We start from the raw sequence: 251,395 nt of genomic DNA on the forward strand, positions 1-251,395 counted from the left end.
TTTCATATTCTACTATCCTGACTCCTATTAGATTGAGTGATTTAGTTCACATTTTCCCTTTCTTGTTAACTTTTTATTTTGTAAGTAACCATTATTGAAACTGACATGAATCTAAACACTGTCTAAAGGTAATTTAAAGTCCTAAAGTGCAGTTTTTGGGGGGAAGATTTTTGGCAATAAGTTCTATTTTAATGGTTACTGGGGAAATATATTGTCTATTTTAGTAAGTTATGTTTTTTAATAATTTGTTAAATATTTTATTTTGTTTACTCTGAAGTCTATAATGTTAGACACACTTTTATTCTTGATATCCTCATGCTGAAGTAAATTTTTTTGCAAGTCCTTGTAGAGATTTGCCAATTTTATTACTGTTTTCAAATGACTATTCTCATCTTCAGGTTTTCTATATTATGATGTTTTCTATTTTGTTAATTGCCACTCTAATCTTTACAACTCTTTCCTTCTTGATGCTCACTTGTTGACATTTTTCTAACTTCTTGAGATGACGGTAATTAATTATCGGCCTTTCTTCTTTTCTACTACACACATTTTAATACCATACATCACCATCTACATAACCGGGTGCACCTCACCCCATCTGTCACCTCTGGTCCTGCACTAGGTCTCTGCAATCTGTGCCTGATACAAACCAGGGTGGCATTTTTGAATTAAATATAATCATGTCCTGTCCCTACTGAAACCCTCCAAGTTTTCTCCAATTCTCTTGAGCTATATAATCCAATGTCCTTCCGTTTCCTAAGAAACCTACATGATCATATGATGCCCCCTCTCCAGTGTCCCTGAAACCCCCCGCTGTGGTGGGGATGTTGCTCTCCCTTGGCTTCCTTTGGCCTGGACTGTTTTCCACTTAGTTGTCCCACGACTTCCTTTTTGTCCTTGATCTCATCTCAAGGATCCCCACCCCCTTCCATCATGGCCCCGGCTTATTTCTTAGAGAGCTGTCACAATCCGCAGCTACCCTGCTTCATTGTGTTTGTGTGTCTTTATCATTTAATTCCTTCTTAGAGAAGGTCTGCTCCCAAGGGAGGAAAACATTTTTATTTTTCTTACCTCTGTTTGTTTTACCACCTCTTATGTGGTAAGAGAAACAGAGGTAAGAAAAATAAAATGTCAGTCAGCATTTGCTGATGGGATAAATGAATGAAGCCAAGCAGTGTCTGAGGGGTCTAAGGGCCTGGTGCCCACAGACAGTGCTGTCAGTCGTCTCTTCACCCACCAGTCCCATCACGGTCTCGTCTCAGTTTTCTTCCTCTGTAATTACTGAATTGAGTGAGTTCACCTTTGAAGGGATAGCTGCTAATGACATCGCCAGATACAGAAGAACATCATGAAGTTATAGAAATATGCAGATGCAGGTATTCCTTATCATCAATGTAGGGTGCTGGGTGCTCCAGGGAGGCCTAGGAACATGGATGGGTCTGGTCCTGACCCCCAGTGCCCCAGCTTCTCACAGCACATGGTGCAGAAAAGCACCTGAGGGTCGGCAGCCGAGCGGGGAAGCAGCAGACACAGGCATGCGCCTGGGAGACTCGGCAGATACCACAGGGAGACTTGAGCCCGGCCCCCAGGGATAGCAGCAGGCACTCTGACCATCTGCATGCATATCTATCTGTATTTATTTATTTTGGGACAGAGTCTCACTCTGTCGCCAAGACTGGAGTGCAGTGGCGCGATCTCGGCTCACTAAAACCTCTGCTTCCTGGGTTCAAGCAATTCTCCTGCCTCAGGCTCCTGAGTAGCTGGGATTACAGGCGTGTGCCACCATGCCCAGCTAATTTTTCGTGTGTATTTTTAGTAGAAACAGGGTTTCATCAAGTTGGCCAGGCTGGTCTTGAACGCCTGACCTCAACTGATCTTCCCACCTCGGCCTCCCAAAGTACTAGGATTACAGGTGTGAGCCACTGCGCCCAGCTATGTGTTTATATTTATGTGCATTTCTGTATTAATTCGAAGTGACTCCCTTAGCCAAGATTCCTGCCACTCCTTTAATGTATGACTCAGGCACTTTGTCCTTGCTTCAGTGACTGTGATTTAGGTGCCTTTGATTGGAAGTTGACTGAAAGTTCTTGTTACAGGCGACAGACCAAGGCCGAGACTGAGAAAGAGACAGGAGAAGGGAGGGGAAGGGCAGAAGTCCACAGCTGGGAGCACAGGGATTCGGGTGACTTATGCTGGGGCCTATTTCTCGTTCATCCCTACAACTGGCTCAGGTCTCTGTGTTTTCCTACTGACATCATCTTCCTCATTACACATCACGCTGAATTTTTCAGTATGTCAATTCACGTCACTTATTTTAATTCCATCCAGTTGCGTGTGACAAACCTGAATATCCCATCCATTTCGTGCCCAGGTTTTTAGACTTTTGCTTCCAGGAGCATTTCCCAACCTTGCTGCTTGTGCACTGCGTGCCTTGGTCCCAGGCTGGAGCATCGTGTGAATGAATCTGTTTCCGGCAGGCATGGGGTGAGGTTTATATCAGCCTTCATTAAGCAGTAATCACAGCCTGCCGCTAGACGCACATTTCCCACACACATGGGATTGCAGGAAGCTAACATTCGCCTCTTCTGTTTTATTTTCTGCCACCCTTGCTTGAAAGTTCAATTCATGAGTAATATATTAGGTGGGAAGATAAGTAAGGTTTATCCTTTAGCTAACATTTATTACAATAATAACAAAGTACATACTATACACCTCATTGTTTATAATTGCAAAGTACTGAGGTTACCTATTTTGATGAAAAATGTCTTAAAACATTAAGATTTTAAGCATGATTACGTCCATATTACTAATATTTTAATTCTGCTACCTTAAATATCTATCATTGACACATTAAATATGCTATTGCAGGAAAGCTGATTTAAAAAAATCACAGCTTTAAATATATATTATATTATTTCACAATGGCTAAAATTCCTTTTATATGTTGAGGTTGCTTTTCATTACTCATGAGTCAAAAGAGCTTTATAATCCTCTTATTGACGGTATCTTTAACTTTTTTAAATGAAAATTTTAGCTGAAGGTGAATATATTTTGCTTAAAAAGTTAACATGGACAATAATACCTCATGTCCCCAATTGATTTGGCCTTGGCATATGACATTTGCTATCTCTTCAGTAAACATATTTGTATAATATCGAGCATATTATGCAATACATATAAGTGTATTTAGCAATTAAGCCAAATAAAATTATGCTTGTTTTAACAGTTCATACCAGTTTTCACATCTAGCTTTGTTGGATATTTTTTACAGTTACGGTTACTTTTAGGGCTGGAGTGAGGTCTGGCTGGTGTACGAATGATCCGTCTTGTTAAAATGAAGAAGCACGAATTACTCAGTGAGGCGTGGCCAACTGTGTTTTTAGAGAAAGTCCCCCGGCGCTCAGGGCTTTGTGTTTTCTGGAATGCGAGGTGACAAGCCCGGTCCCAGGTGGCCCCGGACGCCGCTGGCTGCCACTTTCCCCGCCGTCCCCAGCTGTTGGAGCCGAGGCGGAGGGATGGCGCCGTCCGTCCCAGGAGGGAAACGGTGGCCCCCAAGGCCGGGACGCAGGTGGCGCTGCAGTCGGAACTGGGATGTGGACCCCCGGCCCGGGACGCGGTTAAAAGGTCCAGCAACCCCACAGGCCCGTGGGGTCTGCGCTGCTCCAGGCGCCCGGATTCACCGTCCAGCCGGGGCCCTGACCCCGGGTCCGTCCACGCGGCTGCGATGCTCGGTCATCCTGGCTCCGGCCCACCCCGGGGAGACAGGCCCCTCACCGGCCCCTCTGAGGAGCAGGGCCAACACGCCGCGGGCTCTGCCGGCCCCGCAGGCCTCGGGTTCCATCGCAGCAGCGTGGCCTGATGACTCCATTTTGTCGCTGCGGAGGAGCCGCACCGAGTCCACAGCGCCAGTGCGGGGGAGCCGCGCCGGGGAAGAGGGAGGAGGCGCGTCCACAGCAGCCTCGTGTCTCCACATGGGACGTTTCCTCGGCGGGGACCCGGCGCGCCCAGGGGCTCAGGCTCGCTCAGGCCTACGGAGGCGGGTGTATCCGCGTCCGGCCCGACTTGTGAGGAAACAGCACACGTGAAGCGAGCGGAGTCGGCGCAGCCTGGAACAGGGTGAATCCGCAGAGTCCTCGGCCGCGCATGGCGGCTCTGTCAGCTCCAGGGACACAGGGACCGTCCCCGGGCCCATCAGCGCAATCGGGAGGGCGTCCGTGTGCCCACAGGCCCAGCTACACCTCCACAAAGCTGGGAAAGACGAACACGGGCCACCCTCAGCCACCTGCCCGGACCGCTGCGAGGCCCACGGGAGGGAAGACGCGCCCTGGCACGCGGTGTGGTAACCGCCCTTGGACGCGGCGGCGCTTTGGGCGGGAAGAACCGCGAATTCCAGAACATTTGGGATCATTTGTTAAAAGAAAAATCCTCGGGCGCCACCTAGCGCTGACATGCTGCCTAACTCTTCTCAGCCCTCATTTTAGAGAACGGAAAATGAAGCCCAAGTTATTGACTATAAAATGGGAAAAAACTAAAACATTGCAATATGCAGATTGCATCACACATATTATCTTAGCAGGTTTTCTTGCACTTGCCTTGCAGATAAATAGGACATATCTAGGTGGTGCTGTGTCCAATAAAATAACACATCTGAACTCAGGTAAGGAAGGGTTCTCTCAACAGGGAGAGGTTCCAGCCAGGAGACCCCGAAGCGTCTCCCACTCAGGAAGACATGTGCTTCTCTGATATGAGAAGGAATGACCACCGCCAGAGCGACGCCCTATGGGGGAGGATGGGCGAGATGGTCAGCGGGAGGGGTCTTAGGCTGGGGTTAGCAGACGCTTGGAGAAGCAGGCCAGGGCTTGCTACTCCCTGTACGGAGCACTGGATGGCTCCGTCACTGTGGGTGTCTCGTCCACCGTGGTCAGTTACTTGTGAGACAAGAACAGGGAATTTGGAAGGTCTGAGCTTGGCCTGCCCGGGTAGAAAGAGGACCCCTGGGTCTCCTCTACGACCTGCGAGGAAGGTGATCTTCGCAGGGAACCATTTCTGGAACGTGGAGGGTGGAGCTTCTTGACCATCCTTTTGCAGGGCCTCGAAACTCAAGTGAAGTTCGGTGTCAGTAGAAACTCTGTGTTGCTTCTACGCATGGCTGGACACATGTGCTTCTAGCCTTGGCCACTTGATTCCTGGTTGTATAGGTTTTATGTGTACAGTCATGCATTGCTTAACGCTGGGGGTACATTCTGAGAAATGCATTGTTAGGCAATTTTGTCATTGTGCAAACATCAAAACATCATAGGGTATATGTGAACAGAGTCTAGAAGTTACAGCCTATGACACACCTCAGCCATAAGGTGTAGCCTCGTGCTCCTAGGCTACGAACCTGTACAGCAGATGGCTGTGCTGGAACTGCAGGGAGCTGTAACACAGTGGAGAGTGTGTATCTAAACATAGCTACACGTAGAAGAGGTGCAGTAAAAATATGGTATAAAAGATAAACATGGTGCACCTGTATAGGGCACTTACCACGAAAGGAGCTTGCAGGATGGAAGTTGTTGCTCTGGGTGTTGGTGAGTGAGTGGTGAGTGTCTGTGAAGGCCTAGACTCTCAGACATTTCTGTCCACTACTGTTGACTTTATATACACTGTACACTTAGGCAACACTCAGTTCATCGCAAATATTTCTCTTTTCTCAATAATAAATTAAGCTTAGCTTAACCTTAATGAAATAACTTTTTACTTTATAAACTTTTAAGTTTTTAATCTTTTTGACTCTTTGTAATAACACTTGGCTTAAAACACAAACACATTGTACAGATGTACAAAAATATTTTCTTTCTTTATATCCTTGTTCTATAAGCTTTTTTAATTTTATTTTTACTTTTACTTTTTTTAACCTTTTTTGTTAAAATCTGAGACACAAACACACACATTAACCTAGGCCTACACAGGGTCAGGATCGTCAACATCACTATCCTAACCCTAACCCTCCACATCTTGTTCCCTGGAAGGTCCTCAGGGGCAGTAACACACATGGCGCTGTCATCTCTAATGCCTTCTTCTGGAATCCTCCCCGAAGGGTCTGCCGCAGACTGTTTGACTGTTAACCAGTTTTTTTTTTTAAGTAGAAGGGGTACATTCTAAAATAATGCTAAAAATATAGTGTAGCAGCAGTCCCCAACCTTCTTGGAACCAGGGACTGGTTTTGTGGAAGACAGTTTTTCCATGGACCAGAGTTGAGGGGAATGGTTTCTGGATAAAACAGTTCCAGCTCAGATCATCAGGCATTAGATTCTCATAAGGAGTGCACAACCTAGATCCCTCTCATGCACTTTTCACAACAGGGCTCTCACTGGATTCTCCTGTGAGAATCCAGTGCCGCTGCTGATCTGACAGGAGGCAGAGCTCAGGCAGTGACACTCACTCACATGCCATTCACCTCCTGCTGTGCCACAGTTCCTAACAGGCCACAGGCTGGTACTGGTTTACGGCCTGGGGATTGGGAACCCCTGTAGAATAATAGATACATGAAAGAGCGACACAGTCATTTATTATTAATCATACTGTACATAGTTGTGTGTGCTACACTTTTATACAACTAGCAGTGCGACAGGTTTGTTTACACCAGCGTCAGCACCCACACGTAAGGAAAGTGTTGTATTGGGACCTTAGCATGGTTACAATGGCTGCATCTGTCCTGGGCAGCAGGGATTTTCAGTATATGCAGCCCATTCTTTACCGAAATGTTATGTGGCCCATGAACACATATGCGTATGTATAGATATGACGAACTGTCAGTAGGTGTGCACAAAATTAGGAACCTCTAATCTCCAGAGAAAACAATCCCTACTTTTGCTCAAAATAAAGAAGCACAGGTTAACTAAGACATTGACTTGATGGGGAAACCCTGGTTGTTCCTCTCAGTCTGGCAGTTCTAGGGTCTTGAATTAATGAGAACATCAACTGTGTGAGTTAACATTGTGAGTACACAGTCCTCAAATGGATGCCAGGAAGAACCCAAGAGCTCTGCCCTCTCTCCAGCATCCCCCGTGACTGTCTCACCCGTGGAGACACCGGGCTTGTATCTTTAATGTCTGCTGTATTAGCTGGAATCATTCCCAAGGTGCTGATTTTGTAGAATACAAACTGTAGAATATTGGCAGTCTCACCTGCAGAGAATCAAACGAGTGAGCCGCCAAGGTGCTGTTGAGGATTGCATGTCTGCACCCACAGCCATGCTTGTGACTGCCAGGGAAGCTGGAGGCCACCAAGCCACAGAAAAACAGTGGAACGGAGCCTTTTGGATCTGCTCACAAAATATGGCAACTCTTAGAAAACAAACAAAACTGTGAGGCACAGTCACATTAACCTGCACCCGTGAGGGCATCTCAGTTCTTTGTCTTAAACGCCCCAGAGGAGATGTAAATGAGGGTAATTGACCAAATCCCAGAACTCTTGGCTGGAACTAGGTGGTTCAAAGACATTTTTGGATGAGGTTCTTAAATTCTAATAAATTACTCTACATTTAGAGGTGCTAGTAACTGGGCCTCATCACAAGAGTGAACCCCAGACCTCGCAGGATGAGAGAGACAGTTAATTTTGACAAAGAAAATGCATCTGAACATTAATGTTGTCAATGTCCTAGAATTCCAGGTGTCTTTAATTTAGTCAGCATGTGAAACAAACTTTCTATACATGGTTTTATCTTAACACACAAGCTAAGTCTCCAAAAAAATCTCAGGATTGCAATTAGCTCAAAGAGCTTAAGCTAATCAAATAGCTTTTAAAATTAAGTTTTAATGCCTGCTGCTATATTAATGTGCTATATTTCTGTGGCTGAATCTATGCACATTTTAGAGATTCATTGCTTAAAGTTGTGCTTCCAAAAATTACCCAAAGAAAATTTCACATATCCATAGACATAGGCACACCACCCACCACATATATACACATATGCACACAAGCTCACAGACACCAATACACACACATGAACACATATACAGCATGCACACATATACACACTTGTACACAGGTGCACACACACCCATATATGCAGATATATACACACATGCACATGCATACTTATACACATTTATACATACATGCATATGTGCACACACACCCATATTCACATATACACACCCATATGAACATGTGTATGTATACAAATACACATACACAATTGTACACTTTTATACATACATGCATGTGTGCACACACCCATATAAACACACATACATACTACCTACACATGCACACACATACACACTTTTACACATTTATGCATACATGCACATGTGCACATGCACCCATATAAACACATATGCACCCACATGAACACATATATACACACAAGCACACACATATACTATTGTACACATTTATACATAAATGCACATGTGCACACACCCATACACACACCCACATGAACACACATATATACATACATGCACACACATACACACTTGTACACATTTATACATACATGCACATGTGCACACACACCCATGTACACACACCCATTCACATATACACACACACACACAGCCCAACTAGAGCATGGATATTTTGTTCCATGACACTCCCTTTCATTGAATCTGGATCTGCACCAAGCACTGGAGACTCAACAGGCAGACGGCTGCTGTGACTTCTCCCAGGACAGCGTCTGCACTGACAACAGCATGGAGTTGGCTGACGAGCCTTCTCCACTACTAAGTTACAAGGGTTTACACGGTGGTGTCAGGGAACATAGGCAGGGAACTTAACCAACAAGTATAGGAACAGGGAAAATTCAGGAAAGAGCTGAGCCTCAGGAATTCTGAAAACTGCATGCATGCTTTTCAGAGTTCCTAGGGAGTTGCAAATCATCATTGCAAATTTAGTTCAGTGCAATGCATTTGGATGGAAGGCCTATTACTGCAAAGCACCGCAAGGAAAGAAACAGGTTTTGTTATCTCTTTTGAGCACGTGACTCGCTGGGAAGGCTGGATTTGAAACACTGCCTCCGACCTGATGAAGGTTATGACGAGGAATGTAAGGAGGTTTAAGAGCACCTGTGAGGAACATGAAGAAAAGAAAGAAGGAAATCTAACTGGGAAGACCTTAAAGGCCAGTTGGGGAAGTTGGGGGCTCTGGTTGGGTTTGAAGGAGACACTGGAACTTGGCGGGAAGGTGCAGGGGAGGCACCGTTGCCAAGCAGCATCCCCACGGGGCCCCACAGCGCACACTGAGCTAAGAGGACGGTCACCCTCCTCTCAATGCAAACAGGCACTTCTTCATACAGACGCTATGACTAATTCACCCAGGACTTGCCGGAAATGAATTCTAACGTGAGGAATTTAAAGAGATTGTGCCATGTTAGAACCTCAGTTCCCACCTGCCGTTACTGTGCCCCACGTGTGATAAACTCAGAAGTCTCCAGTTTGACGTTCCGCGCTGCATTCAGGTGATGGTCATTCAGCTCCGTGATACGCACCACGTGAGCACCTGTAAATGGACATCATGAGCCGGTTCCACTGTGGGCCATGCTCTACATCTCCACTCACATCGTAAACAGTCCTTGTCTTGGGGTCTGGTCTCCTTGACTTTTTCAAAGTTTGCCCCTAACTAGGAAGGGGTCGACCCTGAAATGGAAAATCGCTTTCTGAGGCATAAGAAAGAGCACAGAAAGTGAGAGCCAGGGTGTGTGAGGCCTTCCGTGACTGCCACGCTCTCTACTCCATTTCTGCCCCAGCTCAGAAGGTCTGACTGTTCATTTTTCCCAAGAAAGTGCGATGAGCAACGTGCACGTGGCTGGTGGAGCTGGGGCTGGCGTGCAGGTCTTCTGGCTCCAGACGTGGTTCAGAACCCCAAGATCAGCCTGGCTCCTCAGCCTGACCACGTCCTTGGGGCAGCACAGGGTTAAGCCAGCAGCGAGTGACGCCTGGGTCCCCGGAGCCCCCACTTCCGCGATAGTGCCCAGGGTATTCACCTTGAGAACTGGCGTCCACAAGACTAACAGTGTCTTGCATGAATTCTATCAACTACTAATTCTCACTGCTACTAATTCTCACTGCAAAAGACGAGCCTTTCAAACTAATAATGTAGAGGTTATCATAAAAATGAAATGTTGCATTCCAGAGCTCAACTTATATGATTCTTAGATTCCACTTTGCAGAGGCAGATACAGAAGTTTGGGGGCTGGAACTCACACAGTTTGCAGAACCCTCTTTGAGAAAAAGAGCACGCAGGGCCCTGTGGACAGGCCCTGAGACGCAGAGGCGACCCTGAGCCCCCAAGCTCTGGGGCCAGCAGATTCCGCATTTCATCAGCAGGAATGATCCTGCCAACTTGCTCTCTTCCCTTTCCCTGGATTAAGTCTGTTCTTCCTCTTCTGCCAGTCTTGCGTGGACACCAACTCCCATGAAGATTTGGGAATCACAGATGATGTTTTAAAACAAGGCATGTGTCATCGAAGGTTTTAAGTAACAGGAATCATTAGATCAGAGACAGCCTTTAAAAGGGTGAGGTGGAGCCACCCCACTCAGCCCCGCCATTCGAGAATCCAGTTCCCCTCCACCTTCCACTTTGTATCCACGTAAAAATGAATACAAGGGGGACTGGCCTGGGGAGGAAAGGACCCAGAAGAAGAGAGAGGATGAGAAAGGGCCTCGGCATTGCCAGGAATGTTGAGAACAGGCGGGAGGTAAGCACAGAGGTGGCTGAAGGGGGCTACCATGGGGTGGGGAGAGCTCCAGGCTTCTCTGGCTCTGGGCTGTGGGCCCTCACCTGTGAGCCGCTGCCTACACGGGTGTCCCTCCCGCACCTTAGTCCTCTGCATCAGCTCTGCCTGGAGGTGAGGATTGCACACTTAGGCTGACGTAAGCTGCCCCAGCAAGTGTGCTTGAGCCCCCTGGCTCTGGGACATGTCCTGATAGCAAGGCCAGAGGGAGCTGAGTAACCGGATGTATGCAGCACCCCTGGGAGACACTGACGCCCCCATGTCCCCTTTCGTCATAGGATGACGGTGGAGTTTACTTCTATGTGTGGTTTCTATAAAGCGAGTTTGTACATGTCACTTCCAAATCTGATTTCAGAGAACAGGAATCAGTGATTTGTGGATACCCAAAAGTGGGACTAGTTTGAACTCAGTGGACTGGTTGGGTTTCATCCAGGGAGGTCAGGTCACCACATCTTGGTTCTCTTGTTATCAACAATTAAAGCATGATTGGCATTTATGTCATTTTAGGTAATTTACCAAATATGTGCTGATAACATCGCTGCAGTTTCAGTGATGAAATTGGTGGAACAGCTCAGAGGGATTTTTACCCAGCAGCCATTTTTCCTCTGAGTTTGTCGTACCAGCTCTTTCTTTCCCAGAAAATACAATTCTGGGTGTTTTATTTTCTTTCTCTCTGTTAGATTGCAACCTCCGACACCCAGCTCACATGACACAGGCTCTGTCTGCCTCTTAGGCTCATATCTGCACAGAGTTGTGCAGCTCTGCAATATGCAATCATAGAGTGAATGAAGGTATGGAGGATAAATATGCAATTGTAGAGTGAATGAAAGGATGGAGGATACAATATGCAATCATAGGTGAATGAAGATATGGAGATTACAGTAGGCAATTGTAGAGTGAATGAAAGGATGGAGGATACAGTATGCAATTGTAGAGTAAATGAAGGGATGGAGGATACAGTATGGGATTGTAGAGTGAATGAAGGGCTGGAGGATACAGTATGCAATTGTAGAGTAAATGAAGGGATGGAGGATACAGTATGGGATTGTAGAGTGAATGAAGGGCTGGAGGATACAGTATGTGATTGCAGTGTGAATGAATGGATGGAGGTAAGTGCATCCAAACAAACTGAATTTGCATCACATCAAGATCCTTGTAGTTTTAAAGATAATTACAACTGGGAGTTTTTGGAACACAGTAATGTATATTTTTTACAAATATGATTTTTCCAAGAGAAAAAATAACTTGCTAACCCGACGAGTGTTTGCACATGTGGTGCGTATTTTACCATGAATGTCTAAAGCAGGGTCAGTTTTATGAAGTCGTGATTACTATCGTGGTGCGTTTGGCAGAGAAGAAGGCTTAGGGCTCCCCCACATCCACATTCTCTCTGTCGGCCACACTTGCTCACTGTGGACACTTCCCAGCCCCTTCCCAGAGGTGAGGTCTCCTGCTAGCACTGGCTTAGAAGATGTAGGCAGAGATGACAAGTGACACTTCCTGTCATCTGCCTACAAGTTCCCAAAGATCCTCCCCTTTCTTGCTCTGTTTTCACCTCCAGAATAAGCGTGAATGAGCCCTGGAAGATGCACGGTCTGGACAGATGGAGCCTGGGGCAGGGTCCCACAGCCACCTGCACAGAGGAAGTGCACTGGCTGTGTTACAGTGATGTCACCTGGGGTTGGCATCTTCCAGCAGCCAGCCTCACTTGCCTGCTAAGCATGGTGGCACCTGGGGCTGGCATCTTCCAGCAGCCGGCCTCACTCGCCTGCTAAGGCACGAGGATCATCCTATCAGAGACTCCTTATGAGGCAGAGAAGTGGGTGGAATGGGGAGTCTTTACAATGAGAAAATTGTGGCTCAGGAAGCTAAGGAGGCTTCTATGTAGGGAGGCTGTGAACATCATGGAAGCACGTTCATGCCGTGACGTGAAAAGCGGTGACAATATGAAGTGCTTCAAATCCCAGTTGCATTTGTGTTTCAACCTGACTTTTTTTTTAATTAAGATATTTCTATTTGTAGAACAGTTGTGAGCATAGCCCATAAGCGTGGGAAGTAATCCCATCTAAAATGTTTCAAGGAGGCAGGTTTCTCATCCCATAGAACAGTTGCTTTCTCTCTGCAGCCTGGTGATGCTCACATTTGTCTTTTGAAGAGGTAAGTTTGAAAAAAGGGTAGTTCTCCAGGTTGTCTGTATACTTCTCCCTTATAAATCCCAAACCATAATTCAACTTCAAGTATTTAGACTAGGCTTTAAGTATTTAGACTAGAGCCAAATAGAATAAAATCCTTATGCATTTATACATGCAACTTTGCTAACTATAATGGTGGTATTTTTTTCCTAATAAGAATTTTGCAACAAGGAAAAAAAAAAGAGGGAATCTGAACAGAGTTGAGGGCAAAGGTGTTTTAGTAAAATAGTTGGTCACTGATTAGCTAATAGATGTCCTTACTCAAAATTCCAGTCCACCCAAGTGTTCTGGGGAAACCTGCACAACCTCGAAGGTGGTGTTTGGAGTCACTGAGAAGTGGGTTTAGTCCAGTGCGGCTCATGATTCCTGGCAACCCTGGCCCACATCAGTGAGGTAATCTTTTCAAAACGACTCTGAAATGTATCTTTAATGAATTAAGTACAGCACACCTGCAGGCAATTGAAGTAACACGTACCTTCAGTTTCCATCTTCAGCTCTCAGAAACTACACGCTTGTTACGGCAATCAATACCATTGCCATTTTGTATTCCCAAAACATGGGCTTTGTGCCAGCCACATCTGTCTTGGAAGAAAGAAAATTATTTTTTCCCAATGTTCATGTCACTTGGTTTGGTAGAAGACCCTTTTGAGGCTGTGGTTCAGTGAAAAGGTCTTATTTCTTGCAGCATATCACCCTGCAGATGCCGTGTTTCAATAGAACTACCTGAGATAAAAACCAGAGATTTCTTTAATTCTCTAATAACTATTTACTGGACACTATTCTACATGCCCTGGGAGGACACAAAAATCATGATGTAGCCCTAGATCTTGAAATAGCAATTATATCAATCCTTGTTTTATTATTTTTTTGTATGATCTGGTTCCTACCTTGATGGAAATTACCATCTGGCTAGATACATTAAATGGATAGTTAAGATCCTGCTAACACGGGCTACTATTTGTTAAGTGATGCCAACATGCCACACCCCAGATAAATAAGTTTTCCACGATTCTGCGTCGTTATCACAAGAGCATTGTGAGTGGGGATGAGACCCCCCATATTCAACTGAAACTGAGAGACTCACAGAGGTGAAATATTTTGCAAAATTCATAAGCGAAAGTGCAGAGGCAAGATAAAGACGTAGATTGTTAAGTCCCAGGCAGTGGATTCCTTGAGCTCAGGAGTTTGAGACCAGCCTGTGCAACATGGTGAAAGCTTGTCTCTATAAAAAATACAGAAAAACGAAAAATAGAAGGTGTGGTAGCGCACGCCTGGGGTCCCAGTTACTCGGGAGGCTGAGGTGGAGGATTGCTTGAGCCCAGGAGGCAGAGGGTGCAATGAGCCGAGATCATGCCACTGCACTCCAGCCTGGGTGACGGAAGTGAAACCCTGTCTCAAAATAAAAAGAAAAGAAAAGATTGTCAAATTCAAAACACCTCTTTCTGCTGTTCATGGCCAGGTGGAGACTCTGAAGCAGCCTGAGTGAGCCACGTACTCCAGCCCAGCCAGTGCCGTTGACCATGAGCCCCAGCACATGGGAGGGGGACGGCCCTGCCCTCCTGTACCCCCTGCATAGGGCATGTCTGCGGGGAGTTCCCCTGTAGGTCTGGACGGGGCTGGGATGGCTGATACTGGAGGAACCCGGGAACCTGCAGGCACACCTGGCATGAGCAAAACAACCATTTTCTGTTTTATGCCACTGAGAGCTGGGGCCATTTCTTATTACAGAATGACCAGGTCTGTTTTGACAGTCACCAAAGGAGCGTGGAGCACCGTATGGGGAGGAGGGGAAGAGAGCAGGCCAGGAACAAGGGTGCAGGCCAGGAATAAGGGTTTTAGGATGTGGGGTGTGCGGGGGCCAGTGAAGTGTCTGCTGAAAGTGGCTTTGAGAACAAAATTGTAATAGTTTTGAAGCAGAAGCCAGATTGAGGCAAGTGAGATGCATGTGTCTTCATGAACTGAGTTCTTCCAAAAAATCTTTTTTAAATGACAAGATTACTCGTGGTTGATAGACTTTTGACCATTTCTAGAGATAAGAAGGGCGCCTATCAAAACTCACCATCAAAACTCACAGAAGGTTGATGCCATCACGGCAGCCATGCAGCCACCGGCCCTTCCAGATTCCTGGGCTCTGCTGTGTGCCCGGCCTCACTGCACCGGCCCTTCCAGGTTCCCAGGATCTGCTGCATGCCCGGCCTCACTGCATGGCTGCATTGTCAGCTGCTCCCGGCCTGGGTCGGGGTCAGTCGCTGGCACCGAGGTTTCTATACGGATCTTAGACAAGAGCTCAGTCTCATTAGGGCCATGATTAGTGATGGCATCTGTGTAAGACGTTGTCCTGAGATGTCCCAGTGCAAAGCAGCACATCTGCCCACCACGCCAGGGGCCCTGAGGGTGGGTCCAGGCCCAGCTCAGCCCAGGCCTCAGGCGAGGGCAGTGGACAGAGGTCACTGACAAGTCGCTGGAGGGCTCGGTCCTTCCTGACTGTGGTGGAGGCAACCAGGAGGCCCCCCAACCAGGTCACTTCCTTCACCAAAGCAGGCAGGCTGAGAAGCCCACCGCCATTCCAGCCAGTGGGGCCAGCTCTTCTGAGCCTAACTGTGGACCCTGGCACCATTCTGTGTGTCAGGGCACCAGGGACAGCCCTCGCTCCAGGGAGGGCCTCCTGGGGCAGCCCGTGAACGCTGCCCACATAAGGGTCAGCTGAGGCTGAGTGAGAAATAATTGAGTTAATAATAAACGAAATCGAACTCTAATCAAAGCACAGGATATTTTTTTAAAATCATAATCACAGACCAGTTGGATAGTGGGTGTCCTGAGGCTCTGACCCTTAGGGTGAAGGAAGAAAGCAGAGAAAGGCAAGAGCTGACCCACAGACACGGGGTCAATGCGTCCAGGGGACTCACAGACATGGGACCAAGGGACCCACAGACGCGGGGTCAGCATGGACCAGTGGACTCACAGACACGGGACCAAGGGACCCACAGACGCGGGGTCAGCATGGACCAGTGGACTCACAGACACGGGACCAAGGGACCCACAGATGCGGAGTCAGCATGGACCAGGGGACTCACAGACACGGGACCAAGGGACCCACAGATGCGGGGTCAGCATGGACTAGTGAACTCACAGACACGGGACCAAGGGACCCATAGATGCAGGGTCAGCGCAGACCAGGGGACTCCTGTATCCACACCGTACACGCTCTGGGAGTGGCAACACATGCGTGTCCAGGTCCCTGCAGCCAGCAGGTATTTGCATGGGGCTGAAATGCAGCTCTCTCAGAGGCGAATCCTCCAAAAGTCCAAATAGAAGGGCTAGGGTGTCAGTGCAGCCCTGAGCTCAGGACAAGTCAGCAGCCAGGGGTGAGCAGGAGGTAGCTGAGTGCCTGGTGGGCCTGGCCCCTGGTGCTGGATTCACCCTGGCCCTATCAGCCGGAGCGTGGGCATGGATGGCTGCAGACGTCTGGCCTGGAGGCTGAGTCCTGCCACTCCCATTCTGACCTAAGGCTCCGCTCCCCTGTGGTGGTGTCAGGATCTGAAGACGAGAAGTTCTCTCCCACACGCTCCAGTCCAAGTCCCTCTCTGCTGCCTGGCCTGCCCCTCCCGACAGCCATGCAGAAGTCTATTTGTTCACTCGAGCAAAACCTCTGCAGGGTGCCTGGGCTGTCTGGGGGAATGGAATTGCGGGAGGACATGGTGTCCCTGTAGGAGAGACACAAGCATGATGGGGAGATCCCAGCCCTTGGCCAGGCCTGCTAGTGTGGGCAGGGATGCCATCAGGGGGCCTGGGGTGGGATGCCTGGCCCTCTGCACCCTGCATTTCTCTCAGAATTAAGGCAGAGCACAGCGAGGAAGGGGCAGCATCCTCCTGCATTTCCAGAGTGGCTTCTGAGTGCAGCAGGGATGGGAGAGGTGGGGGTGATGCGAGTGCAGAGAGGGTGGCGGCCACAGACACTCGGGGTCTGGAGATGGACTCGCCTGGGAAGGCCCCCGCGGCGGGGCAGCTGAGAAAGTTCTCATGGTTTAATTTGAGTGGTTAGCTGGAATTTGGTGCCAGGCTTTAAGATTTAAAACCCAGGGACAGAAGCAAATTAGGAGTAAAGTGATGCTGCGTTTGCCTGTTGAAGGTGTTCACACATGGCCCAGGTCATGGGATGATGGAGCTGCCCTGGAACCCCTGTGTGCTCAGGACACGCTCTGCCTTCGCTGGCCTCTGCATCTTGATAGCATCATTCCTTGCTTGTACCCCACGGTACCCCAAAGGGGACAGAGCTCACCCCGGGGATGTCTCATGATGGGGACCAGCTCTGTCCCACTGTGATCTCGCTGTCCCAAGATGGGGACCAGCTCTTTCCCGCTGCAGCCTCAACGTCCCACAACAGGGACCAGCTCTGTCCCACTGTGGCCTCAACGTCCCATAACAGAGACCAGCTCTGTCCACTGTGGCCTCAATGTCACACGATGGGGACCAGCTTTGTCCCACTGTGGCCTCAATGTCACCTGACAGGGACCAGCTTTGTCCCACTGTGGCCTCGATGTCTCCTGATGGGGACCAGCTCTGTCCCACTGCAGCCTTGATGTCCCATGACAGAAACCAGCTCTGATCCACTGTGATCTCGGCATCCCAAGACAGGGAGCAGCTCTGTCCCACTGTGGCCTCAGCACCTGGTGGTGCTGGAAGTTCAGGTGGTGCTAGCCCTGCAGGAAGGGAGGATGTGTGTCTCTGCATGCATCCCTGTTGCAGCCCCAGGCCATGGGCTTTGCTCTCTGTCCCCTGAGGGGAAGGCTCAGAACTTTATTTATGACCATCTACCAGCCGGCCATGCAAACAACCAGCGGGGTAAGGCCAGGACTGCGGCCAAATGCCTGACCCAGCAACTTGGGTTTGGCCACACACGGCACTGCTTGGGGCTGACGAGGAGGGTGACCAAGACCTCGCTGAGCTTAAGAGGATGACAGCTCCTGGATGGCAAGTCCTACAGATCTGTGTCTCCTGAGACTGGTCATGGAATGGACTGAGGACCATCTGCAAACACTGCTTAGTACCGAATCTCTTCTGCTCGAAGCCTCTGTTATACGGTTTGTGTGACACTAAATAATGGGAAACGTATGAAGAATTCCAAACATTCTGTTTACACGGGTGAGTGCAATCAAATCAATAGCAGTTGCTACTCGGAAATCTGGAGGAGCAATTTTCTGGAATGGATTCTAAAATATTTTAGCAACTCAGTGGGGTGGGGTGTTGTCAGACTGACTGTTGGTAAAGTGAGGGTCATTATGGAGCTGCAATAACCTAAATTAGTACCACATGATGGCTGAGGCCACTCCGCATGGATCTGTGTCTAAGAGGGCCTGGCAGAGTGAACTTGCGGCTCGGCTCGGTTTTGTTTTTGAGTGAGGAACTGCACAGGAGATTGCTCTTCAGAGGCTGCAACGGGACCCCCACACGTCCCTGCATTTAGAGGCGAATGAGGTAGAAAGATCAATACCTGAGTTTTCTTATTCCTTGTGGCTGCAGCAGATGTCATCGTAAAATGGCTCCATCACCTTGGAGGCATGGTCTGACGTGAAGGAGACGGTCCTGCTTGGCCCATGGAGAAGGCTCTAGTGCGTCTCGGAGCCACCATCATTTTTTTCCCTTTCCATTCATACCTGCTGCCGGCAAAGGACCCAGCCTTTGGGATTTACAGAAAATAAGGAGTTGAACTAAATAACAAACAAGGGGCTGCTAATTAGAGCGTATGAGTCCATTTTCATCCAGAGCGTCTTATTCTATCTTCCTCATGCATGGGCTCTGCATGGTTCTGCCCAGTTCCCTCTTGCCTGGTTTTTCAGTTATTTGTGGATTCTTAGAAATTCTCCATATACTCTGGACATAAATGTCTTTGCTAATTATTAATCTGTGTGCTGCCAACCTTCTACCAGTTTCTATGTTTTCAAATGACTTGAAGATGTAGATTTTGTTGTAACTGGCCCATGATTCTTGTGCATCTTTACGGCGTAGACAGTGATGCTTTGATGCATGCCTGTGCCACTCAGGTCAGGGTAATTAGCATAGCCATGCAAACACTGACCACGTCTTTGTGTAGGGAACACTCAGTATCCTTCCAGCTACTTGAAACTGTCTATTCTTGTTTACTATAATCTTCCTACAGTGGTGTGGAACAATAGAACTTTGAAAAGATAAATTCGTATTTTTAATGTAGTCAACTTTGTCCATTTTCTCTGTATTGTTAATGGATTTTTAGATCTTGTTTAGAACATTTGTCCTTGCACCAAAGTCAGAAATCTGTTCTCTCATTTCTCCTGTAGAAGGTTTAGGGTTTCAGCATCCACAAGTCCTTGAGCCATGGGAATTAACAGCTGCTGAGCTGTGAGGTCAGAGGCACACTCAGCCCGGGAACCATGGGCTGTTGTGGTGCCCGGTGAAGGCCTGGTCCCCCAGCTGCAGCCCATCCTTCCCACTGTGGCCTGTACCCAGCTGGGCCACACCTGGGCGTGTGGGAATTAATGGCTGCTGAGCTGTGAGGTCCGAGGTACATTCATTCCAGGAACCGTGGGCTGTTGCGGTGCCCGGTGAAGGCCTGGTCCCCCGGCTGCAGCCCGTCCTTCCCACCACAGCCCACACCCGCTGGGCCATACCTGGGCCTGTGGGGCCACCTATGAGTGCTTCCCTTCACTTCACCCAGACCGCAGTGCAGGAATTGCCAAGAATCCGTGAGCGGCCGTGGTATCCGTCAGAGCATGGGCTGCTCCTGTCCTCAGGAGTCTCTTGGCAGATCCAGGGCCTTTGCACTCAGGGTCACTTTCAGGTCACACTGGGCTGGGCTTGACTCTGCAGACCAATCTGGAAACCCCTTATGTGTGACATCAGCTTTTCTTACCTGTCAATATGGCATATGTTTCCATTAAGCCATCTTTACATCTTTTAAAACAATTTTGTAATTTTATTCATAAAAATCTTGTACATATTTTAGATTAGTTTCTTGGAAACTTACAATTTTGGTTGATATTGTAAAAGACATCTTTTATAAAATGCATTTCTAGCTGTCTATTTTGTTATAAAAACAAATTGATGTACATTGATCTTTATATCGAGTGATCTCCCCCAACTCTCTTGTTAGTATTTATCATCTATCTATATCTTATTTTGGGATTTCTCTGTAGAAAATATCATCTACGATTAAGAACACATTTTTTTCTTCTTTCTTTCAAATTCTTACAACTTTTGTTTGTTTTGTTTATCTTACTCTAGGATAGTGTTTTTATTTTCATAAGATTTCTTCTTTTCTTCTGAGAATGTCCTTATTCAACCTTTATTCTCAAGAGTTGAATTGATGGACATGGTTTCTGAGCAGCTGGAGGCTTCCTGTCTCTGTTGCTGGTGAGAATTTGCCTTTCACCTAGTCGCTGTTCCTTTGCAGGGAGGGAGACTCTCTCTGTGGCTTCCATGCTCTTCAAGCTTCCTGTGTTGGGCTCAAGTTCATGACCCCTGCCCTACTCACTTGACTGCTGGTCTCCATCTTTCCATTTTATTATCATAATTTTAATGGGGACTTGGAAGAAGCAGAGAGAAACAGCTGCTCAGCTGTCCACCTTGACCAAGGAACCCAGCACGGCCACAGAACCGACCTGAGGTGCGTAGAATGAGACCTGCAGGCTCAGCTGTCTTTCCGCAGTGTCCTCCCACATCCACACCTTCCATTTCATCGGCTCCTAAACCTCCTGCTTCTCCAATCTGGGCCTACCCCCAAGTGATGTCTTTTGAAAAATTAAAAACATATTGAACCTTAAATACAATCTTGTATGATTGCATAGTTTTCTCACAGACTGGGTACAGGCCACAGTAAGATTGCTGTAAATCAGTGGCTCTGTCAAGTCTTCCCCGTGGCTGAGATAATACAAGTGTTCATGCTTTCCTTCAACGCCTAAACGGTACGTTCCACATTGTCTAGGAGCTTGGTTCACTTCCACCTGGACTCTCAGCTAGGGGTGGGGAGCCACAGAAGGGGTGGTCAACTTCTATCACCGGCCCCAGTCTCTGCTTCCAGCTTGTGGACTTTGTATCTGTATGACCTTGACAGCTTCTTGAAACACCAGCCACAGTGCCTGGCGTGTAGTAGCCTCGCATATTTGGGTGCCAGGGAGCTGACCCACTGGAGGTGGAGGTCCTGACAGTGAGCTGAGGCTGTCCTCATGGCGTCCACTGTGGGAAGCATGGGGCACCTGGGGCCTGGGGGTTCCCATCCATTTCCCAGGGTTCGCAAAACATATGCCTCTATCTACTTCTTAATGTGGGACAAATTCCTTCTCGTACCCAAACCATGTTTCTCCATGAGGTTCTTAGATTCTCCTCCCAAGCACCCTTTTCCAGCACAAATTTATTATTTCCCTGCTGTGCTGCAGCCCCGGCTCCTCCTGGCTTCGTGCCTCACACACCTGCCGCTGTCTCCTGACCGGGTCGCAGTGTCAAGTTCTTTACACATGTGTACGTGCAGAGCGGACACACAGACACCGGAGAAGGTGGGAACACATGTGGATGTGCAGAGCGGATGCACAGACACTGGAGAAGGTGGGAGGTGGGGAGTAGCTGAGGGCTGGGGAATTGCCTGTGGGATATGATGCTCACTATTCGGGTGACAGCTGCCCCACCTTCACCACCACACAATCCATGCGTGCAAGAAATCTCCACCCATCCCCTCCAAGTATATAAACATATGATGAGAAGGAGAAACACTCTACACAGAGAATGTGACCCAACCTTGCTTCTCTGTCCACTTCCTGCTCAGCTGGCACACAGAGTAGAGCATGGGCACCTCCCAAGACCACCATGGCCTCCTGGTGAGGAGGCAACACCACGGGCTTCCAGATCTCCTTGTGTGTTCCTCAAACTCTCCTTGCCGCTGAGTGTAGGACGCTGTTTTCTGTCTTCGGTGCTCGCTCTTCTGACATCAGAGATTGACAGCACTGAGTCAGGAAGGAGAAAAGGACTCTGGCTTTGGGCCACGACAGCTCCAGATCCCATACCAACATCACTGTGGACTGCAGAATTTTTCATTTTTCTGGAAATCTCTTTTTTCATCTAAAATATGGAAATAATATCATTTACCTTACAGGGTTGTTGTGATGAAATGGTTCACTCAAAACCACTTCCCAGGAGGTTTCTGATGTAAACATGGCTCCCAGCACTGGGGCACAGGGAGGACAGGCTCTGCCCTCGGGATGCACACCTTCCAGTGTGCATTTAAGGAAGTGCAAGCGAGTTCATCAGGGAGCAGAATGAGTTTAGATAAAACTTCTGTAATATAATATAAAGTGGGGCTTCTGGGTGGAGATGAGTGGGTGACACTTTAGATGGGGGCCCAGGAAGTCCCCTCTGAGGAGGTGATGGCCGTGCAGAAGCAGATCAACATAAGCCTCAGCCAGAGGCACGCTCTGAGCAGAGGCGGAAGCCTGCTGGGGCCACTACGAGGAAAGACACTTGTTCTACAGGATCAGTGCGGGTGCAGCACTCTGAGTAAGTTACCATCCTAAAAATGAGGCTCTCCGTGGAGGCCACGTCACAAAGGTTGTCATACACGTGGTGCAGGCATTGGGTTTTATTCTGAGGACCTAAGAGCGATGGAAAATTCACCACAGCTCTGCACAGGCAAAGGAGGTTGTCAGATGATGAGATTTTCTAAGTGAAGTATTTGAGTCTCACAGAGGAACATATGTATTACACATCAAAGTTATAAAGCCTAAGAAAAAATGAACACTGTGTTGTCTATGGCAAGTAGAACATTGTCAAACCATTAAAATATACCTGGACACTCCTCCCCCAAGAGAAAACCACATAATTAATCACACAGAAAAAATCAGCAGTGGCTGATTGCATTTTCCAAAGACGGCACAAGACAAGCCCTCATCACACTTGCTCCTTCACAGTGGGACTCTGACTTTGACACACCTACCAGGATATGGGGTGCCGTGTCCCTGTCCTGGGTCCCAGGCAGTCTTTGTGACTTCCCCTGTGAGTGGGATGACATGGGATGAAAAAGTGATGCACCTTGTTGTCTTGAGACTTTTGTTCTTGGAACCAGCCACCTTGTTGTGAGGCAGCCCAAGAGGCCATGAGGAGGCCTGTATGGCCTGCCCTGCCATGGCCCCAACCCACAGCCCTTGCTGCTGATCAACACCAACCAGCTAGTCACAAGGGCAAGTCCATGTGGAAAGTGAAACTTCCTGCTGCCCCAAGCTGAAGTGTATGAAGCAAAGGCAAGCTGTCTCCTGGGATCTCTGCCCAAGTTACAGATCTGTGAGCAACACTGTGACTGCTGCTGTTTTCATTAGCTGAGGCTTGAGGTTGTTCATCACAAGGTACTAGTAAGTAAAAGAGATTTTGTACCAAGACTGGGGTGCAGCCATAAGAAAACCCAATGCATGTGTCCTTAGTGCTGGGAAGTGAGAGGCACCTGAGGGCCTTAAGTGTCTGTAACAGGAGATGTTCTAGATTTTCCACATTAGGGATGAAGTGCTGCGATTACTTAACTGTTTAGATAGTCTTTATTAAGTTACAAAAGTTTTCCTTTTTTCCTACTTTGTCAATAGTTTTTGCTCGATTAGTTCATTTTGTTTTTCAGTTCATGAGTTTTGAATTTTATCAAATGTTTTTTTCTGAAGCCATTGAACTCTTCACAATTGTAAACTGAGTTATGTTGTGTTTTCTCTTCAATACACAGCTGGGTTCATTTTCTTAACATAGGCAAGTTTTCCATCTGCATTTATAGAAGTTTCTATGTGTTCTTTCTTGTGCTTCTCTTGTCTAGTTTGAGAATCAAGTTTGCCACAATAAACTTAAATAATGGACTTGGTTTTGTGTGTATGTTTTTATTTTTAAATTTTATTTAAAACATTATTTTATATATATATGTATTTATTTTTTAAGTTTTTTTCTTTCTTATCTTATTTTGGATTGTTTTCTTTTTCTGTTTTCTTGTCTCTACAGATTTGATGGTTATATACTACATTCATATTTCTTTAATAGTTACTTAACAAGGCCTGAAGTTAATTAGTATCTGTCTTAACTCAGACTGCTCTAACAAACACCACAAACTGAGGGGCTTAAACACCAAAAATTTATTTTCTCACAGTTGTGGAGGCTGGGCACTGAAGATCAGGGCAGGAAGGAGGCACCCAATTTGTTTCCTGTGAGGGTTTCTCCTTGTGTTCTTCTAAGTCGAGAGCTCAGTGGTGTCTCCTCTTATCAGAACACCAGCCTGATGGGACCATGCCCCGCCCGGTGACCTCCTTCTACCCTGATGATCTCCTTATTGGAGCCACCACCAAATACAGTCCCACTGGTGGCTAGGAATGGACGTATAAATTCTGAGAGCACACGATCCAGCCCATAGCAATATCTGTAGTCTTCTCCTAAAAAGTAAAGAATAAAGAGCTTGAACAATTAGATTATGTTCAATTGTGTTCTCCTGAATTATCGGTTACTGCTGTCCAGTACTTTATCTTTCTCTCTCTCTCTCAAATGCATGTTATTATTATAATATCATTAATGTCACAATCATCATAATTTTCTGTAATGTGTTTTAGATTTAAACAAATAACCAATTCATTTTCTTCCATAACTTCTTACTTCTTTTACTATCACCTGGTAAAAGGAGGACATCTCTTAGTAGTTTCTTCAGGGAGTCTGTGTGTAGTAAACCCTCCCAATTTTCTTCAGCTGAAATGTTTTAAATTTGTTCTTATTCATGAAATATAATTTTACAGGGCACACACATCCAGGTTGACAATTATTTTCTATCAGCATTTTAAGGGATTATTCCAAACTTCTCTTAACTTTTAGTATTGCTTTTGGAGGTCTGCAGTCTACCGAATTGTCATTCTTATTAGACAGTGCCAAAGTTTTCTCTCTGTCTTACATATTTTACGTTTAGACTGGTTATTCTCAATTTTACTCCAGTATGTCCAGATGTATCTTTGTTTTGTATTTATTCTGCTTGATAGACAGCATGCTTTTGTAATCAAATTGTTTACTCATTTTTTTGCAAATATAGTCTCTCTCTAATTCTTCTTGTTCTATCCTATTGTAATTACATTCAATATGTACTGAATCTTCTCACTTTATCAACAGAATTTTAATAAACCCACATTTTTCATCTTCCTTTCTCTGTATTTCTCAACAGCCTCCTCTATGGACCACATGGCTGGTGCTGCAGGGAGGATCTGGGTCACCTCCCTGCTGGCCGCTGGGTCTCTACAGGCCTTGCTGAAAACCTTCCTGGGTAAACACCTACAGCTTGCATAACTTAGATCCGATGGCCCACAGGAGAGATTGCAACTGGGTGACCACGTGCCAGGGCGCCACATCAACAGCACTAGGAGCTGCCTTGGGGATGTAGGCGCCTTCCACGGGCTTTTCCAGAAACCAACTACAGGAATATTTTTAGAAATAGAGGTGTTCTCAACAAACAGAGTGGAACTAGTTAGATAAAATTAATCATTAGTGTATAGATCTCTGTAAATGTCTAAGAAATTATTATTAACTTAAAGCACTATTCTTACTAAACCTCCATGTTTTATGATGGAAACATATTATTTTTTCTGAAATGGTGTGTGGATTATCATCTACATTTCAATTGAGACATAAGCTTTGAATTGCTAGTTATCATTATTGCTTAGTGCAGTTGTTGTAACAAAAACAACCAAACCGAACTTTAACTTATTTTTATTTATTTATTTATTTACTTATTTGCAAACTGAATCTTGGAAAAAAAACCAAATCATCCTTAATCCCTGTAGTTTCGTTTATTAATCAACTTCTGCCGTGTACTGAAGCCTGTGCCACATCCAGGCATGCGGCAGCTCCAGGACCCATAGCTCTGTACCCAGGGATGATAACTCAACAGCAAACCTCTGCACCCTGCATTTCCTGGAACCGAGGGATGCAGTCTCCATGTGCTGGGATCCCTTTTCTCGATTCCTATTCAGTTTCTAGTAAGTCATTAGGCCACCCTCTGTCCGTACTTCTGGGCGCCCTGCACAGATCACAGGCAGTGTCCCCGCAGGCATCTCCTCTCCCCACCTGCAGTCAGTCTCAGACCCATAGACTGGGTGCCTTTGCCACCCTTCTGGATAGTTTTCATTGACATCAGAAAATTGGAGAAACTAGAAAAATACTGACATCTATAGAATGTGAAATATAATTTGGAATGTAAACTTGAAAATTAACCTTGGAAATAAAAACATTCATCATGTTGTAAAGGTGTTCAGAGGAGAAATGTGTGGAACCCAATACTACAGCTGAGCCCAGCTAAGGGTCCTGCAAGGGGTGACCTCAGGTTTTTGTTTCATATCTTTCTTTCCTTCTTTTTTCTTTCTCTCTCTCTTTCTTTTCTTATTTCTTTGTCTCTTTCTTTCACTCTTTCTCTCTCTCTCCCTCTCCCTCTCTATTTTTTTCTTTGTTTTTTTTTTCCCCGCTGTCTAACAGACCAAAATGTGGCCTCATCTCAGGTCCACATATGTTATTTCTTATTCCATCGCATTGTCCTCCAGGCTTTCACCAGAGGTCGAGGGGGGTAGGGGAGTCGGTGGTCGCATATGAACCACACTCGTTCTTAACGGCAGTTCCACAGACAGAACCCTCTCCAACCATTCCCCAGACCCTGCATTTTTCTTTCCACGTTCCTCACTCATTTCCTTTTCCTCTCACACAGGTCGTGCCAACCCTTCCTGTGACTTTCCTGAGATTCCCACAGCTTCACCATTTTCCCAGGTCCTCAAACCCAAATGCTCCAAAGCTATGATGACCCTGCTGTCTTCCAGCCTTTCTCAAATATGCTCACAGCACATGTGGTCTGAAGTGGATCTGCTATCACACTGCATGTCTCCTACATCTGTGAGGCCCGATGGGCTTCATTCATGGTTTTGATATGTTCTGCTTTGCCAAGAATAGTCAAGAAAAAAAAAAGAAAGGAAGGAAGGGAGGGAGGGAGAAAAGAAGGAAGAAGGGAAGAAAGGAAGGAAGGAAAGAAGGAGGGAGGGAAGGAAGGAGAGAGGGAGGGAGGGAAGGAAGGAAGGAAGGAGGGAAGGTAGGTAGGAAGGAAGAAAGAAAGAATATAGTCCAGCAGTTCCTTACAAAACTAAACAGACAATCCAGCAATTACATGTTTTGACATTTACCAAAATGAACTGAATGTTTATGTCCACACGAAACCTGCACATAAGTGTTTATAGCAGCTTTACTCATAATTGCCTAAACCTGGAATTAACCAAGATAACCTTCAGGAGGTGAGTGGATAAAAATTGTGGATAAATAACCTCAGTGAGTGGATAAATAAACTATGATTCATCTAGACAAGGGAACATACTTCAGTGTCAAAAAAACTAAGCCATGGAAAGACACAGAAGAACCTTAAATGCATGTTTCTGGGTAAAAGCCGCCAATCTGAATAGGCCGCCTCTGCGTGACTCCAACTCTATGACATTCTGGAAATGGTCAAACTATGGAGACGGGAAAAAGATCAGTGGTTACCAGGGGTTGGGAGGAGGGAGGGAGCAGGTGGAGCAGGGAGGACTGTTAGGGCAGTGGTGCTCCTCCGTGTGATGTTACCATGGGGGATACGCAGCATTGCACGTTTGTCCAAACCCACAGGAAGTACAACAGCAAGATGGAGGCCTAATGGAAGCGACGGGTTACTCTGGGGGACGATGAGTGTCCGTGTACGTTTGCTGATTTTAGCAAATGCAGGGCAGTAAGCCAATAAGTAAGTAACAGGAGAAATTGGGACTGGATGGAGTATTGGAACTCCACTCAATTTTCTGTAAACCTAAAACTGATTTAAAAAAATGAAGTCTATACATTTAAAATGTAATACTATAGAAACAGCATGAGGTTTTTTGAGTATAGACAGTGGTTGCCCTCATAGCGTCATTTACTGGTCAGCATTTTATTTTTCATGTTATCTCTTTATTTGAAACATTGTAAATCCCAGAAGGCCCTGTGGGTGCCAGAAGAAGAGCTGCTGAGCGGCGGTTCCCACGCGTGCTGCAGACGCTTTTCAGAGACAAGTCTTGGTCTTTGTGCTGGACGGAGGCAATGCTGCTAATGGGAGGCGGAGCCCACCTGCTCCTCAGCCAGGCCGCAGGGAGAGGCAGGCAGCGGTGAAAGCCGCTGAGCGGGAAGCAGGGCCGGGATGTAAGGCAGAAGCCGCAGGGACGTCGGCTGGGCCTCGGTTGAGAGCAGGGGAACGAGGAGCGGGTCTCCCAGTCGGGCTTCTATCTAAGGACAGAGCTGCTGTGCACCGGCTCCCTGAACTGCTCCTGCTCCCTGCAGTGCTCCCACTCCCTGCTGTGCACCCGCTCCCTGCTGTGTACCCACTCCCTGCTGTGTACCCACTCCCTGAAGTGCACCCACTCCGTGCTGTGCACCCGCTCCCTGCTGTGTACCCGCTCTCTGCAGTGCTCCTGCTCCCTGCAGTGCTCCCGCTCCCTGCAGAGCTCCCCCTCCCTGCAGAGCTCCTGCTACCTGCTGTGCACCTGCTCATACAGTTCACCCACTCCCTGCAGTGCTCCCACTCCCTGCTGTGCTCCTGCTACCTGCTGTGCACCTACCTGAAGTGCTCCCACTCCTTTCAGTGCTCCTGCTCCCTGCAGCGCACCTGCTCCTTGTAGTGCTCCCGCTCCCTGCAGTGCACACGCTCCCTGAAGTGCTCCCGCTCCCTGCTGTGCTCCCGCTCCCTGCTGTGCACTCGCTGCCTGCAGTGCTCCCACTACCTGCAGTGCTCTCGCTACCTGCTGTGCACCCGGAGCTGCCGAGGCTGGGCCCTGGATGGTGCAGGTGGGCCTTGGGTGTAGAGTGCAGCCTCGCCCCCATTTCCCGTGGACGTTTCCAGCCGCCCGAGTCTTCTGAGACCACAGATAAGGTCAAGCGAAGGAGGGCGTATCACTTCAGCTTCCAACTTCTACTCTCTACTTAAAAGTAGTTCCTGAGGCCAGCAGCGCGTCAAGGGCCAGGGTGGGGCCCTTCATCCTTTCTCTTCGTGTGTCTGAGCCTCCCAGTGTCCAGCAGGCAGAAGTGGTGAGCTCCTCGGGCCTGCAGCATCTTGTGAGGCTCATCCCTATCATAGCACAGCCCCCACAGAGCAGCCTCTCAGTCCCTCCATTCTCATCATGTTACTTCACTGGATAGGTCTTCTTTAAAAAGCATTCGTGGGCCGGGCACGGGGGCTCACGCTTGTAATCCCAGCACTTTGGGAGGCCGAGATGGGTGGATCACCTGAGGTCAGGAGTTCGAGACCAGCCTGGCCCATATGGTGAAACCCAGACTCTATTAAAAATACTAAAAAATTAGCTGGGCGTGATGGCAGGTGCCTGTAATCCCAGTTACCCGGTAGGCTGAGGCAGTAGAATCGCTGAAACCCAGGAGGTGGAGGTTGTAGTGAGCCGAGATCATGCCACTGCACTCCAGCCAGGGCGACAGAGTGAGACTCCGTCTCAAAAAAAAAAAAAAAAAGCATTCCTGAAACTAGACCATGTAAATGCACTTATTCATTCACATCATCATCTGTGTGGGTGCAGGTGCAGCATGGGTGTTTTCTAATGTAACGGAAAAATGAAATCAGTGATGTCTCCAGGCGCCTACATGTGTGCACGTGTGCACACGTGAGAGTACACTGCTGCATGTATCGTGTGGGTATGTGCATGAGTGTGAGCTTACATGCACAAGTGAGAGTGTATATGTAAACCTGCACTGTGTACGTTGCGTTGTGACATGTGCGCATGTCTCTGTGTGTTCACGTGTGCACGTGTCTCTGTGTTCACATGTGTGCACATGTGACTCTGTGTGTTCACCTGTGTATGTATTTAGGTCTGTTTCTGGACAGTAAAAACTGACTTTACAACTGATTTGGGATGTGGTTAACCTCATTCAAATGAACACAGGAAACCGAAGCCCTGTGCTTCCCGGCTCATTCCCTTCAGCTCCGGGTGACGTTCCTCAATCAAAAATATTAGACTTCTCTTTCTGAATAAGTGACAGAAATTTTCCCCAAGCAGCCAAACAGGGGCCTCTGGCATGGTGCTGTGGTGCCCTCTGGAGGGTTAGTGGAAAAGATGTCTTTCTCAGACAGAACGGGGAACGAACTGGAAAAGCTCTGCAGAGCCAAGGAGGTATGCGGCCCCAGATCCTGACGTTCCCCTTTCACAGCTCAGGAGACCAACCTGTGCAGGATCCACGACTCTGGCCCCACGTCGGGCCGGGCATCTCTTTCACGCAGCAGCTACATGTCACATTTCCTTTTCTCTATTCTGGTCCTGGAGTGAGCAGCACAGGACGCATTCTGTATGCTCCACATCATTCTGGGGATCAGATCAGCACCACCGCATCGCCAGCCCCACCAAAGCCGTTAACAGACGTGCAGTTTAGGGAATCTAACACATATCTTTTGATCCTTACAGTGATCTTATAAATAACTATGTCGAGTATGCCTATATACCTTTCCTGAAGGGAAACTGAAATTCGAGGCCATCATCACCATGTCCAGTGAGAACCAAGGCTCTTATAAAATTGATCATGTTCTGTGGTCATCACAGGAAGTGTTTTCACTCGGAATCTATCGTCAGACATGTCAGTACCTCTCAAGAGTTCTCATGAACACATTTTTACAATGACCACGTATTAATGTGCAGAATTCCACAACAGCTTGCAGCTGTTACCCTGGAAAATCCACTAATTGCATACGTATTTCAATGTGCTGTCGACATAAAGGTGACGCCCTGTAGGATGGGGGTCATAAACCTGCCAGGACAATGGTGAAGACTTGGGAGGGTAAGAAATGAGAAAGCGCTGTGTGCCCTTGAAGCAGCCGGGAAACCCGCATCCACCCAGGCTGCACCTCCACTCCCAGGCTCCGCGCTGCTTCCGGTCTGTTGTTCTGCTCAGGACTGTGATTGCAGCGGGGAAGCCTCTCACTCACCCAAGAGCCCCGTGTGCGGCCTAGGGTTGGTGGGAGACACAAACCCATCCCAGCCCAACCTGAGGTCATCGGTTACAAAGGACAGTGGCAGGGAAGTCAAGGCCCCACAAATGTCCACTCAGTACTTTTCAGAACTTACATGCTTCTAATATGTGCCAGGTATGCTTTGAGAGACTCTTGGATGGACTTTCTTGTATTGTCAATATATAAGCTGTCTGAAATTTATTATTTGATTTGTCACATCAGTAACTTACAGAGAAGAATTTAAAGAGCAAAAAAGCCAACATGAGTAACTTTATTTATAAAGGTGTCACAGTTCTTGGCAAGTAAATCCATTCCTAGGTAAACCATGGCTTCTGGCTTCAAATTCACAATTCCTAAGGTCCCCCTTTTTTTACCTGGATGCTTGAGCAAAAGGATATTCGGTTTGGAGGCTAGAGAAGGAAGCAATGATGCTGCCTGGGTATTTCACAGGCATTTGTATAATAAATGAAATGAACTTGGAAAGCATTTAAACACCAGCCACCCATCAGTGTGAACTAAGTAACAGGTGAAATCATAAGGATGGCACAATGTGTTTGTCGTTGTAACTTGTTTAAACTAACTTCACTGTTGTGAGGTTTTCACGGTTCTTCTCCGAGGGTCACTTGTCAGCTTGGGAGGAGGTGGAACCTCAGCTCTTCACAGTTCCTGATGATACATAAAGCAAAAAACTGTTTGACTTTCTAAAACCTTTTCAACACAAGCCAAAGCCAAACTACAGACTAGTAACACATATTTCTGCCCTATATGTGTTACCAATTTTAACACATAAAATTAGAAATAGGTTTTTTAAAGCCCATATTGCAAAACAAAGAAGAATACGAACAGATTATTCACTAAAAAAATGCAAAACACCAACAATCATTTGAAAAGCGTTAAACCTCACAGGTAACCACAGAAGTACAAGTTAAAACAGTGAGATAAAACTTTCACCTATTACTCAGAAAAGTTTCTTTTTTTACGTTGCTACTTAGTGCAGACAAGGATTTCAGGAAATATGTACAACCAATATTGGCATATGCTTTCTGAAAATTGATTTAGCAACATTTACCAACTGTCACATAAAAGTTATATATGTTGACTAAATTTCACTTGTAAGAATTTATTCCAAGTCAATAGTGGAAATGTAGGCATGTGAGGTTGGAGATTTCTGTGTTGCTGTTGTCAGTAAAACAATTAGAAAAACTCTGCATCTCTAATATCAGTAACTGGTTACGTAAATTCAGCCTATACCCCTACAATGTGTTTACTATGCAGGCATTGAAAATAATGTTATATAGTGAAATAGCATCATGATAATAGGGACTACATTACTTTATAGAAGATAGACTTACAGAAAAAAGGGGCAGCAAATTGACACTTAACAATTTTCTCCTGTTCCAAAGATATCCAATGTTATATAAGAAATAACCAAACATGGGTAAGGCAGAGGAAAGACCAGCACATGGAGGGCCAAGCTGTGAGTGAGTTGGGCTTAGGGATCCATAAACCCAGAGATGCAGACGCCCAGCTCAGATGGAGCATCACTCCCACATACAACAGAACCCAGAGATGCAGATGCCCCACTCACTCCGATAGAGAATCAACCCCATATACAACAGGATCCAGAGATGCAGACACCCCACTCACTCAGATAGAGAATCAACCCCACATAAAATAGAACCCAGAGATGCAGATGCACCACTCACTCAGATAGAGAATCAACCCCACATAAACTAGAACCCAGAGATGCAGATGCCCCATTCACTCAGATAATCAACCCCACATACAACAGGACCCAGAGATGCAGATGCTCCACTCACTCAGATAGAGAATCAACTCCACATACAACAGGACCCAGAGATGCAAACACCCCACTCACTCAGACAGAGAATCAACCCCACATAAACTAGAACCCAGAGATGCAGATGCCCCACTCACTCAGAGAATCAACCCCACATAAAATAGAACCCAGAGATGCAGATGCACCACTCACTCAGAGCAACAACCCCACATACAACAGAACCCAGAGATGCAGATGCCCCACTCACTCAGATAGAGAATCAACCCTACATACAACAGGACCCAGAGATGCAGATGCCCCACTCACTCAGATGGAGCATCAACCCCACACACAACAGGACCCAGAGATGCAGATGCCCCACTCACTCAGATGCAGCATCAACCCCACACACAACAGGACACAGAGATGCAGATGCCCCACTCACTCAGATGGAGCATCAACCCCACACACAACAGGACTCATGGAGGCAGTCACCCAGCTCACTCAGATGGAGTGTTAACCCCACGCACACAAAACCCAGAGATGCGGATGCCCAGCTCACTCGGATGGAGTATTAACCCCATGTACAACAGAACCCCGAGATGCAGATGCTCAGCTCACTGAGATGGAGCATCAACCCTACACACAACAGGACCCATGGAGGCAGATGCCCAGCTCACTCAGATGAAGCATCAACCCCATGCACAACAGGGCCCATGGAGGCTGACATCCAGCTCGCTCAGATGGAGCAGGAGCTGCTGAAGGGTGTTTTGGCCCAGGACTGGAGCAGAAGGCAGTAGCCCTGAGGCTTACAGAGCAGACCCTATGGCCACATGCTTGGACTTAGGCCTCTGCTTGGCTGCCTGAAGGCTGCAGGGAGCTCCTTCTCTGTCCTCAGGTTCCTTTCAGGGCCTGTGCCAGTCAGCGCCTCCCCTGGCATAGGTCTTGTGCAATTTCTAATGACAGCATGATTCGGAGACTATAATAGCTACACCTTCCCCCAAAGCGAGGAAAGATCTAACTGTACAGGCCGCTGTGAAACTGGAACATCGGAGGAAGAGGAGCTAGAAAGCTTACCAGGCCGATGAGGATGCTTGCTGTCAACTGTTCCAGCCCCACTCGGAACAAGCTGCCACCAACGCATGGCACCCACAGCCTGCGTGGGCCTCGCCGCCCCATCCTGCCTTCCCTGTGCAGCAACCAGGGCTTGGAGACATCTTCGCACCATCCTGGGACTGGGCAGCGCCACCCCCTGGGTGCTCTTCTCTGCCCTGGCTCGCTCCCTTCCTGCCTCCGAGAACTCTGCATGTGGAGCCCAGCCCCGTCCTCCCCAGGACCGACTTGCTGGTGTAGTCGACCAGCAAGAGGGGCTTCAGTAAAGAGGGGAAGGCTGCACTGAAAACATGTTCTGGTTAACTTGGTGAAAGAAGAAGGGTGCTCCACTGAAATCCAGACAAGGAAGCCTGAAGTTCTTTTCCAGGGAAAAGATGCTTGGGCCTGACCGGTATATCTCTGACGGCAATTCTCGTCTGTCTTTAAGCATCCCACTCAACTTCGCGCCACTGAAGCTCCTTACCCTGAATTCCACCCCCAGCCCTTTTTTTTTTTTTTTAACATTTATTATTTTGTAAAGGGCAAGAACATGTTAACATTTCCTTGCCACTTTACTTCTCACAGAAGCTAGCCATTCAGGTTGCATATTGCTTTCTGATTTGATATACATTATCTGTGCAAGTAGACTTTCTTCTACTGGCAAGGACACAATTGCATTTGTTTGTTAAAACTCAGCACCAGATGCTGCAGCAAAGGGACCTGCCAGCCAAAGGTGGAGCTAAGTTCCAGGTGCTCCTGTTTCCAGTTACAGTAAGGTGCAAAACAAATACCATTTTTTTGAAAAAAACAAAAAAAAATACTACATATTATTAAAGATGTATTTTATTGCATAGCAATCGATAAACGTAAGGTGTCACAGGTTTGGAATGTGAAAAATAATTTTGATCCCAAACCTCCTTTCCTGTACTTTATCAGTAGAGTAAAAACATTTGTTCTACTTAAACAGATGAAGCTCTCCAGTGAGTCATCCACATTTATGGAGCCTGAAACCAGTGTGCTCTGTGCAACCCCCAGTGCTTTAAAGTGGGATTGCACCTGTGCTTTCGTAAATTACTCAACTGCTGATCATTTTGGCTTCTATGACTTTCCCTAAAATGAGGACAACATATCAAGACAATTGTTAACAATGCACTTTAAGGCATTGAATATAAACTTACTACACAGTTAAAAATAAAGTGAAGGTTGTTTTTACAAAACCAAAATATAACTGTTCCAAAACACAGACACACACATGCAGAATGAAAATCAAAGACCACACGTCATGGTTTCACACTGACATGTCATCAGCATCAAATTCATGCAAAGCTAGCAATACTGTTACACTACTTTATCACAGGCAAACTGAGATTCAATCACACGGCCCCATATTAAGTCCAAATAACATATAGATGTTTAATTAGTCTGTTCTCACACTGCTATAAAGATACTACCTGAGACCTGGATTACTTTATAAACAAGAAGTTTAATTGACTCAGTTCCACATGGCCGGGGAGGCCTCGGGAAACTTACAATCATGGCAGAGGGAGAAACAAGCACCTTCTTCACAAGGCAGCAGGAGAGAGACAGTGACAGCAGGGGAAACTGCTGTCTTTAAAACCAGCAGATCTTGTGAGAACTCCCTCTCTATTATGATAACAACATAGGGGAAACCACCCCCATGATCCCATCACCTCCCATCAGGTCCCTCCCTTGACACATGGGGATTACAATTTGAGATGCAATTTGGGTGGGGACACAAAGCCAAACCATATCAGATGGTGAAAATGTTATACTAAAAATGCACAGTCTCTACAAACTCCCTGGTTTCTTTTCTGTCAGTGAAGTCAAATATCTACACAACGGCCCTGGACAATGCTACAGGGAGGACACATTACCTTAATCATCTTTCTGTCCCACTTCTCAGCCACAAAGGCCCGAGAGGGGCATGAACTTGGCTGGTGAGCTCTGCACCTCAACATTCTCTTCCCAGGCTTGTCTAATCAAAGATAACTGTTCCAATTACATTTTGAATTGGTAACTTTCAGAAATGCACAATTAGGCATGCTATCCAGATACAATGCACAATCAGTATTCCCTTATTGAACACCTATTTTTAAATATCTGGGTCTCTAACCACCTGTCATTCTTAAACTACAGGTCCACATTTGACAGGAACCAAGAGCCACTGGGCAGGAGCTATTTTATAAAGTGGATATTGCAAAGTAACAGTATGCCTGTCCTAACAGAACTGGGAGCATTGTGTTCCCAAGCACCTAAATCAACAGAACACCAGGACATTAGGAAAGACACGCTTCTCCATGGAGTGTTGACTTCAGGGCTTCCATTCTGTTTTCAGTAAAGCAGCCCATAACTTTGCTAGAGAGGGCCTAGCCTCTTGTGAATTGGTTCATCAAACTGAGATACAACGTATTTTCCAAGAGCTTCCTTCCAAGGTCTCTCTGCCCCAGCACAGCTGACATTTCATGTCAAGTCATTGTCTGTGATGCGGCTGACCCAGGCACACAGGATTTTATGCATCACCCCGGGCTCCACAGGAGAAGCCAGGAGCACCACCCCCTCCAGTGACAACCAGGTGTCTCCAAACTTTGCCCCATGTCTTGGAAGGTGAAAACACCCTCTACTGCGAACTGTGGCATGCACTAGAAAACACAGCACGAGGAGGAGGGCATGGTGCCCATGTACAGGTGGCACTGTTTATTATTGAGTTTCATATTTTATATTGTGTATTTTATATTTATAATTAGTACTAGTTACACATATGACATGGACTTCTTCAAATCAAATTCCCAGTTATGAAGCTCTGCAGAGACCGTTCCCACAGCCTGACTACAAAGATCAGGCACCTGAAGACGCATGTCCTGATGGATACATTCAGTGCTGGCTGAAAAGCCAACTTCAGTGTGTGCCCTACCACTGTGGATATTTAAATAAAACAACGGTTTTTCAAACCATGAGTCAGCTGGAAGGATGCCCACGCCACGCACACTGCAGCACTGGGAGCTGCACTGGGTGGACGGGAAGGACGCAAACTCCAAGCAGCTGCTGCCCCTCAGTCTTCTTTCCTTCTCCTTTTCTTTTCCTTTCTTCTCTCTTGTGCATTCTTCAGGTCAGTCATCACATTCAAAGTCTTCCATACCCACATAACCTAAACACAATTGTTTGAGACATGTTTAGATTTGAAAAACATACACATGAAGAAAGACAACTGAAAGTGTCATCTACGTACCACAATGATCATGGCATTCACCAGCAGTGGGGCTGAAAATACTATAGAAATGAACATCCCCCTGGAGTCGAAATACTGGTATTTCGAAAATAATCTGTTTAAAAAACAAAAACAAAAAATTACTAGGCAATACAACCAAAAAGTTCTAGTGACACCGTCTATTTAGATAAGACTTTGGAGAGAGCTGATGTGGACTGAGGTGGGAGCAACACCCTCACTGGGCCCACCCTTGGGAGCAGCGGTAATCTCCACTGTACTGTCCCAAATGCAATGAATGCTCATTATGAAGAAAACACACTGGGTCACAGGACAGGGAGACACCACCCAGCAGCACAGGAAAGACCCCGAGGCCTCCCCCAGCAGAGAGACGTCACCCTGCAAGCCCTCTGGGTCATCAGCAGCACATCTGACCTTAGCTGGAAGACACTGATGACTTGAAATCCTTAAAACCTACAGAGTAACAACGTCAATAATCCCCTCCCCGTAAATGACAAAGGGACAGCAGCTGCGTCTGCTCCACAGCTGCACTGGGAAGGAGTGGTGCCGGGCCCTTCCATCCCTTTGGTTCTCATAGCAGGTCCTCTTGCTGTCAGTGCCAGTGCCTCTTTAGCAGAAGAGACTGAGGAAGGCGGAAGATCTCCACCTGCACAAAGGTACAGCGCCAGGGAGGGCAGAGGATCTGCACGTGGGTGTTGATGATTCTCTCAGCAGCCAGCACAGGAAATGCCATCAACAAAGCTAGTAATGGTGGGCAGTGGGTCAGCGCCTTGTGAGCATGGGGCTCCTGCCTTGCTGGCGCTCACAGCTAGTAATGGTGGGCAGTGGGTCAACACCTCATGAGCATGGGGCTCCCGCCTTGCTGGCGCTTACACTCTATACCATGGGAGGCCCAGAAGTAAGAGGCAGCCAGTCCAAGCATGTGGCGAGTGCTGCTACAGAGAAATGTGAAGCCTGTCGGGGGTGAGGGGGCCTCGTGGAGTCGTAGGCACAGCCATGAACGGCTGGGACAGAGCTGGCAGGAGGCCGCAGGGCATCACTGCAGGACTCCGCGTTTACTCTGGGGGAGCTGGGGACACTCTGGAACGTTCTGAGGGGCAGTGCTTGGCTCTGAGGCCCACGCTTCCCCAGGATGCCCAAGAGGCTGGGCAGTCGGGGGACGGCTTAGGGACCGCTGCATGTCAGCAGCGGGTCGGCGAGGGTGGGGTGAAGGGCATGGAACACACTGGGCTCGTGGCTGATCTTAAAGGTGGAGGGACGGAGCTTCCTGAACAATGCCCTGTTACGTCTCTGGTCTAAGAAGCTGGAGGGAGAAGCCGCCCCTACGAAGAGGGGGGAGCAGAGCAGTCGGACTGAAGTGTGAATTTTGAGATGTTTGTTAGACGTCCTGGTGCCCAGTCCAACAGGTGGGACAGGCAAGAAACCCAGCGCTTTTGAAACCAGGAGATCTCGGAGAAGCATGAAGACAGGAGGCTGCGGCCAGAGGGAAGGGAGGGGCCAGAAAGGTGCTGCACCCTGGAGCTGGGTGTGGGAGGGCTTCGGGGAGGATGACCCTGTGCCAGCCTCTGGACAAGGTCAGGGTCACCAGGGACTGAACACCCCTCCTGGGACTGAACCATGTGAAGGCCCTGCATCCGGGAGGAGAGGCAGGGTCCTCCTGGGACTGAACCATGTGAAGGCCCTGCATCCGGGAGGAGAGGCAGGGTCCTCCTGGGACTGAACCATGTGAAGGCCCTGCATCCGGGAGGAGAGGCAGGGTCCTCCTGGGACTGAACCATGTGAAGGCCCTGCATCCGGGAGGAGAGGCAGGGTCCTCCTGGGACTGAACCATGTGAAGGCCCTGCATCCGGGAGGAGAGGCAGGGTCCTCCTGGGACTGAACCATGTGAAGGCCCTGCATCCGGGAGGAGAGGCAGGGTCCTCCTGGGACTGAACCATGTGAAGGCCCTGCATCCGGGAGGAGAGGCAGGGTCCTCCTGGGACTGAACCATGTGAAGGCCCTGCATCCGGGAGGAGAGGCAGGGTCCTCCTGGGACTGAACCATGTGAAGGCCCTGCATCCGGGAGGAGAGGCAGGGTCCTCCTGGGACTGAACCATGTGAAGGCCCTGCATCCGGGAGGAGAGGCAGGGTCCCCAGTGAGCCGCTTATGGCTAAAGAGAGGGCAGGGAGGAGGGAGGGCAGAGACAGTGCTGCAGGGACGCTGTCGTGGAGGGAAAGGCTGAGCAGGGAGGAGCAAGGCAGGAGGAGGCCGAGTCAGGGGAGGGTTCGGGAAACCAGGCGGGGTCTAAGCAAAGGATTTCAGGGAGTGCTCAACAACCCCTTTCGGTGAGGGCCCAAGATCAGTGTTCAGGGCTTATGGGCCACAAGGCCACAGTCTCAGCTCCTTCCTGCTCAGGGTCTGGCAGTTTTACTTTTTTTCTGTTTTATATTTTAAAACGTAAAAGCCATTTTTAGCTCACAGGCCACTCAAAAACAGTCCGTGGGTCTCACTTGACAGAGGCTGTGTGGTTCAACCTGGGCAGGTGCTGGGTTCCGAGTCCCCTGGGATGAAGCCAGGGGTAGAGGAGGGGGCAGAGGACGCAGGGCCAGGGCTGCCAGCGGTGCCCCCCGACATCAGGATGTGGGGCTGGGGATGAGGCAGGCAGGTGCCCCAGACCACCCAGAAGCCCCCTACTCAGGTCCAGACTCCCCATGGAGCAGCCACCCTGCAGTCCAAGGGGGAGGGCATGGCTGAGGCCAGCGCGGACCACGTTCTCTAAAATGCTGCTGTTTCTATTCTGCAGCTCAAATTCCCATGGCCACTTCTCTGGCTCTGCCATCAGAGGCCTCAGCCAGCACTGTCCCACAGTGCCACGCTCAGAAAGGGCCACTGTGGCGCTGGTAAAGCATTTACGGAGTCACCCTGGAGCCCACCAACCCTGGATGCACGGGCACGGGCTGTGCACAGCTGCCACGTTAGGATTCACTGTCTCCTCCGCGAGTCCCACCGGCTGTGGGGCCATTCCCAGGGACACCCCTGCAGGGACCTGGTCACAGGCCCGGGGGTGGGCTCACCTCCAGTTCATCGCAGCCGCCTCATTGATGTATTCAGCACAGTAGACTAAGATGACTGAAAAAAGGTACAAGTCATATTAGAATTTAGATGGCCCGTTATTACTCGTTATAAAGTTATACATTCTTTACAGCAGAATACTGAATAGAAATGTCACTTTAATTTTAAACATAACATCAGGTAAACATCCTAACATTGTCAAGTCGTAGGACTCACCCATTTAGCAGAAAGAAAATCAAGGCCAACAGTGCTTCAGTTCTCCAATGCTCTATGGTCTCACTCAGAGCCCGTGCTCAGGTCAGCACCTGCAGAGCTACTGCAGGAGCCGCCCGAGGCCCCAGGCTTCACCCAGGCATGGCTGGACCTCACACATTTCCCCAGGGACAGCAGCCACAGTTCAGCCCCACAGAACACGGCAGCAGGAGCTGAGAGCCACGAGACCCAGAGCTGACAACCAAGGGCTTTTCACGCTCACACTTCCCGGGCTGACCTTGGGACACTGCCACTGAGATGACCATAGGAGGGGAGCGAACAGCTTTGGGGTGCTGGAGGCAAAGGCACGGGAGGGAGGGCAGCAGCTGGTGGGGGCAGGGCAAGGCCTCCATGCTCCCAGGAGCACACAGACTTTAGGGACTGGCCCAGGGTCTTCAGCTAATTCGTGGGTAATGCTGGTACTCAAACCCATGAGACAGTGACCCATGGTACCATAAAATCAAATAAAATATGATTCGGCAAATTAAGAAAAATGTGATGCTTCAACTTCCAAGGTAAATCAAACTAAAAATCCTTTCATTCTTCTTGATACACATCAGAAAGCAGATTAAACTAGGGGCTACGGTGAGCAGTCCCTCCACTTCCTCCCTTCAGGAATGGACTCAATAAAGCAGAGGAAAAGAATGCACAGGGAAAGAACCAGAGGGGAGGGGAGGGAGGAGGAGGAGGAGGAGGGGGAGGATGGGGGGGAAGGAGAGGAAGGAGGGGAAGGAGGAGGGCCAGGAGAAGCAGGACAGCCAGGCAGGTGAGAAGGGTAGGCTAACACAGGAGGTGGTGGGCATGGGTGCGGGGAGGAAGGTGTGGAGGGCTGACGTTACAGGGGGAAGGTGGGGAGGGTGGTAGGCACGGGAGGAAGGCGGGCAGGGAGGGTGTCACCAGGTGCTCCTCCTCAGCTATTCCTGAAATGCACCCTGGAGCAGAGTCTGAATCTTGAATCTTGATGGTGCTGGTTATAAGCTGTATAGCTGAGGGAGTTAGAGAACCTCTGCATGTTTCATTTATAAAAATGGGCAAATAAAATCCAACTCTTGGCTGGTTTGAGAAATGAATCACAGGAAATGTAATGGCAGGCAGCACAGTGTCTAGTATTACCCCGGTGTGAAAGCAGTCATCCTTCCCCTTATCCTAGAAAACATCAAACCCTTTGTGCAGTTCTCCAGCTGACAAAGCTATTCAGATCCAGGAGCTCAGCTGGTGAAGCCATCACCTTTCTTTGAGATGCCTGCCTCAGGGCCTCTGCGTGGGGCACTTGCTCCTGCCCTCTGCCAGCATCTCACTGCCTGGCTCCTGCCTATGCACCTTTTGCCCCTGGGTTCCCAGGGGACTGTGTGATTTAAATCAGGCCGCTCCTCCTGTTTCACTGTGTTTTTGGCTTTTCCATTGCAACACTTGTCACTGTTGATAACACAGGTCTGTGATGAATCACTGGTGCTGGTGTCCCCCAGGAAGCTGTGGGAGGCAAAGGAGCCCTGTCTGCCTGGTCCACTCCAGCACTCCTCAGGGCACCCTCAATACAGAGCTTGCTCTGAGCGCCTCACTTGCATAGGCCCCCACTGTGATGCAAACCCTCATCACTTCTCCAGTCTTTCTAAGATCATCTCTTCTTCAGATTTCCCGCTTTGCACACAGCCAGCTAACTAAACTTATCTGAAATTAGTTATTTTTAACTACCAAGCAAAATCTTCAGTGTCTCCCCAATGTTGAGAGTCAAGAGTAGCCTGAGCCAGGCCTCCAGGCCCTCCTCGCCTCTTCTACCCACACGTGTTCGTAACGCTCAGCATCAGAAGTGCTTAGGTCCTGGAGGGCTTGCAGTTTCTCTGCCTCTGATCCACACCTTCCATCTATCTCAGTCTCTGCATGTCGGGCTGCTGCCCTCCCAGGGCCGTCACCTGCTCCCTCTCTTTTCTTATTAACATTTTACTCACTCTTCACACCCTGTGCCATGATTTCAGCTTTTCTGAATAATCTTTCTCAGTCATCCTGTGCAACTCCCTAACTTCTCTAAGTTCTGTAGCCCTTATCCTTGAAACCAAGTTGGGCAATGCCTTATTTTATGCACAGAACTTTTCTTTCCCAGTTTGCAATCTTCCTCCCATTCAAAGCAGTGCATGAGCACAGCTGCCACCAAGGACGCATCTTGTGTAAAAGACAGCACTTCCGGAAACCCAACTCTCCTGTGTGCAGCTGGTGCTCAGCACCTCCCTGGTAGGCAACAGGAACTCAACAGATTCCTCTCAACTCTAACATCCAAAAAGTAGTTTTCTTTATAGCTTCCAAGAGTGAAAAACGGGAGTGCCCTGGGAGCAGGCACATGACAGAGGGTTGGGAGGTCTTGTAAAAATATGTATATATTTCGAAGACACAGACAGAACATACACAGTTTCATTTCACACAGTGATCTGAGTTGTGGAGTTTGTGTTGTTTTACTCACCTAGACACAGAAAGTGCCCGATCTGTAGTCTGTAGCTTCGGGAGGACAAGCAGGTGAGGAGCACGCAGAGCGCGTGGAAGGTGGCCAGCCCCATGAGCCAGGGCTCAGTCCAGTCCGTCTGCTGTAGGAACACACCAGCAGACACTCACTGTCCTGCCACTCAAGGCCGGGTTCACGGCCCACCCACAGCCTTCTCCCAGCGCAGGAGGCAGGGGCCTCTCACTCCTGAGTCCTCCTGGGCTACTCACCAAGTATCCAGAGAGCATTGCCAGGCCTCAGAGAAACATGGGGACAGGAAAGGGAGAAGGAACCAGGAGGATGGAAACAGGATTCTCCCCTCAGTGCAACTATAATTCATGGAATTCAAAGTTCAAGCACACAGAACTGAAGGCATCTCTGATGTGCTCCTTTCGTTTGTGGAACAGAATCATGTTTTTAAGGTGGGTATAATTAAAGGAATTACCATCCTTTACGATGATAATTGGTTATGATAATTGGTGACGACAAGGAAATTAAGACGATTGCTCAAAGAGATGCACTTGGCTCAGCCCCAAAGGTAAAACATGAATCATCATTTCAGACTCCTTAGTCAGCACTGAAGACCTCAGGGAATCTTGAGCCATCGCCACGTGCAAGACTTGATTTTCTCCAACCTCTCTGCAATACACTGAACTCTCCAGACAGTGCCGCACTCCGCCGCCTCCTGGACTCCCCGGGACCCTGCTGTACCTGGGGACAGTGTCTGGCTCAGGGACCTGAAGTAGCCAGGCTCAGATCCACTGCTGCTCAGTCCCCACCTGATGCTCAGATGCCAATCCCAGCAGTCCTCAACCCTCCCCATCCCCTCCTTGAGCGCCCTCCTGCAGAAGACAAGCCCTGCCCTCCAAGCTGCAGCCCCGCCCTGCCCTCCAAGCTGCAGCCCCGCCCTGCCCTCCAAGCTGCAGCCCGGCACAGCCCTCCAGAACTCCTGTGTCACTACTCTCTGCTGGGGACCGCAGCGGCTTCTCCAGAGCCGCGCCATGACATAAGGACACAAGCGCATCTACTCCCATCAATGCACCCACCAGAAGACCAGAGGCACGGAGGTGAGGGGAGCACGGCTTTCTGCCCAGACCCCATCGAGTGCCCATGTCACCCCTTGGCGGCCACGTGGGGCGTGGGCTCCCCTGGGATCTGTCAGACGAACCCGGCACGGCGCACGCCCCGCCCACACTGGGCAGCGTTCCTCCGTGCCACCCCACACGATCAGGCTCCACCACGCACGCCCCGCCGCACTGCCAGAATCCGCCCACATGGCCCAAGCCCCGCCCGCAAGACGCTGGACTGGCCGGCGTGCACCTCCCACACGAACAAAGCCCTACCCCTCGCGCTCCGCCCACACAACTCAGCCACGCCCGCACGGTGCAGGACGCCAGCCCAGCCCAAGCCCGGGCCACAGAGCGCCGGAGCCAGCTCACTGCGCACGCTCCTCCACAAGGCCCCGCCCGGCCCCGCCCCTCCCCGCCCAACGGCCCAGGACCCCGCCTAGCGCTCGCGCCCCGACGCCCGGCCCCGGCCCCCTCCCACAGGGCCCAGGACCCCGCCCACAGCGCGCGCCCCCGACGCCGGCCCCGAGCCACTCCCACAGGTCTCAGGACCCTGCCCAGCGCGCGCGCTCCGCCACAAGGCCCCGCCCACGGCCGGGGCCTTCTTGGCCACAGGCCGGGTGCTCTGTGGGGCCTACCCTACGCCTCTCCGCCGTCCTCCCCCGAACTGGTGGTTACGCGGGCCGCGAGTTACCGTGAGCACGGCTGGGATGCTGACGGGGAAAGAGCTGACAGAGAAGGCGGACGGCATGGTGTTGGGAAGCCCGCTCTCACAGCAACCGCCGAACCCGGCCTGGCCAGAATCCACAGAGGAGGGCGCCAAATCCTCTCTCGTGAGATCTGCCCTTCTCACGAAACTTGCGCTTGCTTCCTCTCGCGGTAATTTCATGGCATTGCTAGGTCCAGATATCGCGATATTTCCTGGTGGTCGCTGTAATACGGAAAACTTACTACGCTGCTGTGGGACTTGTGCTCGCTCCGCCAGGAGGCCGAGGGCGTCTTTAGTTCGTTAACAGAGGAGCAGGCGGAGGCGGGTGGAATTTAGGAGGTTTGTTTCAAAGGCTCAGGGCGCTGTACCGCCACGCCAGCCCTGTCCCACCTGGGACTCCCTAGAAGGGTCAGAGCATCAATGAGGACGGTGTCCGCCCCGAGACCCTGCAGGAGCCGGGGACATTGCCCACTCCTCGGACCCTGCAGGACTTGGGAAGGTGTCTGCTCTCGCGACCCTAAGGGCAGTGCACTCTTAGTCTGGGTCAGCTTAGGGTTATCTGTCTTCACTTTGGAGATTTACCAGATGTTCTTACGCTTCACTTCGTTGTTCAACGACAGATACAAAAATATAAAGTTAATTTTCTTCCAGCGAATTTTTTCCCTTTATTTTAACATCTATACCCCAACTTTGACATTTTCAAATTAAACATTCTGTTATTTTAACATCATGAATTATTAAGTGTATATACTTTAATTGCATATGTTAGCTCTTGAACTAGTTTAATGTTTCTAAAAATAGTTCTAGTGGTGGACTTTTTTTTTTTTTTAATAGCTTTAACCCCTCCCAGATCTTTCTTAAAATCTTTCCACAGTGTGGTCATTTCTGCTTATGCTACTTAACATGCATTCTCTCATTTCAGTGTAGAAGGTCATGGTTTCTTCTTATGGGAAAACATTTCTTTCATTGATATTTTTCTCTATTCTTCCTGTATTCAACTCCAGGAACATCCCGTTAGGTAGATAGTGCATCTTCCTCTCTTTTGTGTTTCTCAACCTTCCTCTCAAAACATCACGACTGTTGTTGCTGAGTTTGGGAAATCTCGGGCTTGGCTTTCCTGGTTTTTTTTTTTTTTTTTTAAGACGATGTCTCGCTCTGTCGCCCAGGCTGGAGCACAATGGTGGGACCTCGGCTCACTGCAACCTCCGCCTCCTGGGTTCAAGCTATTCTCCTGCCTCAGCCTCCCGAGTAGCTGGGATTACAGGTGTTCGCCACCTCACCTGGCTAATTTTTTTTGTATTTTTAGTAGAGACGGGGTTTCACCATGTTGGCCAGGCTAGTTTTGAACTCCTGACCTCAAGTGATTTACCCGCCTGGGCCTCCCAAAGTGCTGGGATTACAGGCATGAGCCACCGCACCCAGCTGGTGTGATGGTTTTCATCTGTGTCCATTCTCACTCCCCTGTGTTTGTTCAGCTATTTTCAACAGGACCTTTCAGTTACAGGGAATAGATCTGTCCTCTTCAGTTCAGCCTGTTACTGTGTATCTCCCTGATGATATTTCGTTACTATGTGAAACATCACTCTTATTAATTTCCATGGGTTAGTTTCATCGTCAGTCCTGTCTGGTGCCTGCCTTTCTTTTGTGGTGTCTGTTTTCTTGTAACTTCTGTAATTTGGGGTCAAACTCTTTTTGCTATTAATATTAACCACAGCCTATCTACGGTCACTGGGATTTTTTCTCTTCATCTTCCCCTCAGCCGCCCTCCCAGATCTTTCATATATTGTGCGCCCTGGCACCCAAGTTTCCAAAATTGTTAAAACTCTGGCCCTCAGCAGCTTCACTTTCAGTCCCAGGACATTCATCTTCCACATTCCTCCCGCCCTGCCGTTCTGAACAACGCTAGGCTGCCGGACATTTAGACGTGAAGCTTGTGCAATGTCGCCAGTCTGAGATGTGCTTTAATTTCAAACATACACCATCTTTCAAAGACTTTGTACCAAAATGTAAAATACATTATCAACAATTGTATTATTTTGCTTACATGTTGAAATTATATTTTGGACATACTGGACCAAATAAAATATATCAATAAAATTAATCTCTTTCTCTTTGCTATTTTAATGTGGCCAGTAGAACATGGCCTGCTCTCTCTGTTGGTATGTGAATGCTGACATGGACTCTATTCCATTTACCTGGAATTTTGTGCTTCCAGAAAAGACTGGATGAAGCCCCTCCCCTCCCTTCCCCTTCCCTCGCCACCCTTCTCTTCTCTTCCCTTTCCTTTTTTTTTTTTTTTTTTTTTTTTTTTTGCGTTTTGCTCTTGTTGCCTAGGCTGGAGTGCAGTGGCAGGGTCTCGGCTCACTGCAACCTCTGCCTCCTGGGTTCAAGCGATTCTCCCTGCCTCAGCCTTCCGAGTAGCTGGGATCACCGGCGTGTGCCACCATGCCAGGCTAATTTTGTATTTTTAGTAGACACGGGGTTTCACCATGTTGGCCAGGCTGGTCTCGAACTCCTGACATCAGATGATCCGCCTGCCTTGGCCTCCCAAAGTGCTGGGATTACAGGCGTGAGCCACCACGCCTGGCCCAATTTTGTTTATTTCTAAAATAGCTATTTAATCCACATACAATTGGTTTTCAAGAGCTTTATTAATGGGTAAAATAAGTTTGTGAGCTGTAATGTTTTCTACAAATTAAAGCCAGTACTTGATAGCTTTCTTGTTCTTTGCATTGCTCAGGTCCCAGCAGGCAGCTGATTGTTTAGATGGAGAGACCACAGGGGAGAGTTACCTGTTGCTGTGGGAGCAATGAGGAGTTATGGAGGAAAGGAGAGGTACCAAGACCAGGTCTGTGCCCTGTGACCCAGAGGCAGCCTTGGGAGGGGCGTCTGTCTAGGAAGAGCCACAGCCAGGCTGACATGGGCAGGACCCCCTGGACCTGGCCTCCATAGCCCCATGCCAGCCGGGGTGCCAGGTGCAGACCCCTGGCCTGGTGACAGCTCAGACAGTGCCAGAAAGCCCAGGAGGGTCGGACCCTAGGGGACGGCAGGGTGCATCTCAGGAAAGGTTTAAACACTGTAGCACACCCAAAGAATGGTGTGAGCCCAGAGGTTTCATTCCTGAAGACATCATGGCCAATAACTGAGATCCCTGAGAGCTGGACTCTGGGCGCCCTCAGTTTCGATGTCTTGGATGCGAATCAGGCCACAGAAGTGCCCTTATCTCCACCACTGTGTTCTCCATTTATCCCCATTGAACTTGCCAAGCTCAGCAACATCCTGCAGGACACCAACCTCACGGGCTGGGTCTACGACCCCGGGCAGCTTCTGTGCGGGTTCCTGGTTCCTCCCTTTGTGTCTCTGGGCTGCACCAGTTTGACCCTGATGTGAAATCTGATGCCTCTGTCAGTTTGTACAATGCGGTTTACAATAAAGCATTTGACAGCAATGCTTAATTTACCATTTCCAAAGCTCTCATTCCTTTCTGAGCATTTTCAGGTGGTATCATTTCCTCTCAGACTAAAGAATTGCCATAAGCATCCCATGCAGTTCAGATCTGTCGGGGATGAATCGACTTCATCTGAAAAATGCTCTTGTTTTGTCTTCATTTTAAAGGATATTTTTTCTGTGAATTGTTGAATACTGCTTTTCTTTCTTTTCTTTGACCACATGAGAGATATTCCACAGCCTTCTGTCTGCCATAGTTTCTTGTAGAAAAGCAGTGATGTTTCTAATCCTCATTTTCCCATAGATAACATGTCATTTTTCTGTTTTCAGAATATTCTGTTTATCTTGGTTTCAGCAGTTTGACCACGATGTGCCTAGAATTAGTTTTCTTTGTATTCATGTTGCTTGTGTTTGATAAATTTCTTGATTCTGTGAATTTATATTGTTAATTTTTAGCATTATTTCTTCATTTTTTCTCTCTCATTCTTTTTCTTCTCTTTATTAGATGAGGACTGAACATTAGACTTCCCATGATTGCAGAACTGTCCTTCGCTGCAGCTGTAAAATCGCGGCAAGGCAGGATTCATCCTGGTGGTGGGTGCAGGCCCTGATTCCCGTCACTGAGCAGGGATACAGCAGGAAGCTCCACCTCTGAGCACAGCAAGGGGATTGTTCTGATTCTGAGTGTGTCTGTTTGCTAGAGCGGTGGCCACACTTCCCCGGTTCTGCAATTGTGGATAATTTAGCATGACTTGTTGGGCATTGCAAATATCATGTCGTGGAGAGTCTGGGCTCTGTTATTTTTTCCAGCTGTGTGTGTGTGTGTGTGTGTGTGTGTGTGTGCATGCACGCGCACGCGTGTGTGTGATGAGACCATTAAGTTGGTTTGACAGACTGCAAACTGCCTGTTGAACAGCAGCTGAATTCTTAATTTGGTTCTTTTATCCTTCTTGTGTTTCGTGGAGTTTGCCTCACACATTCAGCGTTCGGATGTCAACTGGAGTTCTGGATGGAAGTTATACACAGAATTTGGGGTTCTCCATCTCTGATTCTCTCCTTCCTTCTCAATTTTTAGCAGGCATATTCCCAATTTCTTCAGGAGGGAAAGACCAAGGGTTTCCTGTTGGTGTTTTGGCAACTCCGCATGGCATGGCGTCAGACTCACCCTAAGCTAAAAACCATAAAAGCCCTCTTTCCCTTTGTTTCTTCCACACATCACACTCCCCTCCCATAATCCATGCTTTTCATCTCCACTCACTTTTTATATTTGCTCATTGTCTAGATATTCCCTGCAGGAGAGTGACATTAGACGGGCTCACTTGGCCACCATGGGAAGCAGAAATCCAGAGATGGACACATTCCCTAAATGCTTCTATGCTGCCCTGTAGGAGAGGTGTTACTCTACTCACATTGCCGTGAGGAAACTGAGGCTCAGAAGTAGCATCCTTTGTCTGAAAGGACATAGCTCGTGAGCGCTGGAAGCATAGTTTGGTGTCTGACTTGGCCAATTCCAAAGCTTGTGTGATTTGCACCAGCACTCAGATGCATTCTTCCCTCTCCCTCCCTACCCAAGAAAAATGCTATCCCTCCCTTTTCCTCTAATTAGAAAATTCTTTTGTATAGTAGGAGATTATTAGGAAATAATCATTTCTCTCCAAAAGTAACACACTGAGGAGGCAGTATCTGAGGGTTTTGCCCAAATATGGCCTTTCAACCTCTGAATTCATGCCTACAGAAATTCCAAGATGTTTGTCATAGCATTTTTATTCTAACCCTCCTTAATGAGTGATACAGTTTGCCTGTGTCCCCACCCAAATCTCATCTTGAATTGTAGCTCCCATAATCCCCATGTGTCATGGGAGGGACCCCATGGGTGGTAGTTTATTCATGGGGGCAGTTACCCTCATGCTGTTTTGCTAATAGTGAGTGAGTTCTCATGAGATCTGATGGTTTTATAAGGGGCTTTTCCCCCTTTTGCTGGGCACTTCTCCTTGCTGCCGCCACGTGAAGAAGGATGTGTTTGCTTCCCCTTCTGCCATGATTGTAAGTTTCCTGTGGCCTCCCCATCCCTGAGGAACTGTGAGTCAATTAAAGCTCTTTTCTTTATAAATTACCCAGTCTTGAGCAGTTCTCTATAGCAGCATGAGAATGGACTAATACAATGGGTTGGAAACATCAAGGACTCCAAAGCAACTTTTCTGATCACTGAAAATGGCTCACACTAGGGACACGAAGGCAAGGTTTGCAGCTTCCTGCCCATGTCTGTTCTATGCCTGACTGGCTGTGCCCAACTTATACAGGCTGGACTCATCTTTCCTTCTGTCTCTATGGCAACCCTCTCAGAGAGCCAGCAGGGGCAAATCTCTGCTCTCCTATAACCTTGGGGCCTCTGGCTACCTTCAAGGCAGCCACTTTTATTTTCTCTAACAATTCAGGGCAGGTAGGGAAGACTTGTGGGTGTCCCAGACACTGGACAGTGATTACTGGGGTTTACCATCCTACTTGTTTGTAATGCACTCTAGCTCACTCAAGTGTAATTTTAAATGCAGTTGTTAAATGGCAATGAAATTTCCAGTTCCACTTAAAGCAATCATAGCTCATTCTTACTGAATTAAAAGACCCAGGCTACCCTGCTGGGTATGGTTTACCTTGTGTTCACTTAGGTGTACCTGCTATTCTCCTGGCATCACAGAGAGACAAAAGTCCCCAGGATGGATGGTACAAGTATGAAACGCCTGCTTGAGATGAGAAGCCAAAATCAGGGGATTATTCCTGAGGCTTTAATATGCAGATTGGTCTTTGGAGTTCATTGATTGTTAGGGCAGTTTCTCTGACATAAAAATTAATCTTCAGAAATTTACACACTCATAGAGAATGAAGCTGGCAGGATTTAGCCTGCCCAGTGTACATTTCTCATTGGTGCAAATTCACATCTTGACATATGTTGATAAGTTTAGGCTGATGTGTCTTGTAATGATGTTGGTATTCAGGGAAGTTTATGCCAATCTTCACGTGAAGTGGTCCTTCCTTAGGAATTGCTGTGGTTCTCTGACTTTCTGCACTACTGTATGACTTCCTGGGCCACCATAATGAGACACTACAGCCTGGGCAGCTTGAACAGCAGAAACTTATTTCTTTACAGTTCTGGAGGCCAAAAGTCTAACATTATTAAGACATTGACAGGTTGGTTCTTTCTGAGGCCTTTCCCTTTGGCTTGCAGACACATCTCCCCATGTGCACACAGGGTCATCCTCCTGTGTGTGTCTTTGTCCTGATCTTCTCTTCTTATAAGGACTCCAGTCAGGTAGGATCGAGGCCCACCCTTATATGCTCATTTAACTCACTTTCCTTTCAAAGGCCTCGTCTCCAATCACTGCAGCCTTCTGAGATGCGGGGTTTGGACCTGACATATAAATTTGGGGACACAAGTTGGCCCACAACACCACCAAGGGTACCACTGAGCACAGACAGAACTTGGTTCTCTTTCCATTTTCTTCTCTCAAATTTTATAAGCTTGTGGAATATCAAAAAGAAAATGGACCTTAGATCAGGGAAGATTTTATGTGAATATGAGTTCTCACTTGGAATGACCTTAGAATACTGTTTTTTGATTATCAAAGCCTCAGCTTGCCTTTGTGAGAATAAGGACAATAATACTTTTCTAATGTGTGGTTTTAAGGATTTGGGATGAAATGCCTTAAATGCCCAGCTCTGTGCCAGGCACATGGCACATGCCTAATAAAGACCAACCATTAGGACTCGAATGTTGTTGCCTCCTCTAAAGATGAAGGTGTTTATCTTGCTGTCCTCAGGGGGTCCTCTTTTTATCTCTTTTCTTTTTAGTTCATGAGACCAACACTGTTTATTTACAAATATTTTCTGCACATGTTGATGTAATGTAAATGGAAAACACAGTGCTGCTTCCTTTATTTTTTGGATGGTGATATGGTTTGGCTTTGTGTTCTCACCCAAATCTCATGTCAAATTGTAATCCCCACATGTCAGGGGAGGAGCCTGGTGGGAAGCGATGTGATCATGGGGGAGGATTTCCTCCATGGTGGTCTCGTGAGCTCTCATGAATTCTGATGGCTTAAAAGTGTGGCACTTCCCACCTCACTCTCTCTCTTTCTCCTGCTGCCATGTAAGTAAGACATACCTTGCTTCCTCTTCACCTTCCACCATGATTGTAAGTTTCCTGAGGTCTCCCTAGCCATGCAGAACTATGAGTCAATTAAACCTCTTTTCTTTATAAATTACCCAGTCTCAGGTAGTTTTTTATATAAAAGAGTGAAAAAAAAAACTAATACAGAAAATTCGTACCAGAAGTGGGGTACTGTTATAGATACCTGAAAACATTGAAGCAGCGTTGGAACTGGGTTACAGGCAGAGGTTTGGAGGGCTCAGAAAAAGACAGATAGATGTGGGAAAGTTTGGAACTTCCCAGAAACTTGTTGAAGATGGTTTTGACCAAAATGCTGATAGTGATATGGACAATGAAGTCCAGGCTGAGGTGATCTCAGATGGAGAAAAGGAACTTACATGGAACTGGAGTAAAGGTCACTCTTGCTATGCTTTAGCAAAGAGACTGGTGACATTTTGCCCCTGCCCTAGAGATCTGTGGAACTTTGAACTTGAGGGAGATGATTTAGGGTATCTGGCAGAAGAGATTTCTAAACAGCAAAGTGTTCAAGATGTGACCTGGATGTTTCTAATGCATATAGTCATATACATTAGAGACAAGAGAACATCTAAAATTGGAACTTATGTTTAAAAGGGAAGCAGAGCATTTGAAAAATTTGCAGCCTGACACTATGTGGTAGAAAAGAAAAACCCATTTTCTGGGGAGAATTTCAAGCTGCCACGTTCAGAAATTTGCATATGTAATGAGGAACCAAAAGTTAACAGTCAAAACAGTGGGGAAAATGTCTCCAGGACCTGTTGGAGACCTTTACAGCAGGCCCTCCCATCACAGGCCCAGAGACCTGGGAGGAAAAAGTGTTTTTGTGGGCCAAGTGCAGGGCACAGATGCTCTGTGCAGCCTCAGGACATGGTGCCCAGTATCCCAGCCACTCCAGCTCCAGCCATGACTAAAAGGGGCCAAGGTACAACTTGGGACATGGCTTCAGAGGGTGCAAGCCCAAGCCTTGGCATCTTCCACATGCTGTAGGGCCTGCCGGTGTGCAGAAGGCAAGAATTGAGGTTTAGGAACCTACTGCTAGATTTCAGAGGATGAATGGAAACACCTGGATGTCCAGGCAGAAGGTTTTCTGCAGGGGTGGGGCCCTCATGGAGAAGCTTTGCTAGGTCAGTGCAGAAGGGAAATGTGCGTTTGGAGCCCCCACACAGAGTCCCTGCCCAGTGGCACTGTGAGAAGAGGGCCACCATAGGTATGGTGGCCACCATCCTCCAGATCCCAGAATGGCAGATCCACTGACAGCTTGCACTGTCAATTAAAGCTGTTTTGTTTTGTTTTTTTTATAAATTACCCAGTCTTGAGCAGTTCTTTATAGCAGCATGAGAGTGCACTGACAGTGCACCTGTAAACACTGCAGGCACTCAGTGCCAGTCCTTGAGAGCAGCTGTGGGGGCTGAACCCTGCAAAACATGAGGTGGAGCTACTCAAGGCCTTGGAAGCCCACCTCTTGTGTCAGCATGCCCTCAATGTGAGACATGGAACCAAACGAGACTATTTTGCAGCTTTAAGATTTAATGACAGCCCTGCTGGATTTTGGACTTGCATGGGGGCCTGTAGCCCCTTCATTTTGGCCAATTTATCCCATTTGGAATGGAAGCCTTTACTTTGCCTGTACCCCCATTGTATCTTGAAAGTAACTAACTTGTTTTTGATTTTATAGGTTCATAGTCAGAAAGGAATTGCCTGGCTTCAGATGAGACTTTGGACTTGGAATTCTGAGTTCATGATGGAATTAGTTAAGATTTTGGGGGACTGTTGGGAAAGCATGGTTGATTTTGCAATGTGAGGACATGTGATTTGAGAGGGGGCAGGGTTGGAATGATATGATTTGGCTCTGTGTCCCCATCCAAATTTCATGTGGAATTGTAATCCTCATGTGTCAGGAGATAGACCTGGTGGGAGGTGATTGGATCATGGGGGTGGATTTCCCCCATGCTGTTCTCATAATAGTGAGAGAATTCTCATGAGATCCAATGGTTTAAGAGTGCGGCACTTCCTCTGCTGCTCCTGCCACCATGTAAGACATGCCTTGCTTCCCTTCACCTTTTGCCATGATTGTGTTTTCTGAGATCTCCCCAGCCATGTGGAACTGTGGGTCAATTAAACCTCTTTATAAATTACCCAGCCTCTGGTAGTTCTCTATGGCAGTGTGAAAACAGACTAATAAAGATGGCATTATTTCCAAATAGTCACTTGGCAAAATCATGGCAGTTGATGAAATGCCCATGTTAGAGGCCAGAAGAAGTCATAATCCAGTGTCATCTTTGTTTGTTATACAGATGAAGGGATTAAACAAATCCTTCCTATTAATACTCCCTTCTCTCCAAAGTACCAAAAAATGTTTAGAAACAGAGTTCAATAAGTCACTTACAGAAAAGAATAATAATGATATATCAATATCATGAACATTAGAAATGTATACCATACAAATAATTATTAATTGGCCAATATTTAAATAAAGGTGCTATTCCCGTTCTTTGATATCAGTTGATGACTAGAGGTAGGAATAGTCTTTGCTACTTAAACTTCACCTAAAATGTTTCTCAGAGATTTCCAATTCAAAGTGAACATAACTTTAATGACACTTGAAAAATTATCTTAGTATAGGCTATTTCTAAGTTATTTATTTATTTATTTATTTTTGCTTTTCCTTTCATCAAAATGGACTCCAATATTTACAAATCTTTCCAAAGTATTCAATTTAGTCCTAACTCAGGAATTATGAATATTAGTATTTAATTTAGTTAAATGATATAATGACAAGCAAAACTATATTGGCTTGGGAAGAAATACAGCTTACTTTCCATAAATAGGTGAATCCCTGGCTAGGAACACACACATGCTGGCCTTGGGACTTTCTAACTCTGTAGGACACAGCAAATCAAAATAGAGGTCCTGGGAGGGATCCACTAATTTAGTGAGTTAGACAAAGAATGATTTATGGCAGTAACCACATTCAGGAGAAATATTCCTATAAAAACTCAGCAAATATGGAAAACTGAGCACATGAAGCAAAAATATTTAAAGATTTTCAGAAATTTGGAAAACCTAAATTACATTTTAAGACATAGGATGTCATGATCTATTTTGTGCTGATATAGTAGAATACCTGAGACTGGGTAGCTTATAATAAACAGAAATGTATTGGCTCACAGTTCTGGAAGCTGGAAGCTCAATATCAAGGTGTTGGCATCTTGCAAGGGCCTCCTTGCTGTGCCATCATATGGCAGAACGCACAGAGAAGGAGAGAACCACTCCATTAATCCCACCATGAGGGCAGGGCTCCTGTGGCCTAACGACCTCTTAAAAGTCTCCCTCTAAATACTGATGGAATGCCAATTAAGACTCAATGTGAGTTTTGGAGGGGACAAACATTCAGACCTTAGCACAGGAATCATGAATGTAGGCAGTAGAAATATATAAACAAGGTTATAATCATCATTGAGCACTATTTGATATTTATCTTCAATATTTGTGGTTTGAATTTTCTGACCATGGGGAGACCTCAGAGAAACCTCAGAGAGACTTTGGAAAGACCACAGAGACCTCAGAGAGATCATAGAGATGCCTTGGAGAGACCACAGAGACACCTCAGAGCAATCAGAGAGAGACCACAGGGAGTCCACAGGGTGACCACGGAGAGACCTCAGAGAGACCATGAGGAGATAATAGAGAGACTTTGGAGAGACTGCAGAGACCTCAGAGAGACCACAGAGAAACCTTGGAGAGACCACAGGGAGTCCACAAGGAAACCACAGACAGACTATGAGGAGACCATAGAGAGATGCTGAAGAGACTACAGAGAGACCTCAGAGAGACCACCGGCCGACCTCAGAGACACCTCAGAGAGACCACAGAGAGAACACAAATGGACCACGGGGAGACCACAGAGAGACCAAGCCTGTGGCCTGTGGATTTCAGCCAGTGCAGCCCTTCAGCCTTCTGACAGGCAGCACTGTGGGGCCGTCTGGGTTGTTTTCAGCCACTAAGTTTTTGGTAATTTGGCAGCAGCCACAGGAAATGAACGCATCCCCACACCTTTCTCCTTTAGCTTTTTTGCAATTTCCACGTATATCTTGCCCCTTTATTTTATGCTGAAGTTTTGAGTATCAATATGTATATAGCACTTGTTCTATTAAAAATACACAGAGTTGGCCATGCACGGTGACTCACACCTGTAATCCTGCACTTTGGGAGGCCAAGGTGGGCAGATGCCGAGGTGGGCAGATCACAAGGTTAGGAGTTCAAGAGCAGCCTGGCAAACATGGTGAAACCCCGTCTCTACTAAAAATACAAAAATTAGCTGGGTGTGGTGGTGCGTGCCTATAATCCTAGCTACTCAGGAGGCTGGGGCAGTAGAATCGCTTGAACCCAGGAGGTAGATGTTGCAGTGAGCTGAGGTTGTGCCATTGCACTCCAGCCTGGGCGACAGAGCAAGACTCTGTTAAAAAAAAAAAAAAATTACTCAGAGTATTTTTGGAATTGACCCGATAGTATTTTTCTTTTCTTAGTGGGAGTAAAACATTCCAAGATGTAATATGTAATGTTTGTTCTCTAGCTCTCTTTTTAATTAACAAGCGTGAAGACAAAAGTTTCCACTTTTAGCTTTTACATTAGAAGTATTTTCTTTGCTCATTTTTTCCCTTTTAACTAGCATTTTATATTTATTCTACTGTATACTATTTACATCTAAAATAAGAGCCACTGTCTCTTATTTTAGTAAATATTTATTTACTAAACAGTAAAATATTTATTAGCATTCTTAAATGAATGACAAAATACTTATTTTTAAATTTTTTCATTAACCCCATCACCCCCAATTTCCATGAAAGCAAAATAAAGTGTTTTAAATCTATTACTATAATGAGTTTTCTATTATGTCCTTTATTTTATAAACTTATTTTTGACAGTTGCATTTTTCAAATGCCTTTTAATATCATTACTTTGAACACAAATTCAATTTTTCCACTTTGTTGATCACTGGCATTTTTGTTAATACTTTCTCTTTCTGGTTCTTCAGTCTTTATTTTTACCACCTGTGCCGGTGGGCTTCTCTGCCGGAAGCTGCAGTGCCTGGCTGAGGCTGTCCCCGTGGTGCTCTCAGGCTCAGCCAGCACGTGGCCCTGGGCTGGCTGCATTTCTCCTCTGCCCCGGGGCTGCCGGAGCCCCATGTCCCTGCCCATCGGTGGAGGCTGGGCTGAACCCCACATGCTGCCCTGTGAGGTCCGTGCTATGGTTGGGATCCATTTCCACCTAGATTTACCCGTTGAAGCCTTGACCTACCTTGCAGGGCACCTTTACTCCTTCCAGTTTAGGCGTTTGTGTTGCTTTCTTCCCAGGATTCAGTGGCATGGCGGCCTTCACTGGGCAGAGATTTGTGGTCAAGCTGAGTCCGGCTGCCACGTCCCAGCCTCGCCCTTCTCTGCCAGACAAGACTCACCCTCACTGGGTGTCTGTGGCCGCGCTGTCCCCCACGTTCAGCACTTGTTCTGAACTTGTTGGTAGCCTGGAGATTTTATTCAATGTAAATTTAAAGAAGAAAAAGCCGATGACACTCGCTTATCAAAATGACTAGCACGCAGACGGTTTTGTCTGAGGAAGCGATCTCTGAATAAAAATATTAAAACCTTTTTCACATTTCATGTTTACTCATGACAGTAGACAAAAAATGTTAAGCAAGATGAGGAAGGCCTGAGTCCAAGAGTGAGAAATTTCACAACAAATGATTTAGCTATGAAAAGAAAAATAGTTTGGGCAATAGAACTTGAACTATCATAGGAGAAAAGCATAAGGTTAGATTATTTAGAAAAATATATCAAGACTCGAATACGAAGGTAAACAGCAATGTGCCTTGTTTCAGAGAACAAATAACTCATAGCATAAAAAAGAATGAAAAGGAGATAAAGGCATTTGGAAAAGAAATTTAACGGTAACGTAGAAGTCAGTTGAAGTCCTGTTTTTCTGTTTGTAGGATCTATTTTTAACATATTTACAAACAAACTAACAAAAAACTACCTCAGCTGACAGATTTACAAACGAGCCAGAGGACCCTGGGACTGTGGCACACGCCGCTTGCATCAAGGTTTTGCGCCAGGAGAGGGAAGCTGGGCGGGTGCTCCGAGGGAGGAGTCCAGAGCTGTTTTCTGCAGTTCTCAGAAGAGCCCCGTTGAGCTGGGATTCTTCACTGAAATATATCATTCCTCCTTTAACTTGAAATAAAAAAAATCATAAACTCTCCTGTGCCGAAGCAGATACCCAGGAAAGCGTTGCCTCATGTTTCACAGTTTTCTCAGAACTTTGAAAATGTGACTAAAAATTATCTAAAAATGGATACAGTATACTTCATATTCACCAAAATCAAATAAAACATTTAGGTTCTAATTTACCATCTTACTTATTGATTCAATTAAATATGTTTTACTTACCAAATGTGAGTACTTTCTATCCTCTTTTTAGATTTAGTGACTAATAAACTCTAAATAAAGCATTTCAAACTTACTTCATTATGCATTCTGGCATTTATTTGGAAGTTTTCATATCTTGATTTTAAAGATTTGAAATTGGCTTTAATTTTTATATAGTGTATTTTTCTCAAATAATTTATAACTCAAGTTGACGTAAATGTCTATGAAACTGTGTTTATATTGACTGTAAATGTCCACCCAAGACTACTTTGGGCAAAGGTCATTGTGAAATGAGATGCTCATGCACTTAAAAAAAAAAAAAAACTAAATTATCAAAAATATAGATGTTAAAGTCATATAGGTTACAAATTTACAGTTATAAATATACAACTTATGAAAAGGCATCCATTTACCTGTAATGTTAGAAGTCATGTTTCTAACGCTTACAGTAAAGCACACTGGCTCAGAGGCTGACCCAGAAGCAGGCTCGCTGCTCTAAGCACAAAGGCGTGCGGTGGATTTCCAAAGTCAGAATTTCAGGAGCAACGCCAGACACCAGTGTCAGCGGTCTCAGCCGCACTCAGAAGCCAGTCGGGAGAGGACGGCTGCCCTGGCCTTTTCCACGCCCCGCATCTCTCTCCAGCTCAGTTCCAAGATCAGGACGCAGATCAGGCGGCGCAGGGCCATGCCTGCACCCGCGCCGGGGCCCCAGCTGGAATTCACACGCTGCTCCACGCTTCCCCTGGGCTCCCCATCAGCCCCGCAGCTCTCGGACTCTCCATCCTCAGCGGCTGCTCCCTTGGGGGTCCCTCCTGCCTGGGGCTTGTGTGGGCCTCTATTGGCTTTTATCCTGGACAGGCATGCTAGGACCACTCCCACGGGGCCTCTGGGCATGGGAGACAGTCCTCTCTTCCCTCGGGCAGCAGCAACTCCATTCTCTCATGGTCACCTGGGCCCCCTATTAGCCCCTTTGTTCTGTGGGCCCTGAAGTGCTTAGAACTGCACAGTGGCTGGGGACCATCTCAATCTCTAGCCCCCGGAACCATTTCTGTGCCTGGTGGGAGCATTTCTCCCTGGTGTCGTCTTGCTGAGGGTAATTTATATTGGCTGTGGAAACAGAGAAAGACCGGGGTCTCAGTGGCGTCATGCCTTTTCTGGCTCATGACACATCCAGTCTGGGTCTGCCTGGCCTCCCGAGGTTCTCACGGCTGTCTCTATAGGAGGAAGAGGGCTGGGAGATGGTACAGAAAGTGGAAAGGGCCTGGCCTAACACTGTCTACACCACTTCTGCCCACGTTCCATGGTTCAGAACCTCCCCACACAGCCCCTGTGCCATGACCCTCCTGACACCACGGCCTCTGGGGCCTGCGGCACCGGCTGGCGGGAAAATACCACCCGGAGTCACAGGTGTGCAATATTGCCCTCTCAACTACCGAGGCTGGTAGTGTGAGCCAAGTGCAGCCTGCCAGGCCGGGTGGGCGAAAAGAGCTCAGCAGGCCAGAGCAAAACTCAGGCAAAGGCCCCACCAGCCACAGAGGTTTCCAGCCAGAAAAACGACACCCCCGCAATCCCATAACAGTATCTGAGAAGATTCAGCTGGACACCTACACACTGTGCCCTGTAGGCAGTGGCTCCTCCCACCTCCCACACTTACCCCAGGCAGCGGCTCCTCCAGCCTCCCACACTTACCAGGAGCCCAGCAAGCTCTTCCTTAGGCTGAAGCCATCCTGACTCAAATCTGCAAGAGACTCGGGTATCTTGAGGGTGCTAAATCAAGTTTAGCCTAAAGCTGCCTCCTTACATATTTTAAGTTCGGCCTAAAGGTTTTTCTGCACATCATGAACCATAACAAGGAGAGGTGTAAGTAGACCGTAGCCTACACTTGTGCCAGTCACTGAGTTTCGGCCAATCAAACATAGCCAACTGTTCAAACTGTGTTCAAATAAGGCAAATGCTGAGCCATAACCAATCCAATGTCCCTTCAATGTCCATAAATCTTCTTCCAACCAAATGGTTGTGCTGGAGCCTCTGAACCTACTCTGACTCAGAAGGCAGACTGATTCGCAATTCATTCATTGCTCAAAGACTTTTAAATTTAATTTGGCTGAAGTTTTTATTTTATCAAGGGTTACCCCACAGCAAGAGCCCCTACAGAAGCCCGCACGTCATGCTTGCCATCCGCCTTCCTTCTCTCTCAACAAAGAAGGAGACCAGGATTTGGAATAGTGGAACCCAATTTTTTAAAAGTCGACAACTCCTGGAAGCCACTGTAGCGACTCGGAATCAACATTCTCAGGTAAGAAGCTCCGAGATTTAAGAGCGTGCTCTGCCCCCGTGATTTCTTGTGGAGGACTCCATCCCAGCACATCTGTATATATCCCATAATAATAGCTGACTTGTCCTGCATCTCACTTTCATTATGAGAAAAATCATAGTTACAGAGTCACATATTTTTAACCACATCAGGAGATGACCTCATCAGTAAATAGAAAGGGGTTATACGTAAGAAATGGGAATTTGTATGTGAGATTGGGTGCATGAAGATCACTGACTTTATGACAAAGGAAAGTCTGGAATTAGGTATTTACAGGGTTCTTTCTTTTATTATGAAATTACACTTCTTTGTCGAAGTTTGCTTTCAAGGGCTTGGTCCTGGCTGTAGAAAACACATTAAAAAGACACAAAACTTGCTCCCTTTATTTTCCGTCCAAATGCCTTCTTGGTCTTTGAATTAGACCTAACAAAATTGTAATGATTTCATTAATGAAAGGATAGAAATAAACCAGAAAGCCTGGGTTTATTTCTATCCTGCTCCTAGAGAAGATGATTATTCCATGTGTGTTTTGTTCTGGGCTTTTAAATGTACCATCTTATCAGGAGATTGCTAACATGACAAGTATTTTAAAAATAAACAAAACCATTTCATAAAATGTAACAGACCATAAACATACTCCACATTGTGTCTAATAGTTTGCTGTTTTAAAGCATGTGTGTTAAGGAATTACTGGTTTACTCCACTCTCTTCCATTGGCTGACAGAGAATATGCTGACTTTGTTTTTCTGTGCAAGATGTTTAACGTAGTGTGTAATAATACCGACCTCCACAAGAGAACCTAAACAAATAAACCTAAGGAAGTTAAAACTTCTCTCTCTTGATTTTGAAGTTCTCTTTCCCATATAACTTATAGAAGCATATTTTTATTTCCTTTACCTCTACAAATTTACAGTAAGCTCAATTTCATTATTTTAAGAGTTCAGGCCCTCTAATAATATCTCCTCCACACAACCACGCAGAGCATTTATTCAAAAGGCTGCATAAAGCTGTTTTGTGAAAGCTTTAGCTGACAAATATCCTGAAATCACCATCTTCCATTTCCTGCTGGAGGGCTATGCTTTTCTCCTGCAGTTCGGTGAGACATCCTTCTCTCTGCAGCCTCCTCCGTTTACTTTACAGGAGGGTCCAGGCTTCCTTTTCTTCAATAATCTATTATGCCTTACTTCATAGTGGTATTCAAATTGTTCATTCAATAGTAGTATTTTAAATTTTATTTTGCTTGTATATTTGCCTTTCACTAAAGAATATAAATGAAACAGACTTTTATATATCTATTTTAAATTTACTCTGGCATAGAAAAGAAAGTTAATTTAGAATTTCGGCAGGTCCTTAATGCCAGCTTTTCCCTCTTGCCAGGCTCACATTTCTAACGTAGTTCCCTTTTTTACCCGTTGGAAATCTATCACAAAAACACCCATGCTGTTTTTATAAAGACTTATTTTTCCTGGCTTTATTTCCTACCACAATCAGAAGAAACACGGAGACTCTAGCTGTCTAAAAACCTGGGTCCTCGTTAGAACTTTCTGTTGCCAAGGGCAGGCTTCTCTTAGTTGCTTGCTGAGCAGAAATGCCACCTTCCCACTGGGCTCCATGCCAGCTCTGGTGGCCTAGGAAGAAGGGGAGAGAAAGCTGCCAGGAACAGGCTACAAGATTCCTCCAAAGACCTTGATGTCCAGGTTAGGAAACCATGTGTTCCTATGACTTCCCATATAAACAGGATAAATGTTTGTTATCCATGTGGCTGGGGCTTGTGTTCCAGGAGTGAGATTCAAGTTGCTTAGCGCTTCCTAGAAAAGTGTTGGTCTGTTAGAAACAGGCATGAGAAGCCTGGTAATTACCAGCACTGCTGATCACACTGGAGGAAAGAAAAAACTATCTTCATCTTAAGTGGGATTTCCAAAGCAAGCATGAGGAGTTCCTTATTAGAGCCATAATAGCTTCAGAGATGATACATTTATTCCCAGGAAATGTATCAGACATGCATCTTCCACCTTCTGTACATTATAAACTTTGCAGAAAATAGCTAGTTGACTCAAATTGATGAAATGATCATTTTTTAATTTATTACACTGTGACAGCTGTACATATTTCTCATTTGCTTAAAGTTAATTTGATCCAGAAATTATTGATCAACATAAAGCTTATTTAGAAGATAATTTTATATGTTGATATTCCTTAATAAATATTTTCAAAACTCAACAAAGGTATTGGCACCTTACATTCTGCATACAAAATTACAGTATGCTTTACAAGTGAAAATAAAAATAGAATATTATGCCAGAAATAAAAAGACTTTTAAATTATTAATTTAACTATTGATACACCCCTACAAACTGAACTTTTAAACTTTAATGTACTGTCTAGATTTAAGTTGGTATCGTCTTACATGTTAAAAAATAATTGTGCTTATCAAACATTGATTATGAAACTACTTTCTCCTCAAACTTTTTTAAAATTTGGGAACATAATTTAATCTTGGTTTATCACATCCGTTGTTTCAAAAATCACATTAGTTTTAGAAAAAAGGGTACTATGAACCAGAGGGAATAAAACTGTAAAGAAAAAATTAAGAGAGAGGGTAGAGAGCCATAAACTGTTGTTCAAATCACTGGTGTGTGCCACAGAATTTACCAACTTCTCACACTGCATCCAAGGCATCGCCCCCATGACTGTCCTGCCAGCTCACAGGGAAGATCTCTCTCCTTCTCCACACAACATTTGCCATTTTTGGGAAGTCAGTGTCATCAGGAATCTAAGGCTATTTTTCTTTCTCAGAGCCTTAATATTTTCCCCAAGGCCAAAAACATTTTCTACTTTAAATGTCTTAAAATACTCTTCCTGTCTTTCCCCATAAAGACCAAATCCCTGATGGCTGGTGTGGCCAGGCATGTAGTGGAGGCTGGCCCTGGAGAGAAGAGGAACAGAAACTGATTTTAATCTCAAGGGGCTGAAGCTGGAGCTCCACATGTGACCCCCAGAAGCACGGGTTAGTGAGAAGAAGGGTGCCCTCAAAGAGAGGCTGAGACACAGCTGGGTGACCTCAGTCCCTAGGTGAGCAGGCGTCATCTGCCTCTAGCTGGGCCACCAGCCAGCGTCAAATGGCTCCGCTTTGGGGAAAGACTGTATCATCCGGAGCCCCCCATTATCTCTGCTATCATTTACACAATCATGTGACATTCACTCAGATGTCACCAAGCACACACAGAGACTTCACTGACTCCCCACAATCAGGACATTTAATCTCAATCAAAATCAAACATCAGGAGATCAGAAATCAAACAAGGCTATCAGACAGACTTAACAATTGATAAATATGCTCAATAAATTATTTGACAAGATGGGAAATTTGTTCCCTATCTTGACATAATGATCATATGTTTGCGTAATAGTAATCATTGACTAATGTCCATAGCCTATTTGGGATTCCTTAGTTGCTAACCTGATGTTATCTTTCTGTTCCAGGACCCCATCCGGGACGCCGCTGTGCATGCAGCTGTCACATCTCCCTGGACCCCCCTCTGCTGGCAGTTTCTCAGATTTTCCTTGTTTTCGATGACTGGGATAGTTTTGAAGAGTAATGGTCAGGCATGCTGTAGAATTTCTCTCAGTTGGGGTTTTTCTGATGATCTGATTGGGATTATGGAATTTGGGGAAGAAGACCATAGAAGTAAAGTGCTATTTTTATTACACCCTGCCAAGGAGCCTTCTGTCAATGACTCATCACTAAATCACCCGCCTCACCTGGCGGTCGTGGCCTCTGCCAGGTTTCTCCACAGGAAAGTTACTCCCTTGTCCCGCTTTCCAGACTCACTGGAGCAAAGTCACTATGCATGGGCTTCACTTAAGCAGCGGGAGTTACGCTCTCTTCCCCTAAGAACATGGAGTCTGCAACTTTATTTGGAATCCTCTGCAAGAGAGATATGTCTGTTAAATATTTACCCATTAGTTCATATCACGATAAACTCATAGGTATTTATTTTATAATTGGATTATGAGCCAATGCTGCTTTTTGTTATCATTATTGTTTAATCTTTCCAGTTTCAGTTGCAGGCCAGATCTTTCCATTGGCTCCTGTGGCCCTGACGTGCCCTGGCAATGTGGCTGTTCATTTTTATTTTTTCAGCAGTTATTAATTTCCTAGCACTACAAGGTGCCCCCAGCTTACCTTGTCTATTTCCTGTTCTACTCCTAGAATCCACAGTTTCTCTGGGGAGCCCTGGTTCCTTTTACTGGAGATTAGCAATTGAAGCAAAGATCTGGGTATTTCATGTTATCTTTGATATTGGGTTGTCATTGCTTTTAGCCCTAGTGAGTGACAGAGCAGGAATCTACACATGTACATACATATTTCTATAAATATTTCTTTATGGAACTTATGTTGAGGACCACATGAATGCACACTGGTTTCTCCACTCCTAATCCATGTCCAGATGATCATTCTGGCCTTAAATTGCTCTTCTTTTCTTCTTCCTAAGGCGGAAGCTTAGATTATTAATTTTATATCTTTACTTTTTTATGATGTGCATTTAATGCCATAAATTTCCATTAAGTACTGCTTTCACTACATCCCTCAAATTTTGATAAGTTGTATTTTCATTTTTATCTAGCTCAAAATATTTTAAAATTTCTCTTGAAAGTTCTTTGACTCGTGTATTTAAGTGTGTACTGTTTAACCTTTAAATATTCGGGTTTTTTCTTTCCATCTATTGTTCTGCTATTGATTTGCAGTCAATTACAGTGTGATCTGGGAACATATGCTGTGTTCTCTGACATTTTTAAGGTGTGTTTTACAGTCGAGCATGTGGTCCATCTTGGTTAATGTTCCATGAGTTGGAGAATGTGTATTCTACTATTGCTGCATGGAGTATTTTATAAACAGCAATTAGAGCAAGTTGATGGTTCTGTTCAGGTTCTGTTCAACTATGTCCTTACTGATTTTCTGCCTGTCGTATCTCTTCGTTAGTGAAGGGGAGGTGTTGAATTCTCCAGCTGTAGTAGTAGATTCGTCTCTCTATCTTTTCAGTCCTATTGAGTATTGATTCACATAACTTGATGCTCTGTTGTTAGGTATGTCCATGTTTACTATTGTTATGCTTTATTGAATAATTGAACCATCTATCATGTAATGCCCCGTCCTGCCCCGATCTATCTCTGAATATTTTTTCTTGTTCTGAAGTCACCTTTGTCCTAAGCTAATTTCTCTAGACCAGTATTATTCTGATTAGTATTAGTATGAATCCATCCCCTGTGCATCTTTTTCCATCCCCTGTGCATATGTTACGTATAACTTTTGAAATTTTTCTACAGTTCTCGAATTCCTATTGTTTTAAAATTTTCAGTCATTTTTATTGTGAAGTTCCTATTGACATATTTTTAAGTCACTGACTCTTGGCAGAATCCATTCCACTGATGAGCCCATCAACAACATTCATTATTTCCTATTAGAGTGTTTCGATTTGTAGCCTTTCCTTTTTATTCTTTCTTAGTATTTTTATCTCTTTGATTACATTGTCCATCCAATTTTGAGTATTGCCTTCTTTTTCTATGAGAGCCTTTAAATACTTTAAATACTTTAAATACTCTTTAAAATACTTTAAATACTTTAAATACTCTATCTAATACTTCTAAAATCCATGCAATATCTGAGTTCATTTTCATGTTTGTCTCTTTAGACTATTTTTTCTTACTTTCTAGCTTATCACATAGTATTTTATCTTGTCAAAAGCCAGATATAATTATCAGATAATAGAAACTGAGGCAAAAATGTCTTTACTGTGTGATTCTTTGTTAATCTGGCTAGGATTTGAGTTGTGTTTATTTTTTTTCTAACTATATACACCAGATGCTTCATATTTCTCTTGTGCTTTTGTTTTTGTCCCATATTGTCTTGGGGCTTCCCTAGAGACTTCTTCTTAAATAAAGTATAAAATATGCACTTCTTTCCATTGTATTCCTCAATTGCCAATATGAGGAATATAAAGTGGTTACCAGCAAGCAAAATAGAAACTACCATAAGAGGAAACAATGAATAAATTTATGTCAATATATTTAAATTTGAATAAAACAATTTCCTAGATAGGCACCACACATCAAAATTATACAAGAATAAATAGAAAATTTGAATAGATATCTAGCTCTTAAAGACACAGAAGCTGTTATTAAAACCTTAGTGCAATATAGACTCATGTGTCAGATGGCTTCATTGATAAATTCTTCCAAACTTTTACTAAATAAATAACCAAGACTATCACTGACAGGCACTTGGGTTGGTTCCAAATCTCTGCTATTGTGAAAAGTGCTGCAATAAGCATACATGTGAATGTGTCTTTACAGTAGAATGATTTATAAACCTTTGGGTATATACTCAGTAAGGGGATTGCTGGGTCAAATGGTATTTCTGGATAAAGAAAAAATGACACATATATACCATGGAATACTATGCAGCCATAAAAAAGAATGAGTTCATGTCCTTTGTAGGGACATGGATGAAGCTGGAAACCATCATTCTCAGCAAACTAACACAGAAACAGAAATCCAGACACCACATGGTTTCACTCGTAAGTGGGAGTTGAACAATGAGAACATGAGAACACATGGGCACAGGGAGGGGAACATCACATACCAGGGCCTATCAGGGAGTAAGGGGCTAGGGGAGGGATAGCATTAGGAGAAATACCTAATGTAGATGACAGGTTGATGGGTGCAGCAAACCACTATGACGTGTATACCTATGTAACAAACCTGCACGTTCTGCACATGTATCCCAGAACTTAAAGTATAATAATAATAATAATAATAACCCAAGACTATGTCAATTCTTCATGGTAAAATGAAAAATATAGAATTCATTGTAATGGGTTTTATGATACCAGTATTACCTTTATTCACAAATCTGACAATATGGATTACTGGACAATTTATGTCTTAAATGTGGATTCAAATATGACAAACAAATATAAGTAAAATGGGGTCCTTGATATATAAAATAGATAAATATAAAAACTGAGTTTATATTAATGTATTTTTATATATTAAGAAAATAAAGTAAAAATTATCTAGGTAAATGACAAAAACATTTGATAAAATTCAATATTTATTAATTATTTTTAAATACCTTACAAAAATTTGCTATAAAAATTACCTTCTTTCTCTGATAAATGGTATCACCAGAGCCAAAAACAAATCTTAGATCCAATATTATTAATATATTAAAAGCTTCTATCTTCAGATCAGGAATAAGAAAAAGATATTTATTATTAACAATTTTAGTCAACATTTTATAGGAGTTTCTTGACAGTGAAATAAGTCATGTAAATACATGGTAAAATGTTTTAAGTAAAGAAATACATGTGTCTTCATTTACAGATAACACATGGTTATAAAAGTAATTTTTTATAAATTATCAAATTTAACAGGTTAAGTTAGGCTTGCTGAATACAATGTCACTATACAAAAACCATTTTATTTTCTAGCACTTAATATAAAAAAATTTAATCATGCTATTTACCATAGTATCCAAAGTTATCAAATATCTAGAAAACAATCTATCTAAATATGTGTAAGACCTCTATACCAAAATTATAAAAAGGTTATTGAGAAAAGTGGGTGACAACCTAAACAAATGAAAAAAATATACTATTTTCTCAGATTGGAGGAAGCATTATTGTGAGAGTAAAAATTCTCCCTATATTCCAGTTGGCTATTTTTATGTGTGTGTTGATGACAGACATGCTAATATAAGATTTATGTAGAAACAGAAAGAAACAAGAATAGCAAAAAATTTTGAGGAAGAGCAAAGATAAGAACATACATTGCCCAATATCAAGTTTTATTGGAAAACTAAGTTCTTAAGACAGTGTGGCACTAGTGAAAGGGATTAAAAACAGATCGATGAAGAGTCAGGAGAAAAGAAAGCACACTGGGAAACTTCATCTAAAACAAAGCTGGCCATTTTCACAATATTTATTCTATCCATCCATGAGAATGGGATGTGTTTCAATTTGTTTGTGTCATCTATGATTTCTTTCAGCAGTGTTTTGTAGTTTTCCTGGTAGAGGTCTTTGACCACACTGCCAAAAGCAATCTACAAATTCAATGCAATCCCCACCAAAATACCAACATCATTCTTCACAGAATTAGAAAAAACAATTTTAAAATTCATTTGGTACCAAAAAGAGCCCACATAGCCAAAGCAATACTAAGCAAAAAGAACAAATCTGGAGGCGTCACACTACCTGATTTCAAACTATACTATAAGGCCATAGTCTCCGAAACAGCATGGTACTGGTATAAAAATAGGCACATAGACCAATGGAACAGAATAGAGAACCTAGAAATAAACCCAGATACTTACAGTCAACTGATCTTTGACAAAGAAAACAAAAACATAAAGTGGGGAAATATAAAGACCTGAAACTAAATATAAGACTGAAACTATAAAAATTCTAGAATATTGGAAAAATCCTTCTAGACATTGGCTTAGGCAAGGATTTCATGATCAAGAACCCAAAAGTAAATGCAATAAAAATAAAGATAAATACTTGGGATTTCACTACTAAAGAGCTTTTGCACAGCAAAAGGAAGAGTCAGCAGAGTCAATAGACAGCCCACAGAGTGGAAGAAAATCTTCACAATCTATACATCTGACAAAGGACTAATATCCATAATCTACAACGAACTCAAATCAGTAAGAAAAAAACAAACAATTCCATCTAAAAGTGGGCTATTGGCTGGGCGCAGTGGCTCATGCCTGTAATCCTAGCACTTTGGGAGGCAGAGGCAGGTGGATCATTTGAGGTCAGAAGTTTGAGACCAGCCTGGCCAACATAGTGAAACCCCGTCTCTACTAAAAATACAAAAAAAATTGAAGGGGTGGCCTGCCCCTCCACACCTGTGGGTATTTCTAGTCTGGTGGGACGAGAGACTGAGAAAAGAAATAAGACACAGAGACAAAGTATAAAGAAACAATAGTGGGCCCAGGAGACCGGCACTAGGTACACCAAGGACCTGCACCGGCACCGGCCTCTGAGTTCCCTTAGTTTTTATTGATTATTATTTTCATTATTTCAGCAAAAAGGAATGTAGTAGGAGAGCAGGGTGATAATAAGGAGAAGGTCAACAAATTACATGTGAGCAAAAGAATCTATATCATGATTAAGTTCAAGGGAAAGTACTATGCCTGGACGTGCACTTAGGCCAGATTTATGTTTCTCTCCACCCAAACATCTCAGGGGAGTAAAGAATAACAAGGCAGTATTACTGTAAACATGTCTCGCCTCCCGCCACAGGGCAGCTTTTCTCCTATCTCAGAGTTGAACAAATGTACAATCGAGTTTTACACCGAGACATTCGGTTCCCAGGCGCAGGCAGGAGACAGTGGCCTTCCTCCATCACAACTGCAAGAGGCTTTCCTCTTTTATTAATCCACCTCAGCACAGACCCTTTACGGGTGTCAGGCTGGGGGACAGTCAGGTCTTTCTCATCCCACGAAGCCATATTTCAGACTATCACATGGGGAGAAACCTTGGACAATACCCCGCTTTCAAGGACAGAGGTCCCTGCGGCTTTCCACAGTGCATTGTGCCCCTGGCTTATTGAGACTAGAGAATGGCAATGACCTTTAGCAAGTATACTGCTTGTAAGTATTTTGTTAACAAGGCACGTCCTACACAGCCCTAGGTCCCTTAAACCTTGATTTTATACAACACATGTTTTTGTGAGCTCCAGGTTGGGTCAAAGTTGCTGGGTCAAAGTGGCTGGGTCAAAGTGGCTGGGGAAAGCTACAAATTAACATCTCAGCAAAGCAACTGTTTAAAGTACAGGTCTTTTTCAAAATGGAGTCTCTTATGTCTTTCCTTTCTACATAGACACAGTGACAGTCTGATCTCTCTTTCTTTTCCCTACAAAAATTAGCCAGGCGCAGTGGTGTGCACCTGTAGTCCCAGCTACTCGGGAGGCTGAGACAGGGGAATCGCTTGAACCCAGGAGGTGGAGGTTGCAGTGAGCTGAGATGGCACCACTGCACTCCAGAAGCCTGGGTGACAGAGCAAGACTCTGTCTCAAAAAAAAAAAAAAAAAAAAAAGGCGGGGGGGCTATTAGAGAAATCCAAATCAAAACCACAATGAGATATCATCTCACACCAGTTAGAATGGCGATCATTATGATCATTAAAAAGATAGGAATCAACAGATGCTGTCAAGACTGTGGAGAAATAGGAATGCTTTTACACTGTTGGTGGGAGTGTAAATTAGTTCAACCACTGTGGAAGACAGTGTGGCGATTCCTCAAGGATCTAGAACCAGAAATACCATTTGACCCAGCAATCCCATTACTGGGTATATACCCAAAGGATTATAAATCATTCTAATATAAAGACACATGCACACGTATGTTTATTGCAGCACTATTCACAATAGCAAAGACTTGGAACTAACCCAAATGTCTATCATTGATAGACTGGATAAAGAAAATGTGACACATATACACCAGGGAATACTATGCAGCCATTAAAAAGGATGAATTCATGTCTTTTGCAGGGACATGAGTGAAGCTAGAAGCCATTATCCTCAGCAAACTAACACAGGAACAGAAAACCAAACACTGCATGTTCTCACTCATAAGTGTGAGTTGAACAGTGAGAACACATGGACACAGGGAGGAGAACATCACACACCAGGGTCTGTTGGAGGGTGGGAGGCAAGAGGAGGGAGAGCATTAGGACAAATACCTAATGCATGCAGGGCTTAAAGCCTAGATGACAGGTTGATAGGTGCAGCAAACCACCATGGCACATGTATACCTATCTAACAAATGTGCACGTTCTGCACATGTATCCCAGAACTTAAAGTCAAATAAAAATAAATACATAAATAAGTCGTTTCTGAAATTTTGAAAAATAAAAAAGTGGGCTAAGGACATGAATAGACAGTTCTCAAAAGAAGATGTACAAATGGCCAACAAACCCATGAAAAAATGCTCAACATCACTAACGATCAGGGAAATGCAAATCAAAACCACAATGCGATACCACCTTACTCCTGCAAGAATGGACATAATCAAAAAATTAAAACACACAGATGTTGGCATGGATGTGGTGATTAGGAAACACCTCCACACTGCTGGTGGGAATGTAAAACAGTACAGCCGCTGTGGAAAACAGTGTGGAGATTCCTTAAAGAACTAAAAGTAGAACTACCATTTGATCCAGCAATCCCATTACTGGGTATCTACCCAGAGGAAAAGAAGTCATTATACCAAAAAGATACTTGCAAACACATTTTATAGCAGCACAATTTGCAATTGCAAAATCATGGGACCAACCCAAATGCCCATCCATCAATGAGTGGATAAAGAAATTGTGGTATATATATATATAATGGAATACTATTTAGCCATAAAAAGGAAAGAATTAATGGGATCTGCAGCAATCTGGATGAGATCAAAGACTATTATTGTAAGTGAAGTAACTCAAGGATGGAAAACTAAACATCATATGTTCTCACTGATATGTGGGAACTAAGCTATGAGGACTCAAACGTATAAGAATGATACAATGAACTTTGGAGACTTTGGGGGAAGAATGGGAAGGGGATGAGGGATAAAAGACTACAAATAGAGTGCAGTGTATACTGCTCGGGTGATGGGTGCACCAAAATCTCACAAACCATCACTAAAGAACTTACTTACATAACCAAATACCACATGTACCCCAAGAACCTATGGAAAAATACATACATAAATAAATAATACAGAGCTGGCACTGTGCAATGAAAAAGGAAAGGCTTTTGGGTGAGTGCTGCTGGATCAAATGGAAGTACACAGTGAAATAAAATCTAGATGGACTGTAGATCTAAATGTGAGATGTAAAACTATCACGCTACCAGAAGATAATGAAAGATACTCTCTTATGTTATTAGAGTAGGAGGGAAAAATCTTAAATTGGATTAAACAGCTTTGGCTATAAAGAAAAAGGAACTTGTATTGATCAAAGACACCACTAAGGTTGTTTGTTTAAAAAGTCACCGACGAAAAGAAAACATCTGCAATATCCATGACTATCAAGGGAATCATTGTAGTGATAATAACAGTAATATTTATAAATTAATAAAGAAAGATTGTCAATAAAAGGGCAAAAAGCATGAACAGACAACTCACCAAAGGATGTCTCCAAATAACCAATGAATAAATGAAAAGTTGTTCAATCTCATTGACCATTAGGAGAATGACAATTGAACCAAAATGAAACAAAATTACATTCCACCAGAAATGCTCTGTTAATATTGACCACAGGAAGTGCAGGTGAGGGTGTGAGCAACTTGCACTATCAAAGCCTGCTGCTTTGACGCTGAGAGCGTCAGCTGAGTCATTTCTCCGTGAAACTCTGCCATTCTCTCTTGAATCCCAACATACACATATCACCTAGAGTTTCTACTGCTAGATGGATACCCAACCAATAGTCATACACATAGAGAAAGCTTTTGGTATGAGGTGGCATTAAAGTGAAATTGCAGTAATTATTCCCTGTGGTTTGAGGTTGAGAGAATAAACACAGAAAAGAGCTGTATTTCCCTGAAACCAAGCAAGGATTCCACCTGGCTTGATACAGAGTGAGAACCAACCCAAGAGAGCGCAGTGACCGCAGTGAGCATGTGGGAGGCCCACCTGAAGGTCTGTGGGTGACAACGGGAGGGGGTGAGGAGTGAAATATAAATCTGTTTGGGGAATTTCCTGGCTTCCTTGCTTCTGCCTCTATCACTTCACTCCCGAATCTCCAAGGTTTTGAGGCCTCCATGGTCATCATGCAGTTGTGACACTCAGCTGAATCCACCGTGCAGGGGCACTCGGCCTTTCGAGGAAGCCTCCTCCTTCCCACTCTTGGTTTTGTGGTATTTACTTCCCAGGCCTTCTCTTGCCTTCCAGGCCCTCTGTTTGCTTACCCAGCGCACAGGGCTCACCTGGTCAGAACTGGAACTTCTCAGCACTCCCTCTAGTACCTTTTCCCTTCTGAACTTTCTTCTCTGGTAACCTCATCCAGGCCCTTCTCTTCAATTACCACCTTTGTGCACAGATTTCTATCTTCAACCAGACCTCTGCTCTGCAGCCCAGAGCTGGCGTATGCACCTGGTGGTCCCACGGCCACTCAGCTCTTGGTCCCCACCCTCGACCCACAGACTTGGGTGAGTCTCCGTGAGCCCCTCTCGTGCCAGGGCCACTGTCCACCACAGTGTGCAAACCTCAGCACTTCCCAGCATGCAGTTACTGTATTTATACACTTGTTCATTTTTTTGTTTCTCTCTTTACTGGACTGTAAATGCTGTTATTGTTGGACTTAATGACTTGGCCAATATTGTATCCCTGGGACATAGCAAGTATTCAGCACAGTTGCTGAATAACTAAGTAAATAAATAAGTAGATAATAAATCATGAGTTAATGGATTTTTCCCATCATGACAACGGCAGAATGTACTTCCCTCATTTAGAAAGTTGGGTTCTGCAGGCTTCACCCCACGGATGTAATCTTCTCCCCTCCCTCTCCTGGGGTCACTGCAGTGACTTCTGCTTGCTCCGCTCCGCCGAAATGCACCCCTGAAAGTCACTCCCATTGCTGTGGAAGCCTCCTGTCCAGACCTGGTCTCCTGATCACTTGGCCGTGTTCTAGAATGCACAGCTCCTATCTACTAATTTCTAATTCACTACCGGGATAATTTTCATCTTGTTCTTCCATCTTCACTGTCAATTAAAATCAGTTATTTTTCCATGCAGAAAATATAAATTTTCTTACATTTTATTTATCTTTATTTTTACATTAGCTCTTTCATGCTACATTTTTACTTTTTCAAAACATATTTAGAAGAAAATTTGAGGAGACAGATACTTTCTGAACTCAATCGTACCCAAAGGTTTTCTTTTCTCAACAGAGTGAAGGATCATTTAATTTCTCTGATTCATTCAATGGCCTAGCTGAGAAATTTATAAACTGATAGTGGAATTTCTTAAAGACATTTTAGATAACAAGGGAAACATCATGTTTAATGTGGCAGAAATTCAGCCCCTGAAACATTGTTTAACAAATCACCAGCTGAATCTTATCATAGAAAAACAGATTTATTTTTCAGACAGTTTTGAGAGGTATCTAAAATTCAGTACGTGTGCTGAACCTTCGAATGCTTTTGAAGGAGTTTGTCTGCTGAAAAGCTAAATAGCATCAAACTTAAAAGCGTATTTCTCCTGACATCAGGATGTCGGCTGATACTAGCCAGAATGAAATGTGTTCTTTTCCAACATTTTCAGTCTATGGGCAAGACTTGAGAAAACAGCAGTGACCTTTCTGCCTTCAGCTACCTCAGCAACCCTTTGTCCTATCTCTTTGCAATCACATATTTTTTCCAATATGTGATTCTAATAATTACATCTTCAGTGTTGCTGAAGCAATTTGACAAATAGTAATTAGATTTCAAAAGGATAGTTCATTTCATAAGGATAGTTTGGCATCATGATTTCTAATGATAAATACAACATAAAGTTTCTAAAATGCTGATGAAAACACAAAATCTAAGGCTATTTCATGCCTGATAACTAGAGCATTAATCATCCCGTTAAAGATATGTGTATGCATAGATACATACGCTTAAGGTGCGGGTCCCTTCAACAGGCCCAAATATTTACGTGCCTGTATTACAAGCTGTTCATTCATGGATCACAGAATGCTCAGTTCTTGAAAACTAGTGGTGGAAAGGACATCATTTAAACTCATTCTGACCTGGCCTTGAATCTCACTTTTGCAGCTTAGGGGCTTCTGTTATCTTGTAGGAACAATGGGAGTCCTCCGGGGAAGAGCTTCCTCGTCTGGGTCCCCCACGCAGAGCCTGCATTAGCCCTGAGTGGGTGGGTGCACACTGTGAGCCCTGAGTGGGTGCACACACGCGTCTCACACGCAAACCAGGCCGCAAAGGAAAAACCCGGACTGAGCTCCGAGTCCTGCCTGAGAGCTGCTCCTGGTTTCCCGGGCAGGCAGGAATCTCCAAGCCTCCTCCAGGGTGATGGGGAGAGGCCAGTCAGCGTTTGCTAACTGCAAATCACGGGTGGGAACGACCACAGCATAAGCAGCGCCTGGCACGGTGCCGAAAGCCAAGTTGAGGTGATGAGCCACGGGCTGGGGGATTTGAGGGGAGACGGTGCAGGGAACCCACAGAGCAAGACAGGGCCATGTCCCCTGAGCAAAGCCTGGAATGGAGACAGCACCTCTGGCCTCGCCCCGCCCGTGGCTGAGCCCCGCTGGAGAGATACGGGGCTGTGTGTCGTGGCTCTGGATGGAAATCCCTCTTTCCTCCCTTCCTGACTCGGTCTTTCTAACAGACGGCGCTGGCCCTCCTGCTGTGTTATCTCAGTGGCACTGTTTGTTCTGAGGCGTCTTCATGTTCCTCCTTCCCGTGCAGCCCTGGGCATTCCTTTACCATCAGCAGATTCCACGCTGTATTTTTATACACACTGTCGTGTAAAATACACACAACACTTGCCATTTTAACAATTTTGAAGTGCACCGTTCAGTGACAATAACCACATTCACGCTGTGGTACCGCGGACACCTCTTCCATCTCCAGAACCTTCCACCTTCTTCTTCCCCGGAAACTCCGCACCCATTAAACGAGTTAAACGACAGCGCCCCCTGCCCACCCCCCAGCCCGGAAGCCCTCGCTTTACCCTCAGTCTCTAGAAACTTCACTGCTGTAGATTCCTCGCAGAAGTGAAATCCTGCAGCGTTTGTCTTTTTGTGACTTGGCATAATGTTTTCGATGTTTTTGGGTTGAATCCATGTGGAAGCATGTGCCAGCATTTCCGTGCTTTTTAAGGCTGGATAACATTTCACCATCTGTGCGCCCCACACCGTGTTTACCCGTTCATCCAGCGATGGCTCCTGGGTTGATGCCACATTTCCACTACTCTGCGTGGTGCTGCCAGAAGCAGTGGTGCACGGATCCCTCCTATCTGAATCCCAGCCTTTGGTTTCCATTGCTATTTGTTGGAATATACCCAAAAGTGGAATTGCTGATCATATGGTAATTCTGTTTAGTTTTTTGAGTCTTCACACAGTTCTCTACAGTGACCAACTATATTATATTCCTCTCCATACAGTTTCCTACCGTGACCAACTATATTATATTCCTCTCCATACAGTTTCCTACAGTGACCACATTATATTATATTCCTCTCCATACAGTTCTCCACAGTGACCAACTATATTATATTCCTCCCTATACAGTTCCTTACAGTGACCAACTATATTATATTTCTCTCCATACAGTTCTCCACAGTGACTAACTATATTATATTCCTCTCCATACAATTCCCTACAGTGACCAACTATATTATACTCCTCTCCATACAGTTCTCTACAGTGACCAACTATATTATATTCCTCTCCATACAGTTTCCTATAGTGACCACACTATATTATATTCCTCTCCACAGAGTTCCCTACAGTGAACACACTATATTATATTCCCCTCCATACAGTTCCCAGCAGTGACCAACTATGTTATATTCCTCTCCATACAACTCTCTACAGTGACTGGACTATATTATATTCCTCTTTACACAGTTCTCTTGGTGACTGCACAGTATTATATTTCTACCATGAATGCTTAATTGTTCTGATTCCTCCACAACCCAACAAACGCTTGTCATTATATGTTTTGTCTGTACATTTTTAAATATTAGCTGTCTTACTGGGTATGAAAGTTTGTGTGTGTGTATGAAGTATATTTTATATCATATTTTCATTGCTTTTTTTCTACCCTAATAGATTGAAGCTCAGATTCAAGAATCATCTCCATGTGTACCTGCCATAGACTGAACGTGTCCCCCAAATCCACAGTTGGAAACCTAATGGCCAAAGTGATGGTATTAGGAGGTGGGAGCTTTAGGAGGTGATGAGGTTTTGCTGGTGGAGCCTCATGAATCATCATGATAAGATTAGTGCCCTTATGAAAGGGACCCAGAGAGCTCCCCTGTCCCTTCTGCTGTGTGAGGACACAGGAAAAAGGCACCGTCCGGGAACTGGAAAGCAGCCCTCACCTGACAGCAGATCCACCACCATCTCGATCTCGAACCTCCAGCCTCCAGAACTGGGAGAATAGGTTTCTGTTATTAGAGGCCACCACGTTTATGGAATTTTCTTAGAGAAGCTCAAATTCACTAAGACAGTGTTCTCACACATTGCTTATGCATTAGCCCAAAGACTGGCACTTAATGTACATTTTGCTAAATGACATGACATAGAATGGAAGGCAAATTTGTCCTGTGATGATTTAGGTATACTGAGAATATAAAGACCTGTTATTCTGATGAAAGTAGTCAAAGTAATGTACCTTTTACAAGTGATGATGTAAGCATTTATGACAGAAAATTTCAAGAACATGGGAGTAGACAGAAGCATAGTGAACTCCTGTGTGTTTAACTCCAGCTTCAGCAACTATCAGCTTGTGTCCCAGGTGGTTGTATCTATACTTTCACAGCCCCAAAAGGACATTTTTGGGCCAAGGAAGAGAGACCTCCTTCCCCGTGGTTAGCTGAGTGTTTTTATAATATTGAATTTTGTCAAATGTTTTTTCTGCATCAAGATAATTTTTTCCTTCTTTTCTTAATGTAATGTGTTACATTCATCGATTTTCTGAGGCTGAACCACACTTGCATTTCTGGCATCTGTCGCACTTGTGCAGGGTGTAAAATCCCTTTAACATGTTGTTGAACTTGGGTTGCTGCCTTTGTTGTAGAGTTTCCGAGTGTTTACATTCATAAGAGACACTGGTTGGCAGTTTTCTTTTCCTGTTGTGTCTTGTCTGGCTTTGGTGTTGGGGTAATGATGGCTTCACAAGATGGGTTAGGAAGTGTTCTCTCCTTGCGTGTATTTTGGAAGGAGATTACTTTGTTTGAGGATTGGTATTAATTATTTCAATGTTTTCTAGAACTAGCCAATAAAACCATCTGGTCCTGGCCTTTTGTTTATTGAGGAATTTTTGAAGACTGAATCGATTTCTTTACTCCTTATAGGTCTGTTCAGATTTGTATTTCTTCTTGAGTTGGGCTTGGTAATTTCTGTCCCCAGAACTCTTTCCATTTCCCCAGGACACCTAATTTGTTGGCATACAACTGTTTCCAGCATTCTCTTATGATCCTTTCAACATCTGAAAGGGTGGTAGTAATGTACCCACTTTTATTTCTGTATTTGGCTATTTACAGCATCTCTCCTTTTTTAGTCAATGAGCTAAGGGTTTGATAATTTTGTTTATTCAAAAAAATGTAATCTTTGGTTTTGTTGATTCTATTTTTTTTCCTCTCATCTACTATGATGATCAGCATTTTAACCTTCAGCATCTCCGCACCTCTGCTAGCTTTGGGTTTAGTTTGCTCTTCTTTTTCTAGTAAGGTTAGGCTATCAATTGAGATCTTTTATTTTTATTTTTTTTTTTTACTTCAGGCCTTTTTACCTATAAATCTCCCTTTGAAGGTTGCTTTCTTTTCAGATCATAAGTTTTGGTAAACCTTGGTTTTGTTTGTATTTATCCCAAAGTATTTTCTAATTTCCTTTGCAATTTTTTTTCCTTTACAAATTAGTTGCTGAGGAGTGTGTTGCTTAATTTTTTGATTTCTTCATTCTATTGGTGATCAGAGACAAGGCTTTGTATGAATTCAGTCTTTTTACATTTGTCGAGGCTTGTTTCACAGATTAACATCTCTTCTATGCTGGAGAATGTTCCGTGTGCGCTTGAGATGAATGTCGGTTCAGCTGTTGGTGGGTGGGGTTTTCTGCGGGCGTCATCTAGGTCATTATCACTCCTCTGAATATTGTTCTTGTCACTACTGAAGTGAATATTGACATTTTTATGAACTCTCCTTTCCATTCTGTCAATGTTTTCTTCATATAGTGTGGGGTTTTTCTGTTTGATGTATATTTGCTTGTAATTTTTCTATCTTCTAGATCAATAAACTCTTTTATCAATTATTCTTCATCTCTTATGACCCTTTTTGACTTAAAGTCTGTTTTTCTGGTCCTGGTGCGGCACCCCAGCTCCTTCTCCATATCTTCCTGCAGGACGACTTCTCTGCCATCCCCCTCACCCTACCTATTCCTTTGGCTCTAAAGCAAATCTTGTGATTACTAGGTCATTTTAAAAATTTTGCCAAGTTTATACCTTAGCCAGTGAGTTTGATGCTTCTATGTTTAAAGTAATTAACTACAAGAAGGATCTTCTGCCATTTTTCTATTTGTTTTCAAGTCTTTGTTGTTCACGATTCCCCTTATACAGCCTTATTTTGTATTTGATTGACGTACTCTACTCCTTTGATCCTTGACTAATTTCTCGTCTGTATACACTTTTTAGTTATTTTCTTTATGCTTACCTTTGACATTACAAGTAACATTCTAATCTTACAGCGATCTATTTTGAATTGATCCAGCATAGCTTCTGGAACATACAGACTCTGCTCCTACACAGCTCTAGAGCCTGATGTTGCTGTCACAAAGGATGCCCTTGTGTGGCGTGCACCAAGTTAACAGCAATTACAGTTATTGTTTTATCCCCTCCCTGGTTTTAGTAATAGCTGGACAGACAAGATCATGGTGGAAAGAGGTACATGTGTAAATGGTGCCGGCTCTGGACAATTCTTGCTTTATATTTTGAAACTTAATTCCAGAGAAACATTTTTACAAAGCATCACGTGGCTTTGGGTTGCGATGGAGCCACGTCTAGTTCATCTCCACACTCTGGTCACCTGTATCACTGAGGGTCCAGAATGTACAGCTGCTTCTCCAGTCTCTAAAACTCTCACCTATGCCTTTCAAGTTATGTAGGAAAGGAAAAAGGGAGTTACAAACAAAAATACAATGATGCCGGCTTTTTTTTTTTTTTTTTTTGAGACGGAGTCTCACTCTGTCGCCCAGGCTGGAGTGCAGTGGTGCGATCTCAGCTCACTGCAACCTCCGCCCTCTGAGTTCAAGCGATTCTCCTGCCTCAGCCTCCTGAGTAGCTGGGATTACAGGCTCCTGCCACCGCGCCTGGCTAATTTTTTGTATTTTTAGTAGAGACCAGGTTTCACCATCTTGGCCAGGCTGAACTCTTGACCTTGTGATCCACCTACCTCAGACTCCCAAAGTGCTGGGATTACAGGCATGAGCCACCATACCCAGTGGATGCTGGCTTTTATATTTACCTATGTGATTACTTTGCCAATGTTCTTTATCTTTTTTTTTGTATGGCTTTGAGCTACTCTTTTATTTTTTAGCAATTTGGGAGAAACTTGCAACACACAGGATAGAATAGATTGTCCTACTGACACAAAAACTCCAAAATATTAGTTTCTTTAACAATAAGTGTGCTCTGTTTCTTACCACATGTGCGCTGCGGGTCAGGAGGAGGCTCTGTGCATTTCCCTCGTCAGGGCCGCGGGCTGTGGAATGCCCACCTTCAAGGGCAATACCATTGGATGAAACGCTCTGTGGATTTGCACTGTGCAACATGGCAGCCTCGAGCCACATATGGCTCTGAGCGTTTGACCTGTGACAAATGCAACCGGGAAACTGAATGTTTAATTCTATTTCATTTTAATGAATTTAAATTTAAATAGCCACATGTGGCTGGTGTCTCCTATACTGGACTGCAAAGGTCTAGAACGTGTCTGGTGTCTCTGATGAGACAAAGAACTCGGCTCTTGCTGGTTTCTTCCCAGCGATGGCAGAGTTCACTTTTCACTGGCTAAGGCAAGTCAAATGCCCCGGCACAACCTCAAGGGGGCAGAAGAGTGCAGTTTTAACAGGTGCCCAGAAGAAGGAGAACCGGAAGCATCGCTGGACATCAAGGATTCTGCAAAGCAGAGAATAAACCCCAGATTGCTTAGGGGAAACCAGCTGGGTAGCGGTTTAATGGTTGGAGGAGCATGGTCAGGGCAGTAAGTGAACACAGTACCAGGGGAATTTGTAGAGAAGAAATGAGGACCCAGGGTGAGAAATTGTTCAAGGCCAAAGACAGAAGTCGCTGGTCTCTGTCAACACTTCATCCTCAGGGCCTGCCTGCATGCTCAAGGGACCCTGGTTGCATGGCTGTGCAGGTGGCCCGAGCTGCCCAAACCTTGCTCTGGCACAGAGGCAGGCCCGTCAGGCGTGTTCCATCTCCCTGTTGTGTGACTATAAGAGAATTACCTGAGACTGGGTAATTTATAAGAAAAAATGTTTATTTAGCTCACTGTTCTGCAGGTTGAGAAGTTCAAGGGCCTGGCCTTGGCTCCCTGTGAGGGTTTCTGAGCTGGGTCATAACATGATGGAGAAGGTCAGAGGAGAAGTGAACAGATGTGGAGAGGACCAAGCAGAAGGAGAATCTGCACCTTGTAACAACAGTTCCAGTGGGAGCCAGTCCAGTCTCTGAGAGTGAAGCCACACTCAATACCTCACAAAGAAGGATTCAGTCCCAGGACATAAACACCTCCTGCCAGGATGTAAACACCTCCCACCAGGCCCCACCTCCAAACACTAACACATTGAGGATCACGTTTCACATGGAACTTGGTGGAGATGGCAAACCACGTCCAAACCACAGTCAGCTTCCTCACCTCCTGCAGTGCATCCTTGGCTGAGTTTACTCAGTATACCCAGGATGCTCATGTCCACTCACCAGATCTTCCATCTCATGCACCCTCACCTTCCAGATGCAGCTGCAGTAGTCCTCACCTCCACCCACCAGATCTGCTTCCATCCCATGCACCCTCGCCTTCCAGATGCAGCTGCTGTGATCACGTCCACCCGCTAGATCCTCTTCCATCCCATGCACCCTCACCTTTCAGATGCAGCTGGAAGCATGTGAAGCATAATAAATAAACTCAACTTAACCTCGTCTCTTATTACATCAAACCCCCGAGTTGGTGGTGTAAGTTGCCTAATTCTGGCTTTGGATCCCAGCTCCATTGCTTTTTTACTTGACCCTGCGTGAGTTCCTTAAGCTCCTGTGTGGCTTCAGGCAAAGTGTCTGGCCTTCCTCGGTCTTGCTTGGCACATTTGTGAGCCGAGTAAAATATATTATAAACTATTAATCCATAGGGAACAATGATCATGGTGTATTTTATTTTAGCTTTTATTTCAAAACACGATTAAGGAATGCATAATTTTCCTTTAATCATTTGTTTATATCTTTTCAACTTACTTAGATTTATTCTCTATTAACTAATTTTTGTTACTATTGTAATAATCAATAATTAGAAAAATAACCTAGCCATCACTGATTATTCGTGGGATTCAGGAACCCAATGATTTCCCTGAGAATCACCTTGCTGTAGGGACTGAGGGGAATTTTCCTGTTACTGAGCCTGGCCACTAGATGGATGCATGACCACCTCACTTTAGCTTTCTCGACTTTCAGTCCTAAAAAGACTTACAAGGATTCTGCACCTTTTCTCCCACCTCCCCCGTTCCTTGAATGGTGAATTTCTATAACATTTGATAACTGTTCTTTTAATAATTCTTGACCCTTTCTGTGCTTTCATTTAACCTCAAGTCTAGATTATTATTCAAATTGACTCATTTGGTAAAAATATATTGGGTATCTATCATGCAGCAACAGCTTAATGGGATCCCTCGTGAAGCCGTCAAGTGCTGAAGCTGTGAAAGCTGGGGCCGGCGGATCGGGTCGGGACTGCCGCTGTGATCACTTTTAGGCCAGCGTCAGCAGAAGCCTGTGTGATTGCAGGCAGATCTACGCTGTCTTTCAAACGTGGTGACACCGAGGTACAGCGTGGGGGACACGCAGCAGGGTTAAGGGTGTGGGGGGAGCTTGTTCGTCCTCCTTGGAAACCATGACACGGGGAAGGGGATTTAGGCCTCCTCAGTTCCACACTCCTCCTTTCTAGAGGCCAAGGCAGCCCTTTGATCAAGGTCACATTGCTCCTTAGAGGCAGCTCAAAAGCAGTTTCAGGAGGGAGCTCTCCACGTCTTTTTAGAGACAAATCTCCTCCGTGTGAGGGTCTCTGAAGCGGCAGGGTCCGTGGGGCCAGTGAGGCTGACTTCGTGGCTGGGCCCCCACAGTACAGCCACGATGACAGGGATGGGACAGCTGCACAGAGGTCAGTGAGCCCTGGGGATGAGGGGAGGAGGAGGGGAGGCCTTGGGGTGGGAAGGGGTTCCTGAAGAAGGTTATTCTAGGTGGGGCCTGAAATAACTCCTTCTACAAATGAAGAGGCGACAGGTGTGGGATAGAGGGTGGAAGGGGCAGACCATCCCAAGAAGACACCAGGACACTGAAGTGGCTGCTGGGGTGGGTGTGTTGGGTGGTGGAGGGGCAGCAGGCCCTGGTCATGGAGATGAGGCTGGGGATTAAACAGTGGCTCTGTCACAAAGGCCTTCTATGCCATCCTTGCACGTGTGAATTATTTTTTTCAAAATGCAATGGAAAAACTTATTTTCAATCCTAAATCTTGGTCTATTCTATGGTTTAGAAGTTTGGAGACTTACCAGAATACTGATTTATTACCAGCAGTAGGCTCAGGGATATATTGTGGGAATGCTTATGACCTTTATTTCTTCAGGAAAATGAAGTGAATATGAACATTATTAAATTTTTGCCAAAGGTTTTTTTGCCAAAAAAACTTTTCTCATTGAAGAGAGTTATAAATGTTTGCTTGAAAAGTATGTGTGCATTGATTGGTCATCTATAAATTAGATTGGATTTTTCAGCCCGATTTATTATATTGGTTACTTCACAAGGTCACACTGCCTTGAATATTATTTTGCCATAGCAACACGAAGGGGCAAGACAAGGAAGAGGATGAGGAGGAGGAAGAGAAATAAGAGGCGTCAACATCAACCCCCTCCGGTGTCAGCTGGTGAACGTCATCCACGTGGTTGGACATTAAATATGAGCCCTTTAGGAAAAGTTGGGGCCATAAATACATTATTAATACCTATGTGGGTGGGCCAAGTAAGTGACCCACATGTGATACTGGAAACTGAAAAGTGGAAGATGAAAAGAGCTTGTGTGGTGGGGAGAGGAACAGAGTCTCCATAATCAGAATGCTTCAGGGGCTGTCATGCTGGAACATAAATTAGTACACAATTTTGATAGAAGACATTTTGAATGCATTAGAACAACTTTAGCATGGTTCCTACCATGTGCTCAGCAATTTAACAACCAGGCATTTTACCAAAAGAATAAGCATGCCAACCTAAGCAACATAATGAGACTCTGTTTCTACAAAAATAAGAAAAAAATAGCCAGGCATGGCGGCGTGCTCCTGACATCCCAGCTTCTCAGGAGGCTGAGGCGGGAGGATCGCTTGAACCCAGGAGGTCGAGGCTACAGTGAGTTGTGATCACACCACTGCACTCCAGCCTAGCTGACAGAGTGAGACCTTGCCTCAAAAAAAAAAAAAAAAAAAACCATGTACGGTGAGATTTTGTAACAGAGGCGACAATTGATCAAGTGTTTATTTAGAGAAACTATTGGAAATGAAATATTAGAAATAAACTAAATATTCAAGAACAGGCAATTATCAAAAATGTTATGGCATATGCATAAAATGAAATGCCATGAAATCATTATGTATTATGATGAGAGAAATATGAAAAATTAATGAAACATAGTTATCATGCCCTAGTTGTTCTATGTGTCACCATTCTATGGCATTACATTAAGGATGCCTTATCTTTAATTTTAGTTTTCTATATATTGAAGTATCATTTACATAAAGCAATGACCACAAATTTCAAACATGAAGCTCAGTGGATTTTCCCCATATACACAACTGTGTGCACACTACCTGGGTATAGATACTAAACACATCTACCACAAAGGCTGATCCCTGCTCCCTCCCAGCCAGCAGCCCTGGGAGCAAACATCACCACAACCTGTTCTGAAGATTCATTTCACTTCTATTTTGAATTTCATATGAATACATATCTTATGTTATCATATGTATTATCTTGCTTCTGGCTTCTGTCAAGCAACATTATAGCAGTGAGATTCATAGTTTTGCAGTGTAATCAGTTTGTTATATTTTCTGTTGCAACATAATATTCCATTATGCAACATATTTATCCATTTAACTACAGCTGAACAGTTAGATTCTTTCTAGTTTTTTAGCTCTTATCAATAAAATTGCTATAAACATTTTTGTGTCTGTATTTTGGTGGGCATAGCAGTCATTTATATTGGGAGTAGTGGAACTACTAACTCACAAGTGCATGTGTGTGTATGTGTGTATGTGTGTGTGTTTCTCCATTGTAGATATCACCAAACACTTTTCCAAAGTGGTTGCACCAATTTCTATGTCCATGGGTGGTGCAAAGCTGCTTATATATTTATGAGCTACGTGGACAACTCTTTTGTAACACACATGCACACAGACATCGCCTTGCTTTCTCACTCTCATATGTCTTTTCATAAATAAAAGTAAACTTTTACTCAAGTTCGATTTATTCATTCCTTCATTTATTGTTGCCATTTTTGGAGGATGAAATTATTTGTATTTTTGAAATTTTGATATATCAAACTTATGGAAATGTTATAAGAATAATTTTTACAACTGTAGACAATGTGTTACCCAGACACATCAACTGGTACATTTTGCCCCATCACATTATCTATCTATCTAATCTATCTAATCATCTATCTATCTATCTATCTATCTATCTATCTATCTATCTATCTTTTTCTGATCCATTTGATAGTAAGTTGTGGACATAGTGGTTCTCTAATTTTTAGATACTTCATTGTGTATTTCCTGACAGCCTGAGCACAGTTATCAGTATTGGGAAATTTAATTGTAATGCAATACTATGATCAAATCCATTATCTATATACTGAATTAAGTACTGTATTATCTAGTGTCCAATTTATTAAAACACAACAATACCCTTGACAGCTTCTCTTTTCAGAGTCCTGGAAGAAGACCCGGGGCAGGGTCACCTGCTGCACGTGTGGTTGTACCTGCCGTCTGCTATGTGGTCGCACCTGCCGCCCTCTCTCACCTGGAGCAGCTCCTCGGGAGGTCTTTATCTCTCCTACCTTGACACACTCCGAGTTCAGCCCAGTGATTTCTTCCAGCCCCCTCAATCTGGGTTTGCTGATGCCTCCTCCACGTCCCATGCAGGTGTTGTCTGTGCAGCAGCAGCACGCTGAAGCCCCAGTGGCCTCTCCAGGCTTCCTGTTAATACCCCGGTGCAGGCGAGGCGGTCCTGCCTCCATGCTGATGCTGACTTTGATCACGTGGTTAAGGGGCTGTTGGCCAGTTTTCTCCACCAAAGTTATAACATTTCCATTTGTAACTAATAAGTGAGTAACTCGTGGGAAGATACTTTTTGTCCTGTTTCTTTTCACTCATGATTTTCTAAACTCACCACCCGTTCCTTCTATATTTATTTGCTGTCATTCTGCTGTGAGTGAAAACTTTTCCTTTTCATTTATTTATTTAATCAGTCACTTACTAACACCACTTATTTATTTGTTTCAATTATATCAGTATAGACTTATAGAGTCTTTTTTGTTTTTCCTTTTTGTAGCGACAGGTCTGGCTGGATGCCCAGGCTGGCCTCAAACTCCTGGGCTCAAGGGATCTTCTGGCCTCCACGGTGCCACCACACCAGGCTAAACTCATGGATTTTTATCGTGTTAATTATCACAATACTTTACTACGGTCACTCAGTTTGGCTGTAAAATGGTCCCAGCTCTGGCTGATGGGAGCCTCTTTGAGCTGTTTAAGTGTCTCTGAACGCGCACCAGCGTTCTCTGAAGACTTTCTCACTCTCTAAGGCATCAAGGCTCCCCCGCCTCGGTCTTGGACTCGGCTCTTTCTCCGGGACCCTGGTTCTCGTCAGTGGAGAATGAGATTTGGAAACCAAGCTCCGGACCCTTGGCGAGCTCGATGCTCTTGGGCCCTCTCAGTGGGCAGAGCCAGATGATAGGCGTTTAGGAGGCTGAAACTTCTCCGATGTAACGTAGTCCACGCATGTCCACGTCCTCCCCAGCAGTCAGAGACAGACCACTCCCCTCAAGATACTTCCCCTGTGTTAAACAAGATGGCTTCAGAATTGCTAACTCACTCCCCTGCACAAAACAGGTGACTAGTGTTCAGCCCTTGCTCAGTTGTGGAGACAGAATTTACACGCAGTGAGATGCTCAGTGCTTCTGTGCGTGACTCAGTGACTTTGGCAACGCGGCCGCCGACAAACTCACATTCCCATCAAGACACGGAGCATTTCTCTCAGCTGAGAAAGTCCCGCTTGGGACACTTTTATTCCTAATGAATAAGCGTTCGTAGTTCTAGTGCCCACTGATCTGAGAGTCAGAGCTTACGACGCCGAGCTCCCTACCTCATGCTGGGTGCATCCCCGCGGGCGGGTGTCAGGTGAGGCCACCGCTCACCTGCCCCAGAGGTCACTGAGTGTGTCCGCCTTTCGTTTTTTCCTCCTTAGTTCCCATTTGCCCGGTCTCTTTCAGGAGCTCCACTTTGTGAAAATTCACAGATGCTGCTGCTCTACAAGAGAACGTGGAGGCTGAGAAGCCAGCCACGGAGCTTCTGGTGTCCACACATCAGAGCCTTGCACAGTCCACCACGCCGGAAGAAGGGTCTTCTCCCCCAAACCTGTGTCCTGTGTCTCCATCCACGTCTGTCTCTGTTAATGGTTAATCTTTAAATGTTTACTTTTAAATCATGTACACATTTACATAATTGAAAGCACTGATTCATTCTACCATTCTTATTTTTAAAAACACCAGAGCCTTTATAACATTCATCAACTTCTTTTTCTCACAGAAAATTCTTTTCACCATTTGCCACTTCTTTTGTTTTTTTTAATTGAAATTGAGTTCATAAAAGACACAATTATCCACTTTACAGTGTCCAGTGTCCTACAGCCACCATCTCCCTCGAGTTTCACGAGTTTTCATCAGCCCAGCACACCCTGGACCCGTGACTCCATTTGCCTCCTCCAGGCTCGGCACCTACTATCTTCTTTCTGTCTCTGCAGATATGCAAAGCATCAAATGAGATGTGTCTGATCTCTTTCACTTGCCATGTTTCTGATGTTCATTTACTCTGTGGCAGGTATACTATTTAAATCTTTTTTATAACTGAACAGTATTCCTCTGTACATATGTATCTTAATTATTCATTCATGCATCCACTAATGAATGTGTGGGTTCTTTTACCATTTGGATATTATAAATAACGTGGCTATAATTTGGGTACATTTTTCTGTGCAGATATGTTTTCATTTCTCTTAGATATATACCTAGAAGTGGGATTACTGTGTCACATGGGAATTCTGTGTTTAACTTTTTGAGGAACCACGTCACTGTTTACCAGTCTCTGAGTCACTTTGCATTCCAGCCAGTGAGGTACGAGGGCTCCTGTTTCTCATCAACAGTTTTATTATTATTATTATTATTATTATTATTATTATTTTATTTATTATTATTATGATTTTTGAGATGGAGTCTCACTCTGTCACCCAGGCTAGAGTGCAGTGGCGCGATCTTGGCTCACTGCAAGCTCCGCCTCCCAGGTTCATGCCATTCTCCTGCCTCAGCCTCCCAAGTAGCTGGGACTACAGGTGCCCACCACCACGCCTGGCTAATTTTTTTGTATTTTTGGTAGAGATGGGGTTTCAGCATGTTAGCCAGGATGGCCTCGATCTCCTGACCTCATGATCCACCCCACTCAGCCTCCCAAAGTGCTGGGATTACAGGTGTGAGCCACTGCGTCCAGCTTTATTTATTAGTTTTTTTAAGGTGGAGTCTCACTCTGTCGTCCAGGCTGGAGTGCAGTGGTGCGATCTCAGCTCACTTCAACCTCTGCCTCCTGGATTCAAGCAATTCTCCTGCCTCAGCATCTTGAGTAGCTGGGATTACAGGTGCCTGCCACCATGCCCAGCTAATTTTTATTATTTATTTATTTATTTATTTATTTATTTTGTATGTTTAGTAGAGACAGAGTTTTGCCATGTTGGCCAGGCTGCTGTTGTATCTGACCTCAAGTGATCCGCCTGCCTTGGCCTCCCAAAGTGCTGGGATCACAGGTGTGAGCCACTGCGGCTGGGCCGGGAGCCATTGCAGCTGGCCTCACTTTTATTATTATAATTATAATTACTATTATTGCCACCCTGGTGGTTGTAAAATGGTGTCTCACTGTGGTTTTGATTGGTATTTCCTTAACATTGAACATATTTTCATGTTCTTGTTGACTGTTTGTATATCTTCTTCAGAGAAATGTCTATTCAAGTCCTTGGCCCATTGGTTAATTGGGTTGTCTTTTTATTTTTGAGTTGCAGGAGTCTTTTTATATATTTTGAACACTAGACCCTCTTCAAATACACAATCTGCAAACATTTTCTCCCATTCTGTGGGTTGTCTTTTCACTTTACTAATGGTGTCCTTTGATGCAAAAACCAAAAAGGTTTTAGTTTTGATAAATTTGTATTTGATTGTTTGTTTTTGTTGCCAGCACGGCCCTGACAGTGAACAGTCTCTTCAACAGATACTGCTGGAACACCCAGTTATCCAGACGCAGAAGAATGACAGTAGACCTGTATCTCACACCTTCTACCAAAACAACTCAAAATGGATCAAAGACATGAAATAAGAGGTAAAACCATAAAAGGCTTAGAAAAAAAAAACAGAGATATTGGATAATATCTTACTGTCTTAGACATGATGCCCAAAGCACAAGCAACAAAAACAATAAGAAATCATCAACAATATGTAGCAGTATATTCGTACTTAAATAACCTAGGTACTGCTGAAGAACAGTTATCAGTGAAGGGATATATTCTATAGGCAGGTGGAAATGGGGACTGATTTTGTATTTATGTGTCACCATCTACCAAAGAACATATAATTAGGATCCTATTATTTCTCACACTGTTCTTTTGGGCATATTCATAGTAGTACACAAGATTGCTTTGTGTGCACTGACAGCTTCCTAAATCAAGGAAGAGATCTTCCTAAATTGAGCAGTCAGCAGCACAAGGAAGGGAATCTGCATTATCAGAATGAAGGATGTCAGTGAGGAACCAGTGAGTGCTGTTTCTTCGAACCCAATGGGGAAACATCACACCTTACCCTAAGCCTTGTGCCAGAATTACGCATGTCTGAGCGCTTTGTTTGATATTGTTTATAACTTACTTTCCTTAGCAGTGAACCACTTGCTTTCTATTTGCCTTCCTCATTTCTGAGGACCTTCTGGTGTGGAGGCTGAGTGCTGGACTGGGAAGAGATGGTGCGTTAGTGCTGCACTGACCAGCTGCTCACTCCAGAGCAGATGGTCACTATGTCGCATTAGGCAAGGTGCTTTATTTTACCCCAATGGCCTCATTTTTATCATGAACTTGACTGTAAGTACCTTTCCAGGGTGCTGTGAGAATTAAACCAGAAGCACTCGGCACATCCAGGTCCTCAGGGCTTTCACCCTTGTTCCTTGTTATTTGTAAATGAGTCTTTCACGTAGCAAGCATTTACATAGACACCACTTCAAGGCATTGGTCTCTGTATTGATGATACAAAGATAAAGACATTGTACATTTTCTGCCCCTTAGGACATTTTCCCAGAGATTCTACAGGCTTTTTTGGAAATTTGAGTCTTCATTTCTTCAGAACAAATGCTCCCAAATGCACTAGCTGGGCTGTATCATTATTTCATGCTTTCCAGCGTGGTTCTGCAACTTCACCTCCCCCGACCTGCTGAGTGCTCCAGTGTCTCTGCATCCTCACCAGCGTTCTATGTTGTCACTATTTTATGTTTTTAATTTTAGCCACTCTGATAGATGTGTGGCCACAGCTTATTGCCCGTTTGATCTGTATTCTCCTACAGGCTGAGGATTGGGGCATCTTTCCACACCCTCCTTGGCATCTGTGTATCCTCCTCAGTGAAATGTCTGTTAATGCTTTTTTTCCCAGTTTCTGATTGCATTTTTCTAAACTGCTGAGTTGTGAGAATTCTTTCTATGTTAAAGTTCTGCTCCTTTTTTGTTCTTTGCAAATATATTTTCCCCCAGTCTGTATCCTGTCTTTTAATCCTCTTTATATGGGCTTTTGCAGAGCAAAATGTTTAATTTTGAGGAGATCCAGTTCATTAATTTCTTATCTTAGGAATCCTGCTTCTGGTGTCAGGTCTAAGAACTCTGCCAGGACCCAGATCCCAGAGATTCTCTCCTGTGTTGTTTTTAAAAGGCTGTATGGTTTTCAGATTTAAATTTAAGTCTTGATCCATTTACAGTTGATATATTAGGTGTGGGGTTTAGGTTGATCTTCTTTCTCTCCTTTTTCTTTTCTTTCCTTTTCTTTTTTTTCTTTCTTTTTTTTTTCACCTATAGATGTCCAATTGACCTATGTGTCCATCCTGCCACAAGTACTGCAGAATTTTGATTTCTGCTGCAGCAATATAATGTTTTGAAATTGGGTAGAGTGATTCCTTCCACTTTATTCTGGTTTGTTTTATACATTTCCTTTTAGCTTAGTGAGTGAGGCCTGGCTCTTGCTTTCTTTTGATGAATATCTGTTAACCTGTTCTGGGCCAGGAACTCTGTTTACAAAAGTAAACACTGTACTCTCATTGAATATGCAGCCTGTCAGAAGAGATAGAACAAAACAGAAAGTAACAATGAAGATAAAGTTTTTTAAAATTGGAGTAAATCTTATGCAGAAGAAAAGAACTGGAGTGGGTGAGAACATGGGTCCTTTTGGATAGGGCAGTCAGGTCTCTGCAAAGCCACATGTTTAACTCAGAAAAGCTGAGAAGCCACAGATACTCCAAAACACAGGGGTACAATGAGCTGGAAGCATGGACAAGCTCAGATCATGTGGGCGCTGGAGGAGGCAGTGAGGCCAGGGTGGGGCTGAGATGGGAGAAGTGGAGGTAGGAGCCAGGCTTGAGCTCAGATCATGTGGGCACTGGAGGAGGCAGTGAGGCCAGGGTGGGGCTGAGATGGGAGAAGTGGAGGCAGGAGCCAGGCTTGAGCTCAGATCATGTGGGCGCTGGTGGAGGCAGTGAGGCCAGGGCGGGGCTGAGATAGGGAAGTGGAGGCAGGAGCCAGGCTTGACCTCAACCCAGCCACAGATAACAGAGGAAATTGGAGCTTTCTCTGGAGATTGCGTGGATGAATCATGAATTGATCTGTGCTTGAAAATCATTGCTGTTGCTTTGGGTTGCAGGGGCTAATCGTGGAAATAGGGAGGACAGAGAGAAAGAGAGTGTCGCAGTCCAGGGAGGAGATGGGTCTCCTGAGCTTGGATTGGGGCAGTGGCACAGTAAGGATGTATTTGTGATGCATCTGGGAAGAAGAGTTAGGAGGGTCTGCTGCTGGAATGGACAAAAATGCTTTAAAACAAAGTTAAAGGGAGCTATGGAGACTTTTAGATTATAGCTGATGGACATGCCAGTCACTGGTGCTTTAAAACAAAGTTAAAGGGAGCTATGGAGACTTTTAGATTATAGCTGATGGACATGCCAGTCACTGGTGCTTTAAAACAAAGTTAAAGGGAGCTATGGAGACTTTTAGATTATAGCTGATGGACATGCCAGTCACTGGTGCTTTAAAACAAAGTTAAAGGGAGCTATGGGGACTTTCTGATTACAGCAGAGGGACCTGCGGGTCACTGGGATGTGAGCTCTGGCCTGGGGCACAGGCGTGGGTGGAGGGTGTGGCTAGGTCTGAATTTACTCAGGTTGAAATGTCTGTGAGCCCTGAAACTCCAGAGGCTTAGTTCACAGTCACTGGCGTCATGGGTATTAAAGTTGCTTCATCAGCACCGGTTCTACTTAAGTCCATGTTTTGTTTTGTTTTTAAATTCTGTAAAATCCTGAAAAAAGTATAATAAACAGCAGTGAATGCTTAAATAAGAGCCCATAGGGAGGAGATACGTGGCTCAATTTGGAGTTCATAAATGGTTCATGGAGGAAGGGAGGACGTTTGCACCTTGAGTGGGATTTGCTGGCTTGGAAGGTGCAACACATCACGGGTCGGGTGTTCAGGCCTCACCTGGGTGTGGTTCTGCCTCTGATGAGAACCGGCTTGGGGCGTGGGTGTCAGGGAGGCCCAGGACTTTGAATGGATCCCTCAAGAAGAACTATTTGATGCTGATGAACCACACAGTGACAGTTCTCAGGTCATGTGAGTTTGTCAGTATGATTGTGGCTGATGCAGGATGGTTGGGAGTGGATGGAGAAGGAGACGCTTCCTTGTGGGTGGCAGCTCCCAGGGTTACTCTCCTGCCTTTCATCATGTTGGGTTCAGGTTGGCAATATTTTTGTGTTTTACTTACTTATTTGTCCAGTGAGTCTTTTCTGATGGGCTCTCAGATTTCATGGGTTCAGTTCACCTTTGGACTGTTCCCTGTTACATTGACCAAGAGCTGCCCATGATCCCATAAATCAACTGTGAATACTGGCTTTTGAATAAATGAGTAGGAGCAGAAAAGGTGTCTTAACCTCCCCCTGTTCACCAAGTACCGAGATAGAAATTGCTGAAGGCACTGAGAAGTTTCGGTTGCAGTTTCAAATAGGTGGGGAAATCTGTCTCTGTAAATAATGAAGAAATAATTTCCAGATCTAGTTTAGAATGGCATCATAATGGGGATATAACGTTAGAATGACAAGGCTAATCTCATGGTCTCAAGGAACGAAAACAGTTCTTTCGTGTGCATCTGTAACCATAAAGTGAAAGTCGTAACAAAAATGTAACCACTGATGTGTTCCAAGAGCCTCAACAGGACAGGTGCCAGCCTTGGTGTCAAGGGGATTCTCTGGAGAATTTTAACATCGTAATTTCTATATTGATGTGATCTGCTTCCAGTAATTACTTATATGTTTTCCAAAGACACTCAGCTGCCATCTAAGTTTAAAATTGTATGTGCTTTATTATAAGCTCTCATTTTTTAGGTTATGCTAAGAATAAGAACATGGGCATTGGCATTGCACATCCACATGGATTTAAGGATTGATTTGCCGCTTTATTAATCATAGATCTTTGAACAGTGACGTTTCTTTCGCATGCCTCAGTTTTCTATCCAATAAGCGGGGAGACATGGTACCTATCTCCTGAGGATGCTGGTGTGAAAAGCAAGACCCCGCAAACAGCACACAGTGATCAACGGTGACGGCTAGCTCTTGTTCTTAGGAACCAAAATGCTCTATGGGAATTAAAGAACATTCACCATTTTATTTGTACCTCACAATGATCTCATGGTAGAAACACTTCTGTCTTTAGGGCCAGAGAAGGCAGGGTCCAGGCTGCTCTCAGTCCTGTGGGGTCAACTCAGAGTGTGAGCTCAGACGGCCTGGGCCCAACTCCAGGGCTTGCTCCAGGAGCCCACACACCCCTGCTGGACAGAGTCTGTCCCCCAGCCCCTTCCCAGGTGTATATATCTCTGTGTGCATGTGTGCAGGGGTGTAGTGTATGTGTGTATGTGTGTGCATGTGTGTACATGTGTGTGGGAGTGCTTGTGCATGTCTGTACATATGATGCCTGTGTGCATGTCTGTACATGTGTATGCCTGTGTATATATACCTGTGTGTGCAGGGGTGTAGGGATGCAGTGAATGTGTGTATGTGTGTGCATGTGTATTTACCTGTGTGTGCTTGTGTGCATGTCTGTATATGTGTGTGCATGTGTGCAGGGGTGTAGTGCACATGTTTATGTGTGTGCATATGTGTACATGTGTATGGAAGTGTTTATGCATGTCTGTGCCTTTGTGTGCATGTGTGTATGTGTGTGCATTGTATATATGCCCGTGTGTGCATGTGTGCAGTGGTGTAGTGCATTTGAGTGTATGTGTGTACATGTGTGTGTTTGTGCATGTCTGTACCTGTGTGTGCATGTGTGTATATACCTGTGTGGGCATGTGTGTATATACCTGTGTGTACGTGTATATATATCTGTGTGTATGTGTGTGTATATACCTGTGTGTGCATGTGTGTATATACCTGTGTGTGCATGTGTGTATATACCTGTGTGGGCATGTGTGTATATACCTGTGTGTTTGTATATACCTGTGTGTGTGTGTATACCTATGTGTGCGTGTGTGTATATACCTGTGTGTGTATATATACCTGTGTGTGCATGTGTATATACACCTGTGTGTACGTGTGTGTATATACCTGTGTGTGCATGTGTGTATATACCTGTGTGTATATACCTGTGTGTGCGTGTGTGCAAGGGAATTGTGCGTGTGTGTATGTCTGTATATGTGTGTGCATGTGCGTGTGTTTTTTGTGGCCGTCTGTAAGGTTTGTGGGCCAAGCCTGGGTGAAAGCCCGAGAGGGAGTGTGGTTTCCTCTTTGGGACTACGTCTTCAGGATGGCAGAGTCTGGCAAAGTTTGCCGTGGGTTCGTCTATATTTATTACGCGTAGGAAAGTACTCGTGCAAAGCGTCAAAGGGAGATGTCAGATAACTCAGAACCTTCACTCCTCACAAAGAACCCAAACTCTCCTTCAACTGTATCCATTGCCTTTTTATTTTACGTTCGTAAGGATTCATCAACTTAACAACACAAAAACACAATAAAAGATGATTCAACATTTGAAGGCATTTTGAATTTGTGTGCTATGGCATAGCTAAAAGGTAGTTTTAAGAGAGCATCCAAAGAGGCAGAAAGTGCTCCAGATTTATTTGGATGGAAAATAGAACACACTTGATTTGATTTCAAAATGTAGTTTTCTGTCCATAAAGATAGCTGGCACCAGAATGAGTTCTAGAAAGTGACTGTGAGGGGATCTGGTCAGAGGGTGAAGCGATTCGTAAAGGGGAGTGATGGCAAATGTGAGCTTTCTGTATCTGCAAGAGAAAGATGCTATTGGATTGTTAAATTTGCATGTGAATAGGGATGTAAATAGGTTCTTATAATGACAATCGACGGGGGCAGAGTTGTTAAATTGAAGTTCATTTCTTTGGACAATCAGGGACCTTCTGAGGAGACTTCTTCAGATCCCTTCCAAGCCTATAATTACATAATGTGAAAATAATGGCCGTTGATGGGAAAACCGTGGATTTAATGACAGGCAATTTTCTGTCTCTGTTGTCTTTTGCAAAGGCGATGATTTTCTCTTTCCTGGAGGAAGGAAGCGAGGGCCGGTCTTTGCATTGACTCAGGCCCTTTGAGGTGTGCAGGGGGCTCCTCACCATCCACAGCAGGAGAAACTACCACGGATGTAAAAGCCTGCTCCTCACAAAAATTACACCCTATTTTACAAGTGTATACTTAAAATGTCAGTTAACTGAACTCTGTGGGGAGCGTGGACAGATAAACAGAAGAATTTGACCCACACTTTCAGGCAGGGAAACAAGAGGCTTAATTTTCTTTTTTCTATGTCTGTTCAGTTTTAAAGAGAAATTATTTTTTCCTCAAACTGCTATGAAACCTAATTTGAAGGCATTTAAAAAAATTGTTATCTGTTATTGGATTTGGTATACAATTCTGCTTACTCTATAAGAACATAAAGAAATCTAAAGAAACTAAAGAACTCTAGGCCGGGCGCAGTGGCTCACGCCTGTAATCCCAGCACTTTGGGAAGCCGAGGCAGGCGGATCACGAGGTCAGGAGATCGAGACCATCCTGGCTAACACGGTGAAACCCCGTCTCTACTAAAAAAAACACACACAAAAAAAATTAGCGAGGCGTTGTGGCCGGCACCTGTATTCCCAGCTACTCGGGAGGCTGAGGCAGGAGAATGGCGTGAACCCGGGAGGCGGAGCTTGCTGAGATCACGCCACTGCGCTCCAGCCTGGGCGACAGAGCGAGACTGTGTCTCAAAAAAAAAAAAAAAAAAAAAAAAGAACCTAAAGAACTCTAAAGAGAAAAGGACCACCTTTGCAAAAGGCAGCACAGACATAAAATTGCCTGTCATTAAAGGCACGGATTTTCCATCAACGGCCATTATTTTCACATTATAGAGTCATAGCCGTGGAAGGTGTCTGAAGCAGTTTCCTCAGAAAGTTCCTGACTTCCCCTAGAAATGAACTTCTTCAACTTTGCAATTTATATTTGCATAAAAATTTCTACAGCCATTCAATTTGCAAAATATATGGATCTATCAACTGTAAAATAGTTCTTAAGTGTATTCTTTTTGGGTATTTGAATCTGGTGGATATATGGTTTTATGTCTCAGTACAAATCCATCATTCCAATATTAGTCTTCAGCTTTAATTATTCAACTGTGGAATTCTGATCACTGATTTCTCCGAGGAAGTTTTAAAAGTGAATAGTCCATCTTTAATTATATAATATTTCTTCCAAATAATAGAATTTATGTGACTAGAATCTCCCCATCAAGTTTTAGACACGTACGATGACGCATTTTTACTCACAAATTAATAGCACCGCCATTGGCAGGAAACATGGAGCCGCCGTCAGGCCTTGGCGTAGCTGGATGGCGGTGTCCCGGAGAAGTTGCAGGGATGTGGCTGAGCCCAGCTCCCAGCCACAGAGGTGGGTGTTGCTGAGCCCGGGGAGCCCCCAGACAGTGCAAGATGTTAGGGTGGTCGGGGTGCTAAAGCCACTCCCGTTGCCAACTGCGGCTCCAGGTCATGCCCCACCCCTCACTGTGATGGGATAGGCTGGGGCCCTTCATGATGGACGGAACATACGTTTCCGGACCCCAAAATCACTCAGCAAAGGTAAGTCAAGCTGGAAACTGCGTCAGGCAAACCTGCTTCCCATTTTATTTCTAAATAAAATAGCTGCAAAGATTTAAAAAAACCCTACATACCTCTCACAATTTGCCCACTAGGAAATCCCTTGCGGAATGTCCCCCTCCCCTTGTGGAGTTGTCCGGACCGAACCAATGTTCCTCTTACACATATGGGTCGATGCCTCACGTCTCCCTAACGTGTAAAACTGAGCTGTGCCCGGCCACCTTGGGCACACGTCCTCAGGACCTCCCGAGGCTGTCACGGGCCTGTCCTTAACTTGGCAAAGTAACCTTTCCAAATTCGTTGAGACCTGTCTTCGATATTTTGGGTTCACAATAAGAATTTGGGGGACGGCTCCCAGGTCCTTGAGAAAAGCAGTCCTGGGCCCAGTGCGGAGGCCGGGAGGATTCACTTCCCTAAGGGGCAGAAAGCATTTACAGCCGGGGGTGCTCTGGGGTTGATGTCCTGAGAATAGGAGGTCTGGGGGGCCCAGGTCGGGTGACCCTGCTGGGGTTTGGTGGAGTTCCGGAGCCCTGGCCACCCAGGCTGGGGCCCAGGGAGCTTGTCCTGTGATGGTGAGAGTATGTCAGCTATGGTGTCCTTCACACAGGGGCCCCCACAGGCTGTGGTTAGGTGTTTTCTGAGCGCTCTGGGTTTTGGCTGTGGACTGGAATCATGGCACAGGGGGAGTCACGGCACGGGGGGAGTCACGGCACGGGGGGGAGTCACGGCACGGGGGGGGGGTCACGGCACAGGGGGAATCACGGCACAGGGGGAGTCACGGCACGGGGGGAGTCACGGTACGGGGGGAGTCACGGCACGGGGGGAGTCACGGCACGGGGGGAGTCACGGCACGGGGGGAGTCACGGCACGGGGGGGTCACGGCACGGGGGAGTCACGGCACGGGGGGAGTCACGGCACGGGGGGAATCACGGCACGGGGGGAGTCACGGCACAGGGGGAGTCACGGCCCGGGGGGGTCACGGCCCGGGGGGAGTCACGGCACAGGGGGAGTCACGGCACAGGGGGGGTCACGGCACGGGGGGAGTCACGGCACGGGGGGAGTCACGGCACGGGGGGGTCACGGCACGGGGGAGTCACGGCACGGGGGGAGTCACGGTACGGGGGGAGTCACGGCACGGGGGGAATCACGGCACGGGGGGAGTCACGGCACAGGGGGAGTCACGGCCCGGGGGGGTCACGGCACGGGGGGAGTCACGGCACGGGGGGGTCACGGCACGGGGGAGTCACGGCACGGGGGGAGTCACGGCACGGGGGGAATCACGGCACGGGGGGAGTCACGGCACAGGGGGAGTCACGGCCCGGGGGGGTCACGGCCCGGGGGGAGTCACGGCACGGGGGGAGTCACGGCACGGGGGGAGTCACGGCACGGGGGGAGTCACGGCACGGGGGGGTCACGGCACGGGGGAGTCACGGCACGGGGGGAGTCACGGCACGGGGGGGGTCACGGCACGGGGGGAGTCACGGCACAGGGGGAGTCACGGCCCGGGGGGGTCACGGCCCGGGGGGGTCACGGCCCGGGGGGAGTCACGGCACAGGGGGAGTCACGGCACAGGGGGGGTCACGGCACGGGGGGGTCACGGCACGGGGGGAGTCACGGCACGGGGGGGGTCACGGCACGGGGGGAGTCACGGCACGGGGGGGGTCACGGCACGGGGGGGGTCACGGCACGGGGGGAGTCACGGCACGGGGGGAGTCACGGCACGGGGGAGTCACGGCGCGGGGAAGTCACGGCACAGGGGGCACCAGGAGCTGCTCTCCAGGGACTCTCTGCTGCCCTTGCTCAGGGAAGGGGCTTGCGGGGACATGGAGGGAGGGCGCCAGGCGGGGCCACAGCCAACTGGGCATCCGGGACCTTCTGGTCTGCCTCATGCCTTGAGGCCAGTGGTGGGTTCCTCAGAGGCTCCCAGAGCTCCCACATGGGTGATCCTTGGGAGCAAATCTCGGAGCCTCAGCCACCCCCTCACCCGCTTCTCCCACGCCCCCTGAACCCATATTCCTTCTACGAAAACCCCATGACTGTTGTGATGTTCACAGTGGCTTTGTTTAGCCAGAAAACCCAGAGTGATGCAGACAGTACACAGAGGTAGCGAAATCAGTACATAGATTCATATTATTTGTGATTTATTGTTCCAACCCCTAAAATAACCTCAAAGACAATGGGGCAGGCAGATCATTGCCACCCCACACATGCCCTTCTCTGGATGGTTGGCAGCTGTGTTTGTGTGGGTTTGTGCAGAGGAGCTGAGGCTGCGGATGGAGGGAGTGGAGGTTGCTCCTCAACATGCTTGATGTAGGGGAGACCACACTGGGTTGTCCACATGGACCCAGCGCAGCCACAGGACCCTGCAGCCACACGGGGAGCGTAGGGGCGCTCAGGGGCTGCTGGAGCTGGAGGAGAGGCGGGAGCCCAGGATGGTGAACGCCTTGGGAAGCTGGAAACCCTGAGAAGCAGCTTCTGCCCAGAGCCCAGAAGGGAACGCAGCTTCACAGTGCTGGACTTTAGCCCCCAGGAGCTGCATCAGGCTTCCAACCTACTGAGCAGAAAGATGATAGATTTGTGTTGCTGCAAATCACAGTGTGTGGTGATTTGTCACAGCAACCATAGAAAACGAATGCAGATGGATGGTCTGCTGGTTTTAAATTTTCACTGTAGCGTGGCCATGGTTTGAATGTCTGTCCACTCCAAAGATCTCGTGGAAACTTAATCCCCAGCATGGCAGCATTGAGGGAGGACTTTAAGAGGTGACTGCATCCTGGAAGCTCATGAATGGATTCCTCCATCCATGTAAGGGAGGAGACCACCCCCCATATTGTCTTATGCCTAGTTTCTGCCTCCAAAGAAAGAAGTAAAAACTAAAAGGCAGAAATGAAATCCACACACAGACAGCCCGGCGCTGCGCCCTGGGCCTGGTTAAAGATCGACCCCTGACCTAATCGGTTATGTTATCTATAGATTCCAGACATTGTATGGAAAAGCATTGTGAAAATCCCTGTCCTGTTCTGTTCTGTTCTGTTCTGTTCTGATTACCAGTGCATGCAGCCCCCAGTCCTGTACCCTCTCCTTGCTCAACTGATCATGACCCTCTCATGCGGCCTCCCTTAGTGTTGTAAGCCCCTAAAAGGGACAGGAATTGCTCACTCAGGGAGCTCGGTTGTTGGAGACGTGAGTCTTGCCAAAGCTCCCAGCCAAATAAAACCCTTCCTTCTTTAACTCGGTGTCTGAGGGGTTTTGTCTGTGGCTTGTCCTGCCACACATGGACTCATGGACTAATGGGTTGCCATGGAAGAGGGACTGGTGGCTTTCCAGGAGGAGGAAGAGAGACCTGAGTGAGCACTTAGCATTCAGCCCGTGACCATGCAATTCCCGCGCCGCCTCTGACTTGGCAAAGCCTCCATCAGCACACAGTTCCTCAATACATGCAGACCCCAACCTTGGACTCCTCAGCCTCCGTAGGTGTAAGAAACAAATTCCTTTTTAAATAAATTACCCAGCTTCAAATATTCTGTTATAAGCAACAGAAAATGAACCAAGAGTATAGTTAGAATCGGTTTGTATATGCCGTGATGTTTTAGTTGTAAAAGGAAAATTGATTACATTATTGACAGCAGTAACACAGCATGTATGTAAGGTCTTATATCAACACCCTTATTCTGCATTATATTTTCTGTGATTGTTGCAATTTTTTTGTCTTTTGATTCTTGGAATGAGCTTTCTTTTGTGTGTGAGGACTGTTTTCTTATTCCCATCCACAACCTGGAGCTCCAAGTGCTGGACTCTCTGCCCAGCTGGGCCCAGGATGCTCTGACTTTTGTAGCAGCTGCCTGGGGATGTGCTTTGATTTCACTGTGTTCCCTGAATTTTGTGTTAGAAATTTAACCCCTAAGTCACATGTTAATGATATTTGGAGGTGGGGCCTTTGAGAGGGAACTGGGACTCCATGAGGTCATCAAGGTGGGGCCCCCCCGAAGGGGCTGGTGGCTCTGGAAGTGAGGAAGGGCACATCTCATGGCTCCTGCCAGGCCATGGCACAGCAGGAAGGCCCTCCCAAGATGCTGGCATCTCCCTCTCAGATGTCTCGGCCTCCAGAGTGTGAAGGTACCTCAATTCTGTATAAATTACCCAAACTGCAGCATTCAGTCATAGCAACAGAATGTGGACTAAGACAAGACAGGGGGTTGGCAAACACGACCTTTTGTAAAATGTGCACAACACATTGTAAATATTTATGGCAAGCAGAATCGTTTTATGATAACAGAACCGTTGGTCATTTGTGCTGGAGACTGTGTGAATTGGACACATTCCTCTCACTGGGAGAGTTAGGAAGCTTCTGCTTAAAATCCCACCTGAGCCTGTGAGTCTTTGCCCTGCAGTCATTGCTAGCAGCTGAGGGAAACCATGGCTTTAATGACCCACAACCTGGCATGTCTTTGTCTTTTCCAAAAGAGGCCCTGGGCTGGATTCCCCCTTGGTTCCTGAGGGGTTGACCTCATGGCTTGGAACTGCAGGAGAGGCAGGAGTGGGCCCCTGGGAGGTGAATCAGGGAGCTTGTTTCACGCCTCCCCACCAGTGACTCCCCTGGATTCCCCCATGAGACCACGTGTTCATCCCGTCTCATCAGCTGCAGAGCTGGGGCTCAGCGACCTGTTCTGGTTTGCACTTTCCACCTCCAGGGGCCTCACTTCCCCTGAACTGTTCTGGTTTGCACTTTCAAACTCCAGGGGCCTCACTTCCACTTCCCTCATCTTACTTTTTTGGGATTGCACCCCCAATACAAAGTCAGCAAATCCGCTGAGCTCCAGAGAACTCAGGATAATTTACTGTCTTTCTGTCTACCTATCTATCTTAATATCTATCCATCATCTTTCTATGGATTTATTTATCATCTAGCTTTCTATTTATTATTTACCTATCATCTATCAATCTTTCTTTCACCTATTTATCCATCTATCATTTATCTATATGGTATATATCTATTAATCATCTATTTATTCATTTATTATCTATCTAGCCATCATCTATCATTTATCGATTATCTATCTATCTATCTATCTATCTATCAATCATCTACCTACCTATTCATCCTTAAACAATGTATTGCTCATTTTGCTGTTTATGTTGAGGCACAAAAGTATAGTTCTCTATTTTTATGTGTTTATAACATTATTTAGCATAAAATACCCAAGATGTTATCCATTCTACAAGTGATTGAAGGCCTCCCCAACACTGGATTATTAAAAGCAGCGCAGCTGTAAACATTCCTGAGCCATGTCTGGGGCACACATGCAAGGGTGTGTCTAGGGTTTGTATCTGCAAGTGAGTTTCTTGAGTCTTAGGAGATGCACCTGTCCACTTTAGTAAATAACCGAATCACACCTTCCCAGAGTCCCTGCCCCAGGAGAGCTTGAGGCTCCCTTTCCTCCACTTCCTCGCCAATGCACACTGTGGGCAGGAGGTTTAATGTCTGATGCGGGGGAAATAGCTTTTTTGGTTTTAGTTGGCATTTTTCTGGTTGCAATGTCATTGAACATCTTTTCAAACACTTATTGGCCTCTGTTTCCTTGTATCTGGAATGTATGCACATGCATGTCTGTATATTTGTGTGTATATGGGTGTACACACACAGTGCTGTGTTTCTATTCCAGATTAACTCCCAGTAATTATTTTTATATTCTCAACAGTAATGCTTTGTCAGTTATATGTCATGCACTTATCTTCTTCAATCTGCAGCTCAAATATTTCTTCTAATGGTGTTTTCTGATTAATAGAATTTTCTATTTTTAATGTGCTAAGTCAGCAAGCTCTTAATGCATGACTCATGCTTTTTTATTTGAAGAAATATGTTTCTATCCTCAGCTCATAAAGATATTTTCATACTTTCTTGCAGATATTTTAGGTTTCCTTTCAAATTAAAATGCCTATTATATGTGGAATAAATAAATGCAAGATAAGATGTAGGAATCCAAGTTAATTTTTTCAATATTGATAACCAGGCGTTCCAGCACTGTTCACTGCAGGAACCTCTTTCACTCACTGATATACAATAATATGTCTGCGCTACATTGTTTGAATGTATGAGATGCTCAATTCCTAGTGTTCTATTCTGTGTTCTCTAATCTGTTTGTTTCCCCTCGTGCTGTGACTAGGCAATAGTGATTTCTATTACTTGATACCTGGCAAAGTAGTTTCCTAACCTTGTTCTTCTGAGATACGCCGGGGCAGGTTTTGATCCTTTACTCTCACATACAAATCGTAGAATCAATTTATCTAGTTCCATTATCAATCCTTTTGGAGTTCTTGAATTGTTGTTTTTATATATCATTATGGAGAAATGAAATTTCATGCTGTTAAATATTCATATCTATCAACTTATAGCCCAGGCAGGTGTGCAATGGTGCAATCTTGGCTCAAACGCAACCTCTGCCGCCCGAGTTCAAGCGATTCTCCTGCCTCAGACTTCCACGTAGCTGGAATTACAGGCATGTGCCACCATGCCTGGCTAATTTTTTATTTTTAGAAGAGACAGGGTTTCTCCATGTTGGTCAGGCTGGTCTCAAACTCCCAACCTCAAGTAATCCACTCGCCTCAGCCTCCCAAGTAGCTGGGATTACAGACGTGAGCCACTGTGCTGGGCCTTATCTTTCCACATTCTTAAAAAATGTCTTAAGTAAAAGTCTTATTCTATTTAAAACCATTCCTGTTATTTCTGTTTAGATTTGTTTTAGGAGCTTTAGAAATTTTATTTGAGGTTAACTGAAGATATAATTCGTGATATACTCCCTTTAGACCAGAGAAAGAAAAAATGGTTAAGACATTTTAAAAATACTATATGTAAATACTATGTGAAAATTAGCTAATGTATGAACTTAGTTATAGAAATGCAAGTATACTCTGTAGATGAGATGTCCAATTTTCTAATATTTGAATTATCTAGATAATTTCATGTATTCTACCCCGATATGAATTACTTGTTTTGTATTTTGTTACTTTAAAATCTATTCATGTGTTATAGCACTAGTTGGTGATTTTCTAAAGTAGTCATTAATTTGTAACCAATTTATCTGTATCAATTTAGGAATGTGTTGAAATATCAGAAAAGGAAATCTGCTGTGTTTAAATGCTGTATGTCTTGGATCAAAGATTTACAATTTAACTGTACTATATATTCACACATATAATTAGAAATAATGGAAATAGTATAGAATTAATTTATTTCTATCTTATCATCAACTGAACCATTGTTTTTAAATGTCAGGTTTTACTAATAATTTCTATTTTCTTTTGTGCAGTCTGTAAACATCCTGCATATTTCAAGAGTAATAGAAACATCAAGTTTGCTGCCTGGCCTCAGGGCTGGGGCAGGGCAGGTGTTTTTACAGACGCCTCCTACGTCTGTGGTGAATCTCTCAGGCATTTGCTTGGTTACTATAAACCTTCGGTGTTTCTAGAGTTCTGACAAAGTTGATTCTGACCGTTTTGCTCAGTTTTTTCAGTGATTCTGTGAAGGGACAGACCTTGGATTTTCCTCTCTGCTATTTTTGCAGACATCAGTGATTCTGTTGATCTTTGGTCATTACACAGTCCTTATTTTCCGGAATACACAGCCTGATCACAGTGTGTTATTCTGATTTAAAATTTCACTGTATGGTGATTTGTTAAACTGTTTAGCTATTTTTACATTTCTTGGGAAATTTTGGAAAATTTCCCCCAAAAAACAACTTTTTGGGGAAAAATTAAATGATAATTCTTTCTTGTAGTGAACTCCAGGTTTCAGCATCCATGCTATTCTCTCCCCAAAACATTAGGCGAGAATCGTTTCCTCTTTTCCTATCCTGGGAAGATGAGATGTGAGCTGAGCCCTATTTCTTTTACACACTTAGAACAATTTTTCATGAAAGCCATTTAGACCTGGATTTTCTTTACCGCTAGGCTTCTAATTATGTTTTGCTTATAATTTACATTATTTTAAATTAACAAATCATAATTGTATGATATTTATGGAGCACAATGCGATGCTATGACGTATGTTTTCAGTGTAGAAGGATTAACTCAAGCCAATCACACACTGCGCCTCACATACTTGCTGTTTTGGGGCCATAGATTTGAAATGTGTCCTCTTAGTGCCTGTGACATACACGTGCGTCATTGCTGTGCAGGAGGCAGGGGAATGGGGGGCCAGGGAGTGGGGAGCTGGAGTCACAGGACCCAAAGTGACAGGTGCATGGAGGAATGAGCTTTTTATTTATTCATTACTTTCATGTCCCCATGCAGCAGTCACAGAAAAAAAAAACATGTAAGTAAGAAAAATTTTGAATGTAAACTAGAGAGTAGTTAGTGGCCCTATTGTAGACTAAATAATGGCCTCCTACAGATACCCATGTTGCAGTCGGCGGAGCCTGTGAATGTCCCTTCCACGGACCCTGCAGGTGGGCTCAGCGAAGGGCCTGAAGATGGGAGCTGACTGTCCTGGGGGGTCCACTGGAATCGCAGAGGGCCTCGTCAGAGGGAGGCAGAGATCGGAGTGAACCAGCCGCAAGCCAAGCACTGCGGGCACCAGGAAAGCTGGAGAGGCAGCGAGGATCTTGGGTTAGAGCCTAGTGAGGGGGCGCGGCCCAGCCAGGAAGGCAGCCAGGATCTTCCCTCAGAGCCTAGCGAGGGGGCGCGGCCCAGCCAGGAGAGCTGGAGAGGCAGCGAGGATGTTCCCTCAGAGCCTGGCGAGGGGGCGTGGCCCAGCCAGGAGGGCGGGAGAGGCAGTGAAGATCTTCCCTCAGAGCCTGGCGAGGGGGCGCGGCCCAGCCAGGAGAGCTGGAGAGGCCCGGAGGATCTTCCCTCAGAGCCTAGCGAGGGAGCGCGGCCCAGCCAGGAGAGCTGGAGAGGCAGCCAGGATCTTCCCTCAGAGCCTGGCGAGTGAGGGCGGCCCAGCCAGGAGAGCTGGAGAGGCAGCGAGGATGTTCCCTCAGAGCCTGGCGAGGGGGCGTGGCCCAGCCAGGAGGGCGGGAGAGGCAGTGAAGATCTTCCCTCAGAGCCTGGGGAGGGGGCGGGGCCCAGCCAGGAGAGCTGGAGAGGCAGCCAGGATCTTCCCTCAGAGCCTGGCGAGGGGGCGCGGCCCAGCCAGGAGAGCTGGAGAGGCAGCGAGGATCTTCCCTCAGAGCCTATCTAGGGGGCGCGGCCCAGCCAGGAGAGCTGGAGAGGCAGCGAAGATCTTCCGTTAGAGCCCAGCGAGGGGGTGTGGCCCAGCCAGGAGGGCTGGAGAGGCAGCGAGGATCTTCCCTAAGAGCGTGGCGAGGGGGCGTGGCCCAGCCAGGAGAGCTGGAGAGGCAGCGAGGATCTTCCCTCAGAGCCTGGCGAGGGGGCGCGGCCCAGCCAGGAGAGCTGGAGAGGCAGCGAAGATCTTCCGTTAGAGCCCAGCGAGGGGGCGTGGCCCAGCCAGGAGGGCTGGAGTGGCAGCCAGGATCTTCCCTCAGAGCCTGGCGAGGGGGCGGGGCCCAGCCAGGAGAGCTGGAGAGGCAGCCAGGATCTTCCCTTAGAGCCCGGCGAGCGGGCGCGGCCCTGCCTACACCCCGACTTCATCCCAGTGAGGAGGACGTCGGACTTCTGGCCTCCAGAGCTGTGAGAAAATACATTTGAGATGTTCAAGCTGCCCAATGTCTGGTCATTTGTTACAAAAGATATGGAAAATCAACGCACCAGTAACTGGAGAAAATTGATCACGACTGAAAGGCAGTGGGCAAAACGTACTGTTGTAGGTCAGCCCAGACCAGAAACTGTAAGTCTATCAAACAGGCGGAGAAAAGCGGCCACCGTTTTATTCCTCAAGAATTGCACAGTGTTTATTTAAGTCAGCAACCCTGTGGAGCAGATTTAAATTTTATACAATTTCTAGACATACGGCATGCACCCACACGTGTATAATCATCATGCATGCATTATGTATGCATATGTGTGGAGGGACATATGCCAGTGTACGTGTGGGTGGGTACAATGAGAAAAGATACAGGGTCTTTAATTATGGAATTATCCAAGTTTCTATTCTTCTCAGAAATCACCATAATGTTTTGGGAATTCTCCCAGACTGCTTCTTGCACTGAAAGTTGTTCAAAATTCTGTTAGAAATTCTCTATATTTTGTCTAAAAATATGCTTCCCATATTGATGTGATACAAGTGAGGAAGAAATTACAAAATATTCACTGAGTAAAATAGCAATTTAAATGCATTGAATTAAATTGAGGACCTGAAAACCTAAACACAATTTTTCCATTGCTTGGTTTATGTGAAACTGGACCTGGAGGTTTTTGTTTTGTTTTTTCCTTCCCCGCCAAAGGAGGAGAGGGTTCAGCTTGGTGCATTGGAAAAGTTTTGTAAAATTATGTCTTAATGGTTTCTGTCAGATTTGGAAAGAATCATTGGCAGTCTAGGGAAAAGTGGATTTACACAAGGTACCGAAATTACCAGGTGATAGAGAAGACGTTTAAATTTGTGGGCCCTCACTCTGAGTTGAGGAAGGGGCCCCTGGTGTTTTTACGACGCACACTTTCTTACTGCTGTACCTGCTGTGGAATCTAGTGAGATTCTAAGTAGTCCTATTTAATTGTGAGTCAATAGTGACTTGCTGGGTGCGGTGGCGACTCCCACGGCGGATGGCTGGGTCGAGAGCACATCTTTATTTTCTCTCTAGATCATTCTTCTTCCTATTTTGATTTGAGAAAGGGAACGTGAGAATTAGGTCAACCAGAGTGTTTTCCCAGTAAGTGTTGAGGCAGGCGTTTGCAAGGAGCAGTATTGGAAGCGTTTCCGGAGTTTTCCAGTGTGTTCGGGTTTCACCTGCATGTCAGGGTTCGTCACCGTCACAGGAACCCTGGGTCATTTTGCCAACTCAGTAGAACGGGGCTAAAATGTAAGAGAAGTAACTTTTATTTTGAGAACATGCTCAAAAGTCTAACAAAATGCACACAGGGGATACAGAAAATAGAATGTGGCAAGGTGGGAGTCTGTGGAGGGAGTGGTGAGTAAATTGTAATCCGTCTTGGAGACCGTTTCCAAGTTTACACTACGTGAAGCGGACGGGGTTTGTGATGCACACAGGGCACAGCCCCCAAGCCCGGGTTCTCCATCGCTTAGTGGGAATGCAGCCTCTGTGTGGTTTCAAGAATGGACATCTGAGTTCTGGCCTGTGTCCATTTCAACATATTCACTGTTTGAAAGTGAATATTCAGTTTGACTCGTTTAATTTCAGAAGCACTGAGAACTGAACTTAGAACAGAAGAGCACTCTAAATAGAGAGAAGAGAGGAGATTGTTGAGGCAGATGGAAAGCATCACAGGAGAAGTGTGTGGCCCTCGCCTGTGGAGGTGAAGCTCCAGCAAGGCTCCATCTTGAGTTTTTTTAAATTTTGAGTAGTAAAGTGATTCACTAGATGGATTGCTAAAAGCAGTTCCCATTTTATGTTTTCTTTCTTTGGTATTCCCAAAATGCAAAAAAAGTATGTCTTAGGGCCGATATCCCCTTTTGAAATTACATCGTTAGGATTTCTGCCATCTTTGGAACCAGGTAAATATTTAATCCAGAGGTGTATCATGAAACACAGGACAGTGACTGAAGGAGAAAAGAGGTGTTTTCTGGGAAACAATTTTATGTAGCTAACTTTAAAGAAAGTCAGTACTTAGAAGTAAAGGAATAGTCCTTAGACTACACATCACAACTATAATCTATAAAACAATAAGCCTATAAATTAGACTCCACCAAAATTAGAAATATTTGTTCTGTAAAATGCCTTATTAAAAGAACAAAAATAAGATCTACAGATGGGGGAAAATACTTGCATATACCACATCTGAAGGAGGGCTTATCTGTGAAATATATAAAGAACTCTCAAGATGCAACAGTAAAATATAACAATCTAACTAGAAAATGGGCAAAAGATTTGGAGAGATATTCCAACACAATTAATACGGGAATGGCGAACACATGAAATGACTGCATTGTTACCCACTAAGAAAATGCAAATTAAAGTCATAGTGGGGTGTCACTGTATGCTTGTTAAAACAGCTCAAATAAAAAGAAAGACACATAAGTCCTGGTGAGAATGTGGATAAACCAGATCTCTCTTACACTGCTGGCAAGAATGCAAAATGATGCAGCCACTATAATGAACAATTTGGCACATAACATAATTATTTGAAAAGAAAAGACAGAAAATAGAGGTAGACAAAAAGCATTATTATAGATAAAGAATGCCAGTACATACTAGTAAACATGAGACCCACTAGGAATGATAAACAATTCTAAATATTTTCTCATCTAATAATATCACCTCAGTATGTTTAAAGCCCACAGATTGATAGAATTCCATGGTTATATTAATCAATTGTCACATTGGGGAGATTTAAATATCCCTCAATTTTGATAATAAAAGATAGTCAAAAATACAAGACTTAAACAAGGCAATTAAAACTTTGATTTATTGGGCATACAAATCCAAATTAGAGAATTGATTTTCTAAAATCCTTAAGAATACTATACAAAATTCACTATGTATTTTGCTATAATACAAGATTAAAAGGATGTTTCTGAAAAAGTGTACTTAAAGGACAATAACTAAAGATAAATGAAACCTCCTATTTGGCAATTAAAATAAACTCTTCTACACGTTAATCAATCATAAGATAGACACAATGGAAAATTTTAAGATGTAAGATTTGTCTAGCAATGAAAATACTATGTATCAAAAGCTGTTATATTTAGCAAAAGCATTATTTCAAGTAAAATGTATAATTTTAAGCATTAAATGCTGATGCCAAAAAAAAAAAAAAGACAAAGACTGGAGATTGGTAAACTAAGCATCCAAAGGGTGACATTTGAAAGAATCACAGAATCACAGAATATATACTAAGTAACAACTGTGGGATATGCCATGACAGCATTTTTAACCAGTTTGACAATCTGCTTCATGATTGGCATGTTTAGACATTTTCATTTAATCACTTAGAGGGTTTGATTTTTTCCATCGCAAATTTCATCCACAAATATCATTTCCTTTGTTTTCTATTTACTTCAGTTGTTCTTCATGATTCTTTCCTCTTTTCCGCATTCTTTTGGATTGAACGTTTTAATTGTTTTATTGTGTCATTTTTGTTGACTTATCAGTAACCTTTTCCTTCCATGTGTAACCATATTGGGATCTATGACTTTCCATGGGCAGCCATCAGGTGACCTTCGATGAATTCCCTCCCGGATGGGAGGGTCATGGTCGCCCTCTTCCCTTCTCACCTCCGGGATGGGAAGATCATGGTTGCACTCTTCCCTTCTCGCCTCCTTGTGTGGAACTTACACAACCATTGTGGATTTTTAATTTACACTCCCACCAACAGTGTAAAAGTGTTCCTATTTCTCCACATCCTCTCCAGCATCTGTTGTTTCCTGACTTTTTAATGATCGCCATTCTAACTGGCATGAGATGGTGTCTCATTGTGGTTTTGATTTGCATTTCTCTAATGACCAGTGATGAGCTTTTTTTCATATGTTTGTTGGCTGCATAAATGTCTTCTTTTGAAAAGTGTCTGTTCATATCCTTTGCCCACTTTTTGATGGGGTTGTTTGATTTTTTCTTGTAAATTTGTTTAAGTTCCTTGTAGGTTCTGGATATTGGCCCTTTGTCAGATGGATAGATTGCAAAAATTTTCTCCCATTCTGTAGGTTACCTGTTCACTGTGATGATAGTTTCTTTTGCTGTGCAGAAGCTCTTTAGTTTAATTAGATCCCATTGGTCAATTTTGGCTTTTATTGCAATTGCTTTTGGTGTTGTAGTCATGAAGTCTTTGTCCATGACTCTGTCCTAAGTGGTATTGCCTAGGTTTTCTTCTAAGGTTTTTATGGTTTTAGGTCTTAGGCTTAAATCTTTAATCCACCTTGAGTTAATTTTTGTATAAGGTGTAAGGAAGGGGTCCAGTTTCAGTTTTCCACATATGGCTAGCCAGTTTTCCCAACACCATTTATTAAATAGGGGATCCTTTCTCCATTGCTTGTTTTTGTCAGGTTTATCAAAGATCAGATGGCTGTAGATGTGTGGTGTTATTTCTGAGGCCTCTGTTCTATTCCATTGGTCTATATATCTGTTTTGGTACCAGTACCATGCTGTTTTGGTTACTGTAGCCTTGTAGTATAGTTTGAAGTCTGGTAGCATGATGCCTCCAGCTTTGTTCTTTTTGCTTAGGATTGTCTTGGCTATATGGTCTCTGTTTTGGTAACTTGGAACATTTTTCTCCAAGCATCTGCTTTCAGCATCTTTCTCCATCTTTATGGATGACAATTACCAATATATCAGGTTGCTTGGACTTGTCCACAGATCATGATGCTCTTTTCTTTCTTTCTGTTTCTCTCTCCTATAGCATCTTTTTTTTCTATGTACATTGACTGTGTGTACTTTGTGTTTCATTGTGGTTAGTTTCTTTTGCTGTGTCTCCAACTTCATGCCTATATGCTTCTGCAATGTGTAATCTGTTGTTCCTCCCATCCACTGTAGTTTTCATTTTAAACGTTGTAGCTTTTTTCCTCTAGAAGTTGGGTTTGAGTCTTTTATATATCATGAGTGTCTCTACTTAACTTTTGGACATACCTAATTCAGGTATAGTAATTTATAAATGTATTTGATAATTCTATATCTGTGTAAATCCTGGGTCAGTTTTTATGAATTTAATTTTTTCATCATCATATTATCACATTATTTAGAGATTTTAACTTTAATATTCCTGACTTCTTTTATCATGGGGTTTCTTGTATGCTTCATGAGTTAGAGCATCCTTCAGAAATCTTAAAAACTAATCAATGCATGAAAACTACCGGTGGAACAAAAAGGTTCAGCCACAGAAAACCACAGCATCATTTTGGTTTTAATATTTTTTTCACCCCCCTCCCCCCGCCCCACCACCAACAAATGTTATGTTTTGCGTTTTGGAAAATTTGTTTCTTAATTATAAAAACACACAATTTATTTTTCACATTAAAAAATTACATTGTTTAATGACAGAAACTCATGAATCCACAGTCACTCGGGGTCTGTCTGCTGGGCTCCACCAGCAGCAGCTGCACGCTCCCTGTGTGAGGATTCTGAGGTCCTCACATAGGGCAGGACACAAAGGTGAAGATGTGCTCTGTTCTACCTGCTTTGGTAGAAGTGGCATAGCTTTTCCCCTTGCAGTCTATCGGCCAGAAATGGCCACGTGGCCTCACCCACAGCAAGGGAGGCTGAGTGTATGGGGAACAATGTGGGGTGTTGTCGTCACAGCAGCTCCGCGGACAACACCTTCAGATCCTCAGGAGAAAGGAGCGATGCCGTAGTCATTAACTCATCTGTTTTCTCAACCTCAGCTCTAATCCATCAGGACATCGTATTGCCTCTACCTTTCAGATGTACCCAAACTTCAGCCACCCCTCGTGACCTCAGCCATTCTGGCCTGCGTCACAATAATCTCCATCTGGACTCCTGACGAATGTGCAGACTCCCTTCTCAACACTGGCCAGATATCTGCTGTGTCAGGCCAGACCCCTTCTCTACTCAAACCCTGCAGCATTTCCCTAGTTAAAGCAGATTGCCAAGGCTCTCCCAGAGCTGGGTCATGACCTGTAGAGATGGCATCTGAGCAAATTCTGATACTTAAAAAAAATTTTATTCTCCTTATTTTCATTCCACTTGAACCAAACAGCTTCACTGAGCATGCAGGACACAGGTCAGAGCCTTACCCTAGCTGTGCCTTTCTCTGGAATGTTCCTTTCCGAGGCAGCTCATGTCCACATCTGAGTGTAATGGAGGCTCAGACGTCACCTCCACAGGGATGCCCACCCTGACTGCACACTTAGCCTCGCAGCCTTGCTCACAACTGTGTCCAGGATCCCTTATTCTTACATACATAGTACCTTTTATCATTTAATTCCTACTCCACTTATTTATTGCAATTTTTATTGTTACTGACCTGTTTTATTACCCATCAGATTGTAAGTTCTACAGACACAGGGGAATTTGTCAGTAAGTGTATTATTGAATTCCAATCACTGGAATAAGACCTGGAAATACTTGGTACTTAATATATGTTCATTGAATGAATAAATCTCTGAGAAAAAATAGGGCAGTTCTGTTTCCTGATGCCCTAAGACATGTAGAGAATGCTACCCAAGGCACCCATTAATCATCGAGATAAAACGTTTAGACTCCCCTGAAGTTTTCGCCTATAGTTTACCTTTATAATTTGCTTCATTTTCAAGGCTGCCTTCACCCTTCATTTATTCGGATTTTTCCTTAGGAAAAGAGATCATGGGAAGGCATATCGGGGACGGAGCCCACGCTTCAGGGCCATTCTGCTGGGCTTTCCTACAGTGACCTCACCATCACCACCACCACCGACAACGACATCACAGCCCCGACCTCACCATCACCACCACCAATGACAACACTACAGCCCTGACCTCACCATCACCACCACCAACAACGACATCACAGCCCTGACCTCACCATCACCACCACCAATGACAACACTACAGCCCTGACCTCACCATCACCACCACCAATGACAATGACATCACAGCCCCGACCTCACCATCACCACCACCAATGACGATGCTACAGCCCCGACCTCACCATCACCACCACCAATGACAATGACATAACATCCCCGACCTCACCATCACCACCAATGACAACGACATCACAGCCCCGACCTCACCATCACCACCAATGACAATGACATCACAGCCCTGACCTCACCATCACTACCACCAATGACAACGACATCACAGCCCCAACCTCACCATTACCACCACCAACAACAATGACATCATGGCCCACAGGTGGCCAAACCCTTCAATCACCTGCAAACCAGCGACCCTCACTTTTGCTTCTGAAACTTATAAAAGCAAAAACAAAAAAACAGATTCTCAAACCCAAACCGTGGCAATTCTGGTTCAGCAGGTGTTAGTTGAGACCAGGCACTTTCATTTAAAATCACTACAGAAGTGTTTTTATGCACATCCAAAATTGAGAACCCCTGTGACAGCTCCTTAATATTCCCAAAGGGTTATTTAAGACTTACACATCTTTAAATGTGTGAGTACACAATGGTCGATGATCCTGCAATTCTCATTTATAAAAAGATGGCAGTCGTATCCAACTCCCGAGACGGCGAACCCGCACCATTTCCATGCGCGCTCTGTGCACAAGGCTGGCCTCACGTTGGCCAGCGACTCCCTCCCGGCGAGTCAGTTCTCAACTTGCTTCAGCAGAGGTGCATATGGTAGGGAGTGGCCCAACCTTTGGGATGGCCAGAGATCATCAGACCTGTGGGTCCATGTGCCGTTTGCTGTCATAAGTTCCTGTCATAACTCCCTGTGCGCCCATTTTGTTGGATGTGTTCACACTGTATTTTAGTTGCCAATGACTATATTTCAGTGTGTCTGCATAGAGGGCTGTGCTCTGTATTTCAGCATGTCCGCATGGAGAGCTGTGTGTGTTTCTATATTTCAGCGTGTCTGCATAGAGGCCTGTGGGTGTCTTCATATTTCAGTGTGTCTGCATAGAGGGCCGAGCTCCGTATGTCAGCGTGTCTGCATAGAGGCCTGTGGGTGTCTTCATATTTCAGTGTGTCTGCATAGAGGGCTGAGCTCCGTATGTCAGCGTGTCTGCATAGAGGCTGTGTGTGTCCCCTTAATCTTTGTTACTCTAGTTTTCAGATATTGTCTGGAACTGGAGAAGCCCCACATTTTATGATGGATAAATAAATAAAGGTTAAACGCAGGGCTGCGGAGCTCCGTTGCCTTCCTCGTAATTCTGCGAGACTCTGCGATATACTTTTCAGGGAGCATCACATTAGCTGTCACACACTGAGTGTCAACCAAAGCCACGCAAGGTGGCCTAAAATTAACGAGCTCGTTATGGAGGAGCCTCCACTAACGAAGTCAACAAATGCAAACTGGTTTGGTAACCTTCTGTAAAGAAAAGATCCATCATTGGTTAATATTTATTGTATAGATTATGGCAAAATTTAAAAAATAAACAGTATTTACTGAAATTTTATACATTGTATTTGTTCACTCATGATTTCAACATTTATTATCTCGTGTGCTCCAGACACCGGGCTGGTGACACCAGGGTCCAGATCACACTTTCCCTGTCCTCGCACTGGGGGGAAAGAAGAATAAATACCTTTATCTAAAACATAGTTACAAATAATAGCAAATCCTTTGAAAGGAACAAAACAGAATGAGATGGGTGTCTTACATCTGATGTGGGTGGGACAAGTCCTCTCTCAGGAGGAAATATTTTGGGCCAACTCTTCCTTGCCTTGGCAAATATGACTTAGTGAAGTAATGGATTTTTCATGCAGGGTGTTGAAAGGCTCAGGGTGCTCGCCCACATCAGTGAGGGAGGTGCAGCTGATGAAGGAAGTGCTGGGTGCAGAAGGGGATGCTCTGAAATGGTGGCTTCTGTTTGCAGTTTCAAAGCTCAGGTAATTTTCTTGTGCTTTATCTACTTATGCCTAAATTCAGAGGAAGGATAAAGAAAAAACAAACAATAATATTGAATTCTACTTCGGGTGAGACATTATGCTTGTTGCTTTTATGTCTGTCATCTACTTAGATCATAAAAACCCCGTGTGGTCTGACACATTATTTCTAGTTTACAGGTGAATAAATTAAATTCATAGACTAATATTACCTGAGTCCTAGAAATGGGCTTTAACTCAGGTATTGCTGACATCTAGATCAGTGCAGTAGAACTTTAGTTAATTCCAGTTATAAAATAGCTATTAATTAGGGTTTTCATTGGCTTAAATGTTTAAAACTGAGTTGTCACCTGTTTATTTTATTTTATTTTATTTTATTTTTGAGACAGGGCCTTTCTCTGTTGCCCAGACTGGAGTGCAGTGGCGTGATAGCAGCTCTCTGCAGCCTCAAACTCTTGGGCTGAAAAGATATTCCCATTTCAGCTTCCTGAGTAGCTGAGACTACAAGTACACATCACCACACTTGGCTAATTCTTTTTTTTCTTTTTCTGAGACAGAGTCCTGCTCTGATGCCCAGGCTAGAATACAGTGGCACGATCTCAGCTCACTCCAGTCTCCACCATCCCAGGTTCAAGTGATTCTCCTGCCTCAGCTTCCTGAGTAGCTGGGATTACAGGTGCCCGCCACCACACCCAACTAATTTTTGTAGAGACAGGGTTTCACCATCTTGGCCAGGCTGGTCTTGAACTCCTGACCTCGTGATCCACCTGCCTCTGCCTCCCAAAGTGCTGGGATTACAAGTGTGAGCCACCACGCCTGGCTGGATAATTTTTTATATACGTTTTGTAGAGACAGTGCCTTGCTATGTTGCCCAGGCTGATCTTGAACTCCTGGCCTCAAGCAATCCTCTCCCTTCAGCCTCCAAAAGCCCTGAGATTACGGGCCTGAGCCACCATGCCCGGCCAGTTTTGTTTTTTATCTTAAATGTGTATTTGTGAATTATTTTGCAATGGTTGGCGGGCTCACAGACCCTGAAAAGGCTTGTACTTTTGGTAGAAAGGCATGAGCAACACACAAAAATATCTGCAAACAGACATGGCTTTTTTCCTCAACATGTTCTAAATCATTTGAAAACTTTTAATTTTCAAAATTAAAGGCCTGAGTAAAATTCCAGCTGACAAATCCACCTCTTATTCTCCCTTGGTAATTAATCATGAGATGGTAAACACAGAAGACCTTCAGTGAAGTTGAAGCCTTTACTATACGAAGGTTCTAGTGAGGGGAGTGCAAAGTGGGGCCGCAGGACAGACACCTGCTCTGATGACCACGGAACATGGCGTGGTGGAGTCAATGTGTGGAAACTCAGCAATGGTGTGAGTCTCGCGTGGAGCTGCCGACCCATCGCTTCCTCATGGGAAAGATTTTTCCACTTGGGCTCCACTTATCGCACTCAAGAAACACTGGATATTCTGGGAAACTCTTGGAGGGCAGGCAAAAACCATCCTCCCTCAGACATGGAGCATTGACTAAGCTGCTTGTACCTGGGCAGTGTCTGTTTTAAGTATTAACTAAAAATCATTTCCAAGGGAAGCAACATAGGAAACAGGAATTAAAAATGCAAATGCTGAATGCTGTGTGTGTGCACATTTGAAGGGGCCAGACCACTCTCCACTTTGATTTATGCGTAAACGCAACTATCCCTCCCTGTACTCACCCCTTAAGCCCACATGACCGCTGAACAATGACCCCAGTCAAATCTCAGCCACTCCTCTTTCCTCACTCAAAAGCCACCATGGCCGAGTTCCTCGGGTCTAGCTGCTGCTCTGGGCTTCCGATGGCCTTGAAACCCCATGTTTGTCCCTGTGCTTCTGTCAAGTCATTTTTCCACAGCGTTCTGGGGCCACAGGTGAAGGGTGAGGCATCTGCAGGTGTTGAGGTGCCTGCAGGGACCTCTCAGGGGACGCCTGCTGGTGTCTGCGTGGCGTGAACACTGTTCTATTTGGACCCAGCCTGGGAATGACCTTAGGCCACTTACCTGTCCTCATCTACAACAGGGACTTTTAATATCTGGGATAGAAATGCTTTTGTTCTGTAGGTTTTGTTTATGGTGTTATGATTGTATGTTTATTATCCATTAATTTATTTATTCAAAATATCATTGAGCAAATATTTGCTTCCAAATATTCCATTAGATATTTCATATATATTCTATTATTTAATTCTCATAATATTATGGGATGGTGAGAACGTGCAAAAATGGAGGTTGGAAGTAGCGAGTCGCCCAGTCACACTCGACTCCTAAGGAAGACAATTTAGATTGAATCTGGGTCTTCTGATGAAAAATCTACTTTCTCCTATTCATATTGTTGCCATTTTATGGCATATTATGTTTTTATAATCCTAACAATTTATTAACATATAAAACCTGACACACAACAGCAGGCACGAGGGTAACATAGCAGATGCCGGTAGCACCATCACGGTTCCACGTCAGCCGTCCCCCAGAGGCTGCAAACTCCAGTTTTAAGATAGAATGTTTTTTCCTGCTCCTCTATCCCAGTACGTGAAATTCCTACATGGCGATCCACACCCTATGTCTCCCTCCTGAAGGTGTCATGATCCACGCCGACCCTGGGTAACCCTGGGTAGAGGCTGAGTGAGTTCCAGTGGTGACTGGGAGAAAATCTCCCTGTGATGGGAACTGGGCTTCAGACTTACTTGTTCCAGAGAAAATAATGTGACTCTTCGTGTCTTCCTGAGTTTATCTGTGAAACTGGCCAGTGTTTACTGAGTGTAGCACATGCAACCTGCACTTCTGGGCGCTGGAGACACGGGTGAGCACGTGACAAGCACACGCCCGCTCTGACCCACCGCGGGGTGGGACACACCTCAGAGTCATCATGATGAAGAAAATGCCAGAGAATTTTGTCTGCCCTTAATTTCTTATTAAATCACCCTAAAGGTGGGCATCCCCAGATCTTTTGGAAGACATCCATGTTCTCCAGGTAGAAGCCTCTGTTCTGTTTGGTCAGGAAGAGGTGTCCTGCTCTGGCCGTTCCAATATTCAGGAAACAGGTTCCTGTGTTGGGCTTCTCTCCCTTCCGTTTTTAGCCTTCTTTGCTACTACTCATCACCTCGGGCCAGGTTAGTACTTCCCTTCTCCATAAAGACATTCTTAGGGCATCTGCCTCGATGACACTCTCCCTTCCATGAGCATCTATTGCTCAGACATCTTTTCAGCAATACTAGAGTCTGGCCATCATACCAAATGCTAGGAGAAACTTAATACCCACATTTAAGAAGTGCACCATCAAATGTGGAAAACAAATGTTTAGACACATAATCTGCTATGGACATTTCATTGAAAGTGGATACAAGGTGAAGAGGGAGAAAGAGGAAGTCCACCCTGTCCATCCAAAAGGAGCTGACGGAAGGCTAAGTGAACACCACCTGAGTTCTGAAGGAAGCGCGGGATGCACCTGCAGGAGGCGGCTGGAGAGGGGTGCACAGGCTCCACACGTATCCGCTTGGTCCCACGGGTGCTGCCAGTGAGGCCAGCTGTAGCCAGGGGTAATCTGATGTCATTGCCCTTGTTCAAGACAAAGCAATGATGAGGTTGGCATTTAATGTCATCAATAGCAATTAGCTGCATAGGAAATTAATGACCAATTGAATTAATTCAAGCATTAACTCTTTACGAATTCTTCCTCCAAATATTGAGAACGTCTTCACGGAAGTGCTTTTGTGCAGAGTTCACATGGGAAGTTTTAAGGACTTAAGATGAATTCATTGCACTTAACTACTTAGGAAATAAACTGTCTTGTACCTGGTTATGAATATAATGCAGGCAATTCCCAGTAGTCATGATATTTGCTTGCTCTTCTAAAGAAATGTGACCACTGGATCCATAGAAGAAAATGGACTTTCCTGCACTATTTTTATTTTCATATTTAAAATGTGAGAATATTGTATCTAAGCATGACAGAAATTAATTTTTCCTAATAGTTTTGAAATCTAAAGTGAAAACCACAGTCTCATTGCTTGCTATCTTATCTTTCAGGGATTTTATATTAAGTGTTGCTCAACTAATGCATCCTATTACAAAATATGAATTTAAGTTTAGCATGTTCATGGCTTAGTACTTTAAAACCCTATTTTGTTTATATCTGCTTGTTTTCCATATAAAACTTATGAATCTCTTATTTGTTTTTCTGACATTCTAAATACTTATATATTTCTATATTATTTACGCAGATATTTCCTGGGAATAGAAATTCATCTCCTGGAAGTAAACGCAATAGTAAAATCCAAATAAGGAGCTGTGGTATTTGGTGTGACTTAAGAAGTTTTTAAAATCTGGACTTTGCTCTTGTTAGCTCTGTGCACCTGAGAGACTTTGAACATCCATTTTTAAACTGCAGCTTCTCTCTATATAAATGGGCTATATGGGAATTGAACAATGAGATCACATGGACACAGGAAGGGGAATATCACACTCTGGGGACTGTGGTGGGGTGGGGGGAAGGGGAAGGGATAGCACTGGGAGATATACCTAATGCTAGATGACGAGTTAGTGGGTGCAGTGCACCAGCATGGCACATGTATACATATGTAACTAACCTGCACAATGTGCACATGTACCCTAAAACTTAAAGTATAATAAAAAAAAATCAAAGGTTAGAAAAAAAAAAGGTGAAAAAAAATAAATGGGCTATAATAATATTTAAGCACAATGTTAAGGATTCAATGGTAAAATCTAGAAGTATATATAATGTCCAGATGTATGTTCCATAAAACTTAGATACTATAATGACAAATGTGGCATATTTTTAGAAAAGTCAGTGTCTATGTAGCAGCATTGATATCCTGCATTTTCCTCCTTGAATTAAAATAGAAACTACTATGACATTTTCTGTCTACTCAGAGTGCCTAAAAACCAGTACCAGTGCCTGCATGCCAGGCTAAAGCAGGCAGCATCATCACCAGTGCCTACGTACCAGGCTAAAGCAGGCAGCATCGTCTTCAAAGTCAAATACTAGTTACTGCTGATCATTCTAGACTGAATTCCACTAAAGCAACTCGCCCAATCAGAGTTTTACAAGAAGATTTAAATATTTTATACCATTTAGAACAGTTCTAAAATCTTCAGATGTTAATAATCTAAAAACCCTCCAGGGGTCTTTTTAAGGCAGGTGACATCTAAGTAGATCTTTAAGGGGAACGATGATAAAAATGAAAGTCGGACATTGACGGGGAGAGAACTGCAGGTTCAAAGACATGAGGCATCATTATAGAGAGCATGCAGAGACCTGCAGACATTTTTCAACTTACTAGGGTTTTAAGAGAGAAGCAACTTGGAGGCATGACTTCTGGAGTGGCATGGCTTAAGAAGGCTGTGGAAACTGTTCTCCCAGAGAGGCATCCATTATTATGCTGATCAAAATCAGCAAAATCAATCATTCCAAATCACTGGAGATTGATCAAAGGGCTTACAGAACCGGAGAAGAATTTGTTAAACAAAATCTACAGATACTTGGCAAGAATAGTGGGAGGACAGGGCATTTGCTGTAGGAATTCCCTCCATCCATCCACAGTTCTGCAGTAAGGAAGAACCTCTCCAGCAGGCTGGGAAACCGGTGACCATGGGCAGTTCTCATCCTGTTCAGCACCTGGTGGGGAAGAACTGTCCTGAGTGGGTTTGGCAGCCAATGAACATGGGCAGATTTATTCTCCACAGCAGAGTTCCACACAGGCCCACATGGAGCTACTGGCAGTGCTGGGAAGGTGGTGCCTGTCCCGTCTCTAGTTCATGCTACCCAGAGAGGACCCAAAGAGATCAAGAGGAGGAGGGGTCCAGTCTCCCATCTCTGGGTCCCTAGAGAAGAGGACTCTCTAGGTAAGGTCTCTCATGCCTCAAAGATGAGCAGCACCCTTCCCCTGCCAAGGGACCCAGATTTAATTGGATCAGAGTAGAGCAAGTCATACCCCATGATCTTGTGGAAAACAGTAGGGTGATCCACAAGCAATTTGTGAAGGATGACAGTTGGATGTGATACCAACAGAGGAAGAGAAGCCACATCCTCAGCAGAGGGATCAGGGAAACAGACCATTTCAGAGACAGCCTCGCTGAAACCACAGGGTCCCTGGTGGTCAAGAAGACTGTGCATATGCCCAGAGCTCTGCCCTCTGAGAAGCAGAGGACACAGACTTCACCGAACTAGGCCAGCCAAGACACTGAACAAATGGACAGTCCCGTAAGCAAACTGGGATGGGAGGGATCGGTGTCCAGAGTTGTTATGTTATTCAAAATGCCCAGGTTTCAGCAGAAAGGTATAAGGCATTAAAAAAAATTAAAGTGTAACACAGAAACAAAAAACAACAGCTTATGCAAATGCCTTGAGAAAGGCCCCCATATTGTACTTAGCAGAGGAATACTTCACAGAATTTATGACAAATATGCTCAAAGAGCTAGAAGAAACTATGATTAAAGAACTAAAGTACATAGAAAACCCTAGACTCCATCAAACAATTATTTATAATAATAACTTCAGTATAATTGCAATCTACAAAATCAGCATACAAAATAAAATGCATTTTTATACACTAACAATAAACTCTCTGAAAAAGAAATTAAGAAACAACTCCCACCTTGGCCCATTTAACATAGCACCAACAAACACTTAGGAATAAGTTTAACCAAGGAGGTAAAAGATCAGTACACTGAACAATAAAACATTGATTTAAAAAATTAAGATACAAATAAATAGAAAGATATCCCATGAGTTATGGTCTGAATGTTTGTGGCCCCCTATATTTATGTTGAAATCTTCACCCCCAAAGTCACAGTGTTTGGAGGGGAGGGGCCTTTGGGAGGTGATGAGGTGGTGAGAGAGGAGTCCTCCTGGTTGAGGTTAGTGCCCTACTAAAAAACCTTAGAGAGTTCCCTTCCACCTCCCCACTGTGAGAACACAGTGAGAAAGTGCTATCCAGGAACCAGAAAGTGGGCCCTCCTCAGATAATGAATCTGCTGACACCTTGATCTTGGACTTCCCAGCCTCCAGAACTGTGAGAAATACATTTCTGTGGTTTATAAGCTGCTCAGTTTATGGTATTTTGTTACAGCAGCCAGAACGTATTAAGATACTGTGCTCATGGACTGGAAGAATTAATATTAAATAATTAAAATGTCCATACTACCAAAAGTGATCTACAGATTCAATGTGATCCCTATGAAAACTCCAATGGCATTTTTCACAGAAATAAAACCAAATCCTCAATTTCATATGGGACCAATTAAACAAGTAGAACAAAGCTGGAGGGATCACACCTGCCAATTTTAAGTTATATTACAAACCTATGGTAATCAAAACAGCATCATCCTGGAACAAAAACAGACAGGTTTCTTAGCAGAAACAAAAATGAAACTACCATATAATTTAGCAAACCCACTCTGGGTATTTGTCCAAAGGAAAGAAAATCAGTATGTGAAAGAGGTATCTGCAATCTTATGTTTACTTCAGCACTATTCACAATAGCCAAGATATGGAATCAACCCAAGTGTCCATCAACAGATGAATGGGTAAAGAAAATGTGGTACGCATACATCATGGAATACTATGCAGCCTTTAAAAAAGAAGGAAACTATGCCATTTGCAGCAATATGGATGAACACGAAGAACATGATGCAAAGTGAAATCAGCCAGACACAGAAAGACAAATGCTGTGTGATATCACTTATATGTGGAATTTAAAATAGTCAAACTCATGGAAGCAGAGAGTAGAATGGTGGCTTCCAGGGACTGAGGTAACAGAGCAATGGAGATGTGATAGCCAAAAGTACAAAGTTTCATTTATGCAAGATAAATAATATCTAGAGAGCTACAATACAGCACAGGGCATATGGTTAGCAATATTATATTGTATACTTAAAATCTGCTAAAGAGTAGATCTTATATTAAGGGTTATTACTAATAATAAGAAAAAGGCCAGGTGTGGTGGCTCATGCCTGTAATCCCAGCACTTTGGGAGGCCAAGGCGGGTGGATTGCCTAAGCTCAGGAGTTCAAGACCAGCCTGGTCAACATGGCAAAACCCCGTCTCTACTAAAAATACAAAAAATTAGCCGGGCATGGTGGTGGGTGCCTGTAATCTCAGCTACTGGGGAGGCTGAGGCAGGAGAATCACTTGAACCCAGGAGGCGGAGGCTGCAGTGAGCCGAGATCACACCATTGCACTGTAGCCTGGGCAACAGAGCAAGGCTCCGTCTCAAAAAAAAAAAAAAAAAAAAGACAAAACACTGACTTCCCTGAGATTTCATACTCTGGTTAAAGGGGTTGTCGTATTTCCCTGACTTCCCAGCTTCCCTGTGGTTTGTCAGTTTAGCATTTTATAGCTCTTGCAAAGAGTCCCAACCACAGAAACAGCTACTGCTGATAATAGTTCTGATAGAGCCAGCATTCACTGAGCAATGCCTTTGGGCATTGTGTATCTAATTGTTCCAAACACTTTAACAAGTGTATTGTTTGATTCCTACTGTGGAGTGATCCCCAGGATACTGGAGTGGAGAGTTGGGGAAGGAAGCCGTGACACAGCCGCCCGAGGTAGCACAGCCGCCCTGCTGCGGGGTGCACCTCCTCCCAGGCACTGGCCTATGGGTGAGCATCTCTCCTTTCCTGAATGCCATCGCCCCATCCTTGAAGCAGCTGGTCATTCCTGTCCTAAACTGGTGGTCAACAGTGCAGGGGGCACAGGGTCCCATGAGAGCCGCTGGGCTGAGTGCCTGGAAGAAGCTCAGGGGCATCTGGAAAGAGGAACTTGGGCTGGTTTGAAGGGTGAAGAATCACGCGCAGGAAACCTCAGGGATGGATGCGGCACTGTCCCCACACCTGCTGTTTGCATCCCTCATTCAACAAGCAGCTCTGTCCTCTTCTCAAAATGCTGCCTAAGCCTCAGTTCTTCGGGGAATTCAGTTTTGAAGACTAGTGAGAGGGCAAGAGGATTATTATTGCATATTCTCCAAAACAAGGCACTTTCTTCCAAAGTACATCCCATTTGTCTTTCTGCAAAATCTCTCGTTTTGATTTATCTTTCAAGAGATAACACTTGGATGAAGTGAAATTATTCTCCACATGTTCGCATACACACAGACATCTCTTATATACACATGCACATACATCTATGATATAGATTTTATTTCATATGTTAAAAAAGTGGGCAGGCACAGTGGTTTACGCCTATAATCCCAACACTTTGAGAGTCTGAAGCTGGAGGATAGCTTGAACCCAGGAGTTCAAGATCAGCCTGGGCAACATGGCGAAACGCCTTCTCTATGAAAAATACAAATAAAATTAGCCAGGTGTGGTGGTGTGTGCTTGAGTTCCAGCTACTGGGGAGGCTGAGGTGGTAAGATTGCTCCCGGAAGTTGGAGGCCACAGTGAGCTGTGGTCGTGCCACTGCATTCCAGCCTGGCCCATGGAGCAACGCCCTGTCTCAAAAACATGTATATTTTCACCTAAAAACATTACAATAGACAGGTGAAAAGAAGAGAAAACTCCCCTGCAATTTCATTACCCAGTGGTAATCACTGTTCACGTTTGGTTTAGCATATCTGTCATTTCATTTGTGCACATACATACATGAATATTTAGTTCAAAAATATAATTACAGTCTATGTAATAGTATAATTTTCTTTATAATAGCTTTAACCTATCAATTTCAATAAGCACTTTTAAGTAGAATTTTTAATAACTGCATGACATAGCAATTTATATAACCTTCCTTCGTTTGCTGCCTTTAATTTTAGCAATGGTATTGAGATGAACAGATCTGTAATATCGATATTACTGAGGATGATTTTGTAGATATGGAATGTATATATGTTTGAGAGAAAAACTGCCACAATGCCTTCCAACAATATTGCATCCCCTTCTGCACCTACAGAAATACTTCCTGAGGATTCCAGTCTCCTTTATCTAGGCCAGTCAAGCCACCGCCTCACGGGTAGCATGTGCCGCGTATGTTTGTGGGTGTGCAATGATGTCTCTATGTGATTATATATATGTGTGTGTCTATAATGTGGTCAATATTTGCCTACTTTATTGGTAAAAAGAGTAGCTTTTTATCATCTGCTATTGCCAGTGAGATTGCATTCTTTTTAAAAATATTATTTGAATTTTTGGAAATACGGCTTTAGCTTTTCTCTTTTATGCTTTTTCCCTTCCCCTGAGTAAATCCCAACTAGTTACTTCCATGCATTTCTTTTTGTTTTATTTTTCTGCTCCCTGTGGTTGGAGATCGCGCTCCACAATGAATTCTGGGCACACCCACCACAATTGGGAAATGGTAAACACAGCCGCTCACAGCACTGGACCTGCGCTTTCATGTGTGTCACTGCCAAGAACACCTCAAACTTTGAAACTTTATTTAGGTGTCCTCAGACAATTCCTTCCTCATCTGAATATTATTCACTAATTGGTATTTTCTAACAATTGTGGGATATTATCAAGAGCTCATCTTTCTAACAAAGTTATCTTTAATAGGCAAATACTGAGATATATGTAATTTCCATGGAAAAGCAAAACAAAACAAAAACAGAAACCGCCTGAAGCTTCCCTCAGTCCCTCCGATTTTCAAAGGCTATCAGCAGAGAGCTCTAGGTGCTGCTTATTCCTGCAGGGCAGGAAGCAGTTTAGTGTTTTGTCGAAAGGCCTTTTAGCTCCATGTTCTTAGGTCAAGACTATTTCTCTGCACAAATTCACCTGAAAATGCGAAGGACTGCTCTCTGCATCCTTCCAGGTGGGGCCTGAGTGCCTTCAGATGCTGCAGGGAAGCCAGGGCCCCCAGGAAACTCTTAGGATGAAGCTGATGGGCAGGCCCCAGCCCCAGGGATGTCTTGCAATCAGGTCTCTCTGTGAACTGGGGTCATGTGTCTTTGTAAATCAGTCTAGTTACTCATTGTAGTAGGTATAGAGCAAGAGCAGAAAATCATACTTTAATTTCTGTGACTATAAATTAACAACTCTAAATTTTGTTAATTTCTATTCAAAAATGCTAAAATTTCATGTAATAACAATTTGACCTTGCATTGAAACCCCAAAGTACCAAAAAATATTTCCAGGCATTAAATTTACTATCAGAATAGCTACCATCTTTTCATTGGCAAAACAGCACCAATTTTACTGGAAAAAAAAAAAACAGCCGGAGGGGCATTTCCAGAAGCTGGTGGATTGGCTGAAATTCACCCCCAGATTAATCACTGCTTTTCCTCACCCTCCCACACAGCTGGCATTTTCTTTGCCCTGTCCGACCCCAACACAAATGCCCTTAATTAACTCAATAGTTCAATAGAATTGCTATAACTCATTTTATTCTACTAGCTAAGAATTTCTCCTTTGTGGCATCTAGAAAATGGGTAAATAAACAAACAAACAAAAACACCTAAACTTAACCAGAACACGTCCCTCAAACACAGCTTAGCACCTGTTGGTTTCTACTAATTTCTTTCTTCACTGTCATTTTTTACCAAAACAAACTGGAAAGTTCCTGGAAGGCAGACGCCCCCTCCAAATCCTGAACACAAGTCCCCAAATGTCCTGACTGCACATGGAGCCCTTGGGAGAATGTTACAAGTCCACAGGCTCTTCTGTATGACTTGTGAAAGCCCTATGGATGGGTTGAAAGTGTCCACGCCCCTGAGGTGAGAAGAGTGCATCGTTCTTGTTTACCTGAGCGGGGAGCTCTGAACCCCATTCCCACCGCAGGAGCCACCCAGGTCAGCAGGGCTCACCCACACCAGGCTCAGAACACTCCCCTGGACGTCTTCACAGGACTGGGGCCTCAAGACCCCTGAGACCAGGAGTCACACACCCTCAGCTCAGTGTAGGTTTAATTTTTAAACAGCATGCTTTTAAGATGAGAGTGCCCAATAAAGCTGTTTTACTTTAGTAATTAGGGCTTTCTCCTAAAAGAATTTTGAAAACTGTTTGAAGTGCTTTCAAAGTCATCTTAATTTTAGCCTGTCTCAGAAATAGAGGCAATTTTCATAATTTTGTTTGTAAAAGTATAGACCTGTCATTCTTCTAGGCACCTTAAAGAAGTAATTTTCTTTAAAAGGTTGTGGGATCTTTTTTTCCTTCTATCATATCTCTTCAAAAAGTACTCAGTTTCAAAGAATAGATAAATATTTTATGTGTGCATTTAAAATCTCTATTTTTTAATGCTAGGACTGAGATATTTTGTTTTTATTGTTGATGGCATCTGCAGGGTGAATATGTAATATGTATTGATACATACATAGAGAAATGCACACAGATACACATGTATATGTACATGTATATGCATCTATTTGATTTTAACATCAGAGTATCTTTAGAGATCTAGCTTTTGGAAATACGATGTTTATATTCTTCAAATGATAACTGCAATTCAAGCAGAAATCCATGGTATGCAGAAGAGAACAGGAGGCAACATGTTTTTACTCATTTTTCTATCCGCTAAAGACTGGCCTACCGTGTGCGGGGTTTCATATAATCTCTCAGCAACTAAGCCAACTAATGACAGAAAAAAACAAAGGGACAATGACTAAAACCCACTAGACAATAAGGATTAATTAAATTATACATATGGTTTTATAATTAATTAACTACCAGCTCTAGTGCAGGCAAAATAATGACAGTGTAGGGGAAACTCAGAGAGACTGTAGCAATGTAACCCATGTCTAACTAAATAACCATGTTGTTTTTAAGCATTAATTTCATCAAAATTATCAAAAGCATCCACTTCTCATATATTCTTCCTCATAAGAAAAATACAGCAGACTCTGTCAATAAGCATCAAATCTAATTGGAATCACTAAAAAAAGTCAATGACAAAAAAAAAAAAATGAGCAGCTGGGGTTCAATTAGAAGTGACCTCGCCACGCTCTGTGACTCCAAGTGAAGCTGGAGCAAGTGCACAGCAGGCAATGGAGGGCCTGGTTCATGAAGAGAGGGCTCGAGGGTCACAGGAAATTGACAAGCGCTTTGATGTTATATGATTAGGTCATGAAAGTGAGTGGAGGCTAAGGATGAAAGAATTCTAACTTCAGAGGAATTTAAAGGAGGAAGAATTAAGAGAGAAACAGGCTTCTGTGAAGCATACTGAAATCTGAGAATATGTTTGGGTCATTGCTATTCAATCCACAGTCATATTTTTTACACCACTAAAGTGAAATCATTTTGTTAAAGTTTCTTTTTCCTGATGATAAAAGTCACATGGGTTTATTTTGTAATAGTTAGAAAGCATAGGAAAATACAAGATACCCTCCACCTGCACACCACTGTGCAGATGTAACCTGGGGTGAGCTCTTTCCCCTTCTGCCTGTATGTGCATGTGTGTAAATGTGTATGCATGTGTGCAAATGTGCGTGTGCAAGTGTGTGACTGTGTGTGTATTTAGGATTACAGTGCTTTGCTTTGTGTTTTATTTGCTTTCTTACAAAACATTATAGCTTGAATGTCTTCTGTAAGTAAATAAGTGAAGAGATACTCTGTGACTATGGCCAGTGAGGCTCAATTCTGTGACTATAGGAAGTGAGGCTCAATTCTGAGACTCAATATTGTCAAGATGCCAAATTTCTGGACATTTAACTGATGAGAATGAGTTTCATTTTTTGGAGTTTACTTGGCCTACCCGGGATGATAAGCACTTTCTATGCACTGTACCAGGGGATCGTCACGACAGCCCTGGGTTCTGGTGCCGCCTTGCAGGGGAGAAGGTGAAGGTGGAGCGGTAACCCGGGGTTCTGGTGCCGCCTTGCAGGGGAGAAGGTGAAGATGGAGGGGTAACCCTGGGATCTGGTGCTGCCTTGCAGGAGAGAAGGTGAAGATGGAGTGGTTAGGGGCCATTTCGAACGCTGCAGTAAGTGCCAAATCCACAGTTTGAATCGAATTCCAGAAACTCCAGAGTTTGCCTTCCGAACCAATCTGAGAATTATGCTGGTCCTCACATGCAGTCCCACGCCTGTCTCATTGGTCTCAGGCTATGGCTTTGACCATTTGGCCCCAGTGGTGACAGCACGGGTCACTCACTCACCTGTAGGAGGAACATGGACACAGCCATAGAGACCGCATCCCTGGGTTTTCCCAGAAGGACCTTGGGTATGCGGGACATGGCCCCCACAGGGCATGATCGGAATGTCCAGTACTGTCCAGTTCATTCACTCTGGAGTCCCTCCTTCCCTGGGCTGTTATAAAACTAGAGTGAGTTCATGAGCACGAGGTTATGTTTGAAAACTCAATAGTCTTGCAAAAATCCGCGCTCTATTTACTGTGTAGAAACTTCGTTTGAGAACCATGTCTTCAAAAAACAAGGCTGTGGTCAATTTTCAGCTCCTTGGAAGCTGAATGGCATTTGTCAGGTCTGTCTTGCTTTAAGGCAAGTGACTCAGGGCTCCTGGGTGTTCTGAGGAATGTAACAGAGCCAGAGTCAGCTGCTGGCAAAGCTGGCAATGAGACAGGGGCTCCAGACGGACAAGCTTCAGAGACAGAAGAAGCCTGCAGCTCCCACACCTCGGACATCCTGCCAGGCCTGGACTCTGTCTCATTCCAGAGCCTTTAACTGTCCAGTCTTTGCCGGTCAGTGTATCTGACTCTTGTCCACGTGTGGGGGCCAATATTCTTCACCGTCTTGCTGCTGTGTGGTCAGGGTTTTCAGCAGGTGGTCCTCTAATGGGCTGGTTCCACCATGTGCCAAAGACCCTGGAGCCATTTTCTAACACAGTGTAGCAGGTACCATGTTTGGGAGACTTGGTGCTTTCTACTCTGGGCCAGAAAGATAGAACTTGTTAAGAAGCATTGGAACATGCCTACCTTCGTGAATGTTTCACTGATTCTAGCCTTGATATTGACTTGGTCTTTTAAAAACTTGATTTGGAAAAAAAAAGTACCTACTCTTAGAAAATACTACAGGGTGCTTTTCTGCCCCACTACATCTCTAAATGTGGTTCACTGCAGTGGTCACAGATGGCTGGCACTGCTTTTTCCTTGAGAGATGCTGTCTATGTCCCCTGCCCTTGAGCTCGGCCGGCTCCTGCGAAATTGTCACTGCTGAGTATTGGGGTTATTGACTGAAGGACATGCCGGGCTTGAGTTTGCAGGCTCAGCTCCTAAGAGATCATAGCTTCCTCTCCCACCTCTTGGAACACTTGCTTTTGGAAGCCACAAGGAGACCCATGGAAAAGACTGGGCCCTTCAAGCTAAACTGAGCTCTCAGGACAGCAGCCGGACCTGCATCTCCTGAGGGCCTCCATCCTGGCCCTGCACCCTCCAGCTCCAGTGACCAGGCCTGGCTTGCGATGAGCCACCCCGGACAGAAGCTCTCTGGGTTTCAGATCTGCAGACAAAATAAATGATTGGACTTTTGTGAAGCCACTAAGTTTTGGCTAAGATTTGTGATACAGCAGTACATAGTTGGAACATTAAGTGTTGGATGTTTTTCTAACAAAGGAATCGTATACACCAATATTTTATTTTACAATAATAAAATTTAAAATGTTAAGCTAATAAAATTAAGCTCAAAAGAAATATGATTACAGAGATATTTTACTTACATGTGTAATATATGCAATGTACACTCATGTGTGGACGCTTATGTGAATGTGTGTACATGTGCATTCAATACACGTACATGGCTGTGCACATCTGTGCTGATATGTACATGTGCAAACATGTGCATTGCTGTGCATGTATGTGTATACATGAGTGTACATGTGTGTGCATGTGTGTACATGTGTACGTGCGTGCACGTATGAATGTGTGTGTGCATGTGGGTGCTGCATTAGTGTATTTGGAGCACGTGCTTGGTTTATGCTCAGTGTTCAATGAGGCCACCTCATTTCCTTCTGCAGGGTGTCCTACCTGGCTCTCTCTCAGTAAGATACTTACTCCTCTCCGCCCTGTACCTACCAAGGAGACTGAGGCAGAGGAAGGCAGTGAGTGGCTCAGCAGCTGAGAGGAAAGCCTGGGAGGAGCCCTGGGCCTCTCTGTGTCTCTACGGAGCGAGCTGCTGCTGCTGTTTCACTGCTCTGCACCCCGGTGCCCTCACCTATGCAACAGGATGCCACAGTCACCCTCGGTCAGGTGCTGGGAAAGCCAGACCAGGTCAGAGACCTGCAGCCCCCATGCACTCATCGCCAATCCCCCGAGCTTCCAACACCAGAGCCACAGGACAGAAATGCTGGTATCAGGCTCTAAAATCTCTCCATAGGCTAACAGTTTTGCTGATGAAGACCAGCTGCCACCTCTTCCACCAAGAGGGAAATGTCTGTTGAGTGGATGGAGTCCACCATGAGCAGGTCTGAAGCAGGAGGCGGCAGCGGGAGGCTGATTCTCACCATTGCTCACTGGACTCAATTATCTGCTTCAGAATATGAATGATGTGCTTCCTACACAGAATGAAAACGCTGCATGCGATTGCATGACTTGTGAGTAAACATCACGAAACCAGAGTTTAGAAATGAAAAATGCTCCAGGCTGGGGTGGGGCTGTCGGAGGTCTGGGTTCAGCTGCTTTCTCTCAAGGGGATGCGTCACTGTCTGTGTCCCTGGAGCAGGCCACGGAGGAGAGGTCAGCACAGGCAACAGGACCATGGTGTTGGCCTTGGGGGAGGCGAGGAAGCTGGACTGAGCTCTCACCGGGGTTGGTCTGAGGCCCGGCACCTGTGGTTGGAGTGGGCCCTCGGGATGGCCAGTGAGTAGGTGGGCGACAATCAGACCCCACCAGGGGCAGGTTGACCAGGCCTCAGACAGTAGCATCACGGCCACGCCAGCTGAGAGGTGCAGGAGAGGAAAACTGAAGTTCCTTACTGGGAACTGAGGGCCCAAGGTGAGCCAGCAAGAGAAGCCAAAAGTAAGGTCGGTATTTCCTTAGCCAGGGTTTCAACCAGTTCAAGGGGAGAATGTGCCACCATTTATCAGAGAGATGTGTTATCTGTAAAATGCACCACCAAGGATACAAGCAAGACAGGAACGTGGGTGGTCGCTGTGGGCAGCGTCTTGCAGAGCAGGGCACTGAGGATCAGGGAGGTTCAGAACCTTCCAGGGACCAAGGACCCTCCTTGCCCACAAGGGACACCAAGTCCTGGGATGTGGGACACCCATCCAGGGTCCATGAGAGTCCACCATGAGGACGCATAGCCTTGCCATAGCCACAGAGGATCCAGTGGGCAGGAGGTTGGGTGTGGGGTAGGAAAAGCAGGCAAGGTCCAAGTTACAGAGAAAAAATACAATGAAAAACAATAGCAAGGTCCCAGGATCTGCGAAGGAAGACACAGACCTAAGGCAGCAGGACAGCAGGTCGGAGAGGCTTTTATTTTGTTTGGACCTGGAAAAAGATTGCCTTTGGTTTAAAAAGGCAAGTCAGATCCTAAAATAAGAATTAATGAGCCCTGGTCCTAGTAATGATGGTTAGAAGAGCAAGGATGGGGAGTAAAGGAGATTGTTACAATCAAAAAGTTTTCTATTTCATGTACTTATTTTAAGGAGAGGAAATGAAAATACGAACAGTGAACCTATTCAGATATCCAGGGTTACAGAGCTTTTTTTATTATAGTTTCCTAAATATTTCGGGCACTCTTCCTGCAACATTAGCTCAGCATCTACTGAGAAATACAAGAACATCTGTGGTTTAACTAGAAGAAACTTCTAGTCTATTCAGAGCCTGAACCCCTGCGGCTTGCAGGTACCCACGCCTGCACCACGTGATCCCCATCTGCTGGCCCCATCCCCGGGAACCACCACAGCAGGGGCCTTCTGGTTGCCTCACCTCCCACCCTCGCAGTTTGCCTTTGCGGGTTTAACGACTCTCCCAACCAAATCCTGTGGGTGACGCAAAGCAGCCACAGCAGGCAATTCACAAATAATACATTGTAAACATTTAAATAATTTCTGTAAATTCCAAAGCTAGTTGATTCTCACAAAAAGATTTCATTGATTTCTGCTGAATTCTTTGATCCATAGCTAATCTAGGATTTAAATTTAATGATGATTTGATAAATGGAGTTGTATTCCAATCCATTAACTCTTTTCCCAATAAATTAAACTTAAATTTGACATGTGACAGACTGATAAATGGTTTCCCAGCCTCATATAAATTATATTAATGAAACCAAAGCCTCTTTTTACTTCAGAGTCACGTGTTCTGGAACTTCATTCACTGGTTACCTTTGCTGATTTTGGAAAATAGATTTCAAATACTGAAAACATATTTTGTGGCTCGATAGCCAGAAACCACAGAGGCCCCCAAGGCTGATTCACGCCTGGGACACTGTGCTGGCTTCCGCAAACCTGTCTTTTAGGATGCACTTGGGGTAGCAGAGAAATTCATTATTTAGCTCTGTAAATCTTAGGCTTAAACACATTTTTTCTTCTTAATAGAGTCAACTCTAATGGATATTACTGAGTTATGAATCTATGGTACAAATTTCATGTGATATTGTGATTATTTAAGTTAAAATTGGGCATGAATTAACATTTACTCTTATAAGACCAAGTCCCTTAGATAACTAGGGCTGAGTGACCACACTGTGCTTCCTTTCATTTTTAAAAAATAGTACCTCAGGGTCTCATGGACAGTTAGTAAATTCAAAAATTCGCATTCCCACCAGGATATTTGACATCATCTAACGCTACAAACTCTATCGACCTTTTCATAATTGCTTCCTGATGACTGCAGTGCTGTGATAATGAGCCTGGTTATGATTTGCCACACGGCAGGGGTTTGTATTTAAGTGAAACGGTGAATCCACACCCAAGGACTCCCAGATGCCGTCCTGTTCAGACTCCCACAGAACCCGTCATGTCTCAGGGGTGGGAAGGGCAGAAGGAAGTACAGAAGCCAGAAGCATCGTGTGAAAGAACCTTCCACTAGACATGGGCGTGGTGACTGGCAGTTAATCCTGGTGAGATCACTAGTATTAGTGAGTGATACGGTTTGGCTGTGTCCCCACCCAAATCCCATCTTGAATTGTAGTTCCTATAGTCCCCATATGTCTTGGGATGGACCCAGTGGGAGGTAGTTTAATCAGGGGGGCGGTTACCCTCATGTTGTTCTCGTAATAATGAGTGAGTTCTCATGAGATCTGATAGTTTTACGTGGGACTTTTCCCCCTTTGCTTGGCACTTCTCTCTCCTGCCACCATGTGAAGAAGGACGTGTTTGCTTCCCCTTCCACCATGACTGTAAGTTTCCTGACCCTCCTAAGCCATGCTGAACTGTGAGTCGATTAAACCTCTTTGCTTTATAAAGTACCCAATTTTGGGTATGTCTTTATTAGCAGCATGATAATACACTAATACAGTGATAATTACTTAAAGTAAGGACTTTTATGTGCTAGAGATTGATAGGAGAACTTTACAGTTGAATCCTTGTAACAATTTATGATTTTCATGATCTCATTTATTTACCTTAACTTTGCATCACCCTTGTTTCATTATCACCAGGCAGGCTGACTTTCTTGGTCTTCTAGGGAAGAATTTCATGCATTTAATGACCACACCAAGATAAATTACATTGACTATGAAACAGTAGAGAACACAAAGTATTAGAGATGTTATGAAAAGTTTTATTTTTGTCATATGGATACTAAAATTTGATTATAGGCCAGGTGAGGTGGCTCATACCTATAATCCTAGCACTTTTAGAGGCCTAGTAGGAGGATCGCTTGAGCCCAGGTGTTTAAGACCAGCCTGGGCAACAAAGCGAGACTGCATCTCTACAAAAAATATAAACAAATAAAATTACCCAGGCATGGTGGCATGTGCCTTTGGTCCCAGCTACTCAGGAGGCTGAGGGGGAGGATTCTTCGAGCCCAGAAGTTCAAGGCTGCAGTAAGCTAGCCAGCCAGCCTGGAAAATAGAGTGAGACCTTGTCTCGAAAAATAAGTAAGTAAGTAAATACACAAAGATATAAAATTTGATTGTAAGGGAGGTTTTAGCTTGGATTTCAGGGAAAAAAGGGTTTTTCAAAGGCAAAGATAAAATATTTTAAGGATGAGTGAAGAGATGGAAGTGAGTGTTTATAAAGATGCCTTTTCTTTACATCCCGGCCCATGGCTTCCTGTGTGACTCAGAGTAACAGCAGAGGCCCCAGTGTGGTCTTCGTGGCCTCTGAGGCTCCCTTCCCACTCTGTGCCATGGCAACACCCCCATTTCTGTTCCTTGGGCACATTTCCTTCTCAGGCCCTCTCACTTGTCATTTCTTCTTCTGGGCACCATCTTTTCCTGAATCCATGCTGGCATCCTTTGAGGTTTCAACCCCAATAACATCTTTTGCATGAGATCTTCTCTGAGTACCTTTTATAAAATAACAAAGAGCACACTTTCTCCCCCACAATATCTAGAGCTCCAGTCTGGAACAGAGGGGCTCCACAGATATCAGATAGGCTAAAGTTGTGAAACTTCCAAAAACTCTTGGGATGATAATTATACTGTTGACCCTTGAATAACTTGGGGCTTAGGGGTGCTGAGCCTTCACACAGTTGAAAATCCACATATAACTTTTTGTTTCCCCAAAATGTAACTATGAATAGCCTACTGTTGACCAAAGTCTTACTGACAACATAAAAAGCTGATGAAGACATATTTTCTATGTTCTATGCATTATCTACTGTATTCTCCCAAAGAAGGAAGGTGGAGAAAAGAAAATGATATTCAGGAAACCATAAGGAAGAGAAAGTACATTCACCATTCATTAAGTGGAGGTAGACCATATAAAGGTCTTCATTCTTGTCTTCCTGTTGAGCAGGCTGAGGAGGAGGGGGGAGAAGAGGGGTCAATGTGGCTGTTTCAGAGGTGGTAGAGCAGGTAGAAACAGGTGTGTAAGGGACCTGCTCAGCATACATCTGTGCTGTGGGAGAGGAGAGGTCAGTATGGCTGATTCAGAGGTGGTGGAGCAGGTAGAAAACAGACATGTAAGGGACCTGCACAGTGTACATCTGTGCTGTGCACAGGCCAACTCCATTCATTCCCTGGAGAACTCAGCTAGCCCCCAAGGCTTCAGTCACATGGTTTTCTAAGATCTAAGATTAAGGTTCAATATTATGTGAGCTTTGGCATCAGGGGAAATCAAGAGGCCCCAAATGACCTTGCCACTGTCCCCTCCACACTCTGCTCCCTTGGGTGAGACCCCATAGACAAATGCCCCCCTCCTCCCAGGGACCAGGCACCAGCTCCACCTGAGCAGAGAGCCTCATTCAGCTCCTGGCCGGCTGGCAAAACTGTTCAAGTCAGTCAATTCCATCATTCTTCAGGAGCCAGGCATTGCCTCCCCGTCTTGTTACTACCAAGCCTGCCTCCCGAGGCCCTGTCTCTTCACACGGCTCCCGAGGCACCCTCAGGTGGTCTGCAGTGCTCCTGCCCAGGGCTGTGATTAATAACCTGCTGTCTGTCCATCTGCCCAGAGCCCAGGGTCCTGTGTTCTGCCCTTCCCAGGACTCCAGGGCGGGACCCATTCTCATCCATGGGAAAAAGAGGTGGGGATTAAATACCCTTTCCAAGAATGGACTCCAAAGTCTATTTCTCATGCATCTCCTGCTGTGCCTATCTATTCAGGGTAGTGTCTTCTCAAATCCACACAGGGCAGCTTCTCCGTGTTGCTCTCTAACATACCGAGGATGGAGCCCAGCTCAGCAGCTGACGCGACACAGACCCTCCATCAACAGTGCATGGGAAAGTTGACCAATGACCTCCTGAGAAGTCAAAGCAGCCCTACACAGGCTGCTCTGAGCATAACGCCCAGCCCGGCTCCACAGCCACACGGGCTCCTGGGTAGACAGGTGACCTGGTGTCAGAGTCACCAGTGAGGGTGAGTGCAGCCAGCCGTGCAAGTGAGCATAACGCCCAGCCCGGCTCCACAGCCACACGGGCTCCTGGGTGGACAGGTGACCCGGTGTCGGATTCACCAGTGAGGGTGAGTGCAGCCAGCCATGCAAGTGAGCCCACCAGAGCTGCTTCGCTCGGGGTAGGCTGGGGAGATCACCTCTGAGGCCGCAGGGTCAGGGTGGCTTTTCTGGAGACCCAGACCATGAGCCAGCTCAGAGAGGTGCCTGCTGCTCAGCAACTGTCAGGCCTTCAGCATTTAAGGATCTTCACAACGTTGTCTTCCTTGTACACCTGGCATATTCCTAGTTATCCAATATTCATCTTTAAACTGAATTAATTTAACTATTTAATAGTCTCATATGAAATTATCCATGAAAATTGTGGGTCTGCTATTTAGATATTTAATTTAATGGTAGGTCAACACCAATTTGTTTCTGGAAGTCTGACTAGAAAACGAGATGGTGTGTGAAAGTTAAAGAGTGTCTGAGACGGAGGGTAAATTCTGGAATTTCACGTGTTAGGATGTATACACAGAATATATGGAAAATGGCAGGGAAAGAATCATTTGAAGAGAAACCGGCGAGAAATAGCACGTGAATTCGAGGACTCTGCATTTTATCCAAGGCCCTGAGACACGGCCACCAACAACAGGTGAGAAGCAGTTCATGGAACCCTAGAGCATAAACCACCCCATTTCCCAAAGGACAGCAATGCCCTGGACCCGGCACTGAATTAAGAAGAAAAGCAGGAGGGAAGAAAGGCGTAAACGGGACACAGCAAGGAAATTCAGAGCGGGGGCCCAGGAGCTGGGTCTGGACAATGGAGGGTGACCACCCAGGACACCAGCTGGTGCTGTGGGACCGGGTGCTGCCTCAGGTTCCCACCGCAGTGTGGGCCGGCCAAGGCTCCGGGCAGCTAATTTATGCCATTTGACTTCATTAACCCGTGTGGGGGCAAATATCTCTAAAAGCTGAATGGACACTTTAGGAGTGACATTCCCTAAAACCCCACTCTTTGTATATCACGGTCCTTAAGAGAAGAGGGGCTGATGGTGTGGGATCTGTGAGACCGTGGTCAGTCGCTGCATTTCAGGCCTCCAACGCTGCTTACTTTGATCTAAAATATAACCAGAAGAACCACAGGTTTTTAATTCCAGAAGAGGTTGAATTCCTGACTCTGTTATTACCGTCTGTGATCCTGGGCAGAGTACATCTTCTGTTTGAGTTTTATCAGCCCAAAAAGGGCACCGTGTTACTTCAGAGATGGTGGTAAGAGCACTAAATGAGTGAACGGTGTCAACATCTGAGAAAGATGTGGCCCGTCCCAGGTCAACCACGCATGGTGATTAGAACTGTGTTAACCATCAGCTCAGGCCCTATGTGGAATTTCCTTCACTTATGAAAAAATGTAGAAAAAAATCATTTTCTTAAATGGTGAATGCATCTGAGTACCTTGGAGGAAACTGCTGAGGGAGCATCCAAGTGAAAATCCCCGGCTGCAGCACACACGTGCTCACACAGTCAGTGCACAAACAGGCAGCTTCTGTGCTCCCGCACTGTTGGGTTAAAGACAACAATGTCATCCTCTTAATTAGACAAATGTGTGGCTTCCAAGGGCTTCTGTCCGAGGAGACTGTGTGCAGCCTTGGATGTTCCTGCTGCCTGTGCTCATTGTCACTCTGAGAGTTTCGTTGGGGTTTGTCCACACCACACTTGCATGAAAGGATGGGTCTTGGGGTGTCTGGCTCACCTCTTATCTCCAGCACTTTAGTTAATAATTGTCTTTTGAAGGAAGAAACACATGTGAAGAGGGCCAACTGCTGGTGGAGCGTGAGGCGTGTACCTGGTGTGAACACGGGCTCCCATGCCCACAGCCTGGTGCCAGTGCCCCCCCAGCAGGTACCCTGTCCCCCAGGCCTGGCGCCCCCACCTAGCAGGCATCCTCTCCCCCAGTCTGGTGCCCCCACCCAGCAGACACACTGGCTCCCATCCTGTTTCCCCCCAGCAGGCACCCTGTGACCCTCAGAATGGAACCCCACCCAGCAGGCACTGTCCCCCAGCCTGATGCCCCACCCAGCAGACACGCCGTCCCCCAGCCTGCCCCCCAAGCAGGAACACTCTCTGCCAGCTTGAAGCCCCACCCAGCAGACACACTGTCCCACAGTCTGGTGCCCCCACCCAGCAGGCACGCTGTCCCCCAGCCTGGTGCCCCACCCAGCAGACACATTGTCCCCCAGCCTGGTGCCCCCACCCAGCAGGCACCCTGTGACCCCCAGCCTGGCACCCAGCAGACACACTGTCCCCCAGGCTGCCCCCCGAGCAGGAACACTGTCCCCCAGCTTGAAGCCCCACCCAGCAGACACACTGTCCCCCAGTCTGGTGCCCCCACCCAGCAGACACACTGGCCCCCATCCTGCCTCCCCACAGCAGGCACCCTGTGACCCCTAGAATGGAGCCCCACCCAGCAGACACATTGTCCCCCAGCCTGGCTCACCCACCCAGCAGGCACCGTGTGACCCCCAGCCTGGTGCACCCGAGAGGCAGGAGTGGGCTGCACGGGGTCTGAGGAGGGGAAGTGAGGTGAGGTTGTGTTCTAGAAAGCTGGCCATTGGCACTGTGGAAAGCACTGAGGATGGGAAGCTTAGGTGGACCTGAAATAACTGAGGCAGCTTAAACAATGAAGAGTTTATTCGAGCCAAATTAGAGGGATGGCAGGAAAGTTTCAGGGTACCTTGAGAAACGTCCTGGAGAACAAAAGAGAGATCTGAGCCTTTAAGGAAAAGGACAAAGGAGAGGGGGTATCATAGAGGCTGTTTTCAGGATTACAGTCCACGTGTGATGGTATTTGAGGTGGTGTGGAGGCAGGGGCCTGCCTGTGACGGTCTGAAAGGGCCCTTCTGGCTGGCAGGTGTGTGGCTGGGCAGTGACTCAGCAGGAAGCAGTGATCCCTGGGGGGCCCGGAATTCTTCCTTTCAGGCCTGCCTGAGGCTCCAGCCAAAAAGCCCTCCAGGCTGCATCAGGAGCTTGAGGAGCCATCACTGCCAGGGGGTTATTATTGGTCTGTTGGAGTCTGTTGGAAGGGGATGCTCCGCTGGCGGGTGTATTTTTAAAAGTAGCCACACCTCGGAAATATGTAAGACTCTGCCCCCATGAACATCAATTAAGCCTGATAACCGATTACAGCTTCCAGCAGCCACATTCCCCTTATAGATCCATAATATGAAAATAAATTGCCTTACTGTTACATTACACCGAAAAAAAATTGAAACTGAATTTACAAAAATTTCCAGGGAGTGAATCAATGTTCCACAGCCAGTACAAGGCATTTTCTTCCCAAAAGAAGGCCCTTCACCTCAGTTAGATAATTAATAGCTAATCACCTAGCTGTGTGTGTCACCGTGCTTGGAAAAACCCAGTGCGTTTGGGAGTTGTGAGACTCTTCCCCTCACTTTTTTGTTCCTAAAAATCACGACAGCAAGTGCAGCATTGAGGAACATGACGGATCTGAAATGAATCTGGTGTGAATCCAACGCAGTCATTTTCATGTTGTGCTCACCTCTGATTCCACAGGGCCTGATTATTCACTAGTTTTAAAACCCTTTTCATTATTTAGAAATGACAGAGTGGATTAAAGAAAAAACTGTGAGAGGGACAATTATAGGAACAGCATGAAAGTTTTAATGAACAGTTTCCAAATCAGCACCTGGAATAAGGCATGGGCGTCTTCTTCATCGCTCATGGAAATACACAGCGGCATCATCATCTTAATAAAAAGGCCAAAAATACATTTTAACTTCAGCCAACCTCACCTGCTTAATTATTAAATGCGGGGGTGGTTGTAAAAGCACTTAAGTCACTATTCTGGATGAGAATGTTCCTTATTTTTAGTTCTCAAAATGTGAAGGAATTAATTCTCATTCTCATTCAAATAACTTACTGTGCCCAACATCGTGAATGAAGTAAAGAAATGCATAAATTTATCTTATTCTATCTTTTACCATTCATGTTTCTTTCGCTCTCAAATTTAGAATTGTGACCAGGTTTACAATTGTTTTATTATTTTTATTTTATACTTCTAAACTAAAATATTTACTCCTAAATACATACCAGATATATATCTAAACAATCATGTATTAGTATGTAGAAGTGTATAATAAATAACTACAAATAACAAGGTTTTTGAGAAAAAATAAAATCTACAAAAAGTAGATATCCAAATGTGACTTAAAACTCACCATAGCTTTTTGAAAACCTCCATAATCCCTCACAGTAGTTGTTCTCCCTGGGTTGCTTTTAATTATGCAGAGGGTGGCGATTTGAATGGCCACCACATTTGAGTTGCAACACAGATACAGCCACGGTTCATGAAGAGATGTCTCAGTGATAGTGTGAATTAAAAAAAAAAAAAAAAAAACCTAGTGGAAAGGAAGGCATCACAGAAGTTGGCCAGTACTTAGAGGTGGAAATGAGACATTGCTGTCGTGCATTTATAAGTGGAGATCAGCCCTCACATGGGCTTGGAGTTCAACTTTGCTTTGTGTAGAATAACAGTCTCCCAGCTGGTAAAATAACACGAAGTTATTCTCCGGCCATTGGCAGCTGCGGGGGGTACTGACAGAAGTAAATGTAAAAATAACCCTAAATATCTCATATTTTGGGTGCTCTTATAAATGGTAATTTTTTTAAAAGTTACAATTTCCAATCACTTGTTGCTATTACGTAAAAACTCAACTTATTTTTAGGTATTGGCTGAGTGTCCTGAAAACTTGCTAAACTCATGTACTTATCTTAGTAGCTTTTTCCTAAATTCCCTGTGATTCTCTGCGTAGACAAGCATGTCTTCTGAATGGAGGCAGCTGTTGGTCTTTTTCTCCCGGCCTCATTACCCTGGGCAGGACGTCCGGCGTGAGGCTCCTGGGAGGGAGACGGACTGCAGGGAACCCCTCCATCCCATGCTACGTGGGACGCTGGCTCTAGGGTTTTCATCAAGGCCCTGGAGGAGCTTGAGGAAGCTCCCTCGTTCTAGTCCTTGTTTGCTAGCACCTGTTTGTTTTTTGAGTCAGTGTTTGATTTTGTGAAATGTGTTTTCTGCATGTACTGAGGTAGTCACGGGTTTCTCTTTCTGTAAACAGGACAAATCCATCAATGTCACCTGAATGTTCAACCAAGCGAGGAGCTGTGTTCCCTGCTGGATCGAAACCTGTGGTTATGAGCCCAGCATCTGTGTTCACGAAGGCTGCTGCGCAGCCGCTCTTGCCTCTGGGTTTGGTATCGGGGTGATGCTGGCTGGATTGCATAAGTGGGGGAATGGTCCTTCTCCTTGAGTTTGTGAAGGAATTCATGGGGCATGGGCATCATTTCATTCCTATCTTGGCAGGAGTCACAGCAGAGCCCTCCGGGCTGAGTTTCTTTGTGGAAACCCTTCCCCATCCCGGACGCTTCCCAGCTGGGCCTCGGGCCACCACGGCTGTGGCTCTGGCCTCCCCAGTGTCCTCCTGAAACTCCTTCTGAGTGGTGTCTGGACGTCGACGGTGCCTCATCTGTCCGGACATCACGGCCCTGCGTGTCCTGTCCCAAATCTCCCCAGCCCGCAGCCCTGCTCCCCGGCACTGGAAGGCAGTTCAGGGCTGTCTTGCTGTTTCCTGGAGGTGGCTGTGAAAGGTCTGAAGTAAGTGTTCTCAGCCCTGCGGTCAGTTGGGCCCTTCCTCGGCTGTCTCAGGTGGGAATGGGAGGCAGGGAAGACCCATGGTCTCTAAAAGTCTGTCAGTTCCTGGGAGGGCCCAACGCTGGGCTCACGAACCTGACCTCTGGGACATGGCCTTTCTCTGTGTGCTCTGGGCCGTCTGGAGTGGGAACGGTCCACTCTTCATGAGCAACAGCATATGGTGCTTATCCAGGTATGCACAGAGGCCGAGTGCTCCCTGGTAGGTGGTCCCAGGAGCCCCTGACTGTGTCAGGCTGCAGAGGTGGATGTGGCTCCCATCCCTAAACCAACTGAGGCTGCCAGCTCCACCCTCTACCCTGTACAGTGGATCAGGACACCTGCCTGGGCCATCCCACGTCATGGCCTGGAGAATGAGACCACATCTGGTCATCACAGGCAGCTCAGTCTGCAGGTCGCCAGACAGCCCGCAGCCAGCACCCAGGTTTAGGGGGCCCAGGGGGCCATGGGGGCTGACACAGGACAGGCAGCATCTGCCCCAAAAGGCGACGCTGACTCTGGGCTTGCCGAATCCATGTGGGGCAACTGAGACCCCCAGAGATTCCCCACAGAGCCCTGATCACAGGGATACATCAGCCAGCACCTTCTGACCTCCTGGGCCCCACAGGCTGAGGGGGACAGCAGGCATCCTGCAGCCACAGGACAGCCTTGGGTGAAGCTGGGCATCCACAAATCACCCGATAAAGGGTAGGAGTGACCCCGAGTGCAGTGTGCACACCAGGGTCCAGGATCCTGCTAAGGCTGCTGTGTTTCCTCTGCAGAGACATAAACACGATGACGTGCTGGGCTCAGCAGAAGGCTGCCGCCCTCCTGTGTCCAGGACCACAGGACTCCGAAGGCCCCGTGTGTCCTCCTGGGGCCTTAGGGAACTTGGCAGGGCTGCCCACTGGCTCTGTCGGCACGAGGCCTTCAGAATTACAAACTTTGGAAGAATTTCTCAAGCTATCAGAACAACCGAGGTCCCTGTGCACGGCTCTGTGGACGTGAGTTGGTCCTGCAACAGGCAACAGTGCATTTGCTGGTGAGGGGAGCCCAGCAAGGGCAGGAGTGGCGTCAGTCTGTCCAGTTACAAAACATAGCAATGGGACAAGATCCAGTAGGCCCCGTGTTTGCCAGTAGACACTCACTCTCTTCCACAACCCGAGCAGGCACCACGCAGGGGAGAGCCGAGGGGTGTGGAATGGACCCCACCTGCACTCACCCCCATGCCCATGGCCAGTTCCTCTTTTTGCTTCAGGAAAACGTCGTTTTCCCCTGGAAACCAGCGTTTGATTCACCGACTCGCACAGTAGGCAGCCTGGAGACGGCCGTCTTCTTAGCTGGGACACCAGGCACTCCAGGGCTTTTGTTTTCCCTCCTATGGTGTCATCATAGACACGACCTCACACTATCTGCTTATCACAGTGTAAAGCTCTTCGGAAGAACAACCTTCACATCAGCATTTGTTATGAGTGACAGGGGAGGGAGCAAAACCTCCTCCTCCAACCCATGTTTTCGCATCATTTTTCATCTGCGGAGAAACCCAAGCCATCCCCACCCCCAGGAATGTAAGGACAGAAACTGAAGTCCTCATCATTCTGCCTCTGGTCTTCCTGTTAATAAAAAATAAGTCTGTGTTAATTAGATTTGGAAGATGAGTTTTCCATCCAGGCACTTTTCCCTGAATTATCCTCGTCCGCACGAGCGACTCTTTCCAGGGCTGGAGCTCACGGCTGGGCTGTGGCCTGTGCCGTCCCGTGGAGGTTAGAAGGTGGGCGCAGATGTGCTCAGCTTCCTGAGAGACGTCTCATTATAACGCCGCCCCAGGCAGTAATTTGATCTTTTTTTCTTTTAAAAGATGAAATTCCGCTTTTATCCCTTTGGTTATAGTCCATAGCTCCTCTGCTTGTTAAACCTTAAGGAAAAGACTAAAATCTTTTGCCACTATTTTGTCGGTATGTATTTCAAAAAGAAAAATAACAATATACCTATTGCATTAAAAATGTTTTGATCTGATTATAGCTACAAGGTAATAGATATTAAAGAATCTAGTGCTCTCCCATATGACAATTATAAATGGTACATTTTCCTTATTCCAGGAAATGTTACAAAAATTTGGGAACACTAAATTAATATAATTTGCCCAAAGGTGCTTATGTCTGTCTAGAGGATGGCATAAGTTCATTGTAGTATAGATAATGCATATCATACAAATCGTGTTCAGAAACCCCTGCTAAAACCAGTCTCCTTGTTTTATGATCACATTATATGAAGGAGTAAATGCTGTATCAGATATTCCAGGAATAAAACTTGCTTATCAAAATCACCCTACACAACACCTCAGTGTCCAAGGGAACATAAAAGGTAATGTCAAGGGTTCCCGCATATCAACATAAATGTGATTTTCAGATAAGCAATTACAGCATAGTCCACAGTAATATCCGACATTTTTATTGCTCGAATATTTTTGTAATAAGGAAAAATAGTTCAGTACAAATTTATGATATTTTTACAGTAGATTGAAACTAGTATTTTCTAAATATTTGAATTTTCCGATCGATTGATTTTATCCATTATCCTCTTCTAAAGTATCAATCCAGTGGATTTTCTAGGATCAAAAATTAGCAACAATTGTATATGTACTTTCACTATGGAGAATCTTGTGTGCACCTACAGTATACCAGGTCATCTTAGGCAGGCATGTAGTTACAGTATTCGACACTGTGGGGTTATCTGATGACCTCGCAGACCCCGTAACGCAGGTTGACCTGTGTCTGTTTTCGAGGACAATGGGAGTGCTTCCTGACACTCGGCCTCATCAGCTCCATGGGGGTCAGGCCTGCCGGGACCCCTGCTGCTGGCTTCATCCTTCTCTTCGGAAGAATTCCCTTTTTCCCCTTTTCCCAGTGGAAGGCTCTGCTTTCTGCCACACTGCAGGCCACCGGAAACCCCAGCTTTCTCTGGCCCCACACAGGTCTTTGAGAAAAGGGAAAGATGAACATGGCCAAGCCGCCATCAGGTGAAGGACTGAGCCTTGTGTGCCCATCCTTGGCCTTCCCTGGTGTCACTGTTCAGCAGGGAATGTTCTGGAGCAAAGAGGCCAGAGCAGGCGGTGCTTCCAGCAAGTGCAGCCACAGGTGAGAGACACTCACTGTTCTCATCGTGATCAACTCAACAGTGCACAGCTCTAAATTTAAAAAAAGAGAGTCTACTGTGGTTTCAACGTGTGACCCTTCAAATTCATGTTGAAACTGAATCCCATTGTGGTGGCGTGAGGATGCGGGGCCCTTGGGAAGTGAAGGGATGATTGCCTTGTGCAGGGGCTGGAGGAAGGCGGCTAAGGCTGCCACAGGCCTTCCGCCTACCACCCAGTGAGGACCAGGCACCCGCCCCAAGGCCACCTTGGATACAGACAGCAGCCTTCACCAGACACCGACCCTGCCAGCAACTTGATCTTGGACTCCCAGCCTTCAGCACTGTGAAAAATAAATTTCCATTGCTTTTAAGTTACTTTCTATTACTTGTGAATTACCCAGTCTGTGGTATTTTGTTACAGCAGCACGGAGGGACAGAGACACACGCACACTCAACTCAAGCTTAGCAACTGGACTGGTGTTCCTTCTCACTTCTTAGTCACCTTTTTCCCAACAGAAACATCCTATTTCATCTCTGTATTTTATTTCTATATGGAAGAGCCTGAAAACAGTGTCTCTGCTGACATGAGCTATGTTATATTTCTTCATGAAAGTTAATATTCCCCACATTCCAAGCCAAGACTTAAAAAGTTACAATTGCCAGCCTTGGTGGCTCATGCCTGTAAGCTCAGCCCTTTGGGATGCTGAGGCAAGAGGATCTCTTAAGTCCAGGAGTTCAAAACCAGCCTGGGCAACATAGTGAGACCTTGTCTTTACAATTTTTTTTTTAATTAGCTGGGTGTGGTGGTGCACACTTGTAGTCCTAGCTATTCAGGGGGCTAAGGTGGAAGGGTCATTTGAGCCCAGGAGGTCGAGGCTGCAGTGAGCCATGATTGTGTCACTGCACTCCAGCCTGGGTGAGAGTGAGACTTTGTCTCAAAAAAAAAAAAAAAAAAAAAAAAAAGTCACAGTATTAACTCTGACAGATAGGAAATTCATTTTTTAGGTCAGTAAGTTAAAGCCCTAAATGCTCCCAGATGGAATAGATTTTGATGAAGTGTCAAGGTTTACAGATTTCTCAATATATATTTTCCAAGAATATTTTCAATTTTCTGCACAGAAAACACTTTGACTCTTGCCCTTCATTATCAGTGACCAGAATGTTCAAGCATTTGGCATTTGTTCACGTCTTCCCCCTCTCCCATCTTTCATTTCAAGTTTTAAAATTCCCATGCACAATTCCAGGCCACACCTGAAGGTGCTCCCCCTCCAAGCCGTCCCTGTGTCGTCTCCACCCTGGCTTCCTCCCTGACACCTGCCATGTGCTGACGCCCTTGCACTAGGGCCCCAGTGTCTGCCTTCATCCCCAGCGAACCGCTGAACTCAAGAGCAGGGTGCAGGTTGCTTTTTAGCAGGGGTCCTATTAGACACCTGAATGTAGTTCACCTTATAATTCATACCCCTGGGAACCCCTTGAGTGCCATGGGCACCTTCATCCAGGAATACTTACAGGGGAGTTTAGGGAGGAACTTTAGAAAGAACCTAGGAGAGTTCCATTTTGTTTTAAAGCCAGTTGGTCAGTTTGCAAGATGCTTAGCACAGCACCGTTCTGGTGACCAAGATAGCTCTTGTTTCTGGTGCCCTTGGAGTCTTGCTTTAGTTCCAAACTATACGCTTCATCAAGTTGCAAAATAAAAGGAAAAGAGAAGACACCCGAAACTTCTTAAACTAACAAAAATTTGAATTCAGAGTATGTAAAGAATACCTACAAATCAATAAAAGATGAAATAAAAACTGATGCAAAGTGGGCAAGAATTGCAAACTGTCACTCCAAAGACCAAAATTCATATGAATCATTAATAATCAGAAAATGTAAATGAAAAGCTTGATGAGATGCCTTTTATATCTAATACTGCAGCACTGCAAGGTCTGCCGATGCCAGGCAGTGTTGAATAGACTTTGTGGAGGGACAGCCCAGGTTGGTAAGCCAACATGATGCAGCCACCTTGGAGGCTATTTGGAATTGCCTGGAAATGAGCGGAATGGGCCAGGTAGTGACCATCAATCCACGCCTGGGCATGAGCTCCGGCACATTCTCTGCAGAGCGTGCCTGTCTCTTCTCAGACAGGATCCACCTCTGCCATGCTCTGGCCCAGGGAGGTGGTCTCTGGGGCCCATGACCTTAGCTGGTTGGCTGCTGGACCCCAGGCCCATTGGAAGGGAGGCCGGTGGGCAGAAGGGAGCCGGGGTGGAACAGTGTGGATGCTGTCCTATCCTAGAGCCGCATCCTTGCAGTCACTTTGGGATCAACACATACAACACAGAGCACCTGCTAAGCTCTCATGTCATATCAACAGCACCTTCTGTTCTAGTATAAATAGCTGCTGAGAACTGGATGGGACCTACTTAAAACGGGGGACTGTTTATCTGAAGTTTAAATTTAGGTGGGCATCCTGTATTTTTATTTGGCAAATCCAGCAATCCCGGCTGCTACCCACTCTCTGAACTCCCAGAACAACTCATTTCTTACCTGGTATTCTAGTTGCTTACACGAATTCTGTCACAAGCAAGCAATTTAAGTCCCATCTTTTACCATTACAGAGGCTGAGAAGATGAGTCTACGGGATGGGGACACATTGCCTTCCGCAAGTTCTTTTTTTCTGTGCTTATTCACTGTGCAGGGCAAAAACGCTTTAGAAGAGAATGTGTGTTGAGCCCAATTTTCACAAAAGATAAATGGACACATAAATGATGGAAGAATCCATTCCATTTTTATAAAAATAATACAGGGTTTAAAATCACAGTGAAGGTTTGGAAACCCTCACTGTTGCTTGCAACTGAGAATTTCAGCAAGAGACTGAAAGTGTGATGTGTTATTTAATTTTGGGCTTGCTTGAGAGAAGTTAACAAAATAACCATAAATAAGAACCTATCACATCTCAGGGCTAATAATGGCTAATAGAATAAATGAAATATATACTTAATATGGCAACTTAACAAGTATTGACTCATTTGAAAGTGCTGATATCATGCAGGCAATGCTCTTGGGCCACAATTGATTTAAATTGGAAATTAACAACAGAAGGAAATTTGAGAAATCCAAAAGTATTTATAAATTAAACAACACATTTCTAAATAATTCATGAGTCAAAAGAGAAATTACAAGGGAAATTAGAAAGTATGCTTTTCTAAATGACAATAAAATCAACACATCAAAAGTTATGGGACAAGCTAAAGCAGTGCTTAGAGGAAATTTTATAGCTTTAAATGCCTCCATGAAAAGATAACAAAGATCTGAAGTCAATAATCTGAGCTTCTGCACTGAAAACCTAGAAAAAGAAAAGCAAATTAAACTGAAGACAGGCCAATAAAAGAAACACTAAAGATTAAAGAATTAATGAAATAGAAAAATAGAGAAAATTTGAGGGAACCAAAAGTTCATGCTTTGAAAAGATCAACAAAATTGATAAGCCTTTAGCTTGAAGAAAAAAAAAGACAGGCCAGGCGTGGTGGCTCATGCCTGTAATCCCAGCACTTTGGGGGGTGGAAGTGGGCATATCCCGAGGTCAGGATTTTGAGAGCAGCCTGACCAACATGGTGAAACCCTGTCTCTACTAAAAATACAAGAAAATTAGCTGGGCATGGTGGCGCGTGCCTATAATCCCAGCTACTCAGGAGGCTAAAGCAGGAGAATCGCTTGAACTCAGGAGGCAGAGGTTGCAGTGAGCCGAGATTGGGCCACCGCACTCCAGCCTGGGCGACAGAGCAAGACTCTGTCAAACGAAACAAAACAAAACAAACGAAAAAAAAAGGCAGAGAAGAGAAGACACAGATAGTGAAATTTATGAATGAAAGAGGAGACATTACCGGTGACTCCTCTGAAATTAAAAATTACAAAAGAATTCTCTGAACAACATTTTGGGAATAAATTCTACGACATTGATATAGTTGTCAAATTTCTAGAAAGGAACAAATTAGCAAAATGACTCCAGATATAATAGAAAATCTGAATAAATGTATAGCAAGTAAAGAAGTTGAATGAAGAATTAAAAATCTTCAGACAAAGAAAAATTCAGGCCCAGATGGTCTCACCCAGATAGTAATTTTTTATCAAATATTTAAACATGTAATATCAATATCTCACAAACTCTGCCATTAAATAGAGGAGAAAAGAATGATTAACAACTCATTCTATGATTCAATGAGACAAGAGAGTGTGTGTGTTGAGCCCACCTTTCACAAAAGATAGATGGACACAGAACTGCTGAATGAACTCATTGCATTTTGTAAAAAGTAATACAGGGCTTTAAAATCAAATCAAAGGCTTGGAAATCCTCATTGTTGCTTGCAACTGAGAATTTTAGCAAGAGACTGAAAGTGTACTGTGCTGTTTACCTGTCTATCACCCTGATGGACACCTGTCTATCACCCTGATAGAAAAGCCAAAGGCATAGCAAGAAAGAAAACTGCAGACCAATATCTCTCATACATAAATGGAAAAGCTCTTGACAAAATATTAGCAAACTAAAGCCACATCACATTACAACAAGGCTAAACACTATGATCAAGAGGGATTTGTCCCAGAGAAAAGAGGTTGGTTTAACATTCAAAAATCAATGTAAAGCATCCTATTTGTACAAAAACCACATAATCATTTCAATAGATGCAGAAAAAGCACTGAACAAAATTCAATACACTTTCATGACAAAAGCACTCCACAAACTAGGAATCTAATAAACTAAAAACCGATAAAGAAAATGTAAATACAATCCCCAAGCCGACACCAGGCTAAATGGAGGGGGACGGACCACATCCCTCTGAGTTCAGCAAAAAGGCAAGGACATCTCCTCTCATCTCCTTTCCAACCTGGTACACCCTGTGCGAACAGGGCAAAAAGACGCCCACATTGGAAGAAAGAAATACACTATTTGCATTTGGAGATGTCAGAGTCTGCACGTAAAAAATCCTGAGGAATCCACAAACAACTATTAAAACTAATTTTTGAAAGCACAGCAAGTTTACAGAATACAAATTAATATGAAATCAATTGTATTTCCATATGTAAGCAATGAACAACCTGAAAAGGCAATTAAGAATGCAATTTTATTCATATCATCCAAAATTATGAAATACGTAGGAATAAATTTAACAAAAGTAGTGCAAGTCACGTGCATTGTAAATTAGAAAATGTTACTAATAGGAATTAAAGTGGCTTTAAAGATATGGAGAGACATTTTCTGTTCATGGATTGTGAGACTTAACATTGATTTAATGTGCAAAATAATGCCCCACCCCACAAGATAACATGTTCAAATCCCAGACACCTTTGAATATGTTACTTGGCAAAAATTGGCATTGCAGGTGTGCTGAAGGATTTTGAGTGATGAGATTCTCCTGCATTGCCTGGGCCAGTCTAGTGTCATCATGTGGATCCCTGTGGGAAAAAGCGGGAGGTGGGAGAGCTACAGGAAGGAAGGCAGAGGGAAGGGCCACTGGCTGAAGAAGTCAGGTGCCTCTAGAACATGGAAAATGCCAGGAAAAAGACTTCTGGGGCCTGTGGAAGGAATACAACCCTGCCAACACCTTCATCTTAGCCTGGTGAAACCAACTTTGGACTTCTGACTTCCAGAGCTGTGAGGTAATAAATCTGTGCTAATTTTAGCCATTAAATTTGTGGTAATTTCTTACAATAGAAAGCTAATCAAGAAGACAATTCTCTCCAAATTGATATGGATTCAATGCACTCTCCATCAAAATTCCATACAGCTTTTTAAAGAAATTGACAACCTTATCCTAATATTTTTATGAAAATGAAAAATGCCAAGAATAACCAAATCAATTTTGAAAAAAAAATAGATAAAAGACTTTAACTTCCTGATTTTGAAGCATACTAGGAAATGGCAGCTATCAGGACATGTGGCACCAGCGTGAAGATACATGTAGAGACCAGGGAACAGATGAGAGTCCAGGAATAAATCCCAACATTTACTGTCAATTGATTTTCTCAAAGGTGAGATTAAAAATTTGTCAAAACATGGTGTAAATGTGCCACATTTTCTTAATCCAGTCTATCATTGTTGGACATTTGGGTTGGTTCCAAGTCTTTGCTATTGTGAATAGTGCCGCAATAAACATATGTGTGCATGTGTCTTTATAGCAGCATGATTTATAATCCTTTGGGTATATACCCAGTAATGGGATGGCTGGGTCAAATGGTATTTCTAGTTCTAGATCCCTGAGGAATCGCCACACTGACTTCCACAATGCAGCCATAAAAAATGGTGAGTTCATGTCCTTTGTAGGGACATGGATGAAGCTGGAAACCATCATTCTCAGCAAACTATCGCAAGGACAAAATACCAAACACTGCATGTTCCCACTCATAGGTGGGAACTGAACAACGGGAACACATGGAAACATGAAAGGGAACATCACACACCGGGGCCTGTTGTGGGGTGGGGGGAGGGGGGAGGGATAGCATTAGGAGATATACCTAATGTTAAATGATGAGTTAATGGGTGTAGCACACCAACATGCCACATGTATACATATGTAACTAACCTGCACGTTGTGCACATGTACCCTAGAACTTTAAGTATAATAAAAAAAATTGTCAAAACATATGAACATGCACTTTACCAAAGAAGACATATGGATGGCTGATAAGCAAATGCAAAAATGCTCAATGTCATTCATCTTCGGGGAAATGCAAATTAGAACTACAATGAAATACCTTCTCATACTCACTAGCATGGTTAGAAACCTGGTTCATTGTATGATGAATAATAAATCACCATCCTTCACTTAAACCACACATAAAAGTAACCTTTTAAAGCTTAAAAATGTAAATATTAGAGGAAAATTATTAAGTGCATAGAATATGTACCCAAACATCTTTATGGTATAAGGCTAGTGTAGATTTCCTAAATAAGACTCCCAAAAGCATAAAATTTAAAACTCATAAAGTTTAAACCGGTGACTACATCACGACTCAGGGAAAGAGCAGTATCTCAACAGAGAAGGAATCAGGAGCGGGAGCACGTGAATCAAAGGTGAATCGAATGAATGGCCAGCTCTTCTGCTAACTTCCTGATTCATCAATTCTTATCTCAGCACAGTATTTTTTCCAGAAACTATTATCAATTCTCTTTCTTGCTATTGCCATTTTCCTTGAGGAATATTCAAACTATTTTCCTAAATACTGTATTCTTAAAATTTCACTTCCAATTTTGGCAGAGCCATCCTGCTGACTAATCTTCCCACCAGGAATGAGAACCACTGGACAAAAGAAGAGATGTCTTCCAGGCGCTATCTCAGACTCACCAAGGGGCCGCATTCTGGACAGAAGAGAAGCAGGTTGAGGCAGGCCTGGCTTTTTGTGGGGTTCTCCCTTTCTGGGCATTTGCTAGTGCAGTGTTATCTAGGGCTGGAGAGTCCAGAGAGCTGACCTTAAAGACATGGGTGACAGCCAAACCATATGCTGAGTTCTGAGCAGACAAACACAGCTGTCCAGAAAAAATTCAGCACTCAAGGTTACTCCCACTGCTATAAAGATACTACCTAAGCCTGGGTAATTTATAAACAAGAGGTTTAATTGACTTAGAGGTCCACATGGCTACGGAGGCCTCAGGAAACTTACAATCATAGTGGAGGTGAAAGGGAAGAAGGACCTTCCTCACAAGGTGGCAGGAGAGAGAGTGAGAAAGAGCGGGGAAGTGCCACACTACAGCCATCAGCTCTTATAAGAACTCACGCACTATCATGAGAACAGCATGGGAGAAAATGCCCCCATGGTCCAATGATCTCCCACCAGGTCCCTCCCTCGACACGTGGGGATTATAAATTGAGATGAGATTTGGGTGGGGACACAGAGCCAAAGCATATCACCAAAATGGCAGGACCAGAGGGGCCTAGATTCTGAAAGGATGGAGCTTTCTCAGGTGGGTCTCGGAGCATGTGCAGCTTTCTCCCTGAATGAAACGTCTGCAGTTTGTAAGTGGCTCAGGCCTGGAAAACAAGAGACCATGGAGAGCTGTGGTTCAGAGGTCGCCAAACAGCCCCTTGGCTGGGGCTAGCCCATTTGGCTGCCTGTAGGCTGGGGACCATAAGCAGGAGTTCGGCTCCGTGAAGGAACAGGTACAGGCCAATGCCTGGGCTTTGAGATCAAACCCCTAATGAATTGTTCCACACAGAAACTGAAACCCCACTTCAGACCAGCAGAAACAAGAGCAGATCTGTGGGACCTGCCTCCTCTCTGATGGCAGCCAGGACACGGAAATGAATGCTTAGCCAAGGCGGTCAGTGTGCTCCGGCCTGGACTCTCCGTGGCCTCACACATCGTATCCGGCCTAGGCCAGAAAGTGCATGCTTCGTCAAGGGGGCCAGCATGATCTGCAGACTCACACATCATATCTGGCTACAGCCAGAAAGGGAATGCTTAGCTAAGGTGGTCAGCGTGCTCTGGCCTGGACTCTCTACAGCATCACACATTGTAACTGGCTGCATTTGTTTGCTAGGGTTGCTGCATAACAAAATATCACACACTGGGTGTCTTAAGCAGCGCAACTGTGTTCTCTTGTGATTTGGGAGGACAGACGTTCGAGATGAAGGTGGGGGCAGAGTTGCATTCTCCTGGGGCTTCTTCCGTTCATGGGTGGACGGCAGCCTTCCTGCTGTGTCCTCACGTGGTCATCCCCTATGTGCGGCTCTGTGTCCTCCTTTCCCCTGGACATAAGAAGTCACAAGACCCCCCATCATCCTGGATCAGCCCACCTGAATGACCTCATTTTCACTTGATTATGTTTTCAAAGGCTCCATCTTCAAATAAGGTCACATTCTCAATTACTGAGGGTCAGGTGTCAACTTATAAATTGGTGGTCACCATTCAATTCATAGCATAGCATTCAGTTAAAGATTACCAAGTAAACCAGTGAGAGGACAAAGCAAACTAAAAATAAAAGGAGAGTAGAGAAGAGAAGTAATGGCAGGGGAGGCCCATCTAGAGCAGCCAGAAGCCGCTGCAGAGGGGAGGCACGGCAGAGGCTGCACATTCCACAGAGCCAGTGGGAGCCAGGACAGGTGGGATCCCTGACCCCTCTGAGTTGATGGGGTGGGAGCAGGCAGGACACCCATGTCATGGCTGCAGACCCAGGCCTCCTGCTCCACAGAGCAGGCAGGATCCACACCCCCATGTGTGCAGCTGCAGCCACCCAAACCACGGCTGTGGACCCAGGCATCTCTGCACTCTTGGGGGCCCAAAAATGCCTCCTCTGACCTCACAGGCTCAGAAGTTCCTGCTCCTGCTGCCTGGCTTCTCCCTGCTGTTGGCACTCACTCCAATCTTGGAGCAAAGTTAGGGCCAAGCCCAGGCACTGTCTCAGCCTGGCTGGGTGTGCACATGCTCCAGGCAGTGCTGATACACCAGCCCCCTGCTGCCTCAGCCCACCTCCAGACTTTGGGCACCAAGGAGCATAGGAGGGAAGCCAAGGGGAGGCTGAAGGCAGCTCAGGGCTGGCCTGCATGCATCCTTGGCACCTACAGTCTGGGCGCCATGAAGCATGGCAGGAGGCAAGCAGGTTCCTGAGCAGAGGGGACAGGTCCCTGGTGAGGCCTCACCTTCAGACCAGGAAGGGCCTGAAGGTTTGGGGTCTTGCAAACCAAAGTGAAAACTTGTGGTGTCTTTTCTGGGCCTGCCCATGGCTGCCCACGGATCATTTGGCATTCACTTCCTCCCCTCTGAGGCCCATAAAAGCTCTGGGCTCAGCCAGAGGTGAGCAGACATCTGGATGACCTGCTGCAGAGAGGAGCTACCCACTCCAGGGCCTCCTCTCTGCTAGGAGCTGGGGAGATGGTGGGATGACCTGCCACAGAGAGGAGCTACCATCTGCTAGGAGCTGGACACTCATCGGGGCACTCTGGCTGTGGAAAGGAGCTATCCCCTTCTCTGAGCTGTTCTATCACTCAATAAAGCTCCCCTTCATCCTGCTCACCCTCCACTTGTCTGCATACTTCATTCTTCCTGGTCACAGGACAAGAATTTGGGACCTACCGAGTGGCATGGCTAAAAAAGCTGTCATAAAAATGGGGCTGAAATACTCCCCTTGCTCACCACATTGCAGGCAAAGAGAGTGAGAGAAGCGCTGTGGCCCTCTGGGGATCCCAGACCTCAGAGCTCCCCAAGCCAAGGCTGTGACTACCTCTTTGAGGCCCTGCAGTTCTTGGTGTCTTCAGGCCTCCAAGTGCCACTGCATTCCCCAGTGCCAGCCATGGAAGCTGCTTGTGGTGTGCCTAGTCAAGCCGCAGCCTTGCAGAGAGCTGGCACCCATGCTGGTACCTGGAGCTGCCTGCCCCACTGCAGCAACCGGTGTGCTGACTGCACACTGGCTGGACTCCACACTCCCTCATGCACCCCTTGCTGCTCCATGCTTGACTTGCCCTTAACAGGCACGGACCCAGGCTGGTTGTGTGAGTGGAGCACAGCGTGCTAGGCCAAGTGGGGAGAACCAGCACAGTGGGCTTGAGCAAAACTCAGGCAAAGGTGCCACCAGCCACAGAGGTTTCTGGACCAAAAAACGACACCCAAAGACCCTGTAAGAAAAGGACAAGAGAAGCTGATCAGGGAGCACCAGCCTCTGTGGTGAAGAGACGCAGATTACAATGAAGGTGTCCTCCAAGAATACCAGCCATGAGGTGGAGGAGCCAATCAGACACAAATTATCTTTTTCAAAAAATGCAACAAATGAAAGTTGTGTAACTGGAAAATAAAATAATTGCAGCTAAGCACCAAACACGTGGGTATTGGAAGTGATTGAGATAGTCAACTGGATGGCACATAAAGCAGAAAATATTAGGTTGGTGCAAAAGTAATTGTGGTTTTGGACCATGAATTTTAAATCATTATAACTAGGTTCAAACACATCTTCATGAATCAAAATAGGAACCATTACAATAAGCACATTTTTTGCCAAGGAGAAATAAGTTTGTTTATTCCCATAGCATAAAAATCCATGCTTCAGGATTTGACGAGCTCTTGGAAAACATTTTCTGCATCCTGTTGGGTGTGGAAGTGTTTTCCCTGCAAAAAGTTGTCAAGATGCTCGAAGAAGTGGTAGTCGGCTGGCAAGAGGTCAGGTGAATATGGCAGATGAGGCAAAATTTGTAGCCCAATTCATTCAACTTTTGAAGTGTTGGTTGTGAGACGTGTGGTCAGGCATTGTGGTGGAGAAGAGTTGGGTCCTTTTTATTGACCAATGCCAGCTGCAGGCATTGCAGTTTCTCGTGCATCTCATTGGTTTTTTGAGCATGCTTCTCAGGTGTAATGGCTGCACTTGGATTCAGAACGGTAGTGGATCAGACGGGCACAGACCACCAGTGACCAGGACCTTTTTTGGTGCAAGTTTGGCTTTGGGAAGTGCTTTGGAGCTTCTTCTCAGTCCAACCACTGAGCTGGTCATCACGGGTTGTTGTATAAAATCCACTTTTTGTCGCACGTCACAGTCTGATTGAGAAACGGTTCGTTGTTGTGTAGAATGAGAAGACACTTCAAAATGACAATTTTTAAAAAAAATTTCACTCAGCTCGCGAGGCACCCACTTATTAAGCTTTCCACCTTTCCAGTTTGCTTCAAATGCCAAACGACCATAGAATGGCCGACGCTGAGTTCTTTGGCAGCTTCTTGTGTGGTTGTAAGAGGATCAGCTTGATAATTGCTCTCAATTGGTCATTGTCAACTTCCGATGGCCTGTCACTACGCTCTTCATCTTCAAGGCCCTCATCATTTTGCAAAACCTCTTGAACCACCACTGCACTCTACGTTCGTTAGCAGCTCCGAGGCCAAATGCATCGTTGATGTTTCAAGTCATCTCAGCTACTTTATGACCCATTTTGAACCTGAATAAGAAAATTGCTTGAATTTGCTTTTTTCCTAACATCATTTCCATAGTCTAAAATAAACGTTAAATAACAGCAAGTAATAAGTTATTAGCAAAAAAACATAAAGTGAGAAATGCTCATTAAAATGATGCATAACGTAACCACATGTATTTTAAAATGTTTTCCAATATCAAATGGCAAATTCCAACAATGCAAACAGCACAATTACTTTTGCACTCACAGGCTGAACACAGAAGAAAAGAGGATGGAAAACATTTTAGGAAATAAAAATAATGGCAGAAAAGAGGGCACCAGCACACAGGCGGAACCAGCACACAGGTGGAACCAGCACACAGGCGGAACCAGGCGCTGCTCCAAGAAGACACAGTGTCGAGAGACCATTCATCCCTGAAAACAGGAGGACACCAGCACACAGGCGGAACCAGCACACAGGAGGAACCAGCACACAGGTGGAACCAGCACACAGGCGGAACCAGGCGCTGCTCCAAGAAGACACAGTGTCGAGAGCCAACACCAGCACACAGGTGGAACCGGCACACAGGCGGAACCAGCACACAGGCGGAACCAGCACACAGGTGGAACCAGGTGCTACTCTAAGAAGACACAGTGTCGAGAGACCATTCGTCCCTGAAAACAGGTTTGAACTTTCTTCTGAGTTCTTTGTAATTTGACTTTATTATTGCCAACCTAAATAAGAGACAGAAAGACCCTCTGAAGAAAAGAATATTTGGGAATTGAGCATTGCAATGGGAGTCAGTGAATACATTCAGGGAGGTCAAGGAAGACAAGAATTTTTAAAGAAAACGTAAGTTGTTTGGAGACAATTATCCTTGCCTACAAGGGCCCATAGCAAGGGTGGTGCCAGTGTGGGGTGGGACAGGCAGGTGCTGGGCAGATGTCCTCACAGAGGTGCTTTCTGACTGAGGTCTCCGGGGCTTTTGTACGTGGATGTCGTGTCTGTAGGGTCTTTAGCTCTTGTTGTCAAGGCATTCGTGCAGCAGAGCCCTTGCGAGGTCCTTGGGGCTTTTGTGCATGGATGTGGTGTTTGCAGAGTCTTTGGTGATAGTTCTTGCTGTCAGGCATTCGTGCAGCAGAGCCCTCCTTCCAAGGCCTTCCCCAGCTCAGCTCATCCAGGTTTTAACAAAAGCGACTCCACTTTCATTCTGACAACTTTCACCATATTTGAAAAAAAGTGTAGAAAATAGGTAACATTTGTCGGGCTGTTTCACTGCTAGTCAAGGCTTCCAGTTTAAGGACTGACCCACTCCACACACTGGAGAAGCTGTAGAAATGGCCCTCGCCTGGGAGTCACAGGGAGGATCCCAGCTGTTGTTGTCTTTAACTGATTGCTTAATTTTTCTTATTTTTAATTTTTTGTCCCATGAATGGAAGAGCTAGACAATCTTACCGTTTTTAAATTCTTTGATATTATAAAGTGTTCCAAATCTATTTAGAGCACACATTGTATATTTTATCCTCTCTGACCTCAAAGTACAAAATAGTATGCTCATTTGCATAATGTATATGTTTAAATTAACAGATGTTTCCATTATATACATTATTTTTTTCTAAATCGGTATTTTTCCATCTTAGCAGCAACCTTTTAACTCCAGTAACAAAAGTTTAAGATTAAGTTCTGAGAATTTGATACAAGAGAAAAGATGTAGGCTATTAAATTTATAATTCATCACATACATTGTCAAATTTAAAAGTGAGTAACTGGCATTTTTGCAGTATAGTGTAATTCAAGATAGGATAATTACAAAATTTGGTATTTTATAACTAAACAGTAGGAGAGTTAATGTTCTCCATTTATATATGGAAATGTTAGCATGACTTACATATTTTTAATTATCTAATGATGGATCTTTAGAGTATGCTGCATCTCTAGAGAAATTCATTTTTATATACTCTTCTATTATAAACACCTTGACAAAGGCCACTTAACACATTTCAAGAAACATAAATGTATTTTTAATGGAAATAACCCTCTTAGTGACCTTTCCAGTAGAGTCTACTTTTAAGAATAATTATTCGCTTACCAGCGAGAGGATTTAAACTTTAAAAGCAGAAACACTCGACGATTTGGCATTTGCAAAGCCCGTAAGAGAATGCAGACATTCTGGTGAATCAACTCTCTGGCTGATCACACTCGTCAAGCTTCCAGTTGCAAATGAGCAGGTGAGGAAGTGTAAGGTGGGCGTGTGGCCCTCCAGAGCCATGGAGAAGATGCTGTCTCGAGGGAAGAGCCGGTGCAGAGACTCGGTGCTCCAGGCAGGCCCGGTGACTTGGAAGCTGAGTGGGGCTGGGCTCCGAGGCGTATGGCAGATGCTGAGGCCAGGCCTTTGGCACGTACTGAACTGAGTGAGGTCTGCGGCCAGAAAGGGAGGAAACAAACCACAGGGAAGGAAAGGCCTGGCCACCTGTTCCTGTCCCAGTGCCCACGTGTGGAGTTGTCAAATGATGCCCCATAGGTTATTTTGCCTTTGTGGGAGACGAACCATCTGTAAAACCTTGTTTTTGGCTTATTGCTCAAAACAGTTGGTGCTTTAGACAAAATGGATCAGCTCCCAGTGGGAACTGGCTGTCTTGTAGAATTCACAGACGCTTTGCTATCCCGGAGCCTGGAAATCTGAAGTGGTCGTTCTATGATTTTTCACAGCAGGAGGCATTTTATTTGGGTTGATTCCATGTCGTTCAAGAACATCCTGCGCTCTGGTTTTCGCAGCTAGAAGAAAAGGAAACACAGCAAGCAAATAGCTCTTTTCCACAGCTGCTGAAAAGGAATAGACACAACATCAGGCGTGGGATTCTCCCTGGAAGCCCCCCGGATGGTCTGCAGTGCTGATGGCCACATGCTATTAAACAAAATTTACTTTACTTTGATCGAGTGCCTGATTCATAGCTCTGCAGCTCCTACGCAAGCTGCACAGTGAGGCTCCTAATGTATTGAGATACTGACAGCGGGAGGAAGAACGGTGTGGAAAAAACACACCTGACGCTTGCCACCAACTGGCCTAGAGAACACAGGACCGGGTATCAGGTCACCCGGCACACACGCAGACTCCACATACAAGGGACACACTCAGTGTGGACCAGGGAAGACGGGGACGGAGGCAGGGGCTCACCAACTGTCACTAAAGGCACCCACAGGGCCACCAGGACCTCCATGGCCCAGGCACGTGGAGTCAGGAGCTGCAGCGGGTGGACCTGGAACTTAATTTTACAAGGAATGGCCCACAGAGCCTGCCCTGGGGGCCCTGGGGGGAGCTGGCACGGGCGGGAATGATGGGCCAGAGTCACCAGCTCGTTCCTAACCTGGAACAGCCTGCCCCGCAGGGCCCCAGGGCTCTGTCTGGAGGAGTCTGGCCCAACAGTGAAAGCCCTTGGTAAAAGAAAAACTTCAGGCAAATTAAGTTGAACAGAGTTTAACCGAGCAATGATCGGGCAGCCTTCCCAGCCGGAGGAGGCTCAGAGACTCCAGCGCAGCCGCGTCGGGGAGGAAGATTTATGGACAGGGAAGGGAAAGTAACAGACAGAAACGGACGTGAGGGACAGAGACAGCTGGACTGATTACAGCCCGCATTTGCCTTATTTTAACAGGGTTCAAACAACCGGCTACGTCTGAGTGGCCAAATCTCGGTGATTGGCGCAAGTATAGGCTACAGTCTGTGTACAACTCCGCTTAGGTTATAGCTCACCACGTACAGAGAAACCTCTAGGCCGAACTTAAAATATGTAAGGAGGCAGCTTTAGGCCACACTTGATTTGACACCCAGGAGTGGGGGCCCTCCACTCCCTCAGGCCCCTGGGAACAGGCCTTGGGCACCCTCCCTGCTCCCGCACAAGGCCTGACTCCAGGCAGTCCTGAGGCCGCATCCTGCACTGCGCTGCGGGATCCTGGCTGCTCTCTTCCCGCCTGGAAGACTTTGCACAGCCACGCATCCCTACCACTACCCAGGGATCCCGGGAAGCGAGCAGCCCAGCAGCTGTGGGAAACACCAGCCCCTACAACCTTCCTTGAAAGCTCTGCCGGGGCCGGCTGCTGTAGTGGGGACTTCAGTCTGGTGAGTCAATATTACGTTGCGTGGAACGTGAACATGGACGCCACTCCGTCCGGGATTCAGCGCAGCGGCACTCTCTCTGCTCCACTATTAGGAAAGACGTGCCTGGAATAAGGAAAATCATTCCTTTTTTTTTTTTTAAGGAATCAAGGGTCATGGGCTCCCCTTGGAAGTAGCTTGAGGCTCCATACGGCTGACAGTGCCAGCTGCACCCCCAGGAAGGTGTGCTTGCCTTTGAGTTGGGTGGGGTACATCTAGAGTGGGGCTCTGGAACCCGGCTGCTGGGGTGACAGCCCCACACAGCCCCTGAGGCTGTGAACCTGGGTGAGTGAGCCAGGCCCCCTGCAGCTGCCTGCACCCATCCGGCTGTTTCTGGCTCCTTCTCACCTGATGAGTTGGTGTTGAGCCCAGACCAGTTATGACCTAGAGGGAGGGGGAGGCCTTGACTGTTCCTACAGAGCCCAGTATGAAGTAATTCTCAAAATCCGACTGTTTTAATGTTTGAATGTATTTGAGTGTGTTTAATTGGTTCAAAATTTAAAATAAAAAATAAGTAAGTAAAATCCCACCTTGTCTACTTGTTCACCCAGCAACAGAACTCCCTGTCTGAAGTTAATTGCTTTTTCTGTGTCTTCTGGATGATCCCAGAAACAGTCCATCCATGTGCAACAAATAACAGCAAATAGCATCCATGTATATGTGTGTGTGTGTGTGTGTGTGTGTGTGTGTGTAGTCCCCTGTTTATAGACAGGGAGGTGCCCCTGCACACACACAGTGCACAGTGCATACTACATGTATATATGTGTGTTTATATATATATTCCCCTGTTCATAGACAGGAAGGTGCCCCTGCACACACACAGTGCACAGTGCATGCTACATGTATACATATATGTGTGTATATATATAGTCCCGTTTATAGACAGGAAGATGTCCCACGCACACAGTGCACAGTGCATGCTACATGTTCTGCATTACACCTGTTGTATGTTACACACTGTATGATACAGCATATTGTTGAAACTGGAGAATTCTCTGAATTCCCCTCGCAGGACATACTACAGGAGTGTGGCTCACCTGTTTGGCCACCTTGCAGCTCAAACCCCTAGCAGGAGCATGCAGAGGGGCAGGGGCAGAAGCTGGGGCAAGGACTTTGGGCTCTTGGCCCTGCAGTAGTTTCTAGAGGTGAGTGCGTGCAACCCCCGTGTCACAGAGCTCTCTCAGCTTGGCTGCCTGTACATGGCTTGAGTGTTAACCAGCTCAGCAGACCTTCTGCCTTATCACAAGGGCAGAGAGCCAATGGGACAGCCTTCTGTATCCCGAGCTCTTGTCTAGCGTCCTGGAAGAATCGAATCACAAGCAGGATCGAAGGATGAGTGCAGGGTTCTGTTGAGTGGTGAAGGTGGCTCTCAGCAGATGGACGGGGAGCTGGAAGGTGGAGGAGCGGGGGAGATCATCTTCTCCTGGAGTTTGGCTGTTGTCAGTGAACTCCTCTTGGTGTTCAGGTGCCTCTTCCCTCCTTCTCTGCCGGGCCACAGTGTTGCTCTCTGCCTCTCTCCACCGCTCTCTGCTGCTCTCTGCCACTTCTCTTGACATTCAGCAGTTTGTGTGTCTGCCTGCTAAGGTCTCGGGTTTATATGGGCACAGGATGGGGGGTGTGGCAGGCCAGAGTGGTCTTGGAAATGCAACATTCAGGTGGGAAAACAGAAGTGCCTGCTCTCACTTAGGTCCATGGACACAGGCCCGAGGGTGGAGCCCTCACTGGGAGCCTGCCCTTCTCTACCCAGCCCTTTCCTGCCCCTCCTGTATCATCGTGACCTACATTGTGCACTGTCTATTATATGTTGCTTATAACGTATTATTTATATTCTGCTAATGTTTTCCAACTTTAATTCTTATACACACAAAAACACATGATGCACACAATCTAAAATCAGGTTTTATCACTTAACCATATATCTTGAAGATTATGCCTTACTAGTATAGAGCTTATCATTCTTTTGAAAAGAAATGTTATTTTCCATTGAGTAGGTACGGCCTTGTTTATTTAAGCAATGCCTTATTGAATTACTTATAAGGTATTTAATTATTTTTTAATACATCAATCTATATACTTTATACATATGTGATAACATATATCTAATAAAATTTAAGATATCAAATTATCAGGTCAAAAGAGTAGGAGCGTTTTATCTTTAGTGTCTAATTTTCAAATGCTTTTTATAAATGCTAAGCTGGTTTGCAATTCTACCAGCAATGTGGAAGAGAGCACACATCTTTCCACATTCTTAATGATCCAATTATTCCTAATCCTAGAGGCAGAAATCAAAAATCATAATTCATGATTTCAATAGTTTTCTTATTTTTAATTAAATTAAGCATCCTTTAGAGCATTTGTACTCTGTTTATTGTCTCATCTTTTGGCCATTTTTTCAGTCGGATTATTGGTATTTTTATTACTGAATTGTAGAATCCATTTAATCATTTAAAAAATGTGCTTTATGATAGCAACGAATTTCATGATTTGTCCATTTCCTTGGAACCATGACACTTTTAAAATATTGATCAAATTATAAATTTTAATTGTTCTACTTATAGTAATACTTGGAAACATTTCTCATTCTGAAACCATAAGAAAATATCTTCATGTTTTTTGGTGCTTATATAGTTTTAGATTTTACATTTAAATATTTGATTCGAAAACAGTTTATTATGGCATAAACTGTGAGTAAATGATTTAACTAATCTTTTGTTAAAACCACAACCATATTCTTTGCTGCAGATGACAGGGCTTGTTAATACCATGCTTTTTCTCTAAGTTCGAAATCCAACTCTGAAGTATTCCGGGCCAGGGTTTATTTTTCTTGTCCCCGCCATGCTAACATTTGTGTTATTCAACTGCATAAAGCACTGATAATTAAAGAGAAACCTTTTGAAAACTAAAGGAATTTATTTTGCTATTTACTAATTTTTATAAGTTATTTAGTTGAATAGGATTGTTTCTAAGTTTTAGGTAAAAATTAAAAAATAAATAAATAAAATAAAATAGGGGGGAGGAGCCAAGATGGCCGAATAGGAACAGCTCCAGTCTGCAGCTCCCAGCGTGAGCCACGCAGAAGACGGGTGATTTCTGCATTTCCATCTGAGGTACCGGGTTCATCTCACTAGGGAGTGCCAGACAGTGGGCGCAGGTCAGTGGGTGCGCGCACCGTGCGCGAGCCAAAGCAGGGCGAGGCATTGCCTCACTCGGGAAGCGCAAGGGGTCAGGGAGTTCCCTTTCCTAGTCAAAGAAAGAGGTGACAGACTGCACCTGGAAAATCGGGTCACTCCCACCCGAATATTGCGCTTTTCCGACGGGCTTAAAAAAAGGCGCACAACGAGATTATATCCCGCACCTGGCTCGGAGGGTCCTACGCCCACGGAGTCTCACTGATTGCTAGCACAGCAGTCTGAGATCAAACTGCAAGGCGGCAGCGAGGCTGGGGGAGGGGCGCCCGCCATTGCCCAGGCTTGCTTAGGTAAACAAAGCAGCCCGGAAGCTCAAACTGGGTGGAGCCCACCACAGCTCAAGGAGGCCTGCCTGCCTCTGTAGGCTCCACCTCTGGGGGCAGGGCACAGACAAACAAAAAGACAGCAGTAACCTCTGCAGACTTAAATGTCCCTGTCTGACAGCTTTGAAGAGAGCAGTGGTTCTCCCAGTACGCAGCTGGAGATCTGAGAACGGGCAGACTGCCTCCTCAAGTGGGTCCCTGACCCCTGACCCCCGAGCAGCCTAACTAGGAGGCACCCGCCAGCAGGAGCACACTGACACCTCACACGGCAGGGTATTCCAACAGACCTGCAGCTGAGGGTCCTGTCTGTTAGAAGGAAAACTAACAAACAGAAAGGACATCCACACCAAAAACCCGTCTGTACATCACCATCATCAAAGACCAAAAGTAGATAAAACCACAAAGATGGGGAAAAAACAGAACAGAAAAACTGGAAACTCTAAAAAGCAGAGCGCCTCTCCTCCTCCAAAGGAACGCAGTTCCTCACCAGCAATGGAACAAAGCTGGACGGAGAATGACTTTGACGAGCTGAGAGAAGAAGGCTTCAGACGATCAAATTACTCTGAGCTACGGGAGGACATTCAAACCAAAGGCAAAGAAGTTGAAAACTTTGAAAAAAATTTAGAAGAATGTATAACTAGAATAACCAATACAGAGAAGTGCTTAAAGGAGCTGATGGAGCTGAAAACCAAGGCTCGAGAACTACGTGAAGAATGCAGAAGCCTCAGGAGCCGATGCGATCAACTGGAAGAAAGGGTATCAGCAATGGAAGATGAAATGAATGAAATGAAGCGAAAAGGGAAGTTTAGAGAAAAAAGAATAAAAAGAAACGAGCAAAGCCTCCAAGAAATATGGGACTATGTGAAAAGACCAAATCTACGTCTGATTGGTGTACCTGAAAGTGACGGGGAGAATGGAACCAAGTTGGAAAACACTCTTCAGGATATTATCCAGGAGAACTTCCCCAATCTAGCAAGGCAGGCCAACATTCAGATTCAGGAAATACAGAGAACGCCACAAAGATTCTCCTCGAGAAGAGCAACTCCAAGACACATAATTGTCAGATTCACCAAAGTTGAAATGAAGGAAAAAATGTTAAGGGCAGCCAGAGAGAAAGGTCGGGTTACCCTCAAAGGGAAGCCCATCAGACTAACAGCGGACCTCTCAGCAGAAACCCTACAAGCCAGAAGAGAGTGGGGGCCAATATTCAACATTCTTAAAGAAAAGAATTTTCAACCCAGAATTTCATATCCAGCCAAACTAAGCTTCATAAGTGAAGGAGAAATAAAATACTTTACAGACAAGCAAATGCTGAGAGATTTTGTCACCACCAGGCCTGCCCTAAAAGAGCTCCTGAAGGAAGCGCTAAACATGGAAAGGAACAACCGGTACCAGCCGCCGCAAAATCATGCCAAAATGTAAAGACCATTGAGACTAGGAAGAAACTGCATCAACTAACGAGCAAAATAACCAGCTAACATCATCATGACAGGATCAAATTCACACATAACAATATTAACTTTAAATGTAAATGGACTAAATGCTCCAATTAAAAGACACAGACTGGCAAATTGGATAAAGAGTGAAGACCCATCAGTGTGCTATATTCAGGAAACCCATCTCACATGCAGAGACACACATAGGCTCAAAATAAAAGGATGGAGGAAGATCTACCAAGCAAATGGAAAACAAAAAAAGGCAGTGGTTGCAATCCTAGTCTCTGATAAAACAGACTTTAAACCAACAAAGATCAAAAGAGACAAAGAAGGCCATTACATAATGGTAAAGGGATCAATTCAACAAGAAGAGCTAACTATCCTAAATATATATGCACCCAATACAGGAGCACCCAGATTCATAAAGCAAGTCCTGAGTGACCTACAAAGAGACTTAGACTCCCACACATTAATAATGGGAGACTTTAACACCCCATTGTCAACATTAGACAGATCAATGAGACAGAAAGTCAACAAGGATACCCAGGAATTGAACTCAGCTCTGCACCAAGCGGACCTAATAGACATCTACAGAACTCTCCACCCCAAATCAACAGAATATACATTTTTTTCAGCACCACACCACACCTATTCCAAAATTGACCACATACTTGGAAGTAAAGCTCTCCTCAGCAAATGTAAAAGAACACAAATTATAACAAACTATCTCTCAGACCACAGTGCAATCAAACTAGAACTCAGGATTAAGAATCTCACTCAAAACCGCTCAACTACATGGAAACTGAACAACCTGCTCCTGAATGACTACTGGGTACATAACGAAATGAAGGCAGAAATAAAGATGTTCTTTGAAACCAACGAGAACAAAGACACAACATACCAGAATCTCTGGGACGCAATCAAAGCAGTGTGTAGAGGGAAATTTATAGCACTAAATGCCCACAAGAGAAAGCAGGGAAGATCCAAAATTGACACCCTAACATCACAATTAAAAGAACTAGAAAAGCAAGAGCAAACACATTCAAAAGCTAGCAGAAGGCAAGAAATAACTAAAATCAGAGCAGAACTGAAGGAAATAGAGACACAAAAAACCCTTCAAAAAATTAATGAATCCAGGAGCTGGTTTTTTGAAAGGGTCAACAAAATAGACCGCTAGCAAGACTAATAAAGAAGAAAAGAGAGAAGAATCAAATAGACGCAATAAAAAATGATAAAGGGGATATCACCACCGATCCCACAGAAATACAAACTACCATCAGAGAATACTACAAACACCTCTACACAAATAAACTAGAAAATCTAAAAGAAATGGATAAATTCCTCGACACATACACTCTCCCAAGACTAAACCAGGAAGAAGTTGAATCTCTGAATAGACCAATAACAGGAGCTGAAATTGTGGCAATAATCAATAGCTTACCAACCAAAAAGAGTCCAGGACCAGATGGATTCACAGCCGAATTCTACCAGAGGTACAAGGAGGAGCTGGTACCATTCCTTCTGAAACTATTCCAATCAATAGAAAAAGAGGGAATCCTCCCTAACTCATTTTATGAGGCCAGCATCATCCTGATACCAAAGCCGGGCAGAGACACAACCAAAAAAGAGAATTTTAGACCAATATCCTTGATGAACATTGATGCAAAAATCCTCAATAAAATACTGGCAAACCGAATCCAGCAGCACATCAAAAAGCTTATCCACCATGATCAAGTGGGCTTCATCCCTGGGATGCAAGGCTGGTTCAATATATGCAAATCAATAAATGTAATCCAGCATATAAACAGAGCCAAAGACAAAAACCACATGATTATCTCAATAGATGCAGAAAAGGCCTTTGACAAAATTCAACAACGCTTCATGCTAAAAACTCTCAATAAATTAGGTATTGATGGGACATATTTCAAAATAATAAGAGCTATCTATGACAAACCCACAGCCAACATCATACTGAATGGGCAAAAACTGGAAGCATTCCCTTTGAAAACTGGCACAAGACAGGGATGCCCGCTCTCACCGCTCCTATTCAACATAGTGTTGGAAGTTCTGGCCAGGGCAATTAGGCAGGAGAAGGAAATAAAGGGTATTCAATTAGGAAAAGAGGAAGTCAAATTGTCCCTGTTTGCAGACCACATGATTGTATATCTAGAAAACCCCATTGTCTCAGCCCAAAATCTCCTTAAGCTGATAAGCAACTTCAGCAAAGTCTCAGGATACAAAATCAATGTACAAAAATCACAAGCATTCTTATACGCCAACGACAGACAAATAGAGAGCCAAATCATGAGTGAACTCCCATTCACAATTGCTTCAAAGAGAATAAAATACCTAGGAATCCAACTTACAAGGGACGTGAAGGACCTCTTCAAGGAGAACTACAAACCACTGCTCAAGGAAATAAAAGAGGATACAAACAAATGGAAGAACATTCCATGCTCATGGGTAGGAAGAATCAATATCGTGAAAATGGCCATACTGCCCAAGGTAATTTACAGATTCAATGCCATCCCCATCAAGCTACCAATGCCTTACTTCACAGAATTGGAAAAAACTACTTTAAAGTTCACATGGAACCAAAAAAGAGCCCGCATTGCCAAGTCAATCCTAAGCCAAAAGAACAAAGCTGGAGGCATCACACTACCTGACTTCAAACTATACTACAAGGCTACAGTAACCAAAACAGCATGGTACTGGTACCAAAACAGAGATATAGATCAATGGAACAGAACAGAGCCTCAGAAATAATGCCGCATATCTACAACTATCTGATCTTTGACAAACCTGACAAAAACAAGCAATGGGGAAAGGATTCCCTATTTAATAAATGGTGCTGGGAAAACTGGCTAGCCATATGTGGAAAGCTGAAACTGGATCCCTTCCTTACACCTTATACAAAAATCAATTCAAGATGGATTAAAGACTTAAACGTTAGACCTAAAACCATAAAAACCCTAGAAGAAAACCTAGGCATTACCATTCAGGACATAGGCACGGGCAAGGACTTCATGTCTAAAACACCAAAAGCAATGGCAACAAAAGCCAAAATTGACAAATGGGATCTAATTAAACAAAAGAGCTTCTGTACAGCAAAAGAAACTACCATCAGAATGAACAGGCAACCTACAAAATGGGAGAAAATTTTTGCAACCTACTCATCTGACAAAGGGCTAATATCCAGAATCTACAATGAACTTAAACAAATTTACAAGAAAAAAACAAACAACCCCATCAAAAAGTGGGCAAAGGACATGAACAGACACTTCTCAAAAGAAGACATTTATGCAGCCAAAAAACACATGAAAAAATGCTCATCACTGGCCATCAGAGAAATGCAAATCAAAACCACAATGAGATACCATCTCACACCAGTTAGAATGGCAATCATTAAAAAGTCAGGAAACAACAGGTGCTGGAGAGGATGTGGAGAAATAGGAACACTTTTACACTGTTGGTGGGACTGTAAACTAGTTCAACCATTGTGGAAGTCAGTGTGGCGATTCCTCAGGGATCTAGAACTAGAAATACCATTTGACCCAGCCATCCCATTACTGGGTATATACCCAAAGGACTATAAATCATGCTGCTATAAAGACACATGCACACGTATGTTTATTGAGGCACTATTCACAATAGCAAAGTCTTGGAACCAACCCAAATGTCCAACAATGATAGACTGGATTAAGAAAATGTGGCACATATGCACCATGGAATACTATGCAGCCATAAAAAATGATGAGTTCATGTCCTTTGTAGGGACATAGATGAAATTGGAAATCATCATTCTCAGTAAACTATCGCAAGAACAAAAAACCAAACACCGCATATTCTCACTTATAGGTGGGAATTGAACAATGAGATCACATGGACACAGGAAGGGGAACATCACACTCTGGGGACTGTTGTGGGGTGGGGGGAGGGGGGAGTGATAGCTTTGGGAGATATACCTAATGCTAGATGACGAGTTAGTGGGTGCAGCGCACCAGCATGGCACATGTATACATATGTAACTAACCTGCACAATGTGCACATGTACCCTAAAACTTAAAGTATAATAATAAAAGAAAAAAAATAAATAAAATAAAATAAAATAAAGTGAAAATGCTTTGGTCCCTAACCCTCATTTTCCATGGAAAGGATCACTGCTCCTTGGAAAAATGGCTGGTTCTATTTCTGGTGAAGACAGGCACAAAGTGAGCCACAGCATCATGTTACGCCAGGAGAAAACAACAAAACAAAACAAAACAAAAAACCCCTCGGAGACAACTCTTGCTTCAAAGCCACAGGATGTGTGTGAGAATAGTCACAGCAGCAGACGAGGAAACTAGGAAGTCCCACGAGGAGTAAAATGAACAACAGTGTTATCCATTCTCACAAGGGATGATGGAGAGCCACAGGGATGGCCCGTGAGATGCTCCACACATCAGTGCAGGTTAATTTTACACACATGATGTTGAGCAGGGAAGCCAGACTTAAGACTGAACACTGTATGGTCCCATTTGCATAAACAACAAAACAGACAGAACTAACCTGTGTGTTCCACAGCTGGGAACTGGCTGTGCTGGTGGATGGATGGCAGGAGCAGCAGGAAGGATATTCTCGCTGTGGGCCCCACTCCTGGCCCACAAATGTGCTCAGTTTGCAAAAATCCATGGAGCTGGAAACTTGCGATGCCTTCCCCTTTCTGTGTGATGTTTTCTGTCATCAAAACTTTCTCGAGAACACGCAGGATAGAACATGAACAGCTTCCCCTGGAAAAGAATGGGACTGTTTTAACATCAAGAATAATGATAACCTTGAGGGACTCTAAACACATCTATAGTTTAAATCCCATGAATTATTAATCATTCTCAACAACACCTAAAATCAAAGGAATCCGTGATCACTTTTGGGAAATAACAGAGGAAAAAACCTCATAATTTTGAAAATGGAGAGAAGGGAAAAGCATTGATCCTGCCTTTCGTATAAAAACTGTACCTCAGGGCGAGGAAAGAGTCAACAAGGGGAAGTTTCTCTTCATAGAAATATTTCAGCTAATAAATAAGAAAAGATGGTAACATTAAAATATTACAAATTTGCTACCCATGATGCATTAATATACCTATGTGGTGATTATCAAGGCTGCTTACATTAAAACATGAGACACACTAGATACTGTATTGTTCCACAGTGGGGAGGTCCAGGTGCAACTGCCCTCAAAGTCCAAGGAAGCTGAGAGGCCAGAGAAAGAGGCCAGAAAACCTGGTTTTTCAGAAAGAAACATTTAGTAGGAACTTAGGGACAGAAGCTGTGTCTGCAGCCAGACAAGATGGTGGATCCCCACCCATAACCTCCAGGCCCAGGGCCTCTGAGCCATGGTGAAGGGGTGGTTCAGAAGGCATGGGTGGGACAACTGAAGTACAGCAACATCAAGGTTGTCTGGACCCAAGGGCACGATTTATGGTAGATACTTACTCACACACAAGGAAAAGAGTGTTACCAGCCACGGGTTCTTACGCTCCCATGCAACAGAGAGGTCACGGGGCCATGCATGTTCCCCAGAGGAGGCTTTGTCAGGAGTCTGTGCTTGAATACGAGGGGACAGCACTGGAGAGAGAGGTCTCGGGCTGGCTCCCCGAGGGCAGGTCTTTTCGGTGTGTTAGGAAGGATGTCAGAGATAAGCATGAAGCATGCGAACATCATTACATGTGTGGGACAGAGCTCGGGGTGCATGGGCACAGTGAAAAATCAGGCTGATACATACATCGTGCATAATAAATAACACCTATGCCCCTCCTGGGTGGGGATTTTACCATTCTAATGAGGCAAGAGGTAAAGCTCAGCCGTTCTTCTGGTCTTGTGCACATGCCAGTGATAGAGGTGACTCCCGTGAGTAAGGTTTCCAGTGGAACCCTTGTTAGCTTGGTTTCTCCAGGGTCTATGGAGACAGTGGGGGTGGTGGGGCGAGCTCAGGTGCTTAGCTGATGTGCATGGGAAGACACATCAGTGGGAATGGGCCAAGTTCCTATGGGGGCCAAGTCCTGTCCTTATGCTGTCTCAAGATAAACTGGAAATCTTAGAGGACTTCCTGGAACTGGAGTTAATCGAAAGTCAACATGGCAGGTTGTTATCCAAGGTGGAGCTGCTTCAGCCTCCACGTCTGCCCTTCTTGACAGTTGTACACAAGATCACGATAAATACTCTTGCCAAAAACATCAACCATGAATACGGTTAAGCATCTTGATCTATCCATTTACTGGAAGTATGGGGAACAGAAAAAAAAAGTACTTAAAAAAATGAGAACTATGATCGCTAAACTAGCTAATAGGACATCCATATAACAAAAAATCCAGTTTCTTCAACAACAGCAAAAAAAAAAAAAAAAATGTAAGGGGAAAAAAAAGAAATGAAGGAGGAATACCTAGAGCAGTAGAGTCTTCAGGGATATTTTAATTAATAATAATTCATGTAACGTGTTTGAATTGTTTCAACTGCACAAACTATTTATTTTTTTGAGACAGAGTCTCGCTTTTTCACCCAGGCTGGAGTGCAGTGGCATGATCTCAGCTCACTGCAACCTCCGCCTCCCAGGTTCAAGCAATTCTCCTGCCTCAGCCTCCCAAGTAGCTGGGACTACAGGCGCGAACCATCATGCCCAGCTAATTTTTGTATTTTTAGTAGAGACGGGGTTTCACCATGTTGGCCAGGATAGTCTCGATTTCTTGACCTTGTGATCTGCCCACCTCGACCTCCCAAAGTGCTGGGATTACAGGCATGAGCCATCACGCCTGGCCTTAAAATGTATTTTAAATTCATTAGAATGATTATAGAAATGTGAGGAGTGCTTGAATATTTGATGATATTAAGAGATTACTGTGGATTAATTTCAAGTTTGATAATAAATTGTCACTATGTTTAAAGGTGTTGGTGTGTCTTTTGAATATACATGTAGAAATATTTAGAAATATGTGCAGAAATATACATTGGAATTACTAGCACAATGGAATAAGGAAACATACAAGGATATTCACTGGCACATAATTTGATCAGGTGAAAAGGTAGAAAAAATATAAGTATCCAGATAGTACAAAATGGACAAAAGAATTGGTACAGCGATAGAAAGAAGGCTAGACCTAGGCCAAGGTATTGAATGAGGTCATCTTGGGCAAGGGGAGAGGGTGAGAAGCAGAGGAAATGAGATGGGCTCTGAGCTGATCAATGCTCAAGGCAGGTCATGGGTAAATTAGAGTTAATTATGCCATAATCTCCCCTAGGTATGTATTTGAAATTTTCCACAATAAGGAGTTATATAAAAATATAAGAATAAAATAATTTTATTCAAAGAAAGATTAGGAGCTCCAATCTCTCATTTGAAACAATTGAAAAAATCTAAAAGACCATTTCAACCAGAAGAGAATTTGACCCTAAGAAAAGGGTCAGTGTCTGCAAGCAATGTGAGGACATAAGTCAGCAACAAAACAAGACGTTGCTGAATTGAAGTATTTTTTTTATAAAAAAGTGTGAAAATTTTGTTTTTTAAAGGCAAAACAAAACAGTAATCATAGTTCAACATTATTTATGAACACAGATACAAAAAGCTTAAATAAAATAAATAAGTCATACGTAGCTGTTTACAAAGAAACATAAATCCATCTTGAGTAATTAACACTTATCTCAGGAATACAAAGATTATTCAAGAGCTAAACAACCTATCATTTACCTTCTTCATTACCTTAACAAATTGAAAGGGTAAAAAATAAAAGCCATTTCAACAGAAGAAAAAAAATTGATACAATTCAACCAATCAGTTACAATACAAATATTTATAAAATAATAATAAAAGAGATTTCTTAAATTTGATTTTTTAAAAAAGTATCTACCACAACCTTATATCAATCCTTTAATAGTGAAAAATTACCTTCATTTCCACTTAAGGCAAGACTAAAAATGTCTTTTTTATAAATTTTCATAAATTTCAAAATTTTACTGCAGGTGTTAGCAAGTGAAATGAAGCAAGTCAATGGGAATATGGGGGAAATATTCATTATTTGTGAACACAGTGGTTCTCTAAATAGAAAATACAAGTTAAAAATACACTATAGAAATTGCATATCTAGCCAGATTTTAGTTTGGGAAGTTATTTGCAATGTGTAATACAGCATTAGTATCAGGATTACATAAAGGCCATCTACTCATCAAATACATGGAGACAAATGAGAAAAAAAGGAAACAGACAAAGAATGGATAATTCACCCAGGAGAAAATAACCAAATAGATAATAAGTTTATGAAAAAAATCAGCATCACTGTTAATTAAGAGTACAGACATCAAAGATGTAATTTCTTAGTTATTTGCTTTAAAAAAATAACAGATATGGGCAAGTAAGTTATCATGGATGTAGAGAAAATGAACTCTTATAAACAAGATGTTGGAGTAGATATTTATACAACCAGGCTGAAGAGCCATTTTACAGTGTCCATTAAAATTTCAGTGTGCATCTGCTATAACATAGCAATTCCAGCTTTAAAATATATCTTAGAGTATCACTAATATATTTATATAAGGAAATATATTCAGATGTTCACGTTAGGGTGGAAAAGTAGAAAAAAATCTACATATCCAAATAGTAAGAAATGGACAAACTGCTTTCTGAGAAGCACGATGAGCCATTGGGGCAGATCTGACCATTATGTGCAAAAATCTGTGCTTCAAAATGATTAGAAAATTGATAAGCCCTTAGGCAAATCGATTAACAAACCCAAATTTCCAAAAATAAGTCATTATGTAAGAGGAGGCACCAGTAGAGATCCTAGAGACATTAAAATTATAAGGAATGTGATAAATAGCAACATAGATGAAATCATCAAATTCATTGAAAATATAATTTACAAAGGTGATGAACAAAAAATACAAAATCAGTATAGCCTGAAATTTGAATTTGTTAATTAAAACCTTCCTACAAAGAAAACTCCATCCAGATGGCTGTGAGTTCTGATTTCTAAGACTCCTTCAGTACATAGAGCTGGGAAAGCCTGCTGCAGGTTGTTTATCTGAGGACAGGGATCCACACCCCTGTGGAGTGCACCTGTGCCTAGTGATAAAACTGTCACATGATGAGGACCTGTGGCCCCGTGCAGCATGGGTCTTGTTAGACACAAGCTCATGATGACAGGACATGTGGGAAGATATTTGACAGTCAGTAAAACTCTGCAAATCCTGTGTTGAGATGTTCAGGGAACAGTTTATAGTTTATGACTGGAAAGATAAGAGAAAGAACACAGAAGGGAACCCATCCCCTGGCACCTCCATACCAGCTTACTGTGTTCTTCCTGCGTGTTTCATGTGTGGTTAGTTAAGCCTCTTTTTTTTTGGAATGGAGTCTTGCTCTGTGGCCCAGGCTGGGGTGCAGTGGCACAATCTTGGCTCACTGCAACCTCCGCCTCCTGGGTTCAAACAATTCTCCTGCCTCAGCCTCCCAAGTAGCTGGGACTACAGCCATGTGCCACCATGCCCAGCTAATTTTCTTTTTTGCATTTTTAGTAGAGATGGGGTTTTACCATGTTAGCCAGGCTGGTCTCAAACTCCTGACCTCAGGCAATCCATCAGCCTCAGCCTCCCAAAGTGCTGGGATTACAGGTGTGAGCCACCATGCCCGGCCAAGCCTCATTTGTTTTCAATGGACATACTAGTTTTTTTATTGCTGCATAACACATTACCAAAAACTTAGAAGCTCAACACTCTTTTATTATCTCACAGTTTCTGTAGGTGAAAAGTCAGGGTTCAGCTTAGCTGTGTCATCTGCTCAGGGTCTCAAAAGGCTACAGTCCGGGTGTTGGCCAAGGCTGTGGGCTCATCAGAGGTTGAACTGGGGAAGGGAAAGGTCTGCTTCCAAGCTCCTTCGTGTTGTTGGCTGAATTCATCTCCTTGTAGTTGGAGGACTAAGGTTCTGTTCTGTTGTGGATGTCAGCTGGGGGCTCCTTTCAGCCAGCGGATACAGCTCCCCTGCAGTTCCTTGCCATTGACACCTCCAGAGGCCTCTCATGATGCAGCAACTCACTTATTCAAGGCAGTAGTGGAAAGAGAGTCCTTCTGGTGAATGTGAGCAAGACAGAGCTATATATGAATATGGTCATGTAACGAAGAGAGTGATTCCCATCACTGCTGCCATTTTATATTGGTTAGAAACAAGTGACTGGTCCCACCCACACTCAAAGGAAGGGATTATACAGTCATGAAAATGTGACGCTGCTAGGGTCTGGTCTGTCCACCACATTAACCTCATTTTGAAGAATTTCATGAGTCCCAAGGGTCACCGACAGCCTCCCCAAGGCTCTACCTGTGAATAGAGGCCTCCCAACATCATGAGTCCCAAGGGTCATCGACAGCCTCACTGACACTCTGCCTGTGAATCAAGGCCTCCTAACGTCATGAGGCCCAAGGGCACCAACAGCCTCACCAACGCTCTGCCTGTGAATCGAGGTCCCCCAATGTCATGAGGCCCAAGGTTTACTGACAGCCTCACCGATGCTCTGCCTGTGAATCAAGGTCTCCCAACGTCATGAGTCCCAAGGGCACCGACAGCCTCACCGACACTCTGCCTGTGAATCGAGGTCTCCCAACGTCATGAGTCCCAAGGGCACTGACAGCCTCACCAACACTCTGCCTGTGAATTGAGGTCTCCCAACGTCATGAGGCCCAAGGTTCACTGACAGCCTCACCGACACTCTGCCTGTGAATTGAGGTCTCCCAACGTCATGAGGCCCAAGGTTCACTGACAGCCTCACCGACGCTCTGCCTGTGAATAGAGGCCTCCCACCTCAACATTCCTTTTCAGTATGTCCTCTTTTCTTGTCCTTTTATTTTCCTGTTTTATTTTGGCATAAATTAGTAAATTTTATTATGCATTTCGTCCTTTTATTGACTTTTTGACTGCATTATTTTTTTCAGTGTTTTCTCTTAAAATTATTATATCCATTTTTATTTTTATGGTCTACTCTGATGTAATATTGTGTGACTTCATCTACAGTAAAATAACCTCATGCTACTATAAATCCACTTGTCTTCCCTGCTATCTGCAAGTGTTGCCTCACATTTAAATTTTATGTTATAAAACTATCTTTTCTATTTTTGTTTGAAATAACCAATTAATTTTGAAGAATTTAAGCAAAGAAGGAAAATAATTGTTTTTATTTATTTTCATATTTATTATCTCTAGTATTCTTCATTACTTTATGACACCATTTTTCATCGGGTATAATTTCTCTTCAGCCTGAAGAATTTTCTTTAGCGTTTTTTGAAGTGTGGATCTGCTGGCAACACACTCATCCAGCTTTAATTCATCTTAAAATGTTTTTATTTACCCTTCATCTTTGAAAGATAGTTTTTCTAGATATGTTTGTCAGTTGAAAGTCTTTTTATTTTTGGTGACATTTTCTTCTTTTTTTTTTTTTTTTTTTTTTTTGAGACGGAGTCTCGCTCTGTCGCCCAGGCTGGAGTGCAGTGGCGCGATCTCGGCTCACTGCAAGCTCCGCCTCCCGGGTTCACGCCATTCTTCTGTATTCCATTAGTTTTGTGACAAAGCATCATTAGTCAGCTGTATCATTGTTCCTATCAGGTGGCTCCTAAGAGTCCAGCTTATCTTCAGCTTTCAGCCTCTGGCCTCTGACGGCTTGCTGTGTTTCCTGGAGCTGAGAATCACTGTTTCTGATTAAGTTATTTTCTACAAATGTTTCATCCATTTTGATGTGTTATTATTCTCTTCTGGGGCTCACATGGCCCATGAGTTCCAGCTTTTGATTCTGTCCCTGGCACAGTTGACATGGTGTTGCTTTTTTATTATTTTTTTTCATCTGTACTATGCTTGAATTAGAATGTTTACTGACATGCTTTGGTTTTTATCAATCCAATTGCATGCATGTTAGACATTTTATCATGTCCAGTATGCCTTTCATATGGTGTCTGCATTTTTTGGCTCTCTGTTCTTCAACTTCAGTATTTTCTAACAAAGTAACTTCTACGGCATTGATTCTTCTTTGCTCTGCCCACTCTGGCATTTACATCCGGTGAGCTCTTCATTACAGCGATTGTCTCCTCGATTCTAGAATTTCTATTTGCTTCTTTTATATGGATTCCATCATTGTGGTAAAACTATCCGTGCTATTATCTATTTCATGTGTGTATAAAGCTGTCATTTAAATGGCCAATGTTAATGCCAATATGTGGGCCATACGTTACACCTAAAGTGGAGATTTCAGTTACCAGGAGGCTGGCGTGTGGCTTGCAGGAGGCTCTGATTATCCCACTCACCCCTCAGGGCAAGGGCTTCCAGGGTACCCTTAGAGCAGGGGCTTCCAGGGTACCCTGAAGGAGCCTATGGGATCCCTGGGGCCCCTCACTCTTCAGAAATCCTGGTCTCAACTTCCACCTCCAGCACCGCCCAGAATCCAGTCTGATTTGCAGCTCTGTTCTCTTGGGTTTCTTAGCTTCTTGATTCACGGAGGTTACACATTTTTAAAATGCCTCAATAGAAAGACAACACTGATAGGACCATCACTTTTCTGAGTCTTATTTTCTTAAGATCTGAAACCATGAGACCTGCCTAATTTGCATATGCATGGATGCTCCCCCCGATTTTGTCCAAATGTTTTAGTTGTCTTGGCAAAGTATTGGTGTTCCTCCAGACATTCCACAGTAACTGGAATGAGAACTTCCTGGTTGCATACTGAGAAAGGAGGACTTGGACAAAGGGAATTTGAGCCCAGACATTCAGCAGTAACTGGAATGAGAACTTCCTGGTTGCATACTGAGAAAGGAGGACTTGGACAAAGGGAATTTGAGCCCAGAGGCAGGAGGTGATTATGAGTTCAGCTTTGACACATCTTGGTGGCATACCAGTGAATATGCCATTCAAAGAGTCACACATGGGACCCAAACTCTCTGATGAGGACCCAGGGGGAGACACATTTTTAGGAATTAATAGCATTGGGGGAGGGGGTCATCAAAATAAGGCAAAGCACTAAGATCACTGGGATAGAGCTCCTGGGGAGAGGGGAGGATGCAGCATCATCCCCGTTCTGGGCAGGTGGACCAGGAGCGGGCAAAGCAAACTGGACACACAGACACCGAAGAGCAAGGAAACCGGGAATGCCAGTAGCTCCAATGTCCAGAGACGGACGTGTATTAGCAGATCAAATATGGCCGTTTGTGGGGAATGTTTACATCAAGCGCTTACACCTCACATACAGCAAGGGCATGAGTGAGCCTTACACGTAGGCCAGAGGCCTGTTCCTGCTCTGAAAATTCCAGGGCGGCACAGGAGTGGGGGATCAGAGAGAAAGTCGGTCTGGAATAGGGAGACTGGGCTTCCTACCCATTAGGGTCCACTGAGATCACTGAATGGGAGTGGCCAACTGAGCGGGTTGATTTTACCCATAGTGTTTTGGGATGTTACACAGCCCTCCCTTAGACTGTGGCCAGACAAATGAATTTTCCTATCTCAGTCACCACAAAGGTCAGAGGCCAAGTCCTGGTGATTCTCTAAACTGCTGTCCCGTGTGGTTTGGGACCTGGGGAACGAGGGGGCACCGCAGAGGGTGTCTGGTCCATCACTCCCGAGTATGTGGGCCTGGCTCACAAATGCCGCCCATGGAATGAATACCAAAGGGAGCTGTGCTTTGAATTGAGATCATTTGCTGGGGTCACTTATTAATTTGTCCCAAAATTTGCTCTGAAACTAACATCTATGAGAGGCACTCTGTAATAGTTGTGTGCTTTTTCTTTGTAATTAAAAATCAAAACCAAAAGCTGTCCAACAACTAAAATCATGGGCATTCCCTCCAAGCAGAGAGTGGGCATCCGAAGGCAAGGAACACTCAAACTGCAATGACAAAAATGTTGTTTCAGTTCCATCATGGGCATCAGTGGCAAATCGGATGCTGTGATGTGGAAGGTGGAGCGGGTTCTTACATGGTCACCCTGAATGGTCTGGTCATCAGGACATGAAAGCCCTTGGGCCCTGAATCAAAAGCATCAGCAGTCTCTGATGATCCTGAAGACATCATCTTTACTATAATAATCTTGTGTTTATTTCTCTTCTCATTTGAATTTATTTTATTGTCTTTATTGTATAAAACAATCTAGATTTTTGTTCAAAGTGTTGACCATTTTATAGGCTTCCATCATCATTTCCAGTTAAAAGAATATTTTAAACTATGATGTGAACTATATTGATGAGTAAATTCTCAAACACCAAATGCAATGACATTAAATATTAAAAATTCATGCACATGGTTTCTTGAAATAAATAATGCACAAATTTGGCTTTTTATATTTAAAGATCATACATTTCTAATGTGGATTTCCAAGCTTTTATTATATATTATTAAGAGTAAATTATTATAACTAGATGCATCCCATCGTTCATTCTGACCCTCTTTGAAGCACATCATGGCTCAGTAGTGCCTCTGGCAAAGAGTTGGCAGAGGAAAGAAGAAATCCCAATTTTCTATTTCAAGTATTGACTTCAAGGCTAAATCACTCATTCAACCCATGCAGGTGCTGTTTAGATCTGGAACAAAAGGGATTCTTCATGCCCAAAGCTGGGACTGTGTTTATCAGCCTGCTCTTAATTTCCATATGGCAATATGGTCCAAAATTCGGACTTCAAACTCTAACGCATATGTTAATTTTCCTGTCCTAATCAGAACATAACCTTTAATTATATGAGTCAAGGTCTCATTTTTGTCTATTGTTTTAATTCTTTGGTTGAAGATAATTACTGGGATCTGTCCTCGAATTAGTGGGTATCATAGATTGTAAGAGCCAAGAGGAAACGTCAGAATGATTGACTTCCTCCTTTTCAGGTGGTAAAGCTGAACTTTAGAGAAGAGTGTGACCTCCCTGTGGCCAAGACAGATCAGAAACCTGGCCTCTGGGTCAGGGCCCGGCAGTCCCTCCCTTGAGCCTGCATGGTGAGGAGGAGGGTGCAGTCAGCCGCAGACTTGGCCCAGGTGTATGGGGTGCACCCTGTCTGCCTGTCAATGTCACTCTGGGTCTGCTCTCAAGTGGGTGAGCACCAAGGAAGGGAGATGCGTGCCCAGCCTGGTGCTCGCAGGGAGCCCAGTGCTTGCAGGGAGGGGGGCTGGTCAGGGCAGCTGCTCTGGGGTGGCTGGATGGGGAACTGGACTCCAATGTCCACACATGTAATTGAGAGACCCCTTAAGGTACAGTTAGGAGAGTGGGGAGCAAAGAAGAGAAGGACAAGGCCATGAGGCCATTCCAGAACCTCCCGTTGCCAGTGCCAGAAGACAAAATTACAACAAGTTTAGATTAAAGATCTTGATCAGTGTTGAGAATGCCCATCCCAATGAACCTAGCAGAGGAGGCTGTGATTTTATAGACAGAAAAGGAAGCGGGAAACACAACACAAGGGGGTTGTCTCTTTTATAAGAGTAGAACAGTCGAACAAGAGTAGAGCAGTAGAACAGACGACCGTCTCTCGTAAAGGACTCCGGTGGGTCTGGTTACTTTTCTTGTCAAGGTTGAAGCAGAGGAACCTGCTTACCATGCCCGCTAGGACCGGCCCATTTGGAGATCTGGCTTCTGTGGGCTTTCTCCTGATGTCTCCGGAGGTCAGATAAATAAATCTCTCAGCTCCTCCTTTATGGTGTGGGACCTGCGGCTCATTCCGGTCTGGTCGGCTGGGCCCTGTGCAGCAGCTTGTTCCAGACTGAGACCTTCCACAGAGTTCACTTAGCTCCATATCAAAGGGCAGAGATGCCAGGGGCCTGGGGATTCTCCAGACAAGGTTTACCTTCCCAGCATAAGGAAGGGATATTGGGCAAGGCAGGAGGATTATTTGACAGATTGTTAGTGCAGACAAGGACTTTCACAGAGGCAAATATATGGCATTTAAACCGTGTCTGTGCTCCTGTCCCAGATGCAAATGTGGCCAGAACTCTGCCCAGACATTCCCACACCTGGAATTAGTCAGACCATGTGCTGCTCCACCTTGAAGCATTGTTACCCAAATTGAAATGTGGCGTTTCTTGTTATTGTAATATTAGCACAAGGATGAAACCCTACCATGGAAGCAACCCAGGGAAGGGCCTGTGCACTGTGTACCCTCTGCCACCAGAGGAAATGTCTGCTGGGTGTGCTGCAGACTTCCGAGGGATGACACAAGTTTTGTGGGGACTGAAGCCTCATCTTTCATAATAACACACACATGATGCACATTCATGCATACATACATGCAGGACACACATGTGCACACACTTTCATGACACACACATGCACTCCAGATGCTCATTCATGCATACACACACGCAAGACACACAAACACACACCTTGCACACACATAAATGACACATACAAAAATGCACATTCATGTATACACACATGCAGGACACACACATGCATATGTGATGCACATTCATGCACACAGGATACACATGCACACACATACATGACGCACACAGCAATTCATGCGTGGACACACACTAATGCATGCATGGACACACATATGCATAGTGTACAATTCCCTTTTGTTTCTCACCATTAAAAATAATCCCATAATGCTTTAACTGATTTAAAATCCATTCAAAGGGCTGACAGTGGAAGACGTCTGATGACCCAGGTTCAGAGGCCCCCAGGGATTCTGGAGAGCAGAGACCTGGGCGCCTCTCTCCTGCCCACATGAGACAGAGACTCCAGAGTAGGCCAGGGGACCAAGAAGACACATGCTCAGAAGAGTCTGAAAGGCCGATGCGTGATCTCTCTCCATCTGCACCCCTCGCCCCACCCAGGCCATATCTGCCTGGGCTGCAGTGATTCCCCTGGGGCATCACCCCTTATGGTCCTGTCTCCACAGAGCTGCCAGATGATCTTTCTACAAGACCTAAATCAGATGTCATGTCTTAATTGAAACCTTTAATGGCTTTCCACTGGACTCAGGATTCTTCTCCCTGATTTATAAAGCTCCATGATCTGGCCCCATCTGCATCCCAGCCTCCCCCGGGTCCACCTCCCTGGTTTCATATCATGATCCTCTTTCTTGTCTTTTTTTGATACTAAAACAAAAACAAATACACTACCAATGTGAACGGTTGGCTTTTTGAGAAGATAAACAGTCAACAAAACTTTACCTGGACTAATTAAGAAAGACTCAAATAAATAAAACGGGAAATGAAGGAGGAGACCTCATAGCTAACACCACAGAAAGACGAAGGGTCAGATGACCAGTGTAAACAATTATGCCACAACAAACCGGACGGCCCACAGAAATATGAAGGGTCACACGACCAGTGTAAGCAATTACACAGCAACAAACCGGATGGCCCCAAAGAAATGGACAGATCCATAGACACATACGACCTGGCAAGACTGAACTATGAGGAACAGAATGTCTGAGGAGACCTAAATAGTACAGAGATTGGATTCATAATTAAAACAAAAAAAAATTTCCATCAAAGAAAAGCCAAGGAAGGGCCTAACGGCTTTACTGATAAATCCTACAGGCATTTAAGGAAGTAACACCCATCCTCCTCAAATGCTTTAAAAAAACTGAAGGAGAGAGGACACTTCCTAATTCATTTTATGAGGCCAGAATTATGCTGATACCAAAGCCAGATGAGGACACTATGAGAAAAGATGTTCTGCCCGGGATTTCTGAATCAGCTGCTCCATCCCCCAGGAAGGTCCTCACAGGCAGTCCCAAGACGGCCACTCCTGTGGTGCCGGCTCTGCATCCATGTCCACCTGCAGGCTCAGAGGAGCCCCGCACCCTAATCTGCAGTGGCCGCCAATCACCCCTCCTGCTTCTCTGCCGTTAACGTCCACCCTGGGCTTGCCGGGTCCTTACGTTTCTGTTGTTGGTGGCCTTGTCCTCACCGGGCATCCCCTTCATCTACACGGAAGCCCCTGAGATGAGGGACACAGCCAGGGTTCTCACTGCTGCAGGCCCTGCACTCAGGAGAATACTGGGCATACAGTAGGTACTCAATTAATGCTGAATGAATAAGCGCATGGTGCACAGTGAACCCTCAGATATGGGAAGGACAGAACAGGCCATTCTGATGCTCATTCCAGGCCCTACTGTGGGGTATCTTTTGTGTCACAGAGGAGCTTATCTGAGGGCCATGGAGATGCTCCGTGGGCCATTCTCTGATTTTGAGGAGATCAGGCTCGTGGAGGGGAGCCCGGCTGGTAGGCTGGAGCGGGTGCTTCTTGGCCCTGTTGCTGTCAGAGTTCCTGCCTTTCCCTCTATTCATAGCTGCCTCCTTTATGAAAGTCTCATTAATTTCACACTCTGAAACTGCGCCTCCAGGCACCTTGCTTGTTAGAGTGGAATCATGCTTTGAATGCGACTATCATTACAAAAAGCAAAACTCTAGTGGCTTTCTAAGGCTCATGTTAGAAACTCTCCTTTGCAGAAAACAGACCTTGAGATGGAGGAGTCAGAGGCTCTTTGTGGCTGCTGTTTGACCCTCACTGGGGAAGGGGAGCCATAAAATTGTCACGGGCCCACGGAGGCCTTCCCCGGTCCGTTGCCCTGGACTATGACAGAGGCCACATAAGCAAGTCCACAGGCACCACCCACCCAGCTGAGTAGGTAGGGAAGGTTGTCTGGGTCAGCTGAGACCCAGCACAGGTGTGTTTCACGGTCTCAGAAACTCACGCCAACCTGCATCTCAGAAATGCAGTCCCCTCCACAATATTCTGGTGATGATTAATGATTGCAGATACATTAATTTAGTGCATATATTCCTTATTATCACATCTCTGCACTCAGCCCTCAGTGCCACATCCACGTCTCTGCACTCAGCCTTCAGTGCCACGTTCACATCCCTGCACTCAGCCCCCAGTGCCACATCCAAGTCTCTGCACTCAGCCTTCAGTGCCACGTTCACATCCCTGAACTCAGCCCTCAGTACCACGTCATGTCTGCACTAGCCCTCAGTGCCACGTTCACGTCCCTGCACTCAGCCCTCACTGCCACATCCACGTCTCTGCACTCAGCCTTCAGTGCCACGTTCACGTCCCTGCACTCAGCCCTCAGTGCCACGTTCACGTCCCTGCACTCAGCCCTCAGTGCCACATCCACGTCTCTGCACTCAGCCCTCAGTGCCACGTCCACGTCTCTGCACTCAGCCCTCAGTACCACATCCACGTCTCTGCACTAGCCCTCAGTGCCACGTTCACGTCTCTGCACTCGGCCCTCAGTGCCACGTTCACGTCTCTGCACTCGGCCCTCAGTGCCATGTTCAATATTCCAAGTGGAGCCCTCACAGCACAGGTTTTCTCACTAAAATCCTCATGTGGGAGGTGCACGTCAGTCATAAAGTGCTTGCTGTTAGGTTGGTCATATTGGGTCCCGGGTCCCTAACACAGCTGTGGCCATTCCTGTCTCTTCTTCACGAAGTCATCAAAATAGCTGAAGGCTTAGAGCAAGCACAAAATCTTGTGTGGCCTCCAAACACAAACAGGGAACGCTGTGAGGATGTTGAAAGGGAAGGGGTGGGGTGGAGCACGTGTCTTGAGCCTCCCGCTGGTGCACCACAGAGGAGAGACACCGAAAGACGGTGAATCGGATCGAGTTTGATGCCGATGGATGAAGGTACCTGTGCAGGTGTCGCAAGCCCGGCAAAGACAGAAGACAAATGTCGAGCTCTCCCAGCTTCTGCACAGAGCCGTTCAGATTCGGGAATTAATTTAATCCTCTCCACGACTATTAGTGGAAAATGGTATCCTCATCACATAACGAGACACGCTGAGGCTTCGGGAGCCCAGACACACTTTAACGGGAGTGAAGGACAAAGCCTGGGCTCGAATCTCAGGCTGTGTGCGCCCTCGGCTCACTGCGTTTTCAGCACCAGGCTCTAGTTCAGTGGGAAGGAGAAGTCCTCTCCTGTATATTCATGGAAAGCATTCATCGCCACACACACCCTGTAAACATGCCAGCCACGACTCTAAAACACAGAGAAAATATAGGCAAAGACAGGCGTGTCTGCTTTGAAAATCACGTCAATTTGTACCTTCAGCTAATACCTGGCCTCAGCCAACTGACGCCCCGAGTCTTCTCTTTTGTTATAGAAAAGGTTGACTTCAGTTTGTTCACCAGTCACAGAATTGTGAAGCGGTCTCCTGGCGATCCTCACTCAAAGCCAGCATGGCACGGGGAGGGAGGGGTGGCCCCGTGACATGACGGCTCCAAAGCAGATGCCTGGTGGACCCGCGGAGGGAGCGGTGACCGGGCGCCAGGTGCCCACGTGTGGCTGTGGCTCAGCGGCCTGCAGGCTGGGCTTGGCCCTCTGACAGGGATGGGGCCGTCCCCCGGTCCGACCACCTACACACTCGCTGCAGAGCAGTGCCTGGTTTGGGCATCTGGAGACAAACCAGCGTGGCCAGGTGGGCTGGGAACAAACCCAGATGCACGTCCTCCCAGTGGCTTCCTGGGAACACTCAGACCCCAGCTTCCATCCCGGGCACCGCCCTCATGCCCTGCCAGCCTCTCTGGTATTGATTAGATCAAAAGCAGCACTTTGTGTAGGGTGATGGAACCTTCTAGGACATGAAAATCTCTTTCTAAGCAAAGGTGACTGTGAACAGTGCATCATCTGGTTCCTTATTTAACGAAGAGTTTCAAGTCTTTGACGAATTTTGTCATTTATCACGTTTCTATCAACCCCTGGCTATCCACATCCTCTGCCTATCATTTATGTTCAGCAAAGCATCTATTCTTATTCTGAATTATGACCTCTTCTGTTTACTGACTTACTGTTCTTCTCAGCCACAGAACATACACTCAAGACTTCAGCTCTTGCCTGCCCTTCACCATCCAGCTCCACACTAATGTGTGGCACATAGAAGCTGCACAGTAAATCTTTGTTGGCTTATTAATTAATTAGTAGTTGTTTGGAAGCTATAACATAATTTCCCAGGAATTAGTACTGTAATCCTATCCCTACAAGTTCACGAGAGACAATTAAATTTATAATATAACAAATACAGAATGCTTGTGGTGAATATAATTTTGAGTTTTTTCTTTAATCAAAATGAAAAGCTATATAAGCTTTTGTAGGACAGCGTGCCTCACTCTGGGTCAGAACTGAGCATATTAATTCATAAAAGCCTCTTTTCCAGGGTTCTGGTGGGAGTCCCACTGCCTCTGGAACCGTGGTGGTGAGCAGGTTTTCAAAACTCTGGTTCCTTCTACTAGGGATGCAGGAAGCTCCAGACTTTCCCTCTTCTTTCTCATGGGATCTACTACCCAGAGGTCAATAGTGAGCCTCGGCTGCTGTTGAGACAGACAGGAGGGACAGAGTGCCAAAACAGTAGCAGCATCCACTAAAGGAAAATAAAGGTCCTTGAAAAAGTCAAACTTACAGGTAACCCAATTATATCCAGAGAGTAAAGAAACAGTGATTCTCATAAGTTAGAAATGGTTACATTAATTATAATAATAAAGAAATGATCTGTGTGAACCACAGGAATAAGAGATGGAAGACGCGGTGGTCTCTATACACCAGCAATGCTCTTCGTACCCTTGGGTGCCATGTGGGCATTGCCGAGTTAGAGGGTGCCATGCTGCAGGTGCCGCTCCACACCCTGCTTTCCTCCCGGTCGTGCTTCCCATGCCCCGTGCCATGAGCACCTCCTGCTGCAAGGGCAGGGTGTTCCTGTGAAATAGTCATATGGGGTGGGAGATGAATGCACTTCAAATTCTCTAGGATCTGTCATTGGGAAAAGGGTCAAAGTGCCAATAGGCAGAAACCACCCAAATATCCATCAGTGAACAAAAGTAAAAATGAGATGTGGCTTAGCCACGCAAAAGAACATCATTCATCCATAATCTAGAAAACACTGTGCCTAATGAGAGAGGCCAGATGCAAAAGACCTCTGAGCCTCTGTATATGTATGGAAGTCTAGGAGAGGAGTGTCTGTCCAGACAGGAGGCAGCTTAGTGGCTGCTGAGAGCTGTGGGCGGGGGAAGGAGGGACAACAGGAGAAGGGCAGGGGTCTCCTCTTTTTCTCCTGGAGCTGATGAAATGATCCAGTTGAGGGTGGGGATGGCTGCACGTATTTGTGAATATACTCAAAACCATCGAATTGTATAATTTAAACATGCAAATTGTATGGTATTTGAAGTATAGCTCAATAAAGCTGTTTCCCAAAAAGCTGATGGAACAACAAGAAAAAATAGACACATTCACATGGCGAAACATGGTATGGAGAGAACATATAGTTTTAAATCCATATATTAGAAAATCACAAAGGCTGAAAATCAATAAATTTTGTGTGTGTATTTAAGATTTGTTTTACAATGGCATTAACAAAAGCAACAGAATCTATGCAAGACCAGTATGCTCAAAGTCATGAAATGTTTTTTAAAGAAATTAAAGAAATAAGCAATGTTTGGATTCTGGAAGACTCAGCACAGTAAAGGTAAATAACCTCTAGAATCAAGGTCATCTCAGTGACAATTCCTGCAGGCCTTTTCTTTTGTGGACATTGACAAACTGAGTCTAACATAGAGGCAGAGACAAGGCATGGCCTGTAATCCCAGTGCTCTAGGAGGCCGAGGCCAGACATTCTAGACCAGATGGGGCAACATACTGAGATCCCATCCCTATGAAATATAATTTCAAAAACATAAAATACAGGCAGACAAATGATGAGCTGAGGGCAACGCAGACATGCAGGCCCCAGGAACTGCCCCATGGGCAGGTGGTTTCTCCTGCAGCAGTGACCAGCGGTGTGGGCGCAGAGACCATCAGGAGGATGGAATGGAAACTGGAGCTAAGAATCAGACCCTCACAGACACAGATACTTAGCTTATGGCTGAGTTTGGGGTAGAGAGCAAAGTGATGTGTTTTTTTTTTTTTTTTTTACTTCAATAGATAATATTGGGTCAAATAAATATGAAAACTAAATAATGAGACTTGATATATACTTTATACTGCACACAAAAATAAATGTAGGGTGAATTTTAAATCTAAATGTGAAAGACATAAGAAGACAAATTGTAAACAATAACAAGATATCTACATTTTTTATTAGGGAATTATTTCTTTAAAGAGACACAAGGAATAACAACCATGAAAGAATAAATCGACACATTGGATTGCATTTGTATTAAGAATATTTGCTCCTGCAGAGACACCGATAAAAAGTTAAAAGCAAGTCACACGGTGCAGGAGCGTCCTTGCGACACGTAGCTGGCAGAGAGCTTGTCGCTGACACAGAGAATAACTCCCATAAATCAGGATCAAAACCATAAATGGCCTAATTAAACAGATGGGTAAGAGACTGAAATGGGTCCTTTACAGAAGAGGATATCCAGCTGCCCAATATCCGTATGAAATGTCTTAGACCTCATTTGCAAACAACTTTCTGTAATTAGGAAAATGCAAAATTAAAGCGCAACGGATACCACCACACCATGGATGGCGAAACAAAAGGAAGCAATATTGCCATCATCAGGCCACAATAAAGGTACTCATTTATGACCTGGCAATGTCACACCTAACAAGACACAGAGCAGGGCTGCGAGCTGTGTGCAGGAGGACACATGGACGGATATTCACACAATTGAAGATTTGAAAGACGCCAACGTGCAGCAGGGGCAGGGTGTGGACACAGCCCTTCGGGGGAGGAGTCCACAGCAGGGGCGTCTGCAAACCTTTTCTGTAGGAGCCAGGCAGTGAGTGGTGTAGGCTCTGCAGGCCATGCGGCCTCTATCAGGGGCTCACCCTGGCCACTGCAGGGAGCAGCAGTCTTCGCCAACAAGTAAAGGAAAGAGCATGGCTGTGTCCCAATAAGACTTTGTAGACTAAAACAGGCCACAGTAGCTGAATGTGGCCCCCACAGATGGTAGTTTGTTGACTCCTTGTTTAAAGCAATATAAGTTAATGGACTGAAGTGATATGTGTGCAGTAAAGTGGATAAATATCACAAATGAAATGTCGCATAAAAACAGGTAGACACAAGAGTGCAGATCACAGAATTCCATTTTCATAAATTTCAAACAAGATAAAACCATAGTATTCAAAGGTGAAGGTCTAGGTTGTAGAAAGGATGAAGAAAGAAAAGTGAGGAAAGGACAACTACGAATGATCAGTCTGGTTGTTCCTTTTTCAGAAAAAGGAGGAGGTAGTGACTGTGAGAGGTGTGAGGGAGTACCGTAGGTTACTTTCAGTCTTCTGCTTTTTGACCAAAGTGTTTGATTGATCATAAGCTTCCAAACTGTGCATTTTGTTCTTTTTTATATGTGTGTTATAATTTGCAATACAAATAAAATGTTCTCATATTTATCTATGTAAAATAATGAATTTGTGGTGGGTAACCCTCCAAAGTATATAGCATTCCCATTTCACAAGACAGACAGCTGTGGCCCGAGAAGACAGACTCGGTTCTCAGAGATATGAAGTAGAATAGTGGCACTGGGATGACAATATGTGTTTTTAGCAGAGGGAGGTGAGGACTGAAGCTTGTTTTTATAAAACTCTCTTTTAAAACCTGGAGTTAAAGGGAGTGCAGGAGGCAAAATTTAAAAGATGCCCCACACCCCAGCCCCAGCAGTGTCAATCCTGGGCTATCTGGTCAACACTAATCTCAACACCCCCCTGAAGGAGATTTGCAGACAGAATTAAAGTCCCAAGTCAGGTGACCGTAAATAAGGTAAATAACTATTCCTGGAATTTCATGTTGAAATTTTTTTGTATCTGTGATTTTGTATCCCCTCAAAAACATGAGAGTGAAAGAATATAAAAGATAGTAATCTTGGTGATGAGTGCATGAGTGTCTTTATTGAATGCTTAAAATATTTTATAATTAATAAAAATGCATAAGTAAGAATACAAATAAATAATATGAAAATGAGACAAGGGATCAGGAAAATATACTATGTATTTGTATAAGATTTAATAGTTTTTCACCAAAAGTAAAAGTTGGTAAGAATTAACAGTGTAACATATATTTTAGACTACTGGAAAAACAGTTTTACATGCCAGGCATGTAAGGAAAGTAAAATGTGCTTTTGGTAAAAGATTATAATAAGTCATGGGAATAGTATTTTCTTGCCCAGTTTAGAGGGTTAAAGGATTGTTTTAAGTTAGATAGAATAAAGCTAAAAGTTTGAGCAAGTTGTGGAAGGTTTGTGAAAAAGTAGTCTTGTAAAAGAAATTCTGTGTGTGATCACATTGCTAAAGTTAAAGGGGTATTATTCAGTTATTCTGTAAATTGAACATAGGAATGAAAGCATAACACAGTTTTCTTAGAACATTGCTCTGCTTTTTAACAGAAAACTGTAAAGGGTTATAAAAGGTTTATGAAAATCTTTCATTATGGTCAAACTGATTAATATTAAATAGATTTGTCCATAAGGTTTTATTAAGAATTGGATTTAACATCAATAGTACACTAATGCAAAGGTAAAATTTGGCTTTTTTTTGAACTGTATTTGTATAAATGTGTTGTTGGTATGTGTTCCAAAATCATGTGAAACTTCCATAATTCTAATATGACTTAGTATACATTATTAGTAATAACTATAATTATTTTAAATAATTGTGTGCCACAGAAGTGACAAATTTCCTTGTCAATTGTGTCTTTGACTATGGCTGCCCTAAGGTTTTTTGTTATCCACAGACAATTGTCTCATTCTAATTATCTTTTTTTTTTTTTTTTTTTTTGAGACGGAGTCTCTCTCTTTCGCCCAGGCCAGAGTGCAGTGGCGCTATCTTGGCTCACTGCAAGCTCCGCCTCCTGGGTTCACACCATTCTCCTGCCTCAGCCTCCCGAGCAGCTGGGACTATAGGCATCCACCACCACATCTGGCTACTTTTTTGTATTTTTTTTTTAGTAGAGACGGGATTTCACCATGTTAGCCAGGATGGTGTTGATCTCCTGACTTCGTGATCCGCCTACCTCGGCCTCCCAAAGTGCTGGGATTACAGGTGTGAGCCACCGCGCCCGGCCACAAACAGACTCTTTTAAGGAATCAAAGTTCACTTATAGAGCCGATAAAGGCCTGTTGGGAAAACTGGCCTAATACTTTGTCTACCCAGTCCCTGTGCAGGGTTCCTGACCTGTAGTAAGTAAAGAACGTTACTTTCTAAGAGGCCCAGGAACCCAAGTTATCTTGGGACCTGAAGAGAAGAAGAATTTATGCAGCTAATACAGGTATTTGATGGCACAAGTCCATGGCAGGGCTCAAGGCTTTAAAAAGTCTTATCTGAGATTCCTTACGGAACAAAGTTCTATCAAAGCCAATTTTAAAAAGAGGTTATGATTATTCTTGCTATGTTTTATGCAAATAATCAGGCCAAGTATAATATGACTAAAGCTTATTTTGCAAATGAATCAGTCCTATCATGATTTGATTTTAATAAAAATTAGGACTATAGAGATAAAAATTATGTTTCAAGAACTGTAGTACACCTGTTATTAGATTCCAGTCTCATCAGTTGTTCATGAGGTTTTTTTTTCCATGCAATTCAGACTGATCCTGCTCACTCCTATCAACCAACCATGATGTCTGGCTGCAGCTCAGAAGAAACAAGAGGGATGGGTAATGCAAAAATCTGGATCAATATTCTAATTTTGGGCATATACTGGAATTAAGGGCTAACAAGAGCAGATCCACTCTTTAGCAGCCGTAGTCCTTCAAATCATTAAGGGCTGACAAGAGCAGATCCACTCTTTAGCAGCCATAGTCCTTCAAATCATTAAGGACTAACACTAACACACAACAGGTAGGACCAATGTTAACTAATGTTCACAGCAGCTCAGAGAGGAGTTTCCTTAGCCTCAAATAAAAAATATTGCTTTTGGGTAAATCAATCAGGAAAAGTACAAGACAACATCAGACAACTTGTAAATGCAGCCTCTTGTTTGTGGGAACAAGCCTCTCAGGGCTGGCTTGTTCTCCAAAAGGAACCTGGGGAAGGAACCTAGAAATGGCTCTCCTGGGTTTTTCCCTTTGAAGACCACTTGTTAGTCTCCTACTTTTGCTCCTTCATGGTCCATGTCTTCTAAATCTAATAACCTGATATGTCTCCTCCTGCCTTCAGGCCATCAAGTTCCAGATGACCCTCAGCGGAATACCATCCTCTCAAGATTCAAGAGCCATCCTTCTACAGAGGACCCTTAGACTGCCCATCAGTGTAAAGCAACAGAGTTGAAATCTTGCCCCATCTCCCTTGGACCTGGCTAGACACTGCTTTCACCAACCTAAAGAGTCATCTGCCTTCCCTGACAGCAGCAAGAGGCCAAGACCCACAGAACCACCACCACTGCCCGTGTGTCAACAGGAAGCAGTTACAGAAGACTGACCTTAATCCATTTTCCCCCAAAATTGGGGTCTTGGACTCTTGAGGGGGAAATGCTACAGCAGGAAGTCAGGCAGACGTGAGAGCCCCCCTGGCCAGGAATGTCAGGTAACTATCAGGTGATGGCCAGGAGGTGGTTAACAGTCTCTCCAAAATAATTGGTCACAGCTGGCACCAGGGAACAGCAGTTTCCCAATGGACAGAAAACACCTGAAACTGGATCAGCAGCTTCCCCATAAGATCTCAGGAGCTGGGTGAGCAGGCTCAAGCACGCACACTAAAAGGCAAAATGGTGGAGTTTAACTGGTATATGACCTTCCAGGAATATTCAGCTACTATGGGAAGAACGCCTCAAGCAAGCAGACGTACAACTTCAGTAAACCTACTGTGCACATGGCCCCTCCCAAGGGCTGGCAGGCCACTGTGCATGCGGACAGCCCACCGCATGGGAATAATCAGGGGAAAGGGATGCAACTGAAAGCATGCCAATGGATACAACTCCAAGTCAAAGGTCAAACCACACACTTGACTTGCTCAAGCCACCAACTTGCCTTCTTCCAAGTGGACTTTCCTTTCTTTTGTTCCCACTCTAGGCTTTTTAATACGCTTTCTCTCCTCCACTAAAACTTGCCTTAGTCTCTCCTTCTGCCTATGCCCCTCAATGAAAGTCTTTCTTCCGAGGAGACAAGAACTGAGGTTGCTGCAGACTCATACAGATTCACCATGGCTAACCCTCATAAGTCACGTGCCAGCTCAGGACAGCAATGTTTATCTTTCTTCCTGCTGACTCTGTGTTGTTGAGGAAAACATCATATTTTTGTCTCCAAGATTCAGGCTTAGAAATGCTTCTTCATAAGGATTCATTTTGATGCTTTTGCTTTCCCCTTGAAATCTACCTGAAAGGATCATCCAGAATTGAACCTTCAGGACCTAAGCCTCTGGGCAAGATTCAATCTTTCCTCCCTTTTCCAGCTCTGCATAGTGTAAATGTGGTGGGGTTTCACCCCAATTCCTGTTGTAAACCAAAAAGTATCTGAGATGGGTCTCAATCAGTTTAGAAGTTTGTTTTGCCAATGTTAACCGCATGCTCAGGAGAAAAATAACAACACGGAATCACAAAAACAGTCCATGGTGTGTGCCTTTCTCCAAAGATGATGCTAAGAGCTTCTATAGTTGAAGGGGAAATGGGAGCTGGAGGGGAAAGAGGAAGGGTGTGGTCATCCACATGCGGCAAGAGGAAAGGACAGGCAGAACAGTCAACTGCGCAACCACCTCCTGCCCAGCAACTCTGCACTTTCCATAAGACAAAGTGGACATAGAGCAGCTGCTTGTGGAGATGCATCACCTTCTATCTGTCGTTCTCTGCTTAGGAACAAAAGGAAAGGCAGCTGCTTGCACGACTCGTCTTCCAGCTTCATTCCTCCTCTTTGCAGAGTAAATGGGGTCCCCAGCTCTTAGTTTCCTTTCATGGTGCCGCAGCCAGAGTGAACGCAATAATCAAATGCATTTTCCTTCTATGTAGAGAAAAGGAAAATATACTTTACCACCAATTTTTGTGTCTATTTTTATTTGCACTGTTTGAAATTGGTAAACTCTGATTACTTCCTTTGAGGTCACTTTACCCACACAATGCCTCCAACGCTGACATGGACTCCGTTCTCCACTAGCTGCAGTCAGGCCCCTCCTCACCTCCTCCTGCCATGGCCCAGTTCTTGGCTGCTGAGCCCAGGTTAGCAAGACTACCCGAGTCGAACCCATGTCCCCGACCCCTCAGCATTCCTGGCCCTTCGTCCCTGGAGGTCCTTGCTGTGTTCGGCTGAGCCCAGGCCCGCACTTTGGCCTTGCAGCCCTGAGGCAGCAACTGGAATAAACTCTGTCTTGCTATTTTTAACAAGCCTCTGCTACAAATCACAACAGGCCCCTTTAGGGTCTGGCATTTGAAAAGAGTAATTCCTTTTCTATTAAAAAAAATTCCTTAAAGACTTTATATAACTGAGAAAAAACCTTGCAAAGCATCACTCAACAGCAACAAGAAAACACAACAACTTAAAGATTAGGATAGAGTAAACAGGGTTTCATCCCAATGAAAGTGCCAGGGCTGAGCACCTGCTGAGAAGGTAGTTATGCTGAAGGATCCCCCTTTGCCCTGTCCCCTGAAGGCACTCACATCTGTAAAGCCCCCTTTCCTTTCCCTGCTGTGCTGATTATTTCAGGGCCCTTTCCATTATCCCGAGCTGCCCTACCTGAATCCCTGTCATCCAGCCCACAGCAACCCCTCAAGCCCTACCTCAGTCTCCCCACGTGACCTCCCCCACATGCTGGCCTGCACCCTTCTAGGGTGGATGGTTCTCTTACTTGGTTGTGGACACACAGGGTGGTCCCTGCTCCTGCCAATGGAGTTCATTTCCTCAGCCCAGCCCGGGGTGTCCACTTTCCCACTCTGACCATACCCCTCGTCTCTTTCTGGTGAGGACCTGGGAGCTGCAACCTCCACCCTCACCCTCTGTTCTCCATTGTCCCAACAGCCCTCTCCTGCCCATCCCAATCCTCAAGACCCCTGCTTAGGCCTTCCTATGCCGTTCGCTGCGCAGCAGGCTTCTCCCTTGTGTGGGACTCCGCACATGTCCTGCCCGTCCCACCTCACACTGAGTTACTGATCCTCTGGTGGGCGCCCCCCTGGCACCTGCCTGTGAGATTGGAGGCTCACCTGGCTTCCATACCACCCCCCAGGATGAAACCCAGGGCTTCGCGTGTGGTCGCGTTCAACATCTTTTCCAAATACCTGCATGAATTCTGTGACATTTTTATGCCTAGCACTGCAGGCGTCTGAGCCCTCATAAAGTCCTTTCACTTGACCTTAATTACACAAATGGATATGATTCTACAGGGGAATAAAAATAAATTGGCATATCACAGACGGGATGTTTACTTTTAGTGGAAACTTAGCAAAACCCTTTTGTAGAATGACTTTCCCATTCACAGTCAAGAGTATTTTTAGATCAGCAGCCAACACTGAACAGGAGCCAAGAGGAACTTCCCGCAACCCACGTTCTTTCACTGACCACCACCCTGTCTAGCACCTTCCAGAGGACGAGCTTGTTCTGACCCTCATCACCAGAATCTCTGTGACCCAATGAACATGGAAATTCATTAAAAATAAATTTAAAATGTCTGCAACAATCTACTTTATGATCCATTAGAAAATGTATTACATACCTTTGACTTATCATAGAGAGATCACTGCTCTGTTTTAAAATTCTTCATACAGTGACTTTTTAAAATAAAGTCTTATGAAACATGCTTGAAATAGATGCCAAAAATTCTTACAAACATTACTATATGCTTTTTTTTTTTTTTTCTGAGATGGAGACCCACTGTGTCACCCAGGCTGGAGTGCAGTGGCACAATCTCGGCTCACTACAATCTCCGTCTCCCATAATTCCTCCACCTCAGCCCTCCAAGTAGCTGGAATTATAGGCATGCATCACCATGCCCAGCTATTTTTTCTATTTTGGGTAGAGACAGGGTCCCAAGCTTTTATTTTCAACCATGGCTTTTATTATAGTCAATGGGGTGTCTTCATGTTGGCCAGGATGGTCTTGAACTCCTGACCTCAAGTGATCTGTTCACCTTGGCCTCCCAAAGTGCTGGGATTACAGTTGTGAGCCACTGAGCCAGCCAACATTCCTTATATGCTTTATTGGACCTTTTTTCTTAGTTTTTTTCTTTAATGTGTCACCTCATTAATTGTGTTTGGACTCATTTCAAAATACTGTTTTCCTGTCTTTAGAGGAAGAGATTGGCTATTGCTTTCTCATTATAGTTCTTGTGTTTGTCTTCTACAGTCACTTTTTAAATGTAAAACAACAGATATGGTTAGGCTTTGTGTCCCCACCCAAATCTCAATCTTGAATTGTAATCCCCATAATGGGAGGTTTCCCCCACAGTTCTCATGCTAGTGAGTGAATGCTCAGGAGATCTGATGGTTTTGTAAGGGGCTCTTCCCCCTTCGCTCAGCACTTCTTCCTGCTGCCCTGAGAATAAGGTGCCTGCTTCCCCTTCATTTTCCCCCACGACTAAGTTTCCTGAGGCCTCCCAAGTCATGCTGAACTGTGAGTCAACTAAACTTCTTTCCTTTATAAATTATCCAGTCTCAGGCAGTTCTTTATAGTAGTAAGAAAATGGACTAATACATCAATTTATGATTTAATTTTGGTACATAAGGAAGAAATGCAAACCCAGAAGACAACTCGCTTGAGACCAGGACTCACCATGACTATGGTTTTGCATTAAGTCATTCATAGCATCTCACTCCTGCTTCTTTTTCGTGGTAGAGGGGAGATCCACTGACCATGTCTAGTCTGGATTCCAAATTCTCATGTTTTTGTCTCTGTGCTTTTCATACACAGAGCCAAAAACTCTTGTCTACTTCTTTCAAGTCTACTGAATGCAACACTGCCATGACTACCAATCTGCAAGTACAGAACACTTTTACAGGTTCGTGGTTAAACCAATAACCTTGACATTCTTATGGGGAAGTCCTGTGGTTCAGAGTGATGGGGAACAGAACCGTGAAGGCCCTGAAGGAAGAATGACGGGGCAGGTCTCACCACTTTGATTTGCCGTCTGGCATCTAAGTCCTCTCTGAGCTGTTTCTCACTTCACAGATTCTTCACCCAGCTTACAACCCAGAGCTTCTCTCAAACCTCCAAGTAGGTTTAGCTCTCAAAGGTTTCCTTGTTGCCCTTATCTCACGTACTAAATTGTAAGATATTTTGTTCATAAGCATTTTTCATCCTCACTGGCTTTTCCTTCTTTTCTTTGCTTTGTTTGTTTTGTTTTGCTTTGTTTTTGACCGAGTCTCACTCTGTCACCCAGGCTGGAGTGCAGTGGTGCAATCTCGGCTCACTGCAACCTCTGTCTCTCAGGTTCAAGTGATTCTCCTGCCTCAGCCTCCCAAAGTAACTGGGATTACAGGTGCCTGCAACGACATCCAGCTCATTTTTTTAAAATTTATTTTTAGTTGAGACAGGGTTTCACCATGTTGGCCAGGCTGGTCTTGAACTCCTGACCTCAGGTGATCCACCCACCTTGGCCTCCCAAAGTGCTGGGATTACAGGCGTGAGCCACCGTGCCTGCCCGGCCTCTTTCCTTTTAAAACATCTTGGTGGTTACTAGATGGAATGGCTCTCATTTTATGTCCAAAAATATTTAAGCATGTTGTATGTGAGGAATTGAAAGCTGTCCTAATCAGCTATTTGAAAAACACGTGTGTTGTCACCCCGAGGACGGACGCATTTTATTCCAAAGAAAACATGGCCTCAGGGGGACGCAGAGCCTCCTCCAGGATGCCACCATCAGGAAACTCTAGGAAGGAAAGAGGATGCCAAAGGAGGGGAGATTTCAAGAGAGAGGGGTGGGTAGAACAGGGAGAAGGGAGAAGGGTGGTCAGTGAAGACCAGAGCTGATGTGGGACAGGGCGGAACACCAACAGGGTGGGAGCCCCAGCCCTATGGCAACTGATTCAGGAGCTGCCTCGGCGGTGCTTCTCCCATCCTGGAGCCCCCCACCCTTGCCTTCAGCCCCATTTCCTCATGTTTTCTCTTGCCATAACAACTTCTTCCTTCAGAGAACTCTCAGAATAACATTTACGCTGGGGCTGACTCCTCTCTTGGGGACCTGCACTTTAACTGTGTCTGTGTCTCGTGAGGAAGCCCTCACGGCCTTTGTGTCCTTATAGGAGCTGCGGATCAAACGTGAGCAGTTGGGACATGCTGGCTGGCAGGTGATGACATCCTCCCTCACAACCACAGCCGGAGAGGCCGGGCATCCCACCCACAGCCTTCCTGGCAAAGCAGCCCTTACAGAAGTACAGATGCAATCTGCTGCAGCTCTACCTGTAATATTCCAAAAAAGAGTTTGATTTGCCTGTGGTCTTGAGGAATCTCAAAGTTTCCATACGAGTTCTGAACAGGCTTGATAAATACACATTCCGAAGATAGCCAGGCTGCCTGTTTCTACAGTTTTTGCAGTTCCCATTCATGATCTAAACTCACTGTGGTCAAACCAGAGCAAATCTGTGTTACCTGTTTATTGCTGCATGCATTCTTTCATCCACTTATTCTGGGTGAGCCTGGGAGTGTTTAGGAGACACTCAAGGGTCTCGGCTACAGGTCTCCCCTGGCCTCAGTGCTTTTCCCCAGACCACACACAGCAAGTCCCTTCAGCCCTGCAGTAGCTTCTTGAACGTAAGAAACATTTAGGACTGCGAAAGAACTGCTTAAAAATATAGAAGTCAGGAAGTTAAGCAAACCTTCCTTTATTCGCCAGAATCTCTGACATCATTTCTAATTCTGTTCTCATCGTTTCTAATTCTGTTCTCTTGCCCCCGCAATAATAAACAAAATAACTACCGGAGTCATCTGAGAATGACAAATTCTAATACATAACACGTGTGGGATGTGTTACCTGAGACAACACAGTGAGTGTCTGTGCAGGAACAGCCGGAATCATCCAGAAATTCTCTCATTAAGGAGTGTGTTAGGTCAATTTCCTTAAAAGGAAATGTACAACTTTAATGCAATAAAAATTAATACCTGTGAATCATTCCATAGTAAACTACTTTTGGTTCATCCATTAAGTGTGATGTTACAGCCAAGTTCTTTTCATTGATATAAAACAATTATGTTATTATACGGAAGCATTCATCCAGAAGGGACGGAATTCTCCTTAGACAGAAGCTTTCCAAGTATGGTTATGGGCAGAGGGAGGAAGGGAAATTTGGAACCCAAATTTGGAGGCTATTTTGGTTCAGTAATTCAATCTCAGTGCATTCTTTTTTTTTTTTTTTTTTTTTTTTTTTTTTTTTTTTTGAGACGGAGTCTCGCTCTGTCGCCCAGGCTGGAGTGCAGGGGCGCAATCTCGGCTCACTGCAAGCTCCGCCTCCCGGGTTCACGCCATTCTCCTGCCTCAGCCTCCCGCGTAGCTGGGACTACAGGTGCCCGCCACCACGCCCGGCTAATTTTTTGTATTTTTTAGTAGAGACGGGGTTTCACTGTGTTAGCCAGGATGGTCTCGATCTCCTGACCTCGTGATCCGCCCGCCTCGGCCTTCAGTGCATTCTTTTTAGAAACCGCAACACCAAGTGCCTATGAACAGCCGGGGTGCAAATGGGAACACCAGTCCCCATGCCCATTGCTTCTTTTCCAGGAAAATAACAAATAAAACATCTAGAAAACAATCTTTCTATTGGTGGATAAAACGGTTAGGTCACATCAGCAATAAAGCAGTACCCTGTGACTTCAAGGAGCATCTCCAGCCTGTATTATCTGCACTTGGAAAAATGCATTGCAAGAGTCGCTGAAGTGAGTTATAAGGTAACACTTGTCTGTAAGATTTCTAATGTTCTATAAATTCTGTCATCCAGAAAGCCCAGCTGTTCCTTCCCAAAGGCCAATTAGATGATGCAGCCTTGTGTGGGAAGCAGGTTGAGGGGAGAAAAGGATGAGGGTCCCCTTTTCTTTCCACAGTGACACCCTGTTCACCAATCTGTGATGTGACAGCAGCCTCAGGCTCCCCCAGAGAGCTACATGGCCACAATTTCAACTTCTGATACCTTAGAAAAGAAGGAGAGTGCTCAGTTCACACAAGGTTAGAACTGAGGGGCGATGTTTATATTCACGGGTGAGGAACGAGGGATGTTATAAATACATGCCTGTGTGTTCTGGGCTGTACCTGCCACCTAAAACGACAGCTACATTATAAAACACACACAAAAACAGAACTTTTAAATTATGAAATAGAACTGAAATAAACAATAGGTTTAAGATACTTTATTTTATATTTGTGACTGTTGTAGAAGGCTTTTTTGTTCTTACTGAAATGTTGGTAGAGCTGATGCTTTTGATGAGAGAAAAATGAGTGAATATGATGAATTATTTGATAGCTATTGGCTCAAAACTTGTGGTATGAGAGAATGAGTCAGTACTAATTCTATGTTCAGGTTTTTGCTATTGGCTTTGTGGCAGTTGTGTTAAAGCATATATACAGTTTTAAATTGTGTAGAGCCACATGGAAGCTGTGTGTGATGTACTTTCAAAACCAAGATATTTATTTTTCAATATCAACTACCAATTCTGGTTTTTGTTGAAATTTGATATTGTTCCTATCTTTCCTTGTATCAGTCCATTTTTATGCAAATAAACCACATTTCAAAATATGTTATATTTTTATGTCATATTTTAGTGAATGAATTCAAAATCTATCCAACAACTTTTTTTGAAAGATTCTAACTGGGTGAGAAAATTTGGTTTCAATGATTTATGAAGCAGATACAGAAGTTTTATTAAGGTCATACGTGATTGTTTCTAGCAATAAAGTTATTGGAACCTTAGAAATATTCATTTTTAATAAGCTCTCTCCAAAGTGTAAACTTACTTAGAATACATTCATTCTTTTCTCCATTTTTAGAATGTCACTTTTATTCTGAGGAGCAGATTGTTTATTTAAAAATACTTGACAGCTTATATACTAAATTTTTTCAACAACAAAAGTCTCGGTCATCTTTAGTTGCAATAATTTAATTATTTTGCCACAAGATGACTGTGAATCAATGTGAGATAGAGAAGATTCTCATGGTAGATGCTTTATTATTGTAAAAGACTACAGGATGCTGTCATTATTTAGAAGTCTTTTTAGAAATATAAAACATATTACTTCTATAATGCTATCACCTTCCATAAAATTTTTATCTGTTTCTTACATGTTTTTGCTACAATAGCTTGCCTATGAAAGACGCTGTATTTCAAATCCGTATGTGGTGTATATATATATATATATATATATATATGTATACATATATATGTATATGCATATGTATGTATATGTATATATATGTATATGAATATATATATATATTCCAATCAAAACAGCCCGTTAGACCAAGGTCATTCTTACACAGTTCCCATAATGCATCATCCTTACTAAAAAAGGTCATTTTCTATTGAGGATAGTTTTTTTTTTTCCCCAGCTAAGGTATTACCTCTTTGCTTCATAGGTTAATAAAAAATAGTCTGTACACAATAAAAAATGATACAGGGGGTATCACCACTGACCCCACAGAAATACAAACTACCATCAGAGAATACTATAAACAGCTCTATGCAAATAAACTAGAAAATCTAGAAGAAATGAATAAATTCTTGGACACATACACCCTCCCAAGAGTAAACCAGGAAGAAGTCAAATCCTTGAATAGACCAATAACAAGTTCTGAAATTGAGGCAGTAATTAATAGCCTACCAGCCAAAAAAAGCCTAGGGCCAGATGAATTCACAACCGAGCTCTATGAGAGGTACAAACAGGAGCTGGTACCGTCCTTCTGAAACTATTCCAAACAATTAAAAGGAGGAAGTCCTCCCTAACTCATTTTATGAAGCCAGCATCAACGTGATACCAAAACCGGCAAGAGACACAACAAAAAAAGAAAACTTCAGGCCAATATCTCTGATGAACATCGATGTGAAAATCCTCAAAAGAATACTGGCAAACTGAATCCAGCAGCACATCAAAAATCTTATCCACCACGATCAAGTTGGCTTCATCCCTGGATGCAAGGCTGTTCAACATATGTAAATCAATGAATGTAATCCATCACATAAATAGAAACAGAAACAAAAACCACATGATTATCTCAATAGATGCAGAAAATACCTTTAACAAGATTCAACATCCCTTCATGGCAAAAACTCTCAATAAACTAGGTATTAACTGATAGAATATATCTCAAAATAATGAGTTATTTATGAAAAACCCACAGCCAACATCTTATCGAATGGGCAAAAGCTGGAAGCATTCCCTTTGAAAACGAGTACAAGACAGTGATACCCTTTCTCACCACTCCTATTCAACATAGTATTGGAAGTTCTGGCCAGGGCAATCAGGCAAGGAAAGAAATAAAGTGTATTTGAATATGAAGAGAGGAAGTCAAATTGCCTCTGTTTGCTGATGACATGAGTCTATAATTAGAAAACCCCATCATCTTAGCCTTAAGCTGATAAGCAACGTCAACAGTCTCAGGATACAAAATCAAGGTGCAAAAAATCACAAGCATTCCCTTACACCAACAACAGACAAGCAGAGAGCCAAGTCATAAATGGACTCCCATTCACAATTTCTACAAAGAGAGTAAAATACCTAAGAATACAGCTAACAAGGGATGTGAAGGACCTCTTCAAGGAGAACTACAAACCACAGCTCAAAGAAATGAGAGAGAACACAAACAGATGGAAAAACATTCCATCCTCCTGGATGGGAAGAATCAATATCATGAAAATGGCCATACTGCCCAAAGTAATTTATAGATTCAATGCTATCCCCATCAAACTACCATTGACATTCTTCACAGAATTAGAAAAGACTACTTTAAATTTCATATGGAACCAAAGAGACCATATAGCCAAGACAATTCTAACCAAAAAGAACAAAGCTGAAGGAATTATGCTACCTAACTTCAAAATACACTACAAGGCTACAGTAACCAAAATAGCATGGTACTTGTACGAAAACAGACATATAGACCAATGGAACAGAACAGAGACCTCAGAAATAACACCACATGTCTACAACCATCTGATCTTTGACAAACCTGACAAAAACAGCAATGGGGAAATGATCTTCTATTCAATAAATGGTGCTGGGAAAACTGGCCAGCCATATGCAGAAAACTGAGACTGGACCCCTTTCTTACACCATATACAAAAATTAAGATGAATTAAAAACTTAAATGTAAAACTCAAAACCATAAAAACCCTAGAAAAACACCTATGCAATACCATTCAGGACACAGGCATGGGCAAAGACTTCATGACAAAAATGCCAAAAGCCATTGCAACAAAAGCCAAGATTGACAAATGGGATCCAATTAAGCTAAAGAGCTTCTGCATAGCAAAAGAAACTATCATCAGAGTGAACAGACAACCTACAGAATGGGAGACAAGTTTTGCAATCTACACATTTGACAAAGGTCTAATATCCAGAATCTGCAAGGAACTTAAACAAATGTACAACAACAAAAAAACACAACCCCATCAAAAAGTGGGCAAATGATATGAACAGACACTTCTCAAAAGAAGACATTTATGTGGCCAAAAACATCTGAGAAAAATGCTCAACATCACTGATCATAAGAGAAATGCAAATCAAAACCACAAAGAGATACGATCTCATGCCAGTCAGAATGGAGATTATTAAAAAGTCAAGAAACAATAGATGCTGGTGAGGCTGTGGAGAGATGGGAACACTTTTACACTGTTGGTGGGAATGTAAATTAGTTCAACCACTGTAGAAGACAGTATGGTGATTCCTCAAGGATCTAGAACTAGAAATATCATTTAACCCAGCGATCCCATTACTGAGTATATACCCAAAGGATAATAAATCATTCCACTATAAAGACACATGCACACATATGTTTATTGCAGCACTATTCACAATAGCAAAGACATGGAACCAACCCAAATGCCCATTAGTGATAAACTGTATAAAGAAAATGTGGTACATATACACCATGGAATACTATGCAGCCATAAAAAGAAAGGAGATCATGTTCTTTGCAGGGACATGGATGAAGCTGGAAACCATCATCCTCAGCAAACTAACACAGGAAAAGAAAACCAAACACTCATGTTCTCACTCATAAGTGGGAGTTGAACAATGAGAACACATGGACACAGGGAGGGTCCTGTTGGAGGGTAGGAGGTGAGGAGAGGGAACTTAGAGGATGAGTCAATAGGTGCAGCAGACCACCATGGCACATGTATACCTATGTAACAAACCTGCACATTCTGCACATGTATCCTGGAACTTAAAGTTAAAAAAAAAAAAAAAAAAAAAAAAGGGTCTGTAAATGTGTTTATCAAATGTGAATAAACTTATTTCCTGTTTAACAAGCTAAAATAAATACAGATAAAGGTGCAATGTATCAATCCAACATTCCGAAGATCATCTTGCATGCCACATGGAGTGCGCACACCCCCACTGCGGTCATCGTGACATGATTCACGAACCTACTCCTTCATATCTGAGAATACCTGCCTGCCTGTTTCCCTAACTCTCCTCTGTCTTTGCTCCTCTATCCCACAGGAATGTCAAGAAGTGACACAGAAATCCAGGGTTAGTGCAGAGCCTGCGGTGGATGAGAATAGTCCAAGAAGCTGCGGGTCCCTCTCCACTACCTGCAGGAGGGAAGAGCCATGCAGGGTGGTGGCTGGGGACACACCAGGTCTGGTTCCAAATCCCCAAGAGGTTCCCCATGAAGTTGGTGAATGAGGGAGGTCAGAGGAGCAAAGGGCACATTGGTGTAGGGAGAGTAAGCGTCAGTCTCTCCGCTACTCGCCCTTTGATTTTCCCAAAGAATCGCTGCCTCTGTCTATTAGAATGACGTCATCTCACTGGGAGGACATTAATGAATAGTGGTCAACATGACTATGGCCTCTACCCTGCTAGATTTTTACTATTAAATATCTGCTGAACCAATGCCAAAAAGAAATACATGTTTAATTATTTTTTTAAATTCTACCTTTCACAGTCTGGGGTAATTTTTCCAATACTTCATGATAACTTTCCATTCCAAATCAAAGGATATGAAAATCTACCTTTTATGAACACCCCAACTATTCTACCTGCAAAACAACTTCAGCAATTACACTAATAATACAGGAATTTACATATATTTTTAATGCTTATGAAACTGTCTTATTTTTAAATTCAAAATAAATTATTAAAACTAATATAGAAGAAAATTAATGTATATGTTTTATGCAGCAGCAGGGCATAGAAAGGGAAGTAATTCAACATCATATTTTTCAGTGTCATAATCCCTACAATTAAATGCAAAGTATCTTTATTGAACTACATTAAATAGCTTTCATTTTAGACAAAAATATGGAACATGGTAAGCCACACTCAACATACCGTGAACAATTTCATGAGTTGTTAATATGAAAAAGGATAATGATATTCATAGTGATTGCAATTGTGTTAGTTCTTAAGAACCAAAACATCTTTGATTTCACTCTTCCTAAGTGGCTTGGTGGTAATGGACCATACACACATAAAATGAAATCAATGAAAGCCATAGTTTCAATTTTAAAAAGTATTTTAAGACTAAAATGAAATTTGTATGTTAAAAATTTGTGTATTTTTGTCATTTATATATGAAACTAATTTTGGACTATTTTCTGCTTATAGTTTTTATTTAAAAAATTAAATAAAATTAATTAAAATGAGTAAGTTAATTGGAAACGTTAAATAAAATGACTACATAAGAAAGTGGTTTAATTGGTGAAATCTGCTTTAGTCACATGTATTCAATGAACTTTCAAAATAACATTCGCACACACTGATGAAACGTTGGGAGAGCAAACGTGAGATCTTTGGCTTCTGTCAGATGCTCCTTGTCTCTGAGAAGTTGGCACACATGGGTGCACACAGCCTGTCCTCTCAGTATGTGACATGGCTGGTGCGTCCTGCAGAACCCTGAGCAGGGCCGTGGGTGGGAGCGCGCTGCTCCTGCAAGGCGCAGTGGACTCCGGATCAGGGAAGCCTGGCAGGGCTTCTTGCCCTTGACCCCACTTTTGGGGTCCAGCTGTGCAGGGTGTACAATCTTTCTGATTAAATGATCAAGCCTGCCTTACCAGCACCCACACTATGGCAGAAATGGAAAGGGAGACAGACAGAGAGTGAGGACTCAGCTTGAGCCATTGGCAGGAGGAGAGGGCCACTCAGGAAACACCAGGTGCTTTTCCTCCCACTCCCTCGGCGCTCCCAGCCCTGTTCACACCTCCCTACACAACAACAGCCTTCACCGCCTGGCCTTGGAGACGCCCGGGTTCCTGGGGTGGAAACTTTCTCCGTAGCAGTGGCTTGCCGTCCTGCTACAGTGGCCTTCTCAAATGAAGTCTCCCCTTACCTAAGTCAGGATTTGTTTTTTATTTGACAGCCACAGATCAACATTTCATCATGCCATAATTTATATTTAATGTATTTTTCCCAGTATTTTAGTATTCAAATAATAACATGATTTAAAGATCTTGGTGTATTAATATTTATACTTGTATGGATTTTATGGTAATTTTTAGAAGTAGAATTAGTGAATTTAAAGGTATGAACATTTCAAAGACCTTTGGGACATTTATTTTTTAAAAACAAGTTGCTAAGTTTAAGTCTTCATCAGATGTCTATGATATGCACATGGAAATATTTGAATATTTATATATTTTATGAAGTATTTCTATTATAAAATTTGTTTTGCATTAAACACTGGTGAAAATAATGTTTTCCCTATCCAAGCCTTAAATTCCTTTGCAAATCGGTCCATGAGGCAGGAAACACCCCTGGGCAGTGCCTGTCCTTGAGCGCTTTTCATCCATAGTCCCCAGGGAAGGGCTGCTCCGAAGGAAGCTGCTGGGAAAATGGGCGGCGTCCCCCAGTCCCCCAGGAACTACGATGTGTGCTGTGGGGGTTACTGGTGTCCCCCAGGAACTACCATGAGTGCTGTGGGGGTTACTGCAGAGCCTCTTTTTCAGATTAAGAAACTTCTACAACCTTTCTGGAGTTTTCTACAACCTCACTGGAGTTTTATGAATAATCAAAGGCTATTTTGGACCTATGGAGAAGGTTATATGACTATGTTATTAATACTATGTGGATTTGCCCTGATCGGCTTTTCAAAGGTCAAAGGCCCTTTGAAACCTTGGAATTTTGTATTTATGGAATAAACATGCCATCTTGATGTATTACCTGTCCCAGTGGATTTGATTAGCTAGTGTGTAGGAAGTTTTCAGATGTGTTCATAGAAGTGATTGATCTGTATTTTCATGCTGTGTACCCATGTCAGGTTCTAGTATAAATCAAGCTATTTGTATTTTTTCAGTATTATTTTGTCAGCTTTGGGAATTTGGGTTTTTCATGGAACGTGTACGTTTTTCTCCAAATTCCTCTCCATGCTTCAACATGGATATCTTCTATTGATCTGTCTTCCGGCTTATTAGTCCTGTCCCTTTCTGTGTTCAACAAGTTATTAAGGCCAACCATTGGGTTCTTCATCTTAGATCTAATCTGCACTTCTAGAATGTCCATTCTATACTATTTTATGGAGTCCAAATCTCTTCTGAAATTCTGTATTTTGTCATCGTTTTTGTTCAGTACACAATTGTTCACTTAACAGCAAAGAAATGGTGAAAGTGCCTGTGAACCAGCACACAATAGCCACTAAGTGTAAGAAAAGTATTCTTTCTTCAACTAGTGTCAGGAAGAGTGATAAAATAACTATTTCTTATCAAGAGGAGTTCAGATGAAGGGATCTTAATTGCAGCAGGAGTTAAGGTGCCATCCACACTCTGTCATGACCAGCCATTCAGCTCCAGCCACCACACACAAAGGTTCCTGCCAGGAGTGTCCTTGCTCCAAAACCACAATGCACACAGGATTTTCCCTTCATAGGTATAACATTCCTCTCATGAAAAAGGCTTATTTACAAGAGGATTGAGAGTAACATTTCTTCCAGATGAGATTTCAGAAACAATCGTAATTTTCTCAGAGATTCTCTATTGATGAGTTAGGAGTCAATGAGAAAAGTTGTATTGCTTTTGGCAGAAATAACACAAATACAGATTTTGATGGATGCATGCGTAAAGGTGCAGACGACGTTTATTCAAGGCTGAAGTGAAGCACAGCGCTGTGGGAAGTGGGGCTCCCCGGCCCGAAGACCACGACACTGTGAAAACGATAGCTGATCCCTTTGCTACAGACACGGAAGCAATTGTCTTCTTATTGCAGCATTGACACGATCTGAACTGAGTGATTAATGGATTTTTATAGAATTTTTGGCATTCAGTGTTCTTCAATTCTTCTGCATTGAAAAACCCAATGAGTCTCCTTAAAGAGCACAGCTGACAGCATCTTCAGTTTATCTGCAGCACTAAAATCATGTTAATTCCGAACAATAGCCCCAAGATATTCTTGTTGACTTTTAAAATAGTCCTTTGAGCGAAGCCTACTTACTTCTTCTTCATATTTTTCATCAGTGCTTGAGCAATCAGATTATGCAAGTTGAAAGAAGGAAGCCAGCAGTGTTGCTGAAGTTCTCTGCTGCTGGAAGGAACTTGCTGAAAGTGTTGAGGAGATAATCAATGGGAAATGCATTCCTTTAGGCATCAAGGCTGTTCTTAAATGCGATGACATTATTTACCAACAGGAAATGAAATTCTGACTTGAGGTGGGTGACTATTAAGGATTGGCCAGGACTGTCTTTTGGGATGGATTTTTGGGATGAATTTCACACTTAAATAATCCAGTTCCTTCACACAGATGTTACCAGCCATGCTACCAGTGTGGCCTTGAGTAAAACCAACAGGTGTAATGCTGAAGAAGGAAATAAAAATTGATAACATTTATCTTTTTTGTCAGTGGATTCTTTTTATGTTTTTGATCAAAAGACGTATATAATCCTGAAAAAAGAACGAGGGAAATATGATGCCGTGAAAGGTGGTACTGTGTGCTTCAGCACATCCGTTTTGAAGAGTGGTTCTCAGCCTGGTGGGCTTCATTCCAGTTCATCTTCTGCACACTGGCTCACATGCTAATGCTGACCATGCTTTCTCAGTAATGAGTGTTCCATGAGCCAAGGAGCAAAACATATTGTAGTGACCACTATAGCAGGTATGTTCCAAGATAAGGCAACACAGACTATCACTGCAAAGAATTATATAAGCAAATTCTTCAACACAAGAAACTTAAAGCAAACCAAATTATTGAGAAATGTCATTACAAACAGATGTGTGAAACTTCTATGCTCTAAATTATTAGATGAATGATCTGCAGTCTCATCTGTTGTCTCAATGCATACATGCATAGACGGAAATAAATCTCACTGGCTGTCCAGTGTTTTTATTTCCTGAATCTGACAATCCCATCTGCATGGCAGCTTCTGCTATCTATGCGTTTTCTTACAATTCATCAAATAATAAGTCTTGCATCCTGTGTACTGGTGTGACTAGTAATTTTGGATACATTGATAACATTACATATGAAAAAAGCATAGAGGTACCAGAAGACTGGTTCACCCAGCAGAGGCCTGCCCTTTGCTCTGCTCTGAAGACACAGTGGGACACCGATGGCCCTCACGTCAACAGAGCAGTGCTGGGTCGAGACGGGGCTGCAGTTTAGGTCAAGCTCCATCCATCTCTTTTTCTCTTCATGACTAGGGTTTTCACTAAGAATCTTGTTTCCTGCTTTTCTGAGGTTGGACTTAGTTCTGTAGCCTCTCCTCTCCCTGTGATAGTCTCAGGGTTTGACAAATGCCCTGAGAGTCTATCCTGGTGCACCCTGGAGCAAGCCTGGTGGTTCAGACCACAGGTCTGTGCAACGTTTTGTGTTTTCCCATCCTCCAGCAGTGGCTCTATGCCAGGGTTGCTGCGTGGAGAGCGGGTGGAATATCTGAAACCAGAAGGAAAGGACACCTCAGTCTACTGCACACAGAGGCTCTAGGGCTCAGCCTACTGCACACTGAGGCTCTAGGGCTCAGCCTACTGCACACAGAAGCTCTGGGGCTCAGCCTACTGCACACCGAGGCTCTAGGGCTCAGCCTACTGCACACAGAAGCTCAGGGGCTCAGCCTACTGCACACCGAGGCTCTAGGGCTCAGCCTACTGCACACCGAGGCTCTAGGGCTCAGCCTACTGCACACCAAGGCTCTGGGGCTCAGCCTACTGCACACCGAGGCTCTGGGGCTCAGCCTACTGCACACCGAGGCTCTGGGGCTCAGCCTACTGCACACCGAGGCTCTGGGGCTCAGCCTACTGCACACCGAGGCTCTGGGGCTCAGCCTACTGCACACCGAGGCTCTGGGGCTCAGCCTACTGCACACCGAGGCTCTGGGGCTCAGCCTACTGCACACCGAGGCTCTGGGGCTCAGCCTACTGCACACCGAGGCTCTGGGGCTCAGCCTACTGCACACCGAGGCTCTGGGGCTCAGTCTACTGCACATCGAGGCTCTGGGGCTCAGTCTACTGCACATCGAGGCTCTGGGGCTCAGTCTACTGCATACAGCAGCTCTGGGGCTCAGTCTACTGCACACAGCAGCTCTGGGGCTCAGTCTACTGCACACCGAGGCTCTGGGGCTCAGCCTACTGCACACCGAGGCTCTGGGGCTCAGCCTACTGCACACCGAGGCTCTGGGGCTCAGCCTACTGCACACCGAGGCTCTGGGGCTCAGCCTACTGCACACCGAGGCTCTAGGGCTCAGCCTACTGCACACCGAGGCTCTAGGGCTCAGCCTACTGCACACCGAGGCTCTAGGGCTCAGTCTACTGCACACTGAGGCTCTGGGGCTCAGCCTACTGCACACTGAGGCTCTGGGGCTCAGCCTACTGCACATCGAGGCTCTGGGGCTCAGTCTACTGCACACAGCAGCCCTGGGGCTCAGCCTACTGCACACTGAGGCTCTAGGGCTCAGCCTACTGCATGCACATCGAGGCTCTAGGGCTCAGCCTACTGCACATCGAGGCTCTAGGGCTCAGTCTACTGCACACTGAGGCTCTAGGGCTCAGCCTACTGCACACAGAGGCTCTGGGGCTCAGCCTACTGCACGCCGAGGCTCTGGGGCACAGCCTACTGCACACTGAGGCTCCAGGGCATGGCCTATTGCACACTGAGGCTCTGGGGCCCAGGCTGTTGCTCTGGAGCTACACACCTGTGCAGCCTGGGATTGCACTGAACGCTGCACGTGACTGTAACACAATGGTGAGCATTTGTCTATCTACATGCCTTCTTCCGGAACACCTCCTGAAGAACCTGCCAGAGGCTGTTTTACAGTTAACCTTTTAAAACATAAGTGGAAGGAGTACACTCTAAAATAAGGATAAAAAGTATCGTAAATACATAAACCAGCAACATAGTCATTTATTATCATTATCTAGCATTGTGTACGGTGCATGGTTGTATGTGCTGGACGTTACAGTTACCGCATCGCAGCCTTGTTTACACAGCATCACCACAAACAGTGAGCAATGCGTGGCACTCTGGCGTTAGGACTGCTGTGTCACCAGGCACTGGGGAATTTCAGCTCCATGATTATCTCACGGGACCACCACTGCATACGGGGTCTGTCATTGACCAAAACGTCCCTTTTCAGTGAGTGAGTGTATTTGTTTTAAAACTCTCAAAAATAGCATGTTTTTAGAAAAACCAGCTAAGTGTAAAATAATTGAAGTTTTTTTATTGGAACAAAGTAATCACATTTGAATTACATTAATTTGTTGCATGTCATATTTTATTTAATTACATCTAAAAGCTTTAGTATTAATAAAAAGTGTTATTTTGCTTAAGGTTATATTAAAGTAGTGCTCTTTTTTACACAGTTATTATATTTCTGTCTTATGGCACCATTTGGTAATAGTCTACCTCATCTGTTTTTTATTAAACAGACATTAGAAGTATAATTGCTTAAAAGTAGACATTACTGGAAATAATTAGCTAAGAATCGGGCCCTCAGCCTGACCAAAATCTGACTCCACTGAAGCTCTGAGCGGTTTTGTGAGCTCATGTTGGCCTCTGTGAATCTCAGCGGTTTTGTGAGCCCACATTTGCCTCTGTGAATCTCTGAGAGGTTTTGTGGCCCATGTTGGCCTCTGTGAAGCTCTGAGCAGTTTTGTGAGCCCACATTCACGTCTGTGAATCTCTGAGAGGTTGTGTGAGCCCATGATGGCCTCTGTGAAGCTCTGAGCAGTTTTGTGAGCCCACATTCACCTCTGTGAATCTCTGAGAGGTTGTGTGAGCCCATGATGGCCTCTGTGAAGCTCTGAGCAGTTTTGTGAGCCCAGGCTGGCCTCTGTGCACTGTGCTTCTGCTTCCATCTCACCCCAACGGCTTTTGCCCGACGGTGTTGAAGGACACAGCAGCGTGTCCCAAGGCCACAGCCTCAGTGGTAGGTGGCCGTTGTTTGTTAGTTCAAGTACCAATTTTCATGAAAAGCAAGTCTTATCTCCTTCCGTGAGTTTTCTAGAAAATCACATACTGAATCATTATTTAGCTCTAAACAATTCTGAGACAATAATAAATAAAACAGTGGTCATTTAGGGTCTATTCTGTGTTTCCAGCACCGGGAAGTTCACATGGATTAAGTAATTCTCCACATTCTGAGGTAAGCCCCCTCCCCACACGTTAGATAACACAGCGTCCAAGGCTTAGCCAAGACCACAGCTCAGAATTAGGGTCTAATATAAATCACCAGAGTCCAGGACCTGGTGCTCTTCCTACCATGCTGCACCAACAGCCAGAGCTCACCCTGTCCACAATGACAGCCTGGTGTTTGATGAGTATCCGCAGGTGCACGGAAACACGGGCCACGGGACATTTCCCACGAGTGTTCACAAGGGGAATAAAAACACAGGCTGTGGGGCATTTCCCACGAGTGTTCACAAGGGGAATAAAAACACAGGCTGTGGGGCATTTCCCACGAGTGTTCACAAGGGGAATAAAAACACAGGTTGTGGGGCATTTCCCACGAGTGTCCGCAGGTGCACAGAAACACAGGTCATGGGACATTTCCCTTGAGTGTTCACAGGTGCACAGAAACACGGGCCGTTGGGTGTTTCCCACGAGTGTTCACAGATGCACAGAAACACGGGCTGTGGGACATTTCCCACGAGTGTTCACAAGGGGAATAAAAACACAGGCTGTGGGACATTTCCCACGAGTGTCTGCAGGTGCACAGAAACACAGGTCATGGGTCATTTCCCACGAGTGTTCACAGGTGCACAGAAACACGGGCCGTGGGACATTTCCCACGAGTGTTCACAAGTGGAATAAAAACACAGGCTGTGGGACATTTCCCACGAGTGTCTGCAGGTGCACAGAAACACAGGTCATGGGTCATTTCCCACGAGTGTTCACAGGTGCACAGAAACACGGGCTGTGGGACATTTCCCACGAGTGTTCACAAGGGGAATAAAAACACAGGCTGTGGGACATTTCCCACGAGTGTCTGCAGGTGCACAGAAACACAGGTCATGGGTCATTTCCCACGAGTGTTCACAGGTGCACAGAAACACGGGCCGTGGGACATTTCCCACGAGTGTTCACAAGTGGAATAAAAACACAGGCTGTGGGACATTTCCCACGAGTGTCTGCAGGTGCACAGAAACACAGGTCATGGGACATTTCCCACGAGTGTTCACAGGTGCACAGAAACACGGGCCATGGGACATTTCCCACGAGTGTTCACAAGGGGAATAAAAACACAGGCTGTGGGACATTTCCCACGAGTGTCCGCAGGTGCACAGAAACACAGGTCATGGGACATTTCCCTTGAGTGTTCACAGGTGCACAGAGACACGGGCCGTTGGGTGTTTCCCACGAGTGTTCACAGGTGCACAGAAACACGGGCCATGAGACATTTCCCACGAGTGTTCACAAGGGGAATAAAAACACAGGCTATGGGGCATTTCCCACGAGTGTTCACAAGGGGAATAAAAACACAGGCTATGGGGCATTTCCCACGAGTGTCCGCAGGTGCACAGAAACATGGGCAGTGGGATGTTTCCATGGGTCACCTAATTCCAGCCAAGGTGGACAAACCTTCCTGAACAGAATGGGCGTTGTCAGTGTGGAGAAGTATCCACAGGCTATGGCCGCAGAAGCTGCTGGATGGCTGAGAGGCGTCTCCAGGAAATAAATGGGGTGCCTGTTAGATAGCACAGGATCTCTGAGAGCCCTCTGACTTTACTGAACACACTATGAGCAGCTAGGACATTTTAGTGCAGCTCGCTTGGGCTTGTGAGGGCTGCTTTCTGTCCAGATTCTGACTGCTGTGAAGAGTCATTGGCTGACTCAACAAATATTCCTTGTAATAGTTGGCTCAGGCTTCCATAACAGAAACCCACAGACAAGGTGACTTATATGACATGGATTTATCCTCTCCCAGTTCTGGAGGCCAGAAGCCGAAGATCAAGGTTTGGGCAGGGCTGGTTCCTCCTGAGGCCTCTCTCCTTGGCTTGCAGCTGCTGTCTTCTCTCTGTGTCCTCAGGTGATCATCCCTCTAGGTGCAACTGTGCCCTCATCTCCTCTTCTTATAAGGACACCAGTCATATTGGATCAGGGTCTAGTCTGTGACCTCATTTCAACTCGATTACCTCCTTAAATTCCCTGTCTCCAAGACAGTCACTTCTGAAATGCTGAAGGCTATGACTTTAACCTACGAATGGGGGAAGAAGGTGAATTTGGCCCCTAACATAGATGATAACACAGGTTCATGGTTGAGAGAGATGGAGGAGAGAAATGGACACAGCCCTGGGAGCTCATGTCCACACAGGGAACCTCAGTAAGGGGTGGGGGCCAGTGTGAGGGGTGAAGGGTCAGATGTGAAGCCCCCTGCCTGCCAGGCAGCAAGTGCCCCTGAGTTGTGCTGCCTGGAGGAGGATGCACACTGGGCCACTGTGGCTAGGCGGATCTACCATATTTGAGAACATTGGTCCAAGAGGCCCAATTGTGACCTCTTGTCTGGAGGTGCAGGTGCACCTCCAGTAGCAGGGTGTGTCTCAAACGGGTCTGGCCTCATGCTGGGCAGCGTCCAGCCTCTCCAGCCTCATTCCACCCAGACTCTGCCCTCATGCACAGTTTCTGAACGTAGGCACCGTCATTCACCACTTCCTACCAATGAGGACTCTACGTTCTTCCCCATTGACAACAGAAGGGACATCTTTAATGTGCTCCTGTATCTCTCCTTTGCCTGGAAGAGCCTCCTAAATGTCTGTCTGACATCCCCAAAGGTCTGTCAATGCACAGCTCAGATGCCTCTCTCCTGATCACTTTTCCAACGTGACTTCTCTGGGAAAGACACATCAATTACTTTTTGGCTCCTAAGCATCATGGTTTATTACACAGTTGAGTCATATATTAAAATACTAATAATATGTATGTGCATGTGTGTGTGTGTGAGTGTGTGTGTGTAGGGGCAAGGGGGTTTGGTTGGGAGGAGTGTACATGTGCATGTGTGCGTGTGAGTGCATGTGTACACCTGTGTGTGCATGTGTGCCTGTGTGTGCATGTGTGTACATGTGTGTGCGTGTGTGTGTGTAGGAGCAGCCTGCCCAGTTCATGGGTCGATGGCACCGTGGATGTGGCAGGCTTGGTGTCAGGCCCGTGTGCGACGCACCCTGCTGCTGGAGGTGCACCTGCACCTCCAGATAAGAGGTCAAAAACATCCAGCCCAGCTGCCAGCCTGGGGCCCTGGGCAGAGGCCGGTGGCTAATGTGTTAGACATTCAGCTAACACATTTTGGTAAGGGGTGAAAACAATCTATTGTACCAGTGACTAATCTATTCCTTGCTCATTGTTAATTCAGCTCAACTAAGAAAGTTCATGGTGGCGGGAGGCCCAGGTGAGGGTGGCCATGGGGACCACAGTGGCTTCTGCCTGGAAGGTGTTGATGATAAAAGCCGAACAATAAAATTGTCACAGAGGTTCTTAGCCAAATATGAGTGGCCATGACCCGTAATGCAGCACTGAGGTGTCCTCAGATCCTGTGCTCAAGGTGTTCGGGCTACAGCTTGGTCGTATACATTTTAGGGAGGCAGAAGTTACAGGTTTACACTGGTTCAGCCCAGAAAGGTGGACATCTCAAAGCAAGGGCTCACAGATCACAGGTGGATTCAAAGATTTTTGGAGTGACGATTGGTTGACAGACTTCAGCTTTGCCTAAAGAGTGAAGTCAGCAGAAAGAAATGCTCCAGCAGAAAGATAAGGGCCTTGTGGAAACCAAGATTCACAGTATGGAGATGAAGCCTTCAGGCAGCAGCTTCAGAGAGAATCGATGGCAAATGCTTCCTATAGGACCTTAAAAGATGTCAGGCCTTAGTTAAATCTCTCCTGGATCAGAAAAGGGCCTAGTAAGGGATTCTCCACAGAATGCAGATATTCCCAGCAAAAGACGCCTTTGCAGGGCCATTTCAGAATATGTAAGGGAGATATAGTTGGGGTTAATATATTTTGATTTCCTTCAGGACCTGCTATTTTTCATGTGATGCTATGCCAGGGCCAGGTTGGAGTGGGGAATCTGATTACTATAAGGAGTCTGTTTGGATAGTGTTTTGATGTCTGCTTTAGCGCTAATGCTGGTCAGCTGGTCCTGAACTCCACAGGGAGGAGGGTATAATGTGGTCTGTCCAACCCCACTTCCTGCCATCATGGGCTGAACCGGTTTTTTGAATTTTTAGGGGGGGATCCCCGTGGCAAAGAGGGGGCCCATTCAGTCGGTTGAAGGACTTAGAATTTTATCTATTTTACAAAGGACACCAGAGGCTCTTCTCAAACAGAACTGGCACTGCCTGACAGGCTACCTCTCACGAAGCCAGCATCACAACTGAGCACACGATTTTATTCAGTCCTCTCAGGAAAGAGCAGTTTTGTTTCACAGATGAGAAAACCAAGCCAGGGAGAGCTTCACTTACCTCTCCAAGGTAAATACCTGGTAGCTGCTGAACCGAGAGTTTGGGCAGAGGCTTTTCAAAAAGTCTTGAAGCTCTCCAACACCGTGAGACATGGATGCCCGTGAGGCACCTTCCTACGTACCGAAAGGGAATGTGCAGTGGAGGGGGAATCCCAACATCGTCTTTGGAAAGAGCAAGGGACAGACCAGTCCTGTAGGACCTCCCTCCCACCACCTTCACCCTTCTCTTCTCTCTCTCCTGTCAGCATCTGAGTTCCTTCCTTGGTCTGCCTGCTTCCCCATGGTGGGGGTGGCCCACCCGCCTCAGCCTCTGGCCGTCACTCCCCGGAGCTGGAGCCATGCCCGGCCAGCCGGTCGTCCACCCCTGATTCCTGCTCTTCTAATCCATCCCACACAAACTGCTGCTGGATGGATCTCCCAGAACAAACCCTGTGCTCACACCACGGCCAGACCTAAGGGCTCCTGCAGGCCACAGAAGCGTTTCCCTGGGGAAGGTGGTTGCCACGAGCTTCACAGACAGGCACAATCACATTCATCTCGGAGATACTCGTGTAAGACTCGGTGTTGCTGAAAACACATGTGTGTCTTTGTTAAACTCTGGGATTACAGGGATTCTTTAAGTTCCTAACACATATGATGAATATCCAGGAGAGAATCAAAGACTCACTTGCTCTTTCCAAAGGACCTGATCAGAGTCCTTATCTCCTGGTAAAAGAAACACCATTTGGCAAATGCTGGAACGCTGGTTTACAGGACACCGTGGCTTGAAGGTGCCCCCAATGTTTGTGTGTTGGAAACTTCATCCCCAGAGACACGGCCTTGGGAGGTGGGAACTTAGAGGGGCGAGTGGGCGGTAAGAGCTCTGCCCTCAGGAAGATTCATCCTTCATCGCAGGAGTGGGTTTCTGATTAAAAAAAAAAGGGATAGGGTTCTCTCTCTCTCTCTCACCTCTCTCTCTCTCTCCCTCTCTCCCTCTCCCTCACTATGCCCATTAGGACACACATAGGCTGGAAGAGAAAGGATGAAAAAATACATTCCCTAGAAACAGAAAGCAAATGGGAGCAACGGTGGCCACACTCCTGTCAGATTAAATGGACGTTAAGTCAAACCTGTAAAAAGAGATCAAGAGAGTCATGATGTGAGGTTGAATGGGTGGCTTCATCAAGAGCATGTAACAATTGTAAATACATCTTTACCAGCGTCAGAGCATCTAAGTATATAAGCAAATGTTACTAAATCTGAAGGGAGAAGCAGGCAGCAAGTCAATTAAGTAACAATATTGAGAGGCCTCAGGGGCCCACCGCCAGCAGGGGGCAGACCATCCAGGTGGAAAATCAGTGAAGAAGGATTGGCCTTAAACTACGTGTCAGGCACCTGGGCTCACTGGCCCATTGAGACCATCCCATCCAGCAGCAGCCAGAAACATGCTCTTCTCTAGTGTCCCAGAGCATTCTCCAGGATAGACTGTACACTGAGGCACAAAACAAGTCCTGCCTGATTTAAAGAGACCAGAATTACATCAAATACCATTCCCAGCCACAGTGGTACGAAGCTAGAATCAATAACGGAAGGGATTTCAGAAGATCCGCAAAGGCGGGGAAATTAAACACCTTACTTCTGAATCACCAGTGGGTCCATGAAAACATTATAGAGGACATTTAAATACATCTTGAGACAAATGAAAATGGAAACACAACATATTAAAATCTATGGGACACAGCAAAGCAGTTCTAAGAAGGAAGTTTTTGGCAATAAACACCTACATCAAAAAAGAAGAAAGACGCCAAATAAACAGCCTCACGTTACACCTCACGAAACCCGGGGAAGCCAGAACACACTAAGCCCCCACTTAGCAGAAGGAAGGAATGGTAAAGGCCGGACAAGGAACAAAGGAACCGTCTTCATACCTCACCACGCCGCATTCCTTGTCTATGAATATTGATTATTTATTTTGTAATTGATCCCTGGCAGTGTTCTATCATCATTCCTCCTTCTTTGTGCCTGGAGACCCGATGCTGAGTCACCAACCTGCCTTCTTGTCTGCCTGGTATCGTGTGGCTCCGCCTTTTGCGTTCACTTCCTGGGTCTCATTTCCTGAGGATTTCCTGTGTGGAACACACACTTGGGTTTTGTTTTGCAATCTCACAAAATATACTTTCTTCATTAGATCAATGAATGGAAGCATGGTTAACTATTTCGTGTGATACAGTGTCTTCCTTTGGTCCTTTGGTCACAGAAGGAGGAAAACGGTCCTCCCTGACTGTCCGGCCCCTCTCAAAACTTCACGTGGGACACTAGGTCAGGGTGGGGGCTGAGGGGTTTCCACACCAACCACTCTCCATCTCCCTAAATACCAGCTGGGTGTCCTACAACTTAACTCAAGTCTGATGCTTTCTACCTGGGGTTAGCCCAGGCCCCTGGGCTAAAGACTCAGCCCCACAAGGTTGCCCCTCTTCAGATGCCACTCCCAGGATCAGTGTCCCTGGTTATCCCCACGTCTGTACAACTTGGCTCCAAACTGGGTCATCAGCTGTGTCACACAAGCACTACACTAACGTCAGGTGTTAACAGGAGAATGTGGGTGTGGGACACGGAAACACGCTTTCCAATCTGTGCAACTTTTCAGTAAATCTAAAACTATTCTAAACTTGTTTTAAAAAGTGTACTCTTGAAGGTGCTATAGGATAGATAAAACACTTCAGAAATATCAATGAATATACAGTCTATTACAAATTGATGTAAAATTTTTAATTCTTTTTTTGTAAGCTTGCTACAAAATTGTAAATGAGCTAGTGGTAAGCTTTGGGTTTATCATTATAACATACTGACAGAATCTCATTTTATTGCTACTTTTTGCTTCCTGTCTCCAGAGGCTGACAAAAGAAAAAAGACGAATTAAAACTCTTGAAGGTACGTAATTTTCCATACATCACCAAGCAATAAAAACATCAGCAAAAAATTAAAGATTGCAATTTAGTCTAGCTTTATAACTAATACATGAGAAGTGCATTTAAGCAATTTAAATTAATAGCATGTCACAGCAATAAAGCTGTTGCTTTTTTTCTAAGTCAAATATATACATTTTATAATAGTGCTTAGCTTTTTAGCATTCTAATATACAACTTTTAAAATCACTGTGGAATTGCATCCAGATAAGGCTGCATTTCTCCTCCCCCAGGAACTTCCTGCTCTCCTCCCTGCCCAGCCCTGTGCCCCTCACCCTGGGGCCCCAGGCTCTTCTCTTCTCTCTGGCACTGATTTTCTGTGACCTTTGCTCTTCTATCCTATCCTTGGGCTACAATTTACTAGATTTATTGAATTAAAATTTTTCTCTCCTGCAAAAGCTAACAGGTCAAGGAAAAGAAGGAATGCTCAGGCAAGTCTAAGTTCAGTGTGCTTGTGTTTCTCTCTGCAGAGGCTCACACGTAGCACACACTGCACACGGCACGGCCGTGTGGACTCAGCCCTCACCACCACCTCGTCCTTGGGCCTCAGAGGAGCAGCAGGACCTCCCCCCAGCCTGAGGAGAGTTAAGGACTCTTGTCCAAGAACATTTCAAAAAACTGAGTTTTAAAGATCGAATTGGCTGCTATTCATGATGCATGGACTGGCAACGAACCATCCAAGTATACCATTCACAGCGTACCACCCATACCACCCACAGCTTACTATCCAAGCATATCATCCACAGCATATCACCCACAGCATACCATCCAAGCATACCATCCACAGCATATCACCCACAGCATACCATCCAAGCATACCATCCACAGTATACCATCCACAGCATACCACCCACAGCATACTATCCAAGTGTACCATCCAAGCGTACCACCCACAGTGTGCCATCCACAGCACAGATAGGGCTTCCCCAGGCAATGCCCATGGTCTGTTTCTGCAGGCAGCTTGGGCGGGAAGGAGGAGGTGACCTGCTGCAAGCTGGCAGGAAATCGGGTTCATCCATTTGTGCTGCTGTAACAAATGCCAAGGATGGACAGTCGCCAACGACAGAGATTGATCTCTCCTAGTACTGAGGCTGTGAAGCCCAAGATCGAGGCACCTGCAGGGTCAGTGTCTGAGGAGGGCCTGGGCTCTGTTTTCAGGAGGGCGCCTGGAGCTGTGTCTCACATGGAGGAAGACAGGAATGGCCAGGGCCGCTGGCTTCAGCCTCTCCTATGAAATCACTAATCACACTCACAAGGGCTTCACCCACTGGCAGGACTTGATCCCCTGTGAAGAGCCCCCTTAATGCCATCACGTTGGTGCTTAAGTTTCAACACAAGGATGTGGGGGGCACATTCAGACCACAGCAGATAACATCAGTAGCATTCATGTTTGACATGGTTTAGCTGTGTCCCACCCAAATCTCACCTCAAATTGTAAAAATCCCCACATATTGTGAGAGGGACCTGGTAGGAGGTGATGGAATCATGAAGGCAGGATTCCCTCACACTGTACTCATCGTAGCGGATAAGTCTCACGAGATCTGATGGTTTTATAAAGGGTAGTTCCCCTGCACACACTCTCTTGCCTGCCGCCACATAAGACATGGCTTTGCTCTTCCTTCCTCTTCCACCATGATTGTGAGGCCTCCCCAGCCATGCAGAACTGTGAGTCCATTAAACCTTTTTCCTTTATAAATTACTCAGACTTGAGGCTGCTTTATTAGCCCAGGACAGACTAATACAATGTTCCTTTCCTCTTGCGGGCTAAAGCCCAGGGATGTTCTCATCCTGCCAGCTCGAGGTGGCTGGGCCCCTCCTGATGGGTGGCTGTGAATCTCCTGTTTTTGGAAAGTTGACCTGTTTTTAAGCTCAGTTTGGTGACCTGGCACCTGGCACAGGTGACTTCAATCTGCCTAGTCTGCCCAGGTGGGGCCTAGTGACAGGAACTCAGTATAAAACAACGGCCCCCTGTAAACCGGAACACTCTAATGCGTGAAGTAAAACACTCCCTTGCAGCTGACGTTTAGGGAGGCAAACCAGGCCCCAGAAGTGACATTTCATTTTGCTGCTGGCATTGAGACCACGTATTCAAGCTTCAGGTTGAAAATTCAATTTTAAATGTACGCCCTATGTCATTTATGGCACTGTTATCAGAAGACTCTGGGTCTCCCCCTGAGGTTACACTTTCCTCATCTCCTTCCAGAAATCCAATGTTTAATGCTTTGAGTGTGAGGATACAGTAAAGAGGGGTGGAGACAACAAAAATAACAAATTGTGCTCCCTGCTGTTGAGGGGTTTGAGGTGTGGTTGTCCTTTCTTAAGGGAAAATTTTGCCAAGATATGCAGCTTGTGATTTGCAGCTCTGTGTGTGTGTCTGTGTGTGTGTGTGTGTGAAGGCTGCCATGACAAAGCACCCCAGAAATTCATCCTCTCACATCCCAGGGCTGGAAGTCCCAGATCCAGGTGCAGGCAGGGCTGCTTCCTCCTGAGGCCTCCGTCCTCAGCCTGTAGACACCGACATCCCCCAGGGCCTCACATCCTGAGGTCTCCCTCCTCGGCTTATAGACACCGACATCCCCCGGGGCCTCACAGGGTCCTTCCTCTGTGTGTGTCTGTGTCCTGATCTCCTCGTCTCATAAGGACACCATCCTGTGGGATTGGGGCCCACCCTCATAACTTCCTATTACCTTAATCCCCTCTTTCTAGGCCCCGTCCCTAACTGGAGCCCCATTCTGAGACACTAGGGATTAAGACTTCAGCCTATGGATTTGGGGACATGATTCACCCTGCAGGACTCTGGCTTTTAGATGAAGGCTGAGAATTTGTTTCCTAAAATGTGCCTCACCGCAGGCTCCGCACTGTGATATCTGCGTTTATCGCTTCAAACATAGGAACAGTACAGCTAAGTAACAGCTGCCACTAAATCGTTAAAACTCAAGCCAAAGTGCTCTGTCATTCTTAAAACAGGTATTTTATACACAGAAGTGTAATTTCTGGTCCCCTCTATTAGTATTACTGGCTAATTCCTTCTGGAAATTGACTTATTTAGAACCAATGGTGGAAAGCGTGGAACAGAAAAACCAGCAGCTTGGCAGGTATGGTGTGGTTTACCCTTTAGCAATACAGTTTTCTCAACCAGACAAAAAAAAAGGGATGACATTAATGCTGAATATATTTACCAAAAGCTAAAATTAATCCTTTATCTTCTTTGCATATATGTGTATTTATATTAAACTCAATGTTAGCACAAAGGCAAATACACTGAATAAAGTATTAATTTTTAAAGTGGTTGGTGCATATTTTTCTCCTAAAAATAATAAATACATGTGCAGTTTTTAGACTTATCAAAGTCTGCCAAACAGAAAGGAAGATGTTTGCATATTTCTCCACTATCAAAGGATTATCTCAACAACACCAAATGGGAGAGTGTGTAGCTCTCAAAGCGCCCACGAGCCTGTCATCTCCCACTTAAATATCTTCCCGTGAAACAGACAGAAGCATTTGAAAAGAGATCCTTCCACTGCCACTGTGAGTTGGATCGAATTCCCATACATTTGGGAGAGAAAAAAAAACTCAATTTTATCTGGATTTAAAAATCCAACGCTCACAGCACAGGCACAGTCAACATAACATCTTTAAGCGCACCGTCTACACTGGCTGTGATTTCACTGCCCCTGTGGCCTACACCTGAGTCAGGCTGTTTATTCCCTCACCGGGAGCCGGACGGACTGTGCTGCCTCCAGCTGCTCTGGCTTAGAAATGTGCCAACAAGAGGAAAAATCGCCCAAAACGCCACCTTTAAGGGATCCTGAGAGAGCCATGGACCTTCATGAAGAAACACTTTTCCCCAAAACAATAAAAAGGTATTGACCCATTGCTTTTTGTCATGAATGTTCTTTCAAAATGCTGCAGGAATGAAGCTCTGAGTAACGGAATCCTGATATCAATTCTAACAGGAATAGCTAAATAGTTGAGGGTTTTCAAAATCAATGGGAAAAATTTATAAGATGAGAATCTTGTTACAAAGAAAAAAAAATAGGGATCTAAATGTTGAGAAACATTGGAAGGTCTCGCAGTCCAAAACCTCGACATCAGAACTGACTGAACATTTGTACAAAGTGAAGTTCCAGGAGCTGCCCCTTTAGAAAGGCGTCCTCCCTCCCGGAGGAGCTGTCTCCACACTGCACCCTAATGCCGGCCTTCCCCAGCGCCTGTCTCTGCCAGAAGCCTCTCCTTCACAGCACTGCACCTTTGCAGCCTGCACCCACCCTCTCCCCTGGACCCCCACCCACACCCTCCACCCTCTCCCCTCCATGGCACTGGACCGTTCCTCTGGCCCTCAAGGTCCCCTGCTCACCTGCCCCCTCCACACCAGCCCCCGGCTCTGGGGCAGGAGCACGATTGTTCATTGATGTGTCTGGGACCACTGACCACATCTGACGCACAGTGCCACCAGGCGTCGCCAAGCATCCCCAAGCACCTGCGGAGTGCTCATCCCTTAGGGACTTGTTTCCTTACCTGTTACAGGAGACCCAAGAAACTTCAACAGTCCTGAGATTCCATTAGAAACAACATTTCCCTAAAAGGGGGCACGTGGGGGTTCTGAGAGTCCCATCATCAGTTACTGGAGCCCCCACCTTATTCCTCAGCCCCCCACCTTATTCCTCAGCCCCCACCTTATTCCTCAGCCCCCACCTTATTCCTCAGCCCCCACCTTATTCCTCAGCCCCCACCTTATTCCTCAGCCCCCCACCTTATTCCTCAGCCCCCCCATTCCTCAGCCCCCACCTTATTCCTCAGCCCCCCCATTCCTCAGCCCCCACCTTATTCCTCAGCCCCCACCTTATTCCTCAGCCCCCCCCTTATTCCTCAGCCCCCCCCTTATTCCTCAGCCCCCACCTTATTCCTCAGCCCCCACCTTATTCCTCAGCCCCCACCTTATTCCTCAGCCCCCACCTTATTCCTCAGCCCCCACCTTATTCCTCAGCCCCCCACCTTATTCCTCAGGGCAGAAATGAAAACATGGTTTTCCATTTCCCTTTTTGTTACTCAGGTCACATAACAATCACTTATATGGCAAAATTTCAGATGCAATTAGAGAGTTTTCAATACTTCCCCCATTGAATTTCAGATTGGTGAGGTTTTTGTTCAAATTTTCCCTCAAAATTAGTTGTTTAAAGATTTGCGCTAGCTTGGTACACTCACATGTCCAAACATTTACAGGAATGTCTGTGCATTCCTGCGCTCTCTTGAGAGAGAAGCAACGAAGAACCTGAACGATAGAAATTAACATGCACATGTAAAAGAAACCGGCATCTTTATGCCACGCTCAGAACGCTGGAGGAGCCTGGATTGTCACCTGTAACTCAACAAACCTCACTCCTTCCTGGGAAAAGCGTCTCCAAATGGCACCAGCATGGGACCAATCGCTCAGGTGCAAAAAAAAAAAAAAAAAAAAAAATACGACTTTCCCTGCACACCCCACCTGCAGGTGCCATTGACTGCTTCATTCAGACAATCCCCCGATCCAGCCCGCCTCATGGCTCCACCAGCCCAGGGCACCCTCCTCACAGCTACCTGGACCAGGTGGAGCCTCCCTGAGGGTCTCTGTTTCCTACACACACGCGCGCAGGAACCCAGGTGAGTGAACGTTAAGTGTGGTTTGAATTGTGCCACTCGAGTGCTCAAGCCCCTCCCAGAGTTCTCCGAGACATCAGCCCCTTCACACCCCCCACGCCTCCCCCTTCTCGGCTTCCACTCCTCGCAGTGGCGGCTGCTGAACCTCCCTTCTCCCACCCCCGGGCGTGTTCTTCCCACTGTTACTGAGGGGCCAGCTCCCTGGATTCTCAGGTTTCCTCTCCTCCAACATCCCAAGCACTGAATGGGAGTTTGAGACACTTAAATGCTCTCCAAGCCAGGCATGCAGGCAGCTGTGTGTCTCACCCACACGCTGACATAACTGATGAGGGCCAGGACATCAGCCGAGACAGCGGGTGCACGGAAACCCACGAGAAAATGCTGGGCTTTCCTCCAAGTGTGAAACCCTGGATGCGTTCTGAAATCCCCAAGGATGCTGAGAGCCACAGACGTGTAGACGGAAAGAAATCAAACCATTCGCGTTGCTGATGGTGGGAGGAAGTGCGCTGCAGCCCGCACCTGCCTCCCCTGATGCCGATAGCAGGACCGGCACCCTCGTTCTCTGCAGTCACACTCCCCATGTGAAAGCGTCTCCTGTGTTCTTTCTTCCAGGATGCCATTTTCAGGCCGGCTCCTGCACAGGCAGTGCGGTGTGGTCACTGTGCTCCACTGATCCACTGAACGGGGTTTTATAAAAAGGGCGTGCGACTCAGGTGGGCAATGACCTGGCATCCCAGCCTCCAGGAAGAGCCCTTCTCCGTGTTTCAACACCCGAGCGATACAGGGATGGAGCGATGCCACTCTCTTTGGATGTTCTCCCCATGTTTCTTCTGCTGTAGAGTTTGTCACAAAGTCCCCAGTACCCTTTGGGAATAAGGTAACTCTGCCGTCTGCACCCCATCTATCCCTCAAAGCTTCAGCCAAAGGGAACATCCTCTGAGGAGTCTCCCCCAACGTCCACTCCCAGGGGGACAGCGGCCTCGAGCATCCAGCCTGCAAAGGCGTCCCCACCCCACCACAGCCACTGGTGGCCAAGGATGCTTCAGTGGTGATGAGTGCCTGGGGAGACAGGGTCTCAGTAAACACCTGTTGAATATAACTCAACACAGTGCAGGTGCAGAGGCCCACACCTCCCCAGCCCTCCACCTCCCTCCCTCCCTCGATTCCTTCCTTCCTCCCTCCACCTTCTCTTTCCTTCCTGCCACTTGTCCCTTTGCTTCCTTTCTCCTCTCCTACGGACACCAGGACCCAGTTGTTCAACAGCAGAAGGGAACTCCACCTTCCGACTTTTCCACACAACACAGCTCCTGCATCTCAGAGCTCCAACTCCATCAAAGGCCTCAAGAAAGGAGCTCGGGGTGGCCAGGGTGCTCCTGCTCCAGGCATGCCAGATGGTTTGCCAACAAACAGGATCTTTCAAACTTTCAAACCCCACTCCCTCATCTTAGAAATGACTGCACTTCACCTGGGCTACCTGCCCTGTTTCAGGGCAGTTGCAGAGCTGGTCACCAGGTCATGAACCTGAGCTTTGCCTTCATTTAACCTCTGGGAGCATCAGGTCCCTTTACTGCAAATGTGGATAAGAGCCATTCCTACTCAGGTCAGGGTTAATCATCACAAAACCCTTTGGAAATTTCCCATTGTTCAAGAGAAATTGGACCAAGCCAGTCAAGTGCACTAGGCTACACGAGACCACTAAGTGGACCAGGCTTATGCGAGATCACTGCAGCAGAGGAGAGAGGTGGATCAGGCTGTGTGAGACCACTGCAGTGGAGAGGTGGATCAGGCTGTGTGAGACCACTGCAGTGGAGAAGAGAGGTGGATCAGGCTGTGTGAGACCACTGCAGCAGAGGAGAGGTGGATTAGGCTATGGGAGACCTCACCCCCCCCCCAGCCCCCACTGCCCCCAGTCGTCCTTCCCTGGTGCGCAGCCCAGGCCTGTGGGTCCAGCCTCACCCCCACCCTGCCCCCCAGCCGTCCTTCCCTGGTACACAGCTGGGGCCTGCAGGTCCAGCCTCACCCTTCCTGCCCCCAGCCATCCTTCCCTGATACACAGCTGGGGCTTGTGGGTCTAGCCTCACCCTCCCTGCCCACAGCCATCCTTCCCTGGTGCAAAGCCCAGGCCTGCGGGTCCAGCCTCACCCTCCCTGCCCCCAGCCATCCTTCCCTGGTGCAAAACCCAGGCCTGCAGGTCCAGCCTCACCCTCCCTGCCCCCAGCCATCCTTCCCTGGTGCACAGCCCGGGCCTGGGGGTCTAGCCTCGCCCTCCCTGCCCCCAGCCATCCTTCCCTGGTGCACAGCCCAGGCCTGCGGGTCCAGCCACACCCTCCCTGCCCCAGGCGTCCTCAGTTCCCGTCTGAGCTCAGTGTCCTGTCTCTGCTGTGAAGCTGTGTGGCCATCGGCAAGGCCATGTGGGGACTGAGAGTGGAAGTGGCTGCCATTCCCAGTTGAGGGCCAGACGCTCAGGCCGACCCTCACCCCGAGAGCCCTGGTGGGTTCTTCTGGGTCCTTAAGTGGAATCCCAGACTGTCCCCAGCATTCAGGTCACTTGCTGATTTTACTTGTTAAACTCATGGCTGCCTTTTGAAACTAGGCCTGTTGTTTCTTTTCCAGTGAAGAGAAGCCAGCGTAGGGTAGGGAGAGAAGAGATGCCTCAGGGGTGAGGCAGGTACCAGAGAGTGTGCAGGACCCCAGGAGCCCCGTGCAGCCCCGGCCCTCGTGGGCTGATGTGAGAGTCAGGAAGGGTCTGAGGTGAAGGAGCGAGGGGCCCCAGCCTCCAGGCCTAGGGACGCAGGTGTGACAACACCAGCCAGCTCCAAAGCCTGGGGGCCAGGTAGGTGGCGTGACCGTGAGACGGTCCAGTGCCTGTGTGTGGCTCCCACCAATGCCCACTTCCTAATTTCCCAGACTAGTGGCTTTGTCACTGACACAGACAAGGGCCAGAGGCAGGCGTGGCAAAGATTACGGCGCTGAGGTGGGAGATGACCCTGAGGGTCCCAGCAGGCCCAATGCAACCACACGAGCCCTTGAAGGCAGAGGTCAGCTGCAATCGGAGCAATGGGGATGGGGATGTGGCTGACTTTCAAGGAGAGGAGGGGCTGTGAGTCCAGCAGGTAGCTGGCCACGGACCCAGGGGGAAGCAGGAAGAGCCACTCCCCAAGCCACCAGGTGGCCCTGCCCACACCTGGATTCATTTAACCCCATGAGACCGTGTCGGACTCCTGCCCTCCGGAATTGCCAGCTAATACAGTTGTGTTGTTCAAACCACTGAAGTTCATGGTCAGATGTTATGACAGCAGAAATAGCCTGATACACTGTGAGAAAGTGGAGAGCACACGACGCCTCGGGAAAACACCTCCTTGGCTGGGTTTTGCTAAAGCAAAAATAGAAATCCAATTTAGTCATGAACTTACAGTTTTGAGAGAAGCCATAAATATAAATTTTATATGAAATACTACAATTTTTAAATGCTGGGGGAAAGCTTTAGGATAAATTAGTCATGATAAGAATCAAACTAAACACATTTGCAGGTAGACTCTTCTGACAGGCCATTGCTTATCAAAACCAGTCAGTCTTCTGACACTGGTTTCAACCTCTGTATCACTCCTGGATTTTTCTCCTCTCAGGAGACACTATTTTCATTTAAATGCACATAGAGCCTCCTCTATGAAGCACTTCTTTTTGTAACTGGGCATAGCTGTCCAGGAACTGGAAGCTCTCTTAGAGAAGGTTCTAATGTCCTAGGAATTAAAATACTTATCACACTTCGAAGAATATTTAGGAGCAATCGCAGGGGTCTGAGGCGGTGTGTGCTGTTTATGGGAGGAGGGCAGGGCAGAGCCTCCGGGAGGCTGCAGAAAGGAGAAGTCGTCGGAACTCCAAGCATCAGGTGAGCCGCGGCTGGAAAGAAATGCGGATCCCAGATCTTACGGATGCATCTACTTGAAGACACTCACCTAACACGTTTTAGTAAGCATACTGATCAGAACTGATTTAAACGGGTAACATTTTGAGTAATTATCACATCTGGCAGATGTCATATTGCTCATGCCCCTGAAGATGAGCCAGCATTCTCTTCCTGCACACAGCATCCCTCCCCGGGATCTCTTCGCCTCCCTGAGGGCAGTTGCTGTTTAGATAAACACCTACATGCTTTGAGGCCTAAACACACATACGCTGGAAATGACCTGCTTCCAACCTGTCCACCTATTCTCTTGACCTACTGGCATTAACAATCACTGAATTTTCACTACTGTGGAGCAGGGTCATGAATTAAACCCTTGGCAGGAGCCAGCGTTTACTTTAGGTCCAGCCCTGCTCTGCAAATCACAAAGGCTGCAGCAATCCTGAGCCATTTCCTGGTTACCTGCGGTTGATTTCCAGCTGGAAACGCATCTCAGCTCAAAGTTCCCATCTTTCCCATTCCTCACTCTCTCCGCAGTCTCTCTATTTTTCTCCTGGGCCAGTGAACAAGGCTATTCCCATCCCAGGAGGGAGAACCTCATGGCCTCTGCCCCTCCCCCGTCTCTCCCTGTGGTTGGTGGGAAGAAGAGGGAAGTCACACTCACCCAGCCCCTCCCTGCATCCTCCACAGTCCCCTGGGGCGGCCTCACTACTGACATCATCAACGTCGCTCCAGCCGGGACCGAGGCCGCACGCACAACCTCAGCGGAGCTTCTCCCCTTCATCCACGATGTCTACATTTTAGATTGTTTGATTTTAGCCACACATTAATTTTTGGCAAGTTCTTGCTAGATAGCCTAATAAATTAGAACTGATAAAACCTGAGGTGTTCTGACTAAAACCTGAGGTGACTGATGCTAGGTGGTGGGAAGATGCGTCTTCTCCCCAGAGTCCCCACCGCAATGGGGACCTGAGGCTGCTGCGTCTTCTCCCCAGAGTTTCCACCACAATGGGGACCTGAGGCTGCACAGGTCCCCTCAGGCCCCATACCCTGACACCCACCTGTCCACCTTCCTCTCTGCCTCCAGCCCTTTCCTCTCTGCTCTCTAGGATCTCCACTTAAGATTCTCCAGTTAGCATTCTTCCTCCAGAACAACCTTCCCTGGCAACTCCTCGCTCTTCCCAAGACCACCTTAGGGACCTTCGTACACAGCTCTCCGGGAGGGAGCTCCCAGCAGGCAGCAGCTGAAGGCCTGGCAATCCTCCCATTCTCTCACCCACAGGCCCCAGACACTGCAGGGTGAGAACTTGTGATTATCTTCACTTGGATCCCAAACCCTCAGCAAAATGGTTAGTGCCTAACAGGCGCTTTTGAAAGAGGAGTGAGCAGATAAAGAAAGGAATGTGTTTACTAAGGAAAGAGCCTGGTGTGTCTGCAGGTCACACACCCCAAAGTGCCACAATCTGTCTCTGGTGGAGGCTTCGACGGTGTGTTCTTCAAGTTCATTTACCAGGATTCCTCTGGCATTTTATTGGCCCTATTTCATGAGTAGTGAAACATGAAATAAAATGTCTATTTCCTGAGTAGTGAAACATGAAATAAAATGTGAAATGGACAGGAGATGTTGTGGGGCCCGCCCTCCCCACCTGCAGGGACCTCTCATCCCAGGCCTGTTTCACGGGGAAGCCCTGACAACAGTTATGCCACTAAGACGCAGCACGTAGGCGTGCCGTCCAGCTCAGGGATTCAAAGCGTGTGACACACGGCACTGTCACTGTGCGAGCACCTCTCACTTGTAACTGGATTCACATGCATCTATGAAGACTGTCTCCACTCAGCACAAAAACTGCACTTTTTATTTATCCATGTATTGCCCCTTTTTCCACAGAATCTTTTTTCCTGTTTCAATGAGCACTAGTTGCTGTTAAAATGAAGGTCAAATGCATCTTTCCTAAGGTTTTCATTAAACTTAAACATGTGGTGCAGAGTGTCCACAATTTAAAATTATGTGAAACCAATTTCCCTAGATACTGACTTTAACTTGAAAGAAGAGAGCTCACCCCATTTGATTTTCATGCAGGAAATGGAATTGAGAGATCAGGTACTCCCCAGTAATTGCTTTCCAAAGCAGCTGTGAGAAGCACCCCCGAGTGTGGAGAATAATTCTCAATGCACACAGCTACTCTCAAATCAAATACTGATCAGGTTGCAAAAACTAATTTTGAGTCCAACTCTATTCCTAAATAAAAAGAAGAGCGTTCACATGTGTCAGAATTTTGGCAGCGTATGCTCCTTCAGTCTGGGAGCTGATAAATCTCACCTGGTCAAGTGGGAGCCTCTGGTGTCTGAGACGGCAATGGGTGCGCCCTTTGTCTAGACGGCAGGAGCAGGAGCCAAGATTTAAACGTCAGTGCCTCGATCCAATTTCCATGTAAATACACTGCCTGCGAGGTGCGTGGACTCGGGAGCTCTGACGTAAACGCGCTGCCTGCGAGGTCGGTGGACTCGGGAGCTCTGAGGTAAACGTACTGCCTGCGAGGTGCGTGGACTCGGGAGCTCTGACGTAAACGCGCTGCCTGCGAGGTCCGTGGACTCGGGCGCTCTGACGTAAACGCGCTGCCTGCGAGGTGCGTGGACTCGGGAGCTCTGATGTAAACGCGCTGCCTGCGAGGTGTGTGGACTCGGGAGCTCTCACGTAAACGCGCTGCCTGCGAGGTCGGTGGACTCGGGAGCTCTGAGGTAAACGCGCTGCCTGCGAGGTGCGTGGACTCGGGCGCTCTGACATAAACGCGCTGCCTGCGAGGTCCGTGGACTCGGGCGCTCTGACGTAAACGCGCTGCCTGCGAGGTGCGTGGACTCGGGCGCTCTGACCTAAACGCGCTGCCTGCGAGGTCCGTGGACTCGGGAGCTCTGATGTAAACGCGCTGCCTGCGAGGTGTGTGGACTCGGGAGCTCTCACGTAAACGCGCTGCCTGCGAGGTCGGTGGACTCGGGAGCTCTGAGGTAAACGCGCTGCCTGCGAGGTGCGTGGACTCGGGCGCTCTGACGTAAACGCGCTGCCTGCGAGGTCGGTGGACTCGGGAGCTCTGAGGTAAACGCGCTGCCTGCGAGGTGCGTGGACTCGGGAGCTCTGACGTAAACGCGCTGCCTGCGAGGTCCGTGGACTCGGGAGCTCTGATGTAAACGCGCTGCCTGCGAGGTGCGTGGACTCGGGAGCTCTCACGTAAACGCGCTGCCTGCGAGGTGCGTGGACTCGGGAGCTCTGAGGTAAACGCGCTGCCTGCGAGATGCGTGGACTCGGGCGCTCTGACGTAAACGCGCTGCCTGCGAGGTGCGTGGACTCGGGAGCTCTCACGTAAACGCGCTGCCTGCGAGGTGCGTGGACTCGGGAGCTCTCACGTAAACGCGCTGCCTGCGAGGTCGGTGGACTCGGGAGCTCTGAGGTAAACGCGCTGCCTGCGAGGTGCGTGGACTCGGGCGCTCTGACGTAAACGCGCTGCCTGCGAGGTCGGTGGACTCGGGAGCTCTGAGGTAAACGCGCTGCCTGCGAGGTGCGTGGACTCGGGAGCTCTGACGTAAACGCGCTGCCTGCGGGGTGTGTGGACTCGGGAACTCTGCAGCTTCTTTCAGCTCCAGTTTCCTTGTGGACAAATGAAATGTAGTAGCTCCCACTCATCCTCACGGGGCACATTCCAGACCCGGTGGGTGTCTGGGACTGTGGATGGCACTAAACCCGACGGCCGTCAGTCAGAACTTGTTTATCCTTAAGTCTTCCACCCACACATTCAATACCTGATATGGTTTGGACTTGTGTCCCCACCCGAATCTCATGTTGAATTGTAGTCCCCAGTGCTGGAGGTGGGACCTGGTGGGAGGCGACTGGATCATGGGGGTGGATTTGCCCCTGGAGGTGGGACCTGGTGGGAGGTAACTGGATCATGGGGGCGGATTTCCCCCTTGCTGTTCTCACGAGGGTGAGTGAATTCTCAGGAGATCTGGTTGTTGAAAATTGTGTGGTGCCGACCTCCTGTGTTCTTCCTGTGGTTAAAACTTTTGCAGTTTGAGGTGCAACAGCAAAACTAGCAGGAATTTCTTTTTCTTTCTATGCAATTTCAGAGATAGAAGATTTGTTCTTATGGTAGATATTAGCAACCTCAGCATACAATTTTTTCCTTCCTTCTTAAGTAGAGAACTTTCACCTTTTCACTTAAAGGGAGCACTTTACAGCTTCTCTTTGCCATCTACAAGCTGCCAGCCTCACTGCTCTTCTGATCTGGAGCCCTTGGTAAGCAAAATAAGGGCTGCCTGAACTCAGGCACTTGTGATCTGCATCAGTGGACCTGCTGACCCAGGAGAGCTACTAAGCCACTAACAGGCATGTGGTGTGCACAGCATGGATCTGCTGGGCAAAGAGATGACCCGGTCCTGGTCAGGATGGAGCAGGACAGTGCAAGATTTAGTCATAATGCTCAGAATAGCATGAAAGTTTGAGACCAGTCTGGCCAACGTAGTGAAACCCCATCTCTACTAAAAAAAAGTACAAAAATTACCTGGGCGTGGTGGTGGATGCCTGTCATCCCAGCTACTTGGGAGACTGAGGTAGGCGAATTGCTTGAACCTGGGAGGTGGAGGTTGCAGCGAGCCGAGATCCTGCCACTGTCTCAAAAATAAATAAAAATAAATAAATAATAAAGCCTATAGAAGCAGTCTTTCTGCAGCCCCAGGTCCTGCTCACTCATGTCCTCATCCAGAAAACATTCTGGAGCAGCCACTTCGTGTCTGCACGGTGCAGGCAGGGGTGCAGCTAGGGTGCAGGTGTGCAAGGCATCCACACCCCGCAGGATGGTGCAGACACAGACGTCAGCCACTTCCCCACGGGCCACCTGCATGACTGCTCATGGCAGGCTCCTAAACTGGAGTCTCTTCTCCGCAAAAATTGCATGTGCCTGCCTAGATCTTAACAGGAAAAATAATAAAACTTGCTGGTCAAAGTTAATTTAAAATGTCTCCATTAGTGTAGAGGACACTCACTCTCCACCTGCTTTATTTATCCTAATATTAGGTGCCGTCTGACTTCCACAGCCTGACATTTTGTGGTTCGGTTATTCCTGTGTACTTGTATTTTGTGTTGACTAAACCAATATAATTCAGCAATGCTTCTTGGGGAATGTGTGACTTCATTTTTAAATTGATATCTTCCCTGACTGAAAAACCTCCAATACTCAACAAACATGCCCTGAGCTCCCACTGTAGCCTCCGAGCCCTATAAGCCAGGGGCGTGTGAGATGCCAGGATCTTCCTGTCCTGCAGAAGAGGATGACACAGGCGGCAGGAAGACGGCGCCGGGATCTTCCTGTCCTGCAGAAGAGGATGACACAGACAGCGGGAAGATGGCGCCTCCAGGATCTTTCCGTCCTGCAGAAGAGGATGACACAGGTGGCGGGAAGACAGCACCGGGATCTTGCCATCCTGCAGAAGAGGATGACACAGGTGGCGGGAAGATGGCGCTGGGATCTTCCCGTCCTGCAGAAGAGGATGACACAGGTGGCAGGAAGACGGTGCCTCCGGGGTCTTCCCGTCCTGCAGAAGAGGATGACACAGGCAGGAGGAAGACACAGGCAGGAGGAAGATGGCACGTCTGGGCACCAGACCCCGGATGAGAGGACTGCACGCCTCTTCCCGTTGACATCGGCCTTGAGAAGACGACGCACCCCACACCTGTGCAGAGGCCCTTCCTGGCTTTGTCACGATTCTCACAAGCACATTCGGATGGCACCGCTCCTTCCACGTGTGTGAGATCGCAGACCTCAGCCCAGTGCAATATGAGCCCGAAATAACCACTGCTGCTGCCACCAGTGAGGTGTGGGATTATGGCTGCTGCAGCCTGGAGAGCCAAGTCCCTCTGATGTTGTAGGGCCAATGGATGCCACTGGAGGGGATGCAGGAGACAGACACAGGGGCTGGTCCAGTGGCAGTGAGTGCCCGGCCCTAACAGTGCAGGGCGCCTGTCACCCCTCAGGGACTGGAGATGTGCCCAGGGAACCTCAAAGGCAAGAACAAGACTGAGGCCCCAAGGGCAGCTGTGGGGACGTCCAGCCTAGCTGCCAGCCTGGGGTCCTGGGCAGAGGTTGGTGGCTAAAATGCAGAGATGCAGGGCACAGCTCAGCAGAAAAGAGCCCTGATGACATGGCCCATGATCGGGAGGACGGAGGGTGATGCTCAGAGCCCCAGGGCCCAGCTCCCCTCCTGGGGACTGCGCGGCAGCAGGGGTGGCAGAAGGAGGAGGCACGAGGGTGTGGGCACTGGCCGGGTGCCAGGCTGAGAGGGAGCCACAGCAAACGCCCCTTGGCTTTGGCATGGGCAGGACAGCCAGGCCCCGCCAGGATGGCAGGTGCTCTGGGTGGCTGTGGTCTCCAGCCTTGATTCAGCAGCTCTGATCCTCCACACACAGGCCGGCTGCATGCGCCTTGGGGAGGCCGCTTCCTGCTCCCTTTGGCTCTTCCAGAAGGTTCAGACGATGAGCACTGCCACTTACTTTAAAGCCTTTAATAAGCATCTTTGAAAATACGCTTTTTAAGAAATGGATAATTAAATACTTCCCAGACCTAGAAACACAAAGACTCAGCAGAGCACCTTGGAATGACCCAGGCACGAGCTTCCTGCACCTGCCAAGTGCCTATTCCACGATGCCCGGCTCCTCCACTCGGGAAACCCCTTCCTCCCATCCTCCTCCCCGGACCCCATCCTGGGGGTTCACTCCTTTGCACGGAGGCATTTTGAAACCAAAAGTCACAGTTTGTGCACAGTGATGGAGAAGCTTATTATTACCTGCCCTACATCAATTAAATGTGTCACAGTTTGAGGCTTCCCATTAAATAATTTCTGTCCCAGGCTAAGTTCTACTTCAGGAAGTAAAGTAAGAAAGGGCATTTAATTCCTGTCTATGCCAGCATTACAACCACACAGAGAGATGCAAATTGATTTCCGTCTTCATGTGGAGAGTCTCTCGCTGGTTTTTCAGAAAATGACCTTCCATTCACTGACATTCTCAAAAGACATTAAATAAAAATATTTAATCAAAGAAAAAATGGTTATGAATATGGCTGTAAACCAGCATTTCAGGATAACACTTCATAACCAGTTCAAGACCTGACAAACTTATTTCTTTGTAAACGGACATGAATTTTTTTTCCAGTTGCATTCTAAAATGGCCATTTTTTTTCTCAAGTACCAAATTTTTTTTGTGAAGTGGTTCAGGTTGCTAATAATGCATAATAACTAACCTGAATCATAAGGAACACCACCTGGCCACAGCCCCTCCTTTAGGGCTCTTTCTGTCACAAGGCGGGAACCCATGGGCACCGAGGTGGCCTCTGACCAGGAGCCTTTTCCAGTTCTCACTGCTCACAGTGCACACCCGGCAGCTTCCTTCCCACCTGAACTGCGGCTCCTCCCTGCAGCATCTCAGCAGCCCTGGTAAGCCTGGGCTGAGGCCAAATACACATGAGAAAGTCAAGCTTGCATGGTGGCAATGCCTGGAAATCAGTTGTTTCTAGAAAAGTCCACAGTGAGTGAGCAGATGATGCCAGGTGTCCCACAGTGAGTGAGCAGGTAACCCCAGGTGTCCCACAGTGAGTGAGCGGGTGACCCCAGGTGTCCCACAGTGAGTGAGCGGATGACCCCAGGTGTCCCACAGTGAGTGAGCGGATGACCCCAGGTGTCCCACAGTGAGTGAGCGGGTGACCCCAGGTGTCCCACAGTGAGTGAGCGGGTGACCCCAGGTGTCCCACAGTGAGTGAGCGGGTGACCCCAGGTGTTTCCACACAGAGTTAGGCTTGTGTTTTTGAAAATAAGTGCATTGGCTCTAACATGTAGCAATGCACTTCATTCAAATCATCATCATTTACAGGTTTACCATCTACCCTTAGACCGCTTCTGAAAACCAGAGAAGCACCCATGAAAGTGGGAGGTTTTACTACGGGAGGAACCGTGGTGTTGCCCAGGAGCCCTGCGGCGTTCACCTTTACTCAGTCCCTCACCTGCCGTGCCTGACACCCGCCAGCAACACACACTTGGGACCAGTCCTGCTGCCCTGTCACCCGGCATGGCTGACCCTGACCGGGGCCTTTTCCGAGCTGCTGTAGCTCATCTCAGCCCAATGCCACTGGGAGACATTGCAGCACATCTCTCACCTTCGACTGTGGAATATTTGAGGACAGGCCTGTGACTCACCAGATCATGGCTGGCACTCAGCACAGGGGCTCATTCTAAATGCAAGAAGGGGCACACCAGGGGCGTGCCCAGCCCCTCCTCTCACCAAGCGCAGGTGGTCAGCACGACTGCATGGAGCCCTGTGTGCACTGGGACGGGCTGAGGGCTGTCACTCCACCACAGCCGAGGCTCGTGTTTACCGCATGTCACTGGACGTGCATCCCCTGCACAAGTCCACGTTCACCTTCTATCCATGGTGACTCCCATTTCAAAGCTGAGGCTGCTGGCGAGCAGAGGTGAGGCAATTTGCATGCAGTGATGTCACAGCCGGCACACAGCGGAACCAGGAGTCACATGCATGGGCTCTGACTCCACAATGCCTGGGTTTCCCTCTGCGCCCTGTGCCCTCCTCCAAGTTTATAAAGCCCAGCTCTGGGTCACTGAGCAGCTGAGTGGTCACGCCTCTTACAGAGACTCACTTCCCTCACTTGGAGGGTTGCTGAACCTTCCCGTGAGGACACTGTGTATGCCTGGAAGCTTTGCGCAGAGCTTGGAGCCCTGTAAGTGCTCCTTGTCTCTGCGTTAATTACACAGATGCAAAGACCCTCCGTTTCGGCGATGCCTCTCTTGTGAACCCTTCCCGGAACACCCAGGCAGGCCTTTCTGCTCTGGTCTCTGTGCATCTGGGGAACCTTGTTTAAACTCCCTTCATAGCATAAATTATGTTGCCTCATAGTGGTTTGTTTGTGTTTCTACTTTCCTGAATATTATTTAAGGGAAAGAACAAAAAGAAAGGCTTTCTGCATCTACCAAAATCTAGCAGAAGAGGTGTTCAACACGTAGCTGATAACCTCCAGGAATCAGTGAAGAAACCAGCAGCACCAAACGCTACGAGAGCCGGAGGACCAGAGGCTCGGCGAGACCAGGGTGTGGGTTAAAGGCGGAAGGTTGCGGTGCTGCAGGTTGGGTACATCTAGAGATCCAGGGTACAGCAGGAGAACTGGGGTTAATAATGTGTCACATATGGAAAATTTGCTAAGGAAGTGGGTTTTAGTTGCATAAAAGAAGCAACTATGAAAAGTGATGGAAATATTAATTTGTTTACCACCTGTAGTCATCACTTTACTATGTAAGTGTATACCGAAGCATCATGTTGCACACCTTAAATACAATAAAAAGAAAGTAAGAGTGAATTGAAATATTCCAACTTAGAGTAGGCAGGGCTGAGTTCAATCATTGGTGCTACCAAATTAATTCAAATCACATATACAGTATAGAATTTCTAAAAAATCCCTTGTTGTATCAACAGAGGGGTAACATACCTATTTATTATTAGCATATTAATATTTGACCCAATTGTGTAATAAACCGTGATGCTTAGGAGCCAAAAAGTAATTGATGCTTCTTTCCTAGAGAAGTCATCTTGGAAAAGGCTGATCAGGAGAGAGGCATCTGAGCTGTGCATTGACAGATCTTTGGGGATGTCAGACAGACAGTTAGGAGGCTCTTCCAGGCAAAGGAGAGACACAGGAGCACATTAAAGATATCCTTTCTGTTGGCAACGGGGAAAAATGTAGAGTCCTCTTTGGTAGGGAGCAGTGAATGAGGGTGCCCACGTTCAGAAACTGTGCATGAGGGCAGAGCCTGGGTGGAATGAGGCTGGAGAGGCTGGACGCTGCCCATCGTGAGGCCAGGCCCATGTGAGACGCACCCTGCTGTATCTGGGGTGCAGACCACACAGCTGTGGCGGACATGGATAATTCGCTTCCTCAACATCGGCCCCCTCTGGCTTCTGCGGAGTCTGCCAGGGAGCTCGACTCTGCCCTTCCAAGATCCTTGCTGCCGAGATCCCCATGGGAACCTAGGCTTTACCATCAGACACACGGGCTGCAGACTTGGATGCGAGAATGAGGTGACGGGGGAGCCCCAGCAGGGTGGCCGGTTCTGCGGGAGGCGGCTTCTGCAATTGGTTTCTGCTCCTGCAGAATCCCAGAGTCTTCCTGACCTCACAGAGCATGTTCTCAGGGTGATCCTGCGACGGATTGAAGGCCCACGCATCCCAGATGCTGCGTCTTAGCCAGGATTATAAACAACTCACCCCCAAAAGCCCACCTTCCGAAGGGCACCTGTACACTGCGACAGTCGTTCATAGAATTCTCCTAACTAAGCAGGTCCGGGATGGCCTGAGGGAGTGGGGATTGGGATCAGGCACAGCATTGGATCCAGGATCCCTCAGCTCTCTATAGCTGAGGCTAAGCAAGAGGGCGTCATGCTCTTTGCAGCCAGTTCTCCATCAGAGTTGGTGAGTTAGGGCAACTAGGGGAAGGAGGAGAGACCCCTGCCTCAAAACCCAGGTCTTCAGCCACCCTCTCCTGGGCTCAGAGAATCAGGAGCCTGCATCCAGGCCAGGTCTGGCATCAGTGGCCACCCTGGGGTGCCCAGGCCCATCCAGACACCCCCTTCATCTTCTGCCTCCTGATGTTTGTCCCAGAGGCTGCTCTGCCAGGTTGCTATGGAAGCCATCAAAGTTCCTTCAGCCCAGACCCATGCACAGCCTTGGCCCAGGCTCTTGGCCACATGCAAGGTGAGCTGGGCTCAACACCCCCTGCTCCTTGATGGGCCTCAGAGATGTCGCAGTGGAGTCCCCACTCTGCTGCCCATTCCGGGGGTCAGTTATGGGCCTGGCATTTTTACCTGGATTGTAACAACCCAAACGTAGAGACAAAAGCAAAAAGCCTCCCAAACTAAATGTGTGGCCCATGCCTGCGGATGGGCACCCCAGAGACACTCTTATCTCCATCTTCTTGCAAAACCATCTCCTAGAGAGGCATCCTCACTTTCTTGGAGCCAGTTAATGTAACAGGTATGGCTCCTTTCACTCTCTGCAGCTCGGACTAATGGAGGTGAAAGCAATCTTATTTTTATTTTGTTAGCTATAAAAGTTGATGTGGTATCTATCTTGTAAAGCAATATTTTATTTGGTTATTTATAAGATAATTTCATTTTAATTATAATTGCTTTATGGATTATCACAATGATTATATGAATATTTAATACAATTTTATGGTGTTTACAGACAGTATCTTGGAAATTAGCTACTATGTATCAATAAGCCAATGTTAATAATTTATATTCATAAAGGCAGCTTGACGTTCATTAGCAGCGGCTACTGGAAAATGTGAGAGCACATTACAGAAAACGAGAGCTCTGGGAGTCAAAGTGATTCTTTACTTATACAAAATCTACACACAGCTTAAATGTCTGAAAATTACCTAGATAAAACCTCTTTCCTTGTACAGTTGATTTTTTGGAGTTTCAGAGAGGCTTAAAGAAGTCATTTTTCTATTTCTCATATTCTCAGTCTCTGGCTTCCTCTGCATTCTCCTTCTGTGTGTTCATCAGACAGACTCCAGTGAGATTTGATGCCCCTGTGCTTTGGGGTTTGAATAACTTCATTTTAGTGTTTGTTTTCCATTAATGTTTTAACTTGAGCCTCAGGACAATTTCCAGGGGTTCAGTTGTTGGTGATTCATCTGAGTGATATTGTTCCCACATAATGATGGAGACCTTCAGGCTTCTCTGTTCCTGGTTCCTGGGCTTCTAAACACGGGATATGGCTTAGAATTTGGGAAACTCCGCCCATGCAAAAAGCACCCAGGATTATTGCTGCATTTTACCCAGGTCATAGCATCTCTTCTGTGGTTTCCAAGTGGGTTTGTGCAGTGAGGGGCTTTCACAGATGGCTCCCACGTTCCTACAGTTCATGAGGGCCCAGGTCTGGAGCCACAGGCCCGTTCGGGTCAATTCCTGATTAAAAGCTCATTTAACCACTGCTCATTCACTGCCTTCATCCCACCAGGCAGCATCCATGCTGTTGACCACAGTGTACCCAGCATGTAACACGGGGCCAGGAGTCCAGGAGGAGCTCAGGGTTCGGACACTCAGTTCAGCTTGCATGGAGCACCTATTGCTAGTGCTGCGCCTCCACCCCATATCATCCCCGCCTCCTCCCAAACCCCTGCCCCTACACACACACACACGCACGCACACACACATGCACACTTCTCCCGACCCCCATCGCGCCTACACACACGCACCCACATGCACACATGCATGCACACACACACGCACACATAAGCACACTCCTCCCAAAACCCCCTCACCCCTACACACACACACTCCTCCCAAACTCTCCCCAAACCCCCTCACCCCTACACACACACACGCAAACTCACACACTCCTCCCAAACTCTCCTCAAACCCCCCACCCCTACACACACGCACACTCGCACACTCCTCTCAAACTCTCCCCAAACTCCCTCACCCCTACACACACACGCACACTCCTCCCAAACTCTCTTGCCCACTACACACACATGCATGCCCACACACACGCACACAGACACCAAACCCTCCCGCCCCTACACACACACACGCACACTCACACACTCCTCCCAAACTCTCCCCAAACCCCCTCACCCCTACATACACATGCACACTCCTCCCAAACTCTCTTGCCCACTACACACACATGCACGCCCACACACACACACACACACACCAAACCCTCTTGCCCCTACACACACACACGAACAGACACACATGCACACACAAACACCTTCCTCCAGAGAGGGAGGGTCACAGGCCCAGGTGCCCAAGGACAGCCGGACTGCCTTCAAGACAGGTGGTCAAGGGTTTAACAACTAAACATGGCCTCATTGTGGTCAGGCTTTGGAAAGTCACGGCTGATTCTGGTTGTGGTTTGAGGATGAAGCATCCGACCTCTCCCTTCTTGCCCTGCAGCTGAAGCATCTCCCAGTTGCCCTCAACTGCAGTCTCTGCCCTGGCATTCTGATGGCCAAGCCAACAACAACCAGGACACCATGACTAAAGGTTTCATCTCACTGAACTCTCAAAACCCCCATGGCGCACAGACTCCTCTCTCTGTGTGGCGGGGACAGCCGCAGTCTTAGAGTAAGAATAAGAAGCAGAGAGCACGGACTCTCTCTGTGTGGCGGGAACAGCCTCAGTCTTAGAATAAGAAGCAGAGAGTTTGGTATGTTCCCGTAGGTTCTGAGAGAGTTTAGTTTGTTCCCGTAGGTTCTGAGAGAGTTTAGTTTGTTCCCGTAGGTTCTGAGAGAGTTTGGTTTGTTCCCGTAGGTTCTGAGAGAGTTTGGTTTGTTCCCGTAGGTTCTGAGAGAGTTTGGTTTGTTCCCGTAGGTTCTGAGAGAGTTTGGTTTGTTCCCGTAGGTTCTGAGAGAGTTTGGTTTGTTCCCGTAGGTTCTGAGAGAGTTTGGTTTGTTCCCGTAGGTTCTGAGAGAGTTTGGTTTGTTCCCGTAGGTTCTGAGAGAGTTTGGTTTGTTCCCGTAGGTTCTGAGAGAGTTTGGTTTGTTCCCGTAGGTTCTGAGAGAGTTTGGTTTGTTCCCGTAGGTTCTGAGAGAGTTTGGTTTGTTCCCATAGGTTCTGAGGAGCAGGTGGGTTCTTGTGGGACTGAGTTACACGATGCATGTTTCTGCCTGACCCAAACTCTGTGCTCAATAAATTTTACTATTTCCGGGTTATTTTGGAGATTTCTTTGTGAACAGTCACAGCACAAACCTTTCTTGTACTTCATGTTGTCAGTCTCTGCACATGGCCCGTCGACGCTCCCACAGTTACTGGAGGAAGATGCCAGCGTGTCTGGGTGACTTCAGGACGGGGCTTCTAAAGGAAACGCATTTTTAAAGGAAAGTTGGGGAAGGACGCCCCTGGACTTTCCCGTCGCCGTGAATATTGATCATATTGACGACCTCTCAGTCCTCACCCACCCTCCTACGCAGCTGCCTTCCGTCCTCCCCCGTGGGCCATTCAGTCAAGAAGACCAGAGGAATGCTTTGCGTAATCCCTGTTTTGGGTAACTGGCCACATTTCTTTCATTTCTCTGTAGCTTCTTATTCTTTATTCATTTTATTTGGAATTCATTTTATTCTCTCTTCATTTTATTTTGAGAGGTGGAATAGTTTTGCATTCTGTGAAAGGAGTCCCAAGGAACTTAGTAATCTTTTTATGTGAAGGAGAAAGGCAATCAATGAATAATTAAATACATAAAGACTTGAAAAACAAAGCTCCTCCTTTTCCCGGGAGAGAATCTGAGAACACTTGAGAAGTTTGCCTTGTCTGTTTGGGAGATGCTGCGAGGCCGGTTTCCCGTCGGGCTGCAAACGGCAGAGCACGCGGCCCTGTCCCGGGCAGGCTCGGCTCCAGGTGGAACCCGGGACACGTGTACGTCCTCAGTGGGGCCTCCGCATTCCACACTCGAGCACATTTGAACCCCGGACACCTTTACGCCCTCAGTGGAGCCTCCATGTTCCACACTGAAGCACATTTCCCTTAATGATGCCAGCGAGTTTGACACTGGCGCCCTCCTGCAGTCTCTCCCCAGCCCGAGCATGTGCTCCTGTTCAGCAGGCAGGTCCCCTGAGTCGGGAACGTCCCTGGACGGGGGCGGGGAGGGGGCCTTGCCAGAGCTCTGGTGAGTGGGCTTCAGACCCTGCTTAGTGAGTGGAATTTTCTCTCCATCTTTCTGCGATTATAATCCACTCTGGAGTGGACTGTGGGCTGCTTCCCATAGGGAAATGAGCTCCCAGCTGCACACTGAGACTCCGTGCCCTCCTCATGGGACCCCCACAGCCCATCATGCACTGCAGGGTCTCTGTTGCAGGAAACCACCGGACATGCCGGGACACCTGCTGCTTGGGGGGTCTCAAGCGAACCTAGGACAGCCAGGATGTTCATGCACCTCGGGAGGCTGGGCCCTCGTGGGCAGAGACGAGACACAGAAATACATCTTAGACCACATCTGCCATATCCATGGAGCCATCGACCCAGGAACTGTGCAGGCCGCTTTCCTTCCCTGGCCTCAGATTCCTCCCCTATCAAATGGAATGTTGACCACATTAACTGCACAATGGTAAAATTCTACATATTAAATGTTATCTACGTAGGTTAGGAGGTAAGACAGGCACACATTAATTGCAAATAATGTGACTCCTCATAATTCAGATCAGTCTAGGAACAGAAGCAGTCACGTTCCAAGGAAAAGATAACCTACTATTATCAGAGCAGACTGGGTGGAGGAGCATAAGGCTTGGGTGTGAGGGAAATACAGAAAGAAAGAAGTGGGGGCTGCCCAGCAGCCATCAGGTGCCACACACACATTATCCTGCCTCATTCCGACCGGAATCCTTCAGGGAGTGCCTGCATCCCAACCTCACAGGCCAGTCTGCGCCTCAAAGAAGTCACGTCCCTTGCTGAAGGTCATCCCAGGAGAGAGTGGAAGGGTGGAGGCTCCCATTCTGCATGAGTTGTAATGTATTCCATCTGACTCACTCCTCTAGCTGCTCACAGCACAAACCCCATACAAAACATTAAGCCACCTTCTAGAGGGCTCTGAAACCGAGGAAAAGGCGGGCAAACTAACTAGGGACCCTGGAAACCTGCAAATGACTCAGCAGTGAGCTCTTGGGGGTTTCCAGTCTCCTTTATACCCTAGCCTGGGTGTGACAGGAGCCCAGAAACACCCACCAGTACAGACACACAGGAGCCCCACAGAGGCTGCCCTCTCCAGCCACATGATCTGAAGCAGTGAAGCCCAACAGAGTGGGCTGCGGTAACTGCACCTGCCCCCCCTTCGAGGGGAGAACCCTGATCCCCCTGCCCCTCGGGGCAATGAGAAGGCAACGTCCTGAGGAGGATCAGTGTGGAAGCTGCCTCCTGGCCCTGCTCAGCAGGCACAGGCAGGGGCCTCCCCCTCCCCACCCAGGACAGGGACACTGGGAGCAAAGTCACACCTTCTAGAGAAGACAGTGGCAGGGACCAAAACAGCACTGCAGAGGGCCCATTGACATTGACATTGGACCACTGACGGCAAAACTGAGCCAGGAAGTGCATTCGAACCTGGACCGGCTGACATGCCAAACTAGAAGATTTACCTAAAAACCAGCGTCTTACATAGAAGATTTTCATAGGAGCCAGATAAGGATTTTAAAGCAGCCATGTTAAAAATGCTACAATGAGCCGTTGAGAACACTCTTGAAGGAAATGGAAATATAAAACATCTCAGCAAAAAATAAATGAATAAATAAATATGTACTTGTGTACCAAATGGTAATTTTAAAATTGAAAAAATACAATCATCAAAAATAACACAACACCCACACACAAAACCAACAACAACACTTCAATGCATGAGCTCAGTAGAAGAATGAACACTAGCAAGGACAAAATCAGCTAACTTAAGGAACATCAGTCATCTGAATAATAACATCAATAATCTGAAACAAATAGTAGTAGCAGAAATAAAATAGACTGGGAACCAAATGAATGTTCCTCAGAGTCCTAAGGGGCTCAACAAAAGTTCTGCATATCATCCCATCAGCAACTATGAAAGGGAAAAAAGAATGCAGGATGGAAAAAGCTGGAAAGAAAAAAAAATGAGTAAATGCTTCCCAAGCTTGGTGGAAGACATAAATAAACCTATAGATTTAAGAAAGTAAGTGTCCTCTCCCAATTAGGATAAAACCTAAGAAATTCATGTTCAAATGCACAATAGCCCAATGTTTGAAAGCCAGAAATGAGGAAACAAATCTTACTAACAGCCAGCGCAGAAAGAGCACATCACCTGCCTTCAGGGGAAGAGTGGTTTGGATAACAGCCGATTTGTCACCAAAACTGTGCAGGCCAGAAGGAAGCGACACGTTTGTCAAGTGCTGAAAGAAAAGAGCTGTCCATCCAGAATTTTATATCCAGAAAAATATCTTTCAGCAATGACACAGAAATAAAGAAAGAGCCTCAGATACAAACAAACAAAGGGGCTGTATTACCAGCAGTCTCACTCTGAAGGAATAGCTGCACAGTGTTCTTCAGACAGAGACGTGTTGATGGAACGGAGAGGTGATGATGGATGGAGGTGATGGTGGATGGAGGTGATGGTGGATGGAGGTGATGATAGAGTGACTCTTGGGCACCAGGGAAGGCTGAAGGCAGAAGGAGGGGTGCAGGCAGGTGTAAGTGTGAACAACTGTGTTTTCCTCTGGGGAGCTGAGAGTTCAGCCCTTTGTGTGTCTTTCCAGAGTCCATGACTTTCACCACGCCTCACTGCCTCTCCACATTGCTGTATTTTATTTGGGGACTTTTATAAATTTATTGTCTCCTAAATCTTTCAGATTTATCCTATGAGGTGGTTATTAGTACAGTATTTTGAAGATGTTACACTGAAGCCCCAAGAGGTTGCTAATTTACCCAAAGACACACAGCTAGCCTGACAGAACATGGATGTGAACCTTCTGCTCCCAGAGTCTGTGCCGTTCTCGTGACACCTGTTAGCCTCTTTCTATGCTTCAGCAAGATTGGGATGTCCAAGGTTTGATGACTGAGCACGGTGGGATTTGGTCCTGCCTCTGGCCCAGGGGGAGCAGCAGAGGGCTGGGAATGCCCGTTCTTAGTGCTGGTGTGAGTGTGATTACGGGAACCTGTTCTCAATGCTGGTGTGACCGTGATTACAGGAGCCCGTTCTCAGTGCTGGTGTGAGTGTGATTAGGGGAACCCATTCTCAGTGCTTGTGTGACCATGATTACGGGAGCCTATTCTCAGCGCTGGTGTGAGCATGATTATGGGAGCCCATTCTCAGCACTGGTGTGAGCATGATTACGGGAACTTGTTCTCAGTGCTGTTGTGAGCGTGATTACGGGAGCCCATTCTCAGTACTGGTGTGAGTGTGGTTGTGGGACCCCGTTCTCAGCACTGGTGTGAGCGTGATCATGGGAGCCCGTTCTCAGCGCTGGTGCGAGCGTGATTACGGGAAGGGGCAGAGGACCTGGAGCAGTGAGGACGTTAGAACACACGGGCGCATGGACATTCACAGGTGTTTACTTTCATGAACAGCTGGCATGTTTTTAACTCGTAAATCCTGCATCCCGCACATTATAGCGTTTGTCTTTCTACCCCCCTACTAGAGGGAACAGCATTTCGGGAGGCAGAGCCCATGCCTTCCTCCCAGGCTTCGTTTCAGCCTCTGCCTCTGTCTTGCTTCCATGTCCCTGTCCCCCGTGACATGCCTATTGTTTATTTTGTCCCG

The 251,395-nt window shown here is 45.5% G+C and overlaps 1 protein-coding gene and 5 long non-coding RNA genes across 17 annotated transcripts, besides 25 other annotated features; 2 read left to right on the forward strand and 4 right to left on the reverse strand.

Moving 5' to 3' along the window:
* Window positions 27,882-28,457: an enhancer, noted in NCBI's record as "H3K4me1 hESC enhancer chr2:660609-661184 (GRCh37/hg19 assembly coordinates)". NCBI's record gives its function as "activates a minimal SCP1, AML or CMV promoter by ChIP-STARR-seq in naive H9 embryonic stem cells {active_cell/tissue: H9 hESC(naive)}" and the evidence as "EXISTENCE:reporter gene assay evidence [ECO:0000049][PMID:30033119]".
* Window positions 31,150-44,679, reverse strand: TMEM18 (transmembrane protein 18). 3 transcript variants are annotated; one of them, NM_001352680.2, is made up of 6 exons: window positions 44,562-44,679; window positions 43,031-43,511; window positions 42,783-42,903; window positions 40,081-40,135; window positions 37,030-37,123; window positions 31,150-36,948 (listed from the first exon to the last, which is right to left on the reverse strand). In NM_001352680.2, the coding sequence occupies exons 2-6, from the start codon at window positions 43,046-43,048 to the stop codon at window positions 36,853-36,855; spliced, it is 384 nt and encodes a 127-aa protein (NP_001339609.1). In that variant the 5' UTR covers window positions 43,049-43,511; window positions 44,562-44,679; the 3' UTR covers window positions 31,150-36,852. The 3 variants fall into 3 exon arrangements, with proteins under 3 accessions (NP_001339609.1, NP_690047.2, NP_001339610.1); NM_152834.4 differs by lacking the exon at window positions 43,031-43,511; NM_001352681.1 differs by lacking the exons at window positions 43,031-43,511; window positions 44,562-44,679 and adding an exon at window positions 43,847-43,977.
* Window positions 41,166-41,667: an enhancer, noted in NCBI's record as "H3K4me1 hESC enhancer chr2:673893-674394 (GRCh37/hg19 assembly coordinates)". NCBI's record gives its function as "activates a minimal SCP1, AML or CMV promoter by ChIP-STARR-seq in primed H9 embryonic stem cells {active_cell/tissue: H9 hESC(primed)}" and the evidence as "EXISTENCE:reporter gene assay evidence [ECO:0000049][PMID:30033119]".
* Window positions 41,668-42,167: an enhancer, noted in NCBI's record as "H3K4me1 hESC enhancer chr2:674395-674894 (GRCh37/hg19 assembly coordinates)". NCBI's record gives its function as "activates a minimal SCP1, AML or CMV promoter by ChIP-STARR-seq in primed H9 embryonic stem cells {active_cell/tissue: H9 hESC(primed)}" and the evidence as "EXISTENCE:reporter gene assay evidence [ECO:0000049][PMID:30033119]".
* Window positions 43,954-44,719: an enhancer, noted in NCBI's record as "H3K27ac hESC enhancer chr2:676681-677446 (GRCh37/hg19 assembly coordinates)". NCBI's record gives its function as "activates a minimal SCP1, AML or CMV promoter by ChIP-STARR-seq in primed H9 embryonic stem cells {active_cell/tissue: H9 hESC(primed)}" and the evidence as "EXISTENCE:reporter gene assay evidence [ECO:0000049][PMID:30033119]".
* Window positions 43,954-44,721: a biological region, named in NCBI's record as "H3K27ac hESC enhancer GRCh37_chr2:676681-677446".
* Window positions 44,212-44,461: a silencer, noted in NCBI's record as "silent region_11101". NCBI's record gives its function as "represses an Ori minimal core promoter by ATAC-STARR-seq in GM12878 lymphoblastoid cells {active_cell/tissue: GM12878}" and the evidence as "EXISTENCE:reporter gene assay evidence [ECO:0000049][PMID:35858748]".
* Window positions 44,622-44,721: an enhancer, noted in NCBI's record as "active region_15216". NCBI's record gives its function as "activates an Ori minimal core promoter by ATAC-STARR-seq in GM12878 lymphoblastoid cells {active_cell/tissue: GM12878}" and the evidence as "EXISTENCE:reporter gene assay evidence [ECO:0000049][PMID:35858748]".
* Window positions 44,645-50,136, forward strand: TMEM18-DT (TMEM18 divergent transcript). Of its 2 annotated transcripts, none has more exons than NR_183417.1 (3): window positions 44,645-44,746; window positions 47,317-47,424; window positions 48,529-50,136. It is a non-coding gene; the product is annotated as a TMEM18 divergent transcript (long non-coding RNA). The 2 variants fall into 2 exon arrangements; NR_183416.1 differs by lacking the exon at window positions 44,645-44,746 and adding an exon at window positions 44,801-44,915.
* Window positions 44,752-44,821: an enhancer, noted in NCBI's record as "active region_15217". NCBI's record gives its function as "activates an Ori minimal core promoter by ATAC-STARR-seq in GM12878 lymphoblastoid cells {active_cell/tissue: GM12878}" and the evidence as "EXISTENCE:reporter gene assay evidence [ECO:0000049][PMID:35858748]".
* A 6,491-nt stretch (window positions 50,137-56,627) lies between the features above and the next one.
* Window positions 56,628-59,290, reverse strand: LOC105373479 (uncharacterized). 2 transcript variants are annotated; one of them, XR_007086154.1, is made up of 4 exons: window positions 59,036-59,290; window positions 58,234-58,427; window positions 57,502-57,724; window positions 56,628-56,659 (listed from the first exon to the last, which is right to left on the reverse strand). It is a non-coding gene; the product is annotated as an uncharacterized LOC105373479 (long non-coding RNA). The 2 variants fall into 2 exon arrangements; XR_001739249.2 differs by lacking the exon at window positions 56,628-56,659 and having other exon boundaries at window positions 57,087-57,724.
* Window positions 57,368-57,867: an enhancer, noted in NCBI's record as "H3K4me1 hESC enhancer chr2:690095-690594 (GRCh37/hg19 assembly coordinates)". NCBI's record gives its function as "activates a minimal SCP1, AML or CMV promoter by ChIP-STARR-seq in naive H9 embryonic stem cells {active_cell/tissue: H9 hESC(naive)}" and the evidence as "EXISTENCE:reporter gene assay evidence [ECO:0000049][PMID:30033119]".
* Window positions 59,291-64,257: 4,967 nt separating the features above from the next.
* LOC105373358 (uncharacterized) lies at window positions 64,258-98,479 on the reverse strand. The gene is made up of 4 exons (XR_001739247.2): window positions 98,293-98,479; window positions 81,345-81,510; window positions 64,699-64,864; window positions 64,258-64,584 (listed from the first exon to the last, which is right to left on the reverse strand). It is a non-coding gene; the product is annotated as an uncharacterized LOC105373358 (long non-coding RNA).
* Window positions 73,658-73,737: an enhancer, noted in NCBI's record as "active region_15218". NCBI's record gives its function as "activates an Ori minimal core promoter by ATAC-STARR-seq in GM12878 lymphoblastoid cells {active_cell/tissue: GM12878}" and the evidence as "EXISTENCE:reporter gene assay evidence [ECO:0000049][PMID:35858748]".
* Window positions 87,791-88,291: an enhancer, noted in NCBI's record as "H3K4me1 hESC enhancer chr2:720518-721018 (GRCh37/hg19 assembly coordinates)". NCBI's record gives its function as "activates a minimal SCP1, AML or CMV promoter by ChIP-STARR-seq in primed H9 embryonic stem cells {active_cell/tissue: H9 hESC(primed)}" and the evidence as "EXISTENCE:reporter gene assay evidence [ECO:0000049][PMID:30033119]".
* Window positions 92,358-92,859: an enhancer, noted in NCBI's record as "H3K4me1 hESC enhancer chr2:725085-725586 (GRCh37/hg19 assembly coordinates)". NCBI's record gives its function as "activates a minimal SCP1, AML or CMV promoter by ChIP-STARR-seq in primed H9 embryonic stem cells {active_cell/tissue: H9 hESC(primed)}" and the evidence as "EXISTENCE:reporter gene assay evidence [ECO:0000049][PMID:30033119]".
* Window positions 93,921-94,718: an enhancer, noted in NCBI's record as "H3K27ac hESC enhancer chr2:726648-727445 (GRCh37/hg19 assembly coordinates)". NCBI's record gives its function as "activates a minimal SCP1, AML or CMV promoter by ChIP-STARR-seq in naive H9 embryonic stem cells {active_cell/tissue: H9 hESC(naive)}" and the evidence as "EXISTENCE:reporter gene assay evidence [ECO:0000049][PMID:30033119]".
* Window positions 94,719-95,515: an enhancer, noted in NCBI's record as "H3K27ac-H3K4me1 hESC enhancer chr2:727446-728242 (GRCh37/hg19 assembly coordinates)". NCBI's record gives its function as "activates a minimal SCP1, AML or CMV promoter by ChIP-STARR-seq in naive H9 embryonic stem cells {active_cell/tissue: H9 hESC(naive)}" and the evidence as "EXISTENCE:reporter gene assay evidence [ECO:0000049][PMID:30033119]".
* Window positions 96,314-97,109: an enhancer, noted in NCBI's record as "OCT4-NANOG-H3K27ac-H3K4me1 hESC enhancer chr2:729041-729836 (GRCh37/hg19 assembly coordinates)". NCBI's record gives its function as "activates a minimal SCP1, AML or CMV promoter by ChIP-STARR-seq in naive H9 embryonic stem cells {active_cell/tissue: H9 hESC(naive)}" and the evidence as "EXISTENCE:reporter gene assay evidence [ECO:0000049][PMID:30033119]".
* Window positions 97,110-97,907: an enhancer, noted in NCBI's record as "NANOG-H3K27ac-H3K4me1 hESC enhancer chr2:729837-730634 (GRCh37/hg19 assembly coordinates)". NCBI's record gives its function as "activates a minimal SCP1, AML or CMV promoter by ChIP-STARR-seq in naive H9 embryonic stem cells {active_cell/tissue: H9 hESC(naive)}" and the evidence as "EXISTENCE:reporter gene assay evidence [ECO:0000049][PMID:30033119]".
* Window positions 98,480-106,757: 8,278 nt separating the features above from the next.
* LOC105373480 (uncharacterized) lies at window positions 106,758-146,321 on the forward strand. Of its 7 annotated transcripts, XR_007086101.1 has the most exons (7): window positions 108,159-110,185; window positions 117,007-117,129; window positions 133,368-133,584; window positions 144,109-144,244; window positions 144,354-144,644; window positions 145,460-145,681; window positions 145,936-146,321. It is a non-coding gene; the product is annotated as an uncharacterized LOC105373480 (long non-coding RNA). The 7 variants fall into 7 exon arrangements; XR_007086128.1 differs by lacking the exon at window positions 108,159-110,185 and adding an exon at window positions 106,758-107,223 and having other exon boundaries at window positions 144,109-144,644; window positions 145,460-146,321; XR_007086122.1 differs by lacking the exon at window positions 108,159-110,185 and adding an exon at window positions 106,758-106,930 and having other exon boundaries at window positions 144,109-144,644; window positions 145,460-146,321.
* Window positions 133,822-134,321: an enhancer, noted in NCBI's record as "H3K4me1 hESC enhancer chr2:766549-767048 (GRCh37/hg19 assembly coordinates)". NCBI's record gives its function as "activates a minimal SCP1, AML or CMV promoter by ChIP-STARR-seq in primed H9 embryonic stem cells {active_cell/tissue: H9 hESC(primed)}" and the evidence as "EXISTENCE:reporter gene assay evidence [ECO:0000049][PMID:30033119]".
* Window positions 143,476-144,136: an enhancer, noted in NCBI's record as "H3K4me1 hESC enhancer chr2:776200-776860 (GRCh37/hg19 assembly coordinates)". NCBI's record gives its function as "activates a minimal SCP1, AML or CMV promoter by ChIP-STARR-seq in primed H9 embryonic stem cells {active_cell/tissue: H9 hESC(primed)}" and the evidence as "EXISTENCE:reporter gene assay evidence [ECO:0000049][PMID:30033119]".
* A 791-nt stretch (window positions 146,322-147,112) lies between the features above and the next one.
* LINC01115 (long intergenic non-protein coding RNA 1115) lies at window positions 147,113-235,699 on the reverse strand. Of its 2 annotated transcripts, NR_033880.3 has the most exons (4): window positions 235,391-235,699; window positions 221,252-221,488; window positions 173,302-173,522; window positions 147,113-147,864 (listed from the first exon to the last, which is right to left on the reverse strand). It is a non-coding gene; the product is annotated as a long intergenic non-protein coding RNA 1115 (long non-coding RNA). The 2 variants fall into 2 exon arrangements; NR_111963.1 differs by lacking the exon at window positions 221,252-221,488.
* Window positions 187,708-188,241: an enhancer, noted in NCBI's record as "H3K4me1 hESC enhancer chr2:816439-816939 (GRCh37/hg19 assembly coordinates)". NCBI's record gives its function as "activates a minimal SCP1, AML or CMV promoter by ChIP-STARR-seq in naive H9 embryonic stem cells {active_cell/tissue: H9 hESC(naive)}" and the evidence as "EXISTENCE:reporter gene assay evidence [ECO:0000049][PMID:30033119]".
* Window positions 197,332-198,234: an enhancer, noted in NCBI's record as "OCT4-NANOG-H3K4me1 hESC enhancer chr2:826030-826932 (GRCh37/hg19 assembly coordinates)". NCBI's record gives its function as "activates a minimal SCP1, AML or CMV promoter by ChIP-STARR-seq in primed H9 embryonic stem cells {active_cell/tissue: H9 hESC(primed)}" and the evidence as "EXISTENCE:reporter gene assay evidence [ECO:0000049][PMID:30033119]".
* Window positions 198,235-199,136: an enhancer, noted in NCBI's record as "OCT4-NANOG-H3K4me1 hESC enhancer chr2:826933-827834 (GRCh37/hg19 assembly coordinates)". NCBI's record gives its function as "activates a minimal SCP1, AML or CMV promoter by ChIP-STARR-seq in primed H9 embryonic stem cells {active_cell/tissue: H9 hESC(primed)}" and the evidence as "EXISTENCE:reporter gene assay evidence [ECO:0000049][PMID:30033119]".
* Window positions 198,346-198,563: a silencer, noted in NCBI's record as "fragment chr2:827044-827261 (GRCh37/hg19 assembly coordinates)". NCBI's record gives its function as "represses an EF-1alpha promoter that drives an FKBP-Casp9 reporter gene in an ReSE screen in HepG2 liver carcinoma cells {active_cell/tissue: HepG2}" and the evidence as "EXISTENCE:reporter gene assay evidence [ECO:0000049][PMID:32094911]".
* Window positions 221,668-222,865: an enhancer, noted in NCBI's record as "BRD4-independent group 4 enhancer chr2:850078-851277 (GRCh37/hg19 assembly coordinates)". NCBI's record gives its function as "activates an origin of replication core promoter dependent on BRD2, P300/CBP, MED14 and CDK7 cofactors, and independent of BRD4, by STARR-seq in HCT116 cells {active_cell/tissue: HCT116}" and the evidence as "EXISTENCE:reporter gene assay evidence [ECO:0000049][PMID:35650434]".
* Window positions 235,516-236,715: an enhancer, noted in NCBI's record as "CDK7 strongly-dependent group 2 enhancer chr2:863929-865128 (GRCh37/hg19 assembly coordinates)". NCBI's record gives its function as "activates an origin of replication core promoter dependent on BRD2, BRD4, P300/CBP, MED14 and CDK7 cofactors, with strong dependence on CDK7, by STARR-seq in HCT116 cells {active_cell/tissue: HCT116}" and the evidence as "EXISTENCE:reporter gene assay evidence [ECO:0000049][PMID:35650434]".
* Window positions 247,566-248,067: an enhancer, noted in NCBI's record as "H3K4me1 hESC enhancer chr2:875979-876480 (GRCh37/hg19 assembly coordinates)". NCBI's record gives its function as "activates a minimal SCP1, AML or CMV promoter by ChIP-STARR-seq in primed H9 embryonic stem cells {active_cell/tissue: H9 hESC(primed)}" and the evidence as "EXISTENCE:reporter gene assay evidence [ECO:0000049][PMID:30033119]".

This window comes from Homo sapiens, chromosome 2 (genome assembly GCF_000001405.40).
Source record: "Homo sapiens chromosome 2, GRCh38.p14 Primary Assembly".
Classification (NCBI taxonomy): Eukaryota; Metazoa; Chordata; class Mammalia; order Primates; family Hominidae; genus Homo; species Homo sapiens.

Coding starts and splice junctions, on each gene's coding strand:
- TMEM18 (NM_001352681.1), bottom strand. CDS start 43,912: ATGGGCACTCGATGGGGTCTGGGCAGAAAGCCGTGCTCCCCTCACCTC. Junction 37,124..40,080: donor GCGGCTGCGATGAACTGGAG/GTGAGCCCACCC, acceptor TTTTTTAAACAG/ATTATTTTCGAAATACCAGT. Junction 36,949..37,029: donor TGAATGCCATGATCATTGTG/GTACGTAGATGA, acceptor AATTGTGTTTAG/GTTATGTGGGTATGGAAGAC.